At 40.6% G+C, this 233369-nt stretch overlaps 2 protein-coding genes across 9 annotated transcripts; one reads left to right on the top strand and one right to left on the bottom strand.

The window, feature by feature from the left end:
- Window positions 1-12643: 12643 nt before the first annotated feature.
- Window positions 12644-230366, top strand: DTNB (dystrobrevin beta). Of its 8 annotated transcripts, none has more exons than XM_088026354.1 (21): window positions 12644-12800; window positions 30464-30531; window positions 38472-38552; window positions 43364-43577; window positions 57266-57351; window positions 67497-67651; window positions 78928-79033; window positions 82359-82525; window positions 117085-117209; window positions 152601-152678; window positions 170543-170632; window positions 174067-174154; window positions 186920-187005; window positions 188082-188195; window positions 193656-193752; window positions 220879-221038; window positions 221849-221938; window positions 224079-224191; window positions 225019-225072; window positions 228421-228453; window positions 228859-229797. In XM_088026354.1, the coding sequence occupies exons 2-21, from the start codon at window positions 30465-30467 to the stop codon at window positions 228907-228909; spliced, it is 2055 nt and encodes a 684-aa protein (XP_087882480.1). In that variant the 5' UTR covers window positions 12644-12800; window position 30464; the 3' UTR covers window positions 228910-229797. The 8 variants fall into 8 exon arrangements, with proteins under 8 accessions (XP_087882480.1, XP_027955303.1, XP_087882475.1 ...); XM_028099502.2 differs by lacking the exon at window positions 228859-229797 and adding an exon at window positions 230249-230366 and having other exon boundaries at window positions 12718-12800; XM_088026349.1 differs by lacking the exons at window positions 224079-224191; window positions 228859-229797 and adding an exon at window positions 230249-230302 and having other exon boundaries at window positions 12718-12800.
- Window positions 203325-203513, bottom strand: LOC114205909 (large ribosomal subunit protein eL39-like). The gene has a single exon (XM_088026355.1). The coding sequence runs from the start codon at window positions 203478-203480 to the stop codon at window positions 203325-203327; it is 156 nt and encodes a 51-aa protein (XP_087882481.1). The 5' UTR covers window positions 203481-203513.
- Window positions 230367-233369: the final 3003 nt, after the last annotated feature.

Below are 233369 nucleotides of genomic sequence, written 5' to 3'. Positions count from 1 at the left end.
GGACGCCTGGGTGGTTCAGTTGGTTGAGCATCTGCCTTCAGCTCAGGTCATGGTTCTGGGGTCCTGGGATCGAGCCCCACATCAGGCTCCTTGCTCGGCAAGGAACCTGCTTCTCCCTCTGCCTGCCGCTCACTCCTGCTTGTGTTCTCTCTCTCTCTGGCAAATAAATAAATAAAATCTTTAAAAAAAATTAGTCTTGGTATACCAGCAAAACCTAGGAGATACCTTCCCTTGGATTCTGTGGCCTCTGGGTTGCCTTCCTGGGGGAATTCTTTTATTTTCTATAGATTTTATTTATTTATGAGAGAGAGGGAGGGAGAGAGCAGGGGGAGGAGTGGAGGGAGAGAGACAAGCAGACTCCATGCTGAGTGTGGAGCCCAATGGGGGGCTCGATCTCAGGACCCTGAGACCATGACCTGAGCTGAAACCAAGAGTCAGATGCTTAACCGACTGAGCCACCCAGGTGCCCCTCCTGGGGGAATTCTCGAGGATCTTCAGTGTATCTTTTAGGCTCTGGCCTCCTGAGCTTTCCACAGTATGGCAGAATGGGAGATCCTCCTGTGACCATCAGCATGCAGAAAATACCCTAGTGGCTCAGTGTAGCTGTCTGTTCGGGTCCACTACAATCTTGAGCTTGACACCCAAGGACAGTTTTGTTGAGAAGCACAACTGCTGTCCATAATGTAAATCTCAGAAAGTTTCATTCGTAAGGTTTTTTTTTTTTTTTACTTGAAATATGTTTAATAATAAAAGGCCACCAACATTCTCTTTTTATTTTTATTTGCATTTATTCTGCAGAATTTACTCCCGGGCCATAAGTTTTTGTTTCTTCAGTTTCTTCTGGGATATCTTTTTCTTCTGTGCAACCTCCTCTTCTGGTTTAGGAACAATCTGCTCTTTTTCAGTAAGGATCATCTCAATGTGGCAGGGAGAGCTCATGTATGGGTTAATCCGACCATGAGCCCTGTACGTTCTGTGCCACATCTTGGGGGCTTTGTTCACCTGGATGTGCTCAATGACCAGAGAATCAACATCTAAACCCTTAAGTTCAGCATTACTCTCTGCATTTTTAAGCATGTGCAGTAAAAATTCAGCACTCTTCTTGGGCCACCGACCCTGTGTCCAGCCCCACTGTTTGGCCTGGGCACACCTACCAACCCCACCCTTGTAGCGACGGAATGGCACACACTGCTTCTGTAAAGTGACGTCTTTCAGATACTTGGTGGCTTTTCGGATATGCATACCCTTGATGGCCTGGGCAGTTTCACGTGTGTTCTTAAAGTGAACACGAAGATTTGAACCTCTTGATTTACATGATTTCGTAGGGTTTTCTGGGTCAAGCGAATAGCGAACCATTTTCAGAGGTTACCTCAGGCCGCTTAGGGGGAAGAGTCATTCGTAAGGTTTTCCATGCAATTTGTCACAGACTCTCAGACCTCACAAGACATTATGGAGGGTGAGACTACCCCTGTCTCAGTACTGTCTCTCTTCCTGGCGGTCCTGTCCCCATCCAGCCTCCCAGTCGGTCTCCTGGGCCATCTTCATTTCATGTTTGGACAAGACCGAGAACCAGTGATTTTTGGACAAGACTGAGAACGAATGATTCAGCCTCCAGGGGTGGCGGGGGTGGGGAGGATTTCCACATTGCTACCCACAGTGCAAAATAGCAGTTCCTATTTATCTCTTCCAAATTTGCCTCTTTCAACCACCATCAGCCACCAACTGCTGGTATAGAAGATTCGGTGACCGCATCTTTCCGACTCTGTACGCCTTTGGCATATCACCTTTAAGCCCTGGTCTTCCTCTGAAGGCCAGTGTTTGGTTTTTGTTTGTCATCATGTAAAGAACACTCTTTCTGCTTGTCATTTTAATTACTCTCTGTCGAACCCTTTCCAGTCCTGTTGTATCCTCTGTAAGTGCCAGAGAACAGAATGACACACATTATGGTGTCCGTTTACTATAATTTGATACAAGGATGGGATTGTGATATTTTGTGTCCAGGATTCTTATCTGCATGTCATCAGGGACTTTTGGTGGGGGGCGGGGTGAAGGGCAGGGCAGTGGATTCATAAATTTAAGAAATGGTTTTCAGGTTCATTAAATTATTTTCCTTGAGCTGCTATTACCTTCTTGTTGCCCACACTGACGCTCAGCAGGTAGGTGTCTGCCCTCCCACGCAGCTCCCTAACATCCTTCTGCCGCTTTATTTCTATCACTGTAAGCTCGCTACCTGGCCAAACTTGGTGTCACAGATGACCTTGGCGACTCCACTGCATATCTCTTCCTCGGATCATTTATAACCATGGAAATTAAGACTTGGATGTTCAGACTGCAGAGTGCAAATGGGACAGATTCTAATAATAGATTTTGAAAAATATTTTTTCTTGTTTTCAAAAAAGTGCATATTCATTTAAGACTGTTGGAAAATATAAACAACTACAAAGAAAATTAAAAACACTCCTAATCCTACCTCCCAGAGATAATCTCTGCTAATATTTTGGTTTCTATTCTTCCAGTCTTTTCTTCAGGAAGCACAACACACACACACACACACACACACACACACACACACACACCTATAAAACTCTTTCTCTCTATCTTTTTTAACACAAACACCAAGAAGCAAAACAGTATGAATAAGTGGCAATAATTGTCATTTGCCTAAGTGCTCTCCCAGCTTTCCCCCCGTGGGGTAACTATTTTCTCAGAGTCTGGGTTTATTATTCCCTTGCTTTATAAAAGTGATTTTATAAATTGTGTGGGTTTACTTGATTTTAAACTTTATAAAAATGGTATCATGCTCTAATCACACATCTCTTGCTTTTCTTCACTCAAAAAACACATTGGTTCACTTTATCCATGCTGTGTTGTGTAGCTCGAGTTCATTCGTTGTGACAGCTATTCAGTATTTCCGTTGTAGAGATGCACATGGTTTATGTGTTCATTCATCTCTTGCTGGTCACTTGGATTGTTCTTAGTATTTTGTCACTGTAAGCATCGCTTGTACATGTGTCGAGAGTGTCTTTGGGGTGAAATCTTTGGCTATAAAGTATGTTTCCAACTGATCAGCCTCCTGTCCGACATTTGTAATCGTCAGACTTTAAAACTTTTGCCTTTCTAGTAGGTTTATAATATTGTAGTATTAATTTGCATTTTCCTGAATACTAATGAACTTGAGGATCTTTTCATGCGTTTACTTGCCATATGTGTTTACCCTCCTATAAAATGTCTGCTTATATTTTTGAAACTTTTCCGCTAGAGGTTGTTTCTCTCTCACAAATATATTTTTTTATTTTATTTTTTTAAAGATTTTTATTTATTTATTTGAGAGAGAGAGAGAGAGAATGAGAGACAGAGAGCACGAGAGGGAAGAGGGTCAGAGGGAGAAGCAGAGTCCCCGCCGAGCAGGGAGCCCGATGCGGGACTGGAGCCCGATGCGGGACTCGATCCCGGGACTCCAGGATCATGACCTGAGCCAAAGGCAGTCGCTTAACCAACTGAGCCACCCAGGCGCCCCACAAATATATATTTTTTAATATTTTATTTATTTATTTGACAGAGAGAGACACAGTGAGAGAGGGAACACAAGCAGGGGAGTGGAAGAGGGAGAAGCAGGCTTCCTGCTAAGCAGGACCGTGGAATCATGACCCGAGCCAAAGGCAGACACTTGACCAACTGAGCTACCCAGGCGCCCATCTCACAAATATTTTTAAGCAAAATTTGAATTGTACTCACATATCATTTTATACTCTTCTATGACATAAAACATTCTTTTAGGGGCGCCTGGGTGGCTCAGTCATTAAGCGGCTGCCTTCGGCTCAGGTCATGATCCCGGAGTCCTGGGATCAAGCCCAGCATTGGGCTCCCTGCTCCTTGGGAGCCTGCTTCTCCCTCTGCCACTCCGCCTGCTTGTGTTCCCTCTCTCACTGTGTCTCTCTCTGTCAAATAAATAAAATCCTAAAAAAAAAAATTCTTTTATACTATCATTTTCATGGCGGTGACATCTTCTCTCTCATGGATATCTTGTAATTTAATCGAAGTTTTATACCTGTTTTTTTTTTTCAATTTTAATTTTTAGAAGTAATTCTGATAAGATATCCTAATGCATAAACATAATTACACATCACTAAATGTATTTGTCAAAGAAGCTTCAAGAATTTGGATTTCTGGGTCAAAGGATATCAATATTAAAAAATATTGATATATATTTCCAAATCATTTTAAAGAAAGGTTCTATAATTTATATGTCTTCAAAAAACTCTTTAACACTGGACATTAAATATTAAATATTTTGTTAATTTAATTTGTAAATATTAGCAATAAAGATAATATTTTAAATTGTTTATTGGCCACTGTGTTTCGTCTTTTCCTGGTATTCTTTTCTCCCCAGCTTATAGTTTGCATTCAACTGAAGGTATATCTAAGTACTATACACAAAATTTCTTGGTTTACTTCTTTCTCCCTCTTCATGTGGTTATGTCATTCATTTGACACACAATTGGGTTTGTTTCTGTTTGCATCTAGTTACAGGTTTTTAATTTTTTCTTATGCATGTTGGTTTAATTTTATTATGATTTTTAGAAGTTTTATTTATTTAAATAATCTCTACACTCCACACGGGGCTCGAACTCATGAACCCGGGATCAAGAGTCGCATGCTCCTCCGACTGAGCCAGTCATGTGCCCCTTAATTTTATTTTTGAATGTATATAACATTAACATGTTTCCAAAGCCAAAACTATCCCAAAAGATATCCTCAAAATTGTCTCTCCCTCTCTTCCTTTCTGCCTGTTCCCTCACCCAACTCCTTATAGGCAACCAATTTCATTCTTTTCCGTTTATTTTTCTTGTGATGATCTTTTACTAAAAGAAGCAAATCCATTTTATTTTCTTATTTCTTATCTTTATTTTACAGAAGGTAACCTACTATACATTTGCTTTTGTACTTTGCTTTTCAAACTTAATAATATACCCAGGAAATTACTATGAATCAGTTCATAAAGATATTCCTCATTCCTTTTTATTGCTTCCTAGGAGTCAGTTATAAGCTATTCAACCAGTGTTCTCCATTTGGACATTTAGGTAGCTTCCAATATTCTGCAAATACAAATAATGGTACAATGAAGAAGCGTACATATGTAGGTGTACGTGTTATTTCTGGAGATATCTTTAGGACAAGTTCCTAGAAGTTGGAGAGCTAGGTTGAAAGGTAAATACACAGAGGCACCTGGGTGGAGCAGTCAGTTAAGATCTGACTCTTGGTTTTGGCTCAGGTTGTGATCTCACAGTTGCGGTCTCAGGGTCATGATCTCAAGGTCATGGGATTGAGCCCTGCATCTGGCCCTGCACTCAGCAGGGAGTCTGCTTAAAACTCTCTCTCCCTCTCCCTCTGCCCCTCCCTCCTCTCCCTGCCATTCTCTCTCTCTCTCTCTCTCATAAATAATCTTAGAGGGGCACCTGGGTGGCTCTGTTGTTAAGCGTCTGCCTCTGGCTCAGGTCATGATCCCATTGAGCCCTGCATTGGGCTCCCTGCTCCACCGGAAGCCTGCTTCTCCCTCTCCCCCGCCCCCTGCTTGTGTTCCCTCTCTTGCTGTCTCTCTCTCTGTGTCAAATAAATAAATAAAATCTTTAAAAAAAATCTTAGAAAAAAAAAGAAAGGTAATATTTTTCTCCCCATAACCTCAGCAACAGAGTGAGGCTGTGTATGGCTGGACAGACGTCCCAACACCATAATTAAAAGTCCTTCTTTGTCTCAGCCGTTTGACTGCTTCTCATATACTAGAATTCATATGCAGTTGGACTGATTTCTGTACCTTCTACTCGGTTACATTGGCTGCCTATTCATGTGCCCAAATCACCCTGTTTTCAGTCAAGAGGCTGCATAGTAAGTTTTGATATTTATTAGAGCTAGTCTTCTCTCATATCTCTTTTCAGTGTTCCAAAGCTGTTCCTGAGTGTTTACTTTTCCACAAGAACTTTGGTATCAATTTGTCTAGCTCCAGAAAACAAGAAAAAACTTGTTTCTATTTTGGGAGAATCATATTAAATTTATAAATTAACATAAGGAAAACTGTCATCTCAACGATGTTGTGCTCTTTTAACCAAAACTAAAGGATGTCTCCTTCAAGTATACTTTTGCGTCTTTCAGGATCATCTTATAGTTTTCTTTTTTCAAAGAACCAGATTTACTGAGACATAATTCATATACCTTTCAATTCACCCATTTAAAGCATACCATTTGGTGGTTTTAGTATAATCACAGACTTGTGTACTCATCACCACAATCATTTTAGAACATTTCCATCAACTCAAAAAGTAATCCCATACCTGTTAGCAGTTCTTTCCTAATCCCTCCAACCCCTCCTGCCAACTACCAACCACCAACCTAGTTTCTGTCTCTGTCGATTTGTCTATTCTGTATATCCCATATAAATAGAATCATATAATATTTGGTCTTATGTGACTGGCTTCTTTCACTTGGCATGTTTTCAAGTTTCTTCCATGTTATAGAATGTGTTGCATTCTGTCTTGTTTTTTAAGAGAAAGAGAGCGTACATGTATGCACCGGATGGGGTGGGTGGGAGAGGGAGTGGGAGAGGGAGAGAAAGAGAGAATCCTAAGCAGGCTCCACGCCCAGCACAGAGCCCAAGGTGGGGCTCAATTTCACGAGCCTGAGATCATGACCTGAGCAGAAATCAAGAGCTGGCCGCTTAGCTGACTGAGCCACCCAGGCGCCCCTGCTCTGTTCTTTTTTATTGCTAAATACTATTCCATCATATGGGTGGATGTACCACATTTTGTTTATCCATTTATCAGGTGATGGAGTTTGGGGTCCTTTTCACTTTTTGGCTGTTATAAATAAGACTGTGAACATTTGTGTATAGGTTGTTGTATGGGCATATATTTTCAAGTCTCTTGGGGTATGTACCTAGAAATAGAATTGCTAGGGCATATGATAATGTTATTCTAACGTTCCAAGGACTGCCAAGCTGTTTTCTGAAACAGTTGCACCTTTTTACATTCCCACCAGCTATGTATCAAGGTTCCAGTTTCTTCACATCCTCACCAACACTTGCTATTGTCTGTGATTTTTTTGGGAGCCATCCCAGTGGGAGTGAAGTGGTATCTCATGTTTTTGATCTACATTCCACTAAGAGCTCATTATGTTGAACATCTTTACACGTGCTTATTGGCCAGATATATATATATATATCTTCTCGGAAGGAAAGTCTGTTCAAATCCTTTTCTTATTTTTCAACTGAGTTATCTGTGTTATAATTGTGTTGTTCATATATTCCCAATATAAGTCCCTTAGCATGTATATTATTTGGAAATATTTACTCCCATCCTGTAGGCTGTCTTTGCATTTGTTCATGGTGTCCTTTGATGCACAAAGGTATTTAATTTTGATAAAGTCAAATTTATCTACTTTTTCGTCATTTGTGCTTATGTGTGTATCTAAAGAGGCTTTGCCAAGGTGACAAAGATTTACACCTATGTTTTCTTCTAAGAGTTTTACAGTTTTAGCCTTTATACTTAGGTTGTTGAAGTCCTATTCAGTACTGAGTGTGACTGTATTTAAAGATAGGATCTTGAAAGAGATAATTATGTTAAAATGAGGTCATTAGGGGGCACCTGGCTGGCTCAGTTGGAGGAGCACGCGGCTCTTGATCTTGGGGTCATGAGTTCAAGTCCCACATTGGGTGTAGAGATTACTAATAAACACATAAGTAAGTAAATAAATAATAAAAAAATAAAATGAGGTCACTAGGGTGGGCCCTACTTCACTATGACTAGTATCCCTAGGACCTAGGACAGACACTCACAGTATACAGTGAGGACCATGTGAAGACACAGGGAGGAGAAGGCTATCTACAAGCCAAGGAGAGAGGCCTCAGAAGAAACCAATCCTTCCGGCACTTTCGTATTGGACTTTTAGCCTCCAGAACTGTGAGGAAATAAATTTCTATTCTTTATTTTTTTTTTAAGATTTTATTTATTTATTTGTCAGAGAGAGAGAGAGAGAGCGAGCAAGCACACAAGCAGGGGGAGCGGCAGGGCAGAGGGAGAAGCGGGCTCCCTGCTCAGCAGGGAGCCCGATGCGGGGCTTGATCCAAGGATCCTGGGATCATGACCCGAGTCGAAGGCAGATGCTTAACCAACTAAGCCACCCAGGTGTCCCATAAATTTCTATTCTTTAGGTCAATCTGCGGTACTTTGTTATGGTAGGTCTAGCAGACTAATATAAAACCCTACTTGGTCACTGAATGTTATTTTCTTCTTTTCTTTTCTTTATTTATTTGACAGAGAGAGACACAGCGAGAGAGGGAACACAAGCAGGGGGAGTGGGAGAGGGAGAAGCTGGCTTCCCGTGGAGCAGGGAGCCCAATGCGGGGCTCAATCCCAGGACCCTGGGATCATAATCTGAGCCGAAGGCAGATGCCCAATGACTGAGCCACCCAGGCGCCCCAGTATGTTATTTTCTTAAATCATATGGGTCTTGTGTTTTTTTGGGAGAAGTAACTTTCTCTATTTCTTTTTATCTAGCATAGGAGTGACAAACTGCAACCCATGGGTCAAATCAAGTTGGCTGCCTATTTTTTTTTTTAAAGATTTTATTTATTTGTTTTAGAGAGAGAAGGGGCAGAGGGTGAGGGAGAGAAGCAGACTCCCTGCTGTGCAGGAAGCCCAATGTGGGGCTCGATCTCTCCACCGGTAAATCACAATCTGAGCCAAAACCAAGAGTCAGACGCTTAACCAACTGAGCCACCCTGGCGCCCCTGGCTGCCTATTTTTGTAAATGCACTTTATTTGGGACAAAGCCACACTCACTCTTTGTATATATCTATGGAGGCTTTTGTGCTTCAATGGCAGGGTTGAATATTAGATCTGCAAACCCCAAACATTTGCTGTCTGGTGCTTTAGAAAAAGTGTGCTGACCCCTGCTTTAGTAAATACTTAGAATGGGCTTATATGCATATTATTCTTTGAGTTCTTGCATTTTAAAAAGAGGGTTTGTTTTTTTCTTCTACAGAGTTCAATGCTTGAAAAACAGTGTGGATGGGTGGATACAAAATCCCTTAGCTTGCATTTTCTTTGCTTGAGTTTTTAGAAAATGCTGCATCACTATTGCTTTGCTTTGCTCTTGAGAAGTCTGATGCCAGATATTTTGGTTACCAGATTCCGTAACAATCTACCTTGAAAAGTAATGGTTTAAGGTGAGAACTATTTTGATTATAATTTCACAATTTTTGGGGTCAGGAATTTGGGTGGGGTTTGGCTGGATTATTCTTCTGTTCCACGTAGCTTCAACTGGGGTCACTCAGTGGTACCCAGCTGGATACTGGATGGATGGATGGATGGATGAACTGATATAGAGCATTCATGATGACTTCACTCACATCGGCTAAGGCCAGCTAGCCTCTCTCACTCTCTATGCCATCTCAGAGCCTCTCCACAGGGAGTTAGATTTTTTTTAAAAAGATTTACTTATTTTATTTTAGAGAGAGACACTGCACAAGTGGCAGGGGTGAAGGGAGGGTGAGAGAGAATCATAAGCAGACTCCATGCTGAGCGCAGAACCAGATGCGGGGCTCCATCCCAGGACCCTGAGATCATGACCTGAGCCGAAACCAAGAGTCGGATGCTTAACCAACTGTGTCACCCAGGTGCCCATGGGAGTTAGATATTTCCTACTGTGGCTCAGGGCTTCAAGAGCAAGTGTTCTCAAAGACCCAGGTGGATTCTTAAGACTTTTATGACCTAGACTTGGAAGTCCCGTATACGTCACACATTCTATTGGTCAAGCAATTCATTTGGGCCAGCCTGGAACAAAAGGAAGGACAAAGAATTTGCAGACATCTTTAGTGTACTGCAGCCCCATGTCCTTACCCTTTTAAGTAATTTGAACTTTTTGCACTGAGGCTTTGAAAAATTCTTATTTTTGTCTAATAGTTTTAAGAGGTTGGCTCTTAGAATTGATCATTTTGTGATGATTTCCCCAAGTACACTGAGGCTCTTTCATTATATAGGTTTACATTTTCTTATTTCCAGAAAGTTTCAATATATGTGGAACTTCAGCTGCACCTATGTTGGATGTTCTTTGCTTGTACTCAAAGGACACTCCAAACTAAGACAGAAATAAGCACAAAGGTATTGAAGCAAGGGAAAGTAGGAACATTGCAGTTTTTTCTGACATGCAGTATGGAATATGGAATGGAAGGAACGAGACCATCAACAGGATTGTTGAGTGAGGTGGGGATGGGAAGGAAGGAATCAAGGATGACTCCCAGGTTTCTAAACTGGACAACTGAGTGGACAGTAATGCTAAAGACTTTTAGACACGTAGAGCTTGGGGTGTCTGTAGGGCATCCAGGTGGAGAAGTCCAGCAGGCTTTGTGTCTGTGGAGCTCAGATGAGTGGTCTGAGCCAGATAACACACTTGGGAGATGCTGGTATATGTGGCAGACGAAGACAGGGAGTGGATGGAATGGCTTCGGGAGATCGTGTGGGGTGAAATGAAAGATGAGAACAGAACCCAGGAGACTCAGGAGAGGTCAGAGGGGTGAGGAGGTGAGTCATGTCGTGAAGGCCAAGGGAGTTTCAAAAAGAGTAGGGTGCTTTGTGTCGTCAAATGCCACCAAGAGCTCAGTAATACAAGGACTCAAAAACAGCCTGTGGCATTTGGCATTAAGCAAGCCCTTAATGACTGAGCAGTGCAGTGATGTGGTGGGGACAGAAGTTACAGAGCTGTGGGTTGATGAGGGAGAAGCTGCTGAGTTGGCAGAGAGGAGTGCAAAATACTTTCAGGACGTTTGTGCAGGAAAATACAGACAGGGAACAGGCAGTACCTAGAACACAATGCAGAGGGACAGAGGTGTTTCTTTTTCTTGAGGACAAGAAGAGCTCGAAAATGGCAGATGGTGAAGGAAAAGGTACGAGTGGTTGATAATTTTGGGAGTGAGAGCTGGGGCACGATCGAAATATGTTTGAAGAGTTTTCTGAGGGTGTGGGAAGCGATGAGGTACAGAATGGCACAGGAGAGATGCTAATACAAGCGTACTTAGTTAATTTCCAGAATAGTTTATTATAGTCTAGCTCACATACTGAAATTACCTCGGTTTCAGTTGATAGGGCAAATATAGCAAACAATATCAACATATTTATTTTATCTCATTTACACATCTTTTCTCCAAAGGGTAGGATCAATGTTTCACCCTTTCAAAGCCTCCCACATAGTTGGTGCTCAGTAAGTGGTAAATGAATAAACAAGATGTCTCTTGCCTGTATTCTGAGTATCTCAGCATATTCAGAACACAGTCAGGACCCTGCATACACGTGAAAAATTCTCCTAAGTGTGCAAAAGAGTCCCAAAATTCATGTGTGAAAGGTGATGTCCTTTTTTTGAGGAACCTGTTTACCCTCACTGAGCAAAGTTGGTTACCAGCATTTTCTTCACCATCGGAGTTTAAAAATAGGAACATGAGAGGAGAAGAGGCTGTTCTAAAGGCAGGCAGGCCGGCAGACAGCAGGAGGTGGCGCGATCTGCCTAACCATAAGGTGCCAGAAAGCAGTGAAAACCAGACGCAAAGCATACTGGCTTGGGGGCTCTTCGCTTAGGGACTTCCATCCTGCACTCACACAGCAATTGTCCTTAAAGGACTGCTGATCTGGGCCTTAAAGAATGGCGAGAAAAAATCCTTTGAACCGTCAAAAAAAAAAAAAAAAGAAAAGCATAGCTGTTCCTAATTTCGAATCATCTCCTACGTTTCACACAGTTTGGAAAGGATTCTATCAGAAATGGATAATATTAAAACAAAAGAGCTGATGCTGAGATGGTGAACCTGGGTCCCCTCAGTTCCCTTGTCCAGACTGTTTACCTTGCCTTGGATGCACTCCTTTTTTTCTCCTAGAACGTCTTTCTTTTTCCTTTCAGGCGCAACACAAATGCCACCTCTTCCAGGAACCCCTCCACATGGTCCAGGCGGAAGTAATCTCTTCCTCCTCTGCCCTCCCATAGCATCTCCTTGTGGCTTGGCTTTGCATGGGTCACCAGGCCGGGTTGTTTACACGGCTGCTTTTGCACTAAATTATGCGCACCTAGAGACCAGGGGCCGTGACCGTGACGGTGTACCTACACAGCACCTGGTACAGCGGTAGGCGCGGAGTCGGTGCTCAGTAAGCGCTCGCTGAGTTGAATCAATTTTCCGGAAAAATCCCTCAGGGCAAGATCTCTTGCTCGAGGCGCGGATGAATGATTCAAGGGTGGTTTTTTGCATTCTTTACCTTATAGTCACGGCGCGCCTAGTATCCAGCTGTCCGGCACATACCTGTGGAATTGAAACGCACCTCCGCCGCCCGCCGCCAGCGTGCGGGACCAGCCCGAAGGGGGCAGGTTTCCCCTGCGCGTCCGCACGCCAGCCTGGGAGCTGGGGTGGGGGGGGCGCCTGGGTCGTGCTCGGCCGCAGGGGGCGGGGTTCGGAGGGAACTCGGCCCGCTTGCCCGCCCCCTCCTCCGCGCGGCGGAAGCCCCGCCCCCGGCCGCGCGCTCGCGCAGGCGGCGCGTGCCCGCCCCCCGCCCTGCGCCCTCGCGCCCTCGCGCCCTCGCGCCGGGGGCGGGCTTGCTGCGCGTGCCGGGCGGGGAAACTGCGCGAGCCGGGCGCCTGAGAACGTTCCCCGCGGGGGCGGCTCCGGGGCCTGAGCGGGCGCCGCCGCCACCTCAGCCGCCGGGGCCGGGCCGGAGGAGGCGGAGGAGGCTGCGGCCGCCCGAGACCCTCTCGACGTCCCCAGCTCCGGCCGGGAAGTGAGTGAGGTGGGGGTTCGCGGCGCCGGCCGCGGGCTGCAGGAGAGGAGCAGGGTGCTGGAGCCTCGCGCCCGCGAGGAGCGGGAAGGAGCCCGCGCAGCGCCAGGACCTCGGGAGCCTGCGGGGGTGCAGGGCCGGGAGCGGCAGGGCTGGGGCTCCGGGACCCGGGGCCGCTGCACCGCGCGCGCTGCGGGGGGAGACGGTGCCGCGCGCCCGGCCCTGGAGGGGCGAGCGGAGGGGATGGAGCGGAGCCCCGGGCCGGGGAGGGGAGGTCTCCGGGGTCCCGAGCGCACCGTGGCCGCAGGGCGCGGGGCCGGGGTGCGAGCGCCGGGCTGATGCTGCTGAAGCCCGGCTCGCTGGGAGGAGGCTGTGCGTTAGGTGCTGTAAGGGGCGAAGGAGGCAGGTCCTGGCAGAGGGCAGGTGAGGCAGTTAGGCCCTGGCAGAGGGAAGGGAATGTATTTCAGATCACCCCCAAACACTGTTTGCCGAGGCTCCTAACAGTGAACCTGTGCACCGAGGTCACCTTTGAAAGGAAGGTGTCCTGCGAGGAGGGAGGATGGAGCTAACAAATGCTTGCTGTTAAATTCCTGTGCCAGGCCTTGGGATTAGGAAGACCTTCCAGCATTTCTAGCAGACGTTTATTGATTAAGCTACTTTGGGTTAGAGAACCGTGGTCAGCACTGGGGCCACAAAATAGTGTAAAACACAACCGTAATTTGCTATTTAGGTGCTAACAATTTGGTAGTGAAGGTATGCGTGTAGAATACAAAGTGGCATTGAATTTCGCCTCATACTTCATTCACTTTAGGTCTTTTCCCATAAATTGCTTGGTTTGGGGATAAAGCAGAAGAGTCAGAGGAGCTTGTGGGGGAAATTTGGGAGAGTTTTGAAGGCAGTTCTGCTTAACATTTAAAGGGGGAGAAGGGAAGAAGAAATTTGGAAAGAGGAAGTTCCCTTCCTTCCCTCCTCGAATTAAGCTCCGTGACTATCACTGCTAAATCCTCAATGACAAGAACAGTGCCTGGCCCAGCAGTCAGGCAAAAAATAGTTACTGCATGAATGAATGAACCAAGCAAGGTTTTGCTGTATTTTACACGCAGCAGTATTAATTATTTTGGTATTAGGGATGGCTGATGGACTTCCTCTGTTCCTGAAATATTCTTTCTTTTCTTCTCCTTTTTCTTCTTTTTTTTTTTTTTTTTTCTTGTCATGTAAGGTAACCCAGGTTTCTAGGTCTGGGAATTTAAAGCAATGGCCAGGGTAATGGAGTGGTGATGTTTTGGGACCACCCTGCCACATCTTTATTGCATATTGGCCATCAGGAGCTTACTTCTTGGGACATTGCTTCAAATCATCCAATTCTGGTTCTTCTCTTTTCTATCACTCGAGGAAGAAGAGTACTTTTGTCTAGGTAACATTTTTTTTCTCTTTTATCCGGGTTCTTGGATCTTCCATCTGCAGTAAGAGACTGTATCTCTGCTCTAAGGGCTGCAATTCTACCTGTGGTCTGCCATGGTTGGATTTCTGGGCTCTCTAGCTCCCAGCTGCTGTTTCAGTGCCCGGGGTTGCAGTGCCTGTTGGATTACTTTGTCTGCCAAATTAAAACTTGACCTTTTATGAGTTCTATGAGGATTTTTATCATACATAAGTGGAATTACCTTTGGAGAGGGTTACGTAGCTGAAGTTGTGCTAGCAAGGTTTTTGAGTGTTCCCTATGCATGAAGACAGATTTTCCACTAAAACCAATAGAATGCCGTTACCTTTTATTTTATGACTTTTTTTTCTTTTATTTTATGACTTTAATAGAAATCTTTTAAGGGCGCTCGTGTCCACCTATAAAAAACAAGGGTAATATATGTATTTTTAAAGATTTTTTTTTTTTTTTTATTTGAGAGAGAGAGTGAGAGAGAGCACAAGAGGGCGTAAGGTCAGAGGGAGAAGAAGACTCCCTGCCAAGTAGGGAGCCCGATGCGGGGACTCGATCCCGGAACTCTGGGATCGTGACCTGAGCCGAAGGCAGTCGCTTAACCAACTGAGCCACTCAGGCACCCAAAAAACAAGGGTAATATTAATCCAGATTTGGTCTCGTTCTGTAAGCCTTGAAGAACTAAGTTCATTTCTCTTTTGTTTCAGAGTACAACCAGCAGGAGTCCATCAGTTCTTGTTTTGGGGTACCCTAGTCCTGTAATTTTGGGTGCCTTATTCCAGGTTCTCCCAGTGATATTATAATATATCCATATGTTTATATTTCTTTTAAAATCAACTTTATGGATGTGCAGTTGACATACAATAAAATACTCAAATGTCTGAGTTTTGAAAAATATATGTACTTTGTAACCACTATCCCAATCAGGATGTAGAAATTTTGGGGCGCCTGGGTGGCTCAGTCATTAAGCGTCTGCCTTTGGCTCAGGTCATGGTCCCAGGATCCTGGGATCGAGCCCCACATCGGGCTCCCTGCTCAGCGGGAAGCCTGCTTCTCCCTCTCCCACTCCCCCTGCTTGTGTTCCCTCTCTCGCTGTGTCTCTCTCTGTCAAATAAATAAATAAAATCTTAAAAAAAAAAAAGAAATTTACATCATCCCAGAAAATTCCCTCATGCTGATTTATAGTCTATCCCCTCTCATTTACTTCTAGTTATACAAGCATCAGGGCTGTGGTGTCTAGTTGTGCAGGATGTATATTGCCCACCTTTAGGGGGTACCATTCCTAGCAGAATCCCTGCAGATGTACCTCCTGGGGTTGTCTCATGCACAGTCTGTGGGGCTGTGTACTGCAGCTCTGCAAATGGCTCATGAACACACACTTATAAAATACTCAAATAGTACAGACTGAATAAATGCCCCCTTGGTCCACTCCCTTTTCTACTGAAATTGCAGTTATCAGTTTGTTGTTATCCTTCCAGACCTTTGCATTTTCATCTGTATATAGGTAATACCGAAAAAACAGAATTTCCCTCCACCCTTAAGTTATTGATGTGATACTGCACATTGTTCTGCAACATTTTTTTCCCCTTACCAAAATGTCTGAGATCTTTCCATGTTGGAACATAGGTATCTACCTGATTTTTCTTGACTACTACATGATCTCTTATGTGGTATGTGCATTGTACTATAGTTTATTTAACCGTCTCCTCATTAAAGGCCATTTAAGCTCTTTACCGTTTCAGACATTGTTGCAGTGAATGAAAGAAGTAGAATTGCAAAGGGGGTGCACATTTTAAATTTTAATTCAGGGAGATTAACCATGGAACTTGTGGATCTGGTTCATTTTTTTTTTTTTAATACTAGGTAATGTTCAATTGTGTATACTTAAATCCCCTTTTTCATCATTCACTGAGGGACAGACAGTTGTGTTACTTTGGATGCTAATTCTTTGATGGATATATGTGTTGCAGATGCATCCTGCTAGTTGAGGCTTGCCTTTCCCCTTGGTTAGCAGTGTCTTTGTATGCAAGTTTAAAATTTTAATGTGTATTTATGAAAAAATTTCCCTTAAATTAAAAAAAAAGGTTGTGTCGAGTCTAGTTTTTTGCTTTTGTTTCTGTTTTTAAAGATTTATTTATTTGAGAGAGAGAGCAAGCACGAGCTGGGGCAGAGGGAGAGGGAGATGGACAAGGACAAGCCGACTCCCCGCTGAGCAGGGAGCCTGACGTGGGACTCAATGCCAGGATCCCAAGATCATGACCTGAGCCGAAGTCAGACGCTTAACCAACTGAGCTACCCAGGTGCCCCTGTGTGTGTCTGGTTCAAGTAAATTTTCTCTACCCCAGTGTATGAATTATATATTTCTATATTTTCTTCCAAACTGAAAAAGGGGGTGCTTGGCTGGCTCAGTTGGAAGAGTGTGCCACTCTTGATCTGGGGTTGTGAGTTTGAGTACGACAGTGGGTGTAGAGATTGCTTAAATAAATAGAACTTAAAAAATTTTAAATTAAAAAAAGTTTTGCTTTCCATGTGGAATTTCTATGTGGTGTAATGAAGAGAAACTTTTTTTCCCCAATTCGATAATGAAGAGAGACTTTTTTTTCCACTTCAGATAACCAGTTTTTCAGCACCTTTTCTCATTTTTTTAAATTGTAAAATATACTGACAACAGTTTATCATTTTAGCCCTTTGTAAGTGTACATTTGTGGCATTAAGTACCTTCATATAACAATATGTTATATTGTAACCATCAATATGTTATATTGTAACCAACAATATGTTATAGTGTAACCATCACTACTGTCCATGTCCGGAACTTTTTCATCTTCCCCACCTGAAACTCTGTACCCACTAAACACCGATTCCTTATTTTCACCTCCCTTCAGCCCCTGGCAACCACCATTCTGCTTTCTGTCTCTATGAATGTGACTACTCCAGGTACCTCATGTAAGTGGAATCATACAATATTTGTCCTTTTGTCTGGCTTATTTCACTTAGCATGTCTTTGGAGTTCATGTATATTGTAGCATGTGTCGGGATTTCCTTCCTTTTTTAAGGCTAAATACTCTTCCATTTTATGTATATACACATTTGTTTATTCATCTATCAGTGGACACAGATTGTTTCTACCTTTTGCCTATTGTGAATACTGCTGTTATGAACATGGTGTTCAAGTCCCTGTTTTCAGTTCTTTTGTGTATATACGCGGAAGTGGAACTGTCCATGATATTTTTTTTTAAAGATTTTTGTTTATTTATTTCAGAGAGAGAGAGCACAACCAGGGGGAGCAGGAAAGGGAGAAGCAGACTCCCCACCGAGCAGAGAGCCTGACACAGGGCTCGATCCCAGGACCCCGGGATCATGACCCAAGCCAAAGGCAGACGCCCAACCCACTGAACCACCCAGGCACCCCATCCATGATATTTAAAAAAAAAATTATGTACATGACTGAATATGACCAAAATGGATAGATAGTAGAGAGTATGTACCCCTTCTTCTCCACCTGCAGTTTCTCCTGTTATTAACATCTTGTTTTAGTGTAGTACCTTTGTTATAACTGATGAATCAATGTTGATACATTATTATTAATTTAAGTTCATAGTATATATTAGGCTTCTCTTTGTGTCCTTTGTGTTTTGTGGATTTTGACAAATGCAAAATGTCATGCATCATTAATGTCAGCACATGACATTTCATGTAATGTCATTGCACTATCGTCAAAATAATTTCATTGCCCTAAAAATCCCGTGTTCCATCTACGCATTCCTTCCTCCCTCCTCCTGAGCTCCTGATAACTTCTGATTATTTTACTGTGTCTATAGTTTTGCCTTTTCCAGAATGACATACAGTTGGAAATCATATGGTATTGTAGTCTTTCAGACTGTTCTCTTTCACTTAGCAATATGCATTTAAAGTTCCTCTATGTCGTTTCTTGGCTTGATAGTTTGTTTGTTTGTTTGTTTCTTCTTTTAAATTCTAGTTAACATACAGTTCAATATTGGTTTCAGGAGCAGAGTTCAGTGGTTCATCACTTACATAGAGCACCCAGTGCTCATTATGGCAAGTGCCCTCCCTAATACCCATGCCCCCTCTTTCCCATCCCCCACACACCTCCCTCCATCAACCCTCAGTTTGTTCTCTGTAGTTAAGAGTATCTCATGATTTGTTTCCCTCGCTCTCTTCCCCCCCGCTGTATGTTCATCCATTTTGTTTCTTAAATTCCACATGAGTGAAATCATATGGTACTCGTCTTTCTCTGACTGACTTCGCTTAGCATAATACACTCTAACTCCATCCATGTCATTGCAAATGGCAAGATTTCATTCTTTTTGATGGCTGAGTGGTATTCCAATATATATAACACATCTTTATCCATTCATCAGTCGATGGACATTCGGGCTCTTTCCATAGTTTGGCTATTATTGATAATGCTGCTATAAACATCGGGGTAACTTATTTCTTTTTATTGTTAAATAATATTCCAGTACCATTCACCTATTGAAGGACATCTTGGTCACTTCCAGTTTTGGGCAATTATGAGTGAAATGTCTAAATATTCATGTTCAGGTTTTTGTTTGGACACAGGTTTTCAACTCTTTTCAGTAAATACATAGGAGCATTTTTGCTGGATTGCATGATAAGAGTTTAGCTTTATAAGAAACTGCCTAACTGCCTTCCGAAGTGGCTGTACAATTTTGCATTCCCAATAATTAAAGAAATGTATATCCTCGCACCCTAAATGTACTTAAAAAATAAGTCTTTGTCAGACTGTTCTCTAAAATGAAACTTTATCTGGAATGAATTCTTATTCTAATTGTTGCTTTTGTTGGCCATCTTTCTTAGCATTATATTTCTTTATGTCTTTTGAAGTTTTGTTTACAGACTCATTCGAGTGTGAGTGCTTTTGATTTTGTTTTCCTTATTTCTGTGCTCACCCTTCTCTGTGAGATATATCAGGTGTTCCCATTGTCTTTTTGGACCATAGTCAAGAAGTCAGGTATAATAATGGTGGGTCAGGGGTCCTACTCTTTGAGATAATTGGGTCTATTTTAGATCGATTCACAGAGTATGTGAATGTCTTGGTTCAGTTCCTGGTCATGAGGCTGTGTTTTTATCTTCCCACTTTTCTAGGCCTAGAGCATTACATAAACCGTAGCTCTAGGCAGAGACTGGCAGCAGTATTTTGTAGCTTCCTTTCAGCTCCAGCTTCATCCTTGGCTTTAAGCGGTGAGTCTGGCTCAGATGTCTCCTGTTTCTCCACCTCCTTTATTTTGTCACTGTTGCCCTGCAGAAGGTATGCACCTGCTTCTGGACTCAGCATCCAGCAAGACTGTAGCTTCAGTCCTGCTTACATTTTTGTGTATCTGTTTTGTTTCTGATCCAGATGGAGTTTTATCTTGTTTTTGAGCCTGCTTAAGTCATTAAAAAGAAAATATATATATATATATTTATTTTTAAGATTTTATTTTTAAGTCATCTCTATACCCAACGTGGAGCTTGAACTTAACAACCCTGAGATCAAGAGTCACATACTCTACCGACTGAGCCAGCCAGGCACCCCAAGTTATTTAAAAATATATTTAAAAAATATTTTATCTATTGCTGTGTATTTGGAGTGGAGGGGATGCATCAAAGTGTTTACTTACTGGGCTATTTTGATTAGAAGATTTAATTGACCAGGCTTCTTTCTAATCTCCACACCACCCTCCAGTACAAAAATTGAATAGCAGAGATGATAATGGGCATTTTTAGCTTTTTCCTGAATGAGAATGCCTCCGGTGTTTCACTATTAGATATGATACTTACTGAAGGTTTCTGGTAGATTTCTTTTGTCAGTTTATGGAAGTTTTCATCTGTTCTTGGTTTGTATTTTTTTTTTTAAGTTTTATTTATTTAAGTAATCTCTACACCCCCGTGGGGCTTGAACTCACAACCCTGAGATCAAGAGTTGTATGCTCCTCGACTGAGCCAGCCAGGCGTCCTGGCTTGTGTGTGCGTGTTTTTTTTTGTTTTTCTTTTAAAGCTTTTATTTATTTATTTATTTGAGAGAGAGAGAGAGAGTACATGAGCAGGGGCAGAAGCAGAGGGAGAAGCAGACTCCCCACTGAGCAGGGAGCCTGATGCGGGGCTCAATCCCAGGACCCTGGGATCATGACCTGAGCTGAAGGCAGACACTTAACCAACTAAGCCACCCAGGTGCCCCTGGTTTATATTTTTATTGGGTGTTGAATTTTTTTTTTTTTGGCATTTGTTGAAATTATCATTGTTTTCTCTTTAATATGTTAAGAGTAGGACAGACAACTTTCTGAGTTGCAGATAACTGAGAGAAACATATATTGTATATGATTTACTTGATAATGCATTTTTTTCACAAAAAATGAATCTTTAGAAAACTCAACTTTGATCTTGAATTTTTGTGTATTAACATTATAAATAAGCTAATAACAGAACTAAAATGCTATAATAATTAGGTCTGGGCTAAATATTCTTTTTTTTTTGAGGATTTTATTTATTTATTTGATGGAGAGAGACAGCGAGAGAGGGAGCACAAGCAGGGGGAGTGGGAGAGGGAGAAGTGGGCTAAATATTCTTGTAACTAAGCTTCACTATAATGAAATAGTCCTCAGTTAAAACAATTTTTGGGGGGTACCTGGGTGGCTCAGTCGTTAAGTGTCTGCCTTCAGCTCAGGTCATGATCCCAGGGTCCTGGGATGGAGCCACACATCGGGCTCCCTGCTCAGTGGGAAGCCTGCTTCTTCCTCTCCCTCTCCCCCTGCTTGTGTTCCCTCTCTCGCTGTGTCTCTCTCCATCAAATAAATAAATAAACTCTTTAAAAACACAACAACAATTTTTGGGTAACTTCTGGGACTCTACAAGGATTTGTTCAGCCCCTAACCATTCCCACTTCTTCCTGGCTTCTTTTTGTAGACTCTTTACTCCCTCCTTTTAACTTTTCTCTCTGCTCTGTCTCCTCTTGCCAGAGAGAGACTTTCTTCTGCGAGTAATAATGTTATTTATTGTGAGGCTATAGTGTATCAGGTGCTTTTCATAGATAAGGACTATTCTTTAATCTTTATAAGTTTGGAAGCTAGGTATGGTATCTCAAGTATATGGGTGAGGAAACTGGGCTCAGAGAAGTTATAACTTCTTTAGGGCTATACAGCTAATCAGTGACCCTGCTAGTATTTGAACCCGGGGCAGACTTCAGAGTCCTTTCTACATGCTGTCTTTAAAAGAAGACTGTCATTCCAGTTCAACTTGAGTTTTGTGTTTTGGCCTACCTACATGATTCCTGAGCATGGTGATAGGACCACTTTGTGTCTCCAGTATGTTTTCCTTAAGAGACTTTTTTTTTTCTTCAAGATTTTATTTATTTATTTATTTGACAGAGAGAGAGAGAGAGAGAGACAGCGAGAGAGGGAACACAAGCAGGGGGAGTGGGAGAGGGAGAAGCAGACTGCCCGCTGAGCAGGGAGCCGGACGTGGGGCTTGATCCCAGGACCCTGGGATCATGAACTGAGCTGAAGGCAGACGCTTAACAACTGAGCCACCCAGGCGCGCTGAGACTTTTTCTTTAGTCAGATACTTCATTACTTCTTCCCAGTCTGATGTTTTACATCTTCTTGAGAGATTTCTTATAATGACTAAATCTTTCTTAAAGAAACATAGAATGAAAAGTGTCATGGTTAAGCATGTGGGCTCTGGAGTAAACTGTTTTGGTTGGACCTTGAGTTTATTTTAATTTTCTGGACGTTATGAAACATTGACTTTCAAAAAGACTTGGAGAATAAAAATAGTGCTACCTGTGTACATACAGCTCAAGAAACCAGGCTCCTTTTAAGCTTGAACCCTGACATAACTCCTACCCAATTGTATTCTCTTCCCCTTTTGAGGGAACTATGTTCTGAATTCAATGCTTTTTATTCCTATACATATTTTCATATTTTTATTACATAAATAGCCCTGAAACATATATTATTTTGCATTTAAAAAACTTTATATTAACAGTATTAATTATTTTTTTTGTAACTTGTTTTTTTTCCCCCTCTCAGTGTCGTGAGACTCATCTATATGGGTATACGTAGCTGTTCTGCTTTCATCTTGGCAGAATAGGATTCTGTTTTTGGACTATGTCACAGTTTACTTTTATATTTTCCTGTGGATTGGCAGTTCGTTTGTTCTGGGTTTCTTTTTTTTTTTTTTGCTATTACAAATAATGCTGCAATGAATATTCTTGTCACATATCCTTGTGCACACATGCGTATCTTTTAGAGCATGTACCTGGGAGTAAAACACTGGCTCATGTGCCATGCACATCTTCAGCTTCAGCAGGTATTACTCAGTTCCGTTCTGAAGTGGTTTTACCAGTTGACATTTGCGCCAGTGGTGTGCGGCTTCTGTTGCTTCCCTGCTTTCTAATTTTTGCAAATCTGCTGGATGAACAATATAATCTTATTTTGGTTTTTAATATAGCTTTTTCTGATTACTAGTGAGATTGAACATTGCTCGATGTTTTTATTGGCTCTTTAGATTTCCTCTTCTGTGATTTGCTTGTTTTCATCATTTACCTTTTTTTTCTGTTGCACTGTCTTTTTCATATTGGTTTATAATTTTTACTACATTTTATACTAATATAGAATGGTGGTATAATGGACCAAGAGTTAGGGGTTCTGGGTTTCTATTTCCAGTTCTTTCTTGTGAAGTATAACTGTCACCTGGGACAAGACATTTATCTGGATGCTCAAAATTTGGGGTCTGTGTTAGGTCATTTCTAAGCCCTCCCATTCTGATTCTCCATTGCTTTGTTTTGGCTTTTTAGCTCATAAGCATTACTACAAATGTGTTAGCTGAAATTAAAGATATGAGAACACAGAGAAGGAATTGTTAATATCTTTCTATGTGAAGGCTGCACACTGCTATTAATTAATTATTTTAAGATTTTATTTTTAAGTAATCTCCACACCCAGTGTGGGGCTTGAACTCACAACCCCTGAGATCAGGAGTCCCGCATGCTTTACCACTTGAGCCAGGCAGGCACCGTTGCACACTGCTGTTTAATTGGTTTTCTTTTCTTTTCATTAATTCCAAAGTCATTTGAAAAAGTCATTCTTAATATCTGTCTAAAAAAAGTCTTCAGGGGGGCGCCTGGGTGGCTCAGTCAGTTAAGCGTCTGCCTTCGGCTTGGTCATGATCCCAGGGTCCTGGGATCGAGTCCCGCATCAGGCTCCTTGCTTGGCAGGGCGCCTACTTCTCCCTCTGCCTGCCGCTCTTCCTGCTTTGTGCTCTCTCTGACAAATAAATAAAATCTTAAAAAAAAAATCTCTAGGAACAAGGTTAACTATAGAAATAACTAGCAAGGATATGTTTTCTGAAATACGACTGAAAACTAGAGCTTTGCATGTCCTTTCAGGAGTGTACCTTTTATTGTTCATATGCTTTTAGTATTTCCTAATTAGGTAAGTAGTTTAGAATCTTTGTTTAGAGCTAAAATTTCCTCTTATTAACTAAGCAACCCATAGCAGGTTTTGGGAAAAACTAGGAGGTTTGTCTTTAGCACACTAGAGGCACCTGTTTCTTCTTTCAGTGGCCTGCCTTCTGTTACATTCTTTCTCTGATTCTTTGGGCACATTGCATTTTTATCTCCTTACCTCCTTTCCCTTTTGTTAGAACCTTTTCTCTATTCCAAATTTAAAGTGTGGCAGATGATTGATAACAAAGTATTTACTCTTCTTCCAAGTCTATATCTGTATACCATATTTTTTTTAAGTCTATTTTATTTTTTTTAGTAACCTCTACACCCAAATTGGGGCTCAAGCTCATGACCCCAAAATCAGGAGTTGCATGTTCTTCCAGCTGAGCCAGCCAGGCGCCCTAATATTTCTATACCTTTAAATAAATCAGAAGAATTGTAAATTAGGAAAGAGTCTTGCCTATAGGATTCTAGTCTATGCATCATCCAAGAGGGTAGTTACACAATAACATCAATAATAATGATAATAATAATAGGAGTTAATATTTATTAGGCTCTTATTTTGTGCCAGGCATTGTGCTAAATGCTTTACATAATTTATTAATAGTTACCACAGCCCTATGAGGTGATTATATCAGCTATTCGAAGCTCTTTGTAGTAGTGGAGTGAAGTTTTGAATGTTTTTTTATTGGAACCTAGAGAACTTTTTCAGATTTGTAAAAAAGAAAATCTTAGGGTTTCACAAACATTTACTTTCTCTGGCTTTTTTTTTTTTTTTTTTAATCTAAAGGAGAAGAGAAAAGAAGTGGTAGAGGAAGGATAGTTGAGAATTTTCCTGAAATAAGCAAGGAAGTTAGTTCTCTTTCAGGGAAGTTTGACTAGTTACAGTAAATACTAATTAGTGACAATCTCTCTTATCTCTGACTTCTTTTTTTTAAGTTTTTTAAAAAGATTTTATTTATTTATTAGAGAGAGAGAGAGACAGGGAGACAGGGAACACAAGCAGGGGGAGTGGGAGAGGGAGAAGCAGGCTTTCCGCGGAGAAGGGAGCCCGATGCAGGGCTCGATCCTAGGACCCCGGGATCATGACCTGAGTGGAAGGCAGATGCTTAACAACTGAGCCACCTGGGCGCCCCTCTTTTTTTTTTTTTAAGATTTTATTTATTTGTTTGACACAGAGAGAGAGAGACAGCGAGAGAGGGAACACAAGCAGTGGGAGACGGAGAAGCAGGCTTCCTGAGGGGCAGGGAGCCTGACGTGGGGCTCGATCCCAAGACCCTGGGATCATGACCTGGGCCGAAGGCAGATGCTCAATGACTGAGCCACCCAGGCGCCCCTTATCTCTGACTTCTTAAATAAATGGGCATCCAGAGAAAAACTGATAGTTTTGCTGGGAGACAGTGAATTTGCTCAAGAAGTTTTGTTACATGGATGCTTTGAAGTAACTGAGAGCTGGAAGTGTTAAGACATTAATAAAATGATTCAAGGGAAATGAAGGCTATTTAACACGTAGGTGTAGTACAGAGATATTCTGGAAACATTTCTAGAGCCTGCTCTCTTTCCAGTAGTCTTTTCCTTTAGTCTTTCCTGCTTGCAGACTTAGTCCGGCTCTGGAGCATATTGCTTTCTAGATAGGACTAACAAGGGTCCAGACATTTTGTTGCACTAGTCTCCAGACTTCATTTAACTGCAACATGAAGTCTAAACCAGCAACACGTCTTGTGGACCTGTATTTTCCTCACTCCTCATGTTTGCCCTGGAGGGGGCGATGTGGTGCAGCAGAAGGAGAGTAGGCTTTAGAGTCAAATGGGTTGGTTGCCTAACTCCACAAATACCAACTTCGTAACCTTAGGCCAAGTTAACTAACCACGTAGGCTCTAAATTTCCTCATCTAATTCTGCCACCCATGTTACTCATTTGTTCCTCAAACCTAGCACAGTCCCATTTTCTCATTCTGGGGTGGTTGTTTTTTTATTTTTAATTAAAAAAAATTTTTTTGTAAAGAGCAGTGTTTTCTAGAGTGGGAGATGCATGCAAAATGATCCTCCAGGTAGGGTATAACAAAATATGGGCAATTAACTTTTATGAATATTTTGTCCATAGGTTGACACTTTAGTCCATCTCTATGTCTGGTGATACACATCGGGTTTGGTAAGCTAAGTAACCTGAGGGGGGTACTGGGGACATCACAGCCTGGAGGGGCCTGTCATGTGAGCCTCTTTACTTGTTGGCTTACATTCTGTTTGGACATATTAAAGTCCATCTCTGCCTGGCTTAGTGGTCTTTCAGATCATATTATCTGATTTCAATTAGACGAACCTTGCTAAATAGACAAAGGCCTTAAAGGATTCCTGTAAAGAAATTGCACGTTGAAGTTTCAGATTCAGCTGAAGATTGAAGTAATAATGCAAGGACACAGGAACAACAAGAAAAACGCAGAGATGATACTTTTATTTATATTATAAGCTTGTCAGTCTAATGCAATGTGTAAAACAATGATGTAAGTGGATTGAAGAGGAATCTGTAAAAAATTGTTAAATATTATTTGATATATGGGTTCATATGCACTGTTGAGTATATTATATCTTAAGATATTCACTAATGATAGTATGAAGTTACTGTTATCAGTTGAGATATTTTAAAACTAAGCATTTGGTATATGAAGACAAACTTATTGAAAATTTTCAGTGATTATAGTCATGAGCTGATTAATCTAGTACATTAAAAATTATTAAGTTAGTGATACATTTTTAGAAGATTCTTTGGAGATTTTTTACTTTAGGAGTAAAAGATAAAAAGCCATAAATCTTTGCTCTTCCTGTTTTGGTAAAAGTGGCTGAAATACCATATAGACAAATCAGTAGCTTTAGTTTGGTGACTAAAATGCATTCTTTGTTGGGATACTCACAGAAGACATTGCTAAAGATCGAAGTAATAAATATTATATCAGATTTGGAGTTTGCAAGAGTTCGTGTACATTTGGATAAATGTACAGAGCTTGTGGTATTTGATATACTCCATTTCAATAATAAATCATATGGAGTCCTGCCTCCCCAACCTCCACCCTCTAAAGAAAAGATTTATCAGAGAATATACTCCAAGTAAATGACTTAACATTTTATTATGAGATAGGACCTATAAAGTGTGAAGAATAATACAGGGTGCCCAGAACCCAGTCTAATAAATAAAACATAGCTAAATAGAGTTGGTGTCCCTCTGCAGTCACATCATTCTGCTTTTATCTCCAGAGGTATTCACTCTTCTGAACTTGGTGATGCATGCTTCATGTGCACTTGGAAAGAATTTGTATTTTGCCATTATCGGGTGGGACGTTCGATAAGTATCAGTTAGATCTAGTTGGCTGATGGTGTTGTTCAGTCCTTCATATTCATCTTGACTTTCTACTTGTATTGATCATAGAGGAGAATTGAAGTCTTCAAGTGGAAGTGTGGATTTATCCATTTCTCCTTGCAGTTCTATCAATTTTTGCTTAGTGTATTTTGAGGCACTGTGGTTAGGTATGTAGACATTTAGGATTGTTATGTCTTCTCAGGGAATTCTATATGTTACAGACCCAATAGTATAATGTTATAGATATTGTTTTATGTAGTTGCTTTTTATTTTGAAGATTTTATTAATTTAATTAATAAATTAATTTAATAAATTAATTTATTTATTAGAGAGAGAGTGCCATGAGAGTGCAAGCCAGGCAGGGGGGTGGTCAAAGAGGGATGGAGAGGGATAAGCAGACTCCACGCTGAAGGTGGAGCCACATTGGGGGGGGGGGCGCTCTGTCCTACAACCCTGAGATCATCGACTGAGCCACCTAGGCGCCCCTAAAGATTTTATTTTTAAGTAATCTCTATGCCCATCATGGGGCTTGAACTCACAACCCCAAGATCAAGAGTCGCATGCTCCACTGACTGAGCCAGCCAGCCAGGCACCCCTATGCAACTGCTTTTAATTTATTTTTTTTTAAGATGTTGTTTGTTTATTTGACAGAGAGAGACAGGGAGAGAGGGAACACAAGCAGGGGGAGTGGGAGAGGGAGAAGCAGGCTTCCCACTGAGCAGGGAGCCCGATGCAGGGCCTGATCCCAGGACCCTGGGGTCATGACCTGAGCCGAAGGCAGATGCTTAATGACTGAGCCACCCAGGCACCCCTGCAATTGCTTTTTAAATCAGTTAAGAGAATAAAGGAAAAGAAATATGTGATTGTTCTGTCTTTAAAAAAAAAACTTTTTAAGAACAGTTTTAGATTTACTGACAAATTAAACAGTAATAGGGAGTACCTGTATGTACCTCTTGCCTGTTCCGTCTCTTATTAACATCTTACATTAGTGTGGTTCATTTGTTACAATTAAGGAACCAGTGATGATGTGTTATTATTAACTAAAGTCCATGTTTTATTCAGATTTCTGTAGTGTTTCCTCATGACATTTTTCTGTTCCAGAATCCTGTTCAGGATACCACATTATAATTAGTTGCCACGTCTCCTTAGACTTCTCTCGGCTTTATCAGTTTCTTAGGCTTTTCTCATCAAATTTTTGATAAAACTTGACAGATTTGAAGAGTGCTGGTTAGGTATTTTGGTATATTTTCCCTCAATTGAGATTTGCCTACTGTTTTTCTCATGGTTAGACTGGGTTTATGGGTTTTGGGGCAGAAGACCCTAGAAGTAAAATGCCATTTTCATCACATCATGTCAGAGGTACATCCTGTCTACATAATTAGTCACTGTTGACCTCGATCACCTGGCTGAGTTCATGTTTGTCAGATTTCTCCACTGCCAGGGTATTTGTCCCTCTCCCTTTTCCTCTTTGGAAGGAAGTCACTGTGTGCAGCTCACACTTAAGGAGCGGGGGGTTATGCTCCACTTTCTTTTTTTTTTTTAATATTTATTTATTTGACAGAGAGAGACACAGAGAGAGAAGGGAGCACAAGCAGGGGGAGTGGGAGAGGGAGAAGCAGGCTTCCCGCAGAGCAGGGAGCCCGATGCGGGGCTCGATCCCAGGACCCCGGGATCATGACCTGAGCCGAAGGCAGACGCCCAACGACTGAGCCACCCAGGCGCCCCTATGCTCCACTTTCTTTAGGGCAAAGTATCTACATAAATAATCTGGAATTCTACTGCCTAGGATATTTGTCAATTCTTCATTTGTTAATTTATTCACTCATTTATATTAGTATCAACTTAAGGATATCTAATACTCTTTAATGTTGTTGCTGAAATTGTTCCAACTTTGGCCATTGAGAACTTTCAGTTGGCTTCTGTATTCCTTTGATACACTCCTGTCATATGTTTTTTTTCCCCTGCCAGAACTTATTTATTTTCTTTTTTTTTAAGATTTTATTTATTTATTTGACAGAGAGATATAGAGAGAGCACAAGTAGGCAGAGCAGCAGGCAGAGAAAGAAAGCCAAAAGACAAAGCAACTAGAAACAGCAAAAATATAATGAAATCTAGGTCCTAGAGAAAAAAACAAGACTTGCAGGGCGCCTGGGTGGCTCAGTTGGTTAAGCGTCTGTCTTTCTTCCTGTTTAAATTTTTTTTCTCTTGGGGGTAAATTGTTAAGTAACCATCATGTGTGTTAAAGCCTACTTGGTAATACGTCAATGATTTAGGAAAGGATTGGTCTTAATTATCAAAATTTTAGTTGTAGAATGTTAAGGAATGCATTTAGATTTTAAATTTTCTTTAGGTTATATTTAAAACTAAACTTTGCCAGGTACCTTGTTTTAATGGACATGTAATATGTGTAGTTATCATTTAATTTGTGATTCTAATATATTTGAGACTGTGCTATATAAATCACTCCATGATTTACAACAGTTTAATCTCCTTAGGGAAATTGTTTGGCTTATGCTCTTTGTCTAGATATTTTTTCTTCACAGAATAAGGCAAAATTCAGCTGCAGTTATCACAGATTTTGCATCAGTAGGGTCTGTGCAATGGGCTTATTTGTTTTTTTAGCTTTTTGGATGTGGAGATTTGGCAGTGTGCATCTAAAAGCAATGATTATGTAAGATGTTTAGTGAAAGGGTGGGATTTGACTCTACCACGACTCTACCACTTCTGAGTTGTGCCCTCAAGCAAGTTAGTGTTCTTTTCCAGGCTGTTTCCTAATCTATAGAATGGAGATAATAATAATGATACCAGTATCTAGGGTTGTTGGAAGGATTAAATGAGGTAGCACATGGAAAGAGTTTTAACAGTGACTGGCATAGCCTATGTCTGTCAAACTATTACTGTGTGCTAAAAAATTTATCTCTAGTAGTTCTTTGAGTTTGGGGATGAATACTTTCTTTGTTTAATATGAAAATAGAAGATTTTATTTATGTCTTTTATGTATAAGCTAATAACTATTATGTTCTTTAGTCTTTCATTATAATTATTTTCTAAATTGTATTTAGTACCATGTTTATCTGGGTAAAACAGTAGGGATATGGGAAGCTGTGTCCCAACCAATCCAGGACTCCACAGAGAAAATAATCATAGTTAGAAAGAAGACATAGCCCCATATTTTCAGCACAGGAAGCAAGTGTACGAGCTCATTTAATTATTGACTTTATAATATTATAGAAGCTATCAAGTAAATAAAGGGACTGGTTTTTCTTTTTCTATATCGGGCTTCCACTTTATTTTTACTAATTGTCTCTTAAATGTGCATCTACGGCTTGGTTTTCTGTACCTCTTCATAACAGAATGATAAGCACTTGGTTGAATTGTCAAATTGCAGTGGTTTATTGTATCTTTCTTTGTTTCTAGGATGATTGAGGAAAGTGGGAACAAGCGGAAGACCATGGCGGAGAAAAGGCAGCTGTTCATAGAAATGCGTGAGTCCTGAGTGCTTCTGGATTCCTTGTCTGTATGTGTGGGGATGCCTTTTTTTTTTTTTTCCCCTGATGAAGTCACAGCTTTAAGCATTAGCATGTTCCAATTTTTTTTTTTTAAGATTTGTTCATTTTAGAAAGAGGCAGAAAGAGAGAGTATGAGTGGGCCGAGGGGCAGAGAGAGAGGGGTAGGGAGGGAATCTCAAGCAGACTCCCTGCTGAGCACGAAGCCTAACCCGGGGCTCCATCTCATGACCTGGAGATCATGACGGAGGCTGGAGACAATAGTTGGATGCTTAATCGACTGAGCCACCCAGGTACCTCACAAATTAGCATGTCCCAAGCTTAGGTAGGGAAGAAAGGGAGTTAAAGAATCATGGAGTTGACGGACCTCAAGCCAGAGCATATATTATAATTGAGTTGACTTGAATTGCTTTCTTCAGCAAGATCGTTAATACTAAGGCAGAAATGTTACCTAGAATATCTGTGAGTTTAAGATTTATTTTTAAGTAATCTCTGCAACCAATGTGGGTCTCAAATTTACAGTGCTGAGATCAAGTCACCTGCTCTGCTGACTCAGCCAGTCAGGTGCCCCAAGGCACACCAGTCAGTTTAGATCTCTTGCTGTAACTCCCTTGTTACCATGAGCTTGCAGGTAATGAGAAATAATTAATACATTGTATAAGTTACCTTTTACTAGATACAGATTCTAAGGTGTAGAGGACTACGTGTTAGGACAACACTTAAAGCTATAGGAATAATTAAAAGCACAAATGTAGGGGCACCTGAGTGGCTCAGTCGTTAAGCGTCTGCCTTCAGCTCAGGTCATGTTCCCAGGGTCCTGGGATTGAGCCCCGCATCGGGCTCCCAGCTCCGCGGGAAGCCTGCTTCTGCCTCTCCCACTCCCTCTGCTTGTGTTCCTTCTCTTGCTGTGTCTCTCTCTGTCAAATAAATAAATAAAATCTTTAAAAAAAAAAAAGAATGAACCCTCATGTAAACTACAAACTTTGGGTGTTACAATTTGTCAACACAGGCCCATCAGTTGTAGCAAATGTACCCTCTGGTGGGGGGTGTTGTTAATGGGGGAAGTTGTGCATGTGTGCTATGGGAACTTGCTGTTCTTGCCTCTTAGTTTTACTGTGAACCTAAAACTGCTCTAAAAAAGTGAAGTCTTTAAAAAAAAAAGATGGATAGACCTACGATAAGTAAAAATCTATTAATGACCCACTGTGGCACAGAAATTAAGTCAAGTCACCTAAGGTTATACAGCCAAGATGCAAACAGAAAGATCAGTAGATTCAAAATTTCCATAAAATCAACCCAAAACCTAGATGGTAGAACCCTATGATAAGGCTGACAAAAGATGATTTTTACATCCATAGAAGGTAATAATGCTGGAGATCTGGGGGGATGTTGGAAAGGAGAGAGCATGGCTTTTAGCAGCAGGCACCACTGTCAGCAATGCAATTCTTCCCATGAAGAAAGAGGGGAGACAAGAAGCCATACTCACCAAAGATCTCCAAAACAGTCCATATCCTTGAGTTTGTTACAGAGAAAGGCCACTTGTCTGAGCTCTATGTGTCAGAATGATGACATTCACCAAGCAGCAAACCCAAATCTTCACAGAATACCTTTCTACTCCAAAGATCTACCCTAGTTGTGCTCCCTTGCATGCTCATGTTTATTTACTGAAGGCACCCCAGGCACTTCTTAGTATCAGGATTTATTGTTTATCTACTTGGTTTCCTTATTTTGTCTGTTTCCCCTCACCAAAATGTAAGCAGTATGCGAGAAGTCAGGGACTATGTTCTGTTTTCCCCTTAACCCTGGCACCTACAACAGTGCCTGGAACATAATAGATTTTCAATAAATGTGTTAAAAAATTAATGAAAAGATGACCCCTATGCTGAGCCTTAATGGTGAGCAGGTGCAACAAGGCAGATGAAGGTGAGCCCAACTGCAGGAGCAAAGCCAATTCAGTACTGCTGGGAAATGACACACATGGTGGGTGATGGCAACTGGCAACCTGAGAACTGAGGATAAAAGAGACCAGGAGGGCTTGCCTGCGGGAGGGCTTGCCTAGGAGCTCAGGCTTTCTTGGGAGAGTGACGAGGAGCAACTAAAGGGATTTAAGAAGGAAGTAACACAGATTTATACAGTTCACTCCATACAGCATCACCGATCACAGATTTGAAAGGGTTGACTGTGGAAGAAGGGATCCAAAACAGATTGCTTTAGTTCAGAAAAGTAACAATGATAAACTATTAATCAAAACTAACCACGTTAAATACCTACTACTCTGGGTCCAGCACTGTGCTAAGTGCCTAAGTGACATTATCCCATTTAATCTTCACAATCATTCTATGAAGTAGATACTATTCCCATTTTATGGACAAGGAAACTGTGGCACAGAGATTAAGTCAAGTCACCTAAGGTTATACAGCCAAGATCCAAATACAGGCAGTCTGACGTTAGAGCCTGGATTCAAAGCCACTGTGGTACGAAGAACAGATCATCCAGGACTCCCTTATGAGGTAAAACTCAGCTGCATTTTGTGATTTCTTTGGAGGTGGAAGGTGAGGTAGAGGGAAGTTACTGCAAGGTTTCTGGCTCGGATGACTAGCAATCAGAGATTCAGAACTACAAAACTCCTAAAAGATCATCCAGACTGACTACACGAGTCACCCAGGCACCCCGAGGGTTCATTCCTGATGTTGTACATTCTTTGGGACTGTATTATTTTTAAAGAAAGACAGTTTGGACTATTATTTTTGCAACTCTTTTTTTTTTTTAAGATTTTATTTATTTATTTGAGAGAGCGAGAGAGAGAATGAGCCAGGGAGAGGGGCAGAGGGAGAGGGACAAGCAGACTCCCTGCTGAGCACAGAGCCTGATGCAGGGCTCGTTCCCAGAACCCTGAGATCATGACTGGAGCCAAAATCAAGAGTTGGACGCTCAACTGACTGTGTCACCCAGGCGCCTTCTCAGATATTATATTGAAGAATAGGGAGGATAGCGGTCATCCTTGCCTTGTTTTTGACTTGATAGAAGTAATATTTTGCTATTAAAATGACATTTGTTGTAGGTTTTGTGTTGTTTTATCAGGTTAGGGAACTACTTCTAGGTTCTAATTTACCAAGAGTTTTTACTCTTACTTTCTTTAAATCATGAATGAGTATTGAATTTTATCAGATGTTTTCTGTTTCTCTTGAGATGAATATATTTCTCCTTTACTCTGTAAATATAGTGCTAGGGCTGACAGTCTTTTCCTTAAAGGGTCAGAAAGTAAATATTTTAGGATTTGCAGGCTATATGATGAGTTCTCTGTCACAGTGACCCAACTTTGCTCTATAACATGAAAGCAGTCATAATGATTTGATAATTTAGTTAGGTTGTAATTTTTCATGTTGTGTGACCTTTACTATTATTCCTTTCTATAATATTCTTAAGCCTTTCTGTTTTTAGACAGTATGTTTAAATGCCCTACTATTCTTTCTATGCTTAGTATTTTCTCTTGTAGACTCTAAGTGCCATGAGAATAAGGATCACATCTATTTATGTTGGTAGCCCCAGTAGCTTGATAAATATTTATTGAAAGAAGAGTGGAATAAATTACCAAATAAGTAATTTGGTAGCTTACGATTCTTATATGGTATAAAATCACTAAGAAAAATGAAAGGTGGTAAGTTAGAACAGTAGTTCTTAACTCTGGTGCTAAACTATAGGTGAAACTACAAAATGTCTGATGCCAGGCCTCCCGGCTCAGATTCTGATTTTATTTTTTCTTTTCCAAAATTTTGTCAGTTTTATTGGACTTTTCAAGGAACTTTGGCTTTGTTGATCCTTTCCATGTATCTTTGTTTCTGCCTCATTATTTTGTGCTATTGTGTTTATTACTTTCTTCTTTTTACTTCAGGCGATTCTATTGTTCTTTTTCCAACTTCTTATGTTGAGTAACTCAAGCCATTTATTTTCAGACTTTTTTCCTCTCTTATGTAAGCACTTAAGAACTTCTTTCCTGTGATTTTCTATTTTTGCATTCCATGTGTTCCGATAGATGCCATTTTCATGATCACTTCTCTGTGGTTTCTAACTTCTCTTAGGAATAATTAGAAGTACCCTTTTAAATTTGCAAATAAATGACTTTTAATTAAAAAATATTTAGCTTAATTGAGATGTGGGTCAGGGAATGAAGGCTGTTCTAGAATCTTTGAATTTGGTGATATTTTTTGTTATATGTTTTTGTAAATATTCCATGTGTGCTTGAAAATAATGTGTCTGATTTCTTCATTATTTAGATTTAATTTGTTACATGTTTTACTCAGACCTTTTTTGTCCTTACTGATTTGACCGCCTAATTACTGAAAGTTGTAAAGAAATCTCTGCTTTGATCATGGACTTTAATTTTTTACCCCTTAGTTCTGACAATGATTTGAAGCTTTTGTTCTCAGATGGACATGTATTAAAATATTACGTCTACCTAGGAAATTGAATGTTTTGTCATTATGTAGGTATACTCTTTTTCTAGTGATGCTTTTTGCTGTGAAGTTTATTTTGTTGTTATTAATAGAGCTGTACCGGTTTTCTTTTGGTTAGTATGCCTTGTACAGTATCTTTTCATTCTTTTAAAAAACTTTCCATTTCCTTATGGTTTTTTTTTTTAAGATTCATTTATTTATTTTGGTGGGGGTGGTGGAGGGGCAGAGGGAGAGAGAGAATCCTAAGCAGACTTCACGCTGGGCATGGAGCCCAACATGGGGCTTGATCCCATGACCCTGAGATCATGACCTGAGCCGAAATCAAGAGTCAGATGCTTAAGTGACTGAGCCCCCCAGGCGCCCCTGTATCTTTATGTTTTGTGTGTATCTCCTGTAAGCGGTGTAAGCTAGATTATTTAACAACAACTATTGTGACTGGCGGTCTTTGCTTTTTCACTGAAGAATTTATCCTGTTTAATTTTTTTTTTGTGAATACAGATACATTTCTCTTTTTCTTCCATCTTGTTTTGTGCTTCAGCTGTGTCCTTTCTCTGTTGTTTTTTCTTCCTTTCTTGCCTTCCTTAGATGAATTGAGCTTCTTCCTTCCATTCCACTTTTCCATCTTCTTGGTGGTGGGTTGTATATTCTTTTTCTATTCTTTTTGTGACTACCCTACAAATTCTAACATCAATTAAAATGAAGTCCAGAGCTTATCAATATTTATAACTTTATTCAAAGCAATACAGGAATATTAGATAGTTTTAGAGCACCTCCTTCATGAAATATATGCTATTTTTAGTATTATCTTTTTTAACACCACAAATTAGACTTTATAATTCTTTTGTATGGTCAGTTTTTCTTTTGTCTAACCTATTTGATGACCACTTTCTTTGTTTGTTTTAAAAATTTAAGTCTAAATCTAGGTGGAGCCAGTCATGTGTCCCTAACATTTCCTTTTGTGGGATTTTTTTTTCTTTTGTTTCTAGTTCACCCACTGACAGAGTCACCATTCTGTGGTCTGTACCTTCCTCTCTGTTGGGACCTCTGGCTTCATCTCTGGTCCCCAGGGTTTCTAATCATACTGACAAGAAAAAAACAAGGAAGTCATTTATGTTTATTTTTGTTACTTATTCAGACTCTTACTCTCTTGAAAAATTTTGCTTATTAAAAATTGTTGTAGGGGCACCTGGGTGGCTGTCATTAAAGTGTCTGCCTTCGGCTGAGGTCATGATCCCAGGGTCCTGGGATCGAGCCCCGCATCAGGCTCCCTGCTCTGCTGGAAGCCTGCTTCCTCTCCCACTCCCCCTGCTTGTGTTCCCTCTCTCGCTGTATCTCTGTCAAATAAATAAATAAAAATCTTTATTAAAAAAAAATGGTTGTAAGGGTTTCAGACAGTTCAGCAATGTTACTATCCTTACATTTACTAGGTTGTTATGTCTTCTCCTCTTTCTCTTTCTCTTCTCTTCATCTCGTTAGTTAAATGCCTTTTTAACAAAATATACTTCCTTACCCCTTCTGTGGGTGTGCCGAGCACCTCTACCAAATCCTGGGGCTCCCTAGAATGCAGTTTGGAATCCTGTGTTCTAGCTGAAGAAGGCTACATGCATCAACATGTTTATACAGGGAGAAGAGTTGCTTTCCCCACTACTTTTATCATCTCCTTGTATTAGCTTTTCCAAAATTGTATAGTTTGTGTAATATTTTGACTTTACTTGGTATATTTTTGGGGGAAAGCAGATCAGTCTTTTATACCAGCAACAAAGAACTTTGTAATTTTCAGTTATTTATTCATTCAATAAATATTTCAGGTGTTAGTTTTATTATGTCCTTTTGAGCATATAGTAGCAAACAACACAACAATAAAATGGTCTCTGCCTTCATGAAACTTATTTTCCTGAAATTGGAAATAAGGAATGATAGGGCAGTTGGAGCCATGATTGGGGAAGCGTGGGGGGTCCAGGAAGGGATCTGGGAGGAAGCGATGTCTAGGCTGAGTCAGTTCAGTGATGTGATGAAGAAAGGGCTGGAGCAGTAAGTAGCACTTACAAAGGCTCAGATGAGACAGCTGGGCATGTTTGGGTAATTATATGTAGCCCGTACTGATTGGAGTTGGGTGTGAGGTAAATTTGAGAGTTGCACGAGCCAGACCTTGTAGCCGAGTTGGGTAGTTATGTGTTTTTGAAACCTAGCTTGATTACAGGACTCTCTGGAATGAAGATTCCAGGTTCCTGTCCGGGGCGCTCTGATACAAGCTTCTGATACAAGCAGATACAATAAAACCCTTCCATTTGACTCTTTGCTTTCCTTGGGATTTGGTTATACTACAGAAGTTGATATCCTATTCTCATGAATGAGGAGAGTCATAATGTAGAAAGAAGGGTTAATCCTTTCTCATCCTTTCCCTGTACCTCTTGGGTACTCAGTATTTTTAGATTGTCTCCTGTCCATCCAGGAGCTTCACTGGGCTCTCCACCTGTGGCTAGAGTTCTGCCTGTGTGTTTAGTTAGGACCCTTTATACCATTCCTTGATAAGCTTGAAATATACTGTATGACATTAGTATTAAAGTGACATTTCAGTGTATTTCTTATAATGAATTCTCAGAATGAATGATAATAGAGTGAAGAGTCATCTTTTCTAGTCCACAGTATCCAAAGGGATAACATAATCGTTTTAGTTTCTTCACTGGGGGCTTTCTGTTCTCTTTTTTATGTGCCAAACTACCATATTTTCTGATCAGGAAATCAACATGACGCTTACGTAAGGGAAATTTTTGTAAAAAAAGTGAAGGCTATTCTTAGAGCAGTGTCTGAGGATTTTCCTTATAGAAACGAGGAAAGATGACTATTTCAGAAGAAGGTAAATGTATGAGAAAAATGACAAAGAGTAATACTTGATTCTTGAATAGCACCTAGAACTTCAGGGGCTGGAGCTTGTTGGGTTTCCCATTTTCCTCAGCTAGTTCCCTTTGGACTTGTGTGATATTTGCCCTATTTCATTCTTCATCTGAAGAGAGTGAGTTCTATACCATATGCACTGACGTTTTCCTGTCATTACTTCTCCACTAGCAAACATGGCCCAATAAATGTCCTGCAGTCTGATTGATCAGATTAGTACTCTTTCTGTTTGGTTAGTTGGGGATGGACTTCCCTTTCCCAGCTGCTTACCATTGATTTCCTAGTATTTACCATAGAAGTGGTATAGAAGGAAAGATTCACTGCGGTTATGAGGGTTCTCCATCAGGATTTTTGTCAGGCTGGCAGACGGGATAAGGTAGGCAAAACTGCTGGCATGGAGTGGTCACACAGAAAGTGCACCTAACTCTTCCTGACCCCTTTTGTTTTCTCAGAAGGCCTGGTTGACATGTGATATATGGCCCGTGCACACGCTGTGGAATAGTCACTTCCCAGCATCGAGAAATTCACTGGTAAATCCCGTTGAACATCTGATGTTTGTACTTTTTTCAGGTGCTCAGAATTTTGATGTCATACGACTATCAACTTATAGAACAGCTTGCAAATTACGATTTGTACAAAAACGATGCAACCGTAAGTCATTTCAGCTAATTTCTGTGATAGCTGGATAGTGCACTCAGTAATAGAAAATAAAAGGTTTTAGTATCTTTTAGCATATTGTAATGTTAATTGAATTATTTTTGTCTTCAGTGTTTATTAAAATGTAAGTTTTGTCATGGAAAGAACTTGTCATTTACTCTGTGTGTCCCTCAAAATGTTTACAAAATTCAATAATGTAACTGCTTTTGAGGCTGGCATAGTATTAATACACTTTAAATGAGAGAATTGATTTCTCCTTCTCACCTGTTTTAAATAACTTTTATACAAAATTAATATGATAATCAGATTCTGGAAGAAAAAAACATTAATGTGCTGATAGAGGTGTAATAAGTTAATTTTCTTGATTAAAATGAATACAACCTGAATCAGCCTTTTCTATAAGTAATCACTATGAGAATTGCTACTTATAAGTAAATAAAATATGTTTGTGTGTGTGTGTGTGTGTGTGTGTATAGGCCTATATATATATATATATATATATATACACACACACACAGACACATAAAATCTTTTTTCTCTTAATTTCCATGAAGATACACTAACTTATGACAGAATTATTGTACTTTTCTCGTGTGTGTGTGTGTGTGTGTGTGTGTGTATTAATGAAGAATGGTTTTGTATAATGGGTATAATGGAAAGAACATTGGCTTTAGAATTGGAAAAACCTGAGTTTTAAAATGTCTTGGTTTTTGGCATTTACTATAAACATGTGATGTTGGGTAAGTCACTTTACATCTGAATACTTCTACCCTACTTTAAGTGTTATTTTCAGAAATCTTAGCATAAAATTCTCTCTAGAGAGTTTACCATGCCATCCTGACTGAAGTCTCTGGTTTCCTAAAGCATTGTTTTTCAAATTATGGGTTGTGACCCATTAAGCGTTCATGAAATCATTTTGATGAGCTGTAGCCAGAGTTTAAAACATGTAATAAAGAAAAGAAGAGGGAGAAAAAAATCAGAACACAAATTATGTGGTAAGTCTAAAAGTATTTTGTGAAACTTTTTTTTTTTTTTTTTAAGATTTATTTATTCATTCATTTGAAAGAGAGAGAATGAGAGAGAGAGAGAGGCCACATGAGAGGGGGGAGGGTCAGAGGGAGAAGCAGACTCCCTGCTCAGCAGGGAGTCCGATGCGGGACTCGATCCAGGGACTCCAGGATCATGACCTGAGCTGAAGGCAGTCGCTTAACCAACTGAGCCACCCAGGCGCCCTTTTGTGAAACTTTTGTTTTTTATATATCTAGAAGAGAGAGAGAGAGAGAGAGAGAGAGTGTGTGTGTGTGTGTGTGTGTGTGTGTGTGTGTTGGTGTTGATTTAAATATATTTCTGTGGGTTGCAGTAAAAAAATTTAAAAACCACTGTCAGAGCAACTACCATTTTAATAATTCTTCCTGTAATTATTCTTGGGAAACAGTAGCCTATGTGTGGAGTGTTGAGAGTCTGAAACCCGGCTACTGGCATTAGTAATGTACAGTAAAAGATGCATTGTTCTAGAACTTTTATTTTGTCACCTAGGATTCTTTAATCAGACTGAATTTTTTTTTTTTGTGGGTGTACAGTTTAGGTAGGAGTAAAATTTCAGTTTTGTTCACATGTATGTTCTATTGTCTCTATACTGTTTATTGAAAAAAACCACCCTTTTTTCTTCACTGCCCCAAAATCTTTCCTCATACTCATTAGGAGAAATATATAAGAATGTTCATAGCAGTTTCTATATATGAGAGGACCTGCTTTTGGACTCTTGTCTTCCACTGGCCTGTTTGTCTATCCTACCAATAACCACTACTGTAGCTTTATAATAAGTAGTCGTTTTTTTTTTTTTTAAGATTTATTCATTTATTTGAGACAGAGCGAGAGTGTGAGGGGGCTTGGGGCAGAGAGAGAGGGAGAGAGAGAGAATCTCAGGCAGACTCTGGGCTAAGCAAGGAGCCCAACTCAGGGCTCAGTTCCGACCCTGAGATCATCACCTGCGCCAATATCAAGAGTCAGACGCTTAACCAACTGAGCTACTCAGGCACCCTGCTTTATAATAATTCTTAATATCAGATAGAGCAATTCTTCCTACTTTGTTCTGTTTTTCTAAGATTGAGACATTTTTGGCCTTTTACATTTATTTTCATATGCATTTTAGAATCTGATTATCAATTTCTACTAAAAGCAAACAAAATAAAACAAAGAACTCTGCTGGGATTTTTTCCATTTTTATTTTTTTTAAAGTATAATTTACATATAGTAAAATTTATCCTTTTAATGGAGAGCCCTGTGGCATTTTGTTGGGACTGCACTGAATCTATAGGTTAAGTTGGGGATAATCAACGTATTTCCAATTTGAGATTACCTCCTGTGAACATGGTATATCCCTCCATTTATTTAGGTCTTTAATTTCTACCAATTATATTTATAGATTTTTTTTTTTGTAGAGATGTTGCATTTCCTTCATTGGATTTATTCCTAAATCTTTGCTGATTTATGCTACTATTATAAATAGTATTTTAAAATTTCATTTTTGTTAGTAATAGAAATACAGTGACTTTTATATCTTGTATCTAGCAATCATTCTAGACTCATATATCAATTTAGTAATTTATTTGGAGAATCTGATTTTCTACCTGTAGAATTTTGTCATTTCTGAATAATGACAGTTAAATTTCTTCATTTCTGAAACTCACATGGTTAATTACTGCTTATTTATATTGGTTAGGACCCAAAGTACAGTAGAAATGATGATAGTGAGCATTGCCTTTTTTTTTTTTGATAAAGATTTATTTATTTATTTTAGAGAGAAAGAGAGAGCACGATTGTGAGCGTGCAGAGGGTCAGAGGGAGGGGGGACAGGGAGAGAATCTGAAGCAGACTCCCCGCTGAGCACGGAGCCTGACATGGGGCTTGATCTCACAACCCTGAGATCTTGACCTGAGCTGAAATCAAGAATGGGATGCTTAACTGACTGAGCCACCCAGGCACCCCATTTCTTTTTCTTTTTTTTTAATTGAAGTATAGTTGATACACAATGTTACATTTGTTTCATGTATACAACATAGTGATTCTGTAACTCTTTGTTATGCCATGCTCACTACAAGTGTAGCCACCATCTGGCACCACAGAACGCTATTACAGTAACATTGACTGTATTCCCCATGCTTTTCTTTTTATTCCCGTGACTTAATCATTCCCTAACTAAAAGCCTGTATCTCTCATTCCCCTTCACTCATTTTGTCCATCTCCCTCCCTCCCTCCCTCGGGCAACCACCAGTTTGTTTTCTGTATTTATGGGCCTGTTTCTGGTTTTTTGTTCTTTTGTTTTTTTTATATTCCACATATAAGTGAAATCATATGGTGTTTGTCTTTCTCTGACTTATTTCACTTAGCATAATACCCTCTCCATCCATCCATGTTGAAAATGGTAAAATCTCATTATTTTTTATGACTGAATAATATTCCATTCTATATGTATACCACATCCTCTTTATTTATTCATCTATCGATGGACATTTACTTGGATGCTACCATATATTGGCTCATGTAAATAAATGTTGCGCTAAACAGAGGGGTGCATATATCTTTTTGAATTGGTGTCTGCGTTTTCTTTGGGCAGATACCCAATAGTGGAAATACTCGTTCGTATGGTAGTTTTATTTTTAATTTTTTGAGGAACCTCCATACTGTTTTCCACAGTTACTGTACCAGTTTACATTCGATAGTGGGCATTTCTTACCTCGTTCACAATATCAGAGGAAAGGCTTTCAACATTTTACTATTAGGTAATATGTTTGCTGCAGTTTTCTGTAAATACCCTTAATCAGATTAAGGACATTGCCTAGTACTGTGTTTCTTCATTTCTGAAGTGGTCTTTTTGACGATTTGTAACTTAATCTCATTTTGATCAGAGAACATGGTTGATATAACTTGAATCCTTTGACATTTGCCAGGATTAGCTTTATGACTCAGGATAAGATCAATTTTCATACACATTGTTTGTGTTCTTGAAAATAGAGCATATTCTCTAATCACTGGGGGCAGTATTTCATATAGTGCCCATTATGCCTACTTTGCCAGTTGTAATATTTGTCTATATCTGCACTTATGCTTTGTACCTTTGCTCTATCACTTACTAAGAAAAACGTGTTAATAGCTCCCACTAAGTTTGTAAATTTGTCTCTTTGATGTTTTGTTAAATTTGACAATATATATTTTTGAGGCTATTGTAGGGAAGGCAAAACCTTACCTGCACCCTCTTAGGATCTCTGGTCAGGCCTGAGAGTTAAATTGACATAAGACAGATTAGCAGAAGAGCACACAGATTTTTACATGTACCTGGAGCCCCTATAGCAAAATGAAGACCCGAAGGAGGGATGGGGCCTATGTGCTGATATACTAGGGAAGGAGTAGCACTTGTGGAAAAATAACTAAAATATATGGGGAGTCTCAAGGAAGATAAGGGTTATTCTAATAAAATCTATGCAGATTTCTCTTGGCCTCAATTCACTGTCTCTGGGGATAAGAATGTTTCTTTCCCCTTGGAATAGGGAGGGCATCTTTCACTTGGGAGTTTATTTCCTGCTTTCCGGAAGAAAAGAGAAGTTTAGCATGAACTTCTTGGCACCTGCTGTTTTTCAAGTGTCAAAATAGCTCAAAATAATCCTTATGCCAAAGTGGCGTATTTTGGGATCTTACTCTGCCACCCTGCACCATTCTGTTGGATGTAAATAAATGAAAAGTTTTTATACTTTTCTGATGAATTAAAACTTTTAAATTGTTGACAGTTCATTTTCTTTGTGTTTTAGTCCATCTTGTTGATATCTGGAACATGATTGAAGCCTTCCGAGACAATGGCCTTAATACACTGGACCATACCACTGAGATCAGTGTGTCCCGCCTCGAAACTGTCATCTCCTCTGTCTACTACCAGCTGAACAAGCGCCTTCCTTCTACTCACCAAATCAGCGTGGAGCAGTCCATCAGCCTACTCCTCAACTTTATGATTGCTGCATATGACAGGCTAGTACCTTGCATGCTTACTTCATTTTAAGAATGTTTGTCCCTTAGTCATCCTTCTTCCAGATTGCCTTGCTGAGGGTTGTCAACTTAGAATCACAGTGAAAAGGGAAATTATTCCATCTAAGTTCCTTCTAAAGACTGGTTAAATGCCAGAGTGACTCACTGTCCTAGGGCATGTCACGTAGTAAGTGCTATAAAATTATGGAGAATCACAACACTGAGACATATTGTTTGGTCAAATTATAGGTACCTTAGGTAGCTGTTCTCTATCCAGAGAAATATAGCTAAGTTGTGAATTTGATTATGGGCTTTCTATTTGACCTTAAAGCTAACCTTTCTTTACTCTGTGTAATAGTAAATGCCCCTTGACTCTAGTCTTATTTTCTTCTCGTTATGTTTAGGATACTATTTTAATTTTTTCAGTGCAGAACATTGTCTTTACACCTTATAGCACTAGAAGAAAACTATTTAAGTGTACTCCAAATTAAAACAGAAATGATTTGCTGTATTTGTATTCATGGAGAATAAAGTTGGTGTTATAAAAAACAAAAAGAAATCATAAGTGATGGAAGCACAAAAGTTAATGTTTATATTCCAGGAACCAAGAGTTTAGATTTTTGATTTCTGATATATTGTTGATCATCTGGTTTGGATGCATTAATTCTTTCTGCTTCATTTTTTTCTCTCCATAGACCTACTTTGAGTTCATACATTTGTAAAATGTTATTCATTACACTTTATAATATTGAAGACTGTGAATTAATGGTAAAAGTCTGCAGGTGTTGGGCGCCTGGGTAGCTCAGTTGGTTAAGCGACTGCCTTCGGCTCAGGTCATGATCCTGGAGTCCTGGGATCGAGTCCCACATCGGGCTCCCTGCTCAGCAGGGAGTCTGCTTCTCCCTCTGACCCTCTCCCCTCTCATGCTCTCTTTCTATCTCATTCTCTGTCTCAAATAAATAAATAAATAAATCTTTAAAAGTCTGCAGGTGTCAAAGCCAAGTCACAATGTAGGCACTCACTAAATTCACATTTTTATAAGATGTTATCAAATTAGATAGTCTATCTTTTAATAAAAAATTTTAAGAAATTTTTATTTTTATTTATTTTGTTTATTCTTTTAAAGATTTTATTTACTTATTTGAGAGAGAGAGCTAGAAAGCATGAGCATGGGGAGAGAGGCAGAGGGAGAGGGAGAGGCAGACTCCCCATTGAGCAAGGAGCCTGATATGGAGCTTGATCCCAGGACCCTGAGATCATGACCTGAGCTGAAGGCAGATGCTTAACCGACTGAGCCACCCAGGTGCCCCAGGAAATTTGAATTTTTAAAACAAGAGTACACATGAGACATAAGTCCCAGAATTTGAATGCCATTTTTTTTTTTTTTAAGTAATTTAGGTTAGTGAATCCCTAAGGTTAATTTTATACTGTTCAGGGAATGACTCTTTTGATCCAAAGACCTTAGTGAAAATGGTTATTTCTGTGGTGAATAAGCAGCACATGACACTAATTCACTGAGTAAATCAATTCAGGGTTGCACAACACAAATTAATTCAATAAACAATTTTTTTACAAAATCAGAAATAAAAGTCATCTTACTGTTTAAAAATGATAAGACAGAGATTATAAACTTGATTCCATAATCATGTCAAGTAAGTTAAATACTATGGCTAAGGAAGGAAGGAGAAGCAAGAGCAAAAAGATAGCAAGAGACAACAGGAAGACCAAACTTAGGAGCAGAGGAGTCCTGGGACATAGTCACAGATAGCTGGACACATCCAGACAGAGACAAAGGAAAAGAATAAGCAAACAGTAAATCATATGAAGACAGTTCAGAAGAACAGCACGCTACAGAGAACTAGGAAAAACAAAAAAAGTTGAGTGAGTTAAGAAGAGGAAGAACAGTAGTATGTCAGTGGTGAATTTGGTAATTCTCTTGTCATATCCTATTGAAAACTTTGGCCATGGGCATCAGAATCAATCCTCACATCATTGCTAACCTTGAACTCTTACATATCTGATATATATGATAACATCTTATTTTGCTCTTCAGTAATTTGAAATTGGCTTCCATGTACTGGTAAAATGAGAGGATCTGGTTATTGGAATTTTCTTTTTGAAAATTATAGCATTTTGTTATGAAATATTTCAAATATTAGTCTCTCTATTGATTGGCCTCTTTATTACTTAGGCTCGAGAGTCCCTTTGATATGTAGAGTATCTAGTTATTGATTTTAACTAGTCTTTTCAGGATTTTGTATTTCATAATTCTTGAGTTAAAACTTGAATGCAACAATTATTTAATTATTTTTAAGTCCCCTAACCTCTAAATCCACAGTCAAATTTTTAGCCAGGTTGTTTTTTGGTTATAATGGATTATAAGACTATAAAATTACAGTGAGAAATAGGATCTAGACTTTCTCCGCCAAGTGTGTATTTTATTAGGAATTAATTCATTTTAATGCCGAGGATTTAAAATACTTTACGTTTGACAACTAAAAACACAGACAACAATACTGTAAGCATCTCTGTAGGATATTAGTAAAAGCTATGAGGGATAGTCAAAACATTTGGATAGCCTCATTTTTTTCCTTATTGGGTCCTCAGTATGACAACATCTGTAGTCATGTGGTCTGGTCCGAAGGTGCAACAAGCGATGCTGTGATCAACTATTTTTTCTTTTCTAAAGAACAAGGATATTGAAACTCCCAGCATGAGGAACAGGAAATCTTTCTTACTCTTCTTCATTTGAGCCAATTTCATTATTTAGGGCTTGTGATTTACAAACTCCCTTTCCATCTCCGATGTCTGTATTAGGTCAGTGTCTTTAGTTGCAAGCAGTAGAGAACCTACTCACATGGGCTTTTGCAGTAAAAGGAAGATAGGGTCACATCACTGAGGAGCCCAGAGGCAGGCCAGCCCTCGATCTTGCTTGTGTCAGAGCCCTGGCTTCAGTTCCCTTCGTAGTGGTTGTGGTTTTGCCCTCCTCTTGTATCAGCTTCATCCTTTTGCTACTTCAAAAAATGCCTGCTGTCAGCTACTACATGCTTCCCCTTTCAAGTCTAGGAAGCAGAGAGAGCTGGTTTCTTTCAACACCAAACTAAGGTGTCTGAGCGTCCCTCCAGAAATGTGCATTTGGGCCATGCGTGTGTCAGTGTTATGCTTTTTAGCTCAAACAGATCAGGATTTGTGTCTCTGGAGCAGAGGGTGATTAAATTCTCCCCCTCACTGCTTGTTGCCTCACAGTGGGGGGTAGTTGGACTGGCTATGAGGGAGACGGCTGCATGTCCACCACGAAACTCTGCAGTATGTCATAAACGTCTGGCTCCCTTTCCTATTAAATGGCCCCTGCTCTCCACCCATCTCCTAAAATCTGAAACCTGTAAGAATCACTTCCACCCTTCTTTCTCCCTCAGCTTCACATCCAGGCCATTACCAGGGTCTGTCATTTCTACATCTTGAATCTCGATTCGGTGTGCGTCTCTCCAGCCCCACTGCTACCGCCCAGCCTGCTGCCATCCTCTTCTGCCTGAACTGCTGGTGTGGCCTCTAAGCGCTCTTTTTGCTTGTGCTTTTATCCCCATCCGTTCTTAGAAGTAATAAACATTGTGAGTCCCGCTATCTAACCTGGGAACTTGAACATTAGCAGTAACTTCCATTTGTCTCTCTTGTGCCATCCCACCGACCTGCACATAAATAAGGTGAACGGGATTCTGATTTTGTGTCACTCATGTTCTTGCTTCTTAAAGAACAGTTTTTTCCACATAGAGAGGCATAAGCACAGTATTGTTTAATTGTAATTATTTTTACTAATTGTAAAAAGAAAGTCATGCTGTCTGTGCTGTTATGATTTACTTCCTTCATGCATAATAGCTTTTCAAGATTTGTTCATGTTGCATGTAGCTGTAGTTCAGTTATTTTCACTGTTGCATAATGTTCTGTTGTGTTCCTGTACATTTTGTTTTCTCTGGGTTCTGGTTCTGAGAAACAACACTGCCTGGAATGTTCTTATATGTACATGCATACAGGTGTTCTAAACTGCTCTCTTGGTCCTAACCTGAGGAATGGAGTTGCTGATTGGGTGGGGGAGGTACATGAAATTCAGCTTTAGAAGATAGTATCAAATTATTTGAATAAATTGTACCAATGCATGAGAGATCCTTTCGATCCACATTGTTTCTGAAAGGCTTACAGTTGTCAGACTTTTCACTTTTTGCTAAATGACATCTCATTGTTGTTTGATTTGCATTTTCTTGATTCTCAAGCATGTCTTTGTGTGTTTTTTGGCCAAATATATTACTTCTGTGAAGTGCCTGTTCATGTCTTTTGCCCACTCTAGTGTGTTGTTTCTTCTTTTTGTGCTTATTATAGGGGCTCTTCAGAGACTCCAGGTGGCAGTCCTTTCTTGCTTATCTGTGTTGCACATATCTTCTATTTGTAGCTTGACTTTCTACTTTTCTTAGGATATTTTTTCTTAAAATGTTTTTTTTTAGTTATTTTAATTTTTAATTTTTATTTTTGGGGGGAGGTGGGGTGGGGCAGAGGGAGAGAGAGAATTGTAAGCAGGCTCCACACTCAGTTCAGAGCCTGATGTGGGGCTTGATCTCATGACTGTGAGATTTTGACCTGAGATGAAATCAGGAGTCAGATGCTTAACCAACTGTGCCACCCAGGTGCCCCCTCTGAAAGTGTTTTCTAATGAAAAATTTCAAATATATACAAACATAGAAAGAATAGTGGAATAAAACTCAAGGTATCACTCAGCTTCAGTAATTACATCATTGATCTTATTTCTTCTGTGTCCCCAGGCTCTTCCCCCCGCCCCCCGCCTTCCTTGGCTTCTTTTGAAGCAAACTCAAGTGTCATTATTTCATGTGCAAATATTCCAGTGCACACATTCTGTTGTTTTATAATACTATTCCCCCCCCCCAGATTTTTGCTCTAAGAGATACTACTGCTTGGAATGTAATGAAATTACATCTTAAATGGAACAAAGCTATAAAAAATCATGTATCTAATGAAACTAGGTTTGTATAAAATCTTCAAAATACATCAGTGTTGAACATATCAATGGAAGGCTCAAGGTTATCGTTTATCATCTAAAATAACAGTATAAAACACTGTTGCTACTTTGAACAATCCAAAGATTTCTTTAGTGTAAAGAGTTTTATGTGTATAATTTATGATGGGTAAATATGGAAAAAGTTGCTGTGTAGTTTGGAAATATGGCTAAGAACTATTTTTAAACCTTGCTTTAGCAACTTAATTTGGATATACTTAAAAGTTCCATAGGTTTCTCTTAATACTGAATGCTAAAAACAAAACAATATAAAAAAGCAAAAACAATTTCATTTTAAATAAGTAATTGTATTCCTTATATTCTGAATATGCCCAGCTAGCATATTATGGAATGGACGTTGCTAAAGAAAGATAATATTAGGTTACAGTCTTCCTCATTAGTGATTTTTAAACAAACTATAATATCCTGGGAGGCACAAATACTTCGCATATTTATGTATAGTATTTACTCTTATCTCCGCTTGTTCTCGGATGGATTCAGGATGGCAGGAAAAAATCCAGCCAAATACAGGTAGGAGAGAAGTAGGGCTGAGTGGGAAGAGTTGGATGCTCACAGTAGCGGCACATTTAGCTCTTACAAGGGTGTAAACATAGCTCTTCTAGGAAATCTCCAGGGGTTGGTGGGGAATGAAGTAGGGGTTTTGGATGTTTTAAAAAGGTAAAGTCCTAAGGGGAAAACTAGTGTAAAATGAAGAGGAACAGCGGCCCTGGTGGAACAGGAGGAGGGGCAGCCCACCTGCCTATGCGGCTCCCCTATGCAGCCACGTGGGTGTCGAGATGTGATGTCACCACAACCGGTTCACTGAGTCACAGTCTCAGGACTTGGTGGCAGGATTATTCAGGGAGCAAAAATGAGTGAACTTGAAGTTCACTTAATACTCTTCCCATAACTTACTCTTTATTTTGTAGCTTTTCTTTCAAGAGAAGTCATGCATTCATGCTAATTTTCGAAGAATCTTCTTGATTTCAGGATTGCAGACCTGTAAAGGGTTGAAACTCCATTAGTTACTATTTCAGAAAAAAAATTTTTTTTTTGCTTATTATTTTGGCCTTATCTTATTGTTTCCATTTATATTTTTTTTAAAGAAAAGGCAAGAAAGGACACACTTTCTGAGTGTTACTTTTTCCTTGCCTTTGTTTCTCTCTGTAAGTGAGGAGAGAGGTAGTAACAGAGGCTTCTCTAGTCCATTCAGTTCCTCCAAATTAATCTGATTAAGACACTGTTTTCATCATGTAACTTCCCACCTCAAGAACCTTCCAAAACTCCCTGTGATTTTTGAATGAGATTCCTACTCCTCAGTTCTAATGGCATCAGTCCTTAATTCCCTGCTCATACCAAGTAGCTCTAAGTAAGCTACTTGAGGCACTTTTCCCAATTTTTCCAACATGACATACTCATTTCTTCCTCCAAGTGCACACACACACACACACACACACACACACACACACAACCCCCACCCCACTCAAGTTTTTACTTACTGTGTAACCTTATAATCACCGACCCCATTTTTATTCCTTTGATGACATATAGGATTCATCTATATCATTATTTTGACCTTAAGTTATATAATGCTCTGAGCTGCTTCATGAGTGTACAAATAAGATTGAAGGCCCTTGAGAGCAGAGATTCTACCTTATGTTTCTTTGATTTCTCAGTAAACACAGCGCTAAATTCTTAATAAATATTTGTAAGGTTGAAATGAAAATTAGGCATTCTGATTGTGATAAAATTGAATAATATTCTAAGTTGATTTTACTTGATTAAGCTGTTTGACATTTGCCAAGTGGATTCTTGATTTGCAGTTGATTATTACATAATCCATCCACTGTGAAGCTTTGTAAATTAAGATTAATTGGAAAAATATGAGTTTCTGAAAATCAAAGAGAAATGCTCTTATTACTCTTAGCTACATGTGATAATTGGACTGGTAATAGTGTTTCTAACGTAGAAGTCTATTTTTATGTGAGAAGTACTAATTTATGGTTGGCAGCATCCACAATTGTTGAAGATATAGAAGCAGCTTGTTTTCTTAAGTAAAAAATGCTTCCTGTAGTCTTGTTTTCAAAAGTATTAATTTGAATAGCAAGTTCTTACTAGATAGTGCCAAGCTGTAAACACCATCCAGACCAGGTTAATTTAAATATTTTTTTTAAAAAATAGGTAGAATTTGAGACTTTGCTAAACTGAAATGAGCAAACTCCCATCCAAAGGGCACAGGTGAGGATTGTAGAGGCTTCTGAAGGTACCTGCCTGTTAAAACATAGCAATGTTTATTCAGGGTGACTCACTGTCTGCTTAGCTTGGCACAGAGCTGATCATGGTGTTTTCTCAGTATTGGATAGTAAGAACTCTTTTTAGAAGTCATGTGCATGGTTTATTGTCAGACTGTAAAATGATAGGCCTGTATAGGTGAATCATGCAGGGAAGTCAGAAAGAGAAGCATGATGTTTCTTTTTGAGGGAGGGTGCTCCCTGGAGAGACCGTTTGGGTGGGGTTAAAATAACAAGTTTCCTCTCTCCCATCATCCTCAACAGATACTACCTGTTTGTCCTTTCATTTTAGTGTCTTTATGTAGGGGTTAATAGTCATTGTTGTGTTACTTATTAAATATTGACCTACTAATCAACTCTGCAGCTATCATAGGCCAGATTTTAAGTTGAGCCACATTTTTTTTGGTGATAAAACCTGGTTAGGGGTGCCTGGGTGGCTCAGTCATTAAGTGTCTGCCTTCAGCTCAGGTCATGATCCCGAGGTCCTGGGATTGAGCCCCACATCCGGCTCCCTGCTCCGCGGGAAGCCTGCTTCTCCCTCTCCCACTCCCCCTGCTTGTGTTCCCTCTCTCGCTGTCTCTCTCTGTCAAATAAATAAATAAAATCTTATTAAAAAAAACAACAACAACCCGGTTAAATATCTTTTCTGAATCCTTTTTGCAGAGAACTGATTCTGGGATGAACTTGGACTTTACATTGAAAGGACTGAAAACACAGATGTTGGTGAGGTTATATATGCCACGGCCAGGGACAGCTAACTCTTTAGTTTTAAATGTAACTTGACTAGTGTATACAGATTAAATTCAGATGTCTGGTGGGAAGGATCAAGAATGAGTTTTTCCAAGAAGAAAGAATCAATTAGATAAAGGACATAATCACAGGGTATTAGGCTGCTAAGCGGCTGCAGTCCTCTGTACAACCTCTAATTGCAGAGCAAGAAAGCAGGAGTGCTAATGCAACACTAGAAAACACAGTAAAAGTGACACTTTCCCTTTGCTTTGTTTGGGGGCGGCTATAGGAAGTTTCAGTTAGGCTTAAAGTTGATGGAGGAGCCTCAGTGCCAAGAAAAGCATTCAGAGCAAAGGAAAAAATGCTGACATGTGGCCTACAAAACAAACAGTCGAGAGGAAGGAGCTAAGATTCTTTCTATTTGAAGAGAAAAATATAAATAACGTGATTTTAGGAAGAATTCTGAGGATACCCCTTCACCAATTTTATTAGGTGATTAGATTTTATATAAGTATCTTTAATAAGTACTTAAGGTTTCTTTAAATATACCATTAATTTGCTTGTATCAGTGTTTCCTTTTGAAAGGTGAATAAACCTTCTGATGGTTGAAACTGTGAACCTAAAGTTGTAAATGATGGTAAACATTTATAAGTGGGGAAGGTTAGTTTATCATTTGGACCTGAACCCACTGCCTTATTTTGAGGATGCACAGTTATATACTTACAAACTCAGTAAACATCATTCCCAGATCTCTCTGTCTACAGGTCCTTGTGATCCTTAATCTCAGATGCCTCTCCTTTCTCCTTACTTAAAACACCCTCAACCTTGCCTGTAATATTCTCTTTATCCTGTTGAGTTACCCACTGACATGCATAGTCCCTCACCCTCCATAAGATATGCATTGCGAAGCACACAGATGTTGGCACACCTCAAAAGAGCATGCAGGCAGAGAGAAGATTCATGGTGCAGTGGGTGGGAGATTATGTGTGGAGATTGCCATGTGGCTGTTGTGAATGGAAAAATGGTTGGAAAGTAGATCTGAGAGGTGATGAGTTGAGAAACCACACATTACGGGTAAGAATTAGTTGAGGGGTGATGCACTCTTCTTTTAATACATCTGTGGGCTGCTTGATCTGAGACCAGCCATAGAGACTAGTAATAATCCTAATGAGTGGAAAAGGCTACAAGTGCTGATTCAGGTCAATTGAGAAGGATATTGTTATCCCATATTTGAATATAAGACTTTCTGAATCTAGAACGAATATTTGCATTTGTGCCGGGTTAAAGAATATTTGAATAAGGGATGGGAAGTGTTGTAAATATAAATGTTGCTGAAGCATTTTGAAGATTAGGAAAAAAGTGTTATAATAATTTTCAGAAGTAAAGGTGTCATAGTACCCATTTCGCCCTGCCATGTGGCATTTATCAGTAACAGAGTTGGCTTTTACCTGACTCTCTTGCCAGTATGCTGGGCTCTGCTACACTCTCCCGTTTGCAGAAATGGCATCAGTTTCTCAGTTTCTTCTTTGCAGCAGGAATAGATCTCATTTTTGGTCTTTGAAGGAAGAACATGAGATTTGGAGATAGAGTTATACAATCACAATATGATTTATTCTCTTTCGTCTTTTATTATGTCCTTTGATTTATCATTACCTGCAAAATAAAAGCTAAAGTCTTAGTCCTGCCTTCAAAGTTCTGTGTTGGTAGTGCTCAGCTCTGGGTGAATATCAAAATAACACGAGAAACTGTTTAAAAATACCAAGCACAGGGTGGGATTTAGGCATCTGGATTTTTGTATCCACATTCATGAGGGATATCAACTTGTTTTCTTTTGTTGTAATGGATTATTGTGTTTTTGGTATCAAAATAATGCAGGTCTCATAAAAGATTTGGGAAGTGTTTCTCCTTTTTTTATGCCCTCAAAGAGCATAGAAATTGCAATTATTTCTTCTTTAAATGTTTAGAATTCACCAGCATCGCTTTCTGCATGAGGAGCTTTCTTTTTTGGAAGGCTTAAAAATACAGTTTCTGTGATGGATATGGGCCTATTTAGGTGACCTGTTTGTTCTTGCATGAACTGTAATGGTGTTTTTCAAGAAGTGGTTTGTGTCTGTCCCATTCATTTAGGTTGTTGAATTTATGGACTTTATAATATTTCCTCATTTCTGTCATGTTTGTAGAATGCGTGGTTGATAACCCTTCTTTCATTCTTGATATTGGTAATTTGTGTCTTCTTTCTCTTTTTCTTTGTCAGTCTGGCTAGAGATTTATCAGTATTATTGATTTATTCAGAGAACCAGCTTTTGGTTTCATTAATTTTTCTCTGTTGTTTTTCTGTTTTTAATTTCACTGGTTTCTGCTCTTAAGCATGTTATTTTTTCCCTTTTGCTTGTTTTGGGTTTAATTTGCTGTTCTTTTTCTAGTGTCTTAAGATTACTGACTTGAGAACTGTCTTTTCTAGCATAAGCATGTTTAATACTTACAAAGTGAAAAGTGCCCACCTTGCCATGCTTTCCTTTGGCTGCCTTCTTTCCACCCTGGATGCAACCAGTGTTCTATTTTTCAACATCCTTTCCCAGAATGCTGGATAGCATTATGGCAGTTATTTTATTCCATGCTTTGCCTTTTTTTTTTAACTTAGTAATTTGTATATAATTCTTTATCTTTCATATATTATTTTTCATTCTTTTTTATGATAGCATAAATAGCCAGTCTTCTATTAATGGGCATTTAAGGATAGGGCCTGGGTCTTGGTATTTTTAATATTTTTATTCTTTTTATGCATTTTATTATTAAAAATTTTATGCATGCAGTTTATATATCTTAAATGTCTTTTAACCTGTGGGTTTCCCTTTATTTTCCACCTTAAACCATTAGCTGGGTCCAGTAATGGTAACCTTCGCTTTCCCAGGATTTATTTTTTAAACAGTTTTTATTGAGAATTAGAAAATGCCTACAGAAAGATACTAAGATTAAGTACAGTGTAATGTAGCACTGGGAAGCAGAACCATGTAGGTTCTCTGGCGGCTGAGGGACAGAGTACTGTCAGCACCCGGGAGCCCCTGGCGTGGTCCTTTCTGTGTCACCCCTTTCCTTTCTCCCAGAGGTAATCGATATCCTGATTTTTATGGAAACCTCTTCTAAGATTTATTTTTTACTTTCTTCTGGATATTCTCACATCACGAAATCGGTGTCTGCAAAAAAATGTTTGAGCAAGTTTACCTTAAAAAATGTTGTTCGCTGTGCATCAGGGCTTCATCTACTGTTGGTGAGCACTTCCTCTTTGTTCTTGCTCTACTGGTCATCAGGCACAACTCCTCGCGCTCTGGACTTCAGGAATGTTCTCTCTTGTTGCTTCATCTTTCTGGGCCACTTTACTTCAGGATAGAAACCGCATCCATCATGGTTCTTAGCTGTAAGCAATAGAAACCATCTCCGGCTAACCTGTTAAAAGGATATGCGTGACCCACAGACTGTCTGAGAAGGTTGGGAAAGTGGGCTTGATGACCACACTGCCCAGAAAAATATCTCAAAATTTTGTCACAAAACGGGTCTCGTGAAGACACCTCTGCCACGTCTCTGGGGCACAGATATTGTTGCCTGTGCTCTGAATACCACTGCCACTGGGCTGGGGACCTGCCAGAGGAATCTGCCTCTGCTGTCTCAGGAAGCTGCATGTAACCCCTCCGGGTGCGGCCACCCTTGCAGGTGGACTCTTTGGAGTTCCTGCTTCTAAAAGCTAATCATTTTCTATGTGGGCTCGAATGGGTGCATCTTATTGGTGGAGCTTGGGGCATGTGCCCATGTCTTAGTGTTGAAGAAAAATGGGAAAGCAAACAGGTGAGGTTTTCTTTTTTTCCTTCTTCACACTTTGGTGGTGGGACATGTATTGGTCTCGGAAGATAGGGCATGCTTAAATATACACGTGGCATTTAGATGGTTGGTGACCAAAAAGAAATGTCCACTGTAAAAGTTCTGTATCAGTCTTAGAAATCCATTCCTTTTAATAGTTGTTCTTTATAGCTACTCATGTTGCTTATACAGTGCAGTAGGTATTTGACATGGGCATATTCCTTATGTTGGCAGGTGCCATAAAAGATATGGAGCAGTGTCTGCATTTCTAAAGAACTACATATTTAAAAACCCGGTCCTGGGGTGCCTGGCTGGCTCAGTCAGTAGACCATGCAACTCTTGATCTCCGGGTTGTAAGTTTGAGCCCCATGTTGGGTGTAGAGATCACTTACAAATAAAATCTTTAAAAGATAAAATAAAATAAAAACCCCATCCTAATTTTAGCTAATTGCAGGGATTCCTGTTTTATCTTATGAATAAACTTAATGAGTTGAAAATCAGACTGTAACAAACATTAGTATTTCCTGGAGATCTTTTCACTGTGAACCTTCAGGTTTATAGACCATTTGCCTTTTCCAGGTGTCATCTTACTGTATAAAAGTTTTGGAAAATGGAAGACGTTCTATTAGGACGATCAGTAAAGATAAATTAGGATGCCACTTGCTTTTCAAAACCAAGATGATGTAGTTCTCATTATTGTAAAGCTATTTTACTCTTACTGTGACTCTTTGTACACACAAGCTGTATAAAATGAACACAAAGGCCCATTGTTCATTTGCATGTGATGACTTCAAAAACTGGCTAGTGATGTTTTCACCTGCTGTGAACAAGGGCGTGCCTGGATGGATGGAGCAGTGGACATGTCGGGTCAGAGGGGCTTGCTGACATTGCTTTAGCTCTGCAGGTGATGTGCAGCACTGTTTTGGATAATTCATGTATGTTCTATATTTCATCTTTCCAGTCACTGAAAAACAATTCATATTACTATTCTTTCCCCTTCACTTTTCTCACAGTGGTAGTATGGGAAGATCTGAGACAGATAGAACAAGCTTCTTAGGATAAACACATCGTAACATAAGGTTGTCACAGAATGACAAAAACAAAGATGAATGTAAAATAAAATCTTTAGAGCAGTGTGTACCCAGTGGGTTGAGTACATAACAATAAACTATTGTTATCATGGTGGAAGGACACATTTCTGAATTATTCAGGCCAGGTGGTGCCTCAGTTTTTTTTTTTTTTTTTAAAGATTTTATTTATTTCTTTGACAGAGAGAGAGTGAGAGAAGGAACACAAGCAGGGGGAGTGGGAAAAGGAGAAGCAGGCTTCCTGCCAAGCAGGGAGCCCGATGCGGGGCTTGATCCCAGGACCCTGAGATCATGACCTGAGCCGAAGGCAGTTGCTTAACCAACTGAGCCACCCAGGAGCCCCAGTAAAAACAACTCAGCTGTGGATTTCATAGGCTAAATTGATAGGAAATTTACTTCTGGTTCATCCATTTGGCCTCTGTGTACAGAGCCAGTAGAAATTTCTTTGCAGAATGTTTGTAAGCTCCTTTCCAAAAAACTCAGGTTTTTTGGAAACATATTTGAGGCCTTAATTCTGCAAAGGAAAAAAATCGAAGGTTTCTAAAAATCCAAGGTAATATTGTAGCATATAAAGGTAAGGGCCAACTTATTAATTGCTTGATATTTAGTAATACCTTTGATTGCTTTTGTGGTTCCAGATAGCAATTGTTTCTAATATATTTTATTTTGCAGTGAGGGCCGAGGCAAGTTGACCGTATTTTCAGTTAAAACTATGTTAGCAACCATGTGTGGTGGAAAAATGCTGGACAAACTGAGATGTAAGTACTTCCATATTATTTGAAAGATTATATTTTCAGATCAGGACCTTTGAACAGTTTTAAATTAATGTTTTCAGAATTTTGGATGATGCTATATTGAACTTTTTTGTTTTTACTACATCATTCACTTTGTAGCAACTGGCTTGGAGTATGTAAGTTATGCCACCTACTGTTGAGGTGGAAAAATTGGTTCAACTAATTTGCTTAGTGGTTTTTTTTTTTTTTAATAAAACAATGAAACTAAAGAGATTCAGAACAGCAATGTTGACCTTGAAAAAAGTCTTTTAAAAATGCTTTCCATATTATCAAAAATTTTGCTTGCAGATGATTATGTTGAGTGCTTTTAGTTAGAAAATAAATGTGACTATTTTTACCAGGTTTGGTCAAGATTAGCCCTCTTTAAAATAAATTTATTCTTCAACAGGTGATATTTGCTGTGATTAAATTTTTCCTTAGTAGCTTAGAGTTAAGCACAGTTATTTAGAAATTTAGAGCCTGTTTTTTTGTTCATTTTTCCTAAATTTTTTCCTACTGTTGGCCATTTTGTCATTTTACTGTTCCTTAGATACTGTAAGATTAAATGAACTCAAATGAGGTGAAATTCACAGTTACTGAATTTTTTTGCATATGGTTTTCATTTATTTATTAGTTACTAACTGCCTAAGATATGCCAAGCATTGTTCTAACTGCTTTACATGTATTTTCTCACTGAATGCTTAAAATTTCTTTGAGCCGCAGGTGGTATATTCTCCATTTTATAGATGAGTTAACTGAGGGGGTGAAGCTGGGATTTCAACTCAGGCTCTCTAGCTTCATAGCCCTGTTCTAAGCTACTTTGTTGTACCCCATATACTAATGCTGTAATGGGAGGCACACTCGTGATACAGTACAGTGATCAAAGTGCCATGTTGTAAGGAAGAAACTCTGGCAGGTTTCAGGGAGGTGAGATTGAACGTCTGGGTTTTAATGAAGTGTTGAGATACCCTATGAATTGCTTTGTTGAAGAAACTGGGTCATCTGTCCTGTAGCATTTCTCATGGACTGGATTTTGATGATTGCATCCCCCTGATGTTCTTCTGTGTCCTACATTTTTTGTGTTAATTGAAAGATATAGAGGCTTGGTCAGATTTAAGCACAGGCTTTTGGGCAAGATGACTTGATAGGTGCATTTATTTTCTGTGCTTTTTCTTAAATGTTACCATGACATTGGAAGCTGGAGAGCCGGATGGTTCACTGGATATAGATAAAAATATTCTAAAGGAAGGTCTTAGATAATGTTTGGTCAGCTGTTATCTGGTTTATCTTCATTTCAAAATCAGCTGCAGTGTAAAACAAGTTTTTAGTAATAAAACTTCCAGTTTTATTAAATACTCTTCTGAGTATTTTTCACATGGTATCTCAAAATATTACTCTTTTAGGCTGAAATTTCTTAGTATTTTCTTAATTCTAGCATGGTGTTTTTCTGAGGAAGATAATATAATATGGATGAAATTATATTTCATTCAAACACAAAGAAAAAAGGAAGCTGGAATTTTATCTGTTTTTAATGATGATGACACCAGGTAAAGAGTATACATTGCTATCTTTGTTAGTACTGGAGAAAGTGGCTGAAAAGTGGAAAACTGATGATATAACCGCATTGTAGGTAACTCTGGAGTCTGTAAGTTTCTATGATTAAATCTGCTACATTTACATCGAGCTGGGACCTGGCACATAGTAAGTGTCAAAATTTTGCCAAATATCAATTGTTGATTGAGTACTAAAATTATTGTAATTCTCTGTTGTAACTGTTAGAGAAAAAGTGCAAATTTTAGTATTGTGTGAAATATGGAAGGGATCCAGGTGATGGCAGGTTGTTTTTGTTTTGTTGTTTTTTTAACGTGGATTTTTAACTTCTTGGAGGAACACAAGTGACCAGTATTCAAGTGACACAAAGGACACGTGTCCAGGCCAACATGACGAGTCAGTGTGCTCAGAATGCCAGATCATTGCACATCAGATATGGATTGATGAGATACCAGCCATGCTGGCTCACTAATTACCATGTTTATATCATGCAGATAGATTTAAAATCATCTTCATGTTCAAAATTACAGTTTCTTTACCATCTGTAGCTCTGTTTCATTATTTTTGTTGTACTAATTATCTTGGCTTGAGAATCAGATGTTTAACGTAAATAAAATTTTCAGGTATTGAAGCCTATCTCCACTTCTTAATTTTAATCATCCAAAGTGGAAACGAGTTTACATGTGGTCTGTCCGTCTTGTTTTATACAGAGCTCATAAGTTATAATTTACATATTTTTCATAGCTTAGGGATGTCATCCTCTGGTGCATTTGGGACTAACTGTGAGGCTCTGGGTTTCTTGTCCCTTCTGATGTTTTCAGATGACTGCTGTCTCGGTTCTTGAGCTTTTTGTTGGTGGTGGCTGCAGGGGTGATGGTGTGTGTGTCCCCTTTATCACTGGTAAATGTGATCAGTCTCTAGAAATCTCTCTTTTGCTTCTGATTTACATTTAATATGGAGAAAACATAAGCAAACTTCTGCGCATTCTATTTAAGGTATGAGTATAAGTGACGACTGGGGCTTTTGTAGTGGGATTGGCAGTTTGGCTGTTGTAGGAATCCTTTTCTCCCTGGCTTTCAGGTTGCAGCTGTGTCCTGCTTAGTTGAGATGGCTGAATAATAGCGTAGACAGAAGGGAGCCAGAACACTGTACTGTAACATCCAGTGACATTTGCTCACTTTCTTCTCTCGGCTTGTTCCACTGACTTTGGTCTCAGTTTCTCCATCTTCCTGCCCCTGACTGCACGTTCTGCTGTTACCTCTGTTAATGTTCCTTTTAAATGAGGCTTTCAGGTTTATGGAATACAACTTAGTGTTTCTACTTTTCTTCCTTTTATTTTGATCTTTCTGCATTTTACCTCTTATTTTAGATTTCTTTTTCCTGTAATTTTCTCCCCTCCCCCTTTTTTATTTGGTATATTTTTTGTTTGCTTGTTTTGGGGTCAAGATAGCATTTAGAACAACTTAACCAATATTTGTACTGTAAGCTTGAACCATTTCTTGATTAGATTTTTCAGGTCTCTCTTAAGACAGTTTCTGTCCCCAGCTAGCACTCATTTATAGAAATAATTCACTGTTGTGGCCATTAGGGACTATATGCTAGATTCACAGTTAACTTAGGGTCAGATTCTAAATACCAGTGATTTAAAATCAGAATACAGACTTTAATTATAAGCATGATCAAAACAGTAATGTCAGAAACCCTAAAAAATAACTCAGAGAACAAAATTTACAGACTGTAAAGCCCATTATTTATGATTTGTCATTTAATTGTCATTTAATTTATGTGATTTATTTATTTTGTCCATTTCTGCTATTCGTTTTCTAGGAAACTTAGTCTCTTATTAAGACCTCATCTATCTTGCATTAAAAGATAGGAGCAGATGATTCATGTAGTTTATTTTTAAATTCTTTAAAAACTTGGTGTAACCATTTTGAAGAACAGTCTAACAGTATGTATCAGGAAGGCCATAAAAATATCCATATCCATTGACTCAGTCTATTTGTTGAGTTTACGCGGGGGAATTAATCAGAGTGCACTCTAAATTTTATGTATATTTGTTATGACATTTTTTATAATATGCGAAAACTTGAAAGAGCTTTAGTGTCCAAAACTCAGAGCTCAGTTATAGCTCGGGATACCCTCATGACTGAATATAATGTCCTCAAAAACGTGTTTCAGATCAAAATGCATAAATGTAATATAGTTTTAGAGAAAAAATTTTTATGCACATAGAAAAGGAAATAGTATACCAAAATGATAACAGGTGTTTTTTTCTGGATTGTAGCATAAGAATGTTTTTGTAATAATATTTTGCATGTTTCTGATAGACCACACTTTGAGTAGCTGAAGAAGAGATGATCTGAGGTGCTGTTTGTGCCCAGAACTGGCAGTTCTCACTGACATTTCAATTGCTTGCTTCTTTGCAGACTGTAGAGGGGCCATCCTTTGCAACTATAAACAGATTCACCTGTTCAAAATTTAGCCTCCGCTGCAATCATAGTCTTTTCACTGCCTGTCACTGCAGAGTTACCTTGGCTGGTTTCTGCTAACCATGCCTTCTCGTCATTAGACAGAAATGACTCTTCAATCTGAATGAGTGATGTCCACATTTGCATTTCGCATATAAGCAAAACGTTCTAGAACTGGAAGCAAGTAAGAGATAAGTCCCAAATAAGTATTTTATCAATAAGAAGAAAAAGAAAAACAAAACCAAGGGAGGCCTTGAGACTTGTCTGAAGTAGTTAACTGACTGAGTCAGCTCTACGGAGAGGCCCAAAGCATGCTGACTCCCAGCCTTCAGCCTCACTCTGACTCAGTGAAGGATGTAGGAATATTCATGAGTTTGGGAATAAAATATTCACTTGGATTTGGTTACATACAGGTACTTATAAACATGCAGATGTATGTACATGTTTTTGTGGGTTAGATTACTTAGTTGGCAGAAAGATGATCGGCGGGAAGAGTCAGTTGCCAGAGAAAGCTAACATATAAAAGAAAATGGTATTCTGTTTATTGACGTGACTCTATTGTAAACAACCCCGTCATCTTGCAAGAGCCTGTGATTGGTTACATGGGGAGAAAGAAAGAGTGGATAGATACAGTGAGTAAAACCAGGATCATTATCACCAGAAAAAGAAAACAAAATGGAAACATATGTGATGATGGTAGAATAGTAGCATTGTTTTGCCATTATGCAAAGAACAGAATATATTTTAAAGTGTGTATACATAAGCATTTAGGGACTTGATTGTGGGTATTTCACAAGGGAGAAAACCTACATTTGTATCTGGAAACAACTAATGGGGAATTAGCGTACCTTTTTTCAGAGGTGTATAAATAGAAGGAGAATTACTGGGGAAATTAACCAGTGTTCTGGGGAGTAATTTAGTCCCTTAATGCCAGAAGGGTTGAGGGCTTTAATTAGAGGATTAGTTTAATTTTTTATTAAATTTATTGTCTTTTATTTATTTCTTTGGTAAGATCTTTTTATTTGTGTATAGTAAATCACACTAACTTTCATTGTTATACTTCATTTAAGACAAAAAAATTAGCAGTAATTTTATGCCATTTTTCTTACAGATAAAAGAAGCCTAATCTTTAAAATATATATATGTGTATATATATATATATATATGTATGTATATATATATATATGTGTATATATATATATATATATGTATGTATATATATATATATGTATATATACTGTTGTAAACCAGTAACTCAGGAAGTAATCAATTACTTCACTGTGCTTTCAATTTGGGGTCTAGCAGTATTTCTCTTATTAAATCAAACAAAGAAACATGTTTCTGCTTGTCTCTTGTAAATGTAATATGGCCCTATTATGTTATAGTTTCTTTTTTTTTTTTTTTATTTATTCATTTGAGAGAGAGAATGAGATAGAGAGAGAACATGAGAGGGGGGAGGGTCAGAGGGAGAAGCAGACTCCCTGCTGAGCAGGGAGCCCGATGCGGGACTCGATCCCAGGACTCCAGGATCATGACCCGAGCCGAAGGCAGTCGCTCAACCAACTGAGCCACCCAGGTGCCCTGTTATAGTTTCTTTTTAATGAATTTTTAAAAAATTGATTACTGTAAATACATTTTATGACATGGTAACCAAGTGTAACAGAAAATAATACTTTTTTTTTTTAAGATTTTATTTATTTATTCATGAGAGACAGACAGATTGAGAGAGAGAGAGAGAAGCAGAGGGAGAAGCAGGCTCCCCGCTGAGCAGGGAGCTTGATGCGGGACCCGATCCCAGGCCCCGGGATCATGACCTGAGCTGAAGGCAGACGCTCAACGACTGAGCCACCCAGGCGCCCCAGAAAATAATACTTTTTTGAAGGGGGATGTTGGTCATTTTATTATCCAGTCACTCCCTTTTATTGTTCTGAATGAGTCAGGTGTAGATTTGTCAGTGCAGTGGATACGTAGATGTTTTGTGACTGTGAAACTGTAGATACTTGTATTTATGTACTTGGTAGCATTAGTTTCCCGTCTTGAATATTTCCACCTTTTAGTTAGTGAGCACAGCCTAATCACATGCTAGTTTATCAGTTTATTCATACACTGAGTGGCAACAAAAAAGTTAACTAACAGTGGTTGAAACACATTGGGATTAGTTTTTCTCCTGTAAAAATAAGTCCAACGGCTGGTAGGTCAGAGTCGGTACCATGACTGAAGGGTGTTGTCCGAGACTCAGGTTCCATCCTCTTGTCCTGCTCTGCCATGTGGCTTTCCTCCTTACGATCTTAAGTGATTGCTGGATGGGCCTCACATTCCCTTTCCAGGCGGAAAGAGGAAAGAAATGCCTCTCTCAGGAAAGCAGAAGCATTCCCAGAAATCCAGTTGAGGGTTACATGGTGCAAAAGAGACACAGGGTTCAGCTGGGAAGCAAGCAAGGGAAAATAGATATTGAGTAGTTAACACACCTCACCACATCCCATACTGACCCTTTGTTGTCATTCAGGTTATTTTCCTCATTATAAGAATAGCACCCAGCTCTTTAAAAATGAAGTCACTATGCGCTCCCCTCCTTAAGGGCATCAGTTTTTCATATAATTGGCAATATCTTCCAAGCTCTGTATCTTGAGCTGTGGCCCAGTACTCCGGTTCTAACTGCCTGCGGGGTGGTTCTACTTGGACATTTGCTGGTTGGTTCCAATATACTTATGTACAAAGCTAAGTATCTTTATCTTCATTTTCTTTTTTTCAGTCAGGATTGTCAGCATTTTCCCATACTAGAAACTTAGAATAATCCTAACTTTTTTTTTTTAAGACTTTATTTATTTATTTGACAGAGAGAGACAGTGAGAGCAGGAACACAAGCAGGGGGAGTGGGAGAGGGAGAAGCAGGCCTCCCGCTGAGCAGGGAGCCCGATGTGGGACTCGATCCCAGGACCCTGGGACCATGACCTGAGCTGAAGGCAGACACTTAACAACTGAGCCACCCAGGCGCCCTAATCCTAACTTCTTAAATTCCTTTATTCCCTAATCCAGTTTGCCATCAGCCGTAGTTTCCTGCATTGAAATATCTTGGAGGTGACCCTGGCCCCGCCTACCCCCACACTGTCACTGCTGAAGTTCACACACTCGCTACCTCATTTGTGCATCATTCACAGGGTTTACTAGCTGATTTCCCCGATCCTGTTCTTCCTCTTTTGTCCATTCTCCTGGTCACTAACAGTCTAATTTTATTAAAACTTAGTTTTCTTAAATATTTCTCCCTTATGTAAGAGTTTTTAAGCCAAATTCAAAGTGCTTTCCTCTTTCAAAGCTTTCTTTCATACCAGATACTTTTCTTATTCTGTCTTTATTTCCCTTTATTTCTCAATCTAAATTAGCTTTCTTGTTGAAGAATGCACTCAGTGCACTGTTTCCTGCTTACTTCCCCTAACAAATACAAGTGGCCTTAGAAAGTTTCCTCCTCTTCTCTGGTTGTGTCCCCCAGCCCCCACCTCCAACCTGTTTTGATCTCATCATTCCAAGTTCTACCTTTCAAGGCCTAGCTCCTAAATTCCTTTCTTTTCGATCTTTCTTGACAGTTCCTGCCTCTGTGTTTTCGTAGCTGTTCTAAACTATATTTTTTATTTTTATTTTTTTAATTAATTTTTTATTTTTAAAGATTTTATTTATTTATTTGAGAGAGAAAGAATGAGACAGAGACACCACGAGAGGGGGGAGGTTCAGAGGGAGAAGCAGCGGGGAGCCCGATGCCAGACTCGAACCCAGGACTCCAGGATCATGACCAGAGCCTAAGGCAGTCGCTTAACCAACTGAGCCACCCAGGCGCCCTGTTCTAAACTATATTTTGAAGAAGCTGTGTGGTATGATGGGATTGCTTTGAGGTCAGAGAAGTAGAACTTCAGATCTTGACTTAGCTACTTACCAACTTTTTAGTCATAAGCAAGTTAACCTTTCTAAGCTAGTTTCTTTATCTTTACAATTTAAATAATTACATGTACACACATACACCTTACCTTTTTGTGAGTGTAAAATGAGGTAATGTTTAGTAACGTATAGTAGCACTTAGTATTAGGGATTATAGCTTGAAAACAAAAACCCAGGATGATAGTGTCTTAAACAAAGTTGAAGTTTATTTTTCTCTTATATAAAAGAAGTCTAGGGTTAGGTAGTCCAGGGCTGATACGGTAGTTCATCTGGGACCTAGGCTTTCTCTACTTTAGTTTTCTACCCTTCTAGAGTATCAAAATTGCAATTACCACATAGTCCAAGGTGGCTGCTGCAGCTCCAGCCATCATAACTACATTTCAGATAGCAAAAGGAGGAAGAGCATGAGGGGGGAAAAAGGGCCTGCTTTCCAGCTTAGTCAGCTTTCTTTAACCAGCTTTCCTGGAAGTCCTTCACAACCATTCTAATGATAGTCTCATTGGCTAGTACTTAGTCACATGACCACCACTTGCTAAAAGGAGGCTGTACATTTTGGTCTCTTGGTTATTGGGTACATTGTTGCACAAAATAAAATTAATGTTCTGTTACTAAGAAACAAGGAGATAATTAATGTTGGGTGGCTATAGGCAGCCTCAGCCATGGTTACTTGTAACTTTGTGTGCTTGACAAATAGTGAGGCTTGACAAGTATCTTTATGCCTCTATTCTTTCTGTTCCACCTAGTGTCAATTTAGTGCTTTATTTCTCTTTGCTTCAGATGTATCTTATTTTTTCAGCTACATTGAAAGTTTCTTGGGGGATAAAGACTGTATATCATAATTCTTTGTAGTGTTTCACAACACCTAACAGAGTGCTTGGCATTTGGACCACATAGTAGGAACTTAGTATGTATTAAGTAACTGATTTTATTTTTCAGTAGGACCACATAGTTCTTTTAGCCTCTCATTGAATCTCCTCACCCGCCATGAGTATTTAGTACTTTTTCTTCAGCTTCAAAGTAGCAGCTATCTAGAGAGGATGTACTGCAGGTTTTCATTCCTTTGATAATTTCCTGTTTCTAATGCCTAAAAAGTTACTCCATGGAGTTGATATTCTAATGTTTTATTTTTCTTTGGTTAATGTATCTAAAATGTATTTGTTTTACACCTAGTGCTTCAGGATAAATACCTCAGATTAAACCTAAGGAATAATGCATATTTGTATGTAACACATATCAATTACATATATATTTCTAATACACTTATTCATTATGAATATGTAGAATAAGACTTTTCAAAGTGCCACTTTTGGCAAAGCCTCAGGAAATGATTTTTCTGCATATTTAATTCACTCATTTGTAGGGAAGCTCAATGGTTTGAAAAAAAAGCTTAGGTCACATTTCTTTGTCATAGTGATTTTGAGCTGCTAGTGACTTTTCTTTTTCTCCCCGACCATGGATGAGAAGAGAGGAAGAACTAACTGGAGAGAGGAGACTCTCTCCAAGAAGATAAAGAAAGAGTAAATACTGGCAATTTCTTTCCCATCTGCTTGAGTCAGACTTTATGGTAAAAATAAGATCTTACAGTATCAAAGTATCTTGGGATAGAAGAGTTTATAGGAGTTCTTTTTATTCTACTTTGGAACTCACTGAATGGAAAATTTTAAACATGCTTTATGCTTCCTTCAAATTTATTCCTTCACAGGTATTCATTATATTATTAGCATATGAATATATAAATATAATACAATCTCATACCCCATAACCAGTGTGCTAATATGTTCATATACCCAAACATGTGTATGTCTTATATAAACACATATATAAATTTTAAGAGATAAAAGCATGCTGCTACAAATTCTTCTTGGAACAAAGTTAGTTATAAATAAAATAAAAACCTTATCATCGAATTATGCACACTCAAAAAGAGTAGGTAGGTAGACCTACAGAAATGGTTATTTGGTTTGATGTTTAGATATATATTAAACATGTGGGAGAGAGGGGCCTGGTCAATAAGTAACTATACAGTGTTAATAAGGAGAATACATATTAACTAAAAATCATATTAGCGTTATGATAATTTTTAATGTTCCTTTTTGACTTATACAAATGACATAGAGTCATTTATTTATAAAAAGTTGATATTTCTTTCTAGTTTGACTTTATTTGGTTTTGTTCTCATAGATGTTTTCTCCCAGATGTCAGATTCCAATGGCTTAATGATATTTAGCAAGTTTGACCAGTTTCTGAAGGAAGTTCTGAAGCTCCCAACAGCTGTCTTTGAAGGGCCATCTTTTGGTTACACAGAGCACTCAGTCCGCACCTGTTTTCCACAGCAGGTAAGGACAGTTTTGTAAAATCTAGGACTAGAAGAGCGCTCATTCATCCCTCCACCTTGTGTCCGATTTCACCAGATTGCTTCTGGTCTAGGGACATAAAGTCTTGAATAGGAGAGAAAAAAGAGCTGTAAGGGGGAGGGGCGTGAGAAAGAGGATGTATAAAAAAATTCACCTGAGAATTCTGGTTTGGGGGAGAGAGGAGTCTTTCCTGAAAAATGATAACATATGAAATATTTTACATTTTAAAGAAAAGTGTTTAAGATGAAGTGTTTATATTATTGCTACTGGACATATATTACTCTCCTGAATGAGTTCTTTAGACTGTGAAATACAGGAATTTTGGTATAAAACTCTATACAATACCGGACCTTTTTTTCCTGAGCACTGAAGACAAGGAACGCTACACAACTCCCAGCTGCCAGTTCGGAGTCCCTCAACGGTTCACTGCCGTTTTCATGTGAAGAAAAGATAGATTGGGTTTCTTCTTTATTTGTGTGTCCTTTTGTGATCCTGCCTTTGAGGTTGTATGTGTGAATTCCTGAGATCTTAACTGTGCCTCAGATAACTCCGAGCAGGATGGACGCTGACTGTAATGTCATTTATTCAGGTAGACATGAGGTAAACGGAGCTTCATGCTAAACTCAGAAATTATGGAAAGTGGGGAATTAAGAAAAATTAAGAAAAAGTCTGTGTTAAAACTCATGAGTAAAAGATTAATGGAAGTAGGATATTGACATAGTCTGAGAGTATCTCCTCAGAAGATGTTTATTAATTATAAAAGGAAACATAGTAACCTTAGACAGTTTCTATGTTATAATAGAGAAACCTGTCAGATCCACATTAACCAAGTGATCAAAGTCCCTGTCACCAGTAAAGGGGACAGACTGATATCCCTGCCTCCCAATAGGATGCACTGAGAAGTACCCAGTATCACTGCTGCGGTACTTGGGCCAGAAAAGCACAACCTGAGTCTCGTATTCCTTTTTTTTTTTTCCCCATTTTTTTATGTTTGATTTTATTTTTTACAGTTTTATTGAGATGTAATTGACATAACACTGTAAAAGTTTAAGGTGTACAACATAATGATTGGATATTTGTATATATTGCAAAACAATTATCCACCATAAATTTAATTAACATCTGGTGTGAGTCTCATTTTGAGGAAACATCTGACAAACCCAAATGAAGGGATTTCTACAAAATAACTGGCCTGTGCACTTTAAAAATGTCAGTGTCATGAAAGACAAAAAAGACTGAACTGTTCTGTTACAGGAGTCTAAAGAGAGAAAAAAAAAATGCAGTTTATGATCCAGGATTTTCTTTTGTTATAAACTATAGGACATTATTGGGACATGTGAAAAAAATCTGAATAAATTTTGAAGACTAGGTAATAGTATTTTGTCAATAAATGTTAATTGACTGATTTTGATATTTGTATTAAATTAAGAGAATATCCTTGTTTTTAAAAAATGTGATCTGAGATATTTAAGGGCAAAGGGTCATCCCTTCTGGGGTGTTAACATTTGAGGAATCTGGGTAAATGGGAAGTTTTTGGGTAACTTTCTTACAGTCTTACAGTCTAAAATTATTTAAAAATAAGTTAACATATAAAAAGAACAAATCTAAAGGTTTGAGAACTGGAAGTACATTGTAAACTAGATCCTCCTGACCTGTGATACTTTGATTCACAAGAGCCAAAACCAAGCACACGCATACTTTTTTTTACATTTAAAGTTAAGAATTCCTATTTATCTGAATTCAGACTTTCAAACAATATTTTACAGTTTGTTTGGAGATTACTCATTAGCTTTAGCACCAAAAGTGATACCCATAATACTGGTGAGTTATTTTTACCAAGTTCTGAGGGGATGTTCTTCCCAAATTTGTATGCACTTGGGCTGTTTGTTTTTGTGGAAATTTGTCTCCATACATTATTTTTTTTCCTCTGTGTAAATGACAGTATCAGCTTTTAGCATATTAAAAATAGCTGTGTGCTTCAGTTTATTCTAATAAAGTATAGTTTGCACTTCCCGTCCCCACCCTGAATATTCATTTTTAAATGATGTGAGGCTGTCCATACGTACCCTGGTACAGGAGTGTACTGCAGGTATAAAATGCCTGGAAGCAATGTGAGTGAGGGTGGGTATGATAAAGAAACTGCAAACATTTTTCATTTAGCACTCATCTCACTGCTGCTACTTTCGTAGTACCGTTTCATCAAATGGTACAATACAGTACTCGGGTAATCTTGTATAAGACGTACATGTGGCTTTTCACACAAGATGCTTCCTGGAGGTCAGGCTAAAAGTTGATCAAGTTCTGGAATGCTACTATTAAGTGTCAGAATGGGGAAGGCAAATTTATATAAAGGCGTGTCCATAAAGAACAACATCTGACCAGTGGATGACAATTATGTGGGGTGCTAAACCCAAAGTAACCTTTGATCTACTTGTAATCTGAGTACTATGATGAGACTCTAGTATTGCAGCAGAAGTTTGAAATGTCGAAGAATATACAAAAATTTCCAACTGTTAATCCTAAGAATGCTATCTAGAATTCTCTGGATTACCTTATGCCTTTATTATGAAGCCTTTGAACTCAAAGCTGACTGTTGCTTCTTATCTGCTTCAGATTCTTAGAAAAAACTCAGTCTTTGTTTTTGTTTTTTTTTTAAGATTTCATTTATTCATTTGAAAGAGAGAGAGAGAGAGAGAGAGAGAGAGGATGAGTGGGGGGGCGGAGGGAGAGGCAGAGGGAGAGGGAGAAGCCAGCTCCCCGCTGAGCAGGGAGTCTGATGTGGGGCTCCATCAATGCCTGTGGAGATTTAGTTGTGCTGTAGTAGTGTTGCCGCTGTTTTGTTAGTCCTCTGTCACAAGGCTGCCTAGGTTCTTAGGTTTGTGCCAGCCCTGTTTTTCTCATATACCTTATTTTTTTTTATTTTTTATTTATTTATTTTTAAAAAGATTTTATTTATTTATTTGACAGAGAGAGACACAGAGAGGGAACACAAGCAGGGGGAGTGGGAGAGGGAGAAGCAGGCTTCCCGCCGAGCAGGGAGCCCGATGCGGGGCTCGATCCCAGGACCCTGAGCCGAAGGCATACGCTTAACGACTGAAGGCATACGCTTAACGACTGAGCCACCCAGGTGCCCCATACCTTATTATTTTTAAAATCCACAGTTTTGCAGTATGTGCAGTTTCCCAGTAATGTGTGCATTGCATTACAGGAGAAATACTTGAATTTTTTTTAAAGATATGAAGAAAATTTACATATTTGTTTATTTTTATATAGCTTGAATTCTTTTTTAAAAAACAGTTTTGCAAACTAATCCAAAATAAGAGATGTTGGTCTTACATAGTTTTAAAAACACATCAAAAATTAAAAGCATTTATAAATTAATTCAGCAGAACACATCAACTAGAATAGCTAAAATTCAGACTGACACCAAATGCTGGTGAAGATTTGGAGCAACTAGAACTCTCATACAAACCACTTTGGAAGAGGCTCTGGTGGTTTCCTACAAACCTCAACAGATACCTACCCATGATCTGGCAATTCTACTCTTAAGTTTTTCCCACATGAAATAAAAACTTATATCCACAAAAAGTTTTACAAGGATGCTTTTATCAGTCTCAGAAGCATCTGAGGTGTCCATAATAAACCACTGGAGTAAAGTTAATTCAAGAAATAATATGTCTAGAATTTGCTTCAAATTAATCCAGACTGAAGGAAGGGTGAAGGCATAAATTAAAATTAGTCATATGGGGATGCCTGGGATGGCTCAGTCAGTTAAGCAGCTGCCTTCAGCTCAGATCATGATCCCAGGATCGGGATCAATTCCCGCATTGGGCTTCTTGCTCAGCGGGGAGCCTGGTTCCCTCTCTGCCTGCCACTCCCCCCCAGCTTGTGCTGTCTTTCTTTCTGACAAATAAAATCTTTTTTTTTTTTTTTAACACTTGTGACATTAAGAATTTATTTAGGTCGTAATATTTTCACATTGTTTTTAATCATTTGCAATGTTCTGAGTGACACATTTAAACATTTTTTTAAAGACACGAGATAATGGTGTGTTTTTTTGTTTTTTGTTTTTTAAGTACAACCACAACTATAAAGTAGAGGAACTTAAGAAGACAAAGACCAAATCTGCTCATACACAAGATAGGGCAATCTAATACACAGCACAATGACAAATAAAATCTTAAAAAAAATTAGTCATATGTTGAGAATTGTTGAAGCTGGATGACAAGCATATTATACTATTCTCTCTATTTTGGTAAATTTAAAAAAATTAATAGAAAAATTAATTCTTGTTGTAAATTTGTGATCGTGATTATTGTCTGAATAAAGCACAGTGTTAACATAGCACCTCACATCTAATATTTTGGTGGGTAGACCAAATATATTGATTCTTTCACTGGTTATTTATTGTTAAAGATTTTATTTATTTGAGAGAGAGAGTTTGTGTGGTGGGGGGAGAAGCAGAGGGGGAGGGATAGGGAGAGAATCTCAAGCAGACAACACTGAGAGTGGAGCCGAATGTAGGGTTCAATCCCACAACCCTGAGATCGTGACCTGACCCGAAACCAAGAGTCAGATGCCTAGTGAACTGAGCCACCCAGGTACTCCTGATTCTTCAATGGTTATAAACTAACAAACTGACTTTAGAGGCTTAAAAGTTATTAAAAACAAGCAGTGAATAGCAGTATTTTAAATTTCTCCCCAGTTTTTCTAAACTTCAAAATTTGGTGATGAATTCTATTTCTCCTTAAAAAGATGATTGCTATTTGTTGTATTATTTCTTAGGCTTGTATTGACTTTAGTTTGAAGTGTTCAGTCCACCCTGCAGAAGATTTTATTTATTTTTTATTGTTTTTTAAATGTGTGATTTTTTTTTTAAAGGAGGAGGTGGGGCAGAGGGAGAGGGAGAGAGAGAATCTTAAGCAGGCTCTATGCCCAGCATGGAGCTCATCGCGGGGCTCGATCTCTCCAACCCTGAGATGCTTAACCGACTGAACCACCCAGGCATCCCTCACCCTGCAAAGGATTTTAAATTTGATGTCTGTCTTTATGGAAGACTAAATAAGTAGAGTAGGGGAGAGAGGGAGGAGAGAGGGAGATGGGGAAGTAGAGGCAATTTTTCACTCAGTGTTGCAGGGCTCTTCTTGATTCAGAGGGTGGTGGGAAGTGGGTAGTGATGGGATTACATTATTGCCGGTGGATTTTTCAGAATAGCAACAGTATTTCTCATGCCTGGAGATGTCCTCTGCTTATACTTTGACTTCCGCTATATGCCAAAATGACTTTTCTTCCCACTGTATCTTTGAAGTGAGATATTTTCTGGATGTTCTGACCTCGTTTTCCTGGACGTTGAATAAAGTTTGCTAAGAATTGCCTGGCACATGTATATGTGTCTTTCATAGGAATTCTAATCAGGCAGGTTTTACTGTCTCCATCAGCAGTCCCTCATGACCATGATAATCTAGTTGGCTTATTGCCACATTTCACTGATTTGAAGACATTCTTTCACACCTTAATGTCTCTGATACCAAGATACCTCCTATGGCCAGTGGCATCTTACAATTGCAGTTGGCCAGGCAGTGGTTATGATCGGTTGTCTTTTCTTGCACACGTGTGAACTTGGTCAGAGCTGTTCCTGTTGTTATTTCAGATGAATTATGCCCACGTTTGATACCGCATGTGTTGTCATTTCAAATGATACCGGTTCACACTGACATGCCAGTAACCCCTGACCTTCCCTCTCTTCAGCAGAGGCCCTCATATTTCATATCCCACCCAAAATAGCCCTTCTTCTTTGATGCTCTGAATCTCTCAATGTAGGATTAATTAATTGTTCCTCTTCTGCATTCCCATGGCATGTTATATCTAGCTCACTTATGCCCTTCAACTTTATAGCCCCATGGAAAATGATTGATGCTTACTAGAAATATGTTGGATTAAATGATTTAAATTAAATATGGCATGAGAAAGTATCTTTGGCTTGAATTCTAATTCAAAGCTTAAACCTCATGGCTGTACCTGCAACGTTGTTGTTTTCATTGATATTTTTATTCCATGATTTTCTCAAATGAAATAGTCTTTGCAATGAGGAAAATAGAGTGTTTCAGGAGTTCTGATGTTTTCCTCATCTTTTAGCTATATTAAATAAAAATATCTCTAATAAATAGCGTAGCAACATTGTATTGTTGTGTCATTACAAAGTAATTTTCTTTTTTCTTTTTTTTTAAAAGAATTTATTTATTTATTTGACAGAGAGAGAGAGACAGCGAGAGAGGGAACACAAGCAGGGGGAGTGGGAGAGGGAGAAGCAGGCTTCCCGCCAAGCAGGGAGCCCGATGCGGGGCTCGATCCCAGGACCCTGGGACCATGACCTGAGCCGAAGCCGGACGCTTAACGACTGAGTCACCCAGGCGCCCCAGTACTTTAATTTTCAAAATAAATCTGTGATATGGTCAAATTCAGTGTCTAATAATATCAAAAGTTTGGCCCATAGCACAGGTCCTATAACCAGTTAATGTATATTTGCCTTGGTCAGACAGAAAATTTCTAACTCTGCACAAAAGTTTGTATAAAAATGTTTTTAATCCAGAAGATTTAAAAAAATGTTTTTAAGTTTATTAACTATATGTCATACATGGTTTAATTGATTATCAAGTAAGTTAAGGCAATGGATAAGAAATACCTGTTGCCCATAAGGAAATAAGACATTTTAACAGAAATGACGAGTTTGGAAATTGCACCTGTGATGATCCAATGCTAAACTAACTTGTTTTCTCATGTTATTTTAGTGATACTGGATTTCTCATTTTTAAGCGATGGTCCCTGTCCCCCTTTAAAATGGAAAGTGTAGTCATGGGTGGAGGGAAGGAGGTGAGAATGGCTCTAGGGTAATAGTTGTCAGTATTGAGGCTTAGAATAACAAGGGCTGGGAGGTAGGTGACCAAAAACATGCTCACTTCCAAGAAAAAAATGAGTACGCACGAGGATAGAAACAGCCTGTTTTATAGAGGAAGGCAGAGATAAATCATGTTGTCTCTGCTCAGTGGATCAGGCAGCTGTTAAAATGATTAGAAATGAATACCTGGTTGCAAAACAATATTTAATAAAAAGTTAAGTGAAAAAACATCATATATTTTTGTCTGCCCTGTGTACATAATTACATAGAAGCATACATACATTTGGAGAGAAATACAGCAAAATGAGAATTGTGGGAAGGTGCATTTTTTGCAATTTTATTATAGTTTTTGTTATAAATATCATTGTGCTATAAAAGTAAGGAGAAATGCAAAGAATGTGTTCAACTTAAGAAAAAAAACCAAAATAAAACAAAAAAGGAGAAAAAAGAGCCAACCTGTCTTCCACGTAGTTATTTACCGAGTCATGGAATTTTGAGCTGGGAATTCTATCTCAGCTATTCTCAAACTTTTTGGTCTCAGGACCTCTTTACAATAAAAATTACTGAGGACCCCAGAGAGCTTTTGTTTATGTGGGTTATACCTATTAGTATTTCTATACTAGAAATTAAATTTGAGAAATTAAAGATATTTATTGTCATTTAAAAATAACAATGATAGGATGCTTGGGGGCTCAGTTGGTTGGGCGTCCAACTCTTGATTTCAGGGTCATGAGTTCAAGCCCCGTGTTGGACTCCACGCTGTGTGTGGAGCCTACATGAAAAAAAATAACAATGATAAACCTGTTACATCTTAAATAATACACTTTTATGAAAAATATATATTCCAAAACAAAAATATTTAACAAGCATGCTATGGTTTTACATTTTTGCAAATTGCTTTAATATTTGGCTCAATTGAAGACAGCTGGATTCTCCTATCTGCTTCTCCATTGATTCTGTTGTGATATTTTGTTTTGGTTAAAATATGGAAAGAAATCTGACCTCACACAGGGAGGAGTTGGAAAAGGGAGGAATGCTTTAGTAGTTTTTTCAGATGATTGTGAATATGCCACCTTGCTTCTGGCACACCCCACTGGATGCCTATGAGAGACTGAAATTGAAAAGGGCAAATAATGTCTCGGAATTGTTATGAAAATAGTTCTCGCCTCATGGGCTCCTTGAAAATGTTTTAGGGACCTACAGGGCAGCTTCTGACCACACTTTGAGAATCACTGCTCTACCCTCTCAGAGGTGAGAAAACTGAAACCAGAATGTCAAATGATTTTCCCCAAATTACATGGTTTATGGAAGACAGGGTACTTGGACACAGTTCTTCTGGTTTCATTCCTCATGCTTTTGGAGGACTTCACATTACAAAATGACCTTAGGACAACTTTTGTAAACTGACCCTGAGTGTTTTTTAATCAGGGTCTTCTGAGATGTCAAATATAATTGTTCCTTTTCATCTTGAAGATTAAAAAAGAAACCTCCATGATAGGTGAATCAAAAGTAGCATGAGGATTATAGGTAGACTTGTACAAATTCAATTTTAAATATAGAAATATTAATTTAAACATACATTTGGTTTTTGGTTACTACCTCTTCCTAGCTTCCTAGCATCTTCTTTCTCAGTAAATTTATGTAGACACTTTTCATTTATTTGCTTTGTTGCAATTATCAGCATATCCATAATTAGAGGCATTTTCCATATCTGGACGTCCATTTAAATTCTTCGGTGACTTTCTGGTTTTATTTTTAATGTTGTTCATGCATTCCTCTGAGGTTCCACTGAGGTCTCAGAAACATCAGTGACTTGGATGCCCGAGATGGAAAACACTTCGGAAAACTTTATTTAGCCTGATTGAGTAGGTAGTTTTCAAACCTCACCACCAGAGCACAACTTTCTATAGAGGGCCTTTGGTTGGTAACTTCCTTCTTTATCACCCTCAGTCAGCCCTCTTGCTCGCCCCTTCCCTCACCCTATTCAGTGCTGGCCTCCAGTGTCTGTCCTCGGTCAGAGGCTTTCCTTCATATTTCTTCATCTTTTTCAAGTTTTTATTGCAAAAGGCTCTTTCTTGTTCTGCCATCTACTTTATCTTCCTTTTTCTGTTCCCTGTTTACCAATTTTTTTTTTTTACCAATTTCTTTTTTAAAAAGATTATTCTTTTTTTTTTTTAAGATTTTACTTATTTATTTGGGAGAGAAAGAGTGTGAGAGAGAGCACGAGAGGGGGGAGGGTCGGAGGGAGAAGCAGACTCCCCACTGAACAGGGAGCCCAATGCGGGACTCGATCCCGGGACTCCAGGATCATGACCTGAGCTGAAGGCAGTCGCTTAACCCACTGAGCCACCCAGGCACCCTTAAAAAGATTATTCTTAGTAAGAATTATCTCCGTATATACAATGGAATCAAGATTCTCTTAGTTGCCAAAAAGATACACAAAAGTGAGTCTGTAGTCTCCTGTTTCTATGATGGTAACCATCATTGGAAAAGTGTCGTGATGGACACTTAAATGCTGGAGGCCGCCATCCTCCTGACTTATCACCACAGTGCCTTCACTCCTTGCTTCCAGTTTATGGTGAATAGATTAGTGGTAAAAATCACTTATTTTGTAATACACTGGCAAAATCTTTGGGTCAGCTCTAACCAATTTTATTATTTCTCCCCCCACCAAAATATTTGAAAGTTTTATGGGGAAACATCCCATTTTGTAGATCCTGTTACCACTTCAGGGACTGAGAACACAGTTCTTGGGAGAGACTGAGACGAAATTCTGGGTGCCTTTTGGTGTCTGCTTGCCCCTAGTCCTCAGTCCCTCCCCGTGCCTTGGAATGGTGGGACCAGGACTTGGAAAAGTCCTACTTACTACTGGTCCTGCATCTCCTACCCTCCTGTGTCTGCCCTTTTGTTTCTACTCTTGTTTTGGAATCAAGTCTGAAGTGGGGGCCGAGGTGTCCAAGTTGCAATTACAGAACTCTCGCATCTAGTTGTAAGGCACTCCCTTTTCCTCCTTTTTCCTTTCCTTTTGGAGCTGCAAAGGTGTTTTGTGGGTTAGAGGAAATAAAAAGACAATTCGTTAGTTTGAAAATTTCTGATTTTCTATGTCCAGTGGGATGTAATTATGCCAGTGTTCCACATGCAGTGGAAGCTTCATATGTATTTGTTTAAAAGAGAGAAATAAAGACAGAACACAAAAATGCAGTCTAGCTGGGGAGATGGTGTAAGGGGGGAGTGATGGACATTGGATGTTCAGACTCTATTTTGATCCCTATTGTAACTGTCTTTGTGATAGGGTCAAATTACTTCACTACTCTGTGCTTTAGTTTTCTTTCTGTAAATGAGAAAGTTGTTAAGTGATGTTTAACAATGTTTGCTCCTCACTTTAGTATTTATTCAATGATTACTTCTCAAGTGCCTGTTGTGTGCGTGGCACTGTTATGAAATGCTGGAAATACAGTAAACAACAAATGGAGTAGTTCCTGCTCTTGCTGATGTTCTGTAATAAGGTGTGGGATGTCTCTCTTCCCTGTGGGTAATAGAAATAGTAATTTGAAGGGCAGCTGAGTTCCAGTCCTCGCTCTGTGTCTCATTTGGGTAGGGTCTTTACACGTTCTTTATTTAGTTATTTCCCCCCCCAAAGATTTATTTATTTATTTGAGAGAGAGAGAAAGAGAGAGGACAAGTGAGAGAGGGACAGAAGCAGAGGGTGAGGGGTAGAGAGAATCCCAAGCAGACTCCTTGCTGAGTGTGGAGCCCGATGCGGGGCTGGATCCCAAAACCGGGAGATCATGATCTGAGCTGAAATGAAGAGTCAGACGCTCAACCAACTGAGCCACGCAGGTGCCCCAGGACCTTTATAAGTCATTTAAATGCTTTGTTCCTTTATTTCTCATCTGTAAGATGAAGATAGCGATACCTCAACTATTTACCTTACACAATTGTATTTTTTTAAGATTATTTATTTATTTGAGAGAGAGAATGAGATAGAGAGAGCATGAGAGGGGGGAGGGTCTGAGGGAGAAGCAGACTCCCTGCTGAGCAGGGAGCCCGATGCGGAACTCGATTCCGGAACTCCAGGATCATGACCTGAGCTGAAGGCAGTCACTTAACCGACTGAGCCAGCCAGGCGCCCCCACAATTGTTTTAAGACTCAAAATGATGTATGCGGAAATGCATTTGAATATAGCAGTAACGTATAGTGTGTTTTGGTGTCTTTAGTAATGTAAAATATTACTGTATTTTGCTATAGAATGTCACATGGAACTCATTACAACTTGGTTGAGAGAATTCTAGATTAACTTAAATTTGGAATTCAGAGATGCTTGAGTAATATAAAGTATGTTTGTTTTTCTTCTCTTCACAGAAAAAGATAATGCTAAATATGTTTTTAGACACAGTGATGGCCGATCCCCCTCCCCAGTGCCTTGTCTGGCTACCTCTCATGCATAGGCTCGCCCATGTTGAGAACGGTAAGCAGAACTTTCATCATTCAGTCCCTTGTGCTACAGGAAATACACGAACTGACGGTATTTGTAATGTCCCTAGCTATTATCATTGAAAATTATAATTGACATTTGTTGTCACTGTGTCATTTGAATTTGTGATTTTTAGCTTTCGGAAGAGGGATATTTATTTCTCAAAGAAAAGTAGGGGAAGGGGGCTTATTACTTAGGGTACCAAGAAAGAGTAATATCAGGTCATAAAACTTTGTGGTTCAAACTTCAGGCTTTCCCCCACTGAGAATCACTTGAACCCACCTGATTTAGCCATGACTTCCTTCCCCCCCAGCTTTAATTTATAAAAGTTACAGTTCTAAAAAATCGGATATATGCACTATCAAGCACTAAAACTGTAATGATTTTGGAACAATTTAAAGGAAAATAGCTACGTTAGAATTTGGTACTTCACACATCTTCACTTTCTGCCTTTACTATTTTATCTTGACTTGCTCTTGGTATCCTTTCCAGGAATCTGACTTAAATCTTTGTCTTGCTTGGAATTGAAATGGTAGTTATCTCCTGTCAGTTCTTAATTCTTTCTTCTATCGTTATCGGTTTATCTCCTCGTTTAGGTTGTGAGTTTGTTAAAGGAAAGGCTATAGTTTCTTATGTAACCTCCTCTCAAGGCTCCTGCCTGTTTCTTACTGTGCCAAAGAGAACCAGTAACAGCTGAGAGGCCCGAAAAAGTAGAGCTCTTTTTTTCCCCTTTGTGAGAATGAAATGCACATCCATACTCTGTCTTTTTCCCTCTCATCCGTGTGTTTAAACCTCTCAGCTTTTTGCCCCACTGTGGCTTTAGTTCACAGGTACCTTAGATCCAGGATTATTTTCTTCAAGGTGTAGAATCTCTTGACTAAAACAGCTAGATTTTTTTTAACAGGATTTTTGGATAGAGATTTATACTGTTAAATTATTATATTATTATTGAAGTATTATTGGCTCTTTTGGAGGCAATACTTTTAAAGCCTGAAGTGTTTTAGGACTTTCATATTCAGTTTGTTTTCATAAAGTCATTTCATATCTGCCATACCATATAGAAAATCTCATTTGTCCTGATTTTTGTTATCTATATGAACATTTTACTGTGACTTTGTCTATAGTGTATTATTTGTTGATTACATTCTTATGAGGTTAGTGATATTTTTCTTAGGGACAGAGAAATAGTATGAACTCATTGACATGTCTCGAAAATAAAATGTTATCTATCACAATAACATTTATCTACATATCTTAATTTTTATGGAGGGGAAATAAATTCTAAAATTATGGTATTTCTATATTTTTATATGGTATTTTTGTTGTTGTTTGGGCCCTTCTATGAAATTCATCACTTGAATTATATTGAAGTTCCTCGTTATAAAGACAGATATCTATTTACTTACACAAAAGTTGTACTTTTTATATTGTTTTACTAATCCAAGTGTATTGTGTATAAGATTACTAACATGCGTTCTTCCAAAAAGAATGCTTTTACCAAAACTTGATCTTATTTATAATTGACTCAGTACACTTGATGATCCTCTGCACATTCTGGTTCTTTCCATTTCCACCTGGTCAACCCATGATACTGTCTAATGTGTGGCTCTTGACTGGTGTAGAAGAGGAGAGAAATCACACAGATATACATGTTCAACCAAGATAATCAATATACTTGATAATTTAATATTAATGTACATGTATTATTTAATATTAACCAAAAATAATTGAATTATAAATGCTGTTATGCTGATGTTGCCTATGTTGATGTGAGCTCCAGATTGATTTGGGAGTAGTGTTCTTTGGCGGAACTTTACTAGATTGTAGTTTTATTGTTTTTAATTAAAAAAATTTTTTTAAAGATTTTATTTATTAGAGAGAGAGAACGAGTGAGCACGAAGCAGGGAGGGTCAGAGAGAGAAGCAGACTCTCCAATGAACAGGGAGCCTGACGTGGGGCTTGATCCCAGGACTCCCGGATCATGACCTGAGCCGAAGACAAACGCTTAACCAACTGAGCCACTCAGGCGCCCCTAGATTGTATAGTTTTAATTTGGAGCACAGATTTTTATTAGCACTTTCATTATTCCTTAGAAATATCTTGATGACAAAAAGCTTGAATTTTTTAGAGGAAGTATGTCCTTTGGAATTCTCATTCCTGATTTTACTTTTCTTACAGTCTTTAATGATTCTTTTACATTGTTTTCCTCACCTAGTGCTCATTTTTGTTTTTTGAGCCTTGATGCCCTAGTTAATGTACATTTTTGGAAACAGGACCAAAAATCCTTATTATTGAGATAAGATTGGATTTGTATACATAGTATTTGAAAGAGTTATTCAGATGAAGATTTGAATCCTATATGCCCCTTTCTCATCGACTTCCATTTCTTGTGTTCAGAATTGAATTGCCAGTGGGAACAACCATGCTACCAACTCTGAAAAGTATAAACAACCATGTGTAATATAGAGTAGTGCATTGCCCACTTCCCACTCGGTGAGCTTACGTTCAGGCTGTAAGAGAATCCCAGCAATCTCTCTGAATCCTGACTGCTATCTGGCAGTTTTTCATTAGGTAAGGGGCTGTATGAGTGGAGGAAAGAGGGACAGGTCTCTGAGTTTCCCTTCCTCCCAACCACTGCCCCTTCGTTGGCCTAGAGTATTTTATTTTACTGTTCCGCTACTTAGAACTCTTACCTACAACTAACATGGTAATATGTCTAGCCTTACTTTTTTTTTAAAACCAGTTAACCACTTATGCCCAGGTGTGTGATAGCTTTTAATTCAGCCAACGTTTGAAGGCTTTCAGTTGAAGGTATTGTGTAAAATACCATTTTCAGGTAACAGAGACACAGAGTACATCATCCGAGATCTCAGGGATCTCATGTTAGGGAACAAAACAAATGTCTCTACAACTAACAATGATACATCTCTTTAAAAAGCAACAGGTTTGGGAAATAAATTTTAGACTGAGAAGGCTTCTCTCTCTTCTTTCCTTATATATTTATCTGAATTTTGAGAAACATGACTTTCATTTAAAAAAAAAGAAATTGGTTTTCTCAGGTGGATTGGAATATAATGTAATAACTTGAGAAACTGTTCTCATCTTTAGGGTTAGGGTTAGGGTTAGGGTTATTGTCTTTCCTTTTTATTCTAGTAAATGGCAGGTTCCGTTAACTAGGAGACAATTTAGAATTTTCGCTTCTAATTCTGTTTTCACCTTTGCTTGTGTACGTGAGGTTTGGTTTTCCCTGTATTGACTTTATTTCTCCAAATGAAAATGCCTTCTTTCCCTCCCCCGCCCCCGCTGTCTGCTTCCGCAGTCTTCCACCCCGTGGAGTGCTCCTACTGCCGCTGCGAGAGCATGATGGGCTTCCGGTACCGGTGCCAGCAGTGCCACAACTACCAGCTCTGCCAAAACTGCTTTTGGCGCGGCCATGCCAGTGGCCCTCACAGCAACCAGCACCAGATGAAGGAGCACTCATCCTGGGTAATTGCTCTGTGCCCCAGCCAGGGTTCTCCGCTGTTACTCTGTCTCCGCGGCGCCCCCCGGGCCGGCTTCCGGGTAGATGCCTCGCGAGCGGGGGACGCCGGGTAATCCGGTCTTGGCGCTGACGGCCATGACGGCCATGACGGCGGCAAATACTTTGTGCCTCTTCACCTGGTTTTCTTTTTCTTTCTTTCTTTCTTTCTTTCTTTCTTTTTCTTTCTTTTCATCACTTGATTTTAAAAGGAGAATTTTTAAAGTTGCAGGAGTTGGGGATATTACAGTTGAAGTGAAAAAGTAAGTGAGAAATGTCTTCTTTTAGAATTGTGCGGCGGGGTATCCCCCCAGGCTTGCTCTCTGAGCTTTAAGTAAGACTTAAAGTTCTTTTTCTCAAGCATATTTTTTTCATGTCTCTAGGGTTTATATGTTGCACAGAAAGCTGCATGAAATAAAGGAGTTAAATTTTCATCTCTCTGAGGTTGGGGAAATATTGTATCTTACAGTTGCCACATTGATGTCCTTACTTTCAAAAGTAGTCCTTTAAATAACAGTATTTGGGTGCAGGACGTGTTATTTTCCTGCGGTGTTTATAAATCATGTAACAAGCTTAGCATCAATCATTTTTCTTCCCTTTTCTCAGTTTATTTTCAGAGTTGTTAAAATGCCATCCGTTTATTTCCCAAAAGTCGTTTTAAAAACTTTTCCCTTTAGTTTTCGTTGGTTGGTCGGTTGGTTTGCTAAAGGGTAGAACGATATGTAGGGTCATACATATAATTCAGGATTTAGGTTCTTACCCTTGGTTATCCTACTGGACTTTAAGTATTAGAAAGCTTCAATTACCAGGGGTTTCTTTCTTTCTTTCTTTCTTTTTTTTTTTTTCTAGTTAGCCTTCTTAAAACTCAGTCAAGAAAAAAGGCAAGTAAGTTCATATCAGGGATTGGTTTAAAAAAAATAAATTTCAACCCACATGTGCACTTTACTTCCTACATCTCTGACATGTTAGAGATAATTTTTTTTTTAATCAGATAGGTTTTCAGTTACACTTAACCATAAAATTTCATTAAACGGAACATCCTATCCTAGGTTTTGTTGTGTTGTAAATTCCAGTACTGTTTTGGTTGAGGAGTGATTATTTAAAATTTTTAAACAAGCAATGGAAAAAAAAATACAATGTAGTAGTTTCTTCTCTTTTTCATTGAGTAGAGATAATCTGTAGATTTCCAAGTTGTTACTTTTCCCTTTCTTAAAGTGCAAGTGTTCCACTTAATTGATTTGTTAATGTTTTTCCCCTTGTTTTTTAGAGTCTAACTCTCAACACTGAGGTAACTCTGCTCTGTTACCACTTAAAAAGATTGGATTCGTTGGGATGTTTCTTCTGATGATTCTCATTCTAAATGTTGAGGGGAAGAGTGAGGAACTTGTTCTTCATAGTTTGAACTTGCTCATTTAGCTAATTTGTAGCCCTTTTAAGAAATGGGACGTTTACATTTTTTTTAAAAAAGATAAGTGGCTAAATATTGCTTTATGATTTACAAAGCAGCGTTTCATATACTCTTGAATTTTGGCATTGAGTTAAAACACATAAATGAAGGTACAGAAATTACGAATGAATTCTTGTATTTTTGCTTGATCCTCACAACATTCTTGTGAAGTAAGCCATATCCCCATTTGTTATTTTTATTTTAGCTTTGTTGTTTTTTTTTAATTTCATTCATTGTTATAGTGACTGAAGATTTCAAGAAAAAATCAAGTATTATAGGCATGAAGCTGGTATCAGTTCTGAATTTTGATGAGTATATGCATTATGTGTGACTGATGCATACTGATAAGGTTTTTTAGCAGTGTGTGTGTGTATAACTTGTTTTCAAGATTAGAACTGTATGTGCAGTGCCCTTGTTCTTTGAGGAAGATGTGAGTGAATTTTGGGACTGATGTGGGTAAAGAAGTTTCCACTAACAAAAAGATGTGTAAATCACTTTAATAGTAATTTCTTTGAAGATTGCCCACTGTGTTTATACTAGTATTTGAATGAATATTTTTCTGTGTTCACAAGAGACAAATTTAGTGTGCATTTAACAAGTTTGTATATGAATTTGTATTGTAGATTTGATAGGTGTTATATTGGTGCTTGGAAGTTTACTTTGATTTTTCCAAAAGTTTCTGTTTAATGTTTTACCTAAGTAACCAAGCAGTGTAATTCTTTTATTCTTTTAGGCATCAATCCATTCATTTGACTTTAAAATATTTTAGGGAAAAAATGCCATATGGTATCGTATCTGTGATTCATTCTGTGCATTTATTATTCATTCATATTATTTGAGCTCCTACTGTGTGGTGCCAGGCACGTAGGGTACATCTATGAACAAATCAGATTCCTGCTCTGTGGGGCTTAAATTTTAAGGGGTATGAAAGAGGTCATTAGGGCTCACTGACATCGCTGTTTTCCTATTTTTGCTGGGCATACATCTAGACGACATTTCTCAGCCTTCCCGTATCTAAGAAGGACCATGTAAATAGCACTTATCAGTGAAATGTGATTGGAGTGGTATGTGTCTTCCTAGAATAAGACCACTAATAGCTGAGTGCCTCTTCTGTTCTCTCTGCCAGCTTATTGGGGAGAATTTCATTAGGACCCATAGGAGGATAAAACCACAAATGAAAGGAAACTAGGTCCTTGAATGATGGGTGGAGAAGAGTGTTCTGCCAACCTACTTGACTTTGATGGGAGCAAGAGAGAAACTTTGTGTTAAGCTACTGAGGTTTTAGTTTTTGCTATAGTAGTTGGTACTGTAAGTAGAGTCCTGTTAAAAAAAAAAACCTTAAAATCTATGTCATTGACTTAGCAGTCAAATAGCCCTGATGAGGACACTCATATTGGAGTTGGGAAGGACAGAAACTCGTGTTATGCAGTGGTGACCAGTTGGGTTAATTTGTCATCCATGATAGCTTAGAAGGCACACTTCGTGCCACCTGAGCTCCAGGTCAAAAGTTGGAAAGGGTTGGAGTGTGAGTGTGTGTTGGCTGTTTTTTTAGGTATGATGAGAAAGAGATGAGCTTAAGAAAGAAATAGCAAGTTCTCAAGCAAAAAATGAAAGGGACTAGAGAAAGTTCTGACAGTTGGAGCAGTGACAGGAAAAACAGATTGCTTATAGACCCTGGAGCGCAATAGGTAAGAGTTGAGAAAGGCTTTGAGCAATAAAGGCCTAGGGAACTTTCTCAATCAAAGAAAGGTAGCTTAGTCCTATGGCAAAGATCAGATAAGGGCATGAATTCTTGTTCTTGGCTGTTCCTCAGAATCACCTTGTTCTCACCTATGTAGCTTCTGATTTAATGGGTCAAAGGTATATGCAACCTAGATAAGGCAGTTTTTAAAAGTTCCCCCAAGTGATTCTCTCATGCAGCCAAAGTTGGAAACTGCTGACCTGTTGTTTCATATGGCCTCCAGGTGGCCTCTGTTAGTTCAAAGCAAGAGGAATGGAGGCAAAGACATAAATCAGGCTTGAGAATTATGTCTAGGAAAGGACTTTGTGTGTGGTTACTGGCACATGGAACTGACTGGAAACAAATAGATCAAAGGCCTACTAAGTTTTTGAGGGAATTGTATATTGGCAAAAGAACCATGAGCCTGCATGTAACAAGCCCTTGACTATTTGAGCTGTAAACCTACTTTTTAAGGACCCAGACCTTGCTCTGGGAAGAGATGGGTTGTGAAGGTTATACAGCCCCTAGGGAGGGCATGCCAGAGCCCACTGTGCCAAGGAGGATATTGGATAAGGAAGAACGTCCTGCTCGTGTTCCTTCATTGTGTAGTGGGACTGGGGAGGGTGGGTGCAGATAATTTGCCCTGTTTGTTCCTAGTTTGCATCATAAAGAGCTACACATCATCTTGTTAAAGAAGGCTTCGATGTACCCAGAGGCCCTGGACTTGTCTTTAGATGCACTGACTAAATGGAACCTCAGGTTTTCTCTTGGGAGAGGTTTGAGTGTGTTTTATGTGTAGAAAGAGGAGGAAAAAGGTATTTCATGATTAGAATTACTTACCAATATCCATGTTTTCCTTCTCTTCCTGGACCTATACCTAGATGATACAGCCCATCCTCCTTGCAGCCCGATGGGGCCATATGACTAGTTCTCACCAGCAGAATTTATTTGCAAGTGATCCGTGTTACTTCTGGGTCAAGGCTGTTTTAAGCAGATGTGTCCCTCTCATCTTCTCTTTACCCTTCTCACTCCCGGTAGGCACTGGCCACATGGAAGGATCTCCAAAGAAACAAGTAGAGGCAGATGTCCTTAGATGGGTATCTGGTAGATGGATCAGAGCCCCTCATCCGATTTACACTGGACTCGCACATGAGCAGGAAATCAGAAAGCAGAATCCAGAGTATCGGGTCATAGAGGCTGTGTTGAGGAAGTGAGATTTGAGCAGTGTCTTCGGTGTCTGCTAGCAGACATCTGGGGAGGAGGAGGCGTTTTCAGCATGGAGCCCGAGAGCAGGAGTGTGCTTCTGAGTTCAGGGAACAGCAGATAAGCCTGTGCGCCCAGAGTGGAGTCAACAGGAGGAGCAGGACTACAGGAGAGGAGCTCAGATCGCTCACAAGGGCTGCGCTGGCCATTGTAAGGATGTTGGCCTTTGCTCTAGGGAAATGAGGAGTCTTTAGAGGGTTTTGAGTAGAAGAATGGTATGGCTTGATTTATCTTTCAAAATGATCAGGCTGGATAACGTGTAAAGGGTAAAGTGGGAGGAAAAGATAGAAGCAGAGAGACCATTTCAGGAGAAATGATTGCAGTCATCAAAACCAGATGCGGTAGGATGGTGGCAGTCAGGTGGTGGCGAGGGTGGAACGAGGATGTACTTTAAAAATCGCCTGATGGGTTGGATGTGGCTTGGGAGAGGACAGGAGTGAAGAATTTGTCCTAAACAACTAGAAGGATGGAATTGTCATCAACTGAGATGGGACAGCTGTGGATAGAGCACACATAGAGGTGAGGATTGAGAGTTCACTGTGGAAATTCAGTTCAGAATTTAAGGGGCTTACTAGATATCCATATGGACTTGTTGAATACGCCCTGGCACATGAGTCTAGACATCAAGAAGGAAGTCTGAGAGAGAAATCAGCTTGGGGGTCCTTGGCAAGTGGATGATACTGAAAGCCATGAGACTGGATGGTCCCCCCGAGTGAGTGAGTGGAGAGAGAGCAGAGAAGAAAGAAGAGGAATGAGAACTACGTCAGGGGTCATCATTAAGAGATTGGGGAGAAGAACCTGCAAACAGTGACGCAGGGGGAGAAGCTCTCCTGGAAGCGTGTGAAGAGTGTTTGGAGGAGGAGGGAGTGATCAATCTGTGTCCAGGGCTGTGACAGACAGTCCAGTGAGAAGACTGAGAAGTGGCCCCTCATCTAACAATGTGGGGGTCATCTTGCAAGAGCAGTGGGGACAAAACCTGTCCGAAGTGATCTATCTAACACTGTTTTCTGATAGTTGCTCTTAGTGGGATTTTAGGAGACCTGATTAATCCCACTTTGCTTTTCCCACTCACAACTGCAGCCTCCCGGGAGTTAGGCAGATGGCAGTCTGTTCAAGGAGGTGGTTTTACCTGTGAGGAAGTAATGGACTTGCCAGTGGCCCCTGAATTAAATACAGCCCACCCTAGTGCTGGCCCTTCCAGCAGGGAGCAGAGTTGGAAGCTCAAGGCTGAGGGTGCAGAGGAGAATGTGTGCTTTGTGTGGTGCCTGCAGATACCAGGAAACAAGGGAGGGGAAATGGCTGAGCCGACATGTTCATGCCTTCCCTCGGACCAGCCAGGCTGGTCAGAAGAATGAGGGGCAGAGAGGGACCCGGGGGGGTCCTCCACATGGAAGCAAGGCAGTGGGCCTTGTAATCGCTATTGATTTTTACATTCTAGTTTGCAAGGATATATTCAACATCTTCTCTGAGGTTCCCGGGTCGTAGTCCTAGTAACCTTGCCACCAGGAGGCCTGCGGTGTACAGTGTTTCAGTTATTGTTGCTGCAAAATAAGCGTCTCCAAAACTAGGGACTGAAAACAACCATTTTGTTAGGCTCACGGCTTTGGTGTCAGGAGTTTGGACAGGGCAGAGGGGCTGGGTTGTCCCTGCTGCATGACTTCTGGAGCCTCTGCTGGATTTCTGAAATACCAGGCAGGGTGGGTGGCTTGAATGACTGGAGGCTTCTTCATTCGTGTGTCTGGCGTCTGCCTGGGGAGGGCTAGAAGGCTGGGCTCCACCAGGTGGTATGCTGGAGCCACCTGTGTGTGGCCTATGGCCTGAATGTGGCCTGTGCATTCCACAGCATGGCGGCTGTGTGTTCAGAGACAGCGTCCCTGGAGGAAGCATCTGGAAAGCCAGTGTTCCAGGAGTGTTAGGGGAAAGCTGTAAGGCCTTTCCTGCCTGAGCTGTGGAAGTCATGCAGTCACGTTCTGCCAGATTGTGCTGGTTACAGCATCGAGGCACTAGGGCCAGTCCAGCTGGGGGGAGGGAGAGGATGCTGGGGGGCGGTGGTGGCCGTAAAGGCCCATCTGAAGGCGCACGTGTGGTGTGGTGAGTGGGATGGTGCAGTTATGTTTGGGAATAATTCCTGGCATATAGTTAATCTTCAGTAAGTGTTTGTTAAGTAGATGAATGAAAGAACATACGAATGAGTATATCCAGTCATGCATCCAGTCGGCCACACTGAGGAGAAAGCCCTATGATCTGAACAAGGCTTTCTGTTTAAATGGTTAATTCACCCAGAGAAACTATCTATCATGTTTTTCTACTAAGTTACACTTTTTATTTATTTATTTATTTATTTGGGAGAGAGAATGAGAGAGAGAGAGAGCACATGAGAGGGGGGAGGGTCAGAGGGAGAAGCAGGCTCCCTGCTCAGCAGGGAGCCTGATGTGGGACTCGATCCTGGGACTCCAGGATCATGACCTGAGCCGAAGGCAGTCGCTTAACCAACTGAGCCACCCAGGTGCCCTAAGTTACACTTTTTAAAAGAGCACTTTGTTAAAACAACTATGTATGATATTTACTGGGATTTTTTTTCTCATATTCCCATATTCAGATTTGGAGGATGATTCTTTTTAAAGTATTTCGGATATAGTGTTGCTGTTGTTTTTAATCACTGTTAAATGATCTTAACCCTGGCCTTCATTTTCCTTGGTCGGGGCATACATGGGGCATACATGCTTTTCTGATATATTTTACGCATTTTTCCTCCTCCTCCTTCGCCGCCGCCGCCTCCGTCTCTCATATCTCTCACCTTCTTTCAATTAGTGTGAAATATATATAACATAAAATTTACATTTTACTTCTTTTTAGGTGTCCAGTTCACTGGCGTTAAGCACATTCATATTGTTGTGCAGTCATCACCACCATCCATCTGGAACTTTTTCCATTTCCCCAGACAGAAACTCGTAACACTTTCTGGCTGTGCAAGGCTAGAAAGAAGCCATTTCCTGCCCTCCCCTCTGCCTGACCTTCAGATCTCTGCTTACCCTGGGCTTCACTTTACCAAGAAAAATTTGATCTCCACTTGGCAGGAAGGCTGTGTGTGTGTTTATACAAAATACACTTGTAACACGGCTACTATTTGTTAGTTGAGGGGCTTAGTAGAGGCAGTTATGTAATATGGACTATATGGAAATTTCACCTTTCTTCCCAGCAGAGGGCAGGCTCTATCTCTGAACAAAGTTACTTATCTTGTTCTTCAGAATCTATAAATGAGGAAGTATTTGGATTTGTTTAACAATCTCTGTTAATATTATTGCTTCTTTTTAAAAAATATTAACAGGCAACACACATATGTCTAGCATACTTATTTGGGCATTAGTGATATTAAATAATTTACCTTAAGGGTTCAGAGCAAATTTTGTTGTCATAGACCTGGACCAATTAAGATTTGTTGTTGACCTGTCCTTGTCAGAAGCAGTATTTAATTCTCATGTGACTAGCACACCTCTCCTCACATCTCTAGAATTTTGAGAGAATATGTATTCAGTGAGAAAAAAGTATGCTTCTTGGTCATGCTTCTGCCCCGGTTCAAATAGTCACGTCATAATTTAACTACTTTGTACATATAGTGTAAAACTAGGCAGGAGGATTTAAAAAAATTTTTAATTTTTAAAATTCAAGTATAATTAATGTACAGTGTTATATTAGTTTCAGGTGTACAATATAGTGATTCAACAACTTTATACCTTACTCAGTGTTCTTCATTAAGTGTGCTCTTAATCCCCTTCACCTGTTTTACCCCTCCCCCACCCACCTCCCCTCTGGTAATCATCAGTTTGTTCTCTAGAGTTAAGAGTCTGTATTTGGTTTGTCTCTTTTTTTCCCTTTGTTCATTTGTTCTGTTTCTTAAATTCCAAATATGAATGAAATCATACAGTATTTGTCTTTCGCTGATTCACACATTTTACTTGGCATAATACTCCCTAGGTCCATCCACATTGTTGCAAATGGCAGGATTTCATTCTTTTTTTTATGGTTGAGTAACATTCTATCATATGTATACCACACACTCTTTATCCATTCATCTATTGATGGACACGTGGGTTGCTTCCAAAATTGGACTATTGCAAATAATGTTTCAGTAAACATAGGGGTGCATATATCTTTTTGAATTAGTGTTTTTGTTTTCTGTGGGTAAATACCTGGTAGTGGAATTATTGGATCATGTAGGAATTTTATTTTTAATTTGTTGTGGAACCTCCGTACCATTTTCCACAATGGCTACACCAGCTCATCTCTCACCAACAGTGCATGAGGGTTCCTTTTTAGGAGGACGTTTTTTAAAGGCATAAGGCAGTATCCCCACTTGTGGCAAGTTATAGCACAAGGCAAGACAAATACATGAAGACGTCCCACAGAGAATCTACAAACTGGATCTGTAGCCCAATGCCCCACACTCGGAGGAGCTGCTGAGACTGTGTCCACTATGGGTCCCACCTCTGTTTTCATTAACCACCATCCGCCCTCACCGTCTTGCTGACACCACCATTCCCATCTCCATCTGTTGGTGACTCATTGCTCCCCTCCACCCCCCCATCCTTCCTGCAGTCTTCAGTCCTCCACATCTCAAGTGCTTTTACAACTTCTGCTCCTTAGGCAGCAGGCTACCCTCACTTGTACTGCTTCTTAAGCATTTCTTTTACCCCCGTCTTCCTTGCAGTTTGGCTGTCTGTTAGGAGCGCCCCTTCTCCTGCACCCTTTCAGTTGGTAGCTATTTATTCTCCCACATATATGTGTTTTTGGGGATTGGGAGGTGAAATTATTGTGAGGGTGGCTATATAATTTATCATATACGACAGACTTACTTGAGAGTAAAAGAGGCCCTATTCTTTATGCAGGGAGGGACAGCATGCATAAACTGGGATTTCCTGGGTAAACTGTTTATGGACACTGTTTTAGTGTTCTATTACTGAGTAATAAATTATCACAGCGTTAGCAGCTTAAAACAACAGAGATTTGTTATTTCCGTTTCTGTGTGTCAGAGGCCCAGGCAATGGCATGACTGGATTCTGTGTTCTGGGTCTTACTGGGCTGACTTCAGGGTGTCATTCGAGATTGTAGTTATCATCTGGGTTGGGGGGGGTCCTCTTGCCAGCTCACTGGTTGGCTGAATTCATTTTATTGCAGGTGTGGTATCGAGGTCCCCATTTTCCTGCTAGCTTCCAGCCAGGGAGGACTCTGTTTCCAGAGGTCACCTGCAGTTCCCTGCCATGTGGCCCCCAGAGGCAGTTTACAAAATGGACATTTGCTTTCTTCCAGGCCAGTTGGAGCACATCTCTCTGACTTCCTCTTCTGCAACTCCCAGGAAAAAATGCTGCTTTTAAAGGGCTCACCTCATGAGACCAAGCCCATCAGGGTAGTCTCCCTTTTGCCCTATAACATAATCAGAGGGGTGATAGAGTTAATCGTCTTCACAGATTCCAACTACATTCAAAGGGGAAAGGATTCTCTGAGGACAAGTGTTACTGAGAGTCAACTTAGAATTCTGCACGTACTACTCATCCTGGGCATTGTCTTCCTCGTTTTCTACCTTGCCGCTTCTAGACCATTACAGCCCGAATCTCCAGGATTAAACAACAACAACAACAATAAGCAAGACATTCTCTTGAGGCTCGTGCCATTTTAGCTCTACCCTCCTTCTTCTTTGCTGATTGCAGTTCTCTTGTCATTTCCCTTCACTCCAGGATGGGTTGGTACCAGAATTGTGGTCACTTCTTGGGTGATTTCAGTATCTAGAGAGTTAGTCCTTTCAAGACGCTGGCCACACAGTTTCTTGACTTCCTGGACTCTGACAGTCTTCTCTTCCGAGCCTCAGACATCCACTTCCCCATGTACACCCTGGACCCTCTCATCACCTCTAACTGCTCTACTTCAGAACCACTGATTTAGACGCCCCATTCTGTGTTGTCATTCCAGCTGACTTGTTCAACTACTCTCTCACTAAGACCATCCCTTATTTTCCTCCAGTCTCTCCTCCATTGACTTGTCTGCTTTCTCAGTCCTCTCTTTGTCTTTCTTTTCTCCTTATCGTTTTAGATATGGTGCTTCTTTCCTGTACCATAAACTCCATTGTCCTGTGACTTTTTTTTTTAATCCATCTGTCAACTAAATTCATGGATGAATTAATCTGTCTGCTTTCTCTTAAGTATTTCTGGAGAAAGCCATACAAAAGGGCAGACTAGTATTACCATAAACTCATGATCACCAACTTCATAGTGACTCTCAGCACTGCAATCCTGTTCTCTGATCACCTTGCTTTTCCAGTTTTTACAGTGGTCAATTAAAGTTGTATAGAATAAAATTTCCATTTAAAAATAACCATCTACCCCCACTCTTCCCTCTCTTTCAAAGGCTGACCTCCTTTCTTACTACACAGAGAAAACAAAAGCCGTTAGAAGGGAACTCCCTTAACTTTCTGCTGCTGAGTTCACTTACTCATTTATATTTATTCAACAAATTCTTATTCGGTACCTGCTACATAGCAGGTGTACAGTGAAAACTATAAAACATCATTGAAAGTAATTAAAGAAAACCTAAGTAAATAGAAAAATCTACACATTAATAGATTGAAAGACTTAATATTGTTAAGATGACAGTACTCCCTAAATTTATCTACAGAGTCAATGCAATTTCCATGAGAATCTCAGCTGCTTTTTTTCATAATCCCATAAGCTGATACTAAAACTCATATGGATATGCAGGGGACTCAGAATAGCTAAAACAATCTTGAAAAAGAAGAACACAGTTGGATAATTCACACTTCCTGACTTTTAAGGTTATCTCAGTAATAAAACAGTAATCAAGACAGTGTAGTACTTGCATGAGGTTAAATGTATAGATAGATTAATGGAACAGAATTGAGAGTCCAAAAATAAGCCCTTACATTTGTTGTTGACAGATTTTCAACAAGGGTGACAGGACTATTCAGGAGGGGAAGAATAATCTTTTCAAAATATGGTGCTGGGACAACTGGATATTTACATGCAAAAGAATAAAACTGGACTCTTACCTTATACAGTATAAAAAATTAACTCAAAGTGGGTTATAGACCTAAATATAAGAGCTAAAACTAAGAAACTCTTAGAACAAAACATAGGCATAGATTTTTGTGACCTTGGGGTATGCTGTACCTTCCTAGATGTGATACTAAAAGCACGAGCAACAGACAAATAATAGATAATTGAACTTCATCGAAATTAAAAAGTTGATGCTTCAAAGAACACCATCAAGACAGTAAAAAGGCAATTTACTGAAAAGGAGGAAATACTTGCAAATCATATATCTGATAAGGGACTTGTATCCAGAATTATAAAGAACTCTTACAACTCAACAAAAACCACCAAATAACCCAATTTAAACATGAGCAAAGGGAAAGTAGAGTGGTGGTAACCAGGAGCTGGGGGTGGGGGAAAGAATGAGAATTGTGTAATCAGTACAGAGTTTCAGATTTGCAAGACGAGCAAGTTTGGGAGATCTGTTTCGCAACAGTGTGAATATACTTAACACCACTGGAGTAAGTAATGGTTGAGATGGTCAGTTTTCCGTCACGGGGTTTTACAGTGAAAAAAAAAAAAAAAAGTAAGTTGACTTTAGGGGGAAAATGGGTAAAGGATCTGAATAGACATTTGACCAAAGAAGATACATAAATGGCCAATAAGCACGTTGAAAAGATGCTCAATGCCATTAGTCATTAGGGAAGTGTCTAATCAAAGCCACCATGAGATGCCCCTTCATACCCACTATGATGGTTAAAATAAGAAAAGATTGACAATAACTAGTGGTAACGAGAATGTGAAGAAACAGGAACCCCGGTACACTGCTGGTAGGAATGTAAAATTTTTCCACTGTGGAAAAACAGTCTAGTAGTTCCTCAGAATGTTAAACAGAGTTACAATGTGGTCCGGCACTCCCAGGTGAGAATTGAGAATTCTCCTTTGGGAATTGAAAATACATGTGCACACAAAAACTTGTATGTGAGTGTTCATAGCAACATTATTCAAAATAGCTAAACAGTGGAAATAACCCAAGTATTGGTCGACTGACGAATAGATAAGCACAATGTATGTCAATATAGTGGAATATTACTAGACAAGAAAAGGAAATGAAGTACTGCAACATGCTAAAACATGGATGAACCTTGAAACTATGCCAAGTAAAAGAAGCCAGACACAAAATGTCACCTATTGTAAGACTCCGTTCATATGAAATGTCCAGAATAGGCAAATGCAAAGAGACAGCAGATTTGTGGGGGCCAAGGGCTGAGGGGATGGGAGAGATGGGGTGTGACTGCCGGTGAGTATCAGGCTGCTTTCCGGGGTGAAAAAAATGTTCTGAAATGAGATAATAGTTATGGTCGTACAACTCTTTCAGTATGCTAAAAACCACTGAATTGTAATGTGAAAAGGGTGAATTTAATGGTAGGTAAATTATATCTCAATAAAGGTGTTTTTTTTTTTTTTTAACTTGGTCAGGAAAAGCTTTTTTGAAGAAGCGACATTTAAACTTGAGATTGGAATGCCTAACTTGAGGTTGGTGGTTATACATTCAAAGTCCGACCAGTCAGCGTAGTCGGGTATTTACTTCCCCAGTGTGTAGAGGGTAGAGGAGCAGAGCGGATGAAGTTGGGATTTCGACAGAGAGTATGACAAAGGAAGAGAGCTGGCGGGGGCTGGGGTTGGAGAATATGCAAAGAAATGAATACAACAGTGGGCCATGGAGTGTAGGTTGATTAAAGGAGAAATGAGGCCTTGAGGGGTACAGGGGACTGGGGGAAGGTGGTAGGCTCAGTGGAGAATCGGACCTGCTGGCCCTGAAGTATTGCTGGAGGTAGGTCCTTGAAGGAGTGAGCTAGACGGACAGAAGTTTGTATGAGAGTGGGGTGCTTGCAATCGAGATTTTCGATGATGTACAGTCACTGGCAGTAAAATGTTCCAGGATATGACTTGTGAGGCTGGTGGCTGATATCGAGGAGGGGAAAGGTGGTTGAAGGTGAGTTCAAGGAAGACCAGTGTCTAAGTAAGTTGCCTAGAGCTGCCAGAACAAATTACTACAGACTTGGTGACTTAAAGCAGAAGTTCTGGACACCACAGATTTGAAGTCAAGATGTCAGCAGGACCACACTCCCTGTGGAGACTCTAGGGGAGAATCCGTTTGTATTAGAGGTCTCCAGAGAAACAGAACCTGTGTACGTATTACGTGTATTGATACATATATATTTCTATATAAGGAGATTTATTATAAGGAATTGGTTCACGCAGTAATGGAGGCTGACAAGTCTTGAGGTATGCAGGATGAGTCAGCCAGCTGGAGCTCCAGGAGAGCCGATGGTGTAGTGCCAATTTCGGTCTGACAGCTTGGGAACCTGGAGAACCGAGGGTGTCGTTCTGGTCTGGGCCTCCAGACCCAGGAAGAGCAGATGTTTCCATTCAAGTCGGAAGGCAGGAAAAAGCCAGCATCCTAGTTCATAGGCAGTCAGGCCAGAGGAATTCTTTCTTATCTGCGCGAGGGTCAGCCTTTGTGTTCTGCTCAGGTCTCCGACTAATTGGATGAAGCCCACTCGCATGAGGGAGGGGAGTGTGCTTTACTTGGTCTGCCAATTTCTATGTTAATCTCCTCTAACTAAAAACACCCTCACAGGAACCCCCAAAATAATGTCTGACCAAATATCTGGGCATCCAGTAGCCCAGCAAGTTGATGTGAAATTAACCGTCACACCATTCTCTGCCTCCTCTCGCTTCTGGTGGCTGTTGGCATTTCTTGACTTGTGGCTGCATCCCCACAGGGACTGCCTCCGTGGTCACATCGCCTCTTCCTCTTCTTTCTCTTCTCCTTTGTGTGTCTATTTTATGAGGAGACAGGTAGTTGCATTTGGGCCCACCCAGATAATTCAGGATAAACTCTTTGTCTCAAGGTCCTTAACTTAATCGTGTTTTGCCATAGAAGGTAATATTCACCCTTTTTGCCATATTGGCAATATTCTCAGGTTCCAGAGATCAGGATGTGGACATATCTTTGGGGTCCACACCATTCACCCCACTATAACTAGTATATGGGAACGGTCAGCTATGTGGATGTTGGAATCAACAGGAATTATGGCCGGTGTCATGTTGGACTCCACTACAGACAGATATGTAGCGTTTTGGTCTGGTTATGTGAAATTCAGAACTGGGGTTTTAAGGAAAAGGGAGAATGATGTGAGAGTGGCAGTGAGAGTCTAGGAGAAGATCAGTTTGAGGGTATGAGAGAGAAAGCAGCTGCCTCTTGAATGGCTGCAGGGGCAGCTGAGCCGTCGGAGAAAGCCAGGTTTCCTCCGGGGCAAGAAGGTGAGGTAACACTCAGAGAAGAGGATTTTCTGCCAGAGAAGGGGGATGGGGGTGTGGACTGTGAAGACAAGTAGAATGAGAGTTGAGGATCAGTGAGAGATGGGGCCGTGGGAGGGTATTCAAGGCCTTATGGGAGTGAGCATCCAAGTGGGAGTCTTGGATTTCTGATGAAACAAGCATGGTGTGATAACCTTAGGACAGAGGTTGTGCTGGAACGAGTCCCAGTAGTGTCCAGTGCAGACCATGGTGCTGCCGCCAGCAGCGTGAGTTGGGACAGGTCTTCCCAGGCATGCACAGAGCCCTGTGCCTGTCTTGCCTCCTGTCGCTGTGGTATGAAGGCCTGGGAGGGAAGGGCCCTGAAGTTCTGACTGACAGACTGACTGCTTCGCTGGCCAAGGTGCTCCCTCTGAAACTGTGGACTTTGTGGTGCCATCTGAGAGAGAGAAGGAAAAGGCTGGAGATATCCTGATAACAGTTATCAGCATTTTCAGTAGGTTGATCGGGAGTTTTAAATATTGCTTTTTTCAGCATCTGAACATTGCCCCCACTCTACTATGGTATTTGGATGTACTATTTATTCTTAAATCCATTTACAGCTGCAAAAGTGCTGAGTTTGAAAGCAGAACATTTGAAATGGACCCAGCTGTTTAAAAAGATGGATGCTTATCAAAGAAAGTATTGGTGTATAGTTTATGAACAATAAGGCATTTTTTCCATCCAGCTTGATTATTCTTAGAGCGAAGACATGACAGGGAGGTTTTCCATTGCAGAGAAATATATGACTTAACCCAAACAACACTTTAGATGAGCAGTTTCCTCCCACAGTCCTGACTCCCCTGCAGCGCTTTCTCCCACTTGAGATCTTTTCTGATTCTTACAGGTGGCCGCCAGAGCTGAGCTGGAGAACACGTACCCTACTTCCATGTGTGGAGAGGGTTATAGGGATCCATATGATCCTGCGATGTGAATTGCTTTTTTCTATATTAACTCACATATATCAGGAATTGCCTGTATAAACTGGTGCTTTCTGAGGTCTAGTGGTGCAGCTTTAGGGTAGAACTGTTTTCTCTAAAGAAGTTTAATACATGTGGATTGTATATTCATTACTTTTTCTCTCCATTTAGTGACTACAACACGTGCAGTGATGGAATGTTCATGTGTTAGTGATGAAACCTTTTACTACCTCTGATAAACTGATACTGTGTTCCCGGGCATCTCTCCTGAGCTGTGTTTTCTTCTCTTTTGGTGCCCTCCCGCTGAATGTTTTCACACAATTCCAGGTTTTTAAATGATCCCCTGGACATGGATGGATTTCTGCAACTCTTACTTCCAGCCCAGGCTTCTTATCCTGGTTAAGACTCCTCTATTCAGTGGTCTAATGGGCATTTCCATCTGGAAGTCTCACTGGCCTTTCTGTCAATACATAATTCTAATGATTTTTCAGTCAACTTTCTTGGACTTCTAAGTAGATACCTGTATCACCTATAGGAAATAGTAACTTAGTAATTTCCCGATAGTTACAAATTTTTTTTTTTTAACCTCTTTGTGTTGGTAGGAACTTCTAGAGTAGCATTTCCTAAATTTGCCTGAAAAGAATCAACTGGGCAGTTTATTACATTTACAAAATACCAAGTCTCTACCCCTGGGAATTTTATCTTTGTACTAGGTTGAGGCAGAGGAATCTGCTTTGTTTTGTTTTATTTTTAAAACAAATACCCCAGGAAATTTTTTTTTTTTTTTAAATCTTCAGGCAAGTTTGGGAAACTCTGTTTCAGAGCAGTGCTAAGTAATAGTGGTGGTAGTCTTTATTTCCTGACTTTGCTGTGTTTGTATCATGGATGGTGTTCGTTGACTCCTGGCTCTCCTCCTGCCTTGACCTGTGGCCGTATTTGTGACGACCTTTGCAGATATTGGTTACCCAGGTGTAGTCACACAGTTGGTGATCTAAGCCAGTTAAAGAGCTCTCTGCCCTGGTAATTCCCCCAAAACATTTCTAGTACCTATTCCATTCCAGGCGCCGGAAAGCGGGGCTATGCACAGATGCACACAGCAGGTCTTCTTGGTTTTCCCACCTGCAGCCTCTCTTTCTTGGGACTCTGTCTGTCAGTCTCTGTCTACAGGACTCCTTGCTCCGCTCCTTTTTGTTTTAGCTGACTAGACCCTTTGTTTGCCAAAACCCGAAGTATTGGTCGCACCTCCTTGTTCTGTCCTGTCACACAACCTGTCCTTGCTTTTGAGCCGGAGCTCTGCTCAATGTATACTTGTAAACCAGATGATTTATTACACACTGAAGTTCTCTTTTATCGAGTAAGGTTTTGAAAGCCTTTACAGTTATGTCTTTGGTCTGGGACTTTTATTTATATCCTTGACTCACAGGCAGCCCCCCACAGTACCGAACTATTTGTAGGTGCATGTTCCCACCGTGTTTTCTTATCTTTCTGTCTTTGAGTGTGTTGTTCAGGCTGCCTTTTCCTCCTCTACTCCCCATGCTCCCAACTTTGCCTTGCCACCTTCTGTAGAGCCTCTATAATTCTGCTTAGCTGTTGCCTCTCTCCCTGGTCCCCCAGGCTGATGTAGATATCTGCCCATGCTCTACGGTGGCACACTGAACGCCCCTTTCAGCTTACCCTGCCATTGCGAGTCTGCTCATTTGTATATTCCATTATATCCTAAGTCCTCAGTATGTTATTAGCCTTTATACCTCAGTGTTCGTTAAAGAACTTTCTAAAAGTTGACATTTCCCACTCGTTCCAGTTTTTAAACCATTTTTGATCACGGACATGTTCATTTTATGCCCACCCGACACTTAAGAGATTGATAAGATCAAGTTCTGGAAGGAATGTGGAGGAGAGTATTCTAGAAGATTCTTGGCAGGAGTGTGAATGGATACATTTGAAAAATAAAATTTTAAATGAATATAACCTTTGACCCAACAATTCCCCATCTAGGAATTCTTTCATAAAAACATTTGTACTAAGTGTATTAGGATGTCAGTATGAGGCTATCATATCAGCATTATTTGTCATAAGCTACCCCCCCAGAAAAGGAAATGGCTAAAATATCCAACAGTAGCAAAATGGTTAAATTTGTTATGGTATGTACATAACTTTACCCATGGAATTCTGTATATGGATCAGTCAAAATAAGTGAAATCAATTTTTGTGTACAGATACGGAAAGAAGTCTGTAATACATCCCATTCTCCTTTCTCCTCAATGAGAACCTCTGTTTTGATTTTGGTGTTTAGTATTTCCATTCATATTTTTTGTATTTTTTGTTATACACATGAATGTAACTATTAATATATAGCATCGTTTCTTGTATTTTTAAACATTATCAAAGTAGCATCATAGTGCATATATATTTTTTCCGCAGCTTTCTTTTTACCTACATTGTTTTTTAAATGGTCTCTGTGTTGATGTGGTTATTTTCAATGCCATTTAGAATTCAGTTCTGTTAATATACCACATTTGATTTATTCTCCTATTGACTGACATTCAACTTGTTTCTGATTTTCTAGTACAGGTCATCTTGTGCAGTGTGAAGCTTTTCTAGGGTATGTTTTTAGGAGTGGAATTCCTGGTTCAAGGGCATTGTGCATCTTCACTTTTACTAGATATTTCAAAATTACTTTCCAGGGTGGGTTTACCTCTGTATACTTCCACCAGCAGTGTATGAGCTTTGCTCTTTATCTATATCTTCATTTATAAGGAATATATTACTTTTAATTCTCTCATGGAGCAGCAAAACTCTTAACATATTGTTTGAAGAAGATGGGACTATGAACTGCCAGTTAAAGCTACAGAGAAAGAAAGTTCTATCCATGGGATCAGACTGTTGTCTTACAGGGCAATCCACTACTCAGTGCAGCATTTTTCACTGTTGTGTATACTGTGAAGGGTGTCAACTCCCAAACAAAATTGAAGGCTTCATCCACTTAGGCCAACTCAATAGGACAACTCAGTTAGGAGCAAAGTTTGGCCTTGAACTGTGTTTTTGTCTATATGCATTCACAACTTTTTCAGTTTTTTCTTTTAATTTAAATTCAATTAGCCAACATATAGTACATTCTTAGTTTCAGATGTAGTGTACAGTAATTCATCAATTGCATATAATACCCAGTGCTCATCACATCATGCACCCTCCTTAATGTCCATCACCCAGTTACCCCATTCCTCCACCCACCTCCCCTCCAGCAACCCTCAGTTTGTTTCCTAGAGTTAAGAGTCTCTCATGGTTTTTCTCCGTCTCTGATGACTTCCCATTCAGTTCTCCCTCCCTTCCCTTATGCTCATCTGCACTGTTTCTTATATTCCACATATGAGTGAATCCATAGGATAATTGTCTTTCTCTGATTGACTTATTTCGCTCAGCATAATACCCTAATACCCTCCAATTCCATCCACATCGATGTAAATGGTAAGATTTCATCCTCTCTGACGGTTAATAGTCCATTGTGTATATATACACATCTTTATCCATTCATCTGTCAATGGGCATCTTGGCTCTTTCCACAGTTTGGCTATTGTGGAGACAACTTTTTCAGTTTTAATTTACCTGCATTAATGTAGCAATTGTTTGTGCTTCAAGAGTGCCACTGTCACCCCCAGTGTTGGTATGTGGGGAACCATAAATACTCCGTTGGCCATCATGGCATATCTAGGAATGTCAGTCTGTCGATGTTGAATTCTTGAAAATCTGTTTTCTTTTTCACCTGAAAGAGGAGCTGAAGCTATTTGCTGCTCAATCCAAGATACTGCTGTTCTTTATGCAGCTCTTACCTCATCTATTGTTGGACCAATGGGAAGAGCAGTGGTTCCTTTTTTGTGGGTTAAGCGGTTGTTGTAACTTATAAGCATATTTCAGAAGCCATATGTGAACTAATTACATTTTATCCTACCTAACCACATTTTCATAACTGTTAGAGAGCTAATACTCTTAAATCTTGGAAGAGTAACAAAAATTACATGGATTACATTTCTCTCGTACATTAATCAATCAAAATTATAGTTTTACAAATTAAGTTAAACTGGAGCTTAGCAATTTGAATTTTTTACTTTCTAAAGCAGTTATTCTGAATGCCAAAAGTAATATATCACAAGAGATATTACAAAACGCCTTTAAAAAAAAATGGGAATTCCATTTCAAGGTGGTGGACTGAGGACCTGCTATAGCTTTTCCTTCTTGTCCCAAATATTTAGAAATGATACATTAGAATTTTAAAAATAATCTGCAAGTATACTAGAGGGGGGAAGAAAGGAAAACCGATGGTAGGCCTTAGATCATGAAGAATCCCCACGAAAAGCACATGGGATCTGTTTGCAAAAGAAAACCTTGGTCCAAAACAAGGTTAAGAAAGTATTGTGGCTCAGGATAAGAATAGCATCTAGAACAGCGTCTACTTCCATTTGGAAGTGGTTGTTATAGGGAGCTTTGAAGTTCTCAGAGCAAGTGAAAGAGTGACTTTGGTACTGTTGCATGGTGATGGAGGTGTCTCGGCAGGTGAAGTGTCCGTAGGAACTGGGGTTGGAGAGACAGGGCTGAGTTCCAGGTGCTTGATGAATTCTAGGAGAACAAGAAGCTCCCATGCTCAGAAGACTAGGTACTAATCTTTTCCATGAGGTAGTACCTCCTGTCCCTCCTTCACTGTCACTAAAACACTCCTCCCCTCTGAGTAGGCAGGGCACATGGAAAGACTGTGTGAAAGGGTCTTGATGACAAAGATGAGCACTTTTCTTCCTCCCTCCCTCCCTCCCTCCCTCCCTCCCTTCCTTCCTTCCTTCCTTCCTTCCTTCCTTTCAAGTAGGCTCCACACCCATTGTGGGGCTTGAATTCACAAACCTGAGATCAAGAGTTGCATGCTCTACTGACTGAGCCAGCCAGGTGCCCCAAAGATGAGCACTTCGCTGAACATCACCAAAAACAAGAGGAACACAAACATGCAGAGGAGATAACAGAATAATTTGTCTCACACATAGAATTAATAGAATAAATAGAACTAGATTTTACAATATGTATAGTTGAAACCTTGGAGAGAGATTTCACTTATTTTATCTACCAAAAATATTGACCCGGGAAATTAAAATTTTGATTATCAAAGTGAGATTCATTAGATGGCCTAATTGACAGTGTTTCCAGCTGAAGAGCAAATTTGTGAGCTGGACACTAGAGCAGAGAAGTGTCCCTAAGCCCATCATGAAAGGATAAAGTAATAGAAAAGAAAACTAAGACATGGAGGATAAATGGAGGATTGCCATCTAATAAGAGTTACAGAAAGAACGTGAAGAGAATGCGGAGAGATGATAGTTAAATAAAAGATCCAGTTTTGAGATGGTTGACCAGACAAATACTACCTCTTTCTCCTTCTGCACCAGACCCATAGAAATGATAAAACTTTAAGTTAGATGAATAAATGCCCTTTGAAGATGGAAAACAAAAGGAATGTTCCAGACCAGAAGCCATAAGACATCTTTAACCAAAGGAGGTATATATTAAATGAGAAGTTGCAGAAAGGAGCTGCTCACACTGCCTGTTTGAGGTCATCACTACTGCCGCGACCCAGGATCTGCTCTGCCTTCTTTGTTAAAACAGATTCAACATGAGGTGTCCTGGCCAGAAGGCCACTGCTGGCTAAGATGGTGACTGAACAGTCCTGTGGGAGATGTTTGCATGGCCAACAACCATGAAAACCCAGAGGACACCTAGCACAGTGAAATATAAATAGGAGAACTACACTTTAGCAAGTAGAGCAATGAGAAAGACACTTTAAAAATCGGTCAATTTAATTTCCTTAGAGGACCAGGGATAGACTTTCATGCCTTTTTGTTTTTAAAAGATTTTATTTATTTATTTGACAAAGAGAGACACAGTGAGAGAGGGAACGCAAGCAGGGGGAGTGGGAGAGGGAGAAGCAGGCTTCCCATGGAGCAGGGAGCCCGATGCAGGGCTCAATCCCAGAACCCTGGGATCATGACCTGAGCCGAAGGCAGACACTTAACAACTGAGCCACCCAGGCGCCCAACTTCCATGCTTAATACAGGAAGCAGAAATTATGAAATGGTCAACAATAATGAAAATGAAGAATGTGGTTGTAGAACAAGCTCATTGGATAGGCTATAGCAAACTGGATATAGCTAAAGAACAAATTAATGAACTAAAACAAGGTGAGAAATTCTCTCAAAGCTCAGCATCAAGAGTCCTAAGAGTTTGAAACAAAGGTTGAAGCATTTCGGACCATGTGGAAGTTACAATATTTATTCAATAGGAGTTGCAAGTGAGGAGAATGAGCTGAGAAGTGTGAGCCCTTAGGTAGAAAGAGCCTACTAACTGTCATGAAGAATAATTTTAAAAAGAGACAATACAAAAACAGCACCTATATATATCGCAGTGATAACGATGAAGAGAAATTCCTAGGAGACACCAGATGGAAAAGACTGAGAGTCCAAAAGATATTAGACTTAATTGCCAGTGTTAAGAAAACAGTAACACAATGTCTTCAAGATGCTGAGAGAAAATAAATTGGAACTGAAAATTCTCTCCCCCACCAAACTGTCTTTCAACAGTGAGGACACTATAATAACATTTTCAGACTTGAAGAACTTTGACAGCCTTTTGCTGAAAGAACTAATTCAAAGATGCACTGCAGTAGGAAAAAAAAATGAACCAAGAAGGTAAGAATGGGATACAAGAGAAAAGAGGAAGCAGAGAAAACAGGAAAACAATGTTATACCTAAATAAATATTGGTTGTAAAATAGAAGATGACTTTTATTAAGTTGTAACTTGAATCAGCCGAGAGAGCAACATGGACTTACCAAACTGGACACTGGATTTAGGCCAGTGGTTGGGGTTTAGTGCCCCCATAGCATGGGAAATCTAATGTGGATCCATTAAGAATGAGTAGAACTGATATTTTTGTAAAGGCTGGGACTTTAGAATGGCAGCCTCCTTGAAAAAGAGGAACTAGAAATACTCCACTGGCCCAGAGAGGGTACAAATGGGACTCCCTTACAAAAAGCAATCCCTGCTGCATATATGGACCACATCTTCTTTATCCATTCATCTGTTGAAGGGCATCTCGGCTCTTTCCACAGTTTGGCTATTGTGGACATTGCTGCTATGAACATTGGGGTGCATATGGCCCTTCTTTTCACTACATCTGTGTCTTTGGGGTAAATACCCAGGAGTGCAATTGCTGGGTCATAGGGTAGCTCTATATTTAATTTTCTGAGGCACCTCCACACTGTTTTCCAAAGTCGCTGTACCAACTTGCATTCCCACCAACAGTGTAAGAGGGTTCCCCTTTCTCTACAGCCTCTCCAACATTTGTTGTTTCTTGCTCTGTCAATTTTTGCCATTCTAACTGGTGTAAGGTGGTATCTCAGTGTGGTTTTGATTTGAATTTCCCTGATGGCTAATGATGATGAGCATTTTTTCATGTGTCTTTTAGCCATTTGTATGTCTTCTTCAGAGAAGTGTCTGTTCGTGTCTTCTGCCCATTTTTTGACTTGATTATTTGTTTTTTGGGTGTTAAGTTTGAGTTTTTTATAGATCTTGGATACCAGCCCTTTATCTGTAGTGTCATTTGCAAATATCTTCTCCCATTCTGTGGGTTGCCTCTTTGTTTTGTTGACTGTTTCCTTTGCTGTGCAGAAGCTTTTTATCTTGACGAAGTCCCAAAAGTTCATTTTTGCTTTTGTTTAACTAGCTTTTGGAGATGTATCTTGAAAGAAGTTGCTGTGGCCGATGTCAAAGAGGTTATTGCCTATGTTCTCCTCTAGGATTTTGATGGATTCCTGTCTCACGTTGAGGTCTTTCATCCATTTTGAGTTTATCTTTGTGTATGGTGTTAGAGAATGGTTGAGTTTCATTCTTCTGCATGTGGCTGCATATATAAAATGGAATATTACTCAGCCATCAGAAAGGATGAATACCCAACTTTTACATCAACACGGATGGGACTGGAGGAGATTATGCTAATAAGTCAAATAAGTCAAGCAGAGAAAGTTAATCATCATATGGTTTCACTTATTTGTGGAACATAAGGAACAGCATGGAGGACATTAGGAGAAGGAAGGGAAATATGAAGTGTTGGGGGGAAATCGGAGGAAGAGATGAACCATGAGAGACTATGGACTCTGAGAAACAAACTGAGGGTTTTACAGGGGAGGGGGTGGGGGCATGGGTTAGCCAGGTGATGGGTGTTAAGGAGGGCACATACTGCATGGAGCACTGGGTGTTATACGAAAATAATGAATCATGGATCACCACATCAAAAACTAATGATGTATGGTGATTAACGTAACACAATAAAATAAAATTAAAAAAAAAGCAATCCCTGCTAAAAGTGAACTCATTATCAAAAATTGCAAGCTCACTTATGAAATGATCAGCAAGGGAATCAACAAATAGCAGCTTTAGTGTGCCAATAACTTTAGAAAATTCTACATTTAATAAGTTAAAGGGGCGACTGGGTGGTTCAGTTGGTAAAGTGTTGGACTCTTGATTTCGGCTCAGGTCATGATCTCATGGTTGTGAGATAGAGCCCTGCGTTGGGCTCTATGCTCAGTGCAGAGTCTGCTTGTCCCTCTCCCCCTGCTCTCCCCCACCCACCGCGTTCACACACTCTCTCTCAAATAAATCTTTAAAAAGTTAAAGTACATTTAGAGATAGTGACATTTTAGAAAGGAACAAGTCAATATGAAAAGGACCAAATTGAACTTCTAGAAATAAAAAAATATTAAGGTTAAAGAGGGGCAAAGTAGCAAATTAGAGACAGCTACAGCAAAAATTAGGGAAAGGAAAACATCTGAGGAAATTAACCAGGATATAGAATATTGAACACAGATATAGGGAAATGGAAAATGTGAAAGGCAATTAAAAGGATAGAACCAAAAGATCAACCTAGAATTCTGTACTTAGCTAATCTATTCAAGAGCAGAGAAGAAAAAAGATCTGTTTTTGGAAAAAGTCTTAGCGATTTTACCACCCATAGACCATTGCTGAAGGAATAATAAGATACATACTTTGGGGGAAAAAATGAATTGAAGCAACAAGGAAGAAATGGGATACCAAGAAGAAATGGTGCACAGTGGAATTGGTAAGCATGGGTAAATGTAAATAAGCATCATGTATAAAATAATAATTGACTAATTTCAGTGGGTTTAAAATAACATGCAGGTAGAGAACTAGTCAACTATGACATGAATGTAGTTGAGGCATGAGTAGAGGTAAAGGATTTTAAATTAGAGGATGAGAATATAGATGCTAATTAAGATTGCAGTAAGTATTCATCTTAAAATAGTGGAGGTTCCTGGCTTGTCTGAGGATTTAGTGGGCTTATGTTTCTGCTTGGATCCCCTCAATGGTGGCTTGGAGCTCAGGATGATGGACTCAGAGAGAGTAATTTGAAGTGAACATGACAGGAATGGCCTCTGAGGCACCAATCCTGAGCTTTTTCCATTAGGTTGTTGTGCTCCCGAGTGTCAGGGCCTGTCAGCATGTGCCCTGAGCTGAACCCTGTGCTGGGCAGCAGTTAGCTTGAGGCTGATTGAAAATACCATCATCTGAGCTCAACAAAACATTTTTTCAGAGTATCTTAGTGCCTGGTCCATGGTTGTCTGAGGAAAGTGAATTTTAGCCCTGGCGGAGGAGCACCCAGTGTGGCCGTAAAGGCACAAGGCACATCTCGCTCCCTGCCTTGGAGTCTGCCCCTCATTTGGAAACTCTGTGTCTCCATCTCTGACTCAGCCAGGTTTCCCCTTCGTGACCTCCATTGTGGTACTTGGTGTCCCCAGTCTGTTCCTGACTCCTTGCAAGAACGTCTCACCATCCTGTGCTGTCTCTCTTAATCCCTATGTGTTCTTTCTCTGAGTAATTTCACCTGTGGAGGGGCTTGTTGTACTGTGAAAAGACACACATAGTTTATACAAGCTTTAGTTTCTGCACCTATTCAAATTGAGACTCTAATAGTCTAATTCATTAGACTATTGGGAGGGCTAAATGAGCTTTTGTGTGCAAAGCCCCTGTCAGGTATGTGACACCACATTCTTTTTTTTTTTTTTTTAAGATTTTATTTATTTATTTGACAGAGAGAGAGACACAGCGAGAGAGGGAACACAAGCAGGGGGAGTGGGAGAGGGAGAAGCAGGCTCCCTGCTGAGCAGGGAGCCCGATGTGGGGCTCGATCCTAGGACCCTGGGATCATGACCTGAGCCGAAGGCAGACGCTTAACGACTGAGCCACCCAGGCGCCCCGTGACACCACATTCTTAACCGTTGCTCCCAGTTCAGGAAAAAGCAACAGAAAGGAACCACTAGAAGAGTACACTCAAAGAGTATGATTGCCGGGGTGCCTGGGTGGCTCAGTCGTTAAGCGTCTGCCTTCGGCTTGGTTTGTGATCCCAGGGTCCTGGGATTGAGCCCCGCGTCGGGCTCCCCCGCTTGGCGGGAGGCCTGCTTCTCCCCCTGTTTGTGTTCCTGCTCTCACTATCTCTCTCTCTCTGTCAAATAAATAAATAAAATCTAAAAAAAAAAAAAAAGTATGATTGCCAAAAAAGGGAAACAAAGTGAGAAAAATAAAACCTACAAAAGTATGAAAAGATAAAGATAGGGGTCTGGGGAGGGGAAAAAAAAAGATAAAGATATAGGGAAGGTAATGAAATAAATAATAAAACAATGATATAATAAGCTATAGAAATAAGTAAAAGTATATTAGTAGTCAGTAAATTAAATTTTTCAGATAAAAAGCAGTTTTCAAGTGGATATTTTAAAAAATTGGACTTAGGCTGTTTATAAGAGACAGGAAGAAAAAAGAAAGAAAAAGTTTGAACGTTAAGGATAAAAAAGGACATACCAGGCAAAGTACCAACCAAAAGAAATTTAGTGAAACTTTATTAATCTCAGAAAATAGAAATCAGGGCAAAAATCTTTACTAGAGAGGCCAAAATGGTATTTTACACTATGTATATTTGGTCACAATAAAAATTTTTTTACCAGAGATAGTTTGCCAGAGATAAAAAGATGCAGTTAACAATTCCACAGAAATACACATTTACTAATGTAGCTATAAAATACATAAATAATAATAGGGGCACAATAAGTTGAAAAATACATTATTAAAATGATAACTTGAACACACTTCTCTCAACAATTGTTAGAATCATTAGACAAAAAAAAACAGACTATATAAAATTTGAATGTACCCAATAATTAATGATTACACATTCTTTTCAAACACACACAAGAAATCGACCACATTAAGGAAGCCTTAAAGGAGAATTAGTATCATATAGACTATGTTCTGTGACTATAGTGCATCTGGCTTAGGAATCAATTAACAGAGAGATGACAAGAAAAAAACCAGTAGATTGGTTATTGAAAGCTTAGTTGATAATGAACAAATTCCTAGAACAACCTTACTTACCAAAACTGGTTCAAGGTGGAATAAAAAACCCAAATAGTATAATCATTAAAGAATTTGAATTAGCAGCATAAAAGCTTTACAAAGTAATCAATCAGGCCTGAATGACTTGATACAAATTTCAACAAGCATTCAAAGAAAAGATGAATTCCAGGATTATGTAAAACTTCCCAGATTCCAGAAAAAATAATGAGCAATCCAATTTCATTTTTGAGGCTAGCATAACCTTCAGCAAGAAAGGAAAATTACAAGCTGTTTTCATGAACAGAAATGAAAACCTAAAGAAAATACTGTGAAACTGAATCTAGCAGTATACACAAAAGGTAATACACCAGGACCACAACTCGTTTTATTCCAGCAATTAAAGATAAATTATTATAACCTAACCAATTCATAGATTGATGGATTAAGTTCATATAATCACCTCAAAAGACTTACATAAGACATTTACTAAAACCCAATATATAGGTTGATAACTTAAGTACACACACACACCACACACCAAAAAAAAACCCAACAACCTTTAAAACAAAAAACCTTAGCAACCTAATATATTTATAAAAACTGATAGCATCCATTATATTTACTGGTGAAATGTTGAAATTATTTAAGATTCTAAACTAAACAAAGAAGCTTGATGTCACCACTTCCATTTAACATTTCATTGGTAGTCCTAAGCAGCATAATACGGAAAAGAAAAGGTACTTGAATTGAAAGGAAATAAAATTGTCATTATTTGAAGATGACTTGTCAGTGTAGGAAGTCTGAAAGAATCTTCAGATAAATCAGTAGAGTTAAAAACTTCTCTGCATCAAAGGACACAAACAGAACATAGTGAAAAGGCAGATGATGGAGTGGGAGAAAATATTTGCATATTGTGTATCTGATTAGGGGTTCATATCCAGAATATAGAAAGAACTGTAACTCAACAACAAAAAAACAAGTAACTCAATTGAAAAATGGGTTAAGGACTTGAATGGACATTTCTCCAAAGATGATATAAAAATGGCTAACAAGCATATGAAAAGATAAGTGACATCGCTAATCATTAGGGAAGTGCAAATAAAAGTTCAGTGAGATATTCCTTACACCTATTAGGATGGTTACTATTTAAAAAAGGAAAAAGTGTTGGCGAGTATGTAGAGAAATTGGAACCCATCTTTGGTAGACTGTAAAATGGTGCAGCCACTATGGGAACCAATATGGAGATTTCTTAAAAAATTAAAGATAGAATTACCAACAATTCTACTTTTGGGCATATACCAAAAGAATTGAAAATATTGTCTTGAGATATTTATACACCCATGTTCATAATAACATTATTTACAGTAGCTGAAACTTGGAACCAACTCAAGTGTCCATTGATGGATGAATGGATAAACAAAATGTGGTATACATATACAATGGAATATTATTCAACCCTAACAAAGGAAAGAAATTCTGACACATGCTCCAACATGGATGAACCTTGAGGACATTATTCTAAGTTATAGAAGCCAGTCACAAAAAGGCAAATACTGTATGATTCTACTTAATGAGGTTATCTAAAGTAGTAAAATTCATAGAACCAGAAAGTGGACTGGTGGTAGCCAGGGGCCCAGGGGAAGGGGAAATGAGGAGTTGTTTAACGAATATAGAGTTTCAGATTGGCAAGATGAAAAAGTTTTGGAGGTTGGTTGCACAATGTAAATACATTTTACTGAACTGTGTATGTATTTTATGTATGTCTTAGTACAATTCTTTTCTTTTTTAAAGATTTTATTTATTTGACAGAGAGAGAGAGCATGAGCAGGGGAGGGGCAGAGGGAGAGGGAGAAGCAGACTCCCCTGCAGGGCCGATCCCAGGACCCTGAGACCATGGCCTTAGCAGAAGTCAGATGCTTAACCGACTGAGCCACCCAGGCACCCCTTATTATAATTCTTAAAAATAAAGTAAAATGAGAGCAGGGTTGCTGGTTACAAAATTTATGTATAAAATAACTAGACGTGAGTAAGAGAGATGTATAGATCCTTTATGGACAAGGTTTAACTTTACTGAAAGACATTAAAGAAGGCTTAAATATATGAGAAGATGAACACATTGATGAAAGGAATGTTCAATATATAAAGATGTCATTTCTCTCCAAAACTGATGAGTTCCATTGAAATCGCACAGGATGTTTTGTGGTAAATGATAAACTCATTTTAAAACTTACGAGGAAATTCAGAGGGTCAGAAATAATGAAGACACTCCTAAAGAAGAATATAAGGTACTACCTGAGAAGATACGAGGAAGCTACAATTAAATCCCTGTTACACTGTACAGAGATAGAAATGAAATATTGAGTAGAAAACAAATTAATTTGTTAAATGATCCTGTGGCAATTGATTATAAAGAATAAAATTGGATTCTTATACCTATAAAAAAAACCAGTTCTAAGTAGATTCAAATTAAATATAAAAGAAAAACTAAAACTTTAGAAGACAATGTGGGAGACTATATGACTCAGGGAAGAAACATTTCTTAAGATATAAAAAACACAATATAAAGGAGAAGATTAATAAATTGGGACTACTGTTATGGTAAAGATTTCTGTTCTTCAAAAACAAGCCTTAAAGTAGGAGTTAATTGTGAGACATAACCTCAGTAGGGTTAAAATACAAAAAATATAAAGAACTCTTACAGGGCGCCTGGGTGGCTCAGTCAGTTAAGTGTCTGCCTTCTGCTCAGGTCATGATCCAGGTCATGATCCAGAGTCCCTGCTCAGCCAGAAGTCTGCTTCTCCCTCTTCCTCTGCCCCACCCCCAGCTCGTGCTCTCTCCTTCTCTCAAATGAATAAATAAAATCTTTTAAGGAAAAAAAAGAAAAACTCTTACAGATCAGTAAGAGAAAGGCAACCCGGTGAAACATTACACCAAAGACAGGAATAGACAGGAATAGGCATTTCACAGAGGAAGAAGAAACCCAAATGGCTCATAAACATTGGAAAAGATGCTCAATCTTTTTGGCGATCAGGGAATCGCAAATTAAAACCACATTACCGTTTATCACCCACTAGATTGGCAAATGTTAAAATATCTGACAATAATAAGGGTTAGCCAGAATGTGGAGATTTAGGAAGTCTCTCACACAGCTGATGGAGTGGAAATTAGTGTAACCACTTTGTAAAAACAAGTTGACAGTGCCTGGTAAGATTGAATGTGCATTTCCACTCTGATGTAACTCCTACACATGGCCACCAGGAGACAAGGAGAAGAAAGTTTATAGCGACATTGTGAATGAGGGAAAAATGGAAACAACCCAAATGTTCATCAGCAGTGGAATGGATATATAAATTACGATGTAATTAAGCAATGAAATACAATCAGTTGGTGAAAAAATGTATGACTTATGGTTACATATATCAATATGGATGATTTGTAACATAATTTTAAGTGAAAGCAGCAAGTTGCAGAAAAATATATCTGTCTATATAGATTTTAAACATGTATTAAGCCATGTATTATTTATACATAATTGCTAAAATATAAAATCAAAGACATGATTAACACAAAATCCAGGATCTAGGTTACCAGGAGAGGAGCAGGGGCAGTGGGGGAGGGGGCTGTTAGCATAAGATCCCACAGCAAGCTTCACGCTTCTGAGTAACTGCCTTATTTCTGTTTCTCAGGCAGAAGAGTGGGTAGGTGGGTATTTGTTTTATAACTTTTTAAACTGCATATACACATTTTATACCCTCTGACATAGTTTTTAAAAACTGTAACCTGTAGTATTTTTAAGAGATGGTAGGACATGTTTTGAAATTAGGTAATGTGGATTATTAAAAATGCACGAAGTTTGCAAATCATCACCTAAGAGTGTGTTGGGAGGAGATGTCCTTTTTCAGGTTAGGGCCTCTCCATATGTTTATTAGTTTGAGAGTCCAAGTGACGGGAAAGGTACAGAGACATAAAATGGTATCTCTGGCAGAGTGGCTTAAACGAGGTGTGGAAGGCACCAGTCCCTGCACCTGGGCTGCCTTTCTTACTTCCTCACTTCTGTAAATATTTAGTGACTGACTGCCAAGTCCTGAGCATTGTGCTAGGGGCCCAGGAGCCAGAGAGATAATGTCCCTGTCTTGGAGCTTCTAGCTGTTTTCGGATTCATGCTTACAGGTTTTGTTAATCTTAGCCTCCTAAACTAACTAGGTAGCAAAATTCACTTCAGGTCCATATCCTAATTTACTCTTTGATATCTTTTTAAGGAAGTCATTTATTTACATATTTAGATAACCTAGTTGAATGCATTGTCTTTGAAATTTTCAGAGTAATATATCCTTTTTGGTCTGGTCCTACCCCAGTTAATATTCTAATTCCTATATATATTTATTCTCAGTGTTTTTCCCTTTCTGTGCATATCAGAACTCTTGATAGGTTCTAATTCTTTGGAATTGATTTTAATGTTTTAATTTTACCTTTCTATCTTTATTTTTGAGACTCAGAGTTGGATCTGATCTTGAACCTTGACTATTTTCAAAAGCATTACAAGCATACTGCTAGAGATTATAAGGTGATACAAAGGGAAACATTATTTTAATAGTCATGTAATTATTTTAATTTAATTTATAATTTTATTATAAAATATACACATGAATTCATGGCTGTTTGTGCCCAGGATGCGGCTAAAGTCTCTGTGATAATCCGTCTCACATAGACTGCATGAATTAATGGCCCAGCTGGTTCTCAGACACAGCAAAATGTCATGAAATTAATACATGGGTTACAGATGTAGCATTTAGTTGTAAAGGTGAATCAAGGTATTCTCTGATGTCCTTGTCTCCTACTTGTGTTGTAACTCAAAAAATAAGCTTATGTGGTTTGGTCAGGAAAAGGCAATCTAGAAAATTCATCTAGGCAAATTGTACAAATAACATACTCTGTTATAGGACAGATTCTGGGGCTATAAAGATGAGTAAGACGTAGATTCTACCTTTCAGGAATGCCAGTTTCACAGATATAGGCACGTAAATTAAAAAGTGCACCATAACGTAAACGCAACAGTGGAAATATGTCCACTGTAAATGGGTAGCTGGGAAAGGTGGTCTCTGACTTATGGAGCCAGGAGGAAAGTCTGCCCAGGGCAAGCCTTGCAAGTAGTCTTGAGAGCTGAGCAGAAAACTTACAGAAAAATAGACTGGCAAAGGGCAACCTCAGAAAGGCCCATGCCAAGGTACAGAGACCTACGAGAACATGGCGTTTGGACTAATTGAGCAGCTCGTCATTGATGCTAGTGTGAGGAGAGGTGGGAGCCAGATATGAAGGCTTTTGTATGGACTGTGATGGTGCGCATTTAGATCTTATTCTATAAGTGATTATCAGCCTTTGAAAGGTGTCAGGCAGAAAAGTGTGACATGAGGTCTGGGGGCAGTGTAGAAAACAGAGGGGAGGATCAAGTCACATTTCAGCACAACGTCCTGCAAAAGGAGGATATGGAGAGCACTTGGAATGTTTAGAGTTTCTGCTTTGCTTAGCTTTATATGATTTTTAGGAAATTAGATTACATTTAGATTTTGCCCAGAATTTAATGTGTTGAAGGTGTTAGTGGTAGGTGATTTGGAGCCAATATAAAGTTTCTGGAGAAATTGATATTATTCAGGGTGCCTGGGTGGCTCAGGTGGTTAAGCGACTGCCTTCGGCTCAGGTCATGATCCTGGAGTCTAGGATCGAGTCCCGCATTGGGCTCCCTGCTCAGCAGGGAGCCTGCTTTTCCCTCTCACCGCTCCGCCCCCATGTTCTCTCTCTCTTTCTCTCTCTCAAATAAATAAATAAAATCTTAAAAAAAAAGAAATTGATATTATTCAGTCTGTATTATAAACAAGGTATTAACTTTCCCTACATAGTCTTTTTTTTAAAGATTAATTTTAGGGCGAGCGAGCCAGAGAGAGCAGGGTGAGGAGAGGGAGAAGGAGAGTGTCTTACGCAGGCTCCATGCTAAGCACAGAGCCCGACGTGGGGCCTGATCCCATGACCCTGAGATCATGACTTGAGCCAAAATCAAGAGTCGTATACTTAACTGACTGAGCCACCCAGGCCCCCTGTCTTTCCCTACATAGTCTTTTTTTTTTTTTTTTAAGATTTTATTTATTTATTTGACAGAAAGAGAGAGACGGTGAGAGAGGGAACACAAGCAGGGGGAGTGGGAGAGGGAGAAGCAGGCTTCCCACGGAGCAGGGATCCCAATGCAGGGCTTGCTCCCAGGACCCTGGGATAATGACCTGAGCCAAAGGCAGACACTTAACGGCTGAGCCACCCAGGCGCCCCGCCCTACATAGTCTTAAAGGCAAAGAGAGTTTTGCTTATTTTGTGTTAAATACATGTAAGCATATAAAAGTTAAGTGGAGATGTGGTATTGATAAGGCACACAGCTGCAAACAAGTTCTGTTTTTCAGTGGTACATATGGTAATACACTGCAGAGTGAGTAGAATGAAATATTTACACCTTTTTGCAGTTAATATCCTTCTAAGGAAATCTCAACATCCGTGTTATTTACAGGAAATTGGGTGGGCAATAATATCAGTATATGAAGAGCCTCCTTTATGTATGGGTTTCCGATGTGAATGTTCTGAAAACTTAATTGTGGCATATTGTTTACTTTTGTGCATATTTACTGTTAAATCTTAGACTCACTGGTCTTTGGATTTGGTGTATATTGTTCTACCTTACAGAGAAATGTATTAGTATGCCAACTTATTCTTGTACCTTCAGCATATCTGAATTTATAGTCACGGGTCTGATGCTGCCTGTGAATGTGAGGGCACTCATCTGTGTCTGTATACATAGCCAGACCCTTAGCACCAAATGTTCTGCCTCACGTTTATTTTGGGAATATTCTCTTAATAGGCATGTTTTGGGATGTGACTTAGTCAGCTAATTTGCTAACATTCAAAAGCCACGAGCTCTCAGCATTATCTTAGCCTTTTAGTATTTTAGTCCAGCAAAAATTTCTGACTCTGATTGGGAAATTAACTATAACATCTTACCAAAAATGATCCAGAAGCATCAAAAGAGAGAGAGTTCATGCAAAGGGCACAGAGAGATGTTCAAAAGGAAAGTTAACATTAACTTAAGAGTGCATAGTAGAAATGAGGGAGTAAGCATAGAAATGAAGGACCACAAGTGACCTTGGAATAACTGTAGGTTCCTTTCTATAAGGCTAAATAATGTTGATTATAATGCATCTTAGCTTTTATTTCGAAAGATATTTTCTGCAGTTCTTGTCACCAAGTTTTTTTGAAATTCTTTTTCGTTCTTTTAAGATTGACTTTATTTCCTTATTTTCTACTTTGACACAGAAATCCCCTGCAAAGAAGCTGAGCCATGCAATTAGTAAATCTCTGGGGTGCGTACCCACCAGAGAACCCCCGCATCCTGTTTTTCCTGAGCAACCAGAGAAACCACTTGACCTTGCAAATATAGTGTAAGTATACGCCTGAATTTGGATGTGGATTATCTGAAATGGAGACCTTGCTGAATTCTTTTGGATCAAAGCCAACTTCACCTAACATGAACATTTAACCTTCTGGTTTTTACTTTACTTTTGGGGAACTTAGGACTTCAAGATTTCATTTCTTTAAGTCACCATAAATATTTACATGGAAGCCTAGCTCCTGAGCCCTAAAGTAATATAATGTAATATATTATAATAATGATGTAATAAAAGTAATGTAAAGCCTAAGTAATGATCTCAAACAGAAACATTAATTAATATATTGAGGAGTAATTATGAACTGGTTTTAGCAAGGTTGCCTTTTTTTGTTTGTTCTTCCGTAAATCGGTAGAGGTCATTTTTTCTCTGCAGCAATAATGCCCGTAGTTATTTTTAAAATTAGTTCAGCATGGAAATGAAAATCGACTTCACTTGCTTCTTTGTATTGAGAGAAAATTAGGAAAGATAAGATTGTATTCTGTAAATAAAACTAGTGTTTTATTTTTACTTTCTTTGAATATTCATGCTAAATGAGAGAAAGCCAGACAGGAACAAAAAAGAGAAGTAGAGAAAGAGGAAGGGTAAGGAGGAGGAGAAACAAGCGTTAAGATTCAGCCTCTAAACTGGATTCTTCACTCTGAATTAGATGGTGATGTTACATGTCCTCCTGGATAAAGTCAGTAGGATTTTTTGTTTTGTTTTGTTTTGTTTTGGGGAGGGGGGCAGAGGGAGAGAGAGAAAGAGAATCTTAAGCAGGCTTCATGTCCAGCAAGGAGCCTAACACAGGACTCAGTCTCACAACCCTGAGATCATGACCTGAGCTGAAATCAAGAGTCAGATGCTTAACCAACTGAGCCACCCAGGCGCCCCAAAGTCAGTAGGTTTTTGATCATTAGTCTTTATTGGGTGTTGACAAGTTTTTCTGTTGGAGCAGACATCTATTTTCTTTTACCTCTATATAAAACACTTAGGGTTCTTGATCTTTTATTTTCTTTCTCATTCAATAATTTGAAAGACTTTTATTAAAATAATGCATACATATAAATTAGAAATTTAATAATACAGAAAAACATCATAAAATGTAGCACATCCTCCCACACTTCCTTGCCTTGTGCTCTGTCTAGGTTTTTGATGTGTGAGATCTCTTTGCATTTGAGTAGTAACCTGTTTCAGAGCCATTTATTGGATGATCTGTCATTCCCCCACTGACCTACAGTGCCACGGTTGCCATAAATGAAGTGTCCAGATGTGCGTGGTCTGGTTCTGGGCTCTCCTGTTCCTGTGGTCAAATTGTCTATCCTTATGCCAACATCATACTATCTTAGTTACTATAAGGGATTAAGTAATGTTTTTAGTAGGAGTGTCTTGTCTATTCTTTGCTTTTTGCTCTTTCGTATAAATTTTAGAATCAGCTTATTGAGTCCCTCATGAAATTTTGTTTGGATTTTGATCAGAGATTCATTGGATCTAAAGATCAAATTGGGGAGAATTGACATCTTTACAGTATTAAGTCTTCCATGTCATGAATGAGCTATGTCTTTCTATTTATTTAAATATCACTTTGTGCCTTTCAGTAAAGCTTTACAATTTTCCCTAGAAAGATATTATATATGTTAGATTAATTCTTCCATACTTTTAGATTCTTCTGTACATTTGTTGTTGCTGTTGCAAATGGTGCCTTTTTTTCCCTACAGTTTTTTTGAGATATAATTTACATGTGATAAAATGCACCCACTTCAAATGTACAATTCAGTGAGTTTTGGCAAATGTATACTGTCATGAAAATGGTATTTTCATTGAATTATGTTTTTCAACAGTGTATTGCTGGTATGTGCAAATGCAAATTGTTTCTGTATTTTAATCCACTATCTAGTCATCTTGCCTGAAGTGCTCATTAATTCTAGTAATTTGTACTGAGATGTTTTTGGATTTCCTATAAATAATTGTATCACCTGCAAATAATGGTAGTTTTTTCCCTCCCACTCCTGTACTTTTAGATATTAATCAGACCTTTTTTTTTTTTTTTTTTTTTTTTGGTCTTCGTACGCTGGCTGAACCTCCAGTGCAATATTGAATAGAAATAGTTTGGTAGGCATTCTTCTGTTATTGCTAATCCCAGAAAGACAGCTTTCAGCGTTCATTTAGTGTGTTATTTGATGTAGGTTTTGTAGAAACTGTTGATCAGGTAAAAGAGCTTCCTTTGTATGCCTTGTTTGCTAAGAGTGCTTTTTTTGGGTCATGAATGGATGTGGAATTTTGTCAGACTTTTCTCCCTTGACATGATCATGGGAGTTCCTTTATTCTATTAATGTAGTGAATTATATGAATTTTTTTTAAACAGCCATACATTCCTGGAATAAACATAAGTTGACTTTCCTTTTAATACCCTGCTAGTTTTTCATTTGCTAATGTTTCGCCTAGATTTTGCCTATGTTTAAAAGTTAAATTGTCCTGTAATTTCCCTTTTTTTTTCTTTTATTTTGTTTTTAGGACAAAGTCTGCCCAGTTTGCTATCTTCAAAAAGTTGAGGGGAATTCTCTCTTTTTATATTTTTTGGAAAGAACTTATTTAAAATTGGAATTATTTGCTCCTTCAATTTTTGGTGAAATTCACCAATGATGTTATTTCTGCCAAAAGCCTTCTTTGTGGGAAAATTTTGAACTGTAAATTCTGTTTTTAAAGACAATTATAAGACTTCATTTTTATTTCTTTTTGAGTCACTTTAGAACATTTTATATTTGTAAGAATTTGTCAATTTCATTTGAATTTTCAAAGTTATTGGCACAAAGTTCGTAATGTTTGTCTATGGTATGTGTGCTAATGTCCCTTTTAAATTCCCACTCTCATGTATTTATCATTTTTCTCTCTCTTTGGTTTTTCCTTGAACACATCCTGCCATAGGTTTGTCCAGTCTATTGGACTTTAAGAGGACCAACTTTTGGTTTTGATGATTCTCTTACTGTATGCATTGTATTTTTGAATATTATTTGTTTCCAACCTTATCTTTATTATTTCTTTTGTTACAGTTTCTTTGGGTTTATCTTGCTACTCTCTTTCTAACTTCTTTAAAGATATGATTAGCTTACTCATTTCAGGTCTTTTCCCCCTGATATAAGCATTTAAGGCTATGAATTTCTCTAAGTTCTCTCTGAGTAGTGTCCAAGTTTTCTTATGTAATTTTGTTTTTCTAAATATTTTCAAAGTTGTGATACGAATTCTTCTTTAGGAATACTATACTTTCTTTTTTCTTCTTGTTTTTTTAATTTTCTTTTTTTTTTTTAAAGCAATCTCTACACCAGCATGGAGCTTGAACTCACAACCCTGAGATCAAGAGTTACACACTCTATCAGCTAAGCCAGCCAGGCACCCAAGCAGCATACTTTCTTAATAGCCAAACATACGAGGATTGTTTAGTTGCCTTTTTGTTTTTAATTTTTAGTTTAATTTCATTTTGGTCTAATAAGTGGTCCATACTATTCAATTCTTTCAAATTTGTTTTGACATTCTTATTATATGTAGTATATGATCCAGTTTTTATTATATTCCTTGTAAGCATGAAAATAATGTTTATTCTGTGCTTGTTTGATGGTTTAGAGTTCATAGTGAATGAATGTATATCAGCGAGGTCAAGTTTGTTAATCCTGTTGCTCATATCTTCAAAACTATACATATTTCACTAGGAAATTGAAAATTTGTTCTTATCTAGTGAGTCTCTTTATTCCTAATCTGTTTGTTCTCAAGTCTATTTTATTCACTAAACATCTTTTAATGTCTTTTGCTTGTATGTGCCTAGTGGAACTTTCCCCATCCTTATACTTTTAACTTTTCTGTATCTTTAAGTGTTCGGTATGCTTCTTGTAAATTGTAAGCTGGGTTTTAAAAATCTAGTCTGACAACTTGTCTTAACTGGCGAGTTTTCTCCATTTATAAATGTATTATTATAATGTTATTATAATTAGTCATAAGTAAAATTGGCTTTCATTATTACAGTTATAAAAGTATTACTACTATAATAATTGGACTTTTTTCTACTATCTTATTTTGTGCTATCTGTAATATTTTAAAAATTCCCCTTTATTTGCATGCCCCACTGTGGTCACCCTTTCCTCAGGGGTAATCATTCTGATATGCTCATTGTATGTCTTTTTACCAGTATATATTCTTGAAAACTAGGTTGTGTTTTGTACATTGTTTTAAAAAATTTATGTCAGGTGGCACTATGCAGATTTTACCTGTCCGTTCTCCCTACGTAGCTGCCTTCAGATCTCTGCCTCCACATTAAATGCTGCAGTAAACACTTCAGATGTTTCCCTGATGGACTGGGTAAGAATTTCTTTAAACTGAGGGTACAGTTGTTGGTCAAAAGTTATGTATATCCCGACCAGAGGAAGTGTGTTGGGGAATCCGGTATTTTAGTGCAGACCTGCAGTTAATCTCTCCCGTCCGAATTCAGCCGCATCTCCCTGCTGTGGCTGAATTCAGAGACTTTCTGGTCAGTTTCACTAGCGAGTAACCTCTGGTTTTTCACCAGGCCTAGAAAAGAGGAGCCTTTGGCTGTGTGGTTTTGGGTAGTGGAATGAAAGAGATAGGAGGTGTTCTGCTTTTTTAGGTGGACTTTTAACCAGTCCTCTTATTTTTAATGCAGCCCCTCTCCCCTCTTTCCGAGGCACCAGGCAGCTCTAATTACTGAGCATTCCTGATCTTTTGGCTTCATTTCCTTTGTTGCAGGAGGACTTGGACCTCAGGTTTCTTCTTCTCTCTGTATTAAACCCTCTCCATCTCCAGTTTCTGTTAGAAGTTTGGTATGAATTCAGTCTAGGACTGAGAGCTAAGAATTGGAACCTTGAATTGTTCTTATTGATTCTTATCATTTTATTATATATGCCTCGGGTCTTTTTTTTTTTTTAATAAGACATTGTAGATAAAGTTGTGGTTTCCTGTGTCTTTCCTAATCCCGTTACCCTTTCTCTCCCTATAGAGTAGCCCCTAACATTTATTTGGTATTTATTACTCTATACATGTTCTTTTTTTTTTTTTTAAGATTTTTAATTTATTTTTTGACAGAGAGAGACACAGCGAGAGAGGGAACACAAGCAGGGGGAGAGGGAGAGGGAGAGGGAGAAGCAGACCCCCGCTGAGCAGGGAGCCCAATGCGGGGCTCGATCCCAGGACCCTGGGATCATGACCTGAGCCGAGGACAGACACTTAATGACTGAGCCACCCAGGCACCCCGACTAGACAACTTTTAAGGTCCCTTTCAACTTTGAGTTTCTCTGTTTTGTAGATTTTTCTTCTATATTCACAGGTCACTGGGTCCCAGATTTGGCTGATGTCAGGGTCACTCAGCTTTAAAAAGTAGAGATTACCAAGTCACTTTCATTCTGGGTTAGGTCAGCTAATCATTATTCTGGGGGTGGCCTGGAAATCTATCTTTTGAAAAAGTTTCCTGGTGAAGCTGATCAAATTATGGAACCACTTCATTAGACTATAAATGGTTTTAGCTGTATGAACAACAAGTTAATAATTCAGTATTAAGCATCCAAAACACATATAGAATATAACTAAAGTGTAAATACATGACTAGCAGTTCTTAACTCTTGCTGAGATTCTTTTTTTTTTTTAAGTTTTTTTTATTTATTTGACAGAGAGAGAGAGCACAAGCAGGGGGAATAACAGGCAGGGGGAAAGGCAGGCTCCCCACCGAGCAGGGAGCCCAATGCGGGACTCGATCCCAGGACCTTGGGATGATGACCCAAGCTGAAAGCAGCTGATTAACCGACTGAGCCACCCAGGTGCCCCTGAGATTCTTAATTATCCATTCATTCAGCAGGTATTTTATTGAGAACCTTCCAGGTACTATGCAAGGTGCAAATGGTATTCACACAGTACTTAGCTTCTATGCAAATAGGTCTGAGTGAGTGAGATAGCCAGTTTTATAAAGGGCAGCGTCTGCTGGCTTCCGTAGGAAAGAGTTATAGGGGGAGCTCTAAAGATGAGAAATTTGTGAGGAGTGGGCTGCTGTGCGTTTCTAATCTTGATCAAGAAAAGAAGGTCTCTGTTTTGTAGAGACGAAGATGGGTCCTACCTTTGAATGCTTAAAGTCAGCAAAATATTTCATTTGAATAGGATCATGATTTTTTTAATCATTGTCTTATTGTATTAATATTAATTATATTTATTTAAAAGGTTTCTTTTTTAGACAAAGAATAGACAGTCGTCTTGCACTTAGTGAGTCTTTACACATTGTAGGTATTACTTTCAAACACCTAAGTTGTTTATATTTGTTTTACTAAATATCAGTCATCCTGGTTCAGACGAACCCCATCTACTGAGGGGGTTAGGATTGGGGATAAAATCCAAGGGACTGGATGATCAACATAGTTAACCTTCCCCTAGGCCACTAATTAAAATTTTTTCAAGTTGTTGCATGCTTATTTGCTCACAACTTTTAAAAAGGTGGGACATGTTAGAAAGTCTAACCTTTTCAAGCTGGATCTTTCTCAGAGTAGGGAATAAGGTTTCTTACTAAAGTTTTTAATTTAAAGATCAAATTTGTTAATTTTTTCTTTTTTTCTGGCTTCCATTTCATGTTTAACATTAATGTTCTTATCTCAAAATTATAAGAATACGTCTGTCTATAAAAAGTTTCTTATTTCTGGATTTTTGTCTTGTTTTTTTGTTGTCAGATATGAGATAGGAATTTAAGGGTTTTTCTTTCTCAGAATGGATAGCCATTTGTCCCAACTCCATTATTTTCCTGCTGATTTGTTGCAGTTTTAATTTTGCTTTCCTTTTAGCAATTGATACCTTGATAGTCTGAGAAATAATATAAATCACATATGTGTCTGTTTCTGTAAAATAGTTCTATATAAGATGTCTTTTTTTAAAAACGAGATTTTATTCATTTGACGGAGAGAGAGAGCACCAGCAGGGGGAGCGGCAGGCAGAGGCAGAGGGAGAAGCAGGCTCCCCGCCGAGCAGGGAGCCCAACGCGGGGCTTGACCCCAGGACCCGGGGACCGTGACCCGAGCCGAAGGCAGCCAGACGCTTAACGACTGAGCCGCACAGGCGCCCTGTACAAGATGTCTTTACCTTATGGTTTGTCTTTCTCTTACTGGCAGGCTAGAAAGGCTCTGGTGAAGAAGAACACTGATAGTGAAGCCTACAAGATGACGAGGGAGTAGCCGTGTCGGAGGCCAGTGGAGGCCCGCTGGCAGCAGAGGGGGAGCAGTAGGACCGAGGGCAGAGGCCACCTGAGATTTCGGACATGATGCGGAATTGAAGGGTTTTAGGTGGGGGCAGAGATGTCGAATTTTGCATTTTAACAGAGCACTGCCTGCTATGTAGAAATAGGGAGCGGGGACAAGAGTGAAGAGGAAGAGGCCAGCCCGAAGGTTTTTTTTTTTTCGGAGGCCAAGCGAGAGATTATGGTGGTTTGGACTGTCATGGTGGTAATGAGAAGAGTTTGTGAACACAGAAGGAATTTTAGGTTTTACCGTTATGGCACTCCGAGAAATAAAATTAAAACCCCAATGGAAATGTGGGACAGGAATTGAAATTAAGTATGAGATGAAGTATATTTTAATGTTAATTGCTTACGTTTCATGTTGACAGAGAGATTTTTCCAGATCGTCATAAATTCAAGATTCAAGTGTTGTTACTTATTAGGCCCCCACAGTGTCCCAAGCCCTTTGCTCACCTCTTCTGTATAAATCATTTCATTTAAGTCTTGTGGCAACCTTTGCAGTATAAATATCATTCACCTAAAATGGGTCCGTAGACGGCATCGGTGAGTTTCAGTGACCTGCCCAAGATCACACAGCTCACAATGATGGAGTTGGGACTGGACTCCACACCCAGCCTCTTTCCATTGCACTTCACTTTCCTAACAGGCAGACCCAGTAAGGAATTGTTACCATGGAAACATACGGTAATTGAACCATTGTTTGAGCCCTGCGGTTCGTTTTAGAATCAAGAGAGGACGTTGAATATAGCTGTATGTTGGTTGATTGAAATATAGAAGGGAGACAGTGTGGTACGATAGAAGAGAAACTAGACTAAAAATAGAGACATCTGTTTGCTTTACTGTGAAGTGGTGATTAAAACTTAATTATCTCAGGATATTGTTTAAGGTTAATGTATTTGAAAGTACTTTTTTTTTTTAAAGATTTTATTTATTTATTTGAGAGAGAGAGAATGAGAGAGAGCACGAGAGGGAAGAGGGTCAGAGGGAGAAGCAGACTCCCCGCTGAGCAGGGAGCCCAATGTGGGACTCGATCCTGGGATTCCGGGATCATGACCTGAGCTGAAGGCAGTCGCTTAACCAACTGAGCCACCCAGGCGCCCATTGAAAGTGCTTTTTTATTTTTTTTATTTTTATTTTTTTAAAGATTTTATTTACTTATTTGAGAGAGAGAGAGAATGAGAGATAGAGAGCACGAGAGGGAAGAGGGTCAGAGGGAGAAGCAGACTCCCTGCTGAGCAGGGAGCCCGATATGGGACTCGATCCCGGGACTCCAGGATCATGACCTGAGCCGAAGGCAGTCGCTTAACCGACTGAGCCACCCAGGCGCCCTGAAAGTGCTTTTTTGAAAAAAAGATTTTATCTGAGGGAGAGAGTGTGCACATAGGGAGGGGCAGAGGGAGAGGGAGAGAATCTCAAGTGGACTCCACGCTGAGTGGGGAGCCCGACACGGGGCTCAATCTCACGACCCCGAGATCACGACCTGAGCCGAAACCAAGAGTCGGATGCTTAACCAGACTGAGCCCCCCAGGCGCCCCTGAAAGTACTTAAGAGGTTAGGATGCTATCATACTGTATTCTAAACTTTTAAAGTCTTTTCCTCAGAATTAAGTAAATCATATCACAAAAATGTAACCTCCACAAAGGTTGGGACTTTGTCTTATTCTTCACTGAGTTCCCAGTGTCCAGAATAGTGCCTGGTGCTTGGTGGGCCTTCAGAATGCTTTGAATGAATGAATGACACTAAACCTGATTTATACAAACAGACATCTACCTCATCGCCTCCTCTGACTTTTTTGTTTGTTCCTTTCAGAAAATAGTACAGGTCACGTACCTACATTAAGTCTCCACTAGATGTCAGGCATATTTCCTTGATCGGTTCATTGTGTTTTGTTTTTCTTTTCTGGTGAGTTGAGAATATTAAGTAAACAGGTCTTCAAATAAACCTCACACAAAACCAATTCACTTATCTTCAACACTAGCAACTTTTCTTACTTATGAGTCTCTGAGAGAAATTAGTTATTTCTTTTGGTCAAAACATCTTTATAAAACTTTCTAGCTCTAGATGTCTGATAGACTTTCTGCTAGCCTAATTCAAGCAATTTGCTGTTGCTTAAGATCTAATTATCTAACCACACAGTCCTTATACCTAATTTCTTTAATTAGTGGTTAATCACCATTACATTTCAGTTTATGGTTATTTATTTCTGAGAGAAGGCAAAACTTCCGGGTGTTGGCTTAGTGTTTTTATTCCTCTGAATTTCGTCAGGGGAGAGAATGACCAGTGTCCCACCGGACACACCTTTGATTGATATGGTCTCCTAAACAGGGGTTGGCAGACTACAGCCTGCAGGTAAAGTCTCGCCTGTTGCTGTCTTTTGTGGCCCATGATGACATTTTTAAATTGTCGAAGAGAAAAAAATATTTCATGAAAAAGAAAGAATAATAATGTTTTGTGAAAATTATATGAAATTCAAATTTCAGTGTCCATAAATAAAGTTTTGTTTGGACAAGCCACACTTAACTCCTTTATGTATTATCTTTGCTTTCAGGCTACAGTGGCAAAGTTGAATCTTTGTAACTAAGATTGAATGACCCTCAAAACCTAAAATATTTTACAGCATAGGAAATCTAGTCAGTGGTAATGTAATAGCAATGTCTAGTGACAGATGGGGAGCTAAACTTGTGGTGAGCACAGCATAATGTGTAGACTTGTCAGATCACTATGTTGTACACCTGAAGCTAATTAACATTATGTATCAACTGTACTTCAATTTTAAAAAAACAAACGTAGAATATTTACTATCTGGCTCTTTAGAGAAAAAGTTTTGCCGACCCTGACTCTTAAGGAAGGTTGATAAAAACTGCAAATTTAGGGAACTTTGTGCTTCTTGATATTTTGTTTTTCTGAATGCTCATCATCATCTTTGATGGTTCAGGTTGTTTTTTCAACCCAAGGGTGAATGAAGGTTAATTGGTAACTTCTTCTGTTGAAGTACTTGGATAAAGTTTGTTACCTAGAAACCAGACTGCCTTATTGTTTCTTGCTGCTTATGCATATATAAATATGTAGCCTATTTGAACAGCTGAGCCAACCACTTTTTTCCACACTTTGTGTCAAAACAGAATTAACCTATATAATAAAAAATTGATTATTTAAATTATAGTTATAATTAAATACTTTAATATGGCTCTTATTTGTTCTCTTTTAACTGCTCTTCTATTGAATGCTTAGACAGTCTATGCATTATTTTGATTTGATCAAAACATATCTGTCCTTTCATTTTATTTGAGAAGAGTGAGAGAGTGAGCACGAGTGGAGTGAGGGTCAGAGGGAGAAGCAGACTCCCCGCTGAGCAGGGAGCCCAGTGTGGGGCTTGATCCTGGGACTCCGGGATCATGACCCGAGCCGAAGGCAGCTGCTTAACCATATCTGTCCTTTTTTTTTTTTTTTCTTCACTTTTCAGCTTTTATTACAAAAAGAAGAGCATGATCCCAGCCCGGTTTTCCAACAAAAGTCACCAACTCAAAGTCTGACTTGGTCAGAGCCTCTCTGGATGGGGAGTGGGCTGGTAGACAGGTGCAGGGCCCCACTCAGACCACCCACACTTCACCCTCCCCTGCCCCTGGGTGGACCCGACATATGTAGAAGCAGCTCTTGCAGCTGCTCACTGGGCCTCGTTGAAGTGGGTCACCATTGTCTTGTGCAGTGTCTCCTTGCAGGACTCGGTTGAAGTGACCCCATAGGAGCTGCCTCGGGCAACCAAGCCAGAACCCCGCACCCGTGTCTGGGCCTCAGTGGGAGTCACAATGCCCTGCTTCTTGCAGCCCAGGCCACTACCCTCCATATCTGTCCTTTTTTAAATTCCAACTTCATAGATTTTTTTTTTAACTTTAGACAACTATGCTTGAAACAGCTCATGCTTACAGTATTTGTGAACCTTTTTTGGTAAAATATGAAAAGTCTGCTTGTTTTATTCATAATGATTTTAAGTAAATCGGTAGAAATTTGTGAGACCAGGAGTAATGTAAGACCATTTGTAAAAACCGTATGAAATTTGTAAGACTCTGTGAAAAAACAACTACTTGTTGAGAAACTACTCTATGAAAAAATAACTACTTGTTTATGTTGTTTAGATATTAAAGCGCATTTTTATGGTGCTTCTTTTAAAATGATGGATGAATCTGGATTTGGAGATGGCTTTTGTGACAAGGATGCTTCTCGCTAATTGTCCTGTGCCAAACTGAATGCCTCATTGTTAGTAACTTTTTTTATAAGCCAAATTTGGGTGTTTCCAAAAAGTTATTAACTGACTTGAACTGTGTTCCCGAGCAAATTTTGGGTGTTACAGAATTTATAATATTGATATGTTGGTCTGGATGAAATCAGTGTCTTCCACAACTATTTAATGAATATGTATTGCGACTGGGGCTCTGTTCTTGGTGCTGATGTTAGAGTCTTATTTGAGAAGACTGACAAGATGATACTTTTCTCTTTGATCACTAGATGAATCTGATGTTATAGTCACTTGAAAGGAGTATCAGATTCATTTTGGGTATCTTGGTCTTCTGAGATTGAACCTATTTGGAAGGTTATAATTTTGAGCTATTTCCAACAGGTAAGTATTATACTTTGATTCTTAGATCATAGCTCATCTGATACTAATTCTGTCTTGCACTTTGCTGTAGTGATTTTGAAAAACCTAGGCAATGGTGACGTAATCTGCTCACCAGTGGGCCAGCAGACACCTTTTATTTCAGGTCTATCTAATTTAATCTTTGGAGAAAAGAAAAGCTGCTTTTTATTCTCCTCTTCATATAGCCTGGAATGTGAAGGTTCTTATGGCTCTTAAGGGTCACGACTCATCTGATACTAATTCTGTCTTAACGTTTTGCTGGGATGATTTTGAAAACCTAGCACCTGAGGAATACAAGAGATTCTCTTAGATCTTTGAGCTTCTCTTCATCCTGGTTTGGGTGTCATCTCTTTGGCTCCATTTCAGGCTGAAGGTCCCAGATAATTATTCTCTTCCGGGGTTAGGGGACTTGCTGTCCCTGGAAGTATATCTCCCCAAAAAAGAAAGATGAAGCACAGAGAGCGCTGATACTAAGGGTCATGTGTCGTTTAAGGTAGTCCTAGAAATAAGATAAGGTTTTTGCCCGAACTTCAGTTTGTGTGGTTGGGGGGGGGGGGCACATGCACTCACAAACCACACATGTGAGTATATATGTACCTGTGTATGTGTGTGTGGGAGAGTGATGGTCAGGTGAACAGCACATGTGATTGATTATGATGCAGTAAGGAGAAACAGTATTATTTAATACAGTAAAACTCAGGGTTTAATCCTAGGAGGGTAATTATTTACAAGTGACTGTGACTTTGGTCTGCTGAGTTTCACCTCCCCCCTTGAGATTTTTCTCACTCTGTTTACCACTCTCATCAAGCACTGTGCTTCTAAACTCTAAATTTAACATGGTCTAAACACCATCCCTTGTTTTTTTTCTCTTTTCATTGTGGTGAAAATACATAACATAAAATTTACCATCTTAACCATTTTTCAAGTGTATAGTTCAGTAGTATTAAGTATATTTATATTGTGAAACAGATCTCCAGAACCTTTTCAGCTTGCAAATCTGAGACAACCTATCTATTAAACATCAACTTTCCTTTTACTATAAGCCTGTGGTAACCACCATTCTACTTTCATTTTCTATGAATTTGAGTACTTTAGATATCTCATCTAAGTGGAATCATGTATTTTCTTTTTCTTTTTGTGACGGTCTTATTTCACGTAGCATAATGGCCTCAAGGTTCATCCATGTTGTAGCCTGTTCCAGGACTTATTTCGTTGTATGTATATGCCACGTTTTGTTTGTTCATTCCTTCATCAGTGGATGTTTGGGTTGCTTTCACCTTTTGGGCCAATCTGAATAATCTGCTATGAAGATGGATGTACAGACAACTCTTGGAGACCCTGCTTTCAATTCGTGGAGATCTATGCCCAGAGATGGGATTGCTGGATGTTAATGGCAGTTCCCCTTTTAGTATCTGAGGAACCTCTGTAGTGTTTTCCATCGCAGCTGTACCAGTTTACATTCCTACCACCGATGTCCAAGGCTCCAGTTTCTCTACATTCCCACTAACACTTGTTATTTTCTCTTTTTTCTTATTATTGTTTTATTTAAAATAGTCACCCTAATGGGTGTGAGGTGATAGCTCATTGTGGTTTTGCTTTGTCTTTTCTTAAGTAGTTTTATTGAGATATGATTTACCTACCATAAAATTCACCCACTGTGACAGTTAAATAATTCTTAGTAAATTTATATAATTTTGCATCCATCACCATCATCCAGTTTTAGAACATTTCTACCATCCAAAAGAGTTTCCTGCTACCTATTTTTGGTCAATTCCAGCTCCTACTGGTCGTCCCAAGGCAAGCACTGATATACTTCCTATTTCTATGACTTTGCCTTTTCTAGCAATTTCATATAAATAGAATACTATAATATGTAGTCTGTTGTTCTCTTTCGTTTGGCATAATATTTTCGAGGCTTGTCCATATGGTATCAAGTATCAATAGTTCATTCCTTCTAAATGCTGAAAATATCCCATTATATGAATATACCACATTTTATTTATCCCTCAGCAGTCGAAGGACATTTGGTTCATTTCCACTTTTTGCCTATTATGAATAATGCTGCTATGAACATTTGTGTCTCTGTGCATTTTTTTTTAAACGATTTGTTGTTTTAAAGATTTTATTTGAGAGAGAGAAAGAGCACGAGCAGGGGGAGGGGCAGAAGGAGAGAGAGAATTTTAAGCAGGCTCCATGCTTAGGGCAGAGCCTGATGTGGGGCTCAATCTCAGGACCCCAAAATCCTGACCTGAGCCGAAACCAAGAGTCAGACGCTGAACCAGCTGAGCCACCAGACGTCCCATGAGGCTGTTTTTATTTCTCTAGGATGGATACTTAGGAGTAGAATTGCTGGGTCATGCAGAAAGTCTATGTTTAACTTTTTAAGAAACTGCCAAACTGTTTTTGAAAGTGACTATACCCTGTTACATCCTGCCAATAACACGTGAGAGTTCCAGTTTCTTCACATTCCCACCAGCACTTCATTTATTGTCATTTTTTTGGATTTTTGACATCCTAGTTTGTGAGTAGTGGTATCTAATTGTGGTTTTAGTTTGCATTTCCGAAGTGACTGATGATGAGCACCTTTTCATGTATTTATAAGCTGTTCATGTATCTCCTTTGATACAATTGTCTATTTAAGATCCTTTGCCTGTTTAAGGAGTCTTTTTCTTTTTAATAGTTTTATATTTAGAGAAACGCTGCAAAGATTGGGCAGGGAGTTCCCATATTCCCTGCACTCAGTTTCCCCTGTTGTTAACATTTTACAAATGAACCAGTATTGATACTAGTATTAACTGAACTCCATAGTTTATTGAGGTTTCGTTAATTTTTTTCCTGATGTCTTAAGTTGCAGTTCCCATCCAAGATACCCCATTGCATTTATTCCTCATGCCTCCTTGGGCTCCTCTGGACCCTGACAGTTTTTTTGGCCCACTTTATAATTGAGTTATCTTACTGAGTTTTAAGAGTTCTTCATATATTTTGGTCATAAGTTCTTTATCAAATACATGATTTGAAAATAATTTTTACAGTCTTTGTCTTATCTTTTCATTTTCTTAATGATCTTTTGAAAAAAAGTTTTTAATTTTGAGGAAGCCCAGTTTGTCAGGTTTTTTTCTTTTAAGGATTATGCTTTTGATGTCATATATAAGAAATCTTTGCCTGGGGCGCCTGGGTGGCTCAGTCGGTGAAGCGTCTGCCTTTGGCTCAGGTCATGATTCCAGGGTCCTGGGATTGAGCCCTGTATCTGGCTCCCTGCTTCTCCCGCTCCCTCTCCCCCTGCTCGTGCGCTCTCTTTCTCTTGTCAAATAAATAAGTAAAATCTTTAAAAAAAAAAAAATCTTTGCCTGACCCAGGGTCACAAAAATTTTCTCCTGTGTGTTCCTCAAGAATTTTATAGTTTTAACCCTTGCATTTTAGTTTATAATCCATTTTTGTGTTACTTTTGAACTAATTATGATTGCTTTAAAAATCCTTGAAAAGTAATCATTCTTAATAGTGGAGAAATCTCCTTTTTTTTGAGCTTTATTTCTCCCCAAGCCAAACCTAGGTTATACCTATAATGGAATTTCATGCAGACATTGAGCCTCAGAATTATATTTCATTGAGTGGAATTTCTTTTTTTTTTTTAAGTTTAATTTTTTTTAGTAATCTCTGTACTCAGCGTGGGGCTCGAAATCACGACCCCGAGATCAAGAGTCACACGCTCTTCCGACTGAGCCAGCCAGTCTCCTTGAGTGGAATTTCTTAATAGATAGAATGTGTATACTGTGATCTGGTTGCAATTTAGAATAATCTGAATATTTCTTGGCATCTTTATAGGTCTTTATATTGCCCACTTTTGATTAGTACCTGAGTTTAGCACCTACTAAATTAGCCCTTTTCATTTTTCTTTTAAACCTCAAATCTATCTACATATTTCTGACAAATTAATCTTCTTGAATCACTGCCTTTATCATATTACTTCCCTGTTTAAAAGTCTGCAGAACTCCATTGCCTGTGGAATTAAGGAGTCACTCCTCATGTTGGAATTCAAGACCCTGTGTAATCAGGACCCACCCCACTCTTTGAATCTTATCTTCTTTTGCTGAATTTATGTAGTATAAAGCCTGTGCTTCAGCCAAACCTACCTCCTTCCCACCCTTTAGAACTTTGTATCTCTTCCTGCCCCTCTGAGCTGACTCAAGAACTTCCCCAGCCAACTACTCCCTTTTCTGAATGCCCTTTTTTGCCTCTTTCAGACTTTTCCTCTTTTGTATATCCATGAGCCAAGCTTAATTCTAAAGCCACACAAAACCTTTGAACCCTGAAGCAGCTAACTCATATGGATCTCTTCTTTCCTTCCCTAAATTCCTTTAGCTCTTGGTTTATCAGTCATCTGGACACCCAAAGTGCTGTTCTCTTCTTTAAGGATTTTTTGAGTACATATTAGACCTGGATTTCTTAAAGATTGTAAGCACCTCCTTTGCACCTTCAACTTCTTAAGGGATGTCATTTGTGTGTGTCATTTGTGCCTGGTACATTCCAGGTGTTTGTGGGACTAAACCTCACTGACTTGTTATGCTTCTAGAGTATGGAGCACAGTTGTAAATTCTCAGTGAATTAGGTTAAATTTGATAAGTTACTTGTAGTCCCTCTCTTCAGGGTCGCATTTTGGGACCTTGCTTATTGATATGACTTTGGTCATATGACTTGGATATGACTTTGCTGATCTTACTGAAGCTTTGGAAGGCAATCAAGGAAAGGCTACTCAGATTGTAAAAATCTGTATTTTTTTTATGAGCTTTTGGAGAGAAGGTCTTGTTTTACTATTCCAAAAATAATCCTAGAGGTCAAGATAAGGACAAAAGGCATCTTCTCCTTTGGTAAAGTAACCTTTCTCTTTTGTCTTACTTTTTCCCTTTTGGATAGTGTTAATGGATCATCTTGAGGTTAAAGCTGGGTACCTTGCCTCCAAGTGTGAATTTAAGTTAATATTCTGTTAAATTGTTTTGAATGATTTTCCTCCTTGGTTTTTCACTTTTTTAATGGAATTCTTTTTGGAACTTAAGTGACTTCTTTTTTCTCTTTAGTCATTTCTTTCCAGCTGTCACCACCTCATGTTTAATTCTGCGTAAGTCCAGCTGTTATTTTTCACTTGTTTCCTGTGTCCAGTTTATCACAAGAAAAACATTCTTGTTACGAGCTTCTCCATAGAGTTTCTTGAGATGAATATTTAACATCTTCATTTTAAGAAATTGATTAAACTGCCATTGATATCATCTGTGTGAATTTAGACCTTTGGAGAGCTTAAAAGTCAAGAAGTGGTATAATATAATGGGATAAAAATCTTGCTGACAGATTGGACATGGAGTATGAGAGAAGGAGAGAAGTCAGTTTGGCCTAAATAACTAGAAAAATAGAGTTGAAGATACCTACAGGTGAGACACGTTTGGGTAGAATTAGATCTCCATTTTGGACATGTTCAATTTATTTTGACAGCCAAATAGAGATGTCAGATGGCACCCCAGCTAGCTAATTTTTAAAAAATTCTTTTTTTCTAATATGCTGAGTTAAGGTGATTTTTTATTTATTTTTATTTTTTAAGTTTATTTATAATCTCTACATTCAATATGGGCCTCAAACTCATCACCCAGAAATCAAGAGTTGCAAGCTCTTCCGACTAAGCCAGCCAGGTGCCACTAAGGCAATTTTTAAAATTTCCAAACACATGAGACTTTTTGGGAGTATTCCTTGATGCTTTCTGATATTATTGAATTTTGGTCAGAGGTGGTATTCTGTATGATATTGATTCTTTGGTAGAGTTGCGATATCTTTTAGGGTTAAGTATCTGAACAATTTTCCTAAACATCCTGTGTTTGTTTTAAAAGATTCTCAGATTACTGAGTGTAGTGTTCCCAGTATTCCCATTAGATCAAGTTTGTTAATTATGTGTGTAAAAAAGATTAAATTTAATTTTAAAAATAAAAATGCATTAAGTGACTATAGATGGAAATGCCAGCTGGCTGAATATTATGGGAGAAGCTTGTGGTAAATTTTCCATTAAGAGCATTAGGTACAGAGGAATTGTTTCTTAGCAATTTGGACAGAAATGACCATGAGGTACTCTGGAGAACTGTGTGATGACTCAGAGAACCTTTAGTGATGACGAAGACACTGATGTCAAAGATGCATTCACAGAGTTTGAATGGGGGCACCTGGGTGGCTCAGTCGGTTAAGCGTCCAACTCTTAATCTCAGCTCAAGTCTTGACCTCAGGGTCATGAGTTTGGGCCCCGTGTTGGGCTCCATGCTGGACATGGAACCTACTTAAAAACAAAAACCAAAAAAAAACCCCAAAGAGTTTGGATGAAATTGATTCATGAAAGTGAAATAAAGTTGTATTTCTAAATTAGTGTGATCTTAAATGTTAAGTAGCAATGGAAGGAAGGAGAGAAATAGGATTAAGTAGAAGTACAAGTAGCAACAAACTTTTGATATATTTTTTCTTTTTAAAAAATAGGGGAGGGGCCACTGGGTGGCTCAGTTGGTTAAGCGACTGCCTTTGGCTGAGGTCATGATCCCCAGGGTCCTGGGATCGAGCCCTGCATCGGGCTCCCTGCTCTGCGGGAAGCCTGCTTCTCCCTCTCCCACTCCCCCTGCTTGTGTTCCTTCTCTTGCTGTCTCTCTCTCTGTCAAATAAATAAATAAAATCTTTAATAAATAAATAAATAAAAATAGGGGAAATGGGGTGCCTAGGTGGCTCAGTCGGTTAAGCGTCTGCCTTTGGCTCAGGTCATGGTGCCAGGGTCCTGGGATCTGGTCCCACAATGGGCTCCCTGCTGAGCAGGGAGCCTGCTTCTCCCTCTACCTCTGCTGCTGCGTGCTCTCTCTCTCTCTCTTTCTCTCTCTCTCTCTCTCTCTCCCTCTGTCAAATAAAATCTTAAAAAAAAATAGGGGAAGTGACCCCAAATATAAGATGATCTTTCCTAAGAAAGAATCTCCAAAAACTAATTTGAACATGTAAACCTTAAATGAATCAAGTCAAATGCCTTGTTGGTGTGGATACAGTGGAATAAGTTACAATTGAAAGAATACTGGTGGATCTAAAAATTTAACATCTTCAAAATGAAAAATCCTTCTAACACACACTCCTGCCTATGGGAGTATTCTTCAACTTCTTGTGATTGTGTCCATTTGTCATTTTCCCCAACCTTTGTTATGGGGGCAGAGGAGAAATTGGGACAGTGAAGACCTTGTTTAAGAGTATGGTTGTCAGCCGTACTTCTCCTCCAGGCATTTCGACAGACAAAACAGGGGCACCAGGGGTGGTGCTCTTAGCAATCAGAGATATCAGATAGATAGTAATTCAAAAGCCTTCATGATCTGTTGCTCAGTCCTTGCAGTAGTTAGGCTTAGAAACTTTTTCTCAAAGCAAATAATTTCATATATGAATTAGGGATTTCTGTGTAATTAGAGAGAATAATGGATAATTGATGAATATCTGTGAGCCTTTGAACATACTCATACAAGTTGAAATTGGGAAATACATATCCTGCATCTTGGTTCTTTTGGAAGATTGTTTTGGCAATTTTATTTTTCTCATATTTCCATATGAACTTAGGATCAGTGTGTTTTATAAAAAAGGCAGCTATGATTTGATAGGGATTGAAATGAATTCATTTGGGGACTTTTGCTATCTCCCACACTATTATGTCTTCCAGTCCATGAACATGAAACGTTTTCCCATTTTTTTTAGATGTTCTTTAATTTCCTTCAGTGATATTTTATAGTTTTCAGTGTACAAGTCTTCCATTTCTTTGATTAAATTTTTTCCTGAGAATTTTATTCTTTTTGATGCTGTTGTAAATGTAATTGTTTTCTTAATTTCATTTTTAGGTTGTCCATTGCTAGTAGATAGAAATGCAAGTGATTTTTTTTGTATTGGCCTTTTGCCATGTGACTTTATTGAACTTATTAGCTTTAATAGTTTTGGGGGGATTTGCTTGTGTGTGGGTGGGGTTTTTTTTTTTAAGGCTGACCCCTGTTTTTTGGTGGATTCTTTAGGGTTTTCTGTATATGAGATCATGTCGTCTACAAATAGAGGTAGTTTTACTTCTTCCTTTATAATTTGGATATATTTTCTTTTTCTTGCCTAATTGTTGTGATATACCTTCACTATAGAATGATAATTTGGCTGGGTTTAGAATCTAGCCAAAAGATGTTTTGCCTTCATTCTTTGAAGATATCATTCCTCTTTTATTTTATAACCTCTATTATCTTGTAATCTGATAACAGTCTGATTCTCCTTCCTTTCTATTGACTCTCTCGTGTTTTACTAGTAACTTTTAGGGTTTTCTTTGTTAACATTGGTAATATAAAGTTTTACTATAATCCATCTGGCTATGAGCTCTTTTCTTTTTAGTTTATTTCTATTTAATTTAATTTGTTTTAATACTCAGAGGATTCTTATTCTCTAAAGCCTCGTATCTTTCATCAGTTCTAAAAAACCGTTCATTCTTTTTGGTCTCTGGAACTCTTAAGACTGGAATTAGCTCTCACATTTGTTAAAAAAAAAAAAAGTACCATCACTCTTTTGCTGGATTCAGTCTTGTATTCAGCCTGTCTTTGGAGTTGTTTTTTTTTTTTTTTTAATCTCAGTAATGATGATTTTCCTTTTTAAAAATCTCATATTTCTTATTTTTGAAGCTGTTATGGATACTATTCTATCCCTTAGGTGGCTGAGGATATTAGATATACTAATTTTAAAGACTTTTATAGATGCTCTGTTTTCTCTGATTTTACGGGCAGGGTTGGGGGAGGTTTGGTGTTGATTAAGTTCTTCTAGCTTCCTCAGAGGTGGCCAGCCGTCCTTGGGTGGGGGTCATGGCAGCTTAGCACAGCCCCTGTCCACCACAATGCCACCTTGTTTATTTTCCTCCTTGGGGGCGTTCTTCATTTCCTTTTTTTAGGTTTAAAGAGAATTTCCGTTTTTCATTTTGTTTCTAGCTATGCATGCCTCTATTTATTTTTATATCTTTAAATCGTTTTTCTTTGGTGCAGGAGGGTAAGCTCTCAGCATGTGCTCAGTCTGCCACCTTGAACCAGAGGTCTCCCCACTACTTTTTAGCAGATTTATAATTCACTGTTGTAGCACTGTCTTCAAAGGGCTCTGTGTGGCCTTTCCAGCAGAGACTTTGATACACATTTAATGAATGGTGTGTGGTTCTTTATTCCCCTTGCAAACTCCCTAATGTATTAGGACATTTCAAATTACTTTTAGATTCTTTTGGCCCAGAAATTAAATACCAAGACTGCTCTAGCAGGCATCACTGGCCCGATGCATTTAGCCGTTTCTTTATATGAGAAGTGTTTGCTGTTTTTGCATGCTCAGATGAGCTCCTGAGCCCGCTGTTTCATCATCATTACACCTCCCTGTTAGCTACCCTTGGAATTCCTTGTCTGGACATATTTCTCTAGTTAAAATTCATGTGAGCTCTTCGTGAATTTGCACTTTTAGGTTTAGTGAACGCATTGTTTCAAGTAGGTTAGAACTGTAAGTAGAATCATAAAATTTCATTCTTGAACGGGTATTTGTTGAGCACTCACTCTATGCCAGTCATGGTGTTAGGTTGTTAGGTATGCAGTGCGAACCCAAGGGTGCAACAGATGCGGTGGGCCCTGATCTCTGGAAGTTGACAGCCTCTTAAGTGAGACCAATCAAGAAGTCAATGTTAATTACATGTTAACTGCAAACTGATAAGTCCTATAAAGGAAAAGAACGCGATACTCTGCATGAGTGGAGCAAACACTTCTAATTTAAATTTTGTAATAAAGAAAGGGATTTTCAAACTTTTTGAAAAGCAGCAGCAGAATGTTTTGTTTATGACATTTTATATGGAGTGGACCTGGAGCTGCTTTACTGACATGAAGTTCAGGTCTAATCCTCCTCTTGCTCTCCTCCATGGTTACTGAGGCATCTCGTGGAATCCTTTGATGCTCAGGGAGGGCATGTGGAGGCCACTGTTCTAGAACCAACCCCCTTCATTTCACAGACCAGTTAGCTGAGGCACAGAGGGCTTCATTGTCCAGCATCACGTAGATCACTCAGTCTGCCGAGGACCAGAATCAGAACAAGAACCCACCTCTCCCAAACGTGTGTTCATTTCACTGCCCACTGCTCTGGTTCCCCTTTGATGTGTTTTATTATAAAATTAAGGTATTTCAGTCTCTGCTATGCTGTAGTTCTTTTTTACCCCTTAAATTATTTTTACCCACTGTTGTTCACATTGCACTTCACATTCTGTGCTCTGCTCCCCTTTGTATATCCTCAGAGTTTGTAGCCTTGGAAGATATCCCACTGCTATTTTGTTTTTATTTTATTTCTGACATGTCATAGAAATCAAATCATAGAAATCTTTCATTTTCTGCCAAGAATTCAAACACACACATCCGTTTTATTCTTTAGGCTTTTAAAATTTATATCAAAGTGTTTATATTAACCCGTTAGCATTCTGATTTGTTTGGTTGTTTTTTCTTGTCTCTTCATTTATCTTGGCAAACGAAAGAATTCTCTGCCAGGCACTTCAGTTGTTAGTCTGGGTTTCATTTTGACTTCCTCCTGTTTTTAGTGTAATACTTGTGTATCTTGTACTGTTTTTGTTTTGTTTTTGTTCTACTGTGGTAAAAAAGTTCAGGACCTTGGTAACATTTTTGCTTGGACACTTAGGAAGCATAAGGAAGTGGTGAAAATTAAGATGGCCTAGGACCTGAGGCTTAGTGTCTGGGCAGTGAGTGCAGAAAGGAAGGTGTTTGTCCTGATTTGGGAGCCTGGTAGGGAATGAATGATTTGGAGCAGAATGGCATGCGAGAGCTGTACTTAGGAAAGTAATTTTAGCTGTGCGAAATCTGATGAGTAACCATCAAAAGTTGTCTGGACCCTGGCGGACTAACGGAAAGCCGTTCCGATGTTATTTACGTTCTGCTGTTATTTACGTTCTGCCAGCCAAGGGCTGCCGTGTGGTGATGCCGGTGGACATGCAGACCAGGCGCAGATAGATGGAAGGGCTCTGGAGGAGAGGAAAGAGATTAGAGGGCACAGGATGACTCAGAGCGTCCGGGACATTCTCATCCTGTAGATGCCCCGCTGGAGGTGTCCCTGGAAGCCCATTCGGCAGCTCACACTGTACCCCTTCTGTCACAGCTGCCCTCTGACGAGCTGCCCTTAGGAAGCAGGGAGCTCTTGACATCCAAGGGGGAGGTAGACACCGTTGTCTGTTTTTTTCACTCTGTGTTCCCATTAACTCCTTTGACAAAACAAATAACCAAGCCTTTACTAGTTCTCCCTTCCTCCCAATCCTACCTCCCCGGACTGCTTGGCAGACACAGTCCGGCAAGCTGCTTTCCTTCAAGCCCTAGGCAGTTAGGGGAGGAGGTAGGGGAATGCTCCGTAACAGCCCCCTCAGAATGGAATTGCTGACTGCATGAATTGGGTCAGTGATTCGCAGCAGCACTTGGATTCCCCTGCAAGACGTGTGTTTCATGTTTATGCGTCCAAGGAGTGGTACCTACTCTGTGTTACATCTGCCTTTCTGTCATTGGCTGCACTCGACTACTTGACGGGCTCGCTGACGGAAGTACGGACGCGTGTTTGCCTTCTAGTGAATTGTTCTCTCGTACCTGCTGTCCCCAAAATGCTCCGTGGGATAAACTACCTTGTGGAGAAGATTCTTCGCCATGTGGTTGTTCTGTTTCCTTAGAGACAACAGCAGTGTAACGCACTAGATGCCAAGTCCATAGAGAAAGAAGAGGTATTTGCTACAGAACGTAAAGGTTTGATAGCTTTTCCTTGCCTTTATGTTTTTGCTGTTTGAGCTGCTGGGCTGATGATGATCATGTTTATTCTTGGCAGGATGCAAGAGCCTCTGGAACTTCCCAGGCATTTATTATTAAAAGGGGAAGCCCACTGCATCTTGTCCTGTCTAGTTCATGGTAAAAATACCTGAGAATCAGCTGTCTTCTCTAAGAATGTATCTGTTTCCATTTTTGAACACAGATTTCATAATGACCATACGAGCAAATCAGGAAATGACATTGTTGCATCATGCAGTGACCTCTCTATGAACAGAAACTTGTTGAAGTATTTAAGTTGCTCTCTTTTCTCATCTTTCTAGAAATACAGGAGTTGACGTCTACATAAAGTATTGACAAGTTCCTCTCTAAGCTTAATGAATAAAGAGAACAAAAAAAAGGAGGGATTCGGCATGGAAAGGTTTTTTAAGATAAAATAGTACATTTCTGTCAATTTAGTTAATCTGTCTTGTAGACCCTTTTTCCCTGCTTTTTCAATAGAATAATATTAAACTGAGCAAGAGTACTAAATAATTTGCTAACTCAGTCATTCATTTTGCACTTCTGCCCTTTTCCAGAGTTAGAGCAAGATGTCTGGGTTCCTCAGGGTGTCTCTAGCTGCTGTCTGGTGGTGAAAGTTCTGTATAAGAATGTGTTTGTGGTAAACCTTTCCTTCCTGAGAAATATTTCATTATAAGTATTATACCACAAATGGCTATGGTGAACTGCTAGAAATTGAAATTGAAGCATGTGTGTCTATTGGTAGGTCTTTTTTACATTGATGAATTAGTTGCAGTGTGTTTAGATTAGTAGTTGGTTTGGAGATTTAAATCTCTCTGTTGGTTCAATAATAGTAAATGACCAATATCATAAATGTACTAAGCTAGAAGTCAGAGAATCTTCATCGTGAATATGTAACATTATATTTATACTACATTTACCATACCATATGTTTTTTTTTTCTTCTAACCTTATGGTTTTCCAAAAGGCAGTTTTGTTTGTTTGTTTAACTTCTTTGCTTTGGCAGATAACCATAGAACATAGTGGAGTAACAGGGAATGGTTTGTCTGGCATATAGAAATAGAGAGCAAAACATCGCATTCCTCAAGGAGCATAAAAATGATCTGCACTTGTCATAACTGTTGTCAGGCAGGGTGCTTGAGAGAGTAATAGAATCATAGAGATAAAGGGGATCTTAGAATCTGCCCTCCTTCATATTTCACCAGAGTTATAGTCAGTATGCCAGTGTTATAAATCATCGTCACTCCCATAAATTCTCTTCATCATAATGGAATAATTAGATAAACTGTCTTTCTTATTAGATCATACATTGCTTTAATGTGGGGGTCTGTGACTAGTTTTATAGACTACTAAATTTTGGAGGGTAGTGACAAATAAGAGAGAAACACATCTTACCTTCATCCTATGCTCAGTGTTCATCTAGGCTGATGACCCCAGCAGAGATCCCAAAGTGCCTGGATCCTGGACACTGCCACTTAACACTTTACTTTTGGAGAAAGTTAATCTTTAAGTAAGTGAATACTTTTCATTGATTTGCTCTGCAGCCTTTTTTCCAGGAACGATAACCTCTTTAGAAAATTGGTCCTCTCAGCCCTGTGTATGCTGTTCTGAGAGTACTACCAATCAAAGTATTGGGCGCTTGTGTACCAGAAGGGGTTTTCTGGGAATTTCCAGTTGGAATGAGAGGAAGAGGTTTTGTTCTCCAGTGTAGAGGCTACCGTTTTAGGCAGAAACTATTTCTTGTTAAGCGTAAAAAGCCACGAGATTATGTATAGACTCACACCTAAAGTGAGATCTCAGCGAGGATAAGAGTCAACATCCTTATGACATTCCAGTGTCCTGGAAGCCAGTTGCACCACCACCACCCTTCATGAAGTTTACTTATGAATTTAGTGATCATTTTGTGATGACACGCAGTAAATTCCTCTTTTTTTTTCCTAAGCTACTTCAAGTTAGATTTGAAGCCAGTGGTCCTATTCTTCCCTGAGAGCTCTAACCTGAAATTTTCATTTGGATAATGCAGGGATCCCTGGTGTAGGATGGTAAATCTGTGGATTTGAATTATTCAGTGGTTTTAGAACCAGAAAAAAGTGGGTTCTGATACTGATTCTGCCACTTACTAATTTGTGACTTGGAGCATGTTAATTCGCTTCTTGGTCTTTATTTCCTTATTAGTGAAATAGGAATTCCATGATTAGTAGTAACAAGAATTCAAATAATGTATCTGAGGACCTAGCTCAATGCTAATGCAATGGTCATACTCAACAAATGATAGTTCACTGCCCCTTCCCTCCCCAACCCTCTGCAGTGTTCTAAAAGTAAAGAAATAAATGTAGAATATAGAGCAAATCTTCTAACTTCCATAGGATTTTTCTAGCTCTTTTGTTGTACTGATCTTTAGTTAATTGTTGGAAATAATTAAGTTGTCGTCTTTCTTTGTTATAAATGATTTTACACATTTTTGGTTGTAAATGATAATTGTCAAGTCACATTTGACCTAAGAATTATAATATGTTAAGCTGGGTGCACCTGGGTGGCTCAGTCCGTTAAGCGTCTGCATTTGGCTCAGGTCATGATCTCAGGGTCCTGGGATCGAGCCCCGCATCAGGCTCCCTGCTCCGATGATATAAAAAAGTTTATAAACCAGTCAGTCCTCATAATCATCAGTCATCACAGCAACAGGCACTTAAGCTTCAGCTTAACATTTTTTTTTAAAGATTTTATTTATTTATTTGACAGAGAGGGAACACAAGCAGGGGGAGTGGGAGAGGGAGAAGCGGGCTTCCCGCGGAGCAGGGAGCCCGATGGGGGGCTCAATCCCAGGACCCTGGGATCACGACCTGAGCCGAAGGCAGACGCTTAACAGACTGAGCCACCTAGGCACCCCTGGTTTATAAACTTCTTGCCAGCAGACACAACCTTCCACTTTGTTTTGTTTTTTTGCCTTTTCTCAAAGCCCCAAACAGTGCCCGGCATGAATACGGCATGGATTTTACTTCTTTTGTATACTGATAAGGTCCTTGTTTCTTTAAATGGAGTTTGTAGTAATCAGAAGGGCTTGGTGGAGATACTGAAATTTTAGGAGCCATTTCTCTGATAAGAGAAGTGAGAAAGAATGTAACCTGGCCAAGGATAGATATCTAGGGGAAGACTTTGAGAGCAGGGGCGAAGAACAACTTGCTTGAAGGATATGGAAAACCTAAGTAGTTTGATAGATGAAAGAATAATGTGGTCGACAGGTGAGTTTTGAATTTGTGTTAAAGTATGATGAAATCTGCTACATGATCTTAAAGATGAGAATGGTATGATCAGAGTGAGTAGGGAAGATCATTTCAGAAGCAACGTGGGTGTCTAGAATTGAAGGCAAATAGCTGGCTACAAAAATAATTAACGGAAATGATTAAATACCTCATATGTAAAGCACTGTTTGGGCAATGATCAAGTAAATGAAAGCATAAGGCATAATAAAATCTTTTTTCCCCCAAAAATCAGGTAAAAAGTCCCCAGGGGTGATTGGCAGGTCGCTGTCAAGGTTAAAGAGAATTGCAGGACTGCAGCCTTAACCTCTATAAACAGAAGAATATTCTAGGAGGAAGAGCAAGATAATGAGCAAATACTTTAAGAAGTCTAAGGTAGGGTTAAGCATCCACCTATCTGGATGACTTCCCACAGAAGGAATTCTGTCAAAGGGCCTACAGAAAAGTGACAGCCCTCAAAGGTACCCAGGATCTCACTTGTTCTCTCAGGCTGCGGCTGGCTTTGTTCATGTACTCCTTTATTCATGCACAATTTTTAGGTAGCAATTTTACTTAAATAACAACATCATATTTTCACATCCTTGGTTAGAGAGTCCTACCCAAAAAGTGTTTACCTCTGGAGCTGAGTCAACTTAGAAAACCAAAACAAGTAATTACACTCAGTGTTGTTCCTGAGCCCAGTGTTAAACTCCTTTTTTTTTTTTTTAAATCAGCAATCTGGCTGATAGAATAGAAATTTGCTCATTAAATATATGTAGTTTGTTAGGCTGAGATGATGAATCCACAAGACCTTTGAAATTAAAATTAGATTTTAAATTCATCTTAATAAATTAGAGCTCTGTTTTTGAAGGAAACAATTTATACCAGCTTGTTTCGTTTTCCTTAAGGCAGCCTAGAAGTGGCGAAGGATGGGAGCTCTGCGGCCAGGTGGTCTGAGTTCAGATAAGCATTCATAATACAGAGCTCTAATAATGTGATAGGGGAGAGAATAAATCACCCCAAAACTATACTCCAGGGGTATATAGTTTTACCTTCCTATAAAAACAATTTTTAATTGACCTATAGAAATAGATTATTTCCTATAGAAATAATTTTTAAGAACTATGATCTAACACCATGCCTTTGTTTTTAATTTATAGACTAAACAGTCTCAAGTAAGCTTTTCTAAAAGCGTAGTAATCAAAGGTAGTAGAGACACTGTACCATAATGATTAATTAAGAACAGAGACACAAGAGCCATACTGCCTTGGTTCCGATCCTACTTCTGCCACAATTTAGCTGTGACCTCCGGTCGATTACTTCTTTGTGCCTTGGTGTCTCCCTCTGTAAAATAAAGTTAATAATAGTATCTGTCTCATTGGTGGTTGTGAGGTTTAAATAAGTGAATCCTTGGGAAACGTTTGAACTGAGTGTGATACATATTAAGCACGCAACAAGTATTGCTGCTCTTGTTATTATTAAAGACACTCCATGGGCACCTGGGTGGCTCAGTCTTTAAGCGTCTGCCTTCGGCTCAGGTCATGATCCCAGCGTCCTGGGATCGAGCCCCGCATTGGATTCCCTGCTCTGTGGGAGGCCTGCTTCTCCCTCTCCCACGCCCCCCTGCTTGTGTTTCCTCTCTCGCTGTGTCTCTCTCTGTCAAATAAATGAAATCTTAAAAAAAAAAAAAAGACACTCCATTCTGGTGATTCCATGACAAAGTCACATATGCAAACCTGCTGTGGATGCGAACAATACAAATATATTTACCAAATACAACCACTAATTATGTTGTTACTCCATGCTCTGAGAATAGTCTCACCAAAGCTGAAGTTAACAGAAAGACGACTTCTCATCCACTCTTCACTCCCCTGTATTCCACAGCATGGTGCTAACTCATGACCAGCAAATATTCCATAGAAGCCTGAGCCATGTCTCATACTCTGCCGGGTAGTTGAAATACAATGATTAAAACACTCACACACACAAATTTCTTATAGTCTGGTAGAGGAAATAAGGTAGCCTGATCTAAGCTTTTTTTTTTTTTTTTTAAGATTTTATTTACTTATTTGAGAGAGAGAGAGAGAATGAGGGAGAGAGAGCACATGGGAGGGTCAGAGGGAGAAGCAGACTCCCCACTGAGCAGGGAGCCCGATGCGGGACTCGATCCTGGGACTCCAGGATCATGACCTGAGCCAAAGGCAGTCACTTAACCAACTGAGCCACCCAGGCGCCCCTAAGGTAGCCTGATCTAATATGTTTTCTTGACTTTCTTTTGAAGGATTGTGGTGGTAAGGATGTTGGGGGGTTGTGCAATTATGTATCTACTTAAATCATTTGAAGGTCTTTTGTCTACTAACAGACTTCAGTTGGTTAAACACTTTCCTTCAGTTTGCTTTCTTAAGGATAACAGTACACTTTAGAGAATTTGACTCCGTGGTGTTATAGCTTCTATTTTTCCTTTTTGTCTTTTTTTTGTGCCCCTCCCCGCCCCCTGGAGGGAAGGGGAGGGACAGAGGGAAAGGAAGGGAGAGGAAGGGAGAGAATCTCAAGCAGCCTCCACGCCCAGCAAGAAGCCCGATGTGGAGCTCCATCCTACACCCCGAGATCTTGACCTGAGCCAAAATCAAGAGTTGGATCCTTAAGTGACTCAGCCATCCAGGCACCCCTTTTGTTTTTGTCTTTTTTTTTTTTTTACCTACTTTATACATTTTTTTTTTTTTACATTAAGCATCTTTTTCTCTGAAAATCAGGAAAAATTTAACTGGAGAATTTGGGGAAATACAGGAAAGTGTAAATAGACAGGAAAAAGTTACCCATAATTACACTTCTCTTGACATTTTGACATATTTCCTTCAGATACTTTGCTTTACACTTATTATAATATTACATTACTGTTATATTATTATATTATTTAGCTGAGACCATGGTGTGTGTATGTATAATTTTATTTTACTTTACAGGGTTACTGTGAGGATAAAATAAATAATATATTTAAGGCTTTAAACACGGTGTCTGACAGGTATGCATCAAACATTCAGTAATTGTTAGCTGTTATTAGGGCTATCTTGCCCTTCTTGTTTACTGCTTACATGGTAGGCATTTGGAAAGTCTTAATAAGCATTATATTTTAATGACAGCATAATATCCTATAATTATGAATGTAGTAGGGCTTACTTTTCCTTTCCCTCGTATTTGAACAGTTAAGTTTCTTCCAGAATTATCTTACTGTAAGTAATATTTCCATAAATATTTTAAAATACAAACCTGTCTTTGCATTTCTGATTAATTCCTTGGAATATAGATTCTTAGGGAATTGCTGAGTCAAAATGAACATTTTTATTTTTTTATTTTATTTATTTATTTTTTAAAGATTTTACTTATTTATCTGACAGAGAGAAACAGCGAGAGAGGGAACACAAGCAGGGGAAGTGGGAGAGGGAGAAGCAGGCTTTCCGGCAGAGTAGGGAGCCCAATGCGGGGCTCGATCCCAGGATCCTGGGATCATGGCCTGAGCCGAAGGCAGATGCTTAATGACTGAGCCACCCAGGCGCCCCAAAATGAACATTTTTAAAGATCTTTGATGGACGTGTTGCCAAATTGCCCTCTAGAAATTTTGCTTAACTTCATACTTTCACTCTTACGTAGTAAATTAACGAGCTATGTCAGAAAATCCTCTCCAGCACTAAGGATTACCTTTTTAAAAAACATGATCATTATTTTTATTTATTTATTTATTTATTTTTAAGAATTTTTTTTTAAAGATTTTATTTATTTGACAGAGAGAGACAGCGAGAGAGGAAGCTTAGCAACTCCTCTCTATCCATAGACCCATATGATTTTTTCTAATTTATATAATTTAACATTTACATTTAGCTCTTTAACACCCTGGAAATACATTTTTCTTTATGTGGTAAGGTGATCTCAATATTTTCCCATGGCATGTTGCAATTTTTCTTACTTCTATTAAATACTTATTGCATTATATTGTAATTATTTTTATTGTAAATAATTTTTCTTCCTCATAGGACTTAAGTTTTTATCTTTTTCATTTTTATCCCCAGCAGCTAGCACCATACCACCCCCTTTGTAGAGAACAAATAGTTGATAAGTGAAAAAAGAAATATACAGTTATATATAATTTGTCCTGTAAGATTTTAAATGCGTGATGAATTATTTATCATCTATTCCTAGCTTTCAAAACCTTAAGAGAGATTCTGTAGCAATTTTAATTTCAAGTTAGTGCACATTCCAGAGCATCCGCCAGAATGGAGTGGTCTGGTCATAGGGGAAGTAATGTGAAAATGACTTGTACCTGTAAATGAAATTTTTACTTTATAGTAAGAGGTGTATCTCACCAGTAACTAGAAGCTCTTTACCTGTTCTCTAAGCCACCCTCTTACTGGATATTTCTGCAAACCTATCCTGCTCTATTTGAAAACAGTAAATCAAAATACACCTTTATAGTGATCAGAATACTCAAATGAATAGCTACAATTTAAATGATGATGCTCAATTATTTTCAAACTTGATTATCTCACCTGGGTTCCTATTTTCCTTCTTCCAGCTGCTTTCTAGATATCACGTACCTGACTCAGTTCTTCTACCTTATCTTTTTTTTTTTAAGATTTTATTCATTTTTTTATTTGACACAGAGAGAGAGAGATAGCGACAGCAGGAACACAAGCAGGGGGGGTGGGAGAGGGAGAAGCAGGCTTCCCGCCGAGCAGGGAGCCCGATGTGGGGCTCGATCCCAGGACCCCGGGACCATGACCTGAGCCGAAGGCAGACGCTTAACGACTGAGCCACCCAGGTGCCCCTACCTTATCTTTTTTACCTGAGCAGTATTTTTTCTTTTCTCTCTTTCCCACTGTCCACCCTTGTAATCCCTGACCTGGACAATTGTTATAACCTCTTAATTGGTCTCCCAGCTTCCATTCCATCCTTCTTCCCAATCCACTGTACATAAATGATTTTTAAATGGGGTAAGCATTAGAAAAAGTCCTCTTTCCCCTCAAGATTTAGGTTCACTAAATTGAGGGTAGACCTTGGGTACCTTGTTTTACAGAAAGCTTCCAAGATGATTCCTATGCACACCTTTGATTAAAACCAATGATTTACAAGCTTCTCAGGTTATCTTTTCAAAGCCCAACCATAGGTACATCATCCTTTGACTTGAAAGTGTTCTGTGCTTCCCCCACTGCTTCTAGTATAAAGTCCAAACTTCTTAGCTTATGGTAGAACAGGCTTCATTCACATCCTGGCCCTACTCTACTTTTCCAGAGGCATTTTCAGCTACTCCCCTTCAAGTGCCTTTGCGTCCCGCCAGCTAAGTTAGCCCCAAATATGCCACGTACTTTTGGGTTTCAGTCCCTTTTTCCATATCACTTTGTCCATCTAGGGTGCCCTTAACTTTTTTTCTGTAGCTGGGAATCTCTCTCCTCAATGTTAGCTCACCCTGACTACTCTTGCCCCTCCTTCCTCCAGGCAGGAGTCACTGCTCTTCACTGGACTCAACACTTTGTACTTGTGTTGCTGCTCTCACTACTTTGCATAGTGATAATTTGTTTATATATCTGTCTTCATCAATATATGATTAGGTTATTGAGGTGAAAATAGTCTTACTTATCTTTTATGAGTAGGCACCCAGTAAGAATGCTTCTTTCCTTTTGATTAAGATTTTAAAAATTCTCTCCAAGTCTTCTTTTTATACCTACCTCTTCTGCCTAGCAGATTACTTCTATTTGTATCATCCATTTGCTTCTATCTTATCAAAAAATCGGCATGTCTTAATGAACAAAGAAGGAACCTTCCGAATTTGTACCAAGTGACAGTTGGTGGTCATTTGGGTATCACAGAACTCATTAGTGTCTAAAGATACCTTGCTGAGATCTTCATCAAAGGACAATATAGAACATCTGGTGACCTGTTCAAGGTATTCAACAGGTTTTGAATGTTAAAGAAGACTACCAAAACTGATCTGATAACTTGGATCAATTCTGCTTTGTAACTTTCTGTAACTGGTACCATTAATGTCTACTTCACACCTGGAAGCATTCTTTCAGCTGTCTTACAGGAACTATGAAACAGAAGTCATTTAAGCCAGAAGTCATTTATGGTATTTTATATCTTCTGAGACCATGTCTGAATTGTTGGCTTTCACAGTGAATTGTGGGTCTTTGGTAGATCCTACAGTAAAGACCCCCTTTATGTTTTCAAATACGTCTTTCATTTTGGAACTCAAACACATAGTACCTATTTCTCTAGCAAAACATGCTAGAAGTTCACAAAGGCTATGAAGTTTTGGGGGGAGTTATGATTAGCTTCCAACTTACAGTGTAATCATTACTGTCTGGTTCTGAATATTAGAGAAAAGGCTTTGATATGTGTGCTCTAAGATAATTGTGCATGATATCTGCCAAGAGATAGAGATGATTATTAATGACTTTTGTGGCATCAGACCAAACAAAATACTACAAATCATGAAATTTTATCACATGGATCCATGTGTAAGAAATTTTTTAAAAGTTTTTTTTTTCTATTGTCATTTTTCCTCTGAGAATATCAGACAGGAAATTGAATGTAGTAGTATCTTCAATATTGAAAAATACTAGGTAACTGCATTAGTTCTGAAAGCAACATGAGCGTGTCCTTATCTTATTTGGGAAATGGGTTACGAATAACAATATATTAAAGAGGCAAAACCCATTCTATTATCAGGAGCAGAATGTTTCTGGTGCCCTCAAGCATGAAAAGCTATGGTGTTGGATTTGTTTCTCTCATAGGAATTGTCTCCTTGTTCCATTTGGACAATTGATTTAAAAGGACTAGAGGCAAAAATATAAATTTAGGATGAAAATTAAGTTAATCTCTGTATTCATTTTAATTAGTCCGCCTAAAACGATTGATTATAATGCAGCACAGCCGCGGGCATTAATAGGCTTGAAAGTTTGGGGGCAATATTGGATACCTGCCTGGAAGATAGGTAGGGAGATGAATAGTGTGGAATTAAATTCTCGCCTAGAAAGGCATATTTCAATTCTGAATGTCTTTGTGACTTGTCACGTAAAGGGAGGAATGTGTAACAGTAAACATAGTGCTGTGGCTTAAAAATTAGGAGACATAAATCTGTTCCCTGCAAATTACATTCCATCTTTGATCCTCTCCATTAAATGGAAGATCATTTAAAATATTTCCTTACCCAGAAATGGAGTTGAGTTAAAAGAAAGGGAGGAGTGTATATAGACAGGTACAGAGGTAGGTAGGTAGGTAGGTATTTACGCAGGTAGTTCGATAGATAGATTGATCCATCCTTCTTAACCTTTCCTTTAGATTCCTTGGCTTTACCTGAAAATTTTCCCTTGAGTCTCTGTTTGAGTGTACTGTAAAACCTGCAAAATAGCAAAGACTCTGGTCCCTTAATATTCACCAAAACTTGCTAAGTATAACCTCTGCAAAAACACTTTATATAATTAACTCAGCATTTAAATATAAGGAGAAACCAGGAGCTAGTTCCCAGCATCTAAATATGAGAAGGACTTTTCTACTTCACTTTTTGGCTTTGATGGACAAATTTCTCTGAAAAGTACTTCTTTCAATTTAGAAGAGGAAGTGAAAGATTTCCCAGGAGTAATATTTAGCAATAGTCATGTGGCTCCAAATGCAAGACAGAAACCCTTTGCAGCTGAACTTGGTGGGGAGGGAGAGGAGCTGAAGATGGCTGAAAGGCAAAATCATAGATCCCTTTTGGTAAGTTTGGATTCATTCATTTAAGACTCTCCAAGAGGAAGCAATAGACCTTGACTCCAGAAATCAGCGCTAAAGACAAGTTTTTAAAAATACTTACCTTCAAATTTAAATTTGGATTAGGTTATTAAAGGAAGCATTCTAATTAGAGGATCAGTATAAAATTGTTAAGGTTCTGGTAAAGGACTAATAAAAGAATTTAGTATTTAACAGTCTGTTTTGGAAAAAATATGGGAACTAAGTCCGAGGGAAGACAGTGATCTCTAACCAAACCAGGAAAAACATGCATGTTGCTATTGTGACCTGTATACCACAAACATCAAAGGTCTCATAACCTTGGAAAACACCTACAATGCAGAGAAATTAATTAAGTAGGAGCTCAGACTTGTGTCCTAAACTAGGAAACAAAAGCCAGCGGAGTTAATCCCTGTTGCAGTGTGTGTGGAATTGGTCACTCCTCCTGGTACAGCACAGCTCTATGGCCCGTTGGCTTTGAGCTCGAGAACCCTTCCTGTGGAGTTTGCTTGGGCTGCACGTATCGATTCCCACCTGGCTCCCACTGTGCTTATCAGGAGGAATGATAGTTGGTTCCTTTGCTCTTATCACTCTTTCATTTGTTTCCCCTGGTCATGTTGGTAATTATTAATATAATGTAAATGTCTTTGCTTTCAGTCCACCTCGGCCGCTGACTAATATGAATGACACCATGGTGAGCCACACGTCCTCCGGAGCGCCCACCCCCACCAAGAGGTATGTAGGGTTTGTGCCTCAGTCACTGCTCAGAGTTGGCCTGGCCTGGGAAGCAGAGCATTCCATAGGACGTAAAGGATTGGCTTGCTTTCTTCTCCTTTAACTGTCTTTTAGTATGATTTTCTAATTTTTTTCTTCCTTTTTTTCCTACTAACTTGTAAATATAGCAACCGAAGGAGTCGGCTTGTGAGTGGTGCCTGGGGTGGAAGCTCTTCATTTGTGATAAGCAGTGAATAGAGAGAGTGTCAAAGCAGATGAGGCACTTTTGAGATCTTTTTTTTTTTTAACATTAAACAGTATTTTGATGATCATGAATTACAACAATTTTGCATTTGTGTTCTTTAAATGTCAAAGATCGTTTCTGCTTCCTGATTAGACTGTGTGAATTGAATTAATCTCTGATATTCTCCTAAATCATTCTGTATATGATTCATGAACATTTAAGTTGAAAGCCTGAGTCTCTCTCTTAGTTATACAAGGAGTTTCCTTTAGGGTCCTACAAGGAACTAGAGCTGTGTACTCCTTTCTCTTTATTTAATTTACTCTTCTCCAAAATTCTCTTAGGACTTAAAAGAACTCTATAAAATGGCTTACGTTCTGTTTGATTTGAGCTGTACCATAATCAGAGCATTGCAGGAACTCCCTCAAGGGCATAGCCATTAAAGAATTCTTTCTAACAGTCATCACCCAAAGAGAAGAAAAAAAAAAACAACAAAGACATTCCAACTGACTCCCCAAGTTCTTCCTGAAGAAAACTACTTTGTGCCATATGTACTGATTGCTTTGGATAATTCAGCTATAGGAATGTCATCTTCTTAATGATACTTTGACTTAACATGTAATATACTTAAGATCAACTGTGTTCGTTCCCATTGGCTAAAACTCCTGGAGCACTGTTTCCCAAACTTGACTGATGAGAAGACTCGGAAGAATCATCTAGGTCGGTTGTTAAAAATGTAATCTTCTGGGACAACATCAAACCCAGTGGATCCTGAGATCCTGAGAAGCCACACCTTCAACAATAAGTATTCCAGGTGATTCTTACCATCAAGCAAGTTTGGGAAAGAGGCTTGGAAGGAAGCTAAGGAGTGCACTGTAAGACTACCCTGGAATAGAGGAGTTAGGGACTTAATAAATTAGAGTGACCTGATAATGCAGTGTTACTCGCTAGGAGACTCAAGACCAACCAGGTAAGAGCGCTTGCCCTCCACCTTCCTGAGTCACTACCCTCAGGGAACAGCCACACCGCTTCCTTTGGGCAGAGTTGAGGGGTATCGATGCCCAGAGCATAGACTTGAGCCAGACTATCGGCATTTGGATCCTGGCCCTCCCCTGACCTTGAACAAGATTCGTATCTTCATTTTTTAAATTTATAGAATGGGGACAATAAGAGTGTCTACCTTGTGGGGTTATGTGAGAATTTAAGATACTGTTTTCATTATTTAAGAAGTAAACTAATGAGAGAACAAGTGGGTACGAAGAGGTAACTTACAAATAATACCCTTTCAAGGAGAACAGAGAGCTTCTGGAAGGATACAGAACAATTAAACCTCTCCTACCAACTGAGATATTGCGGCAACCCTTGCTGACCTTAGTCCTTAATTTTTTATATTAAAACACCCTTAGTGTTCAAATCCAGACCTGGAATCTAAATATCAACTCCAGGGATGTTTCCATTTCACAACCAAGAAACCAAGGTGGATTATTGAAACAAGTCAGCTTGCATGTGGTAGATTAGTCTTAGCAAAGCCAGCTATTAGGGTGTCACTTCATCTGAGTTCTCTTCATTTACTAGTTTTGTCACTCTGAGTCACTTGAGTCCCTGAGGGCCCTAAGTGCCTGGTGACCAAGGCCCCAGACATTCAGTGACCGCAGCTGAATGTAGCTGCCAGAGGCTATTGCGGGGGGGGAGCTCTTTCTGAACAATGTTTTTTGCTTGAGAAGACTGAAAGAGGGGGCTCGGGAACAATGATAATCACTGCTGCTTCTGTGAAAGGACCAGCCTTTATGCTGGGTGTTGTGGTATTGAGCCCAGGCTTAGGATTAAGTGGCCAGCGGCAGTTGTCAGTCACTTTTGAAAGTTGTTTCAGGTGGTATACTATAGCCTGGATTAAGATTTTATTTTAAAGTCAACAGTTTAGCTAGTACCTTTTTCTAGCTGAGCTAAGTCTAGTAGAGTTGGTCAATCCTCAAGGTGGTTGTCACACTGTATAGGGGTTGAGCAGCAAAAAAAGGCAGCCAAGACCTTAGCGGGCCAGAACGGAAGACTGGGCGCTTTCATTTATGGAGAAGAGTAGTTGCTGGAGTAGAGGCCATATGAGAACAAGATGGTCCCACCCTAACGATTTAGTCCTTAGAATTTTAGGAGATTTCATTTATATTTGGGATGAGATTATGATGTAACATGTGGACATTAATTGCATAATTCATAGATTTGGCTTTTCATGGCCCAAGTTATCAAACCTGGTAAATTTCCGAGCTAGTATTCTATATACTTCCTTAAGGACTCATCAGTTTTTCTTTCCTCCTCTGAATGTCGTCAGACCTGTGTCTCCAGAGTCTGATGAAAGCTAGGAACCCAGCACATCAGCCCAATCACAGAACCTCCTCTGCTGGGGCAGAGAATCCTCAAGGGAATTAAAGTTCCTTTAGAACTCAGCATAAGAAATAAATCACTGAATCAGACAAAACATGCACAGTAATAAAAATGCAAGAAAAATTTAAGAGCTACAGTTTCTACCTTTTCAGTAGGCAGTGGGTATAAAAATAGTGACAGCCACAAGGGTCAAAAATACTGTATTAGTCCAAATAGAAGATTGTCACAAATATGAGTTAACTTTTTATTTTTATTTATTTACTTTTTAAAGATTTATTTATTTTAGAAAGAGAGTGGGTGCATGTGCATGAGCAGGCCTCAGGGCAGAAGAAGAGGGAGAGAGAGAGAGAGAGAGAGAATCCTCAAGCCCACTCCCTGATGAATGCAGAGACCGACACAGGGCTTGATCCCAGGACTCTGAGATCATGGTCTGAGCCACAATCAAGAGTTGGACACGTAACCAACTGAGCCATCCAGGCACCCCAAGAGTTACTTTTTTTTTTTTTAAGATTTTATTTATTTGTTTGACAGAGAGAGAGACAGTGAGAGAGGGGACACAAGCAGGGGGTGTGGGAGAGGGAGAAGCAGGCTTCCCGCCAAGCAGGGAGCCCGATACGGGGCTCGATCCCAGGACCCCTGGATCATGACCCAAGCTGAAGGCAGATGCTTAATGACTGAGCCACCTAGGCACCCTAAGAGTTACTTTTTAAAGAAGAAAACCTTAAATTCAGAGATGCTGGCTGTCATGTGAGATACTATGAATTATGTTCCTGCGAGGGTCCACTGTAGGGGTTTGCTTTGTATGATATTCTTTCAGTATGCCTGTATTGAAATTGCTATAATTGAGTAGAAATTTCATTTTTTGCTTCAGTATGATTAGTTTCTGGAAATTTGCTCTCTTTCAAAAGAACCAAAACAATACACTTAAAAACAAACAACAAAAAACTTTCAAAACTTTTAAACAGAGACTTAAAATCCCCCCCTTCTACCTGATTCCTCCGAAGCTTGCTTCAGTCGCTCTCCTTCCACAGGGTTCAGAATGAGGATGGTGATATTATTCTCTGGACTATTGTACTGTTTCTAATCATAATGTACTTTCAGACCAATATGGTAAATGATGCCAATATTTTTAATTTTTTTAATATCTCCTAAAGCCTTTGCTTTATGACTTTTTATGAATATTTAAACTTTCACAATTCTCTGGGCATTTCATAGAACCATGGCAGTAACAAAGACTTCCAGTATCAAACTTCTGCTTTGTGCATTTGGTATGTATATTAGTATCAACTCTTTTTAACTTCAGGTATTAAAATTTAACATCAAAAAGCACAAACCCAGTTAAGCAAGATGAAAAAGTTTAAGTTTTAATGATCTGCTTTATAACATTGTGTTCATAATGGCTACTACACTGTACACTTAAAAATGTGTTAAGTGGGTAGATCTCATGTTACCTGTTCTTAGTTAAAAAAAACAAGAAGGAAAAAAAGGGACAACCCCACAAAGACAAAGGCAAAAGCAGGAAGCAAAGGGCAGAAGTGTTCATGGATCACAAAAGCAATGGAAAAGCTGCCGGGATGCCCACCTGTAGCTTCTCCATCTCTTGGTTACTCTCAGAATGCCGTCTCCATTCCCTGCTGCTGTGAACCACCTTCTCCTAATACTGCCGATGGCCTCAGGTGCACAGCCACAGAGTCGCCACTCAAGAGGTTGTGTTTTCCTACCTTGGATTAGAAAACTCCAAGGAAGGATTCCTGCTGTCCTGGGCTGTATTACTGCCGGTCTGTGTGTCTGTGATGGGCCACACCCATTAGACCTACATCATCAAGACGGAGGGAGGAGCATTTCCCCAAAAGAAGGTTATACTGTCAAGAACAGAAGAGAGAGGCCATGGGAAAGACAAATAACAAGGTTGTTGGCAGACCACTGTTTTGCTACCCAGTACACCAATGTGTGCAAAAGTGTGTACATACACACGCCCTACGCACCTTCTCATTGCGTTTCCAACAACAGGGCTTTCCTTCACATGACGCACATAATGCATTCCATGTAAAACTGTGAATGCGTGCACGTATCTCCCAGGAGTCTCTCCACCTCCTATAACAGCCCTGGGTGCTAGATACCTAGGCTGTGTCCACTCATCCAGGTCAGGTCTCTGTATGTCTTTTTGTGACTCATTAGCCCATCCTACCCTGAAGCAAATAATAAGTTGTGAGCGCTATGCACCCAGTATAGAAGGCATAGATCGGGAAGGAGGAGAATTGTAACTCGGATAGTGGGGAAAGGAAGTGACACACAACATGGCATATTGAGCCACATTTGCCTATGTTTCCTTTTGAAACACCACCAAAATGACAGCCAAGAGATTATCTTGAGTAAAAACTCACAAGAAGAAAGAAAAACGGAAGAGGAGACAATAGCAATGAGAATTTGGAAGCAGCAGAGCAGATGGGTGACCGGAAACTGATTTATGGATTGGAGAAGACCAGAGCCTCAGCTGACAGCAAGAGGAGCCCAGAAGAAAGCCCTCCCCAGAAATGAGAAGGCTCTGAAAAGGAGGATGCAGAACAGCTGGCTGGTAGTCTGTCCAGGAAGCACTTAGAGCCACAGATTGTCTACATACTGGGTAACTGCCCCTACCCCACTCTGCCAAAGTGTTGAGGTTTATGTTTGGGTTTTCTGGAACAATACAACCCCCATAAGACCCTAGTTGTCTTAATTATCTCACCCTCAGTGGGCTGAGACAACTGCTTTCAGACAACCTATCTCCCTTGCAACATCATTCTGAACACTTCAGGAAATCCCTGCTCCATCCTGTTATTCCTCCCAAGGTGCCTGGAACTCTGGCCATTAGGGGCACAAGATCTAAGTTCCAGGATCTTAGGGATTTCAGTTTAACCAGTTGCTTTTCTCAGTAGCCATGTAGCAAAGATTGATGTATTCCCTCCTTGGGATGGAGTGTTGCTACCATCCACACCTCAGCTTGACTCAGCTAGTTCTTCTAAGTGTTACTCTCCACTTCTAGTATCAGTTTCTCTTTTAGGCAGAACCCTTGGCCGTAAGTGACAGAAGCTCAGTTTGAATTAGCTTCGGGAAAACAAGAAGGTTTTGGGGTTTTTTTTAAATTTATTTTAGAGTGTACGTGCAAGCAGGGGGAAGGGCAGAGGGAGACGGAGAGGGAGAGAAGCAGACTCTGCCTTGAGAGTGGAGCCCGACAAGGTGCTCAGTCTCAGGACCCTGAGATCACGACCTGAGCCAGAACTAAGAGTCAAGACGCTTAACGCACGAGCCACCCAGGTGCCCCTGAAGGTTTTTGTTTTTGTAGCCAAACTGTGGGAAGAGCAGAGTGGTATGTGGCTGGTCTTCAGGGATGACCAGAGCCAGGGGAGCTCTAACTCACTTAGGTGTTTCCCTACCTCCCTCAACTATGCTCATGCTCATTGTTCCTCCCTGTTGTATGTCAGCTGCTTCTTCCCTAACACACCTACCTTTCACATGACAGGGAATATATTCATGACACCTGTGTGTTCATATTTCATAAGCTCACTACCCTGAGGTGATTGACCTTCTCTTTGTTCCAACTTGAAAACTCCCAATGAAAGATCTTTTTGGTCCATTGTGGATTGTGTTACTTACCCACTGGTTTTCTGTTTGCTGGCCCCACCTAAAATAACATGGTTGAGTGGGTAGGGGTCAATCTCCAAAGAAGGTTGTTCTGCTGTCTGTGGAGAAGGTAGGAAGCTGAAGAGACGCGTAGCAATAGGCTTCTTTTTTGGGTGGTTTCTGAAAAATACTGCATGTGTAAGTATATTACATCACCCCTCCATTAGCATAGATTTGTTTCAGGAGACCCTTTTTTCCCCTACCACCTCATTTTTATTTCTCTTGGGTTAAATAATGCTTTCTATTCTGTTCAGATTATTAAGATGTATTGTGTTGGGACATAACACTGTCTTTGGGAGGTAACAGGTAAATATTAGAGCCACTATTTCTGAGTAGTCACCAATTGCTAGGAATCTTAAGTAAAGTCAAGATTTTATCAGTCAGAAGTTTTTAACTTTAACACGTACTTCGGAAGAAGGAGAAACGTTTTGGGGTAGGGGCAGAGGGAGAGCGAGAATCCCAAGCAGGCTGACATGGGGCTCTATCTCACCACCCTGAGATCATGGTCTGAGCCAAAATCAAGAGTCAGACATTTAACGGAGCTATCCAGGCGCCCCGGAAAAGCATTTTTTAAAGGCCAGAAGAAGCCATACTATAAATATTATTTCTGAGCTGAAGACACAGAGATGAGTTGCACTATAATAGTATTAAAATGGCTTTATGAATGGGTGCCAAGGTAAAGGTTTTATCTTGTTATCTACAGAATACTGCAGAATGACAAAAGCCACGGTCTGCTGTGTTTTAGACTGAAAATAACAGAGATATTGGTGCAACTAAGAAAGGAGGCAAACTGAAATTGGTCAAGCCAGAAAACTATCCATTTGGGAACTCAGGCTACTGATGCTCTTCCCTCCTGTGAAATGAGAATACGAAGAGTTTGGTTGAGGGATGCCTGGGTGGCTCACTTGGTTTCGTGTCTTACTCTTGATCTTAGTTCAGGTCTTGATCTCAGGGTCATGAGTTCCATGCCCAGCATGGAGCCTACTTAAAAAATTTTTTAAAGAACGAAAGAGGAGTTTGGTTGAAAAGCAGGAATTAATGAGGATTTAAGCATGATCATGAAACAACTAGCTTGCATGAATTCTTCATGAGGATCTCTCCAAGACAACACAAGAATTACTTTTTTCTCCAATCTATTTTTGAAAGACAGAAAAACAGAGTAATTGAAAATTAACACATAATCTTATGGGCTGCAGGGTCCTCAGTGTTGGCAGATTTCCAAAGTCCATCTGATGGCCCAGGCAGACAGCCAGGTTTCAACTGTCTCTCGGTTGGGATTAAATTCCATTTCCATTCAAGCATTTAAAGTAGACCCTTCAACAATTCTAACTCAGGTTAGTACAAACAAAAAGGTTGAGTATTTCCAAGTCCATACTTTAAAGCTTAAGTTTGAAAAATTGAAGCTTACAGAGGCATAGTAACTAATAGTTTCCTCTTTTCATTGGACTAAGGCTAGAGGTTCTCAACATGAGCAAGAATTATATCCATTATGGACTCTCAGCTGAACAGAGGGGAAGAAGGAACAGGTCTGGGGAGGAAAACTGAGTTCAGTGTTGCCATGTTCAGACTGAGATGCCTGAGAGATCCTGAGAGTGAAGACAGGCTCTGTGGATTTTGGATGTGGGGGGCCAAGGAAGGGGATGGATGATTCTCCTCCAGGTTCCTTTCTGGCTTAAGTTAAGGTACTTGTGGTTGAAACACAGGAGGAAAATTTGGGCAAAAAGATAACAAGATTATGTTGAGTTAGAAGTACCTGTGGGACACAGAGGAGCCAGACCTTAGCATGAGTTCTTGTCATCCAGATTCTTCCAGCTACCTCAGATTCACACTAGCAAAGGACAGACAGGTACTCAGATCCAACAAATGACCAGTAGAACCTACACACACACACACACACACACACACACACACACACACACACACACACACACACACAATTTTACCTATTTTTCACATCTGCCTTGGAAACTATTAACTTGAATACCTCTTGACCACATGTCCTATTAAGAAGCTGACTCAGGGGCACCTAAGTCAGGCACTCAGGGTGGCTAAGTCAGTTAAGTGTTTGCCTTCAGCTCAGGTCATGGTCCCAGAGTCCTGGGATCGAGTCCCGCATCGGGCTCCCTGCTCATCAGGGAACCTGCTTCTCCCTCTGCGCCCCACCCTCTGCCACTCATGGGTTCTCTCGCTCATAAATAAATAAATAAAATCTAAAAAAAAAATAAATAAAATCTTAAAAAAAAAAAGCAGTGCCCTGCTTTGTAGTGACATGCCAAGGGCTTGCACATTTAATGGAAATTCCTATAGCAACGCTGAAACTCCTGTGGTGATTCAGTTTAACCATGGTTTTTCATTCCTTTTAACATCAAACTATTAAAATATTTCAACTTATTGTAGTAAAGCAGATATTTAAAACAAATCAGTGCTGTGGTTAAAAAAAAATCTTACTTTTCTTCATGGATCTTATTTGGAAATCTCTAGTCTACTCCCCACCTCACCCCCAAAACATTCTTTCCTTTTTCACCAGACAGCTTTTTCTGAAATGCAACTCTAATGATGTTACTCTCCTGGTCGGAACTTTCCAGTGACTCTTTCATTCTACAGCACTGTCCAGTAGCATGGAAACCAGCATGGTAGCCACCAGCCATGTGAGGCTGTTGAGCACCTGAACTGTGACAGAGGAAGTGAATTTTTAATTTTATTTAATTTGAATTAGTTTGAATTGAAACAGGTACATGTGACTAATGGCAGCACAGTTCTACAGGATTAGGCCGCCGTGTCTGGGTCCTGCTTACTGTGGTGTCCTTGTCTTCTGACTCAGTGCCTGACACCTCGTAGGTGCTCCAGACATACTCAGATGCCCAATTTCCATCAGAAGTGCTACTAGAACTGTCGTATATTTGGCCATGAAAATCACCTACTTTTATGGATTGAATTGACATTTGTTAGCTTGGCATCTGTAGCTTATGAAGCTGTTCCAAGGTGACTGTTGCTAGCCTCCCCAGCCTTGCCTTATTTTACTCTTTCTACTCAGCTTCTACACACAGAATTACTCAAATCACTTACAGTTTCCCAAGCACATTTCTGCACATGCTGCTTCTGCCTTTAATGCCTTCCCACCCTTTTTCCCCTTTATTCCCCTTTGTCATCTCATTCTTCCTTCTTAACTTCAACTCCTCCAGGAAGCCTTCCCTGATACCCTAAGCTAGGTTAAGTGTTCTTCCTCTGTGAGCTGTAGCCTCTTGTTTATATCAGTGTATTGTAATTACCTGTTTGTTCGATGCCTTTCTAGATAGACTATAAGCTCACTGAAGGTGGGGACTCACCAGGCTTTATCCAGAAACTTACTTCTTTTCTCCAAATCTTGCTGTTGCTTGCCTCTTAATCAGTACTTCCTCTGTTAGGTAAAGGATTTTCTTCTTCCAGTTACTTCAAGCACATGGCATCTTATAACATTGCCTGCTTAGTCCATTCAGAGCAGAGAAATAAAAGACATGAGTTATACTGACGTATCTGGTTCTGCTCCAGTACTGCATCGTTCACTCTAGCTACTACAGATAGCCCCTGGTTATCTGTCCCTTTCCTCTGCAAGAGTGAGAAACTGGCTCCTGTTGGCCCACTAGCCATGTACCTGGTAGCATGGATAGCGGTTTCAATATTGCTGATTTATTTCTTCAATAGATTATTGAGATATAATTCATTCACCATACCATCCATCCACTTAAAGTGTATGATTCAGTGGTTTTTGGTGTATTCACAGAGTTGTGTGGCCATCACCACAATCAATTTTAGAACATTTTCATCACCCTCCCAGATTGATTTACTACTATAAGATCACTCCCTGCAGTGTGGAGAATTGACTATAGTGGGCAAGAGTGGAAGAGGAAAGCAAGCAAGGGCTGTTGGGTAGTCTGAGTGGCACTTGGTGAGACCTTCCAGATGAGAAAGGGTGGGGACGGGGGGAGCAGTGAAAGGGGCTGGTTTGAGGGTCTGGTTTCAGAGAAGAGCCAGCAGGACTGATTAATAGTTTGGATGTGAGGCATCAGGAAATGAGAGAAAGCCAGAGGCCTTCCACTTTGAGCTTGATGGTTGGGTGAGTGGTGATGCTATCCATTTAAACTGGTCAGTTTGGGGGTGCAGCAGGTGAGGAAGTGGGTGGAGAGAGTCAGGGGTTTTAGTTTGAACATGTTAGGTTTGGGATGCCTTTTAGGCAGCCATGGGGAGATGCTGAATAGGCCCTCCAATACACAATCCTGGAGCTCCAGGGAGAGGTCAGGGCTGGAGATGCAAAGTTGTGAGGATTACAGTAATACCTTTTTGGTAAGATTATCCTGAGAATAAGCAAAAGAGCATATGTGAAATTCTCTGATAAGGTCACAGGTACTTTCTTGGTAATGACTACTACATTATCTTCTTTAATCCTTCCTATACTCTCTAAAGTACGTAATACATGAAGTAGATTTTATATTATTATTATTATTTTACAGATGAGGGGACTAAAGCAGAGAGATTAATGTCTAGGCTCACACAGCAAGCAGGTGTGTGTGGATTAAACCCAAGACTGCCTCACTCCAAAGCCCAGGCTCTGGTTGCTATGCTCTCCTGTCTCCTGCTAAGTAGTGAGTCCTGCTCCTGGGGCTGCAGGCTGTCACTCCGGACAGACACAGCCTCTGCTTCTGACCTTGTCCCTGCCACAGCTTACCCATCGTCCCCTCCCTCACTGCTCACATCCCTTTCCCACGGTGGGGGCCTCTTCACTTCTGTCAAAGGGACCCTCTCTTGCTGCCTATAGAGCTTCTGCTGAAGCCATGAGACTTGAACGCCCCCATCCTCTTGGAGAGAGGTCTCACACTGGAGTGTGCCTCAGAAGCACCTGGAAGCTTGTTTCAAATGCATGGAGTGGGGAGGGTGCCTCATGAGGGAAAGAATGCTGCTCAGGATTACCCCCCTCGCGCCTCCCCCTCCCCGGGAGAAATGTGCTCATCTCATCATCACTCCTCTTTTAACTCTGGTTTATTCGCCTCACCCTTGCTTTTACTGATCTCCCTAATTGGATAAAATTCTATTATGTCTTTTATTTTCTTCTTAAGTAATCTCTACAGATAATGTGGGGCTTGAACTCATGATCCCAAGATCAAGAGTCGCGTGCTCTACCTCCTGAGCCAGTCAGGCGCCTTCTGTTATGTCTTCTTAGAGGAGGACAGTGTCCCTCCCATCATAACACATACTACATTTGCCATTTTACATTTATTTGTTTGATCATCTCTTTTTCTACTAAACCGTTAGCACCAAGAGAGCAGCTGCCGTGTCTGGGTCCTGCTTACTGTGGTGTCCTCATGTCCTGACTCAGTGCCCGACACCTTGTAGGTGCTCCAGACATGGACTCAGATGCCCAACTTCCACCAGAAGTGCTACTAGGACTATCGTATATTCGGCCATGAAAATCACCTACTTTTATGGTTTGAATTGACATTTGTCAGCTTAGAATAGAACAATTATTATTTTATATGGGATTCTAAACGATTCCAAATTACTGACTTTGCTTTAGAAAAACATTTCTAAAGCAAAACCTGTTTGTAAGTTGGGGATTGTATAGAGATTGATATTTTATCAAAAGGAATGTTTAAATTCAAAAAAGTAAATCTGGAAAAACAGGTACACCTTTGAATGTGAGTATATATATCACTTATATATCTAACATAATACCCACACCCCAACACAGACTTGTCAGAAAATTCGTGGGCCTTTAAGTTCCTTATTTACTATAGACAGCGACTGATAATGCTTTTCATTTTGAAAAGAAAATGCTTTTCATTTTGGTTTAGATCCCTTGTTATCTGGCAAATGACACTAGTTCTGAATAGCAGTCTTTGTAGAAAATTAAAATGGAGTTTAATAAACTGTTGCATCTATAGTAAATGCTTCCAATTTCGTTCCTGCCATTCCCTTTTGAACACACCCTGGTCAGATTTCCACTTCCTGTTCACTGCCAAAACCCGTTCTGTCAAGGAGACCAGTGCTGTCCTCAGTGTTAAATCCAGGGATGAATTCTCAGGACTTACCCAGGTTGATCTTCAGTGGCCGTTGACATAGATGATTGCTCCCTTCTACTTGAAACACTTTCTGTACTTGCCTCCAGGTGTCCTGCTCTTCCTCCGTGGCCCCCTTCGCTAGTTTTCCATACCTCCTTGAACTCTTAAATGTTAGTATGCCAAAGGGACCACCTCTCTTTTCTCTTTGTCCTCCCCGTAGGTGATCCCATCCAGACTGCGAGCTTTTAATACTGTCTATATACCAGTGACTTCCAAACTTCTTTTTCTGGCCCAGACCTTTTCTCTGAGCTCTGACCTCTGACCTCGTAGCTTCCTCCGAATCAGTACCTTCACCTGGATATCTAATACACATCTCACAATTAGCATGTTCCAAACTGCATTCTGTGTCTCGCCCTACCAAACTCGCCTCTCTCTCAGTCTTCCCCATCTCAGTTAGTGGCAATCTCGCTCAGTTTGCCTAGTCATTAGTTGCTTAGTCAGAACTCCTGATGCTTCTCCATCTAAGGTGTCAGATTATTAGATCAGCTTTATCCAAAAACACTGTCAAAATAGGCCCAGGATCTTGCCATTTCTTATCACTTCAACAGCTACGACTATTCTCCTAGCCACTCTTGTCTCTCATCTGGCATGTTGCAGGAGGCTTCTGATAGGCTGCTTCTTCCCCACTCTCTGACACTTCCATCTTCCACAGTGCAGATGATCTTATTAAAATATAAGTTAGAGAATACCTGCCTCTGCTCAAAACTCACCAGCAACTTCTCATATCAGAGTAAAAGCTGAAGCCCTTATGCTGGCCTCTATAACATTGCTACTTTTCAGTCTGCTAAAGAAGCAATTTTGTTTTCTTTTAATTTCTAGTTTGAATTAGATCAATACTTTACAAAAGTATAAAAATGAGTTACTACAGAGGCGCCTGAGTGGCTCAGTTGGTTAAGCAACCAACTCTTGATTTCGGCTCAGGTCATGATTTCAGGGTCATGAGATTGAACCCTTCCACCCCCACCATCCGGCATGGGCTCCACGCTCAGCACAAACTCTGCTGTCCCTCTCCCTCTGCCCCTCCCACACCCCTCCTTGAACTAACACGCACTTGCACACGCTCTCTCTCTCTCTCTCTCAAATAAATAAAATCTTTTTAAAAAAGTGAGTTACTACAGAGAGAAATTCCTCTGGTCATGAAGTAACTGATGTCTATAAACTTCTAGAAAACTATTCTAACTAAAGCAACTGTTTTCAGAAATTAGTAAGTAGGGCAGGACTGTTCTCTGAGGGAAGGGAAATAAATGAGGAGAGCCCTATGATTGCCCAGGCTTTCTACTGGGAGGCATTTACTAAAGTCTAGTGCTGGAGACAAAGCAGGGTAAGCCCTATTTGCTGAGAATAAGGAGAGAGAGATTGGAGTTTGGGGAGGCTGGAATTTGCCAAGAGGGAATACCGGAGGGGAGGAAGCATGCAGAGAAAGAGCTCCCTAAACCTGCATACAGGTCTCTTCCATCTTTGGCTGAAAACTAAGCTGCATTTGTGTAGAATGAGATTTCACAAGACCACCAAAGAACGACTACCTGTGAAAGAACAAGTCCCAGGGATTTGAAAGTGGAACAGCTACTCAAATGCAGCCTGTTTTTGGGTTCCAACCAACCAGAGTAGAGACATCATCCAACACTGGGGGCATTCAATAAAGACCCCAGAAAGGCCATACTTTAGGAGCAGGGTGAAAATAGCCCTAGATAAAAGTTACCCTAGATCTGCACTAATGAAACTTTAATACAGGCCTCAAAAGGACCAGCCTGTCCAAAAGTAAATTAATTACTAGATTCTTTAGAAGAAGACAACAAAATCCAGACATTCAACAACATAATCCTCACAATTTCCATCATCCAGTGAAAATTTAGAGGACATAGGAAGCAGCCAGAAAGTATGTTCTGTGACCTGAATAAAATTAGTCAGTATAAACAGATCCAGAAATAACAGGCATGATGCAATGAACAGAGATGGACTTTAAAACAGCCACAGTAGGGGAACCGGGATGCTCAGTCAGTTAAGTGTCTGCTTTTGGCTCACGTCATGATCTCCAGGTCCTGGAATTGACTCAGCCCGGAGTCTAATTTTCTCTCTCTCTCCCTCTGCCTGCCCTCCCTGCTTGTTCTCTCTCTCTCTCAAATAAATAAAAATCTTTTTGTTTTGTTTTGTTTTTTATTTTATTATGGTATGTTAGTCACCATATAATACATCATTAGTTCTTGATGTAGTGATCCATGATTCATCATTCTTGTATAACACCCAGTGCTCCATGCAGTACGTGCCCTCCTTAATACCCATCACCCGACTAAACTATCCCCCCACCCCTCTCCCCTCTAAAACCCTCAATTTGTTTCCCGGAGTCCATAGTCTCTCATGGTTCATCTTACCCCCTGATTCCGCCCCCTTCATTTTCCCCTTCCTTCCAATGTCTTCCATGCCATTCCTTATGTTCCACAAATAAGTGAAACCATAGGATAATTGACTTTCTTTGCTTGACTTATTTCACATAGCATGATCTCCTCCAGTCCCACCCATGTTGATGTAAAAGTTGGGTATTCATCTTTTCTGATGGCTGAGTAATATTCCATTGTATATATGGACCACATCTTCTTTGTCCATCCATCTGTTGAAGGGCATCTCGATTCTTTCCACAGTTTGGCTACCACAATACCCAAACTGTGCAATAGTCAAATAAATAAAAATCTTAAAAAAACCCAAAAACCAGTCACACTAAATACCAAAAATGTAAATGAAAATATTAGCATAATGAGGAAAAAAATGGAAATAAAAAGGAACCAACTATAAACATAATTGGAGGTTTCTGCATATATATTCTACTTCAGTGACAAAAAGTTTTAAATTAAAAAATAGAACTTCTAGAGTTGAAAGAGATAATACCCAAAATGAAAAAGTCAGTGGTTGGACTAAACAGTATATCAGAAATTACAGAAGAAAAAGTCCACTGAACTTAAAGACATAGCAATACAAACTATCCAAAATGCAATGCTGAAAAATGAACAGAGCCTTCAAGACTTATGGGACAATGGCAAACAGCCTAACAGAGGGAGGAGAGAAAAATCATTTCAGGAAATATTTTTTTCCAAATTTCCAAATAAATTTTTACTAATTTGATGAAAACTATAAACCCGTAGCTACAAGAAGCTCAACAAACTATAATTAGGATAAAAAGAAAACCATACCAAGGCATATCAGTCAAATTGCTGAAAGCCAGTGATGAAGAAAAAGTATTAAAAGCAGCTAGAGGAAAAAATATGTTATATACAGGGGGGAAAAAGATAAGATTTTTGAAGTGATTTCTCATTAAAAACAATGCACTTGGGGTGCCTGGGTGGCTCAGTCGGGTAAGCATCTGCCTTCACTGAGGTCATGATCCCAGGGCCCTGGGATCAAGCCCCACATCAGGCTCCCTGCTCAGTGGGGAGTCTGCTTCTCCCTCTGCCTGCCACTCCCCTTGCTTGTGCTTGTGCTCTCTCTCTCCAGTAAATAATAAAATCTTTAAAAAAAAAATGCATGCTAGCAGAAAATTGAATGGCATTTGAAAGTAGTGAGAGAAACTGTTTTTACTCCTTCTAAAATATATAGATTTCCTAGCTTTATCCACTGAAAAGTTCTAGAAGCAGTGATCGTCCAGGAACAAGGAGCACCCTAGAACCCTAACTGTGGTCTCTAAACACTCTTTCCTAGTAAAGGGAACCTGCAATCCTTGAAGGAATAGTTGATTCCAAGTGTGGGGCAGACATACACAAGATAGGACTGGCATCTTACCAACCAAGTGGGTCATCTGTGCCAACCAAGGAAGCTAATGATATCTAATGGATCTATTAGATTAACACAGGAGCCTACTTACAGGAGCTCCCACTGGCCAAAGATAGGACAATTTGAACATCAAAACGATGATTATAATGGATTGAGGTAATCAGATACATAAAAATCTATGAGTTCCTATAAAAAAGAAAACTCCTTGGTAACCATTGGAGGTTGCTAGGGCACTAATTCATTGTTCTGAAATTTGTTAAATAGTAAGAAATGCCAAGCATTTGTTTTACCTTTTCTGAATGATCAATATCTCAAGATAAACAAATAGAGAAAACTAATAAATGCAGAAAAAATGATAAAATTGGAAACCGGATCTTGAATCTAGGCAAATCATTAGTAAATGCTAAAGCCATTAGGTGAAAAGTTGATGGGGGACTTTACAATGGAGAGATGTAACCAATAACATCTGAATCCACTGATTAATATTTATATTCCATTATGTGCCCCCATTTGATTTTTAAGTGCACCATATTACCTACGACAGATTCTAGCCCCTTCTCAAAAAATGAAACGAAAACAAAAACTTTAATCAAATCTCTAGCTCTAGCCGCAGGGGGTAGAGAAACAAATGGCACCAAGGAAACAGTCAAATCCAGAATGTAGGGTATGCCACTAGATAACTTGCTTTCTTCACAAATAAATGACATGACAGAAACAAGGAAAAGGAAGAACTGTTTTAGATTAAAAACAGAAACATATCAACCAGATGCAGTGTGTGTGGACCTTGTTGGAATCTTGATTCTAAATGTAGATGGATATTTTTTAAGATCTGAGGAAATTTTCAGATGGACTGAGTTAAAATTTTCTTAATTTTTTTTAGGTGTGATGATGGCATTGTGGTTATGTACATTAAGCTTTCTCAAATGAAATAATAAATTGTCTGGGATTTGCTCCAGCCACCTCATTCTAGACAAAAAGTTGAGTGAAGGAAGAATAGATTCAATAAGTTGACAAAATTTTGGTTTTTGTTGAAGTTTGGTGATGGGTACATGAAAAGTAGTCATTAGTTTACTCTCCATTTTGTGCATGTTTTAACATTTTTGGAATAAAACACTTTTAGAAACTCTTTTGCTTAAGGACCGTCTGAATGTCTATAAAAGAGTCTCACTCAGAATGTATACAGTGTTGTCTTATGATAAGGAACAATTCTGACAAGTTTGGTTTAAGTATCAGTTTTATGGGAGAAAATAGAATGATGCTAAAGGCAGTAAGTATCCTTATAGAAATAAAAGGGTTTAACTGGTATCATGAGATAACACTGAAAATTCTTTACATGTAGACAAAAGCTATAAAAGCATTAGGGGGCATTTGGTGATGTTAAGTAGACCCACTCTGTTTTCCTGCCATTGGGCATTCCCTAAAAGGTGCATCCATCTCAGAGCCCAGAACGTGGATAAGACTGATGGGCAAGGCTTCTTGGTGACCCCTCCTTGGTTTCCCCTGCTCAGATGCTGATGTGTCAGTCACCCAAGGCTGTTTCCTAAGAGACTGCTTTTGTTCAAAGGATTGGTGAAATGTATTTTCTATGGTCTAACACCATATTCCATTATGCATTGTGGTTTTTTATTGTTTTCCTTATCATGATTTATTATTTTTTTCTATTTTTCTTTTGAAGTTTGCCCATTTTAATCCATGTTCATTTTTCGCTCTGTATGTGTTTGTGTTGTGCTTGGTGTCTTTGCCTCCGTTGTTCCTAGGTTACAGTATAGCCAGGACATACCCAGTCACTTGGCCGATGAGCATGCGCTGATAGCCTCCTATGTGGCCCGTCTGCAACACTGTGCACGGTCAGTGGTAGAGCAGCGGCAGCAGGCCGGTCATCAAGGGCTGATCAGAGGGAGGGAGAGCTGTGTTACCTGGGCTTGCCAGCTGGAAAAAGCTCTGCGTGTGGGGTTTTTCTTGAGAAGCTACCAGCTATGTTTGGCAGAGTTTAAATAATTGCTAAAGCATTAACTTCTAAAACAGAAGGAGCCTTGCCAAGCCTGGGCACTTACCTAAACATATAGTCAGAAATGCTGTTTTAAGGTGGAATTCACTTCCTTCACCTTACACTTAAAGGCTATGTAAATCTCAAACATATGCAGTCCCAAAGATGTACATTCACAGAGCTGTTTGATGCAACCTCTTACTGCTCATTCTTGTCTAAATAATGAAACCTTTCTACTGATATTCAGAGCATAGGGTTAATCAACCCACAGATATGTCACCTTGTCTAATCTTTGATACCATCACCCTGTAACATCTTTGCATGTTACAACTTCATCTCTTCCCCCCAAATCTATCGTTGATTATTTAAACCAGTGGTTTGCAATAGTGGTGTTGGATCATTGTCACCTGAGGGAGACTTTTCCCAAACAATGTGTACCTCCACATGTGATAATTATACTTAATATAATAACTCCATATTCCCCTTTCTTTGAAAACAACTGGTAGTGACTCACTGTTAATGTGGGAATATGCCTGGTTCCTCAGTGGGTTAGGATAGAAAAACTTTTGATAACCACTAACTACAACAAAGTTAACCCTTTAAAACAAAGTGCTGTTGCATTCAGGTAGACCCAGGGCTACCTGTCCACTCTGTGTCTGTACCCACCACCATTCTGCAAGGAGAATAGCAGGTCAAGTTTATATAATCTAAAGCCATCCCTCCACTCTACATAGCAGCGGATAGATTCTTATTCTTAGAGAGGAAGCGTAATTTATTAACTAAGCACATAAGAGAGTCTGGAGCCTTACGTTTTGATCTTAGTTTTGCCCAGAACATGCCATGGCTCCGTGAGAAGGTGATTTGACCTTGGTTTTATTTCCTGTGATAACAAGAATAAATAATGTGAAAAAATATATATTTGGAAAGGACTGTTTTCTATATTATACTTCATACCATTTCCCATAGTTTTGCCAGTGTGACTAAATAGCTTTGATATTTTTAGGCTTTTATTTAACTTTAAAGTCTACTTTCCTACTTCTCAAGTATGTTTAATAGGCTTTTCCCACGGGAGGGAAGGAAAGGCCTGATAATTGTGCATCATATCACCAAGAGTGCCTCTTCAGCCAACAGATGATTTCTGTGCAGTTTGTCCCAGCTCCTTGGGTCTCTAGGAATAGAGTTGTCTCATCCCTGGCAGGACAGCTTACTTATTATCAGTAAGGGCAATTGTCCAGGTGATTAAAAGTTTCCATAGTGAAAATAGAAGCAGAGTGTTGGCAGAGACTGCAACCTGATATTTCAGCCCCAAAAGATTTATGGGAGGTTTAGCTAAGGTCCTCAAGCGTCCTGGCTTGGGGATTAGGCTTCCTGAGCAAGAACCGGTGGCTGGGAGCCCTGGGAGAACATGAGGATTGGGTGAGTACTGCATCTCTTCTTGATTTATGGTCTAAGGAACTGAGCTTCATGCTTCCTCAAAGAAGTCAGAAATTTCCTGGCTAATTCTGAAAATGAAAGTCAGCTCAAGCAGAAAAATAAGGAACCTTTCTAATTTTCCTCTTAATTTTCATTGACCTTAAAACCTCTCATCAACATAAAGTTCTAGTTTCTGGTTGGAAAGCATAGCCAATTAAAACAACCATGTCGTCCACACTTGGGTATAAATGACAAGTAGAATTAACCTTCCTAGGGAGATGGAACATGATGGAGGAGAGGGAGATTTTTGCAGAGAGGAAAAAATGGAAGTTTTTGTTATATCCCTTGCCAAAACAAAGGGCAGTCACTGTAAGTCCCATTTCTTAGGTTGTCAGTCCCTCTATAATATTATCCACTTGTATAATGTTCATTTTTGTTGTTTTTTTTTTAAAGATAAAGGTAGTTCTCTTATTTCCAGCAAACAACTTTAAGGCACAAATATTACAGTTCAGCCTTGACCTTGGGGCCTTGACCCTAATGTATTAAAGCCAATTGATGGTAGCATGTTCTTACTACAAAATCGTCTCATGAGAGGATGATGATACAGACTGACATTTGCATACCTAAAATTATAAAGTATTCAGAAGTGGCACAGGCAGAAGAAGTACATTAAAAAAAAAAAAATCCATCCTCGAGGAAAGACCAAGTTAAGCTTAAAGAATTAGCCACAACGATAGAAATATAGAAAGGTGAAAAAAATCTAGGAAAAATACAGTTAATTCTATACATGAAAAGGTCAGACACATTTCTATCAATTTAACTTCACCCTTCCCAGACTACCCCCTCCCCAGTAATTATTACAAGATTTGACGAGTATTGAACTCATGTCTTTAAATTTTTTCTTATTACTCATCGTGTTGCTAAATTCCATTCAGAGGTTTTTGGAACACCAGGAACCAAGGGCCAAAGTAGAAACAGGCCATGACAGCATCTTGGGTCGGTTGTCATCACCACTGTTATCTTAAAGCATCTGCCAGACTTAAACAGAATTCTATAGCTACAGTCCCCATTGATCTAGGACTGCCCTGCTATGGATAAATGACAGTTGATGTAACATGCTAAACTAAAGGAGTCCATTATTTCATAATCCAGTCAAAAGGTCATTGCATCACATATACACAGAGCTAGCCTACTACTCTAGAACACTTCCTTCATCCAGGTGCAGCAGTATCTGATATCCCACATAGGTCTTAAAGACCTTAAAGTTAAGGTGCTGGTACTCTTGTGAAAGAGTAATGGAATAAATTAATTCACTCTAAGATGGGGCTCTAATTGTGGAACAAACATGGTGAAAGAAGAGAAAGACACATTGAAAGGGAATGTTTGATACCATGGATTCTTCTCCAACTTCACCATATGTTGGACGTGCCCTTGCCTGGGCTCCTCAGTTTTGTTCAGCCAGTGTTAAGTGTACTTTTCTTTAGCCCTCTGTTTTTCATGATGCTTTAGTTTTCTCTTGATCTTTTTAAATTCAAGACCTGTGTCTAAAAGTTATGAGTTTTTCCAAAATATTTGATTAGAAATCCCCCCTCAGACTTTGCAGATGCTCTGTCTTTTCTTGGACCTTGCATTCAAAAAGAAGTGACCCTTCTTATGGCGTAGGAGCCAGGGGGATGATGCTGAAAAGAAAGGGCATGTATGGTCTCTTCATTTCTCTATAAACCACCACTCAGAAGACCATTAGTATCTATGACCCAGGCCTCTTGTTTCTTTTGCTGCCATAATTTTTTATAAGCTTTCTCCCATCTGTTCTTTCTAAGAGAAAAGCAAGGGTAGGGAATGTTTAATAGACACCTGTTGAATTTTTTGTCTCTTTGGCAGTGTCCTGGACAGTCCAAGCCGACTGGATGAGGAACACCGACTTATAGCTCGCTATGCTGCCCGGCTGGCTGCAGAAGCAGGAAACATGGTGAGTAAATGAAAGGTCCTAGGAGAGTAGCAGAAATTAGCATTATTTTAATATACAAATGGTAGGTGATAGTAAACATGAAACTTAGAAGAATAGGTACCTCAGGAACAGAAAGAGAGGAGTGGGTTTAGGGAAGGGATTATAGTGGCCTTTAATTTTATCTACAGTATCCTCTTTAAAAAAAAAAAAATGAATCAAGAAAATCAAAGAGGGGCGCCTGGGTGGCTCAGTTGTTAAGCGTCTGCCTTTGGCTCAGGTCATGATCCCAGGGTCCTGGGATGGAGCCCGGCATCAGGCTCCCTGCTCAGCGGGAAGCCTGCTTCTCCCTCTCCCACTCCACCTGCTTGTGTTCCCTCTCGCTGTGTCTGTCTCTATCAAATAAATAAATAAAATCTTAAAAAAAGAAAAAGAAGAAGAAGAAAATCAAAGAGCTAGAATTTGGTTCTTTAAAAAGCAATAAAATTAATTACCCCCTAGAAATCCTGATCAAGAAAAAAGGAAAGAAAATACAAATTACTAATATCACAAATGAAAGAAGGGACATTGCTACAGATCCTATAGTTATTATAAGGATGATAAGGGAATATTGTGAGCAACTTTTTGCCAATAAATTTGGCAACCTAGATGAAACAAACAAATTCCTTGAAAGATACAAATTAGGGTTGTCTGGCTGGTTCAGTCAGAGTATGCAACTCTTGATCTTGAAGTTGTGGGTCAAGCTGCATGTGGGGTATAGAATCTTTTTTAAAAAATGACACAAATTAACAAAACTGACTTAAGAATAAATAGAAAATCTAAATAGTCCTAAATCTGTTAAGGAAATTGAATTTGTAATTAACTTCCCACAAAGAAAACTCTTAAGCTCAGAGGGCTTAACTGTTGAATATTATCATATATTTAAGGAAGAAATAATAACAATCTGACATAAATTCTCAATAAATAGAGGAAGAAGGAACACTTTCCAAGTCATTTTATCAGGCTACTCTAGACCTGATATAAAAACAAAAAAGGCCATTACAAGAAAATAAAATCCATAATCAAATTCTCTCATGAACATGGATGAAAAAACCTTTAACAAAATATTACCAAATTGAATTTGGCAATATGTAAAAAGGATAGTACTCCATGGTCAAGTGAGATTTGTCCTAGGAGTACAGATTCATTTAATACATAAAAATCAGCCAACGTATTTCACCATATTAGCAGTTTAAAAAAGAAAATTATAAGATCATTTCAATAGGTGCAGAAAAAATATTTGACAATAAGTGCCCATTTATGATAACATTTCTCAATATACTAGGAGTCAAAGAAGCGTCTTCAGTCTGATAAAGAATACCTACAAAAAAACCTACAGCTAATATTATACTGAAAGGTTAAATTTTGGAGTATTTCCTACCTAATATTGAGAACAAGCAAGGGTGTCCACTTTTCATCACCTCTATTCAAAATTGTACTGGAGGTCTTAGCCAGTACAACATGACAAGAAGGAAAGGGCATAAATGTTGGAAAGGAAGAAGTAAAGCTGTCCTATTTGCAGACAACATGATTATGTAGAGACAGTCCTAAGGAATCTACAAAAACACTCCTAGAATAGGTACATGACTTTAGGGCAATGTTGCAGGATACAAAGTCAATGTACAAAAATTGATTATATTTCCATCTATAGCAGTGAGTAATTAGAAAACTAAATTTAGGAAAAACGCCATTTACTATAAGATTAAAAAAAATCAAATACTTATGGATAAATTTAATGAAAGATGTTAAGACTATTGCTGAGAGGAATTAAAGAAAACCTAAATAAGTGGAGAGGTTTGCCATGGGATATTCACATTTAATATAGTTAGGATGGCAGATTTTTCCAAATTTATCTATAGATTCAATACCAATCAAAATACCAATAAACTTTGAAGAAATTGGCCAACTGATTTTATTTTTATTTTTTATTTTTTATTTTTTTTTAGATTTTATTGAGAGAGAGAGAGAGACAGAGATAGTGAAAGAGAGCACAAGTGGGAAGGAGAGGGAGAAGCAGGCTCCCCACAGAGCAAAGAGCCTGATGCGGGACTTGATCCCGGGACTCCGGGATCATGACCTGAGCCGAAGGCAGACACTTAACCGACTGAGCCACCCAGGCGCCCTGGCCAACTGATTTTAAAATGTATTTGGAAACCAGAGGACTTAGAAAAACCAAGTCTTTAAAAAGAGCAAAGTTGAAGGACTTAATAACTCTACTTGACTTACAAAAAGCCACAGTAATCAAGAAAGTGTGATATTGGCAAAAGGATAGACAAGTCATCCTATACAGTAAACCCACATGTTTAAGGTCAAATGACTTTTTTTTTTACAAGGCACAAAAGAAATTCAGTTGGGAAAGGAAAATCTTTTTAACAAGTGCTTCTGGAACAACTATATATTTATATGAAATAAAAGAACCTCAACCTCTTCCTCATACTTTACATAGAAACCAGTTTGAAATGTATCATAAGTTTAAACATAAAAGCTAAAACCATAAAGCTACTAAAAGCAGGCTTAGAAAAATATCTTCATGTCTTTGGAGCAGGCAAAGAATTCTTAGAGGAATCATGAACCATTAAAAACTGGTAAGTTGGACCTTATTGAAAATAAATTCTTTCCTCATTAAAAGATACTATTAAAAAAATAGACAAAGCGCAACCTGAAAGAAAATATTTGCAACACACGTCTGACAAAGGACAAACTATGTAACGAATTCCTGCACCTCAAATTCCTGCCCAAATTTTAAATGGTCTAAAGACTTGGACAGACACTTCACAGAAGAAGATATACAAATGGGCAATAAGCACATAAAAAGGTGCTTGATATCATTAATCATCAGGAAAATGCCAATTAAAACCATAATGACCCACTAGAATGACTACAATGAAAAAGATTGACAACATCAATTGTTGGAGATGAGGTGGAGCAAATGGAATTTTCATACATCGCATACCTAAAGTACGTACAATTTGATTCCATGTACATAAAATTCTAGAATAGGTAAAATTGATTTATAGTGATGGAAATCGCACCAGGGACTGTTTCTGGGAATGGGATTATTGAATAAAGGTAAGGAAACTTCCTGGATTGATGGAAACGTTCTGCATTTTTATAGAGGTGTGTGTTACGTGAGTTGTATGTATTTGTCGAGACCGATTGGATGGCATACTTAGGATATGAGCATTATATCTCAATTAAAAGAAAAAGGAACCAAGAATGGTGAATATGTAAGTTTGATTGCATTGAGAAACGGCTACCCAAGGATTTGCCATGGGTTTACTGTAATTTTGAAATAATTTATAATAAAATGTTCTCTTTTTTTCTTTCATTTCAGCCCTTTACTTTCCTTGAAGAGTTATGTGCATATTAATATCCATTTCCCCTTCCCTCCGTCATGTTTGTATTCATTTGGCAAATATTTATTTGTTCCTATGATGTGCCAGATTGGATACTATGATGAACAAATGATGCCTGCCCTCATGGAACTAACAGTCTAGTGAGAGAGACAAACAGTAAACAAATACACTGTTAAACTTAAATAACTATAGGGGCTCCTGGTGGCTCAGTCGGTTAAGCATCTGACTCTTGGTTTCAGCTCAGGTCGTGATCTCGGGGTCCTGGGATAGAGCCCCGCATCAGGCTCCCCACGCAGCAGGGGAGTCTCTTTCTCTCTCTCTCCCTCTGTCCCTCCTCCCACTCGTGCGCTCTCTCTTTCTGAAATAAATAAAATATTAAAAAAAATAAAAAAATAATTACAAATAATTAGGTGCACTGGAGGAAAAATAGAAGGAACTATGAAAATGGATAGCAGGTCCCTGACATACACTGTATGGCCTCTGTGAGAAAGTGTTACTTGTGTTGAGATGTGAAGATAAGAGAATTCATTTTCCTGAGAACTAAAAAGGACTGAAACCCAAAGCAGCCCCTGGGCCACTGTTGCTGCCACTCCTGCCCTATGCTTAGGTTTTAATTGTCTTGAGGTGCAGTGGGCAAAACCTTGTATGTACACAAAGTGGAGAGTTGGAAATGAGGCTTTCACATTAAGCCAGGCCCCTGAAAGCATTATAACCCGGTGAAGGTACGGTGTAGAAGACCATCCATCTGCCAACACAAAGATAGGACAAGAAAGCTTTAGGTTCTCCTCCTTTTGGAGTGGAAGAGGTCTCCCCTGGGGATTCACAGTCTTAGTCCTGTCTGTACTTGTGTTGGGTGCATTTACATTACTTCATAGATTGAGAAACACCAAAGTAAAATTTTAATATAAAATTAATCCTACGGCGTTGAGGAGAAGCAAAATACAAATCCTCTCCTGAGGTTAACATTCTCAATTGAGGCCAAGCAGTGATTCCCACAGAAAGAGTCCAACTAAACACGAACTCCTGAGTATCTCTGTAAAATTAGACCCTCGGTGACTTTAGATACTAGAATCATTGGCTGTAGAATAACTATGTTTAAAATTTCTTCAGACCTGAGGTGCGCCTGTGTGGCTCAGTCATTAAGTGTCTGCCTTCGGCTCAGGTCATGATCCCAGGGTCCTGGGATCGAGCCCCGCGTCAGGCTCCCTGCTCTGCGGGAAGCCTGCTTCTCCCTCTCCCACTCCCTCTGCTTGTGTTCCCTCTCTCGCTGTGTCTCTCTCTGTCAAATAAATAAAATCTTTAAAAATAAATAAAATTTCTTCAGACCTGAAAGAAGGAATTAAAAACATGATAAAAGACTATCTAAAGAGACTGGAGATGAAAACAAACCAAATAGAACATAAACATTTTAAAAACAAAAGTTGCTGAAATTTAAAACTCAGTGGATGGGTTAAATGTTAGGTCAGACACAGCTGCACAGAGAATTAGTCTGCTGGAAAATACATGTCAGAAGGTTCCCCAAATGGGGGCGCCTGGGTGGCTCAGATGGTTAAGCATCTGCCTTCAGCTCAGGTCATGATCCCAGGGTCCTGGGATTGAGCCCCATGTTGGGCTCCCTGCTCAGCGGAGAGCCTGCTTCTCCCTCTCCCTTTGCTACTCTCCCTGCTTGTGTTTGCTCTCTCTTCCTCTCTCTCTGTCAAATAAAAATAAAATCTTTTTAAAAAAGAGAAAGTTTCCCAAATACAACACAAAAAGGTGAAAAATTTGAAACAAGGTTTTTAGACATAGAAGATGGAGAACCAACAGTCAACTCATTGGAATCCCCCCACCTCCCCCCACCAAAAAGGAAAGTAAATTTATTTTCTATTAGGTGAGAAAATATTTGAGGGATTAATGGCTGAAAAAATTTCCAAAATTGATTCGTGACTTGAATCCTCAGGCTGAAATATCACAGTGAGTCCCAAACTGGATAAATAAAAGTTCACACCTACGTGTATCCTAGTGAAACTGCAGAATACAAAGACAGGATACTCAAAAAGCAACCAGAGAGGATAGATACCTACAAAGAATTGATAATTAGATTTCTCAACACCAAGAACAATATAATAACTTTTTCATTAACAAAAAAAACCCCTTTGTTTAAAAACAAATAACACATCCAGTTATATCCAGTCCTGCTAATGTTCATGTTGAAACTTTAAGAATTTTCTTTATGAAAAAAGATAGTCGAATATCATTAATATACTGAAAGTAACTAAACCTGTCAAAGGAAAAGGAAAAAGACTTTTCTGGCCAGGATCCCGGTGAGGTTCATGCTAAAAGAATAATACTGATGGCTAACATTTATTGACTGTTTACTATGTGCCAGTCATTGTTCTAAGTGCATATTTTAGCTCATTTATTCATCAGAACAATCTCATGAGAAAACTAATCTTCCAAAAGGTAAGGAAACTAATCAAGGTGTCAGTTTGTAAGTGGTCCAGCTGGGACTTGGGTACTAGTCTGCCAACTACTGAGATTTAGCTACAGAAGGTTGTAGTTCAGGAAGAGCATTAAATCTGGAAGAAAAGAGGAAGACAAAAGGAGGAAGGATTTGAGGCTGAAACAACAGACTATGTGAGCATGAAGGGAACACCCAGTGTGGGACGGGGGGCTGTTTCAACTTCTCTGAAGGCCCTGAGCTCGGAGGTTGCAGCGCCTAACAAGATGCTTGTGTGGCTAGAGCCCTGAGAACAATACTTGGAGTGAAATTGGACTGGACAGGCAGCCAGGTGTCTCAGGACCGTCTTCCATAAACATAGTATATTACTTTTAGGAATGTGTACCAATTTATCTTTACTTCTTCATAGAGAAATAGAGTAACGAAAGCTTCCAGTGGAGAGTTCTTGCTTTGTTTCTCCTCAAAAAAGTAATTTATTCCTTTGGGTTTGTTTAGACTTCAATCTTTTCCTTGAGAATCTAGTATTAGGTCACATATCTGACTCCTAACATTACAACTCTAAAGGTTAGTGGAGAAGAACAAAATGGAGGGAGCGGGGGAAAGTCAGGGAAAAAGAAGAGTTCCATGTAATCAGTTACACCTTACATGTGTCCTCAGTCAGTCACAACTGTTTAGGTCATTGTAGAAATTAGAATTTATAAAATTAAATTTGTTGAGATAGCACTGTGGTTGAATTTTTAAAATGAAGTGTATTTAATGCCATGATGTAGTCTTATTGACTTTACCTCATGCTTTTAAAATATTGTAAATAAAAGCTCCAAAGCCATTTGACCCTGAAAAGGAGGTCACAGTTCTCCTTTCCTGCAAACAAGATAAGTCTGTTTACACCTGATAGTTTTCTGATGCCAATTCTCTAATTCGTGTGAAAATGATCATTGTTAGAGTGGTCTTAAGACGAAATACTGATATGGTCCCTTTCATCTTCAGTTTGTTTTCCAAAGTGTAGTTATCTTATTAAATATTGGGCCTCTCAGGAAGGATTCTTCTTGACTAGATTTCTGTTAAACAGAAGACTACTAAGCCGCTAATCTCTCTCACTCGTACAAGTGCTTTGCATAAAGTGGGTGTAGTGCTCAAAAGAATGTATTTATAACCTGCCAGGTAGGCTTTGTATTGATTTTTTTTTTTTTTCAAAAACCTTCTTTCACAAAAAAAGACCATTAAATTGAGCAACCAGCTTTGTACCCCATGGAGCGCCTCTGTAGCAGGTCCGTCCTGTCTCCTTAGGTGACAGTATGGCCACTGAAACCTCTTCAGGCTCACCCTTGAACAAAGAAATTCGAGGTTGCTCAGATGAGCCAGGAAAGCTCATTTGTTTTCCTGGAGTGCCTAAATTCCTTTAAAAACAAAACAAAACAAAATTACAGTGTGTGGTAAATCATAGTAATTGTTATTACAATTATTAAAATTTCATCACCAACATCAGCAACATTGGATGTAATCTGAGAAGGGTTTGGGGTGGTTTGTTGTTTTTTGTTTTTGTTTTTGTTTTGTTTTTTATGAGAACTTCATTATGGAAAACTTGGAAGAAATGTGAAAGGGGAAATAGTGTGTTGTCATCCCACCTCACATGTTTCCCCAAGAAGCTTTTTTTCAGATAGCTTAGCCCAGCCATCACAGCCTTACGGCTTTGCCTGCTCCAGGCATGCACCATTCCAGAAATATCCTGATGGCTTCTTACAATATCCTTATGGTACTTCTTACAACAGTACCATGGATACCACAGTATCCATGTGGTATTTCGCACACATTTAATGACTCAAAACCCCTGTAAAATAGTAATTGTCAAACATGGATACCTATTATAATCACATGTGAAACATTTAAAAAATAGATCCTTGGCTTTGCTTCCAACCTACTAAATCAGAATCTCTGTGTTTAGAGTTCATTGATTTTTATTTAAAAAGGAAAAGCAAAACTTCAGTCTTCTGATTTACAGCTAGCTAGGGAGCCACTACCCTAAAAAACGTTGGGTTTTTGAGAGAAATTAATAATCCACAGCCCTCCATTTGGTCTAAACGAGATGGGAGGGTGCAGCGTGCCCCTGGGTTACAAAGAAAGCCTAGCTGGTATCAGGCATATCTCTGGAACTCATCCTGCCAAGTTCATACAGATGGGAAGCCTCCAGTCTTTTTTGAGGAGGTTTCAGAAATGCGTGCTACCAGATTATAGTTTGCTGACTACGTTGGCTTTCCTTGGTTTTGTAACATTTGCCCAGTTTTACCCGAAGGGGTCTTGTTTTCTACTCTGAGCCACCAGGCGCCCCTACCCTGTATTTTTCAGATGTATCTCCATCTCATTAAAGATGATGGAGCTCTGTGAGATTACCTAAACCTAAAAGAATGCTTATGTAACAGAGGAGTTGATCCCCTTCACATCTCTTTCTGTAAATATTCCCATTTTACCGCTAAGAAAATAAAAATATAGGGAAATAAAATAACTCAAGGTTTGCGGTGAGTAGATAGCAAAACCTAGGATTCCTCACTAGCCTATCTACTTCCATTCTTCGCTCACTACAGTAAATTCTCTATATAGGAGCCAAAACAGGGCTCACATCCTATAAACTTTTTATTATAGAACAGTTTTAAATTTACAGAGAAATTGCAAAGCTACTAGAGTTTCCAAATAACCCATGCTCAGTTTCTCCTATTAACATATTAGCATGGCACACATATTACAGTTAATGAGCCAATATTGATAGATTATTATTAACTAAAGTCCATACTTTGTTGAGATTTTGTTAGTTTTTATCTAATGTCCCTTTTCTGCTGCAGGATTCCATCCAGGATAGCCCATTACATTTAGTTGTCATGTCTCTTAGTCTCCTCTGGGCTGTGACAGTTTCTCTAACTCTCCTTGTTTTTGATGACCTTGACAGCTTTGAGGAGTACTAGTCGACTACATTGTGGACTGTCCCTTAAATGGGATTAGTCTGATGTTTTCCTCATGATTAGACTTGAGTTATAGCTTTTAAGGAGGAGAAGCTAAGCGCCATTTTTCTTCCATTGTATCAAGGATACATAGTACCAACATCATTTATCACTGTTGATGTTGACCTTGATCACCTGGCCCAGGTAGTGTTTGTCAGGTTTCTCCAACATAAAGTTACTTTTTCCCCGCTTTCCACACTGTCCTCTTTGGAAAGAAGTCACTACGGACAGTCTGTACTAAAGGACTGAGAGATAAGCTCCATCTCCTTGAAGGCAGAGTATGTACCTACAGTATTTGGACTTGAGTCCATATTTCCTTGTTCAGAATCCTACAGTGGCTTCATACCACTTTCAGAATGAAATGGAAACTCTAAAAATGCTAAAAGGCCCTTGGTAATTGGGGCCCAGGGTCATCTCATAGAGTCAGCTACCGATTTCACCAGAGCCTACTCTGTTCCATCATACTGACCTGAACACACCCAGATGGAGCAGCTACAGGCCTTGGCCTCTGCCCAGCACACCCATCCCTCAGCCCAGCACCTGGTTTGCTTCCCCACTTGACTGAGTCTCTGAGAGACTTTTCATTATCACCTCATTCAAAAAGAGTCAGTCTTCTGTCTCAGTTTACTCTGTTTTGTGACCCTATATTTCATCATTGAACTTATCACCTCTGATGGTCTGTACTTAGATCTTCGGTTCCTTATCTTTCTCTCCCAGCATCATGTAGCTACACGAGAACAGTGTCTAGCACATACTAGGTGCTCAGGAAATATTTGCTGAATAAAGGAATGAACTAGTTAATTTTTTAAAGAAATCATCCTTAGGTCTCTTGTGATGGAAGTATTCTGTGTCTTTATGAACTAATAATTCCCTTTCTGTCTTTTTCTCTTCACTATCCTCGAGGCATTTTAGGAAGAGAGACCTGGCCTTTCTTTCTTTTTCTTTCTTTCTTTCTTTTTTTAATACAAGCAGCGTGGAGTTTAAGATAGTAAATAAATAAAATCCTAAGTTTCTCTGTTACTTAATGTACCCTTGACTGTGTTCAGAATTTGATTGGGTGAAATAAGCCATCATAAACACTTCCCCTGGGGGGCTCTCTCTGTTGTCAGCCCAGTGGAACTGCTGCCTCAGGATAGAAATCTTCTTCCCCCACGCTTCTTTGTACTTGAGTAACAATACTTCTTGGTGCCAAAGAATCTCACCTGGTTAGGAATTGCTGCTGATAATAACTCTTGATTCCTGTTTTAACCTCTTCTTTGAAAGAAGCCTCAGCCTTGCAGTAACTGAAAACTGAAAAAATTCTTTAGAAATACCCAATGAAGGGGCACCTGGGTGGCTCAGTTGGTTAAGCGTCTGCCTTTGGCTCAGGTCATGATCCCAGGGTCCTGGGATCGAGCCCCACGTCGGGCTCTCTGCTCAATAGGAAGTCTGCTTCCACCTCTCCCTTTGCTGCTCCCCCCACTTCTGCCCTCTCTCTGTCAAATAAATAAATAAAATCTTTTTAAAAACGAAAAGAAATTTCCAGTAAAATACTGTGAGGTTTTTGTTTGTTTGCCATCACGAAGCCAATTCATTTTGGAGCCCATTTCCTCATCCGTAATTTTCCCTGATCCCACGCTAATAAGGAGCCATTTGCTTTAACTCCAGTTTTCAGGAATTGGAAATCTGTTATTCACAGCAGATTCAGTCTCAGGCAAGCCATTTTTCTGAGGCTCAGCTCTGGCTCTCACAAGATTCTGGAAAGAATATAGAAAATTTGCTCAATTGGCTGTTGGTCCACTCTAAAAGAAGAAACATCACCTTTTTTTTTCTTTTAAGAAAAAAGTATTTGGTAAAAAAAAAAAAAAAAAAGCCTCCCACCCACATTTGCTATGCTGTTTTACCCCTGTTTATTTAGGAAATGCCACATGAAAAGAATTACTTATTGCATCTTTAAGCTCTAGACAGGAAACAAGGTTTCTGCTTCATGGTAGGTCATGTTTTAGGTAGAACCAAGTATGTGCAGAGTGTGAAGCATAGCCATTGCAGAGCCTTCCTTTTGAGCTTCCGTTCTGGTAAATGAAAAAAAAGGGAACCGTCGCCTATGCATCCTTTTTCCTAGTTTGTGTTGATTGGCTTCTGTATTCTTAAAGGAGGTAACAAGGGTCAGGAATGTCAGTGGATATGCAAATCAAAACCACAAATGATTTCTCCAGAGAAGATATGCAAATGCCCAATAAGCACATGGACGCATGCTCCACAGATTAGTTATAGGGAAAATGCAAGTTGAATTCACAAGGAGATACCACTTCACACCTACTAGGAAGACTACGATCAAAAAGATGTACAATAACAAGTGTTGACAAGGATATGAAAAAAATGGAACCTTCATAAATTGCTGGTGAGCATGTAAAATGGTGCAGCCACTTCGGAAAATAATTTGGCAGTTCCTCAAAAGGCAGTTACTGTATGACCCAGCAATTCCACTCCTAGATGTATACCCAAGAAAAATGAAAACCTATCTGTACACAAAAACATGTCCACAGATGTTCATAGCAACATTATTCAAAATAACCAAAAAATGGGAAGAACCCAAATGCCCATCAGCTGTTGAATGCATAAACAAAATGTGGTATATCCATGTAACAATATTGTTCAGCCCCCCAAAAAATGAAGTATTGATAACATGCTACAACACAGATGAACCCTGAAAACATTTTGCTGAAAGAAGCCAGACATAAAAGATCACGTATTGTATGATTCCATTTATATGAAATATCCAGAATAGGCAAATCCACAGATGGAAAAAATAGGTTAGCAGTTGTCAGGGTGTGGGTGTAGGGGGAATGGGGAATGACTGCTAATGGGTATTGGGTTTCTTTTGGGGCTGATGAAAACGTTCTGGAGTTAGTGGCAGTAATCTCACAATCTTGTAAATATACTAAAAACCACTGAATTGGACGCTTCAGTGGATTTTATGGTATGCAAATTATATCTCAGTTAAAAAAAAATAACCGGGGGGGGGGCCACTTGGGTGGCGCAATCGGTTAGGTGTCCAGCTCTTGATTTCAGCTCAGGTCATGACATCAGAATCCCAGGATCAAGCCCCGTGTTGGGCTCTGTGCTCAGGACAGAGTCTGCTTGGGATTCTCTCTCTCCCTCTCCTTCTGCCTCTCCCCCTTCTCGTGCTTTTTCTCTCAAGAAATAAAATCTTTAAAAATCCCCACAAATTAAATATTTCACATGCACTAGAATCTGGTTAAAACAAAAGACAATGACAGGTGTTGAAGATGTGGAGAAATCGGAACTGTCCCTCCTTAGTGGGATTCTAAAATGGTACAGCTACTTTGGAAAACAGTTGGATAGTTCCTCAAAATATTAAATATAGAGTTAACATATAACTCAGGAATTCCACTCCTAGGTATTTACCCAAGAGAAATAAAAATGTGTATCAACACAAAGACTTGTAAATGAAAATTTACAGCAACTTCATTTGCAACAGTCAAAAACTGGGAACAGTGGGGTGTACTATTCAGCAATAAAAGGGAAGGAGCTCCTGATTCATGGAGCAATAGTGACAAACCTCAGAAACATCATGCTTAGTGAAAGCCAGAAACCAAAGACTGCATGTTGTATGAGTCCATATATATGAAGCTTCTAGAAAAGGCAAAACTATAGACAGAAAGTTATCAGTGGTTGCCTGTGGTTGGGGATGAGAGTGGCAATTGACGACAAACCACCATGAGGGAATTTTTTGTGGTGACGGAAAATGTTCTAAAACTGGACTGTGGTGATTGGTTGCACAACAGTTTAAATTTACTAAGACTGTGAATGGTATACTTAAAATAGGTAGATTTTATGGTATGTAAATTATACCTAAAAAAACTGTTTTAAAAAGTCAGTAGTCTAGGACTCAGGATGTAGTTTAATCACACACCAAAAAAAAAACAAAAGAAAAACAACCCTTTCTTTCTCCTCACTGTAGACCCGTCCTCCCACTGACTTGAGCTTTAACTTTGATGCCAACAAGCAACAAAGACAGCTTATTGCAGAACTGGAAAACAAAAACAGGTAAGAATGCAGAGGTCGAGCCAGCTTCTAAAGTCCAAGATCATCATGTGAGTATCTGTTTCTCATTTTCCTTGTAGATTAGCTGGCTTTTGACTGTAAAGGAAGACCCCACCTCAGTGAATATAGGCCCGACCAACTCATGGGAATGCCCCTAGTCTAATCTGTAGATCTCTGCACGCCATACATTCTGGTAGCCCACAGCCCTACTTACATGCCCTCAGGTGGATTCTTTACCCCAGTGCCTTCTCCCACCCACCAGTTCCCCTCCCATGATTCCCTTTTCCACTCCAACCCCCTTTTGCTCTGTCTAGTTGTCATATCCTGGCCCACTGTGCTGCGTGTGACTGACTGGTCTCTCACCACAAAGCCATTTAAAGACACAGAGAGGGACGCCTGGGTGGCTCAGTCAGTTAAGCGTCTTCCTTTGGCTCAAGTCATGATCCCAGGGTCCCGGGATCGAGTCCCACATCAGGCTCCTTGCTCAGCGGGAAGCCTGCTTCTCCCTCTGCCTGCAGCTCCCGCTGCTTGTGCTCCCTCTCTCAAATAGATAAATAAAATCTTAAAAATAAATAGATAAATAGATTAATTAATTAATTAAAGGCACGGAGACCAGACAGCACACCAGTATGCCCTGAGAGGCAGAAACCAGGACAAGGAGATTGGATGTAACGTAACAAGCACAGGAAGAAGAAATGGCAGCTCTCATCATTCAGCTGCTCAACAGGAAGAAGAGAGACAAAGACGGGAGAAGTTAGCATAGGACCCATATTAGGAGGTTGCAGGGAGTTCTTTTTTCCTTTCCCTAGAAAGGAACAGAGCATTCTAGTGGTGGTTTTCCTTTTGTGGAGATTTTTCAAGTTCTTGAGAAGAGTATTTATATCACTTTTTCTACCACAAAGGATTGTTTCATTGAGGAAATATGAAGTGCAGCAGTGTTAAGAAGGTGACTCTTTGACATCTTGGTCATTCGGAAACAGTCAGAACAAGATTGGTAGAGGCCACTGTACTAGAGTTAGAAGTCCTGACAGGAAAAGAGCGAGCTGTGCAGCCATCTTTCTTTCATCTGTCCTCTCTAGGGAGATCCTGCAAGAGATCCAGCGTCTCCGTCTGGAGCACGAGCAGGCTTCCCAGCCCACCCCTGAGAAGGCGCAGCAGAACCCCACATTGCTGGCAGAGCTGCGGCTGCTGAGGTAAGTATCTGCTACGGTAGGAATTTATGTCAGGGAACCAAACTAGTGGGATAGAATCTGTTTATCACTATAACTAGTCCTGTCAGAACAAAGGCATTCCACTCATTCTGTTACCGCTTCAGGTGTTTGGCTTCCATTATTAACGACTCTGAGAACTTCAGCCATCATTACAGAACCAGGTCAACACCATTTTCCAGCTCCATGACAAGCAGAGCAGTGTTTATACTTTTGTGATTGCTTTAAGACCCTTGTGCTACAATCTTCTTATCTTGTTAATTCTTCTGACTTTAAAGACTCTTGGCAGGAATAATGCTCTTCTGTCCTATGAGTATATTCTCCTGGTGCCTCATGGAGCAGGACTCTGTTGAAGGAGAAGGGTGCTTGCTACCTCTGCACATCCTCAGACACAAAACCAAGTGGGAGTCCCTTGCACCATGGCTGTGGAATCTTCCCACTTCAACATAAATACAAACTGTCTCAGGACTGGGAGGCTAAAGGGCACGGGATCTGACTAGGGGTAGAGAGCAGCTTCAGCCCCCATTTGGATGCTATTTTGGAGGAAATGGAGAAATCTTCTAGAAGACCATAACATGAAAGTGAACCAGTCAAAGCTATTAGGGTCTTATATCCTATCAGTCTTAGAAAGATGTGTGTGTACTCTTTGGTAAGTGAAGACATTTTGGACACTAAGTGACTTGATTTTCACCAGACCTCTAAATTTCCAAAGAGTGGGTTCTTTCTGTGTAGGTTGTAACATTGGACATTCCACAGTTGATTTTTAATGTGCTATCACCTGGGATTCTGCATAGCTATCCTTTTTTTTTAATTGACATATAATGTATTATTAGTTTCAGAGGCAGAGTTCAGTGACTCATCAGTCTTATATAATGCCCAGTGCTCATTACATCAGGTGCCCTCTTTAATGTCCATCCCCCAGTGACCCCATCCTCCTCCCCCCCCCCCCCAGGGCCCTCGGTTTGTTTCCTATGATTAAGAGTCTCTTATGGTTTGTCTCCCTCTCTGGTTTCATCTTGTTTTATTTTTCCCTCTCTTCCCCTATGATCCTCTGTTTTGTTTTTAAAGTCCGCATGTGAATGAGATCATATAATTGTCTTTCTCTGATTGACTTATTCCGCTTATAGCTGTCCTTTTTTAATTCTTCCTTTGGCTTAGTCATTTAGCTTCTCAACCATGATTTCTTTTCCTAGAGAATGGAGATTATGGTTTTTCTGTAACTGTCTTTCTGTCTAGATTTATATCATCAATAAATAAGTCATAAAGAATTTAAACTGTGCAGATGAAAATCATTAGAGATATAGAGAATTTCCATTCTTCTGAAGATTCATTTTAGTTTCTATATTTAATTGGGCTTGAGGATTTGGTTGCTATGCGGTCCTCTGTTGCATGCCTGGGATGTTAGCAGGTTGGTGCTACGCTGGGAAGTCTGGGAGAACATGTCCTGCTGACTCAAACCCAGTGTAACTCTACACGCTCAGCATAAGATACAACTGTTCTGTTTCCCCACCACGGTTCAGGCACAAGTAACTATTTTGTATCTAGCAAAGCAAAAATGGTTGTACTCCAGTTTTAACTGCTGCTGGAGGTGGGATTGCTAGAAGTCCTTTATTAAGCTGGAGGGGTCTGAAAAATATCATAGATTTAGTAGGCAAAGGGCTAAGTCCAGTGGTGTCATGTCATGTAGGCAGCAAGAAGCAAGAATTTAACCTAAATCCAAGGAGGGTCTAACTCTTGAGAAATCAGGAAGTATTTAAATAATCTCAAAAGCAGCTTCCATTATCATTGAAGAAAGAGGGACTATTTTATAATTGTGCAGGATCAATTGGTTATGCGTACAGACAGAACATACTGGCTCTTTGCTTCATACTATATAGAGAAAATACCACCGGATAGATTAAACATGAAGACAAAACTTTAAAACTTCAGAAGAAAATGAAGGGAATGTCTTTTTTTTTTTTTTTTACGATTTTATTTATTTATTAGAGAAAGAGCATGATCAGGGTGCAGGAGGAGGAACAGAGGGAAAGGAAAAAGCAGACTTCCCACTGAGCAGGAGCCCAACATGGGGCTCAATCCCAGAACGCTGGGATCATGGCTTGAGCCGAAGGCAGGCACTTAACTAACCATGAAAGAAGTTGGTAAATTCATCTCTATTCATATTAAGAACTGTTGTTTATCAAAAGACATATAAAGGGCAAGATTCATTCCTAGGTATCTGACATCCTTCTGGTTTTGACCAATATATAGGAATCCAGAAACTGCCAATACCCAGCTAGTATAATAAAAGAAGATGGAGAATTTCATTCTTAGGATTAGTTGTCATGAATTCTGACCACCAGGGTTGTCTTTCCCCCTTGATTACTATTTTTAATGGCATATTCGTTACAGCAGCATATATGACAAATGTGTAAGATACAAAGTATAATGATAAAATGAATATGCATGAACCCACATCTACTCATATATTGTTAAAACCATGTCGTGTATAAGTGCCCCTGATCCCATTTCCTTGCTTCCACCTTCTCCACAGAGCTCACCTCTATCCAGAATTTGGTTTATCATTCCTTTGCTTTTTAAATAGTATTATCAAATATATGTGTATTCCCACATATTAAAGTGTTTAGTTTTGTGTTTTGTTTTTTGAGCTTTAGAGAAATGTTATTATATGCATACAGTGGAACCTCCCCCCCCCCCCCCCGCCCAGTATTATGCTTCAGGATTCTTCCATGTAGCTGGAGTTCATTCATTTTCACCACATATTATAATTACTTGGTTATGCACAGCACAGGGAAAGAGTACTGCATCCAGTCTTAAAAGTTCAGGGAAGAAAGGCTTTCTAGACAACTGAATGAATCAGTTTCTCTTTATTGCATTTATAGCTGCACTGGAAATTTAGAGAGTATGAAGACTAGAAAACAATGGGTCCATCTTAAAAATTTATAATATAGTTTTGAAAATAAACGTAAAATAATTTTCTAGTCAATTAATATTATATAGTGTTAATAAGTAGTATGGGCACTATGTCATAAGAAATCTGAGTAGGTGGGGTGCCTGGGTAGCTCAGTCAGTTAAGCATCAGCCTTTGGCTCAGGTCATGATCTCAGGGTCCTGAGATCCGAGCCCTGCATTGGGCTCCCCGCTCAGCAGGGAGTCAGCTTCTTCCTCTCTCTCCGCCCCCCACTCTTCTCGTTATCTCTCTTTCTCTGTCTCAAAAAATAAAGTCTTAAAAAAAAGAATATAAGTAGGGAAATATATACATATATGTGTATATGTATGTGTGTGTGTATGTGTGTGTGTGTGTGTGTGTGTATATATATATATATATATAGGCTGGAAGCAGTTAGACCCATGGAGGTGGTGGAAATTGAGCTAGACCATGAAAGGTAGGGATGATGTGGATAAAATCTGGGAGAAAACATTTCAGATTAGAAGTGGAGTTGGGGTTCAGCATGATTCCCCAAATCACTATATGATACATTTCAGAGGAGGGAAGGAGTCTTGGAGCTAAGAGTTTGTTTCAGGCATCCATTGCATTAATCTTTAAAGTGCTAGTGATATGAGATAAAATTAAGTTGAATAATTGAGATCAGATTCTAGAGAGCCTTAAGTGATAGGTGATTGGAAGTCCTTGGAGGATTTCAAACAATGATTGTGTAACTTCACCAGATGTTAACTGAGTACATACTGGAGGCGTGATAGTCTCTTAACCATTCAGTACATGCAAAGACTCATCCCTGACCTCAAGGATTTTGCATCGTGGTAGGAATGACAGCAATGCAAGGTAAAATAAATTACCACAGAGAAGCACCAATTGCTATGGTGATTAATTAAGCAGGATTTGATACCTGCTGAAGTAATCAGGAGAGGCTTCCTGGGAAGAGTGATGTTTGGGTTGGACACTAAGGAGTGAATAACATTTGGAAGAAGTGGGGGAATGGTTGTGAGTCGTGAAATGATAGGATCTGTTTAGGGAAAAAGGAACCATCAACTAGACATCCAGACATGGAAGGGAATAGAAGGTAAGGCACTAGGGATAGGAATGTTGGTGGGGTCTGGAGCAGCATTCTCCGATAGAAATAGAATGTGAGCCACATATGTAATTAAAATTTTTCTAACAACCACAATGAAAAACTAAAAGGAAATAGGTGCCATTAATTTTAACACTATCTTTTACTTAACCTGATTTATCCAAAATATTACCGTTTCAACATATAATCAACATTAAAAAATATTGAGATATTTTACTTTCTTTTTTTTTTTTTTTACATTAAGGTTTTGAAATCCAGTGCATCTCAATTCAGAATACCCATGTTTCAAGTGTTCAGTAGTCATGTGTGGCTAGTGGCTACTAGAGTGGACAGCTGAGGTATGGATCATGCAAGGCAAGAGTTAGTGATGCTAGAAATTCTACTAAGATTATTATGGAAGATGATGAAATGAACAGTCTTTGAGCAGCATTGTAAAGTTCATAGAACACTTTCATACCTAGTATCTTATTTGATCCTCAAAATATTGCCATTGCTGTTTGTAGTTAGTCCCATTTTAGCAAAGAGAAAATTGAGGCTCTTACAGGGTAAGTGGCTTGTCCAAGGTTGTAGTATTTAGTAAATGGTGGCCTTAAGTCTCCTGATTTCTATTCCACCTCACCATAACAGATGAAATCAGGATTAATCAAGATGGGAGACCATTGCACATGTGAGGTGCGGTGTGCCTGGATAAAGTGAGAGACGTGGGAAGAGAAAGACGCATAAATTTCTAGGAAAGAATCATCTGAATTGGGTGATGGAGAATAGGATATAAACAGAAAAGTATTAAAGAGGACTGAAGTTTTCAGCCATGACAACTGGAAGAAATCGGGAAAGAGAACTAACTACTTGCGAACCACAGTCTTAAGTTTGGTTTTGGACATATTGAGCTAGAATTGACATGAAATCTGTCCTCAGGAAAAAGTGAATTCTCTTAGACACAGAGTCACCCTAATGTCAGTCACACTCTTGAGGCTGGTGTCTGGTGCTGGAAGCAATAGCAACGGAACCTTATTCTCCCTGAGCAGTTTTCATACATTTTCTCACTGTCAATTCAAATTTGAACTAGTTTTATATATCTTTCTAAATGAGGTTTTTGACTTCCTGAGGAATTTTTTAAATTGCTTTAATAATAATATTAATAATACTTTTTCTCTATATTGCCATATCTATATTGTGTGTTTTCCAAAGCATTTTTACAAACTATTCTCACAACAGTAAAGGAAAGAGAGCAAAATAAATATTATCCCCACTTTCTGACATAACTAGCAGAAGTTAAATGACTTGCTCAGCTCATCAGACCCTGGTAAGTAGCAGAATTCGGGTCTAAAATCAATTTCACCTACGCTTGGACCCTTCTTTGAAGATCCCTTTATCTTCAGAGTTTCCTTGCTGATGGGCCTTTCCCCTCGGACAGGCAGAGGAAAGATGAGCTGGAGCAGAGAATGTCGGCACTGCAGGAGAGCAGGCGTGAGCTGATGGTTCAGCTGGAAGGGCTGATGAAGCTGCTGAAGGTGAGAGAGCCCTGGTGCCTCCCTGTTCCTGGCCGCCCCGCCTCCCCACCGCCCCGCCTCCCCACCCTCCGCTCAGCTGTCCTCCTCCGCCTTCACCACCCGCTCTGCTGCATCCCCTGTGGTGTCAGGACAGGACGCAGCTAAAGGATGAAATGCGGCTGCCCATAAAGTTAGCTGTGACTCCAGAAATTCCTCGAAACTAGCGTGAAGCCTGATGATAAAAAATGAGTAACTGGAACTAGAGTTCTGTCCTTGAGTAGTTGCTTTTATGAATAAATATAAAGGTTTGTAAACAGGATATTAACTCTATATAAATGAAAATTTCTCAACGATTTAAAGTTTCTCTTAAGACAAGTTTTCAAATAGTCCACCTAAATACATAACAATTATTAACTATTTTAGTATTACAGCAGACCAAGCTAATCAGACTAATTCTAATGAATAACTTTATTAGGAGGAACAAAATAGCATATTAGCTCTAGATTTGTTATATTGGAGCTTAAATAACTTTGGGATGATTCAGGTCTCACTATCTTTTTTTGTTGTTGTTGAATGTATTACAAGCCCTGTACCCCAGAGGAGAGAGAGGCACTCTTGGCATTTAAATGTCCTCACTTAGACAGTTTTACTGGCATTCCAGGGGAATCTTTACCCAGATACGGAGCAGCAATACCAGAGCACATTTGTTCCCGCTGCTAATTCCTTGGGTCTCCGTGTCTCTGCTGCAAACCACTGTATTTTGTGGTGGGACACAGAGTTAGCAGCCAGAGTGGGAATCACACAGTGTGGATTACCTCAAAAGCCAGGCTGAGGGGAGTGGATTTAATCCTGTGGTATAGGGGAGTCATTGAAGTTTTTGGAAATAATGGTCTGGGAAAATGTGTAGAGCAGATTAGAGAGGGGAGAAACTAAAGGAGAAATGGAGACAAATATAATCATCTAGCCTGAAGTGAGTGACAAGGGTCTAGACTAGGAGTGGTGGCTCAAGAAAACATCCACTTGGAGACTTTTCTTCTACTTCTCTGTTCTAGACGGGTCCCTTCATAATGAAGCTAGTGGTATTAGCAGCTTGGGTAAATGTAGTGTTTGTGTTTTAAACTGACTTGTGACTTGCTCAAGACAATCACTTCTTTTAGTCTTGAGCTTTGGTCCTGGGTATTTGGGTGGTTTTGCATGGACGTGTTTCTACATTAACCCTTTTAACAGAATTTCTCCTGAGAAATATTTCATGTCCTAAGTGGGTCTTGTTTAAAGAAAATCTAATGCATAAAACCTGGCCCACATCCCTCTAATAGTGGCCAAGTATCCAGCTACTCCAGCCCCATCACCCACTCAAGACAGCAGAGATGTACTTAAATGCATTTGGCTGTTGTAACATCTGGAGCCGTGTGGGGCTTTGAAAGCCCTGCCATGTGGGGTAGTCCCCTGTCAGACAGGAGATAAAGGGATCCATCCACCCCTTGCCTGGGTCAAACTCCTTTTAGTAAGATGTTCTCAGACATTACCCAAACATAGGTGGGAAGGTACCCTAGGGTAATTTTTGTAAAAGGCAAAAGGTTTATGCAAACTGAAGGGAGGTCAGAATATATTTCCCCAAAGTACCGTGGTGTGCTTTCTCGTCAACTGGGTGACCCTCATGTTTCTTAGAGTTCCTGGTTCAGAGCCCCATGTATATTACTTAACTTTGTAGTTCACTTCCGATGCTGGTGCTCAAGGGCTAAGCAGAATGAGCTGATGCCTAGAACTCTGATACCAACCCCTGAGTTTCTTTGTATTTCTAGCTATTGTCTTACAGTAAAGCAAGCAGGATCCTGGTGCCCCAGTTTGTAGAATCCCCTGCCAGCTTCTTAAATGTCTTAGAGTTTACTCACCTGATAGGCTTAGGCCATTCATACTGGGAGGAAGAATTTGCAACACAGACCAGGAATGTTGTCTTTTTATCCATTGATTGGAACTTAGAGTTGAAAATCTCATGCCTCTAGTGTCCAGCTACCTACAAGGATGATAGCACAATCCTAATTTGTATATTATATGCACTCCTAAAAGGTCATCCATAGGAATCACTGACTTCCATGAAAATTTCAAAGATGTTTTCCTACTATGAAAAAAACTATTCACCAACCCATAATAAAAGTACACTTTAGAATCCTAGTTTTAATTTCAAAGGACTGTCCTGCCTTCATTGATGTTCAGTCTGCTAGCATTTAATTCTCTCATAAAACAGCTGTAAGCACTTAGTCAAATGGACAATCAAACCACATGGTCTGGGATATTCATAAATTAAAATACGCCACACAGTAAATTTCCATTTCACAGCAAGTTCTTTCTACTACTTCAGTGAAATATAATGTACATTGTCTGTTTATCTGAAAAATGATAATTTAAGGAAGCATACATATGAAGTGTCAGCATTGCTTATTAATTCATTCAACAATAATCTTAAGTCCTTTTTTGGGAATAAGGCAGGGTAAAAAGTAATCATACATTTATTTAACAAGAAAATATTGGTTCCTGAGTATCACGTTTAGCTATTTGGCGATGAGTAAGATTTAGTCCCTGTCACCAAGGAGTACCAGGGACCTTCTTAATAGTTTTTTTGTTTGTTTTCTTAATAACATAATGTAGACTGACACCCAGGTACCCATGGTCAGAGTATCTTTTCCTTACATTTTTCCCTTGATGAATGTGTATAGGTAACCTCTGTCTCAAACTTATTTCATCTGGAAGTGGTTGTATGTTGGTGTTTCACTTTCTAAATCATGTCCCCGGTATTTTTCTCCCTCATTTTCCATTTTTCTAATATTGCTTTTGAAATAGTCACCAGGTGAATTCTGTAGTTTTGGATTTCAACCTTATTTGCAAACGAGGTTTAGAATATAAATTTTCATAGAAATAACTGCAATGGTTATGACAGGTCTGTGGCCACCTAGCCAGACATCCCCCACCTGATGTGGAAGAGCCTCACATGTTTTTAGGTGACATAAGCACTTCTAGGTTTGCACTTTTTAGTTAAAGTATTATGACTTCCTTTAAATCAGCCTGGCTCCTGTGCCAGTTGCCATCAGTCAGTGTTTACTGACCACAGCTGACGATAACAAAAAGGTTCCAAGACCTTATATCTGACCTGTTTACTGTGTTGACAGAGCCTTCAAGGCTTTATCTGAGTAACTTCCAGTGAGTTTAAATACTGTAACACCATCCTGAGTAACACTTTGTCAAAGCCCGCCCCTTTTTAATCCCAGTGTACAGCGAAGGCCTCTGACTCCGGAAAAGGCTGCCTTTTCCACCCCTCCTGTCCTAACCTGACTCATGGCTACTGCAGATTATAATGATGTCATGTCTTTGAACAAACTATCCATAGCAGAGTCACCAGATGTGCAAACATGAAACATTGCCTTCTGAAATTTCCTTATTCTTTTGGGCCAAAGCAATGTTACCTCCAATACTAAACCTGGAAAAAACAGTGAAAATAGGGAGGTGTCTTAGAAACAGTTCTGAGAACTTTCATCCTGGTCTTCTGACCTCAGCTGCCATTTCAGCCTGTCAGGATTGCCTCCTCCTCCCCCACCATTTCAGTGTCCGTGTCAACACTTAGTGCCAGGAATAAAAACACATTTTAAATTGTTTAATAACTCTTTCTTTGGCTCTCTGCCTTGGCTAGTGAATGGAAGAAAAGTGTTCTGCCTTACAGGGAAGCCTGGCCAGGAAGGGAGATCTCCTCCCAACTGCAGAGTTAGAATCCCTTCTAACCAGAGCCGTACATGCCAGATACGCAAACTAAAAGGTGCTAACTTCGTAAGGCTAACTCAGCTCATACTCAGGGCCCCTCTTTGCTTGGGCTCCTATGACTATACATATGGTCAGGCATGTAGCAGCTGGGTTTGATTATGAAGAACATCTTCTTGTGCTGACTTGGAGTCTCCTTAAGAGAGTTCTTGGTGCGCATTTAATTCCTTGCAGGAACAAAATTATTTTTTTCCAAATTTTTTACCTCCTGTTTCCTTTTTGTAATTGGTGGTACTTTCTGAAGTCGTTCTCGCCGTGGCCCCCAGATCTGCAGACTCTGTGAAAGCAGAAGCTCTCGTCCATCCCTAAGACTTCCCACACACATGTTCAATGAAGATGGCCTGCACGGACGGATCCGATTTAAATAGAACCATTGCAACAGCTTTTAGATTTGCCCACTTGGGGCAAAGAGCAAAGGCTGGCTCCCTGACCACAGTTACCCATGATGAGGCACAAAAAGAAGCAGCAAAAAGACCCGTGAAAAGACAGAGTAGCTAAAGAGGGAAGGACTGAGGAGAGAGAAACTCAAAATTCTGTGTTTATTTCATCTTCCTAGTGGTGCATGCTAATAGCGGAGAGTTGGCGAGTACCCACTCTGCCCACGGTCACTGGAAGGCTCTGGAAGACAGAGGCCACGCCTTAGCTTCATGTTTCCAGTGCTTTATGCATAAGTACTAAAGGAACCTGTGTTGAGTTAGTGAAAAACTGAGGTCAAGAGTTCTTTTTCAAAAGCCTCTCAGGGCCCTGGAGCAGTTTGCAGTTTATTGGAGGAATGGGGATGCATGTGCGTCCTTGGGGAAAAAAAAACAAAAACAACTCACAAAGGAGCCCAAAAGCAAGTGGAGAGGAGGGGACTAAATAAGGGAATCTGTGGTCAGGTGAAATTGCTAGTTTGGGGGAAGTTTTTAGAGCAGTGTCTCTCAATCTAACAGGCATCAGAATCGGCTGCCAGGCTCTGACATGCGTGGCTGTGCCCCACCCACCCTGAGTTTGGATTCAAGTGGTCTTGGCAGGTGCCCCAGATTTGCATCTCTGACAAGGTCCCCCGTGCGGGTGCTGCTTTGAGGACTGCTGGTCTAGGGAAATATAGCTAACACACATGAACATGGGGGATGGCGAGATTGATTATGGGGCTTTTGAGGCTTCGTGGAGCTACGTCTTTGAGTTTACCCTAAACAGCTGGGTGACCTCGGCAAGTTAGGCTCCCTAGGCCTTTTTGGTCTGTAAATGAGGAAGTTGGATTAGATGGTTTCCCAGCTCTAGAAGCCAGCACTGAATGAACCAGGTGGGAAAGAGGCCTGCCGTTCACTCTGTCCAGCTGATGGTGCTCTGATGACAGTCAGGGCCTTTGGTTTCTGAACCCGGGGGCCTGGCCTGGCTTGCCGGATTCTTCTATCATTTCTTCCAGATATTTGTGGTGATGGGCATTAATCTCTCTTCTTTTTTCCCTCTGCCTTTTCTTCATCTGCAACATCTCTAGGAGGAAGAGCAAAAGCAGGCAGTAAGTGAACTTGGGGTTCTCGCTCCTTTTGCATGGTCTTCTTTTCCTCATATAACTGTCGTATACGTCCCCTTGCCCGTTCGTCCCTGCAGAGTTGGTTATGTGTAAAACCCTCAGCCGCTGTCTCCGTGGTGGTGTAAAATGGCCTGAACGTCCACGTCATGTTTACCTAGTAGAGCTTGGAACCAGAGCTTGTTGAATTTTTTTTTTAAAGTACACATCTGTTGTGTTTAGTTAAATATGCATGATTAGCCAGGCCACGATTGCATTTTCCTGCTTTTGCATTCTCTGGTGCTTCATGTCTTCATAGGGTGACTTTAATTGCTCGAAACAGCTTTCAGGGTTGTGGGGTGACCTCAGGTCTAAATGCTATGTCATGAATGATTGTGCATGAAAATGTGTAGTTTTTGTGATGACTTGAAATGTCCTTTAGTCTTGATCAGGCTTCTGGATGCTCCAGCTCCAGTAGCCTTTGTAACAAAGTTACCAATGAAAACTAAGTGGTTATGATTTAAGTGATTTCCTGTTCAGAGTGGGCTCCAGGAGGAGCACTGGTTTTTGAGCTAAAATGGCTGTTGCATGGTGTTTAAGGAAGTTTTATGTTTGTTTCTTTTTTTTAATTTTTTTTAAGATTTTATTTATTTGAAAGAGAGAATGAGATAGAGAGAGAGCATGAGAGAGGGAGGGTCCAAGAGAGAAGCAGACTCCCTGCTGAGCAGGGAGCCCGACGCGGGACTCGATCCCGGGACTCCAGGATCATGACCTGAGCTGAAGGCAGTCGCTTAACCAACTGAGCCACTCAGGCGCCCTATGTTTGTTTCTATTTTTCCGGATAGCCCTTAACCCACACAAGAAAATCAACTGAGGGCCTATCCACAATAGTACACCATATGTGTATATAACATTGTAAGGTTTTCAAAGCATACATTTTTTTTACATAAGCTAACCCTGATTTTTAATTCACCTCGGGGCTTTAATTTTAAAAGAAATATGAAATGTTTAATTCAAAAAATTTACTCATTTCTTTTTCAAAAAACAAACTGATCCATGTTTTAAATTAAGAATAGGAAGCTACAACATTATATTTTTTATTATTTTCAGTTAGGGCAATGAAATAATAAAGGGGAGAAGAAAGGAAGGAAGAGATCAAATGAGGGGATGAGGCAAGAAATGAGCAAGGGAGAGACAGACCGTCAGGAAGAGGGAACAAAGATAGATTATGGGATTAAGATAGGCGAACAACCCAGTAATCTCAGTGGCTTTACTGTAACAAAAGGTTGTTTGGTTTTGTTTTTTTTCCTCATTCACACACAGTTTATTGCTTTGATCTTATGGCGTGTCCTCAGTAGGTACATTCACATGGGCAAAGCGGGAAAAGGTGAGGGTGGACAGTCAAGCCCCGTCATTAAAGGCTTCTCCCAGGAACTGGCACACATCACTTCCACTGCATTTCATTGGCCAAAGCAAGTCACATGACCACCCTTGACTTCCGGCGGACATGGAAGTATAATCCTCTGGTCGGCTTGGAAGCCGCAGAGAAGCAGATGCTGGTAATGCCTACCACGAGTAGGATGGGTGAGCTTGTGTTGAGGGAAGGAAAGAGAACATCTTTCCTTCCTTCTCCCTGCTCCCCCCTTTCCCTGATAGCCTCATCTCCTTCCTGCCGATCTAGGGCGTCACCTCACCTGTTTTGCTGACAACCAGTGTTCCCCTTCTTCTCTTCTCTCCCCTACACCCCAAAGATGCATGTCACAGCTAAAACCACCTGCTGGGAACTCACTCCAGCAGTCTGCTCAGACTAGCATCTCCTGATCCCTCTCTGAATGTGCCAGCTCAGAGTGAAATACCTTGCACCTTACCTGAGAACTTTCCCTCAAGAAGAGGGGCGGACATTATGAGTATCTATTTTTAATGGTAGCAGTAGAGCTTCCAATAGACATTTTGTTTTTTAAAAATATTATGGATTGCCATGTAATCCAAGAACCAGAAATTGCCACTTCTGGTATTTTGTTTCTCAGGTCAATTTAAAGCTGACCTTGGGGCATCTGGCTGGCTCAGTCAGTAGAGCATGGGACTCTTGATCTCAGGGTTCGAGCCCCATGTTGGGGGTAGAGATTACTTAAAAAAATAAAAATATTTAAAAAGCTGACTTGAGCAGATAAGGGATTAAACAACATGCTCACTTCAGTGACTGTGCTTCCTGTGTGAGATCATCATCCCCTTGAAGTTGGCAAAATAAGCTAGACCTGGACCACTGAAGCTTGCCCCTAATGAACTGCTTGTGTGTATGTCTTGGGCGTTCTCCATGGCCCTGGTCCTGAGTTCATGACCTTGTCCTCACACTCTTATAGGACCACCCATGGCATGAATTGGTACATACTGTTTTTTTTCCTCATCTTTCTCCACAGCGGTGTAGGTAAGACATTCCGTTCTGTGGATATAGGCTTAAATATCCTCTGTTTACATCACAGGTTTAAAGTGGACCCACCCAAGGCTCAGCTCTGAGGCTGAAATTTGAACCGAATGGCTTTATATAAGTGAACAACATTTTTAACACCTAGACATATAAAACTTTAGAACTAGCGCCTCTGTTTTAGTCTCTCATTACTGAGTGAGGCACAAAAAGGTATTTAGCACAGAGCTAAGTTGTAACTTTCTTCCCTCCTGGGTTCTGACTGGTATAGTTTAATTTTTTCCCTATCAAAATGTATTACCCTATATGGGTAATAAAATAATCGTGAGAGACTTGTACAATGAAGGATTTACTAGACAGGCTTCTCCAAATTGGCTCTATAAATCCATTAAAGAGAACTTTTCATGTAGTCCGCCTTCTTGCTTCTTTCCTCTTTAGGGATTATTCTGGCTTTGGGGGGATATGAGAGGAATGGGTAATGACTGTGACTTAGCCACTCTCATGCTGTGGGCCTGCCTTCAGCCTCAGCCACTTCCCCACTGCTATGAATGACATCAGTACCTCAGCTGATAATTCTTGTGTCTTTCCTCTTTCCCTCCCTCCCTCCTTCCCTTCTCTTTTCTCAGATCCAAGGTTTATAATTAAGGGCAGAACTGCCTGGCTATTTCAGATAAGACTTCACTGAGTGACTCTTCAACCCACAATATACCCTACAGTTTAACAGGCTCAGGAATTAGATTGTATCAGTTGAGTCAGGGTTAATCAGGCCCACGGTAATCATCAGACTGTAATTAAAAGACTTTGTCTGCCTTTCTCACTACTCCATCCCCAGTCGCTAGCCTGGTGCCTGCCACACAGCAGATACTCAATAAATAGTTGCTGAATGAAAACCGGTATTAACCAGATTGACAAGATTTTGAGTAAAAATGGGCAGTGTGAATTCATAAGTTTATTATTATAAGGGACATAACTGCTTCGACTACCTATAGCAGTCACTTTGCTCAAGGTACTACTGTATAATAATAGGTCTACACATTCAGGAGACTAAATCATGGCTCAGAAAAGCCCTTTATAAAAAGGTATCAGAAAAAGGAATTTTAGGATTGTCAAAAGAATAGGAACACCAAGCTAATATATTAGTTATTAACTCTATTTTTTTTTCTGTCTAAAGAACAGGTACTGATTATGTAGAATAAAATCATCCTCTTTTTTTAATACAGATAGGGGAGGTAATCTATAAAATGGGGGATATCTATAGTTATTTGTATCACTTAGAAATATTCTGAGCTTTGCGTAGTAAAAACCCAGTGCCTGCAGCCCGGCTATGGGATTCACCAGCATGTTACAAAGTAACTCACTGAGGTAACAACAGACTGCCGAGTAATGCTGGTCACGGTGTTTACTACCATTCGTGCCCTTGAGCTGTAGGCTCCTCCAGTCCTAGTCTGGAGAGATTTCAGATGTATAAATTCATTCTAGTTACATCTCAGTGTTCCATTTTCCCCAGGGACTCCCTTTACCATAAAATTTTAGTGCTGGATTGCTAACACCAAATAAAATGAGCTATCCAAGGCAAGGGGCAAAGTTTTTTCATGAAAGATGTTTCCTTGAACATTTCTCTGAATTCTATTAGAAGTTACTACCTTTTTTTTTGTTGTTGTTTTTTTTTAGAGCGGAGAGGTCCCACATTTATTACTGAACCAACCTATACTGGTGCAGAGGCATAGTCAGAGAGAAAAATCATTTCCATGATAAGACAAGTCTATGGCCAGGTAGGAAGGATGTTTACAGAATGATAGAACACATGATCTTCACACAGCTTAATTAAATATGTATGCCAATTAGGTGTGTCATCTCATGACGTGTGACACCTTACAGACCCAGCTTCGTTCTTCTCCAGTGCCTCCTTTTGGAGTTGTACCTGATCTTATTACCAGTTTTCATCCAAATCCACTGGGGAATGGGACGATTCTGCTTTTGTTTCTTGGCCAGGAATCGCTTGATTCTGAAAGTCTTGTGAGAAGACATGGCGAGAAGCAGCCAGCCACGCAGAGCAGGATGGCGGCGGAAAAAGCAGAAGTCACTACCTTTTATGTGTAGATCAACATCAGGCTTAAGGACTCTACCTTTAGATAGTAACATATAAGGATAGGGGGCTCCCATGGAGGTGGCCCTGATCCAAATTAGTAGTATGGAAATGGTCCAGAGGATTATAGGTGGGACTCTGAAAGTTATGTAATTAGAGGAATCTTGGGGATTCCGCTAAGAGAGCATTGCCATACTTGGAACCTTTCTTTCTACTTCGGTAATTTGGGATATCAAGTGGGATTTTGCCCCATGCCCTTTCTGATTTCCAGAATCAGATGGATAACCCACTACGACTGCACTAAAGAAAGAATGGTGTGGCCTGGCTCCTTAGAAGCCCGCATCTCTGATCTGGCTCCCCCAAATATGCCTCAGAGGAAGACCACTCAATATTTAGTTAGCCATGGTTGATCCATGGGGACTCTAACAAGCCTTATGAATATTAACTTTGTAAGTTTAAGAGAAAGTACTTTAAAAAAAAAAAAAAACTCTACACAACAACAAATAAAAACTCCTTTGTCCATTGAAGAGATTATTGGTGAACCCCTGGATGTGCTCATGGACCATTTCCCCTCTTGCCTCACTTAACCTTTGGATACAATCTCACTGGGAAGTGATCCAGATTCACATGCCTCTAAATCTTCTGGACTCTTGGAACCCACCATACTCTAAAATAGAAGCCTGAGTCTACTTCTACCTGAAGGCAAAGAATTGCCATTCATTTATTTATTCAGCAGTGTCTTACTATATATGTTCAAGGCAGTGAACTTGGCCTTTTGGAGGCTAACAATAGAAATCCTACACAAAGACCACAAATAGTACGGACATTATTTCATTGTTAGCATGATACCTTAAATACAGAAACACAAGCCAAGTCAGTGATATCCTGAGCCATAGGTACCACTGCTATCCCCCTAAGTTTGCAAACTCCACAGATGTCTTTTGGTAAATAAAGATCAGTGTGGTGTAGTATATGACTTTGCCACAAACCTTTAGCCTGGGTCCCAGTCCTAGTCTGTCTAGACTATCTGATGTGCTGACTGCACAGAGATGGCCTTGTGAGAGTCTACCGAGTGGGCTCATTCATCAGTCTTGGCTCCTGTACTCACTATGGGAATCTGGTACTTTGTTGTTTAATTTTTATTCAGTTTTTTCCCAAGAAGAGGAAATATCATTACAATATTAAAAATAAATATTTGTATTTCACTCCCCAAAACTCCTTGAACACCTGCCAGGAGTTTACAGTCTGAGGATATAGGGGAGAAATCACTTTGAGGCTTTGCAGCATCCCCAGGATTTTTCATCCCCCTCATCAATGACAGACTGAGAGATTTCCTGCTTTTTTATTTCCCTTCTGTACTATATTTCTGTCTTTTCCTCTCTTGGCCAGAATGCATGCAACATATGAAAACTATCCTCCAAGGTCTCCAGGAAAATTCTCTACACACCAAGCTAAAGAAATTGTCCTTCTGCTGGAAGACTGTTGAATCCCTGGGACACACTGTCTCACCTAGAATACTACAGTCTGAGTCTCAGCAAAGCATCGACAGAAAAGAATAAGTAAAAGATGACTTTTCTAGGTTCTGAGCCTGAGGACCTGGGAAAATGATGGGTACACTGAAGAAGTGAAAAGGGGAGATGATGGGGGCAAGAAGGGGACTTTGACCTGATTTTGAACATAGCGAATTCCAAAGATTAGGCAGGCAGTCAAGCTTTTTCTCTGGTCTGCTATATATTTGGGGATATGCAAGGGGAATTTCAGTGGAAATACATGGCTAGCATTATAGATTTGGAAGTCTTCAACATAAAATTAGGGTTGAAACCATAAACATGAGCCTTAGGGAAAAACCATAGTAGAGAAAAGGAAGAAAGAGGAGGTGGGAGGGGTAGGATTGTGGGTTCTTGTGAAAGCTCAGAAATTTTCAAGAGGGAGAAAGTTAGTAAGACAATAAAATAAGGAAATCCTTGGATTTGACAATCGGTTAAGTTATCAGCAACCCTGGAAAGAAAATTTTCAGTGGAGTAGCAGAGTATTGACAGCTCTGAAAAATAGGCTTTGTTTTGTCCAACCCCCATCCCCCTTTGGTTTCAACCAATGAAGGAGAAGGAACTAAATCTTCAGTCTGCCTTATTGAATTATCTGTGAGTGGATTGTTCTTCTGATTCATAGAACCTTCTGGACAAAACCTCACTTCTTTCCTATCTGAAGATGTCCATTGCCTTTACAGACGTATTTCGTCATCTGTAAACTTCAGCCCTTTGACCCTTCCATCCCCGATACCAGTTAGTGTATTGCGGAAAGACTATAAACCAAGAAGGGGCTACTGAAAACCAACTGGATTCATTAGACTGGTGTCTCCTTTTGTGACTTTGAAACCCTCTGCCTTCCCTTCATTGTCTGGGCTTTCTTTCAATAACCAGCTCCTCCCTCAGTGTTGCCTCATGCCAACCTTCTACCTCCCACTTTTCCAGACAAAAGAAAGCATCCTGAGAAAACATCAGCTGCTCCCATGAAGGCCTCTCCTTCGGCTTATCTCTGGGATCCTTGGGCTTCCACAGAAGGAGAGGAATCCCTGGTGCTCTCTTTCTGTTAGACCTCACCCCAGCATCCTCTCTCGGCTTGGGATTGGATCTATGACTCTTCACTTTGAGAGCATCTGTAGGCATTTCATCAAATCCTGATGCTGTACCAGTCTCTGGGGTTGTCTAGCTGATCTCAGGCTGGTTCTGATGTTCCCATATTAACCATAATGCCAAGGTAGGGAGCTTTCTGGCCCGGAGTCCTTAACTGAAATGAACATCTGCTTAGTTTCAGCTAAAAGAAGCATGTTATAAAAGGTACAGTAGACTTTTGCACTCTTCTGCATTTGCTGCCAGTCATAATCTGGCAAGTGGAATTACTGTCACTTGGCACTGGAGTATGTAATGCCCTGTGCTTTAAAAGAAAGGTGGTGGGGTGGGGAGAAGGGAGGAGGGAGGGAGCTGGAAGGAGGAAGAGAGAGAAAGAGAAGAAAAGAAGTGTGTTTTATAAAATTAGAGGCAACGCAGAGAGGCAGTTAACTGCAGCTAATATGGTACCTTTAATAAGGTTTCGTGCCAACTCGCCACTGCTGTACGAGCTGGCTAACTATAAATCCTTCAGTACTTTTATCTATTTTTTTTTTTATAAATCCTTCGGTACTTTTATTATTATGTGTGTTTATTAATTTAAATATACATATCACTCACTATCTATTCATTGTTTTCACATTTCAAATTTCAACTCCTGTATTTAACCAGCTCAGACCTCAGAAAACCAAGAGAGAATCTAGGAGACTCTGAGGCCTATAGCTGCCACCACCCTGGGACATCTTCCAAATGTGCAAAAGATGTGAGAGTTTATTCTTGGGCCCCTTGAAGGTCCCAAGCTAACCTGAGGCTATGGGTGACCTGCCCTTCCTTCCACAGCAGCCCACCACCTGGGAAAAGAAGACCGTCTCACCCTCAGCCAGGTTCCTCATCCTTAGCACCATGGAATTGTGGGCCAGATAACTCTTCAGGGGGGCCGTTGGGGGGCTGACCTATGCATTGTAGGGTGTTTAGCGGCATCCTTGACCTCCACCTACTAAATTCTAGGGGTAGCCCCTGCCTGCCCAGGAGGTCCTAGCAGATGAAATTATCCCCAGTTAAGAAGCACTGCCCTGAGCCCAGAGAGCCTTGCTCCATGACACCAGCCTGAGCCCCAAGGCATTCTCAGAATCCCTGAGTCGGAGGCTTAGATATGGACTGGATGGTGGACGATTTCCAGGCGTGTTCCCCGAAAATCACTCCTCTGTCCACGCACCCTCTCCAGGCTTCTGCTCCTCTGTGCGCTTGCTTTTTTTCTCTGAAAGCCTGCTTGTGTCTCTCCTTCGAGTTCGTACCGCCTTTCTTCATTCCAGCCTCCGTCATCTATCCCCTGGTCTGTCGGAAGAGCCTCCACATGGGTCCTGTCTCTGGCTGCTTAGTCCTCCTTCACGTTGCCCCAGAGCCAGGTTCCTAGACACACATGGCACTGGACATGCCGTGGTCTCCTCAGGAACCGTCCCTAGCTCCCTAGCTCCCTGTGTCGCAGCCCCCAGCAGGGCTCAACAAGCATTTTATTAAAGGCTGTCTAAGTAAATATTTTAGGCTTGGTAAACCAAATCAGAGATATTATGTAGGTACTTATATAACCACTTAAAATGTAACCGTTTCAAAATGTAAAAACCATTCTTAGCTCATGGACTGTAAAAAACAGGCAGTGGTGAGCTGAATTTGGCCATGGGCTGCAGTTTGCCCATCTCTGGCCTAGTAAATAAACTAGGTGACTATTTAAGGCCCTGGATGACGGTGGCCCACACTCCTCTTTCCTACCGTGTGTCTTTGTGCTCCCTACATGCTAGCCACCCCCCTCCTTACCCTCGCGTGCAGCCACCTCTCCCAGGCCAGCCCCCGGTGTGTATGCCCTTTCCTCACCTGGATTGCCCTCCCCAAGCCTTTTCTGCCAATTGAAATTATACCCCTCAAGATACTCTCAGATGCCACCTCTTCTGTGAAACCTTACCCCGTTCCAGAAGGTCAGAGTTACACTCTGTGTAAAGAGTTACATTCTGTGCTTTCCCTTTGGGCCTCCACTAAGGCACGGCTTTCACCCTCCCTTGTATGCTAATTGCACACATGCCTCACCACCCCAGGGGACTGTGAGCCTGCTGGGAGTGGAGACTTTGCCCCTTTGTAACCCCCCAGCACCTTTCAAAGTAGAATAATGGCAGGTAGGATTCTATTGAGCTGGTGTGAAGCATTTCATGTTTATCCACACCAGCCTGTAAAGATATTATCCATTTTGCATATGAAGAATGTGAGATGTGGAAAGGTTAAGTAAGTTACCCAAGATCACACTGCTAGTAAATGGCAAAGCTGGCATCCAGACTAGGTCTAACTAACTGCAAAGCCTGGACTCTAACCACTGTATTATATACAGCAGGGACTCAGCAAAGAATGGTGGTGTTGAATAAGGTGCCATACCTCACCATACAAGTTTTGCATTCTGTAAGTAGCATTTAAATTTGACTCGTTGAATCTTAAAATATCACGGATAGGTTCTGGCTGCCTGCCTGATCACTGATTTAGTTGTCTGAATAAGGACCATGCTCTCCTGGCAGTCTGTTCCCTATTTGTTTCTAAGAATGCAATCTGAGTGTTTGGTATTCATTTTATAGGGATTTTTCCCTCAATGGGGTCCCCCATCATTTCACCGAGAACTGACTTTAAAAATCCTGCAGTGAGAGCAAATGGAATACCATTTTCAAGTAGAGCTGGACAAACTAGGAGAAACAAACAGAAAGAGGGTAATCTGGTCTTAGAATTTATGAGCTTCCCTATCTGAAAGTTTAAATTTCAACTTTTGTTGATCTTTGGGTTTATGATGACTTTTAGTAGGTTGTTCTTTGTCTCTGGAACTTAGTATGTGTTCCTCCTTCTACTAAGAAAGATAGCTAGATACTTGCCTCCCACCCCCCGAAGCCTCAGGGGAACCTTCATCTTCTGCATAATTTAGTTTGACTTGGTTAGGGACAGAATCATGAAGACTGAGAACCATAACCTGCTTCTGCCCGATGCCAATCCTGTGATCATAAACCTCCAGCAGTGCTCCGGTTGCTGTTTCCGGTCTAGCAGTGGACCCCACAGGCCACCCCAGCGAGGGACAGGCTCTGTGTAAGCCTGAGTTTCCCAGAGTGATGTGGGAACAAACGGGTGCCAGCCCTCTGTGGAGGGACCTCGTGACAGACTTTTTGGTGGTGCCATCCTATCCTTCCAGCGGACCCACACGTCTATGTTCGTGGTATTCGTAGTGGAAAGAAAAAAGATCATAAAACTGTTCAGCTCTTCTCTCTGGTGTTGAGAAGCAAAATGTACCTTTAAAACCTATCAGCTTGCAGATAGCACCTTTGCTGAGCTGGGAAGGTCTCCGGGCGTGTTCTGTAGCTGTTTTGAACTCACCCTGAAGGGAAGCACGGCCCCTTCTTTACTCACTGCCAGGGGGATGTCTTTCTTGTCTCCTCCACCTCAGTCTCTCCTGTCTGCTCACTTCCATCCCTGGTGCCCTGTGAGGCAGTTCTTTCCAAGCCTGCAGCAGGACGGGTGGCACGGCCTCCTCTCTCCTTTCACTTCCACGTTTGATGAGGTGGCTGGCTGCATTTTCCTAGCGGAGCCGCCACCAACACCAGTTGGAAATAGGATGTGGGCTCTGGTTTACCTTTTCTTGAAGGGAAAAAATCCATGCGAAGGCCATTCTTTATACATCCCATTTCTCTCTGCGGTCAGAGCTGCCTCACCTAAATTTCAGACTTAACAACTCCTTTCCCTCAGTGTTGTTTTTCTGTGCATTTTGTTGTTGTTGTTTTTCTGAGAGGGCCTCTGAAAATCGGCAGCAAAGAGGCCAGTCTGTTTAATTTAAATACACTGCAGCAAAATGAAGGTAATTGTCCACAAAGGCCATCTGCTACCTGGCAGGTATCCATGAGTCAGAGAGAGAGAGAGATGGAGACTAAAGTGTCTCCCTCTGTTACCGTGATAACAGTGTAGCTCAGAGTTTCAGGTGGGGCTGTGTGTGTGTGTGTGTGTGTGCGCGCGCGTGCGCGCACACACACACACACACACACACACACACACACAGAGGGTACAGTTATCAATGCTCCACAGAGGGCAGTAAGTCCAAATCAGGCTTTTTGCCACAAACCACTCCGGGCTTGATTACCTGATTGTAATGTGTACTAAGGAGATAGGAAAAAATTCATACCTGTCCCATGAAGAAAAAGAAGGGAGGGAGATAGTATTTATGGAGCCCCTACTGTGTGCCAAGCACCATGCCGGGGATGTCTAAACACAGCTGAGCACGGTGCAAATCATTCGGCTAAAGACAGTGGCTTTCTCCCTTTGTAGCCAGCTCTCTCTGCCACAGCCTGTGAGCTCCTGTCTCTGCTCACAGTGTCCTCACGTCACCTCCCTGGCATTCTCTGTACCTGCTTTGGCTCCAGTGTTAGATTTGTGTCATAGACAAGAGACTAAGTCATAATCACTGTACTCTCTTTTCTCACATTTCTCACCTTTATTGGAAATTAATTGTCCTGTTGAAGATCATGGTTAGCTTCAGTTGTGAGAGGTCTCAAACTAATCCATGTTCCTTCTAGCCTTAGCAACACTATGCTATGCCTTGGATTCTCCTAGCAGTTTGAGGCAATTAGAAGACCCAAGTACTAGTCTTAGCCTTTCTGCTCTTTATTTGGAACCCCCTGACCTCTCTAGGCCTCAGTCTCTTCAAATATAAAATGAGTGTTGGACTAAAAAAAGAGGCTATTTTCTTGGGGTCATGAACATTCTGAAATTATAAGCCTAATTTCTGAGTCCTTTTCTTAGAATGTGATACCTTGTTTTCTCAGGTTCTCAGAGTCCTTGCCAGTTTAGAAGTGAAGAGCCAGCTGACCAAAGAGCTTCTCAGATTGTAACGTTTTTCCAGCTCTGTATTTCCAGCAGAATTGTTTCTAACTACAAGGGACCTCAGTATTCAGAGAACCTGAGTTACAGGGCATTTATTGTGTTGAGTTGTTGGTGACTGGCCCGTGCTGCATTCAAGCCTTTGTTATAGGTTGTATGACAAAAAGATCCCGCTGTCCTTGCATCAGGAAGCCTTCAAACACCAAGTAGCATTTTGTAGACCTTCCCTAGCTTCCCCAGGCTAATTGCCCCATCCTGGAAGCTCCAACCAGTGGCGCAGGAGTGTTTCATACCTGCATTGGACAGCTTATCCCCATCCCCAGGAGCCACCTGACTAGTTCCTCCACCTTTACTGATTTCTGTGTGATTCTCAGGTTCCCCATAACCTCAAGGTTCCAACCGTGGGGTGGCCCCCAGCCTCCTCCTGTGCCATTTATTCTAGATTTGGTTTTGTGGTGGGTGGAGTGCTTGGCATTCTTCACAGGGAGGTCCTGCCTGGCTGAATGTAAAACCCAATCTGTGCTTTTGAGACCAGGTAAAGTTTCACAGTGCAGTGCTCCAGCTTGATTTTGAGTGTGTCTGTCTGGCTCAGACCTACTGAGAGGGCAGAGAATGAACAGACCCTAACCAGGATCATCGGTGACTGTCAGCATGCCCAGAGTGCTGCTCGAGCTCTGTGTGCTCTCTACACTCCAGGCTGTGGTTATGTAACTGGAAGGGCCCTGTTGAACCTCTGTCTGTCTTGAGCTAACCCCTTCCTTGTTACAGTCACCTGCTCCCTGCACCTCCTCACAGGCTTCGTTTGCATGAGCCTAAATGGGCAGCATCTCTGGTACTGCTCCACTCGTGAGAAGGGTAGGTTAGATAGAGAACACACCACGCTGAGAACCCTCAGAGCATCCCTTCACTGACAGCATGATTGTAACCAAAGCAAAGCCATGATGACTTGACATTTTCGAGATGAGGTTAACTTGGCAAAAGTTACAGAATCATAGAATTTTAAACCTGAAAAGTACTTCAGAGATCAGTTTATAAATGAGAAGACTGCACCTCAGAAAAATTAAAATGCATGTGCTGTACAGTCCAGAGAAAATCCCAGGTCTCCTGGCGTCTAGGCCGTGCCCTTCCCGCTGAGCCACACCACGTACGTGTCCACCCCAAAGCACTGGGGAGAGCTGGGATTCCATCTTTGAGCCTGCAGCTTTCCCTCCTCTCCCCAGTCATGGAATTTGCAGCAGAGAATTGTCTCCAGGGCCTGTGATTATTGACAAAGCTGTTATTATTGTCCAGCATCAGGACAAGCTCTTTTACTCGGGAACTTAGGCACGTTCCCCAAGGAGGTAAAATGTTTTTTGATTATATATTTTTGCCCCTATTCTCATCCCTAGTCCTCTTTCCCTGGGTCTCTGACCTTTCACAAGGGCCTCCGGGCTTGGTCTCTTGTATTCCAGAAGCCTCCCTCCCATTCCTTCTCAATCAAACGTCCTTCACATGGGACTGCCCCAGTAATGTATGAAGACGAAAATCAGCCTGAGCATATGAGTTACCTCTTGCTGTACAACAACTTACCCCAAAACCTACTGGCTTCTTAGAACAAATGTTTAATACCTCACAGCTTCTCTGGGCCTAGAGTCCAGGTGAGGGCAAGCTGAGGGTCAGGGTCTCTTACAAGGCTACAGGCATCTCAAGGCTCAACAACTCACATGGTTGTTGGCAAGATTCTTCATCAGCTGCTGGACTGAGGGCCTCCATTCAATGCCAGCTGGTGGCTGGAGGCTGCCTCAGTTCCCTGTCACATGGGCCTCTCCACAGGGCAGCTCACAAGATGGCAGCTGGATTCATTAGACTGAACAAACAGGAGGGAGAAAGAGAGTATATGGGCAAGATGTAAGTCACAGTCTTCTCTAAGCTAATCTCAAGTGACATCCCATTCACCTGACTCAGGAGCCACCATCCCTGCGCCCAGCCCGTATTCGGGGGGAGGGGATTACACAGGAGTGTGACAGTGGGGGCAGGGGCATTGGAGGCCGTCTCAGAGCTCTGCCCACCACATTTACTCATCTAGTTAAGCATCTCATACACAGCTTTATCGATGACTGATAGATTTAGGGCTCCCTGGAGATTATTGCCTGCTCTGGCTACGTTCCCACTTTCCATTACTGAAGAAAAAGGGTCAGAAATGTGATATACCTCATTGTCATTTAACAAACATTTATTAAGGATTTACGTGTGCTAAGCACAATGGTAAGGAGATAAAACTTGAAAGGTGAGGTTAATGCTGTTCAGAGTTCTGGGGAGCATCGCAGGAAGACCTGATCTGACCCTATAGGACGGAACAATGAAGCAAATGCCTGGAGGAGCAGCAGGAGCTAGTTCCACCACGCTGGGGGGCTTGGAGCTTCTGGCAGAGAGGCCTCCAGGCAAGGGCAAGCCAAGTCTTTCTATAGATTGGAGCAACTGTCACCCGTCCTTTCACTTCCTGAGCCAGCCAGTGGCGGTCGGGGACATCCCTGCGCTAGCTAAACGTTTACCTCCTCCAAGACCCACCCTAGTCTCTAGGCCTTCCTGAAGCCACAGCCTCGGGCCTGACTCAAGTGTGTGCCTGTCGATTGGCTATGGTTCATGACTCTCCCAGGCCAGTTGTGATTTATTGACCTACCTACGAGGATGCCAAACTGGTGTTTATCTGCTGGAGCGAGAATTCACAGAGGGCTCTGGACAGTTCCATCCTACAATTGTAATCCAATGTGGCCCTAAAGCCAAGGGCTGGTGCTTGACATCTGTTGGGGAAAATGGTGCCTTCCCAGCAGTCTTCACCTTTCTCTTCCTACTGCTCTGAACAAAGACAGCTTCTGGAGTCTGTTCTTCATCTTCCTCAGAAAGCACGTCCTGGGCACTGATCCCAGGAAGAGGGCCTGATTCTTTTGAAGCCAATGGTGGGCAGTAGTTTCATTTCCTGATTCTAGAGCTTCAGCCCCGGGCATCCCTTCAGCCTCATCTCCTGTCATCATTTTCCTATTAAAATATTTGCAGAGGTTCAGTTTCATGTTCTTAAAAAGCAACCTAGTCATTCATCTCGGGTCTTACGACTCTAACATTCAGACCTCAGGCAGTGGTGCCTGGCCCAGATCTCACTGAGGGAGTTTTATTGAATAGTTGCCACATGCTTGATGCTGGGTCGGCCCTCTGCGGGGATGACAGACAACTGTCACACAGTGAAATGAGTGTGACTTTCACAGGCCACATACTCAGAAAAGCAAAAAAGAAATCTTTAACAGGACTTCATTTCCCTCTTGAGTGCTCACTGTCTGAGCTGGGCACAGTCTGGACATTTCCAGGCAAACTCTGAAGAGACTCGGCCCAGATTCTTATCCCCCTTCCTGCACCTGAGATGGGTGCTGTGCCTTGGGGGATTAGTGCTGGGTGCTGTGGCACCAGGGGAGGAGTGTCCATGGCTCCAGCTTGATCTGTGCTGAGGCAGTCATGTCCTTTGCTTGTGGCCAGGCCTGGTTCACACAGGCAGTGCTCCTTGCGCTGCAACTGAGGCAGCTGAATTCATAGGCTCCCCGAGCAGCCAGGGTGCACACATGATCTCAGTGAGACTCTCACTCCTCCATGACTGAGAGACAACATTAGGTTTGTTGCCTTTGCAGCTGGAAAACCATCGGCTCCTGGGGTGCATGAGGTCCTTCCTTGATACTATCCAAGCAACCCAGGCAATGATCTTGACTCTGTGCTCCTCAGCTCTTGGAGGCCCAAGAAAGACCCTGGCTTTGCCAGTGTCCACTACTTGTGATCTCCTGTGTCCCAAATTGTGCTGGCTCATAGGACTTTCCTGCAAAGCCAGGCCACTGCATAGACTTTCTTGCTTTTCTATGGATTCTCTTACCTCTCTCCCACCTTCATTATCTCGTTTGGATTGGGGCTGGAACTGCCGGATCTGGCTGTTCAGAAGCACTTTCCAAACCAGAGTGAATTTTATACTTTATTATTTGCCCCCTCTCCCCAAAAAATGGCCAGAAAAGCAGGGCGTGAAAAAAAGAAAAGAAAAGCAGGGCATGATGGCAATTACAGCGTAAAAGGTGGAGGTAGTTCCCCAAAATACAATGGTTAATATGTGATAATGTTATCTAACCAAAACAGGATTCCTGAGATGTTGGGAAGAAAAATATATACCCTGAAAAGATAAATAATAATAAATGTTTTATAAGCACTGAGAAAAATAAAATATTTCACAAGATAGAACGTGTTTGTCAATGGAAAATTATTATAAAAGTTAAACAATAGTAAAAATAGCAAAAAGAGACTTATTAGTATTCCACTGTATGGGTAAACCACATTCTGTCAATCCATTCACCAATCAACTTTTGGTTATTTCTACTTTTGTCCTATTAAACTGTAGCTAATGAACATTTGTATATAAGTTTTGGGTGGGCATGTGTTTTCATTTCTCTTGGGCACATACTCAAGAGTCAGGTTGCTGGGTTATAGGTAAGTTCTTTACCATGTTAAGAAGCTGCCAAACCGTTTTCTAAAGTGGTTGTGGCATTTTACAGTCCCATCAGCAAGGTATAAGAGTTTCGGTTTTCCCACATCTGTTAGTCTTTTTGAGTGTAGCTATTTCAGTAGATAAGTGGTATCTTACTGTAATTTCGCTTTTCCTTTCCCTGTTGGCTCCTCGTGTTGAGCATTTGCCCTGTGATTATTAGCCCATTTGTACATCGTCTTCAGTGAACTATCTGTTCAGGTCTTTGCCTGTTTTGTAGTTGGGTTATCTTATTATTCAGCTGTAAGAGTTCTTTTTATGTTCTGGACGCAAGTTTGTTTTTTGTTTGTTTGTTTAGTTCTTTTTTTTCATTTCCGCTTTCTTGACATATAAACTTGTAAGATATTTAAAGCATATATTGGGGTGACTTGATACACACATACATGGTGAAAGGATTCTGTCTAGGTAGTTAATATATCCATCACCTCACATATTTATCTTTATGTATGAGAACATTGAAGTTTTATTCTCTTAGCCAATTTCAGCTCTACAGTAGTGTTATCAACTATAGTCAACATGTTTTACATTACATCCTCAGACCTTATTTATCTCATAGCTGAAAGTGTGTACCCTTTTTCCAACCTCTCCCTGTTTCCCCCAACCCTCAGCCCCAACTACTTTTCTACTCGATTTTGACCCGTTAGTTTCCACATATAAGTGAGACCATGCAGTATTTGTCTTTCTCTCTCTGGCTTATTTCACTTAACATAATGCCCTCAAGGTCCATCCATATTGTTGCAAACAGCAGGACATTCTTTCTGATGGTTGAATAATATTCCATTGTACATATATACCACCTCTTGTTTGACCATTTATCTGTGATGGACACTTACGTTGTTTCCGTATCTTAGCTACTGTGAATAATGAATGCTGCAGTGAACATGGGAGTGTAGATATTTCTTCTAGATCCTGTTTTCATTTTCTTTTACTCTTTTGAAGAACTTCTATACTGTTTTCTGTAGTGACTGCACCAGTTTACCTTCCCACCAGTAGTACACAGGGGTTTCCTTTTGTCCATGTTTTCATATGTATCTCTTATCTTTTTGATAACCATCTTCACAGATGTGAAGTGGTATCTCATTGTGGTTTTGATTTGCGTTTCCCTGATGATTCATGATTTTGAGCACCTTTTCATATACGTGTTGGCCATTTGTATATCCTCTTTGGAAAAATGCCTGGTTCCTCTGTCCTTTTTTTTTTTTTTTTAAGATTTTATTTATTTGAGAGAGAAAGAGCGAGCACAAGCAGGGAAAGCGGCAGACAGAGTGAAAGGGAGAAGCAGGTTCCCCATCGAGCAGGGAACCCGACGCGGGGCTCGATCCCAGGACCCTGGGATTACGACCTGAGCTGAAGGCAGACGCTTAATGACTGAGCCACCCAGACGCCCCTGGATGCCCCCTTTTTTTTAAGGTTTTATTTATTTATTTGGCAGAGAGAACACAAGCAGGGGGAAGGGGAAAGGGAGAAGCTCCCTGCTGAGCAGGGAGCCCGATGCAGGACTTGATACTGGGACCCTCGGATCATGACCTGAGCTGAAGGCAGACGCCTAACCGACTGAGCCATCCAGGCACCCCTCTTCCGTCCATTTTTAGATTAGATTGTTTTTGTTTCTGCTATTGGGTTGTATTAATTCATTATATATTTTATTTTTTAAAGATTTTTTTTTTTTTAATTTATTTGACAGAGACAGCAAGAGAGGGAACACAAGCAGGGGGAGTGAGAGAGGGAGAAGCAGGCCTCCTGCCGAGCAGGGAGCCCGATGCGGGGCTCGATCCCAGGACCCTGAGATCATGACCTGAGCCAGAGGCAGTCGCTTAACCAACTGAGCCACCCAGGCGCCCCAAATTCATTATATATTTTAGATGTTAACTCCTTATCATATGTACGATTTTGTCCCATTTGGTAGGTTGCTTTTCATTTTGTTGATGGTTTCCTCATTGTACAGAAGCTTTTTACTTCTGATGTAATCCCACTAGTTTATTTTTGTTTTTGTTGCCTTTGCTTTTAGTGTCAAATTCAAAAAATCATTACAAAAACCCACAATTTTATATCAGATGTAATTTACAAATATGTTTCCCCAGTCTGTGACTTACCTTTTTATTTTTCTTAGTGGTATCTTTTTTATAATAGTTTTATTGAGATATAATTCACATAGTATATACAGTTCACCATTTTAAAGCCTAAAATACAGTTGTTTTTACTATATTCACAGAATTGTGCAACAATCACCACAGTCAACTTTAGAACATTTCATCACCTTCTGAAAGAATCCCACACCCATTAGCACTCACTCCTGATCTCCCCAAGGCCCCTACCCCCAGGCATCCACTAATCTACTTTCTGTCTCTCTGGATTTGCCTATTGTGGACATTTCATATAAATGGAATCAAACAATATTCGGTCTTTTGTAACCAATTAGTGTAATATTTTCAGGGTTTGTCCATGTTGTAGCATGTATCCATACTTCATTTCTTTATTTGCCGAATCCTATTCAGTGGACCCTTGAATAATGGTGGGGATGTTAGGGGGCTGACCTCCTACACAGTCAAAAATCTGTGTATAACTTTTGACTCCTCCAAAACTTAACTACTAATAGCCTACTGTTGATCAGAAGCCTTACCCATAAAATAGTCAACACATATTTTGTGATATATGTATTATATGTATTCTTACAATAAAGTGAACCAGAGAAAAGAAAATGTTGAAGAAAATCATAAAGAAAATACATTTACAGTGCTGGGCTGTATTTTTTTTTAAAAATCCACATGTAAGTGGACTGTGCAGTTTAAATCCATGTTATTCAAGGATCAACTGTATTGCACATTTTTATTTAAATCATTCATCAGTTGTTGGGCACTTGGATTGTTTCCACTTTTCAGCTGTTATGTATAATGCTGCTGTTTTTGTGTAGACCTATGTTTTCATTTTTCATTTCTCTCAGGTAGACACACATAGGACCACTCCTATTGCTGGGTCGAATAGCACCCAATGTTTAATCTTTTGAGGAACTGCCAGACTGTTTGTTTGTTTTTTTTAAGATTTTATTTATTTATTTGAGAGAGGGAATGAGAGAGAGAGAGAGAGAGCGCACATGAGGGGGGGGAGGGTCAGAGGGAGAAGCAGACTCCCTGCTGAGCAGGGAGCCCGATGCGGGACTCGATCCTGAGACTCCAGGATCATGACCTGAGCCAAAGGCAGTTGCTTAACCAACTGAGCCACCCAGGTGCCCCAAGAACTGCCAGACCGTTTTCTAAAGCTGCAGGAATGCACCATTTTCCGTTCCTGTCAGCAGCATGCAAGCATTCCGGTTGCTCCATGTCCTTGTCAACACTTGTTATTATCTGTCCTTTTTATTGTAGCCATCCTAATGTGTGTGAAGTGGTGTTTCATTGTGGTTTTGATTTGCATCTCCCTAATGGTTCATGATGTCAAGCATCTTTTCATGTGCTTAGTGGACATTTATATGTCTTCTTTGGAGAAATGTCTATTCAGGCCCTTTGTCCATTTTTATTAGGTTACTTGTCCTTTTATTATTGAGTGTTAAAGAGTCCTTTCTGTATTCTAGATACAAGCCCCCGATCCAATAGATGATTTGCAAATATTTGCTCCCATTCTTTGAGTTGTCTTTCCACCTTCTTAAAGGTATCCTTTGAAAAAAGTTTTCAGTTTTGATGAAATCCAATTTGTCATTTTCTTTTGTAGCTTGTGCTTTATGTGTCATATCTAAAAAGCTATTGCCTAATTCTTTCTTCTAAGAGTTTTTATGGGTTAGTTCTTATATTTAGTATGATCCCCTTTGAGTTAGTTTTGGTATATAATGTAAGGGTCTAAGTTCCTATCATTTGTATCATGGGAAGATCTCAGAAAGTATGTTAAGGGATAAAAGCAAATTGCAAAATGATACGTGCGGTATGATACCATTCGTGCAAAATTTAAAAGCATATATAGTTATATATGTACACATAGGTAAAAAAATTTTTACCCCCAAATCTTTGATAATCGTTGCCTCTGAAGGGGTGAGAGGAGGGACTGGGACTGGACAGGATTGGTGGTCAAAGGGGACTTCAGGCTCATCTGCAATATTTTTAGGTTGAACTTGACAAAATATGAACAATTATCATTGGGGGTGCTTTACTATGTTATACTTTTTATCTTTCTGTATATTTTAAATTTCTCAAAATATACATACATGCACTCACGTAAATCAAAGTTAAGAGTCATGGAGAACAAATCATTTCTGTTTAGTGCAGTGCCCACACTGGCTGAAGCACTGAGGTAAGGCTTTGTGCAGATAGCCTGTCAGCATGCTTCGGGCAGATTCTGTTGTGTGGGGAGTTTCTGAGCTAGAACCCCAAAAGATAAATCTCTTCATTTAAGTCATTTGCACACTTTGGCTTCCACAGAAAACCCCCTGAATGCCACACCCAGTTTCCCTTGCTCTGAACAGCAGCAGGGCCCACATCTCAGTGAGCTCCATTTAACTAGAGTCTTTAAATGTTATCCCATTGCTCCAAGCTGTCTCCAAAACTGTACCAGAGCCTTCACAAGTAACGTTCAGTTTCCACAAAACATGTGTCTGTTCTCACCTAGTCTCCATGAAATGCCCCAAAAGGCCTCATTGTGTGTTTGACAAGTGACCTGACCCCTGGGAAGCAGCCTGCAGCTGAGCTCCTGACACACGCTCGGGTGCATGGTCCATGCGGTCTGAGAGCTGCAGAGGTGCAGAGTACACTTCATTGCCCGTGGAGTAGATGGGGTTATTCCCACATCTCCATGAGCTATGTTGCCTGGCGCAAAGCTCTTAACTCTTTTCATCTTGTTTTTCTTCCATAAAATGGGTACAAAAATGTTATGCCCTTTCTATTCATAAGTTATTGTGAGGGTCAAATGCGATAATGTACGTAAATGTGTTTGCAGACAAAAATGAAAGATGTCTGTGTATCATTTCCCAACTGTGTGGCCCCAACCCCACTCAGATCCTCAACCCCGCTACTCTGCTCAGTCTATCCGCAAGGCCCCCGCTCTCCATACTAGCCTCTACTTTCCCTCCCACTTTTAGTCCAGTCTAATGGTATTCTCTCCTCCTCCTCCCTCCCCGCTCTTCCTTTCTTTTTTTCCTTTTCTTCTTCTCTGCAGTCCTGGAGGCAGCCTGACTCCTTCCTTTCAAATGTGATCATGCAGTGCACTGCCCCACTGAACTGCAGCCACCTCGGCTGACTGAGATTGAGAAAAAGGACTTTCCCCTTCCTCCAAGAGGTAAGATACCTGAGATAACATGTTTTATCTCTCTGATTCTCCCAGGCTCAGGCCACAGGGTCACCACATACATCGCCTACTCACGGAGGCGGCCGCCCAATGCCCATGCCTGTCCGCTCCACGTCTGCTGGCTCCACCCCCACCCACTGCCCACAGGACCCACTGAGCGGAGTCGGGGGAGACATGCAGGAGGCCTTTGCACAAGGTGAGATGCTGGAGCAAAATATAATGGAGAGCTAGAGGGGTTTGGCAACATGAACAAGATTCCTACTGAGATTTTTCCAGTTTCTTTTCTTTTGTGTGCTTACTTTCAATGATCAGATGTTCATATACAGTATAAATAAGTCAGGTGTTGGTCCCTTCTCATTCGATGGGCTGGGCTCCCAACAGGAGCTCAACAGGCTTTGTATGTTTGTGAAGACCAGGCCTTCGGGGCTTCTGTGCTCTTTTTTCTGGGTTTGGGGAAGTGACTTGACCTTTGGGCTTTGCCTCCTCCTCGGGAGGAATTGGATGGAATGATTCCTGAAGTTGTGCTTTGCCTGGAAAATCTTTAGAGCAAGTAGGAGGAGGAAGAGTGGAACTCTAAATAGGACCTTGCTGGAGGCACACTGGGCACAGGATTGCCACGGCCGTCTGAGGAGCTAGCAGCCAGCTACGTGGTAGAGGTGGGGGCAGACACTGCGGCCAAGGAAGTCTCGTTAGGGCGGAGACAGAACGGGATGGTGGGGCTGCTGTAGAGTAACGTCCTGCCTCAGGCCGTCTGGGAGCCGTGTTCGTTCTGGAATCCAACTCTCTTGAATGCGGCTAAGAAGCGTGCAGCTGACAGGGTCCTACTCCACAGGTAGAGAAGAAGAGGGGGGAGAACGCGGACTTGGGTGCCTCGTGGCCCCGACGTGCCTAGGAGCGGGTGGAGGTGCCCGGCGCCGTGCCCGGGGCCCGGCGGACCGAGGCGTGCGCTCGCTCGCTTCTCCACGCGCACCCACCTGGCATCGCCGTCTGCTCTGACTGTCCTCAGGTACGAGGAGAAACCTCCGCAATGACCTGCTGGTGGCCGCTGACTCCATCACCAACACCATGTCATCCCTGGTGAAGGAGCTCCACTCAGGTGAAGCCCAGAGCTCCCGCCCGGCCTCACGCCGCCCCTTGCGTCCCCACGCCCTCCTCCCTCGCTCACCGCGCGGTAGAACGGCGGGCCGCCGCACGCGCTGCTTCAGCTCACCGCTCCGTCTTTCCGCCTTCTAGGAATGCCCCGGACGGCCTCCCCCAGGGAGCCTCTGTCCCACACGTGTTCATGCCCAGACGCCCACTCGTTCTGTTTCTCTGAAGGCCGCACCCGGTAGAACAAGCGCAGTCCAGCATCTGCAGGCACACGCAGTCATCCCCTCTCCCCGGACTGCACCCCCCCCCCCCCCCCCCCCCCCCGTGCGCTCCGTCCACAGCCGCTCTTTCCCCAGGGCTGCTCGGCCGCCTCGCTCGGAAGCTTTCCTGGATGACTGGAACCGAATCAGCCACAAAAGCTTCTGGACTTTCTCCCAGCTGCCTTTCTGCTCTCTCTTATTTGATTTGGTCTTGAAACCCTGTTCTCTCCTTTTGCCTGTGACTAGGCTCTGATCTCACGTGAAGTTCGTGACCTGCATCTGTCGCTCTTGACCCCTCTGTTCAGTAGTATGTGTGGCTCCTTCTTCAGTCTCTCCCGCGCCTAGCTCTTTCAGTGACTTCCCGGAGACCCTTACCTATTGTTCCCCTTATATAAAACCCAGGAAAGAGAGAAGTAACAAAAGGCCATTCCCATATTGTCATATTTTCAAGAATCCCCATGACTCCCTTGGTTTTGTAACTGCCAGATATTTACTAATTTGTTTACAGTGGTTAGATTCCCATGTTCCATATTAGACAGACGGGTTCCCTTCCTAAGTGCTACAGATGGCCCTCTGTTGTTTCTTTTCAGCTAATGGAGGACTTTTAAATACCTTGGAGTAGCTTAACAAGGTTATTAAATAAAAACGTAAAGCAGGTTTTCCATGGGCTGTTCAAACACATCCACTGAAATCATCAGTCCCCGCTCTGAGGGCAGGGAAGCCTCAGGTATGTCCTCAGACCTTTGAAGGAGAAAGCATACACCTCTGGCTGGCCCGTGGTTCCCTCTCAAATCTGCTGATTTCCACTTAGAATAAATGCATGGCCTAGGTTGGTTTTTCCATGGCAGTTAAGATAAGATACCGGTTCTCCCTCACAGGGAGTGTGAACGTGACGCTCCCTCCATTCTGGTACCATTTCTCAGTCCTTGTCAGAAGCAGTGTTCTCTCCATAAACACACAACAGAAGAGGTGACTGCCTTTGAGATGACTTCACAGATGCTTAGGAAGTCCCTTCCCTGATACAGTTTCCCAGAGAAGCCAGAAATCCCACTTTTAGAGGGAATTTCAGGCCATGGAAATTAATCACACTGGGCCTCCCAACCACTTACTAGGATTTGGGCAAGACCAGTAGCTGGTGAGCTCATCACACTAGGAGGAGAGGTAACTGGACACCGTTAAACACACAGGACCCAGATACCAAATAGCTTCACAAAACGTAAAACGTTATAGGCAGTCTCTCATGGCAGGAAAGAATGGTTTTAACACAATTCTGTGATGTATTTGGAAGGTACCTTAGAGATCACATTGTCAAGTCCCCTTTAGAAAGGCAGTGAGTGATTACCAGAAAAGCAGTTTCCTGAAGTTGTGCATCTTGAAGGGGCAAAGGCCAGTCCTAGAACTCAGGTGCCGAGGACACACAGCCAGTGTTCCCGCTGCCACAGCACCCTTCTGTCTGCACAGGACCAGAGGTCAGGTTTGCGGGCCCACGAGGTCCCCTTTCACTGATGCTCTGCTCTCAGGCCCTGAAGTCCACGGGTAGGTGTGAACTAAGCCTGCACGTGACACTGCATCCTTACAAAGTGCAGAACTAGACACCCTTTACATGTGAGGCTGCCACTTCCCCAGTGAATGGAAGAGGCTCACCCAGCACCCACGCATGTTTACTATCACTGTTGGGGTTTGTGTTAGGATGAGGTGAGATATTCAGATTGTCTTTAAATATTTCCCATGCCATGTGCACATACTATTTATAGCCATAGCTTCTCCTCCTCATCTTTTTAAAAATATTTTCACAAATAATAGAATCTTAGGGTTGGAAAAGATCCTAGAAGTCATTTAATCCAGCTTGCTGCCCAATATAAAAGTCCTCTGTTTGAATATTTCCAGTGAGCTCATTCATGACCGGCTCCCGTCACGGTGAAGTTCTTCCTGATCAGGGAGCCAAAATTTGCCTTTCTGTCAGCAGTTTATCCTCATCCCATCCTCTGAAGCTACCCAGAGTAAGTTCAGGCCCTCCCCTTCCTATTAATTTAGCCTTTCAAATATTTGATGGCAGGTAACACGGCTGTCCCCAAGCCTTCTCCTCTTGAAGGCGACCGTTCACTGTTCCTTCAGCCACTCTTAATGTGACATGGTTTTCACTTCACCATTTTGCTTGCCCACACTAGGATGTGGCCAAGAGCTTCAAGGCCCCAATTCAAAGTGAGTTCCCAGAGTTGAGCACACGTCTCCCTATCACAGGGGACCTGCTCCCTGAAGAGCACAGTGAACTGTGACCTCCCTGAGCGAAGGCCCTGGGAAGGCAACCTGAGCGGGCATTAGCTTTTTCCACACAGCCACTTTTGCTGTTCAGTCATTTTAAGTTTGTTGTCAGCTAAAACTTCCAGTTTTTGGTTGTTTTCTCTTAACAGAAGCTGGTGTTAATCTCGGTATTCCCTACCATGTACTTTGACGGTTGCTTTCTTGAACCTGAATGCAAGATATTAGGTATATCCCTGGTAGATGTGGTCACCTTAGGGAAAGCAGGCATCGAGAAAAAGCAGCGACCCCCACCTCAGTCACCAGGGAAGCCAGCCACAGAGCCCGTAGCAGGATGGGTGACCTCAGCCTGCGCTGCCCCTAGGGGCCCGGAGCTCATGGATAAAGAGTGGTAGCATGTGCACCATGCATGGGGCAGGCTGGGTGAATGTCAGCACCCTTGGAGGCCTATGACTGTAAGCCTTTAGCTAGGGCTTCATCCCAAGCCTGCTAAGTCATTCCCTTCCCCCTCGTCCTCTGCTTGTGCCGTGCTGAAGGGTCACTGGCCGCCTTGGACTTGTTTTCACAGCAGAGGAAGGTGCAGAGGAAGAAGAAGAGAAGAAGCAGAATGGGAAAGACAGAGGTAAAGGCAGCTCGCAGAACCCCTAGTTTGAGTGGGAGGCAGAGCTACACAGCCCCTGAGGGAACCCTCCCCCATTTCGTTTCTGCTTTTCTTCCTGCTGCCAGTTTCCCCAAAGCTTTCAGACCCCCACAGTGACTTCGGCCTGCTTTTCCCAACTGACCATCAAAGAGGTGGTGGCGTCAGGCGATCAACAAAAGCCTCCTGATTTCCTAATACTATGGTAGATGGTTCGGACATAGGAAGTAGATACCAGGAAAGCACACAACATGACCCTTTGCCTCCAGGAGTTTATAATATAGTTAGGGAGGCAAGACAGAGATATGCAAAATAAATAGGAGATAAAATGAAGTGGCAGGAAGAGTTAATCATCAAACTTTGAGTGTGTGATTACAAATACAAGAAGGGTTTCTGGAAAGGAAGAGATTATTGTGGGCAGAATAGCTAAATGGTTTTGTGACCTCAACAGAAGAATTAAAAGCAATAAAGAAAGTTATCGGTAGAGGCGAGTAATGCCTTCCTAGCTTTATTGTATATAAAACCTGCTTAATAACTTGTTATGTACAAAGAGCTGTGCTAAATGATGTCCACGTATTAGCTAATTAATACTTAACAACCCTGGGAGATATAATGATGTCCCGATTTTACCAGTGAGAAAATAAGCTCTTTGAACTGGGTCTTTCCAACTCCACGCTCCACACTCTTCATCTTCATGTGTCTGTGTTATGCTGAACGCATAACATTTGAGAGTTTGCTGTTATTTCTGTCCTATATTAATATGTCTGTTTCTGGATTCCTCCAAAACATAAGCTCCACAAGGTGGAGATTTGGGTCTCTTTTGTTCAGGATGTATCCCCAGTGCCCAGAACAGTGCCCGGCACAGAGTGGGGTATCAGTAAATGAACAAATACAGGGAAAGAAGCCAGGGGACGTGCTAAAGTGCTTGGTCAGGCACAGTGGGAGCGGCCCCGAGGAGGCTGGGCTGTGGAAGATGCGCCCACTCTTGCCACCTCTGCTGGATGCGCTGCACTCAGCACACCCTTTTGGTCTGAATTCATCGCCCACGAGGCAGGATTCAAGACAGGGCTCCAAGTGGTGAAATAACTTGCACGGGAAGTAGCTGTTAGAGCGGGATTCCGCCCGGGCCGCTAGCGCCAGTGCCCGTGCTTTCTTCTGAGTGGCAGGTAGACTAGGCAAGGGGAGAAAAGCTGTAAGGAAGGGTGGGGAGAAGTTGAGTGAGAGCCGCAGGCAAAGAAGGTGCGATGGGAAAGGAGAAGCACCTGGGGATGAGGGTCTGCAGCGCTGCTTGCCCGCAGGGGCTGGCGTGGGTAAGAGAGGCAGGCCCCACTGGGACTCCGAGACTGCCAAGGAGGAGACTGGGAGGAGAGGAGAAACATATTCCAGGTGCCGCGGTTGTCTGCGAGGCTGTGGATGGTAACTGTGAGGAGCTGAGGAGGATGACATATTTGGCATGGCCACCAAAATGTCACGGGTAGAGGTCAGCCATGTTGGAGACATCTAGCAGTACTGTAGGGCATGGTAGAGACAACTGACTTTCTGTGCTGAGAGCGGACCAGGAAGGCAGGAGGGTTGTCGTGCAAGAGGCAAAGAGGGGAGGAGATGCACAGAGATACATTTACACTCCACAAACACGTGCTCTGGTCACACACGCACACACACAACCCAACCAGGTCCCGGCGTTCATGTGGAATGTTCTTGGCTGAAGACGTAACAGCTGCCACTTTGGCCTCTCTTCCCTTTGACCCTTCCTTCCCCGGAGCTTTTCCCTTGGCTTCTCCTCAGCTTCCCTGCATTTCTTGCAGCACACGGAGGGCGGCCCTGACCACGTGGGCCTTGCCCTGACTGTGGACTGCAGCCCTGGTCCTGCTTCAGGTCTGGGTGTGGGCTGCGTCTCACATGTGGATGGGCATGGCTTCCCTTGCCTGGTGCCTCCTGGTTTCGGGGGCTTCTGTCTGCACCTGTGTTCCCTGCCAACCTCTCTCCTTTCTGCCCCTCCTGCTCTCAGTGTCTCCCCATCTGTCTTCCAGTGCACACACCAGCGTTTCTGTCTGTCCCTGAGAGACCTCGTGAGAGCACCCAAGTTTCTGTTTCTGTGGCTTTAGGTGCCATCCCAAGGGAAAGAGTGTTAAGAGTCGGGGTGAGACGTGGGTAGGGTTTTAAACAAATGTTTGACTCTTCGCATTGTACAGGTCCCAGGATGTGTTTTTGTAGTTGCACCATAGTGGGTATGTGGGTAGGGGTATAAGCCAAGGGTTTTTATGGATGGACCTTCTGATTGTCTGCCGTGGTCTGGGTATGAGATTTTACTGTAGAACAACATGGCGGTAACTGGTGTCACCAAGGCATTAGAGAACAGTAACTACCAACCAGAGAGACAGAAGGTTTCCTTCTTTGGGGTTGAAATCATGCTGACCTCACATAAACACAACTTGGTCAGCACCCTGTCAGGCAGACATAGTCTGCTCACTGCAAAAACCATAAGAACCAAATGGGCACTTTCGAAGAATTCATGACCAAGCTGGACTTCCTGATGACATTCACCCCTCCCTCAGCCCCCTCTCTGCCCTCCCCTGGATCTCTGTGTAGCTGCACCTGGGGAATGCTTCTGCTCCACTGGGGTGCCCTTCTGACTTTGCAGCCCCTCACTGCTCACCTGGAGTGCTGAGTACTTGTAACCAAGACTACATAGATGAAACTGACTAATAGATTACTTCAGAGCCCGAAATTCATCTCAGCCCCTCCAGAGCCTCATCTTATGCTCCTTTGTCCTTCAGAATTGCCTCTCCAGAACCTGCCACCCACGGTGTTGGGAGCTGTAAATCCAGTTTGCATGCTCTGAGAATGCTGGTGCATGTCTGGTAGACTGACAGCAGGGGCCCTGTGTGAATTCTCAGGCTTTTGAGGGTGCAGGCAGCGTTCGAGATTTCAGGGTGAGCGGGAATGATTTAGTATTCCCAAGCAGATATGCCTGCAGGCAGGAAATACTGCCTATATCAAAATTGAATTACTTCTCACCTTGGTCACTTTCAGAACCAAGGGATGAGCCTTGCCCCATGACGTAACTGCTCCCCAGATACGGCTTAATTTCCATGTTAGTACTATTATTCTCCATCTCCTAAGAGACGCCTGTCTCCAAGGCTGTTTTATGTTCGTGGCAGCTGCTGGTCGTAGGTGGCGTGACTCTCCCGGCCCTTTTCAGACCTGGTTGGGAAAAGTCAGCATACAGGGCAGAAACGGGAGAGGCGAGTGCAGAGCCCTGGGTCTGTGGGGCAGCTGGTGAGGGGACCCCGGCCGTGACCTTTGTGTGTTGTTTGTGTCCGTGTTGTACAGGTTAGCAGAGGAGCTGGGACAGAGAGAGTGCAGGTGAGTACAGTGTTCTCTGCCCTCCCCACGGCCCCTTTTCCTTTGTAGCCAAGGTCTTTGTCCCCCTCCTCCCTTGCCCTGGTCACACTTTCCAAGCCAGAGCTGTCCTAACGGGTGGAGATTCAAGTTAAGGTTTTCCTTTAAAGAGCCCAGCCGCACCTGTTCCCTTTGCCGCAGCCCCGCCATCGTACCCTCTTGGCCCCTTTCCCAGGCTCTGACCCATCTTGCGCTACACTGGGCCTGGCCTGGGCCTCAGGCATGGCTTGGTCGCCCCTGTGTCTGGATGTAGCTGGCAGACTGAGAGCTGCTGGCTGAACCAGGCTCTGGGAGCAGGCGGCAGAGGCCGTCTGGCCACCTCTGCCACCTTGCTCCTGATGGCCCACGGCCACTGTCATTTCTCTCCAGGGGTCCAAACCACTGCCAGTGCCCCTGGGGTTCCAACACGCAGAGCTGTGACCTGCCGCCGTACCTGCCCACAGACTGAATTTCCATCATGCAGGATCACCCTCAATGCATAACGCCGCCCGAGCCCCTTCCCGTGGTGCCTGTCAGCCCGCACCCTCTCACGTCCTTTGGGGCCTGCTCACTAGAAAGAAGGGATGAAAATAATTGGACAACCACATCTGTTCAGGAGAAGAGTTCTTTCAAGGATAGATGTCTTCGGTTGGGCCATGAGATGTCTCTTTGTCGATCTTGCCTGCCCTCCCCTCCCCCACTTCTTGTGTGTAAGTCAGGCCGTGGTCCTCCGTTACAGATCTTCCAGGCAAAAGAGCCAGGGCTGCAGCCCCATAATCCCAAAAAAGGAACTTTTCCAGGCCTTCCGAGGAGTCCCATCCTGGAGCAGCCTCCCAGCCTTTTCCCGGTCGCCCGGCCCCCATCGGCACCAGGCCCGGAGGGGTTCTGTTCTGCTCCCGCTGCGGGGCCGGCTGTCTCTGAGCCCGCACTGACTCAGGGATGGTTCGAGCACATGAGCTGCAGAAATTCTCCCGCTGCCCTGGAAAGCTCAGGGCCTCCGGGGCTTGGGCTGGGCTCTACCTAATCTCGCTGCACATTCAGGCAAGGCCCTTCCCAACAGCAGGCCTAGGCTGCCCCAGCCAAGGAGGCTGTCAGGATCTGACTTGCCCCTCAGGAGCCTGCCAGAGCCCCTCTCCCCCGGGCACAGAGGAACTGGGGGATAAGGAAAAGGCATGCTGGAGCCATCCAGCCCCCCCCGCTTCATGCAGATGAGGAAACGAAAGCCCACGGCCTGGGAGCTTGGTGCCAGAAGTGGAATCAGAGTGGCGTCTCCTGATGCTGTCCTCTGGCCCTGTCGGGAGTTCCAAGAAACTCACTGGTAGTAGACAGGTGAAAAGCATAAAAACTCAGGGGGCTCAGTTTCACAGACCCTTACGTTTCTGCCGTCCTCTGGCCTGAGGCTAAGGCCATCTTCCCTTCCACCCAGTATTTATAGGCACCTCTCCAAGCTCGGTGCCCTCCTCAGTCACAATCCTTTTTCCCAAAAAAAATACCACATCCCAAACCTTGCACTGTGAACCCAGTTCTTTCTTCCTGGAAACATTTCCTGACCCTGTGACCTCAGCAACAACTGGAAAAACTCCAGGTGCCCCAGAAAAGAGACTACCCCTTTCCCTAAAAGGGGGCATGAGTGTTCTCAGTTCTTTGCATCTCCCGAGTTGAAAGGTAGGCATCCCAACAGCCCCATCCCAGGACACTGTCTCGTCCCCAGCAGATGTTTAGCATTGGTTCGCAGGCCCTCGATAGTGCCCGTGAGTAACAGCGCATCTGTCCTGCACAGGGGACATGCAGCAAGCTGGCGTTGACATGAGGAAGGCGAGGCCCTCCCCCAGAGGCGCATTCCTGTCCATCTTTCCGCTGCACACCTGGACCAGGCTTGCGGGCTGCCAGACGTCACTACCTGGCAGGGAGAGGGGAGCCAGAGCTGGTGGGAAGTGGGAGGGGCCGCCCGTTGCCGCCTCCGGTGGGCCTCCCCCTTGCAACAGTCCTGCATGAACTAGCATCTTCATCACTCCCCTCGGGCCATGGTCTCATCTCTGCAACAGGAATTTACCGGGAGGTTGAAAAGAGAAAAGAAACAGCACAAATCTCCTGTGTGTGTGACCTGATGGAGTTCTTGCCGGCACATGGGGTGCTCCCCAGGGTGGGGGCCCAAGTTTCCTTCCTACCTTTGACCTTTAAAAACCGACAAATTTTCTTCCCTGTATCATGCAAAGACAGCTTCAGGCCTTGCTCAGTCTTACAGACATTCACACCCTGGCCACAGTGCTAAAAATAGCCTCCTTCCTTTCTCTCACACTGGTTAGGCTTCCGCCCACCCCGTTTGATGCCGCTGCTCTGCAGCCTAGGCGGGAAGGGGGAGCAGAGCGCTCTGCACTGCAGCCCCAGCCGGTTCCTCCCCCGGCAGCCGGAGAACAGCCAGAGAACAGCCAGAGGATTCTCGGCAGCCAAGCCCGCGGCCGGCCAGGCAGGGAGCGCTGACCTGGGACCGCCAGAGGGAGCGCTGACCCCCGCCGGGCTCTGTGCTTGCACCGCCTCTCCCCTGCTCAGGGTTCCATTCTGCTCTGGCACACATGATAATCAATCCCAATTCCCGGTGATTTTCATTTATTTTTTTCTGCTCCCTGGGCTCCAGGATGTTATTTTTAGTAGGAGAACTGCTATAAATATTTATAAAGGGCAGTGACTGGAATGAAGTGAGAGGCCCCACAGCTGGCTCTCTCGTCGCCCCCCCCCCCCCACAACACACACGCCTCTGCAGACCCCTGCCCGCTGCCTGAGGAGGCCGGGGCAGGGCCAGTGGGCTCAGCCTGTAGCCACACACGGAGAGAGTCACATGGAAACCTCGTGAGGGGGCAGTCAGGGTGACACAGGGCTGGGGGTAGCTCTGCATCCTTCCCTCTCACAGTCCGCGCTCCCTCCATAACTCCCACCCCTGAAGGAGGTGAAGGCTCGTGTGAGGGCGTGCTGAGTCCCACAAGGCCCGGTGCCTCGATGTCATGAATACTAGGTGAGAGGGGCAGGTGCAACTTGGATCGCTCCAGCTTGTGAGAGCAAAAAGGAAATGGGAGCCTGAGGAGAAGCCCCCATGCCGGTGGAGGGCTTGCCTCCCACAGCAGCTCCTGAGCGCTGCCTAAGGCCCCAACTGTGACCAGCAGGGAGCCAAGGCCCTCCACAGCCAGCAGGGGCCCTGGTAAAATAAAAGCACTGGTGAAGATGTTCTCCCACACACAGGAAACGGGGATCCAGCCTTGTCTAGAGGGCCAGATGGGGCAAGAATGAAAGTGACCATATGGAAAGTTCTGGGGGACACTCCGTGCCCACCAATGGTGAGATTAGGTAGGCGGGGTTGCTGCAGCAAGGTCTTAGGGATGACCCTGTGGGGTGACTATATGCTTCCCCCACCATCTGGACTTCCCACACTTTGTACCCTGCCCCTGAGGACAGGGCAGAATCCCACCTCCCAATTGCTCACATGAACTGCTTGCTGCTTCTGGAGCAGAAAGAGCCAAAGAACAGTCAGATTAAAAGCACCAGTGGCTCCAAAACAGCCAAGTGCTCAGGCCAGCTAAGGTGCACGTGGTGCGTGGCAGTGTCCTCTGGGCCCTGGGCGTGACCCTCCACATCTGGGAGGCTGCCCGACTCCACCGCTCAGCAGGTCCTCACCCCAAGGAGGAGCTTCAGCGTCTTCAACCACCCGGAGAGGCTCTGGACTCTCAGCCTCTCACCTGCACCTGGGGGGTGGGAAGGGTGACCAGAGAGCCACGGGGATGAGCTCAGATGGCAGGAGGACGGTGCATGGGGTGTTGGGTTTTATACAAATTCTTGTTGACAGCTGCGTTCTTTTACAGCTAGAATATCCACCATTATCCAAGGCCCCGAGGTGCCTCCTGACTTCTTGGCATCTGCTGTAGAATGCAGATCTGTATCAGAAGTTTGAAGCGGGTCCCTTTGCTCAACTCTGACCTAGAACACAGGTGTCACCCTGTGAGGAGGGGCACTTCCTTCTTAATTGCTCTGTGACCATTTAGGAGTCTAATTTAACCTGAGTAGAGGATCTTTTAAGAGAAGTGCAGATACTGTCCGCATCATCAGCCCCCTGGGCTGGTGTTTCGTAGCTGTGAAGAGCCCCTTAGAGAGGTCCTGAATGTGTCCTGGGTCTCAAGGAAGTAGTGGCTCCACGCAGCTCATTTCCAGAAATGCCAGCCATGCCCAGGTTCCATGTACTCTCACAGCCCCCTCATCTGCTGCTTGTGCTTTATCCCCTGGCAGACTCCCCCTCTTTTGCATTGCTTACTCCCTGCTCCCGTAGTCCGTGACAGCTTCAGAAAGGTACAGTTGCTATGGCAATGCCTGGAGCCATCTGAATTCCTGCTGCACCTTCTGGAAGAAAAGGGCTGATGAAGAAACCAGTGGATTCCAAATCTAGCCTCCCCTGGCCTCTCCTAAGCCAGGGGCCAGATGACTGTTACGAACTGGAAATGTGGGAGGTAGAGGTAGCCCAACTTCCTTGGGAAGATACCCCCATAGCTGCAAGCCATGTGTACCGGACCAGGTTCTCCTTGTGTGGATCAGAGAACTAAGTCTTCCTACCTGCGGCTCTTAGCTAAGACACAATCCCAGTAGTTCCTCAAACTCAGAATCTGAATCCCCTGGAAGGCTCATTAATATATGGAGAGCCAGGTCCTACCCCCAGTTTCTGATTCAGTAGCAGTTCTCACAAGCTCCTGGGTGGTATTGGCACTGCTGGTCCAAAGCCTACATTATGAGGACCACTGTGCACACTCACAAGTACAAGAGAAGGCTCAGGAGCCATGGCCAGTCAGGCACAGAGGCCAGAGTCAGTGGTCTGTGCTAAAGGAAGAAAAAGAGGGGAGCCTCAGCAATCATTTTTCTTGGTT

The sequence above is a fragment of the Eumetopias jubatus genome, unplaced genomic scaffold, assembly GCF_037043125.1.
Source record: "Eumetopias jubatus isolate StellerSeaLion01/CBP00866 unplaced genomic scaffold, mEumJub1_p1.0 scaffold_9, whole genome shotgun sequence".
Taxonomy (NCBI): Eukaryota; Metazoa; Chordata; class Mammalia; order Carnivora; family Otariidae; genus Eumetopias; species Eumetopias jubatus.
Note: the sequence above shows the minus strand (reverse complement) of the source record. Positions and strands in the feature narration are given on the sequence as shown.

Coding starts and splice junctions, on each gene's coding strand:
- DTNB (XM_088026354.1), top strand. CDS start 30,465: ATGATTGAGGAAAGTGGGAACAAGCGGAAGACCATGGCGGAGAAAAGG. Junction 221,939..224,078: donor GGTGAAGGAGCTCCACTCAG/GTGAAGCCCAGA, acceptor GAATATTTCCAG/TGAGCTCATTCATGACCGGC. Junction 225,073..228,420: donor GCAGAATGGGAAAGACAGAG/GTAAAGGCAGCT, acceptor CGTGTTGTACAG/GTTAGCAGAGGAGCTGGGAC.
- LOC114205909 (XM_088026355.1), bottom strand. CDS start 203,480: ATGTCTTCTCACAAGACTTTCAGAATCAAGCGATTCCTGGCCAAGAAA.